At 37.6% G+C, this 237,362-nt stretch overlaps 3 protein-coding genes and 2 long non-coding RNA genes across 7 annotated transcripts; 2 read left to right on the top strand and 3 right to left on the bottom strand.

Annotated features, from left to right (window-relative positions):
* Window positions 1–23,425: 23,425 nt before the first annotated feature.
* pvrl2l (PVR cell adhesion molecule related 2 like) lies at window positions 23,426–201,712 on the top strand. Of its 2 annotated transcripts, XM_065286636.2 has the most exons (10): window positions 23,432–23,833; window positions 98,893–99,002; window positions 99,302–99,545; window positions 102,571–102,864; window positions 105,348–105,465; window positions 108,584–108,732; window positions 192,563–192,713; window positions 192,832–192,889; window positions 195,218–195,319; window positions 198,051–201,712. In XM_065286636.2, exons 1-10 carry the CDS (start codon window positions 23,770–23,772, stop codon window positions 198,249–198,251), a joined length of 1,491 nt encoding a protein of 496 aa, XP_065142708.1. In that variant the 5' UTR covers window positions 23,432–23,769; the 3' UTR covers window positions 198,252–201,712. The 2 variants fall into 2 exon arrangements, with proteins under 2 accessions (XP_065142704.1, XP_065142708.1); XM_065286632.2 differs by lacking the exons at window positions 192,563–192,713; window positions 192,832–192,889; window positions 195,218–195,319; window positions 198,051–201,712 and adding an exon at window positions 126,803–133,586 and having other exon boundaries at window positions 23,426–23,833.
* Window positions 201,713–209,867: 8,155 nt separating this feature from the next.
* On the bottom strand, window positions 209,868–216,957 carry LOC135775992 (major histocompatibility complex class I-related gene protein-like). Its single transcript, XM_065286617.2, has 9 exons — window positions 216,746–216,957; window positions 214,949–215,206; window positions 214,034–214,309; window positions 212,299–212,604; window positions 211,115–211,243; window positions 211,005–211,022; window positions 210,867–210,901; window positions 210,428–210,472; window positions 209,868–210,329 (listed from the first exon to the last, which is right to left on the bottom strand). The coding sequence occupies exons 1-9, from the start codon at window positions 216,792–216,794 to the stop codon at window positions 210,300–210,302; spliced, it is 1,146 nt and encodes a 381-aa protein (XP_065142689.1). The 5' UTR covers window positions 216,795–216,957; the 3' UTR covers window positions 209,868–210,299.
* A 369-nt stretch (window positions 216,958–217,326) lies between these two features.
* Window positions 217,327–218,882, top strand: LOC135776001 (uncharacterized). Its single transcript, XR_010544002.2, has 3 exons — window positions 217,327–218,090; window positions 218,426–218,644; window positions 218,745–218,882. It is a non-coding gene; the product is annotated as an uncharacterized lncRNA (long non-coding RNA).
* A 15-nt stretch (window positions 218,883–218,897) lies between these two features.
* LOC135775984 (uncharacterized) lies at window positions 218,898–224,219 on the bottom strand. 2 transcript variants are annotated; one of them, XM_065286607.2, is made up of 13 exons: window positions 223,973–224,219; window positions 223,647–223,789; window positions 223,253–223,556; window positions 223,089–223,180; window positions 222,760–222,812; window positions 222,611–222,650; window positions 222,314–222,381; window positions 222,136–222,228; window positions 220,448–220,761; window positions 220,133–220,311; window positions 219,749–219,921; window positions 219,408–219,622; window positions 218,898–219,323 (listed from the first exon to the last, which is right to left on the bottom strand). In XM_065286607.2, the coding sequence occupies exons 1-13, from the start codon at window positions 224,166–224,168 to the stop codon at window positions 219,088–219,090; spliced, it is 2,106 nt and encodes a 701-aa protein (XP_065142679.1). In that variant the 5' UTR covers window positions 224,169–224,219; the 3' UTR covers window positions 218,898–219,087. The 2 variants fall into 2 exon arrangements, with proteins under 2 accessions (XP_065142679.1, XP_065142683.1); XM_065286611.2 differs by having other exon boundaries at window positions 220,217–220,311; window positions 223,973–224,218.
* Window positions 224,220–234,552: 10,333 nt separating this feature from the next.
* Window positions 234,553–236,943, bottom strand: LOC135771577 (uncharacterized). The gene is made up of 3 exons (XR_010542974.2): window positions 236,478–236,943; window positions 236,366–236,383; window positions 234,553–236,264 (listed from the first exon to the last, which is right to left on the bottom strand). It is a non-coding gene; the product is annotated as an uncharacterized lncRNA (long non-coding RNA).
* Between the last annotated feature and the right edge of the window lie 419 nt (window positions 236,944–237,362).

Raw genomic sequence — 237,362 nt, 5'->3', positions numbered from 1 at the left:
TAATGGTTTATGGATGTTATGCCTTTGTAAAATGTTTATTCTTCAAAACAAGTTTATCTAGAGAGAATACAAAACAGTTGTCTTATTCTCTTTTTAGCACGACCTACTTTCTCAGATGTGAAATAATAACAAACAAATTGAGCCCATATTTGTTTTTTGGTAACACTTGACAATAAGGTTTTATTTAGTAAATGCATTAGCACACATCAGAGTAACAATAAGCATTATTTTTTTCATCATTTATTCATCTTTGTTAATGTTAGTTAATTATGCATTAAAGGGGACATTTCACAAGACTTTTTTAAGATTACAAATAAACCTTTGGTGTCTCCAGAGTGTATGTGAAGTTTTAGCTCAAAATATCTTAATAAATAATTTATTCTAGCATGTTAAAATCGCCACTTTGTAGGTGTGAGCAAAAATGTGCAGTTTTTGGGTGTATCCAATACAAATGAGCTGATCTCTGTACTTAATGGCAGTGCTGTGGTTGGATAGTGCAGATTAAAGGTCTGGGTTATCCCCTTCTGACATCACAAGGGGAGCCAAACTTCAATGACCTATTTTTTCACATGCTTGCAGAGAATGGCTTACCAAAACTAAGTTACTGGGTTGATCTTTTTCACATTTCTAGGTTAATAGAAGGACTGGGAACCCAATTATAGCACTTAAACACGAAAAAGTCAGATTTCATGATTTGTCTTCTTTAACTAATGTTAACAGATACAAATTTTTATTTTAAAAATGTTTTCCTAAATGCTAAAATTAACCAGGATTAATAAATGCTGTAGCAGTATTGCTCATTGTTAGTTCATGTTAGCTAAAGTTCACAAATAGGAAACCTTATTATAAAGTGTTACCCATTTTTGAAATTTAAAGGCTCAATGAAACAAGAGTAGAAAATATATTTACCGTACATGATTTTAACACTACTTTAACATGTTTATTATTATTATTATTATTATTGTTGCAATTTTTAATATGCACGAGACACATGCTATGAAATGACCTAGACAATTGTGCCATAATAGGATTCAATAGAATTCCCTTGATCTTTATGAAGTCTGTCACCAAAACGTCTGAATCACCTACTGTCACATCAGATCTCGTCTCATCTGTCCATTCCTTGGGCATCCCTGCGGCATTTGTAACACTTTGTGGGCTTCAGGTCAGTGGACAACCAAACCTGTGTATTACAGAAGCTGTCTACCTGATGAATGACTTGCATTAACTGGTCTCTGGTCAGATTAAGCCAAACCCCAGTGTGGAATTTCAATAGCACTGGCTATATTGTCTCTATAGGCGTTCCCTGAAGAATGCATGCTTTAATATGAAAATATGTCATAGTTTTTTAATAGTAAAACTCTAATCATGTATTTTATTGCATATTGATTGTATTATTACCATGGTTTTACTGTGAGAATCACAGTCAAACTATAGCTACCGTAGTGAGACAAAAGTAAATGTGGTTACTATAGTTTTACCACAAATACAACCAAAAAAAACTATGGTTACTACAGTTAATCCAGAGTTAATTTAAAGGATGCGAGGATTTCTGGAACTTGTTTTGGTATTATCAATATTATCAGGTAACAATGTGATCAATTAAGTATTACAGTTTTCATCATTATATATATATGAAGAGTTTGGTTCCAAAACGCAATAAATCCATTTTGACAAATTTCGGTAAAAACATGTTTTTTTATACCAAGAAAGTGACAAGAGGAAAACCACTATTTTCTGTTACAAACTTTCACATAGAAACTTTAGGTTATAAAAACATAAAAAATTCAAATCCATAACTTGATTTTCAAAGATTTATTATAAAAACGAATGATTTTTTCCACAAAATGCAATAAATCCATGACGTTTTTTTCAAAATTCTATAAATCTATTTAATCAATGTTGATGGCTTAAGTTTCTTTCCCGTCACAGAAAACCACAGGTTTATCAATGCTATTAAAGTATTATTTCGTTTTTGTTTGTTTGTTGATCACGAAGTACAAAGTAGATACAAACTAGGACTCTGTGTACTCAACGTGCCACCATTGTTTGTTTACATTGCGTGGAATGGTGCGCTGTAATTTGTGGAGCGGATTTATTGCATTCTGTAGAAAAGGGGGAGTGGTTTTTATTGCGTTTTGGGAAAAAAGAGAGAAAAGATGACCGAATAACACGGCGGATATTGGATTTTGCGTAAAATTAAGAATTTACTTTTAAATACTTTTACAATTTTTTCAAAAATGGCATTTATTGCGTTTTGGAACCAAACTCTTCATATATATATATATATATATATATATATATATATATATATATATATATATATATATATATATATATATATATATATATATATATATATATATATATAGGAAAACTTAATATTTAATGAAATCATGAAAAGGAAATTGATATTTGTTAATAAAAATTGACATAACCTGCTTAATACTTTTCCACGGCAGAATTTAAAATAGGATTATGTATTATTATTAACATAATTATGTGTCTATAATTTCTGCTGTAGTGTGCACACTGACAAGTAATCCTAAAAAGATAACTAAGTACTGTTGAGATTCTCATGTCAACCTGACATGTGTGTACATTATAAAGAAGAGATGGACAGATAAAACTGAGGTGTGAAATCTTTACTGCTTCCTCTTTAATGAGGCCAATGGATTGCGCTCCGTCCTTGTTGCCATGGCAACGCCTCGTGCAGTCAATGGAAGTATGTGGCTGCAGCAGGACCTGTCAGACACGAGACGAAGGTTAAAGAAAAAATCTCATACAAGGACAATGAAGAGTGCAGTGTTGGTAAAAAAGTCAGAAAGACCTAGTAGAGGTAAAGCAAGATATAACTGCTTACAAAGGAAAATTAGTACACGTGACAGTCAATGTTTTTTCAGTAGTAGTTTTATTGGGCCAGCAGGGGGCAGACTTGTCACATTAGCTCGTGCATTGAAGGCAAACGTCCTTAGCAAACGTATAATCGTTTAGCATTGAAGTGTTGCTTTAGGTGTGAAGATTTTGACATAAAGAAGTGTTTTCCTTTGTAATATAAATATATAAATATATATAAAAAAGTACATTTTAACTGCGTTTAATACATTAAACGCCAGTTACCACAAAGTTTAAATAAAGTTATTCAGAGTATACCCGCAAACAGAAGGCGCGCTTGCATGAGGAGGAAACCATAACAGTACGTAGCTCTTTCGTTTCCCATCGGACGCATATCAGAATGAGTACTCTCATTATTTATCTCTTCATCAAACTTAAAGATTTTGTTTAACACAGCGTTGAAAGAGTTTACAGGTAAGTGCTAGAGGTACCATATGTTTGCACACCGAAAATTCCTGACAAAGTTCCGTTTTAATTAAAGGGATAGTTCATCCAAAATAAAAATTCTGTAATCATTTAGTCACTTTCATGTTGTAACAAACCTGTATATATTTTTTTATTATGATAAACAACACAAAGGAAGATATTTTGTGAACTGTTTGTGAGCCCCATTCACTTCCATTGTAGGAACAAAGAATACTATGGAAGTAAATGCGGCTCATGAATGGTTTGGTTACGAATATTCCTCAAAATATCTTCCTTTGTGTTCATCAGAACAAACATCCTACGGTGTAGCCTCTACGTGTGTGGATACTGCTCACTAGCGGTCTGCATATGTAATTGCATGTCGACGCGAGGACGACGCAGAAGTATAAAGGGCTCATTATAGTTGTGTGTAGTCCTATGGCGTAGCCGCTATATTGTAGGCTTTTTCATATATACTTATGCGTCGTCATCTACATCGATGTGCAAACATACAAATCCACTATAGTAACCCACGGTAGCAGCGCAACAGCCAAAGAAGAAGCAGCTTGGCCAGTAAACCCACAAACGAAGAAGAAGCAGCTTGTCGTGTATGATATGAGAAGACCAGAGTTAAATAAAATGCGATTTTGTTGCAGTTTGAGTTAAATCACGCCTCAACTTGGCCCGTCTTTGTTCTTACCGTTGCAAGCGGAAATGCCTATGAAGGAATGCGATACAGATATTTTTCACCTGACGTGAGGTAGAATAAGCACGTTGTTAAATTTTTGGCAAGGTGGCGTAAGGCTATGCAGAGTTACAGACAGCCTATGGCGTAGCTACGGCATAAAACTTACGTTTGACTATAAATTACACTTAAGAAAACTGACGCGTAGCCTACGGCATCAAGGCTATGCCATAGGACCTACGGTCAACTATAATGAGCCATTTAAACCTCTTGTTTTCATCATCTAGGAACCACCTTACAACACTCTAGAAACCATTCATAAAGCCTTGTGGCTTCGGCTGGGGCAGGGACAGGGGAAAAGGCCATTTAAAAATAGCCTATTTAATGTTCAAACCAAATGTATTTTTTTCAGTATCTAAACAGGTAATTTATTAAATAAATGAGCAGTATTTTAAATAGTACTCCTCCATCTTTATTATTGTCCCCCTAGGACAAATAACCACCTTGTTGTTTTCCTTTTTTGTAAGTCTCTTTAGATAAAAGCTTCTGCTAAATGCCTCAGTGTAAACATTGTGAAAGTCACATCATCATTACATTATTACATCACTGCTGATCACTAAAACATCATTACATTGTGACATTATCACTGCAAATAACTACGACATCACAACTTATTATGACACCATCACAATCGCGTGTTATGACATCATCCCACAATTTGCCATCATCACTCATTATGAGACTACTGTTGCCAGTGATTGTTACAATGAGTGACGAGTGAAAAATATTATTCATGGTCAGTGGTGGCCGGTGACTTCTTTTTTGAGGGTGCAAGATGCAAAGCTTGTCAAAACATGTAGATCAGTGGCTCTCAAACTGGGGGATATTACTCATTAAATCATGTGTGTAATCAGAGTTTAGTGTTAAGTCTTGCGAGTATTTTGTGAACGTGAGTGTCTCTTTTATAATAAACCCTTTTGACGCGTGTGCAGCTGCAGCAGGCATGTATTTTGACATGACACCTGATGCACATGGTTCACATGATGCAACAAACACATATTTTGACAACAAGGTTCCCAGACCTTCAGTAGGAAGGTCTGGATACGCGAGACTAGTAGAAAGTAAACCCTCTTGTTTTCATTGTCAAGGAATTACCTAGCCTGGCTCCGCCCTCCTACGTGCTTCCGCTTAATTTTCATTTCGCTTCAGCTGTACGTCTGGGATGGCTCTATAGAGTTTCTTTTTCTCCTGCAAAAATCTGCAGGACCAATCAGCGAACAGATGGGGGTGGCTAAGAACGATGACGTTGAGGTCGTGCGTCAGTTTGAGTTGTAGTTCAGTAATGGCAGTGGAGAAAGACGTGAGAAAAGCTATTCGGTCCGTTGTTGCAAAACTGCCGAATATACAGAAGCTAAAGCCGGAGCAAGAACCAGGTTTGCTAACTTTTGTTTGTCTGATTATTCTGACTTGTTGTTTCCGGACGGTTTCGGTGCATGATATACGTCACGACCACACGTTAGCGATTGGCTTTTGCAGATCCTGAGTGACTCTGGCAGATCCAATAGTTTTAAACTTCAACAATGGACCCTCCTTAACGGAAGTAACGCTTTGCAATGGAGCGTGGCCAGACTCTCTGTAGAGACTCTCTCAGAGTCTGGTTGGACCAGGCTAGGAATTACCTAGCAACCATTCATAAATCTTAGCATTGTGTCTGTGGCTGGGGCAGGGACAGGGGAACCAAAAAGGCCAATTAAAAATAGCCTATTTAATGTTCAAACCAAATGCATTTTTACAGTATCTAAATGGGTAATTTATTAAATAAATTACTAGTATTTTAAGCAGTACTCCTCTTTTGAAGTTACCATGTTTATTATTGCCCCCCTAGGACAAATAACCACCTTGTTGTTTTTCTTTTTTGTAAGTCGCTTAAGATAAAAGCATCTGCTAAATGCCTAAATGTGAATGTTGTGAAAGTCACATAATAACACTATTTATAACATCACTGCCGATCATTATAACATCATTACATTGTAACATCATCACTGTCAGTAAATATGACATCACAACTAATTGTGATGCAATCACATAACATCACAATCGCTTGTTATTATGACATCATCACCACATTTTGCCATCATCACTCATTATGACATCATAACAACTAACAATCGTTAAGAGATCACTGTTTCCAGTGATTGTTATAATGAGTGCCGAGTGAAAAATATTCATATATTTTCATATATTTTTATTCAAATACTGTATACACGGGAGACTAGTGTAAAGTAAAAAAGTAAACCCTCCTGTTTTCATCGTCTAGTAACCACCTAGCAACACTCTAGCAACCATTCACATTTTGCTGTCATCACTCATAACTAACACTAATTATGACATCATAATAACCACTGTATAAAATGCAGCACGCAGTTAAAACAGCTTTTACTTCTTACGTTTTTGGTTTAAAAAGTTGACATAACTTATAAAACCAAGTTGAAATTGTTTAACTTTATTTTTAAGTTAAAATAACATAATTTTTTTATTTGACAAAAATGCTGCATATTTTTTACAGTGTAACACTCATGAGCTCATTGTTGCCAGTGATTATGTGTGTTAAAATGTTATAATGAGGGCGAATGAAAAATGTTATTAATAGTAGTACTCAATATTATTAAATATAGCATTATTATATTATATATATATAAAACAACCCACACTAAAATGTAATATAAACAGTCCACCACAATCCTAGCTGGTCATTATGGGCATGTTTAAATGTATGGCAGCAAACTGTACATTATTGATCTGTAAATGCTGCTTGAGGTCATTAGTACTAGAGACTTGGCTTAAACAGCTTTGCATAAATGATGTAACATATTTCACCCCAGTGACATGAAACCTTTTGCCCATATAGAAGACTCACCGTTAAGAGACTGCTGAAATGAACCTCTGCCTACAGCTACACCTCTACTTCGGTTCATTAACATGAACCTTTGGACTTCTCATTGCAAGTCTGGTAATAAAATTATACTTTGTATTATTATTGTTAGTAGCAATCTTAAAACATATAGTTATCATTTTTGTTTTATCATTTTTGTTTTACTGTTACCAGAAAGTGCACCCACCTGGGCATGCCATTGGCAAGTGTTCCCGATACACACTGCATATTTTTATAAAGAAAATAATAATTAATATTGATACTTATCACAGAAGAACAAGCTTATGGATTACCCTTATGATTGACTTCAGTAACCATAGTATAACCATGGGGTTTATAGTAAAACCACACCTTTACTGTCTTCTTAAGATAGTAAACATGATGCAATTATGATATTTCTAGGAAACAACAAATGGTAATCAATCTGCATAAACATGGTCACACTACACTATTACTATGACAAAACTATAGATTATCTCAAGGGTAGCTTAAACACACAGTTAAATGTATCTATAGCATTAAAACTCAAGAACAAACATAAACTGCTAGTTTAGGCGGTGATAGACTGCAGCCAGATGGCTCAGCTTTCTCAACGTGTCTCCGAGTTTCAGATCATCAAGGTGATTGACGGGGCTCTAATGGGATCACAGTGCATGCAGACTGACTTCAGTATGCCATTCTCCTGTGCTACCCCGCTTGAAAATTCAGCTATTCCTGCTGACCGAAATTTAACCCTGGTCGTGTGGGCTGTAGACTTGCAACAATACATTAAGAAGGGGTGTAAACTGTGTCTAGCTACCACAATATCATAAAGATATATCATGAAGTACACAACTTGCTGTTTTCTTGCCACTGTAATGCAAAAGTGGCTGCCAATGCTATAGTAAGAGTCTCAGGGCATTCCTGGTGGTTGCTAGGACTTTACCCTAGCAACTACCCAGACATCCTAGCAAGGACAAGAACATTCACATTAATTGATCAATTAGGCTTTAGTCGTAATGTATAAATTTTTGCAGTTTCAAAACCACCGCCATTAACCTGCTTGCTAACCTTTTCATAAATTCAAGGAACACGATGAAATATGTGTCGCTATATTGACTTATATTGATGTCTTTGTGTTTGCCTTACAGCCCACACAGACATTGAATTATGATTTGACATTGCACACAGACATGGATGGTGTGTCGGTGAGAATAGGACACAGGTGCCTTCATCATGTGCCTCTGCACGTATCTTTTCTCCCGTCATCGGCAGGTTGATGCGAGCGGATGGATGATAGGGCTACCGTGGAAACGGTTGAGTGAGTTCAATATCAGCAACATTGCCTTCACTCATGCCTAAATTTCAGATCATTGAGCAGAAAGTACAGGGGAAAATTCAGGGGTTTATGTCCAATACACCTGGTTTCACAAACTCATTGGGGAATTTGCGACAGGTGGTTACTTTTAATAAATTCCCTTTTTTAAACTTACTATATGGGGCATTTTTTCCAACTATGGTCACTTTTATGTCAGGGGGTTTATTTGATGTTATATATTTGATATATTTTGTGATCCTGGGCCACAAAACCATTTATAAGTAACATGGGTATTTGTAACAATAGGTCACAATACATTCTATGGGTCAAAATTATTGATTTTTTTATGCCAAAAATCTTAGGATATTAACTAAAGATCATGTTCCATGAAGATATTTTGTAAATTCCTACTGTAAATATATAAAAATGGTATTTATCATTAGTAATATGTGTTGCTAAGGACTTTATTTGGACAACTTTAAAGGAGTTTTTTTCAATATTTCGTTTTTTTTGCACCCTCAGATACAAGATATTCAAATTGTTGTATCTCAGCCAAAATATTGCCCCATCCTAACAAACCACAGCTCAACGAAAATCTTATTAATTTAGCTTTCAGATATATAGGTAGCTCAAATTGGAATATAGCACACAAGTGTTTTCACAGATTTTGATAGCTTGACAGCCTCAGCTCTCATTCACATTCATTGTGAATCCCCTTTCCTTTTTATAAAAACATCACACATTTTTTAAATTCTAACAGTTTTTACAAAACTCTAATTTTGCATAAATGTGTCGACATTGATTAAACACATGCACTTTAACTCAATAAATCATGCATGAATCAGAATTATTTTGAGAACATCACTTAAAATGATGTGACCCTAAGATGACATCGCATTACACACACAGCAGTGGGAATGAAGTTTTGTGTGTGTATGCACACCCAGAACCGTTCCAAGCTGATCACGGTTGACAAGCAGACGTCCCACAGCTCTGTTATGACAAAATCCCTCCATCTCATTCTTATTCTCAACTGTGTCAAAGTCCGCCTGCAAGCCACAGATAAAGACTTCACGGCCATAATCAACTCAGTGCTTCAACTTTGCAACAGCACTTATTCTGTTTACCAACAACAACGTCCTGCTCAGAACATGTCAAGATGATGGACGTAATATATGTGGATGTATAACAATGATAATATGTAAGAGAAATGCTGGGTTCTTTTCAAACCATCATTTGGTGAACCGGATGGACCCAACCCGATGATTTGTAATTTAACCTTTGTTGGGTTGTTTTACCTAGAGATTCACCAATATATAATTTTTTTTTTTTTACCAATAACCATAGCCGATTATTCAGACTGATAAGTCAGCCAATACAGATAGTATGTGGTTATATTAACTTGCATTAACTAAATTCTCAAGATTCAGTTTTCTTAATGTTACTCATTCATATAATGACCATTAACATTAAACTAGTGTGTTTCTTTACATTTTCTATACACAGAGCTCAAATGCACTGCATTTTCCTGTTCTCTTTTGATTGACAGAATATATCGACCATGACTATCAACTGTTTTTAACCCCTTCAGACCCTGCATCCACTGGAATGACATTACATTGTTTTGTGTTTCAAACCAATAAAAATGCTGATCAACCAATCAAAATAAGGCACACTTATTAAACACCTGAAATTCAGGTCTGAAGGGGTTAATCTATTGGCCAATAGTGTGAAAATTGCTTTTATTGACCGATACCGATTATTGGCTGATATAACGGTGCATTTTTAGTTTTAACCCATTGTTGGGGTTAATTGAGTTATTTGACCCTGGGTTTGTCCCTTTATGACCCAACAGTTGAGATTGTACATCACTAGAACGGGAACCATCCATGCCATTAGATCAATAAGCTTATAATTTCTAAAAAAAATCATCATTTGTGAATTTGTTCACAATACAAACTTTTGTTTTTTTCAACCTAGCATTGGGTCATAAAGGGACAAACCCTGTGGTTGGGTTAAATGTATACCAAAAATGTTTTGTTTAGTAACAATGAAACAATGCTTAACCATTTTTTTGTTGTTTTGCACCATAATACTTAATTATGTTTAACTGGAACCTGTTGTAAACAAACATGGACAAATACACTGATTCATGTTCTAAGAAAAAAAAAATTTGGTTATTATATTTATTGGTTCTTCCTACCCTGGTAGAAATCTGAAAAAAAAAATCTCGAGTCTTAGGCGGTTAAGTTACAACCCAACGGGTTGGGTCCATTCCTTTTTGATTCGTAAATATACCAGCGTTTTTAGAGTGTTGTCAACAGGTAATAAAAGGGCAATCCTATAAGTTAAAAGAGGATTTGTGAAAACATTCTCTGGTTGGTTTCACACATGACATTGCAAATTTGTCTCGTTCTAAGCCATAATGGGGAAATAAAGCCTCATAAATGACTCTCTGAACAGGTCATACAACGCTCAAATGAGTTATCCTGATTTGTGAATTGCCTCACAGTTTAGTTTTGGACCCTTTAGAACTTGAGTTCTTGTTACCACCTTGAGAATCTATTAATATTAGCACACAGCCTCTTCATTTTAGTTCATTTTAGACAATAGTTTCAGACTTTCAAATGGTTTCATACATTTTTTAATGTAAAATAGTAATTTTTAAAAGTTTGTAAACAAATATGGAATGAACAAAAGATCCAGATTTGTCACGCTGGACTGCAAAAAAAATTGCAGCAATGGCCAACTATACATATGGGTCAAAATTATACATTTTTTAATGCCAAAAAATTATTAGGATTTTAAGTAAAGATCATGTCCCAGATATTTGTACATTTTCCCACCATATATATATATATATATACAACCAGAAAATGCAGGAAATGTGTAGTATTAAAAACAGTGGGCCCTATTTTAACGATCTAAGCGGATTGTCTAAAGCGCACAGCGCAATGTCTAAATGGGCGTGTCCGAATGTACTTTTGCTAATTTAACGACGGGAAAAATGGTTTGTGCGCTGAGCGCATGGTCAAAAAGGGTAGGTCCTATTTTTTTAATGAGTAATGGGAGTATTTTGGGCGTAAGGTGCAATAAACCAATGAGAGTCTCAGCTCTCATCCCCTTTAAAAACCTGTGGCGCTGGCGCTATGTCTTATCCCTATTTAGATGACGGACTTTGTAAACTGAAAAACTAAGCAGAGTAAGAAGATCCCCAGTTTAAGTTTAATGTTAAAAAATTGTGTTGTTTTTCACTTGTATTGAAATTGTTATTTTTTAATTAAAACCTTTAAAACCCGTTTCCTTTTAGTCATGGAAGTAAAAAAGCAGGCCTTTAATTGCTTTAAATGTATGGCTATCCAATATCATCAAAAAATAATTTACAAGTATGTAAGAAAAGGTTTGCACTCTAAAAATACTTGATTTGTAACAAACAGGAGATAAAGAATTTACAAACGGCCCTCCACAAGGTTCAGCACTTGGACAGCGTCTGTTTTTTTTAATCATTACTTAAAAATGTTTCTCTTCTCATCATATCCGCAGGTACAGAGTCATCCATAAATCCGTGAGGTAGCATTTAAAAAAACATTTAAAAACAGATGCATTTGTTTAAAGCAAAGCATTTATTTACTTACCAGGCTACAGGTGAAGCAACTCTTTGCGCCTTCTAACGTCTCATAATTAGTCCTCATTTATGTCCAAGAGACTCAATAATAATCTTTTACATTCAATCCTTTAATCTTTCATATTTAAAAGCGTTTTTGTGCTGCTGCGCATTCATGTATGTGTTAAGCAACCCCGCGTTGTCGTCCCGTTTAGGTGCATATTACTAATGCGCTCTTTAAATAACAAAAAAACATATTGTGCCATTGACTTTAGACTTTAGACCAGGTTTTTGTTGGTCAATGGCGTAGTCTATTTTAGTTGCCTCAAAATAGCAACGCGCCAACAATGCGCCTGAACACACCTCTTTTTTTAGACCAGAACGCCCATGGGCTCAAAAGGGGGCACAAATGCATTTGCTATTTAAACAAAGCGGCGCTAAACGTGAAAATTACAATTGCGCAGGGTGGAAACTAGCAAAAGACACTTGCGCCGCGCATTGCGCTGCATTGCGCCGGATGTAAGATAGAGCCCAGTATAAAAGTATAAGCTGAAGTGTCAAGTTTTTAGGGTAAACTCCCCTTCCACTTGAGCAATAGCAGGCAGCTGCAGGATCTCTTGAACCTAAATTAAATTTTTTACCTAAATGAGCTGCAATATATACTAGAACACTGAAGGAAAAATGAGTGGTGCTTGCAGTGGCAATACTCAGCTCACAAAATGTTACAGTGTTGTTAATGAGTCAAAAGAGCCCCCCCATGTCTCTACGATGTTCTGATGCAGAGATATAGCTCTTGCAAAAAACGGTTGATAAGGTATTCTCATTGGTTGCTAGGGATATATATATATATATATATATATATATATATATATATATATATATATATATATATATATATATATATATATATATATATATATATATATATATATATATATATACTTTATTTGGACAACTTTAAATGTGATCTCAGCCAAATATTGTCCTATCCTTACAAACCATACATCAATGGAGTGCTTATCTATTCAGAGTACTGAGAAATTCAGAGATTTTAGTTCCAGGGTCACATTTATGTTTTAAAAATGAAACGGAACAGAATACAAAATAAGGAAACCGTGCGGTTATTGTTTGGATTGCAAAGGGCCTCAGGGATGTTTCATTTCTCCTATTTGCTGTGTCATTGACTATCTATATCTGAATGGTCTGAATTGATTTTGATCATGCTTCATTTTTTACATTGTTAAAATGTTTGAAATATTGATTTTTAAATGTAAAAAATTCCATTCAAATCTTTTATTCAGATCATTGAAGGCCAGGATTAATATATACAGCTTCACGGCTTTGCTTCTTAAAAATCTTAGAAATCAGTTTGTTTTTTTGTATTTATCCATGCCCACCTCCTTTAGCTTTGGCAAAATGATTTATGAGATGAATCTGTAAATGCATTCCTCTTACTCCCCAAAGACCTTTCTTGCAATTCAAATTCAGTCTTTGACTCACTCACACATATTCAGAAACACTCCTTCATTGTCTTGACTGTTTACTTTAGCCATTGTCATGCATCTATTTTTCATAGTTGCCTAAAGTTATGCGCACTCTTTAAATACCTGTCGGTTCTTGGCCTCATTTAACTCGCCCTTAATCCACAAGCCTGTTACTCAGGAGTGGTGACTCTATCATAAGCACCTGATTGATGGAGTCCTGCAGAGATGGATGCCCTTTTGGCAGGTTTCTCAATCTATTTATCGTTAGTGAGCATTCATTTAAAAAAGAGTTAAGAATCCAGTTTGAGCCAAAAAGAGCTTTAAAGTTTGAAGAAATCGATGAGCTGTGTTTTGATGCTTTGAAGAATCCACAGGCCAATATGCTGATCTGAGGAACCTATAGTGTATCATCAAGAAATGTTTTCTTCAAAGAAATACCCAGAGGACCATCTCATTGTTCAGAGGTTGTCTTTCAAACTTTAAGAGATTTGAACAGAGCTTAAGATCAGTCCAGAATCAGATGAATGTCTTGTATAGTTACATTTATATATTGCTGAAACAAAGAAAGAATGGACCACATAGCCTATGGGGGAAAGTTATACTAAAAAAGAAGTGTAAGGAGGCATTGCAATATTACAGACAAGAATACAGCCCAAAGAAAGGAACCAATGGAGTTTATTGGTCGAACAAAAAGCTGACAAAAGAAAAAAGAAGAAAGTGCAAGTTAGGTGAATTGGAGATACCAAATTGCCCCTCCCCTAACCTGTGTTTGGAATAACCGGTTCTTGCCATGAATATATTTAGCCATAGATGGCGTGAAGAAAGAAAGAAAAAAGTCCTTATATGTACCATCTTGTACAGATATGTTGGAAACAATATGCACCTTTCAGGTACTAATATGCACTCTTTAGGTATAGAGTTGTACTTTTTGAAAGGGCACTCTCTAAGTGACAGCTTTTGTGCCTTTATTTCTGACAGTGCAGGTGAGAAATAAAGACGAAAAGTAGGTCTCTGGTGGTTTTGGTAAGGATGGCTTTATTTTTGATCTCTCTCCTTTTATATTACCGTAATGCATTCCTACATGTGATGTTTAAATATATATAGGTGAGAGAGAATCCTATTAAAAGGAAATGAGACATAGCTAACAACCTTTACTGCTTCACACTTCACACATTCAGTTCCTGCTATTTTTTCCACACTCTCGCATTTAATCCCTTTTTCCGAATGTTGTTTGCATCCCTGAGGCTGAGTTATATATGGCGGGGTGTTGAGAGGATGTGAGCCGATCAGAGCGAACCGCTCATTGTGTATCTGTGTACGTGTGTGTGTACGTGTGGCGTTCTGTACTGAGAGGAAACTTGCACAAAACAACAAATATACACAGGTTGCACACAGAAGACTCATCAGGAGATGCTAATGGGAAATTTCTATGAATTGTGAGAGACATGAGAAGCGCATACATGCGACACCTTCTTAGCACATTTGCTTTTTATTTTCGCACAGGAAGCCAATCCTTTAAAGCAGTGGTTCTCAATTCCAGTCCTCGGGCCCCCACTCCCAGAATGTTTTAGATGTCTCCTTATATGAATCACCTGATTTCCCTCATCAGGCTCCTTAATGAACACACTAACAAGCTGATGAACTGAATCAGGTGTTTTTATATATGGAGACATCTAAAATGTTCTGGGAGGGGGGCCCGAGGACTGGAATTGAGAACCACTGCTTTAAAGGGTACCTTGACTATGAGGTACCCTTCTAATACTAAAGTCCATGGATAGAAACACATTAAATATTTGTATTAGGCCTATACTTGAAAAAATCCCAACATGTGATACTAATTTTAAGCTGTTGGGGCCGCCATTATGTTTCTGGCATGGTTAATTTTGGGTCGATGATTTGTAATGGCTGTTGCAAAATATAACTAGTACTGTTTACTATAGTAAATACTATGGTATCTATAGTTTTTCATGCAGGGATGTTTTAGGGGGCGTGCACACCAAAGCTTTTATGCCTGTGGCTGTCGCATGTTTTCAATTGTTTCCAATGGAAGCTCAGCGTTTTTCAAATAAGCCAGCAGCTAGCGTTTTTTTCTGCGCTGAAAGCCGGCGCTCTGCGTTTTTTCGAAAGTTGAAAGAGATTCAACTTTGGGTGAAAAGCTCTGCTCATCAATGTCAGTTCTCACACGCCCGTCCAATCACAGTGGAGGAGGGGTGGGACAAGTATCACAACAACCAACCGGCTCATAGCTCAAGTATCACAGCTACCAAAGCGCTCGGCTGAAGAAAGCTGGCGCTCAGCTGAAAAACCAGCTGGCAGTTGGTGTCCTCCAGACGTTTTCAGCTGCGTTTAAAAGTTTTGGTGTGCACAACCCCTTACTCCCACCTGCTTACCTTTTAGATCGTCTTTATTTTGTTCATCTTCCATTTGTATGTTTTCTTTTCTTTAAGCTATTTTTTGGCATTTTTTGCATTTATTTGATAAATAGTAATGTAATGAGAGGACAGGAAGGTACAGAGCCGAGATAGGGGCACAGGCAAATGACCTCGAGACAGAATTGAAAGGCCCTGTCCCAAATGGTACACTCCGGACTTGTGGACTTTCTCAGAGTCCACACTTTGATGACACCATGTAGTGCTGACCTTAGGCACCCTTGACGTGAGTCCACAAGGGCGCACCGACGTCATATTATGGGACTTGAGCGTCACACCGGAAATAGGAAGATAAGTTTCCCATCAGTGTGAACTCCTCCCATCATTTGTCTGATTCGTATGATACACTCTTTCGCAAGTACTTCTGGTTTGTTAAAGTGCTTAAAGCCTGCAGCAATGCGCGCTTCGTCGAAGACCACATCAAGGGTGCAAAGGGGGCGCTGATGAGCACACTTCGGAGCATAAAAACGACAAATTGGACACTCTACGGACTCGTAGACTAAATGAGCATGCGCAATTTAAGTCAACGAGACCGAAAGTCCACATGAAGTGCGCCATTTGGGACAGGGCCAAACTCGGGGTGGCGAAAGTGCATCTACACTATATGTCAGAGCATGGCGGCAGTGGCTCAGGGGTTCATGTAGGTTGTCTACAAACCGGAAGGTTGGTGGTTCAATCCCCGGCTCCACTGGACCAAGTCCCGAGGTGTCCTTGAGCAAGACCCCTAACCCCTGCTGCTCCCGACGAGCTGGCTGGGCCTTGCATGGCTGACACCGCTGTATGAATGGGTGAATGTGAGGCTAATTGTAAAGCGCTTTGGATGGCCATAGGTCTGTTAAAAGCGCTATATAAATGCAGTCCATTTACCATTGCCCACTACACCATCGGCTTCATCCATTTGTATGTTTTCTGTATTGTTTATCATCTATGTTACTCTCCGGTTCATATCGAAAGGGCTTAAATGAAGATGTTTTTGTATTTTTAATGGCATGCAGGTGTCAAGACAACATACCGCCACCTACTGTCTGTGTGCATTGATAACACTCATCTTATGTTTTACACAGTGGCGGCCGATTACTTCTTTATTCGAGGGTGCACAACATGTATGTAGCCCAGTTCGTCACAACATGTATGTAGCCCATCATGTGTGTGGTTCGTAATTTCAAAATATGTGTTCTGCATGTCGAGTGATCCTGTGTGCATCACATGTCTTGTCAAAATAAGTGCCTGCTGCAGACGCGTCTAAAGGGTTTATGATAAAAGAGACACTCGCGTTTGCCAGATACTCGCATAATCTCATGCGTATTCAAAGGTTACTGTTAAGTGAGTGTCTTGCGTGTATTTTATGAATGTGAGTGTCTCTTTTATCATAAACAACGCAATTTACTCGGTCTCCGAAAAGATTTTTATTAAAACTATGACATTAATATTGTTTTTAATTTCACATTCATATAGCCAATCTCAGTGTTCATCTATTACGCCATACATGTGTAGTTGCGGTACACTTTAAAATCTAGAGCTAAATAAAAATGTATAGAATCATCAGTCCCTATATTTCTTTCAAATTGTGGCACCAAACCTGTACAAGCAAATACAAACTCCCAGTTTCAAGATCAAATGAAAAGAAACACAAACCAGCAGTAAAAAAGTGCTTGATATCACATTAATCAAAATGTGAATATAGAAATTTATAATAAATTGAATATAGTACACTGAAAAGTGAGGTATTAAAGATGTCTTAGGAAAAAATTGAGGGTGTAAGGAACAAAGTAAGACATTGAGGGAAATTAACTGAGACATTTACAGTGTGTGTGTGCGTTTGAAACTCGTACTAGTTCATGCAGAACGTACGAGCTTTCTTCTGTGGGGTGTAAGCGTACTTGGCCCTTTAATGTGTTTAATCATAGTGTATTATCAGGAACCCCGCTGAAGTGCCATTAGCAAAGCTACACTTAGGTAGGTCAGTTTAATGGAGTCTTAAGATATACTGTAATAATGGAGGGAATGAGGTTACAACAGTGAGAAAAGGAAAAATCCACAGTAAGGAAGGGGGATGGATACTTCATAGTATTAATCAGTCTGTCAAAGCGCTAGAGTTATGGCTGTAAAGGTGTCGACGGGCCACTGATACATGATCACATTAAAGCAGTTGCTGAGCTTAATCAATCTGAGCCTGCTGGCCTGAGCTTAGGTACAATCTCTCAAAAAGCTTGGACAGAAGGGTGAAGCGTCTGTGTGTTTGTGCGGAGGAGGATTCCGGTCATTTTTAAAAGCTGTCAGAATTTGACTTCATGCCATGCTGTTGGAGCGGTTAAGACATTGTGCTGTAGACAGAGACACTGAATGCTTGAAAACGTATCATTAGTTCCAACCGTTAGTGACTCTTAAAAGCATTTAGGTCAGTGAATGACAATTCAAGCTACACTGTATTGCCAAACGTTTTGGGACACCTGCCTTAATATGCACTTGAACCTAAATGACATCCCATTCTTAATCCATAGGGTTTAATATGTAGTTAGCCGACCCTTTGCAGCTATAACAGCTTCAACTCTTCTTGAAAGACTTTCTATAAGGTTTAGGAGTTTTTAAAGAAACAATTTTTGCTTAAAGGGATAGTTCACCCAAAAATGAAAATAATGTGATTAATGACTCACCCTCATGTTGTTCTAAACTCGTCAGACCTCTGTTCATCTTCGCAACACACTTTAAGATGTTTTATATTTAGTCCGAGAGCTTGTTGACCCTTCATTGAAAATCTATGTACGGTATACTGTCCATCTCCAGATAGGTAATAAAAACATCATCAAAGTAGTCCATGTGACATCAGTGGGTCAGTTAGAATGTGTTGACACATCGAAAATACATTTTGGTCAAAATTAACAAAAATTACGACTTTATTCAGCATTGTCTTCTCTTCCGCATCTGTTGTGAAGCGTATGCGCCAGACTAAAGTCATGTGACTGCAGTGACGCGGATGACGTGTTATCCTAAGATATGTTTGCAAAGTTTTTTTTTCAAACTTACAGCGTGCGTCTCTCTCAGACTGTGAACGAAGCCCGGGCGCACAAAACAACAACAACAACAACAAAAAAAACAGCTGGGGCGCACCAGATAACACGTCAGCCGTGTCATACGTCATCCGCCTCACTTTAGTCTCGTGCATGCGCTTCACAACAAACGCGGAAGAGAAGACAATGCTGAATAAAGTCGTAATGTTTGCCCAAAATGTATTTTCTGATGCTTTAACCCATTCTGACTGACCCACTGATGTCACATGGACTACTTTGATGATGTTTTTATTACCTTTCTGGACATGGACAGTACCGTATGTAGATTTTCAATGAAAGGTCAACAAGCTCTCTGACTAAAGCTAAAACATGTAATCTGTGTTCTGAAGATGAACGGAGGTCTTACGAGTTTGCAATGACATGAGGGTGAGTCATTAATGACATTATTTTCATTTTTGGGTGAACTATACCTTTAAAGAACATTTGTAAGGTCAGATACTGATGTTGGGCGAGAAGTCCTCGCTCGTAGTCTCCACTCTAATTCATCCCAAAGATGTTATATTGGGTTGAGGTCAGGACTTTGTGCAGGCCAGTCAAGTTCCTTCACACCAAACTCGCTCATCCATGTCTTTTTGGATCTTGCTTTGTGCACTGGTGCACAGTCATGTTGGAACAGAAAGGGGCCATCCCCAAACTGTTCCCACAAAGTTGGGGGCATGAAATGTCTTGGTATGATAAAGCATTAAGAGATCCTTTCACTGAAACTAAGGGGCCAAGCCCAACCCCTGAAAAACAACCCCACAGCATAATCCCCCTCAACTAAATTTAACACTTGGCACTATGCAGTCAGGCAAGTATCACTGTCCTGGCAATCATCAAATCCAGACTCGTTCATCGGATTGCCAGACAGAGAATCGAGATTCGTCGCTTTAGAGAACACATCTCCACTGCTCTAGAGTACAGTGGCGGCGTGCTTTACACCACTGTATCCAACGCTTTGCATTCAACTTGGCTTGGATGCAGCTGCTCGGCCATGGAAACCCATTCCATGAAGCTCTCTATGCACTGTTCTTGAGCTAATCTGAAAGCCACACGAAGTTTGGAGGTCTGTAGTTATTGATTCTGGAGAAAGTTGACGACTTCTGCACACTGTGGGCCTTACCATGCGATGACCCTGCTCTTTGATTTTAAGTGGCCTACCACTTTGTGGATGTTGTTCCCAACTGCTTCCATTTTGTTTTAATATTACTAACAGTTGATAGTGGACTATTCAGTAGTGAGGTGCACAGGTGGCAACCTTTCACTGAGCTCCTGAGAACGACCCATTCTTTCACAAATGTTTGTAAAAGCTGTCTTCATGTTTAGGTGTGATTTTATACACCTGAGGCCATGGAAGTGATTGGAACACATGATTTGGAGGGGTGTCCCAAACCTTTTGGCAATAAAGTGTACATTTTGGCTCAGATGACATACACATCAACGAACACACCTAGTCCTAGTAGGAAAATACATAAGATCATAATAGGATTCAATTGTTGTTTCCTGTGTACCGAATGACTGTGACTCAGATGCATTAAGGGTTATTCTGGATGCAGCCGCAGGAGAGGGTTGAGTACCATTAGGTAATATCATAATCGCAAGTCGTCTAACCTCTCATTGAATTTTCTGTGAAGTGGAAAAAAGTGCATATGAGGGTCAGGGGTTGAAGATGTGATTATTATGTCTGAATCTCTCTATAAAAAACATGCTTATAGTTCACATGACTTTTTATTAAAGATCTCTACTCCCAGAAATTCTGCAAATGGTATTCCGGTTTGAATACCCACAAATATCTTCTTTCTTTATCTGTCTATCTGTGTCTGTCTTTGTTTGCCTTTCCATCCATGGTGGCCCACCTCTATATTGTCCTGATGGATACCTCCACTGATCTTTTTTCTTTCTTTTTTCTTTATCTTTCTGTCTGTCTTAATCTATCTCTGTCCATCCCTCTTTCGTTCCACCCATCCATGGTGACCCACCTCGATGGAGTCCTGATACCTCCAATGATCTTCTTTCTTTTTTTTTCTTTTTTTTCCTGTCTGTCTGTCTATCAATCTATCCATCAGTCTGTTTGTCCGTCCATGGTGACCCACCTCTATGGTGTCCTGATGGATACCTCCAACATCTGTCTGTCCGTCTATGTCTGCCTGTCCGTCTATCTATCTATCTATCTATCTATCTATCTATCTATCTATCTATCTATCTATCTATCTATCTATCTATCTATCTATCTATCTATCTATCTATCTATCGCTGGCTGTCCATCCATCCATGGTGACCTACCTCTATGTTGTCCTGATGGATACCTCCAATTATCTTCTTTCTTTCTGTCTGCCTATCTATCTCTGTCTATCCGTCTTTCTGTCCATCCCGTCCATGGTGACCCACCTTGTTGGTGTCCTAATACCTCCAATGATCTTCTTTCTTTCTTTTTCCTTTTTATTCTGTCTGTCTATCTATCTATTTCTCTGTCCATCAGTCTGTTTGTCCGTCCATGGTGACTCACCTCCATGGTGTGCTGATGGATACCTCCAATGATCTTCTTTCTTTTTTCTTTCTCTGTCTGTCTGCCTATCTATCGCTGCCTGTCTATCTGTCTGTCTGTCCGTTCATGGTGGCTCTCTCTATAGTGTCTTAATGAATACCTCCAATGTTTATCTATCCATCTATCTGTCTGTCTGTCTGTCTGCTTGTCCATGGTGACCCACCTCCATGGTGTCCTGATGGCTACCTGCAATGATCTTCTTTCTTTCTTTCTTTCTTGAACTGTTTTTCTATCTATCCGTCCGTCCGTGCTGTTCAGGGTGACCCACCTCCATCATTATTTGTGTACAAACTATTCAAACCCAGCTAAAACAGTTTATCAAAAATGTTTTTGATTATTTTAAGATTACCGCTGGGTGTGTTGGAGCGGGGTCAAAAAAAAAGCGAAGGCTTGGTGCTAATGTAGGGGCCAAAAGTGATGTCTGGGGGGATATTTGTACAATATTTGCTTTTATGCCCCCTTAAGTTAGAATAAACCAACAAAATATTAAGCGTATGGTACAAAACAATACGCTTTAAAGGTTGGTTAATTTATTGGACAAAATAATTTGGCAAAACACAGAATTAGGGAATCTGGGTTTTATTCAAATAAAAACAAAATCCTCAGCGGTAATAAAGCATACACTGACTACAATTTTAATTGTCTTTAATATTAGTTCATCCTCTTTTGTAGTTATATTTTGTAGTTATTGTCCAGGGCTAAGTCTTTATATACCTCGCAAGTGATTTTTACCAAGTCTCCTTAAATTCTTTTCAAAGCTAAGCTTACTCCAGACACATCAATGCAACATGCATGCAACACTTTAATAAAGTATTGACGTGAAAATGTCAGTTGTATAAAGGACACCACATTTGGCCACTAAATTAACAATTTTCAGCTTTGCAAAGAAAGCAGTGCATGTAAATAAGATCACACCAAAATATATTTTAACATTTGGAAGGTTTATTATTGTATTTCAGATGTGCTCAAACACTCGTGGATGTCTACATTCCTGCAGTTTAGCTCTAATTACACACTAATGACGAGTTTCTAATCAAGGTCATGTGGTTCTCCTGTAAATTACAGCAGGTGTGTTAAAGCAGGGTTGCAGCTGAACTGTGGGAAGATGAATCTTCAGCAGCAGGCAGGATCAAGCTCCTCTATTAGGTAATGAACCTGATTCTTGATTTCACCCCAGAAACTGTGACAAAAAGATGTTGTCTACATATGAAGAAATGAAAATGTTGATTGTTACTTTGGGAGGATTATTTTATTTCAACTCTTAAAGCTGTAGGGGTCCATGCAACCTTCAGGGTTGCTTTGAAACTTTGTCAAGCCAGCATCAAAGTTTGCCCTGATACGTTTTCTTTCTTTTCAAACACAACTAACCATCTATGAATAATCGAGGGGACGCTGCGTTTCCTGACAGAGATTTAAAAGTGAGGGAAAGGTTGACGCGCATTGCATGCCGATGAATGCAGGCGCGTAATTGCGCACACTTGTCAATAGATGGCACAGCGAGGTCAGTAATTAGTATGCAACCCATTCCCAGAAGAGATGATGCCGAGCACACTTGAATTCATCAATCTTGTCCCTCATTTCTGTTCATTATGCTTTTGACTAAGTCGCATTTTGTTGACACTCAAACAGATATAGCAGCAGGAGTCCACTTAGATGGAGAACTAAGTTACGTAGAAATGATGCGATACGTAAATAGAACCGATTGCATACTTTAAAGTAGTGCATGTTTATATTTTTGTTTCTTGCAACATATCAAATGTTGCTTAATTGGTAGAGCCTTGCGTTGGTAGCGCAAAGCTCATGGGTTCGAATCCTATGGGGCGCAAATTACGTACTCCGCTTGCTTGAATGCACAGTAATCCTAGTATTTAAAGATCCTGACTGGCTAAATCCATTGTAAAGTCGACTAAACGCGTAAATATAAGACATTTACGCATAAATAATAAATAACTCTACGTGATGGCAGTATACGCCAAATAAACATCCAAGAGTTGCGGAAACGCTTCCTGTGAAAACCTGTAAATCCAGTCCTTCCGAGTGAATAAATAGTCGATACACAAGTTAAAAACTAAGACGTGACGCTACAATGACATCATCACAACCAATTCTATGCGCGCTTGCCAGGTTTTGATCAGAAGAACTAGCGCGTCGCGTCAAGCAGAGCTCGCAGAGCCCGCCCGTATTACTATCAGGCTTACACATACATACAGTTTATATAAACATACCTGTACACTACACACGAGTCCTCCTCACGAGGAGGAGCTTTGAGCTGTTGATATCATATACGCGGGACGGACGGACGGAGAAGACCGTACAGATTGAGCTCCCGAACCGACGAGCGAAACCTCAACACCGCGCTCGCGTGGTAAAGTGAAAGAGATTTCACGGTAAAGTTTCACGGATTGTTTTTAACCTCCACCGGATTGCGTTGGCTTACACAAGCGGAATGGGCGACTTTACGATGAGAAACTGTTGCCTGCTGCTCGCCGTCTATCTTCTATCCAGTCAAGGTAATGTGACACAGTAACTTGTGGGTTAATCGCTGTCTGGTCTGTCCGAATTCGCGTGCACGTTTTACTGTTGTTATTTTGAACATGCGGTTGTCATTTGCATGCTGTTTACAGATAACATGAACTGAACGCATGTTTTCTACAGCTTATTTGTTTATCCGGGTTATTTGAGTAAACTTAAAAGATTGACTAACCGTAACCTGTATCCCTTGTTTTAGTATACGCCATGTTACGCAAGGTGTGGCCTGCCTGTCGTGACAAATTTTGCGCGTGCGGCACGAGAGCAGGTGTAATTGTTCTGGCACACTTTAATCTGCACTTTAACCTAAACTTCAATATAACAACAATTTAAAACTATTGCACATTTATTACTATATTCTTTATCTATGTGTGTATTTATTGTAAACAAATGTATGAGGCATGAAAAGCAACAGGGTCTGTGTGTGGGCTTTGACAAGTCTGTGGTTAGTATTTGCGACACAAGTAGCAAATCTGTATACCATTTTAAGTTACTGTGCTATTTGTTACACCAGTTTTGCTGATGGACCTTTCTACCCTGGTGGTTTAAAGGGCAGTGATTTGATGGCGTCCGAGGGGCTGTTTTGCTCCGATAAGGAGAGACGACTGGGGTTTGCTTACAGGTACACGGATAGGGGAGGAGGGAAACTCGCTTAAGATACCTGCAACGGATGACTGTAAATGATTTCACATTCCGGGCGGTCCCTGTGCATATATTTCCCATAAAAAAGAGGTGGGAGCGTCTTGGCCATTGGATAAATGAGTTTTGGATGGATGAATTGTGGCACCTCAATTAGTCATGCCAAGATTCCAGTGCTGCTCAACTTGCGTGGGCACACTCTGGGGTTCGACTCGATTAATTTCTTTGTGGGATGCGGCGTTTTACACCTCAGGACCTGCGGTGGGTTATTATCTATTCCTCAGTTCGCTGAAGACTTTTGCTAACCCATTTATCTTTTTGAGACTTGTCAAAAGGTTGCGTATTACTCCTCAAAGGGAGATGAGGTGGAGGTTCCTCGTGGTTGTCATGGAGACCCCTTTTCAGGGGATCACACGGCATCCATCTTGTTTTAGAGTCTTTGAAGGGAGTTTAAGACATTATTGCAAAGTGCTAAATTCGGCTTGGGACCACGGAAATTCGATAAGCGGAAGTAGATGTTGTATATCGACTCCCGTCGGTCCCCTATTACTGTCAGAAGCAACCAATGTCAAGCTGCGGTGAAGAAAAACAAAGCCACAATAATGTAGTTTCCTTGTAGTTTTGTTTTTTCTCTCCCCGGGCAATAAGCATCCATGCCAACAGGTTTCCAAGAACAAAGACTTCAGTGTCTGCTTTGTCCAAAAAAAGAGCGAGAGAGTAGAATGAAACTAACACCTCCACCAGAAACCTTTTTCTCAGTCTTACCCTTTGACACTCACCCACACCCACGTTGAGCACCGAAGGGGGACTAAAATTGCTTGGCTTTTGAATAAGTGCCCTTTCTCCGCACCCCACCTTTTTACCAGCAGCCATTCAAAGCTCTGTCTCAGGTCTTTGTTCTGCTGGCATTGGTGATTGGTCGCTTGTAAGACCCCTCTGTCTCTGTAGCTCCATTGTTTATGAGCATCTGAGCACGGGAGAGCATTTTTCAAGAATGGGTAGACTAAAAGTTTCCCCCGTTTGTCCTTGATTTACCTCCATCTGACATATGTGTACGTGGTTAGACACTCATTTTTGGATGGCGCTACCTATGTGTCTTTAAGATTGTTAACATGAACTTATAGATGAGGGCATGCTTAACCAACTTTAAAATATGCAACCACAAAATGTCACATTATAAATCATCGTCCGTCTAGTTTCATGTGCATGCATCTGAGTGAAAGTTATTTCTACAACATGTTAGTAGATGTTAAGTTTATAACTCTGTGTTACGTGGTCACGTTGAGTGTTTATTAAAATACAAAGCAGATTAATTTTGATGTGCAATTTACTTGCACCCAAACATGCATCTTCAGCTTTGGTGCTTTGTAATGTAGATTGAATTTAAAATGACTAAACTTTCAAAGCAAACAACTACACGGATGAAATTTGTTTGGTAGGCACAATCCTGCTCGTTGGACTTGAAAATATGCTGCTGTCATAAACAGGGATTCAAATGTTACTGCATAACAGATGGAAAATCTGTTCTGTGTCTCTGTCCGTCTCTCGATTTATCTGTTTGTCTTGCTCGGTGCACCGTATAAGATATACTTTGTCTTTGTGTCTCTCCCCACTTCCCTCTTTTTCTCTGTCGTCCTCTGCTGAGCTCTAAGGTGCTCGTATGGTGCTCGTACTGTGCTTTTAGCGAAGGCCGGAGGACTTTGGAGCCAAGTCGTGCTGTCTTATCAACCACCACTGTGCCTGATAAACTGAAGGATTTTGTGTGGGCTCGAAAATCAGCCTTTTTACGTGACCCTGGGCTCATTCAAAGGGTTTTCCCGCCCTCTTTGAAACCTTCAACGACTTAATTTCTATCACTTTTTAAAGACCTACAGACATTTATGATAACATTTTGTGCTGGGGTTTTGTTTATATCCACTATAAGTCTTCTGCAAGTATTCTGTGAACCACAATTATATAGATATATTTCGAAAAAATGTTTGGGTTTTGTAACCTTTATACTTCTGAAAAGGTAACATTAGAGTTTGAATGTTTTCTACTGATTTACACTAATTGGATGTTTAACATTTAACTGATGGCGCATCATTTTTGCAATTTGAATTTGGGCTTTTATTCCTTGCACCCCTTTAAGCATATAGCTGACTTCACACTTCAAAGGCTGTGTCGCATTGTGTTGGTTCTGGTGTACAGCTGACAGCAAACAAGGCGCACCCTGAGTGTTGTGAAAAATCAAAGCAACTTTTGATGCAGAATTTCATCCAAGTCTACAAAGCTAAATCGACCAAAAAATCACATTTCTACATTTTAGCTCTGTTCATTTGCTCCTTCCAAATATGCAAATCTAGCAATTTATTTGAGATTTATGATTCTTAAAGGGATAGTACACCAAAAACAATTCTGTCATCTATTACTTACCCTCAAACCTGTATACATGTCTTTGTTCTGCTAAACACAAATAAAGATACAATGTTAGAACCAAATGGATCTGGGGCACCATTCACATGCACAGTAGTATTATTTTCGTACTATGGAAGTTAATGGTGCCCCAGATCTGCTTGGTTTCAAACATTGTTCAAAATATCTTCCTTTATAAATTAGGCAAAACAAATACATTTAGGCAAGTTCGAAACAACCTAAGGGTGTGTAAATGATGCCAGAATTTAACATTTTTGTTGAACTATCCCTTTAAATTGCATTTGTCTGCGCTTTTACACAATACGTGCATTGGTGGTAGATTAAACCCATAAAGAATGCTCTTTCATAGCTTGGGGAACTTAATACAGGTTTTATTAAAGTATTATTAACTCAAACTTGGATTTCTTTTAGGCAAGAAAGTTCTTTTAGGTAAAGTGCAAAATGTATAATGTACATTAACATTCATGCATTTGGCAGACGCTTTTATTCACAATGATTTGCGGTGCATTACAGGGTATAGATTTTTAATAGCATGCATGTTTCCTGTGTTCAAACCCGTGACCTTTTGAGCTGCTAACGCAATGCTGTACCACCGAACTATACAGAAACACTATTTGAGTATTTGAATACATTGCCCTAAAATGAATGTAAACACCAAACCTAGATAATTTGGTTTTGGGAATGATGAGAAAATAGTTTAGCTAAAATTACGAAAGCGTGATCTTGTAATCCAACTAATCTGCCGAAAAGGTTGATGTGTGTGTGTATATAACTGTTCCTCACATCTGTCCCAGTTGGGGGGGGGTACTCTGCTCCCCTAAGGCGCATGCCAAATTTGTTTCATATGTTTCATATTTGATTGCGTGATAATAAGGTTAATGTGAACTTTGTAAACTTTGGCTTTTGATTGCTTAATAAAGTGAAAAGCAGGTTAGCTAGCTCTTTACGTGACAGATGTGGTGTTGGTGGGCCTAAAGTTTTAGCAGCGATGTAAATGAAGCAGTGCGTGCCATGCTGATTCATTGAAATCCTCTTGAGGGAGGAGCTGAAATTGCCTTAATTACTGTCTGATCTTTAGAAGCGAGCTGCATGATTGACTTTCCTAACCTGACGTTGTTAGTGCAGAGGCTGTTCATTTTGCTGGCACACATGCAGATGCGTATGTCTCTGTGTTTAATCCACCTTTTAATAGAAACCTCGCTTATACCTCCTTAGACCTCTGCCGTTTACAGTCGTGTTAACCTCATTACGAACAATAAATTTCCTGTCATTTCAAAGAAGGCAGGACGGCTTACACGATCTCATTTTCCAGCATCTGCCTTTAATCTAAGAGATGAGTTTGAAGACCATGTCGATTGCAACTTGTAATTAAACCTTGTTGCGTTCTCGTTCTGCACTGCAATAATGTTTAACGGCGTCGTTATTTGTTAGCCATGAACTACATAATACCCAAATGTTTTCTTTAAAAGCTACTCGAGGAAATCTACAAAAACAAAATTTTGAGTCCGTTGGGTGATAATCAGGGTAAATGGAGATTTACTAAGACCTTTAAAAGTAAACAAAACTAAATAGATATAACGTTTATCTCCGATTTGGTTTGGTAATTGAAACGACAGCCATGTCTCCAGCTAGAGACAGAAACCCTAAAGAGATTTTATTCGTTGAGTTGCTACGATCCAGAGCTCTGAGTGAGTTGAAGGGTGAAAGGCTAATGCTTCTGGAGGTTTCTATGGTCCACCAGTCATGGTGTTTTAAAGAAAATGACTTCTGCAGGGAATATCCTTAAATGCTTGTTTGAGGGGTGGACTGAGATGCTTTTTGTATGTTTTTGCTTTTTAATTCTAGCTGACTGGGCAGTTCTGGCTGTTTCGTTTTTCAGTGCAGTTTTGGTCATGAAGCAGGAATGATGAGGCGTTTGACCGTAGAGCAGTGGTCTCCAACATGGGCACCAGGTCTGTGAGTTGCCACCGAAGCAATATTCTTAATATTAATATTATAATATTAAGAACCTCAATTTGAATATTTATTTATTACATTTTAATTACATTGGCTTCTTTTATATATGTTAACATTTTAAACAATGATTAAAATATCAACAAGTAAAAGAGGGCTGGTACGATGCATCGTGTTTCCCATTAAAAATAACACTCTAAAAAATCAATTTGGTCGGTAGAAAGTCCTTATCGATCTAAAATCATTACGAGTCTGAGTCGTTTATAACATACATTTAAAAAAGCAAACATAATCATTTAAAATATTCTTTTATTATCATGAAAATACCTGAAACAATTTAAAGATCGATGTAAACATTTCCTGGAATAGCGTTTGTAATGGTACTTCTTCTGTGGCCCAAGTGGAGTTTCTGCACGTGAAGTATGGCTTTTGTATTTGGTGGCATTTCACCGTAATGCATTAAAATTCATTCATTCAGGAGACGCACATTTGCACGATTAATCGTCCCAGCCTTATAGTACAGTACAGTAAAGTTTGTATCAAAAAAGTAGCCCTCTAGTAGTGATGCACCGAATGTTTGGCAACCGAAATTATTTGGCCGAAAATAGCAAAAAACTAATTTTCGGTGTTCGGCCGAACAAGTGAAAAAGCAGAATACATGTTACAGAACAATAAGGTCTTTGATGACGTGATCAAATTAACCAGCGCAGAGTGAGAGAAGCGCAAATGCAGCAAAAATGTTAGTAAAAGCATTTTAAAGTGTCAGAGAAAGATGTAAAAACGTATAGCACTAAAAGTTTCATTTATAATTTAAAATAAAGACCTCCTGAACAACATGCAGCGGCTGAGAGACACAGTGGCGGCGATGGGTATTTGTCTGCTGAATGCACAAGCATGGAGAACGAGAGACTTTAGCTCTTCATCTCATGTCTCAGAACATCGAAGAGCGTCAGCAGTAGGGCTGTCACGATTATGAAATATTTCTGCGTCCTTATTTTCTAATAAATTGTGACTATTATGATGATTAATTGCTTGTTTTAGGGCTTTGACGATTATGAAAATGAATTGTCTGTTTTATTGCTTTGACATTTAATTCTCATATTTTTTTTGTTTCACATTGTTGTGACTATTTAAATGAACACATAACACATATTTAAAAGTATTTATTTAATGAATATATCTTTCAACAACTGAAAATTCTTCATAAGAAATAAACACAAAAGTGCCTGAAAATAAAAATAAACTGACTATACCAGAATGGGTCCACATGTATGTAGTGGCTGTAAAAAAATTATTTCCTTACAGATCCTTAAGAATAGCATCCTTCACTTCCCTAAATTTGGAATTGCTGTTTTGGAAATGTATGTTTTACCTGGCAGTTCATACTACTTATCAAAGATTTGCAGCATTTCTTTAAATGCTGTCTTTTCGCTATATTGAATGGCTTTGCAATGTATTGCGTTACACTGTCAGTTACGGAGCACCATTTGATATGGTCTCGTTTAAACAGCTGCTGCAGCTCCCCCTTGTGGTTTTTAAAGGGATGTGCAATCATTGCGGTGATATGAAATCGCGATGATTATTTAGTGACAGCTCTAGTCAGCAGTATGTAATAAAAGCTTCCTAAAACCAAAGTAGTGCTGCACAATTAATCGCATCGCAATCGCAATCGCGATGTCAGCGTGTGGGATTATATGATTATATGCAACATTTTGCAATTATATTAAATAAATAAATGTGTGGACTTGTTAACACACACTTTCTGATAACAGTTTGATGATTTTCCTTGCTGTTTAAAAAAAGAAAGAAAAAAAAGGCAGTGCACGTGTGGCATGCACGTGTGTGGCGTGCGTCGTCAATTGTGTGTGCGCAGCGCGGAAATACCAGAGCGAAGATGGATGCAGAGGAGATTGACAGTGATCTGGTTGCACACCGTAATATTAGCATCAATAACCGCAATGGGAAAAATACCCAAATCGTGCAGCCCTAAACCAAAGTTTTTTTTAACTCTAAGCTTTTTGTTAGACCACTTTGAGCGCTTTTTCCTTTCATCTGCTGTCAATCTTGCCACTGTCTCTTTCTCCCTTTGCTCGTACTTGACTGTGCACGCAGGTGCGCGTCTGCAGCTCAACATACAGTGCTATATAAGCGTTGCTGCAAGTTTCTTAAGGCATAGAAATGAATAGGTTATTTGCATTTTGCACGGGAATAGAAGGTCGGATTAATATCCGTTTAGCCAAGACTCATTTATGTGGTTGAATGTAAATGGAACGGTTTTAACAAGTCTATCTATATAGAGAAGTGACCACGTGTAAGGTCAAATAATAACTGGAATGTTAAAAAATGTAATTTTAAAATAATGTGAAATAAATGTATTAAAGACATTCTGAAAATGTAACTTGTGCAGTGGTGAGAAAATTGGCAAAAAAATTAGGAAAATAAAAATGAGTTTAATTTTATTCGGCTTTGGCCTAGAATTTTCCTTTCAGTGCATCCCTACCCTCTTGATAGTTTTATCCCTATCTTCTTTTATTCATTGTGGTAGCAAACCTTGCTCACAAAAAGGTTGGAGACCCCTGCTGTAGAGTTTTATAAAAATGGCACGTGTTTTCTGGCTAACAGAGTAAAACCACAAAAAGATATCCAGCTGTGGCGACACACTCCAGACGCATTAACTGCACTTAAGCGTTTTGGCAAGTGTACTGTGGCCGTGTGGGTGTGCGTCAGAAAGTGGACAAAATGTAGAAAGTCTATCTGCACAAAGACAACTGGGGGAAATGTCGATTGGACAGAGATTGCTCTTGCTAGCTCTGGAGAATTGGACCAGCAACATATTACATACAATAGCATTTATATGGATGAACCACTGACCATACAAGACGGGCTAATGCCTTCTATAGCACCCCTTTAGGCCGTGTTGAGGATGTAATGCATACTTTTATTGCTTTGAATTGTGCTTTGATGCATGCGTTTGCGCTAAGCTAGAAGCATGTGCATTGTGTATCACAGCTTGAACAGTTTAGTCTAAATAATTTCATGAGGAATAGATATTAAAATCTGCATTTCATTAATTTTCCTCAAATGTGCACACATTGATGTCTTCTAGATTTATGTTCTTCATTTGTTCTCCTTTAAGTCGCATTTTTTATTCGTGAGAACAGATCTCATTTTTTTAGGCGAACGGTGTGGCAGAGATTGGCACGCTCATTTTTTCCCAGTTTCTTGCATCCGATACCCATCTCTGTCTGTCACATAAAACCTCAAGTGATAGATTGTCAGGTCCATTGACACTACACAGGTGATTGCTCTTAGATCCAGAGACCGGGAGAAGTTTCCAGAGTTTGTCTGTACTGTCATGACTGAGGCTATTCTCAGAAGTTCTTAACAATACTTTTTCTTTCTTTCGCCCTGTCTCTCACCCCCCCCCCCCCTTCTGTCTGTCTGATGTACTATTTCCCAAAACGGGGATGAAAAAGAGAATACCACAGGAAATTGACTTGAAGTCAGCCGACAGAGGTTAATTCCTGCTTCATTAGGAAGCATGGTCTGAATCGTAAGAAGGGTGTTGGATGTGAAAGTCCTTCTTGGGATGGAGAATAAGTCATTTCTCAAGAGTGAAGGTGTTGAATTTGTGGTAAATGTGAGAGCCTGAGTTGAATCTGAATTGGCTGTGCATGGATGCATCACATGCATTTTCTGTGCTGCTGGTGGTGGTGGTTTTTAATTTGTGGGAAAGACTCTAAAGTGGGTCACACCACACGTCTGTTCTCAGGGTCTGACAGAATGGCAAAAAAAGTGCACATGATGACATAGATAAGCACAGTCAGGGTATGAAAATGAATTGCGTTTGTACGTTTTTACAACAGAAACAATTGACACTTGTTGTCAAAGGCCAATGGGATCAAACCCATTAGTTTTTGCACTGCTAACCCAATGCTCTACCAATGGAGCTACAGGAGTGCTTTAGGCCTTCAGTTAAGTTTAGGAAATAGTTTAATCATACAAAAACAACATTTTGATTAGAGGTACTGTAAGTGTGTTGGGTTGCAATTTAATGTGTTTTATGTAAAACTAAGATCCTGCAGCAAAACCAGATGAGAATTACTGGTTTATGGGATATGCAAATCAAGTTTTAGTGAGCTTTGTCATTTCCCTGTGTTGAGACATGGTGAACAAAAAATTTAGTGCATCATAGGTCCACAGTGCAACACATTTAAGGAGCATCTATTGCCGATTTCAAATTTGCCAAATTTGTGCGTGAGATGTGCGTACGGATGTTTTCATGAACAAATCGTGATTCAACAAATAATATCAAATTGGCTTCTATGTGTACGCAAAATTCAAGAAAACCTAAAACCACTCGTATGCAATAATCATGTACACTATAATCAAATAATGTTTATAATAATATTGATAAAAAATGTACATAATTATATTTTATATTGTTTTCTGTATTATACATTATCTGTATTATAGTGTTAGTATTTTATAATTATTTTATAATTATTATTCTGTTTATTATTATTCTGTTTATTATTATTATTATTATTATTATTATTATTATTATTATTATTATTATTATCATTATTATTATTATTGTATACATTATATTATACATTAGCAACTGAATCTTTCAAACATGGTAAGGAGCGTCACATTTCCGGCTGATGTCAGAGATATTCAGGCCAATCACAATGTACAGATTAGCTGGCCAATCAGGGACACAGAGCTTTTCAAAGTGAAATCTGGAGCTACAAAAATGTATGGTAGTTGGAAAATAATTGTACACACTGTATTGTATTATACCAAATACAAAAAATAACGTTGTTTTTAGCATGAAATAGGTGCTTTTTAACATAAATATATGCAAAGCTAACCTGCTGAAAAAAAAGCTTGTGTTGGAGTTCTACCAGCATTACATAATTTTTTTACAGTACTGTCCTTATCTTTGATCAGATTAGGGCGTGTATGGAAATGCCCGTAGGTTTCACTTTCTATCAGAAATTTTTCCAAAACGTCAGCTTACCAACATCCACATTCCTGTTGTCTGATTCTTGGAAGTCATTACTTATATATTATCCTGCCTTCCATGGAACATTACCCAATACAAAAACAAGCTCATTATAATGTAACATATCGACCCATCAGACATGTTTTTTAAAGCGTCATTCTTTTCTTCAGCAAGTTATTTGAGTGACAGCTCAGATGCTGGCAGTGAGCTGTAAAATTGCCTGGATTTACTGCGTTCTACATGGAACGTAACCCTTGGTGGGCCGAATGTGTTGAAACTCAACAGTCTCTCTGATGAATCACAAAGCTGCATTACATTAAACGACTCAACCTAACTAGGGCTCCATAGCAAGACTGCGAAGTGTCATTTCCAATGCCTTTCTCCCGCAAATAAAGCTATACTTCGCTGGGTATTATTAAACACATTTCCTGACAGCTCTACTTGAGAAGAGAATAATGAAGGAAGGTGGGATTTGGGGTTCGTGCGCTGTAGTGCTCTTGTCTGGCTGTTTAGCATAAGCACTGCCGTAGGCCACGTCGCAATCGTGACACATTCAGACCCATTCTGGATGCTATAATTGCTCAAACGGAGCGTGACCTGATTAACTTTCTGTTTATGGGGTCTATATAGTGCCATTTTAAAGCTGCATTTCATAACTTTTTATTGGTTTAAATAAACAAAGATCCGTTAGGGAGCGAGTACAACCATACACGCCTTCACAACAGTTAGCTTTTATAATGATGATTTAAAAGTTATGAATTTAATAGTTATTTCTTTTAGTGGTTCAGATGATAATGAGCTTGAAATGTAACTAAAAACAAAGCTCAATGCAAAGACTGAGGACAGATTTCAGTGACGCAGGGCAGGCAGATTCACATGTGTATATCGATGGCAACCTTCCGATCTCTCTGCCCGTGGGTTCACACCAGCCACAACAGGTGTCAAATTCGTGTCTACAGCATCTAGTTTGTCGCTAGAACATTTTGAGTTTACTCTCTTCATTCGCGCGTGAAATTCTAGTCATGGGAGGGGCTTCTGCGACTCCGCTTGCTTCTTGTAATCACGTCACTACTAGAGCAAGCTCCTGATTGGTTAACGTGGCACGTTTTACCGCCAAAGTTCAACTTTTCCAACTCGCGTGTTTGCCGCGGCAACACTAAATTCGCAATTCATCGACTGGCCAGTGGCCACTAGAGGCAGGCTCCAAAAGGGAGTCAATTACCATAGACCTCCATGTTAAAATGCCAAACTTTAAACCAGAAAATATGTTTACCGCCTTGTACAAAAATTTTTTTCGGTCTGTATAGCTAATTTTACCCTTCATGACAACTGTGAGGGGGTGAATTTTTTTGTTGTAACTCATCTGTTTAAATTTATATTAAGCTTTAAAGTTCAGCATAAATAAGGGCTTGGCCACTTAAAGGAATAGTCCATTTTCTTAGAAGAAAAATCCAGATAATTTACTCACCACCATGTCATCCAAAATGTTTCTATGTTCAGTCGCGAAGAAATTATGTTTTTTGAGGAAAACATTGCAGGATTTTTCTCATTTTAATGGACTTTAATAGAGCCCAACATTTAATACTTAACTCAACACTTAACAGTTTTTTCAACGGACTATAAACAATCCCAAACGAGGCATAAGGGTCTTATCTAGGGAAATGATTGTCATTTTTGACAAGAAAAATAAAAAATATGCTCTTTTAAACCACAACTTTTCGTCTAGATCCGGTCGTGATGCGCCAGCGTGACCCCACGCAATACGTCATGACGTCAAGAGGTCACAGAGGACGAACGCGAAACTCTGCCCCAGTGTTTACAAGTGTGTTGAAAGAGGACCGTTCCTACGTTGTTGTATGTCAACTGATACTAATTAATGTCTTTGTGTCAGTTTATTGTTTACAATGGTCCGCAAATGTGTGTTTTATATATGTAACACGTGACCTCCCTACGTCACTACGCATTTACGTTAGGTCACGCTGGACCGGACCTAGACGAAAAGTTGTGGTTTAAAAGGGCATATTTTTTATTTTTCTTGTCAAAAATGACAATCGTTTCGCTAGATAAGACCCTTATGCCTCGCTTGGGATCGTTTAGAGTCCTTTGAAACTCCGTTGAAAAAAAACTGTTAAGTGTTGAGTTAAGTATTAAATGTTGGGCTCTTAAAATGAGAAAAATCCTGCAATGTTTTCCTCCAAAAACATAATTTCTTCTCGACTGAACAAAGAAAGACATCAACATTTTGGATGACATGGTGGTGAGTAAATTATCTGGATTTTTTTTAAAGAAAATTGAATATTAGAGTCGAGCTAAGTGGGTGTGGTTTCAGCAACCAGCCACCTCAGCTTCACCCACATCCCGCCTCGTTACCCATTTTCAGATATCTGTGAGTAATGCGCGGTGACGTGCATCCATGATGGCGACGGCAGACCCCGCCCACTTTTGGCTTCAAAAACGATCTTTAGAAACCTATGGGTGACGTCAAGAACACTACGTCCATCTTTTTTTACAGTCGTGTTTGACGCGACACTAGTCTAGTGTAATGTGTTTATCGATTTATAATGTAATAATTATAATAGACACAAACCATGTAAACCGACACAAGTCACATATTTCAGGTTAATAATAAAATGACCCCATCAGCTTAACCCAGCCATTGGGTTAAAAAAATTACCCAAAGTTTTTTACTGTGTACTGTAGACATGGCTTTAGATATCGCAATCCTGTCAAATCTTGCTGAGTCTTCACAGGGGTCCCATGCTGGCACAGGACCCAGGTTTATCATGTGGGCGTCCTTGGCATGCCGGGGAGCTGAGGTAGTCTGGTGCCCTTCCAGATGCCCAGCACTTGCTGAAAACTGAGTAGATAGCCAAGACTCGCTATGCTTGAATCCTCAGCCTCATTTCTGAGAGGATGAGTCACGCTTGTACAGAACAAAGGATACAGTAACTGGGTGTTTGTGGGAGGTAGCTGTATAGAAGTCTTTGCTATTAAAATACCTACACTAATTGGGATGCTCGCTTTCAGACAAAACGTTGCAATAAATTTCCAACAGGCGGTGTGGTATGGTTCCTTTTTCTAGCTGTGGTTTACCAGTATGGGTGTTAGTGGTGAATGTTGATGCCCAATGTAGTACCAAATTCATTTGAACGTTGAAAATTCTGACATTTTATTCACCCTGTTGTAAATGTTGTTTTTAATCTTTTAACACAAACAGATCAAAGATATTTTGATATAACCACACAATTAAAGACACCTATTGACTTCCATAGTATTTTTTGGTACTGTAGAGAAGTCAGTGGTTGCTGTGAGCTGTGTGGGTACTATAATTTATTGGAAGATCTTGTTCAACATGAGGGTATGTAAATAATGACAAAATTTACATGTCTACAATATTGCGTTGCACACACAGTGGTTGTCTACGTCTGCATGTTCAGAAGTGTTTATTATTAGAGCATTTATGTCTGAGTGTCTGCAAGATTTTTTTTCTTGTTTTTCCAGAGTGTTAATGCGTTTTGTAATTAAGTGTGTCTGATTGCTGCTTCAGGGTATGTGTCTCTGTGCATCTGTTTGTGTGTGTCTGTGTGTGTCTGTTTGTGCATGTCTGTGTGTGTCTGTCTGTGCGTGTCTGTGTGTGTCTGTTTGTGCGTGTCTGTGTGTGTCTGTTTGTGCGTGTCTGTGTGTGTCTGTTTGTGCGTGTCTGTGTGTGTCTGTTTGTGCGTGTCTGTACGTGTGAGTCTGTGTGCACGTCTGCTTGTGTCTGTGTGCGGGTGTATGTTTGTATCTGTGTGCGCGCGTATGTTTGTGTGTGTGTGTGTGTGTGTGCATGCGTACGTTTGCGTCTGTGTGTGCACGCGTACGTTTGCGTCTGTGAGTGTGCGCGTACGTTTGCATCTGTGTGTGCGGGTACATTTGTGTCTGTGTGCACGCGTGTACTTTTTTGTCTGTGTGCGCGCGCGTACGTTCGCGTCTGTGTGCGCGCAGGTACATTTGCGTCTGTGTGCGCGCGGGTACATTTGCGTCTGTATGCGCGCACTTACTTTTTTGTCTGTGTGTGCGCGTACGTTTGCGTCTGTGTGTGCGTGTGTGTGTGCGCGTGTGTACGCGTCCGACTCTGTTTGTGTGTTCGCGTGTTCAAGTCTGTTTGTGAATGTGTACATGTCGGAGTGTGTGTGTTTCCGATTCTGGTTGTGTGTGCTTGTGTGCGCGCCTGCCCAAGTCTGTTTGTGTATGAGTGTGTTCCAAGCCTGTGTGTGTGTGTGTGTGTGCGCGTCTGTGTGCTTTTAAATATGTGCGTTTTTGAATGTGTGTATCTGCAGGGTCTCTGTCTGTATGACTAGGTTTGTTTGTTGTTTGTTTTGTGTTTGTCTGTGTGTCTGTGTCTGTCTTATTAAGTCTGTTTGATTGTGCATGGTGTCTGTTTGTGTATGTGTATGTGTCTGTGTGCGTGTTTGCGTGTGATTGTGTGTCTGTATGTTTCTGTCTGTCTGTCTGTGCGGGGTGTCTCTGTGTGTGTTTGTCCGTGTTAATGTGTCTGTTTAACTGTGCGTGGTGTCTGTCTGTCTGACTGACTGACTGCGTGTGTGTCTTTGCTTGTATGTGTGTACACGTGTGTGTGTGTGTGTGTGTGTGTCTGCTTGTGTACGCGTGTGTACGTTTGTGTACGTACGTGCGTGCGTGCGCGTGCGTGTGTGTGTGTGTGTGTGTGTGTGCTTGTGTACATGCGTGTGCTTGTGTGCGTGTCTATTTGACTGACTGTCCGTCTGTGACTGTGTTTTTGTGTGTGTGTGTGTGTTTGTGTGTTGATGCTTTTCAGCTCAATTCAGGTTACCCCTCTCAGTCACACATTCCATTACCATATATGGGCAATGGAGCAAGACGAAGCAATTACTGTAGACCAGAGTGTTCTCTCAATGGAATCTCTGTGTCTCTCTCTCTTTCTCTCTTTCTTATTTCTTTACTTCACTTCTACATTACTCCCTTCACTCAATTTCCTTTACAATTCCATGCTCCAGGGCTCTTCTGCATTTAATTTATACACTTTGTATACTTCCAAAGTTTTAACATAATAATAATAATAATTTTGTGCTTGTGAGTATGCAGTAATGCAGTACACGGGTATTGTGCACAGATTTGCTTATACACCAGGGTGTTTAATCAGATGTCTGATATTCAATATGAACACAAGCCTTTCTCATTGAATCCCAGCAAAACCAAATTATCTGGGCTGTGCTTTTCCCATTTGTTTTATGGATTTTAATTGCTACTAAATGTAAATAATTGTCCCATTTGTGTGTTTGACTATTCCCCTAACATTTCTTTAGATGAACTTCTTCCTTTACTCTGTTTCTCCTATCATGAAAATGATCTGATAATTGAATCACCCTCATGCCATCCCCGATGTATATGACTTCCTTTCTTCAGCTGTACGCAGAAAATGTTAATAATTTTATATTAAAATGATGTTACATTATTATTATTTTATATTGGACTCAAAATGTTAAAGTTATGAAAACATCCATCAATCATTCAAATAAACCTGGTTAATATGTCTTCTGAAGAAAAGCAATACGTCCATGAGAGCAAAGTTGAAACCAAAGCAATATTGAAACACAAACAAGCACGTCTTGAGCGCAAATTTCAAAATTATGGTGACACATCTTAATATAATTTTTTTAATATAAAATTATAAATAAGGAAGTGGTATTCGTTTTGGATGGCATGAAGATGAGTATTAAACAACTACTTTAAATGAAACGTACCCAAGTTATGAAACTACAGTTCTGCTTTTGACCAGCCCCAATGCGAATTACAACACATTGAAGAAAAACATTTCTATCAGTTCATTCTCCAGGAATCAAACCTATGATCTTGGCATTGTCATTCTTTACCGTTTGAGGTTTAAGAGCACCACTGAGCAAAAACTTTTCCTCTGAGATGTGCTAATCTAAATCTCACACACTATCTTATGAACTACGAATAATATGGAAATCTGTATGCAGTCCTCGTCCTATTCTGATCCCAAAACTCAGCATGCAGACGCTCTGTTGGGTCCCGGTGACCCGGGCCAAGGTTTTCTCTGTGTCTCTGTTAAAGAAATTCCTCTCAGGCCCTTAACAGCTGCTCTGTTGACGCTCTTCTTATCAAACGCTTTCCTTCGCCTTGATGCCATTTCCTCAACGAGTTCGTTCGTGGATTGGTTTCGATTTAAAGTGTTTTTTCTGCCGCGATTCAGAACAATAGAGGGTTTTTAATGCATCAGCCCTCTAAAAAAAACATAAATGGCCCTGTCAAGGAAAGAAAAAAAAACATATCTCTGTTTCTTCGCTGTAAAAAGGGTTTAGCTGAATGATTACTTGTGAAAGCTAAATTGGCTTTCTGCCCCCTGTCTTCCACAGCCACCCATTCTGTATCTCTCACACTTCTTTTCTCTCTCGCACATGCTTTTCGCTAACTCAGTTTCTTTCATACATTGTAACACAAAAACCCGAAGGTCCCGGAGAAACACTTTCTCGCTTTTGTTTTTCTGTTTCGTGTACGTCTTTCGAGAAGGTCAAGACTGTGTGTCTATTTTAGCTCTTATCTTTGTCAATGACCTCCTTCAACTCAAACAGAGATGCCATTCTCTGATGTCTGACTGACTCGACCTCCCTCTCCTTTGTCTGTTTTTCTGCCTTTTCTCCTCTTATCTATTTTTCACTTTCATCTCAACTCATAGCAATAATTAAAATTTTACAACAGGAATACTGATTCACAGGGAAATTGGCGGGGGTGGTGCAACTGGAAACATATGGGTGATTATATAATTGCAGGCACATTTGGTGTCCAAGTCATTTTCTAATGATTATATATATTTCTAATGAATATATATATATACTGTAAAAATTCCTTGTTGCACTTACATGTTTAAGTTTAAACAACTTAAATTAATAAGTCATTTAAACTTTTTCTGACTATTTAGAAATTGTTTTAATAAAAATACAGTTGAATGGGCTTAAAGGTCCAGTTCTTTCTGTTTTTGAAGTTTTGATTTTGTTTACAGTGCGCAATATGATGTGTTCATGCTTTACGTGTAAAAAATATTTATTTTTCATACAATTTACTTATATGTATAGCGCTGTTTTCACTGTCCAAAATACAGTCTGATGTCTTTCTTGTTCTGTGAAGTCCCTCCTTCAGAAATACGTATCGAGTTCTGATTGTGTAGTTTGTTTAGTGTGTTGTGATTTGATAGCAGCTTAGCTTGCCGTTAGCTTAGCTGGTGACTGACGTATTCCTGTGGGCGGAGTTTAGTCAAAAACTGCTTTATTGACGTCATTAAATTGGGAAGTAGAGGGCCGTTCGCTGTAGGCTTTGAAAGGGGAACTCTGTTTAAGAAAATATATCGCATGGCAGTGAACTTTGAGCTTTATCATTTTGCAGGTTTTATTTATGCTCTAACAGCAACATTACACGCTAACTAAAGTTTGAAAAATGGGATCAAGGAGAATGTGACCTTTAAGTTATTACGACTTTACTTTTATATTCACGCCAACTCTTCACTAGTCAAGAAAGTTGAAATGACAGTCAACACAGCAGGTCAAATTTTTGTTCATTTTAGGCACATTTTAGACTTTTTCCAGGAATGCTAAGGGGTTAATGGGTTAGGTATTTCTGACTATCATTGTCATAGATCACAAGATATTACAGGCTATAACATTATAAAATGATATGATTATGGGCCACAAAATCAGTCAAGGATGTATTTGAAGCTATAAACGGTGTCATCGGACGCACGTGCAGTGATGCGATTAGGCGTCTGGTCGGAAATTTACTTCCGGTTTCTGTTTTATGTTGTGATTAGTTGCTAAACTCAACTCTCGAACAAAACTCATCAAAAATAAGAAATGCTTTGGTTTCCTAGGTAATCTTTGTGTTGTTTATTTTGCTTGTTATATAAATAAACTATTTTAAAAGGACTTTGTTGTTATTTATTCTTAGCGAAGTTTACCGGAAGTTACGTGTTGATCACGAAAGCCACTTGTTTATGTTGTTACTGCTGGTCTATAGCCAAAAATAGATTGAATAGGTCGAAATTATTGAATTTTAATGCCAAAAATAATTAGGATATTAAGTAAAGACTTCATTTGCACAACTTTAAAGGCGATTTTTGCAATTTATGAAGTAACTCATCGACTGTTAAAACAGTAGGTACTGTATAGTATGAATATGGATAGTATGAATGAATTTGGATGTACTTCAACCGCCATGTTGTTACATCACGTGACATACTTAAAGGCAGGGTTCATGATCTCTGAAAGCCAATTTTGACATTTGAAGTCACCTAAACAAACACGCCCCTACCCCAATAGAATCTGGACCTTCTTTTGATAGACCCGCCCCACACATACACAACCCAGGCAATGATGTCGGTTAGTAGACACGCCCCTTACTGCTGATTAGCTACAAGTATGTTTTGACACTCTTTTTTTAGAAATTCACCTTTAACTGGAATGACGTTTAGTAAGCGCAATTAAACCACAATGGAAATGTTAATATGTATTTGCATTTTAATAGAGCTGCGTTACCGCTTTTGGACACATTTGAATAAAACCTCACCTCTTCTTCTTTGTTGGATAACTCCTCTCCCAGGGGCTCTTGGGATAGTAACTGTACATTCACATGGGGCAAAAGCGTTAACGCTTGACGGCAGGCTTCTCTAAAGAGTGGCTAACAGCCAATCATCGTAGCCGCAACACGTGCTCCAGTCTTCCATAAACGTAATTGGCTGGCTCTGCCTAGGTTATTTGCATAAGGCAATCTGATTGGCTGATGCACACGTGGCCGCTTGCAAAGTTGTGAAATTTTCAACCACTACCGCGAGCAACGGCAGTAATGCGCGCTGACGGATCCACAATTCAGTTCGCCAATGCATGACGTCACCCATTAAAAGTGAATGGGAAGCGTTAAAGGAACAGTATGTAGGATTGTGGCCAAAACTGGTATTGTAATCACAAAACTTGTGGCTAAAACTGGTACTGCAATCACACAATTGGTGGCCAATACACAAAATGACAGCATAAATATCAGTTGAGGGCTGCAACTCCACTTTTTAAATGACAATATCCTGGCCAGACCACTGTTGTCAGTGATATAAGTATTTTAAATGAAAATGATTTCTTAATGTCTAGTGCCATATCATGGCCATTTTATGATTATTTGATATAAATTTCGTACATACAGTACTGTTCCTTTAACGCTTACGCACTGTATGAATGTACCGTAAATGGTCCAACAAATGAACACTTCGAAATCTTGCAGGAAGTAGGTTATTCGGGTTCTTTTCGCCTAGCTTTTTGTGAAATACTATGAATCCAGACATACTACTTGCCTTCTGCTTTCTGCCTACTATGTAGTATGGAAATAGATAGATTTCGGACACAGACTCTCCCTTTCGCTCTCTCTCTATCAATCTATAATCTCTCTCTATCTCAGACACACATACAATGACTGCCAACACTGTTACTCTTTATACCTTGGTAACAAAACAATACAAAGAAATAAAAGTCTTTGGACACCAAATGTACCTGCAATTATCTAATGACCAGAGAGTCTTGCAGGTAACCCGAGAGTTGCTGGGTTCGAGTCTCATGGCCAGCAGGTTGCAACTAATGTGTCCTTGAGCAAGGCACATGTCCCCCAATGCTCCCCGGCGCTTCAGCGATAGCTGCCCACTGCTCCTGGTGTGTTTGTGTTTACGAATTGCAGTTCATGTGTTCACTGGATAATTAAAATGCAAAGGGCACATTACCAAATACTTCAGATTGCTTTAGACTGAACACCCAATGAAAGCTAAATGCCATGTGCATGGCACGGCTAGGTATTTAGATGCTATAATTTGTAAACAAGTGTTTTCCTCTTAATCTGTTAAAGGCGGGGTGAATGCTCTCTGAAAGCCAATGTTGATATTTGAAATCACCTAAACAAACACGCCCCTATCTTTTGATAGACCCACCACACACATACGCAACCCAGACAACGATGTTGGTTAGTAGACACGCACCTTACTGCTGATTGGCTACAAGTGTGTTTTGGTACTTGGCCTGACTCTCTTTTCCAAAGTGTTTTTCAAAAATCATGCACCCCGCCTTTAACAGATTAAGAGGAAAACATTTGTTTACACATTAAAGCATCTACATACCTAGCTGTGCCCTTCACATTGCATTTAGTTTTCATTAGGTGTTCAGTCTAAAGCAATGTTTTCATTTTACCGATAGCATTGGTTAAACAAATAATTTTGGAACCAATGCTGGGCACACGCAAGCAACCTTGTCTGGTTAGCATGACACATTTTCATCGTTTCATTACCAGAATATGTAAATATTATAAATGATTATAGCTCGAGATACAATCTCTCTATCTCTCCCCCCTTCTGTTCCGGATACACGCTCCTAATCTGTCATTTCGAGAGACACTGTACCCGGCTCAGCAGATATCATTGGAAAAACTGTCAGTGAAAGACATGTTTATTCTCTCTCTATCGCTTTTTCCCTCTTCTCTCACTGTCTCTTTCAAAAGATTTTCTGTACTTCCCCCGAGGCGCTTTTCTGCCATCTCTTCATTTGTGTATTTTTGCTTATGTGTGCGTTTTCTTTCGCCACGAGCTGCTACTGTGTGTTCATCTGGAATGAGTCTCTGTGTGTGTTTGAGGTGGGAATGAAATGATGTAAGAATAAGCAGACAGACCAGTAGAGCAGCTATCTAATATCATTCGTCTGACAGTCAATACTCCGCTAGAGCTCTCAACAGGCAAAATGCCAGATCCTGTGGTTGTGCACATTTCCTTTATTTAGCTTTATATCACATCACTCATTTATTTGACTTCATATGTTTATGTTTATGTGTGGGTTTCCACTGCGCTGTGCCTGTTTCTGAGTAATTAACGTTTAATTTGCCTATGTACGCTTCATCTGGTGCCACTCAGGTTTAAACAACACGTGTGTTCACGCTACTGTCGGCATGTTTGAGTCTTTCGCTGCTTTATTTGACAGTTTTCATATTGTAGAGGAGCTGGCCTTTACCAGACGTGTCAGTCCCTTACCAGCTCCTCTGACAGGTTATCCACTACTCTATCAATCGTCTGCAGCATGCACTACTAACAACCTGAAACCCAAACCAGTGTCTGTCTGTGTGTCTGCCCATCTCTTCAGATGCATGAGAAATGTCTGTCTTTCTATCTCTCTCTATATATACACCAAATGAGGAAATTGCATGGTGTCTCCATGGTATAGCTTTATAAAGTCATTACTAGGGAAGTTGGCAGGTACTTTGTTCCTCTCAAAACAAGAGCAACAGGTTTTTTGTTAATTCTTCTTAATCATTGACATGCAATATCTGAAAATATAATGCTTGTAGCAGATAATGGTGTACTGCTCTTACCTAAAGGCTAAAATGCCTTTTTAGGGCTGCTCAATTATGGGCAAAATCATAATCACGATTATTTTGGTAAAAATCTTTATCGTGGTTATTGTACGTGGTTACTCCATGATTTTAAAAACATGCATTTATTTAACCTTTTTATTAGGGCTGGGTATCGATTCAGATGTTCCAGATCGATTCGATTTCAATTCACAAGCTATTACATCACTTCGATTCCGATTCTCGATTAAATTTTCGATTCCGGTTCTCAGGTAGGTTTTTATACTCGATTCTCGATTCAACTCAATGAATATAGATTTAATACACATACTATATTAATAAAAAAGAACAGTGAACAGCAGTTTACAAGTGGGTAATTAATCAAAAGAAATTAAAAGCCACAACACGTCTTGCTTGCGAAATCTAAAATGCTTCCATTCCTCCGTTCAATGTTTGCGAAAATAAATATAAAAAAAAATAGATTCTCCTCCTTGAGAATCGATTATTAATCGACCACGTTTTAAAAAACGATTAATCGAAAAATCGATTTTTTTTGCCCAGCCCTACTTTTTATTAAGTTTTAATGTTGCAATAGGCTACATGTGCCAAAGCAGTGGTGCCTTCGAAGTGCCTTTCAAACATATCGGTCTAGCAGTGCGCAATTTCTATTTTAATCGTACAATAATAGTTCTACCTCGATTATCTTATTTTTGTAATTGTTTGAATCAAAATTTGTAAATCAACGATTTATTGCACAGCCCTACATTGATCCCAAAAAATTGTGTGATCACTAACATGCCCTGGAATTGATTCAGGGATCACTCTTGTAAAAGGGACCTAAAAACATTGTCGTAAGAGGTGTCGTAGTAAGGACGCGTATATTGTCATAAGAACGCGATTATCGCGGATATCGTTTTAAATGCAGATGAACTTTTACGACAAAAATGTCTGCAAACTGAAATGAAGCGGAGATGAGGTAGCTCCTTACCAATCCCGATTGTTGGCAGTAGGGGTGTGCGATATAACGATATTTATCGTGAACGGTTAAAATGTCAAATAAAACGTTGTATCGTGATTCGTGCCTACAGAAAGTACGCGACAAGGGCACGCTACATGAAGGCGAGGTAAAGGCCAAGTATATGCACGCGTCCGCGAAGCTTTCAAAGTATACTGACCACGGCTACGCGCGAATGGTTGTGTTCTGACACATACGCAAAACAAATGATTTCTTATTCAAATTATTACTCTACCAGGCCGTCAGGGCAGCACTGATTTGCAACATTTACAGTACATTTAAAAATTTTGGATAAGTAAAGAAAAGTAGCCGATCCACCATTGCAGTAACAACATCAAGAAATCTAAGCACAGGAATCAAACATTATGGTGATGAAAATGCTCCACAGCTTTCTGTTCTTTGAAGAATTGAAAATAAAAGAATAGAAAATGATGGTGTTTGTGCAAATGCTGTCTGTTTCCTTTGTGTAATTGTATTTAGTGGTGTGTCCTGTCTCAATATTTTTTTTGTGCATGCGCTGTTGTATGCATACTGTCCGTGCACTTTCCGCACATATTTTTTTACCTTGTAGGACTGTATGTTTAAATGAGTGCAGTAGAATGGCTGTATTAAGGCTCAGTTATGGCAAAATAGTCTTTAAAAAACAAGAAAAAAGAACCGTGATAATATCGTGATTTTGCATTAGACCAACAGGGTTATGATATTTTTCCCATATCGCCCACCCCTAGTTGGCAGCATAAAAAGCACACCATGTACTCGTTCGATTGAATTGAAAAATAATTATAAATTTGAAAAATGTAAATACGTAAACCAATCAGAAGCACCATTCACTTCCATAGTATTATTTTTCAATAAGTCAATGATACCCCAGATCTGTTTGCTTAGAAAAATTCTTAAAATCTCCCTTTGTATACAGCAGAAAGAATTGTATACAAGTAAATGGTAACATAATTTTCATTTTTGGGTGAACTTTCCCTTCAAGATGCTGTGGAAAGAGATTCTTTACTGGATATTTACGGGATGTGTGTGAACGCACACACGGATTCCAGAAATTCATTGGGAGTGTGAATGTACCAAAGTTAAATGATCCCGGACACATTTTCTGCATATTTTCCGTAATCATTGCGAAAGAGGCACATTTCTGAGTTCATAAATCTCACATTCGAGTCCTTGCTTTGTTTACTGTACTATACTGTACTGTAATGCGAGACCGTCTGACACTGAAAGCTAATGGCTGGATTGATTTTACTTGTAAGATAATGCAGTACGTCTCGATACTAGCTCAGATTGCGCACAGACCACTTCAAAACAGACACTTCTTTTGAAAAGGAAGGAAGGAAAAAATGAATTCCCCTCGAACATCAATCTGAATCCACTTCAGAATCACTCTTGTGGGGTTTGTGAATGTCTGTGAACCTTTTAACATAGACACTTTCATTTGTCAGAGCTGTGTATCTTGGCGTATTGCGTCACTTTTTTGCAATTTCATGTCGGTTTCATATCCTTCTCAGTCTATCCAGTGTGAATAAAAAATTTGATTGGGGCGTTTGGGATTGGATTTAAGATTGCCATTACTGAGTACAAATCTCATGATGTGCGCATCATGAGCTGAGCTGGCTCACTGCTTTAGCGAGTTACTATTAGAACTGAAGGTGAAGTGTTTTACGTGAGCACTCAGCTGTTTGTTTAAAGTCTCTTTGCTGTAGTTGCCTTTGATGTATGGCAGCGTATGTCTGCGTTTGTTATGCCTTATTTCACCCTAATGGTGCTCGGCTAGTGTTCGCCCCGGGAACTGAAGCTGTGTTTCCTATGATCTGAGAGCTGGACAATGTCTGCAAACCTGTTCATAAATAAACACTCAGTGACTATGTGCACATGTGAACCAATAATGTGATTATTTCTAATAATCAGAGGAAGGACTTGATTTTAGCAATATGTTAACATGACTCCAGCTAATTTTATGTTCTCATGTTTATATGCAGTTTTATTATTCTTCTTATTAAATAATAATAATAAATAAGAATTGATTTATTATTGTGTTAATTTGCATACTGCAGTGACCAGCACAAATGATGAACTCACGTGTAAGTTAGTACTTATGCTACTGGACACTGTTTTAATAGATTTACGTCAAATCCAAACTTGTTGCTATGCACGCATTTGATTTTTTTAGCGCCATTATGAACGCAGAATATGCATTCAATGCATCTGAAATGGTTGTATGTGTTGTCGTCGCATGCTTTGCACTAGAGATGCATAACGATTAATTGCGATTAATCTTATAGCAGAATTAAAGTTTTTGTTTACATCATATGTGTGTGTGAACTGTGTATAATAATACTACTAATAATAATCTATATATAAATATATGCACACATGCATGTATAATTTTAAGAAAAATATATATTTATATATTAAGTGTATATTTATCTATACAAAGTTATTATACACCGTTCACACACATACAGTATATGATGTAAACAAATGTATTTTATTCTGCTATAGATTAATCGCAATTAATTGTTATGCATCCCTACTTTGCACGATCTCTGGGTGAAGGTAAGCAGCAAAGATTGTTGCTAAGTGCGTTGTATTGACGAACTTCAGGGAAAATGTCCAAATGTCATGTTTACTACGAATTGGGGCTGGGTGAAAATATTGATTCTCCGCTCTTCGATCGCGCTTCAATTCAACAAAACAATATCAATTCAGGACATCCTCAAGGCTTCAATCAGCTTGCAAATACTGGGTTCACCTTTCCTTGAGCTTGAATGGACATATTTACATAAAATTATTTTAAAATGCCGCATTATCCTTGTAAATGTAGTCTGTTTTGTAAATGTGAGCAATTTAGAAATAAAACGCACGTGTAACGCATGTGTAAGTATATTGGATCCAATATGCTGGCCGCGGTACAGGTGTCAAGCGCGAGCGATTTCAATGTTAAAGGTATTGCGGAGGATTTTCTTTTTCCGGGTGGATCATCAAGACTATTCGTCCTCTTAGTTGTCAATCGGGAGTGTTGCGCAAGTGAAGGAGGCGGTTCTTTTCTAAAATTCGATAAAATCCTCCGCTACACCTTTAAGTCAATGTAAAGAAGCGTTGACACGCATCTGGAGGCCTCGCGGCGCGAATGAGGCGTTTAGCGCTACACAGTAGACGGTTCTGTCTAGTTCGCGTGAATTGAGCATTGCTGGAAACGTGCAAGTTGAAAAATGTGAACTTTGGCGGAAAACGTGCCGCAATAATCGGGAGCTTGCTCTTGTAGTGACATGATTACAGGAAGCAAGCGGAGTCGCAGAAGCCCCTCCCATGACACGAATTTCTGCGTGAAGGTCTCGATAACTAGAACATTTTGAGTTTACTCGCTTTATTCCTGCGTGAAATTCAAGCGTCAACTTGGACGCGAATTTGACGCCCTTAAATGCAGCTGGTGTGAACCCATGGTTAAAGTGACTGCACACCAAATAAACTTTTAAAATCTTTCATGAAATCAAAGGCGGGGTACATTACTCTGAAAGCCAATGTTGACATTTGGAATAGGGATGCATAACGATTAATCACAATTTATCTATAGCATAATAAAAGTTTTTGTTTACATCAAATATGTGTGTTAACTGTGGATAATAATTATGTGTATATATAATATGCACACATGCATGTATAATTTTAAGGAAAAAAATTATATGTATTTATATTTATATATAATATAATATATACAAAAAAATACGCAAACCAGGCATCGATGTCAGTTAGTAGACGTGCCACTTACTGCTTATTGCCTACAAGTGTTTTTGTACTCTGCTTGACTCCCTTTTCCAAAATGTTTTTCAAAATTTGTGCACCCCGATTTTAATTACTAATCGACATTGGTCAGTCAGAATCAAATCGAAACCATATACAAAAGAATCAAATTGCCAAATTAGTCGCAATACCCAGCCCTACTATGAATTTGCACATAAGTGGAATGGATTAAGGTGATTACATTCCAGTTTATTGCGAATTAAACACAGACTGTGGTCTGTGAGTTTTAAACATGCAAATGTGCTATTTAATTGTTGAAATAAAATCTCAGGTGGTACTTCAAGCACATAGTTAAGGTCAAGGAGGTCTGGCTGACGAAAAAGTTTGAAAACCCATGGTCTATGCAAGTATGCTTTGCTTTTGATTTGAGTAACATATCCATTTATGCAATGCTCTACCCATTGAGTCACAGGAATGTAATTAAAGGCATGATTAAAATTTATGGCGATTACTTAATGTTTGCTGTGTATAAATAGAGATAAGGATATGATTTGAACCAGCAGATTTTAGTTGTCGGCCCGGGGCCAAGCTGTCCAAATCGGTGATGATGCAAGACTATGATCACAGTGAAATAGGGCCATAGGTTTATAAGTGTGTGTGTTTGTTTTGTAATGTTTAAAGGGCAAGTGGGCTGGTGGCTCGGACACATCGTCCGGTAAAGGAAATTGAAACCAAGTAATTCAGGTACAGCGACTTAACCTTCCCCTCTGGTAAGGTTTGTGTGTGTGCATGCGCACGTGCGTACAATTTCAGATGGTCAGGACTGATACGTTTTCCTCCGAGGGCCCTCTGACATTTCCATTCAGCGTCCATTCAATCTGTCTGTCGGCAGAAGTGAAGTCATTACCAGCTGCCCACCCAGATTTTTCTAAATGTACACACATGCGAACAATCATCCGCTGATAAGACTTCCCCTCCGGCTAAAAACACAAAGAAGACAGATGTTGCAAAATTTGCATTCTACACCCCTTCTTACTACTTTGCTTACATTTACCCCCTCTCGCTTTTAGCTAGCGTGCTCTTTTGTGTGTTTCTTTTTAATCATCTCTGATTCTCATCCTCCCACATTCTTCCTCTTGTTTTCTCTTTCCCTCTGGTGTTAAATCATGGTAATGCTTCTAGAGGAAGTGGTTTTAAAGTTAATGTAAGTGCACAGAGCGTCGCCACGGGCTGGACCGAGGTCACAGGAGGTCAGCAGCTCAGGTCACTTGAGAGTAAAGCAGCGAGGACTTGAAATATGGGAGGATGACCCTGAAGAGGTTAGAAGAGTTATTGGGTGTTTTGAAGCGTAACCACATGGCAGTAGCCAGTAGGAGTACTGGTGCATATTGTTCATTTCCTTTACACAGATATTAGACAGATAAAACAAGTGTGTGTGTGTGTGTGGAGTGTTGTCATCGATTGTGGCCATCTGCACTATTATTCTTTGTTTGTGTTTTTCTGTTAGTCTTGCTGTTTTGTCTTATGGCATTTCTCATGCAACAGACTTTACGTTATTGAAATTTTTTTTTTAAGATTAATAATAGCTAAATGGCCCTGTCCCAAATGGCAGACCTTAGGGACCCTTGACGCGAGTCCACGAGGGTGCACCGGAGTCGTATTTTGGGGAAGACTCGAACGTCACGCCTGAAGTAGGAAGAGAAGTTGCCCATAAGTGTGAACTTCTCGTATTAAAATATTTAGTGGTGTGTACACTGCAAAAAAAAAATATTTTCAGGAATATTTTTTTTATTTTTTTTGTCTTGTTTTCAGTAGAATTATAAAAAAATTCCTAAATCAAGATGGATTTTCTTGATGAGCAAATGACCTAAGAAAATAAGCAAAAAAAATCTGCCAATGGGTTAAGCAAAAAAATCTTGAACATTTTTCTTAAACAATAAATTCAAGAAATTTTTTAGAAAAATGTGCTTTAAAAAATTGGATTTTTTTGCTTGTTTTATGCACGAAATCACTTAAATTTGATATTTTTGTCTAAAAACTAGACTTATTTTCTTGGGTCGTTTTGCTCATCAAAGCATTTCAGCAGATATTTTTAATGAAAACAAGACATTTTTTTTTCTTGAAAATCGTTTTTGCAGTGTATCCTTTAGGTGTTTTTTTAAGACTCAGATTTAATTTTAACCACAATATTTTTACTTTTTGTCAAAGCAATTATAGAGACTAAGTTTTAAAGTAACATTGCACTACTTATGTTTTTTATGATCGATCCTTGCTCTTATTTTGAGTACTTGGGTACTTATTGCCATTCCTAAAAGCTGGCCCTCAACGGTCCAAAAATGTTTTTAGTGAAAGAGACAAAAATGGAAAGGAAGTTCAGTCTCATAATGACAAAGTTTTCCTGTGCACTTCATTCAACCTTTTTTTGTTGCAGTAATTCACATAATTCATGTTTGAAGGACACCATAATACTGCAGTTGAATGTACTTTAAATGACAATGCGTTAAAAATTGGTCCTTTTAAGGAAGATTTCATTCTCACCACATATTTGCTGTTTATTTACATTGCTGTCAAAAGCACCCTAAACTGGTTTGCAGGTTTTATCTGCTCTCCCAGCCTGTCTATTGGACAATTTTTTTTTTTATGGTTTCGTGCAGGTAGGCTCATCAAGCCAACCAGTTGAAGACCAATCGACTAGGATTGGGCACCAGCTATGAGCAGCAAATTTTAGAAGTTAAATTGATTACAGATGTAATGCTTGGGGCGTGCTCACACTAAACAAACCAAACTGCGCCTGTGCGCTTTTGACCCCCCAAAACCTGGTTTGTTTGACTAGTGTGATCGCTCTGTACTGTGCCTGGGCGCGGTTTGGTTAATCAGCTGGCTTGCAGAGGTGGGCTCGGGCGCTGTTCGCTCGGGGCGCAGTTTAGAAGGAGAGACGTCAATTGCGTGACCACTCACCTTCACTCGCCTTCATTAAAACCTTTTGATGCGTGCAGCAGGGTTATAGGAATGTCTGAACTGCACACGCAACAGATCAACTAAGTAGGGCTGGACCAGAAAATTCGAATATTCGAATATTCGTTCGGTGGGTTGACATTCGATTTTCAGTTTTGAGATTCGAATATATATATAAATATTTTTCAGCGTTAATGCAGAGCTTTTGCCAAGCAGGAAGTGCGCTTCACACTCCCGCTCTGTAGGTGGCGCAGAGAGACCAACATCCATAGCCAACAGCCATCAAACTCCACCAGTAGAAGAAGAGATCGCCTCGAACGGAAAGCGCGCTTCCTGCTTTGGCATTCACGCTAATAGTGTAGTAAATAACGTTCAGTTTCTTGCAAAAACTGATTGATTTGCTTCACAAGACGTCAATATGTCACACGGAGATATGGGGGATTACTTTTGTATTGGATATATATGCTTTAGCTCTTAAAGTGTGCGGATCGGTTGACTTGCATGACGGAGCACTGGGGTTTCTGCAAAATATCTTCATTATTGTTCTGATGAAAAAAACATATTGGATGGTGTAAGTGTTATAATAAATAAACTTGATTTTGAAAGTATGCTACCGTTTTATTACAGTTTGTTGAACTTCGTTCATTTATTTTCGTTGTTTTATTTAAATAGCCTATCCTACGTTGTCAGTAATTACTGTGCTGCTAATTTCTGATACGGGAATGTTTGTTTGTTAGACAAATGTTGTTAGAAAATAGGCTACCTTATTAAAAGTATTGGTCTTGTGTTTTGTTTCACTAATGCTGTTCTCGCATGACGCATGACAGGCACGCCGCTTCCGGCTTGTGCTGTTCTGTAGTATTTTTAAAGTTTATTAATTCTAGAAGTGTCACATGTCCATATTGCACGAAAAAAATGCACTACACTCCCTTGAGTTCCCAGCAACACATCCGCCAGATAATAAAAACTGTGGATCGACAGACACACACATACACACACACACACAGATTCCTGCCTTTATTAAAGAGAATAAATATGTTCAGCCCCTCCTTCCGAAGCTTCGAATATTCGATTTTATTTCTACTAGAGCTTCGAAGCTCAAAAAATGGTATTCGGAACAGCCCTACAACTAAGTAATATGATGGGCATGTGAGAGGGCAGTGTGTCATCGTGCACCAAACAATTAAGGACCTTAAAGGAACAGTATGTCGTATTGTTGCCAAAACTGGTTTTGCAATCACAAAACTTGTGGCTAAAACTGATACTGCAATCACACAACTGGTGGCCAATACACAAAACGACAACATAAACATCAGTTGAGGGCTGCAACTCCACTTTTTAAATGACAATATCCTGGCCAGACCGCTGTTGTCAGTGATATAAGTATTTGAAATGAAAATGATTTCTTAATGTCTAGTGACATATTAGGGCCATTTTATGATTAATTGATATAAATTTCTTACATACTGTTCCTTTAAAAAAACGACAGACTTAACATTGCGATGGCTCCAGGGTTAAGAGAGCGCTTTAAAATTTTCACTGAACAACCCCTAGTAAATTTTAGCTGCCTTAAATTTGTTAGTGTACACCCGAAGCTTGCCAAAGCTTTATCTTTAAAGACGAGGTTAAAAGCGGCCACCAAAAATATTTTGGCGGCTCACGAGGAAACTTTGCAGAGGTACCTTTCCCTGTGAGACTGGAAGCAAGAGTTGGAAGTAAAGGTTAGGATCAGTCTTGAGACCAGTAAAGTGTGTGTAGATGAATGTGTTGGGTGATGAGAGCTTATCAACAGAAGAGCAGAAGAGAGAGAGGGATGATAACAGGGCTTTTAGAAGCATAGCTTAGTTTATCTGTAGTGTTTAGTGTGGCTGATCTTCGGGGCTTTAGCCGCTGTCTGCTCTGCTTGTCCTTTGCATTACAGAAACACAAAACTGGACAAAGTCTCTTGTGTTGCATGTTGTACTTATTTTCTTTTCCTTTCAATAGGGCCCCTTGCCATGGTTTTGGACTCCCCACAGAAACACCCAAACGCACTGTTACCCTAAGTTGGCCTCATGTTTTTGCCGCGAGGCTGTTTGTAATTTGTTCAGTGTGGTTGTGTGTTTGGGTACAGTGTGTGTGTAGTCATGTTTTTGGGGAACAGAGGGAAATGGGATAGGGGATTGGATGAGGGAGAAGCTCTGGTTATTAGGTGCCCAGAAAATTGCCATTTCCTGTACGTTCCTGAACATGGTTTTTCTCTTGTGGGTCGACTCCAAACAACTTTTAACAGAAGCAGATAAAACAGATGGAGGAAGTGCTCATCTGCATAGAATTTCTTTCATTTGCCGTATCTCCTTCCCTCTGTCATTCCCTTTCTGAGAGTGAAGAGGGTTTGTCAGCAGCTCATTAGTTCATCTTAATTGCCACCATCCAGTCTCATAGCCTAGCTGGTTTCTTTTTCTTATGCTTTTTTGCTCGCTTTTTTGCTCACTATCTCTCCTTTTCTATCTTTCTTTTTGCTTGTTCTCAATTTTGCTCGCTAGTTCTCTTTTTTTTCTCTCTCACACTTTCATGTTCTTTCTTTCATTCCCTTTTACTTTTGCCCCGCCCTCTCTTCTTTATTTCACTTTTCCTTGTTATGTCTTTCACTTGCTCTGCCATTTATTTCTCTTTTATGTTCTGTCTTTTACTTGCCATTTTTCTTTTGCCCGCTCCGTGCCTTCTTTCGCCCACTCCGTGCTTTCTTTTGCTCGCCCACCCTCTCTTTTTTATTTCTCTTACTTTTCCTGTTCTGTCTTTCGCATGCTCAACCATTTTTCTTTCGCCCGCTCCGTGCTTTCTTTCGCCCGCTCCGTGCTTTTTTCTCTTTATGTTTTGTCTTTCACATGCTCAACCATTTTTCTTTCGCCCGCTCCGTGCTTTCTTTCGCCCGCTCCGTGCTTTCTTTCGCCCGCTCCGTGCTTTCTTTCGCCCGCTCCGTGCTTTCTTCCGCCCGCTCCGTGCTTTCTTTCGCCCGCTCCGTGCTTTTTTCTCTTTATGTTTTGTCTTTCACATGCTCAACCATTTTTCTTTCGCCCGCTCCGTGCTTTCTTTCACCCGCTCCGTGCTTTCTTTCGCCCGCTCCGTGCTTTCTTTCGCCCGCTCCGTGCTTTCTTTCGCCCGCTCCGTGCTTTTTTCTCTTTATGTTTTGTCTTTCACATGCTCAACCATTTTTCTTTCGCCCGCTCCGTGCTTTCTTTCGCCCGCTCCGTGCTTTCTTTCGCCCGCTCCGTGCTTTCTTTCGCCCGCTCCGTGCTTTCTTTCGCCCGCTCCGTGCTTTTTTCTCTTTATGTTTTGTCTTTCACATGCTCAACCATTTTTCTTTCGCCCGCTCCGTGCTTTCTTTCGCCCGCTCCGTGCTTTCTTTCGCCCGCTCCGTGCTTTCTTTCGCCCGCTCCGTGCTTTCTTCCGCCCGCTCCGTGCTTTCTTTCGCCCGCTCCGTGCTTTTTTCTCTTTATGTTTTGTCTTTCACATGCTCAACCATTTTTCTTTCGCCCGCTCCGTGCTTTCTTTCACCCGCTCCGTGCTTTCTTTCGCCCGCTCCGTGCTTTCTTTCGCCCGCTCCGTGCTTTTTTCTCTTCGTTTTGTCTTTCACATGCTCAACCATTTTTCTTTTGCCCGCTCCGTGCTTTCTTTTGCCCGCTCCGTGCTTTCTTTTGCCCGCTCCGTGCTTTCTTTTGCCCGCTCCGTGCTTTCTTTCGCCCGCTCTGTGCTTTCTTTCGCCCGCTCCGTGCTTTCTTTCGCCCGCTCCGTGCTTTCTTTCGCCCGCTCCGTGCTTTCTTTCGCCCGCTCCGTGCTTTTTTCTCTTTATGTTTTGTCTTTCACATGCTCAACCATTTTTCTTTCACCCGCTCCGTGCTTTCTTTCGCCCGCTCCGTGCTTTCTTTCGCCCGCTCCGTGCTTTCTTTTGCCTGCTCCGTGCTTTCTTTTGCCTGCTCCGTGCTTTCTTTTGCCTGGTCCGTGCTTTCTGTCGCCCGCACCGTCCTCACTTCTTTATTTCCCTTACTTTTTCGTGTTTGTCTTTCGCTTGCTCTGCCATTTATCTTTCACATGCTTAGTGCTTTCATTTGCCCGCTCTGTGCTTTCTTAATTTTTTTTATCCCCATGCTTTACTTTTTTCTTTACTTTATTAACCTGTTAATTTCCTTTTTGTTTTTTGCTAATTTCTTTTTTTTTCATTAATTTGATTTAGTCCTTTCCATCCTTTTGTCTTTCTTACCCTCTTTTATGGTTGTTTTTTTGGTTTCTCTTGCTACTTTCTTCCACCGGCTGTTTTGTGTGTTGTGAGAGTGTGAATAAGACACACCTATCTCCTGGACTAAGCTGTGACAGGAAAAGAGCTAGATGAAAAGTCTGACGATGGTTAGTTGTGAATGTAAAATTTGTGTGTGTGCGTACATTCATGCACTGCGACGCCAGCCTTGATTAGAGCTGTAACACTCCCGATTAAACACACATTTAAATACAGATGTGGCCTTTAAAAATGCGCGTCTCTGAGACCAGAATGCCGCGGAGACTTCCGAAATTCTGCGAGATCCCGCAAAAGGGGGGTTCGGTGGGGGACGCAGGAAATATAAAAACCTGTAGAGGGCAGGCGTGTTTCATGTAGGCCATACCGACGACAATGTGTGTGCTCGACTTCATGCTGAGCGTATACTGTATGATATTGAAGTAACATGACACGGATTATCGATGTTTAGGCGATAGACTTTGATGTCATACAAATGCATGCTTTTTGGCAAACATTTTGTTGGCGAAGTTTTCTTTTGCCAGTTACATAAACAGTCACATATTCTTCATAAAAATCCGACTCAAACGCGCATCAGTTGTCTTATTTTTTTCCGTGTACTTACAGAAGAGACGTGATGTATGATAATCGAGTCTTATAACAAAATAATTCGCGAAGACCTTTGAAGAGACCGATCGCATTTACGCAATATCATTAACTAGTTTATCTAATTTTACATTTAGTTCATTTTTGCATCTGAACGTTTTAATAGCTTTAACATGGTTGTGGTGCGCTTTTCTGCATTACTGAACAGTAGGCTCTTACTGAACAGTTTCCCTTTACATGGTATGAAACACGATAAAAAGTATGCATTGGTGTTTAATACATTTCACTGAGAATTTGTATAATATGTTATACTTTTGTACTAAGGAAATAAAATCATATTGTGAGTGTAAATATTCATAAATTCGAGGAGTTTCTGAGGTGTTTGTAATCGGCAAAATGCGCAGTTTCTTTGTTGCTGATTAAAAACCGTTGGCTATGTGATTGTTTAAAATTGACATTTTTTCTACTTATTATTAATTAATTTTTTGCCTACATTTACTCAAATAATATCAATGTGAAAATATAAGTAAATCATACTTCAAGTTAGGCGTAAAACTTACACATTTTTGATGTCAAATAGAAATAATAATAATTTGAAATATGCAATTATTACAGTTTTAAAAACTTAAATATATTACTCTGACCTTTTTAAATATATTGACTAAAATAATCTGTAAATGTAATACTTATATTATTAAGGCGTATACATCAAATAATATATGTACATTTTACACAAAATATCTGTTCTATTTTTAATAATTTATTTTCCAACTAAAAAAAATCGCATAACTGCATTAAGAGATTTTATTAAGTTACTTTAATCATTTATTTTAGAGATATTTACAAAGCCACTGAATCATTTTTAACAGTGTGTATATTATGACCTTACGGTAGACTATTATTAAATGCATATAAATAAAAATATGTAAAACTAAATAAAAAAGATATCATACACGGACTGCATACGTTTTCTTGTTCGGTGCACGTGGGTTTAAATGCCGTTTTTCTAAAGAAGAATTTTAAAACTTTATTGGTGGTAGTTGAGAAGAATTCCTTTTTCCATTTCTAAATCATTTTGAGCGCAATATAAATACATCATATTGTTATTCTTATTATATAAGAATACGCAATTTTTACAACATTTTTAACATATAGAAAATATACGTTAAGCATGTTGTGTATATTTCCTAATTACAAGCTTTTGATGAAATTGCACCAAAACTAAACGTGCATAAAAACATAAAAAATTCATTTAAATAAGCGAAAAATCTTTTTTATGAGCTCAAAATTTTGAATATAATGTGCTATTGCTGAAAATTGCCCATCTCTAAAGGAGAATATTCATCTTTAAAGTTTAAGAAACAAAAAAGTACTGATAAGCATTCTCAAACATATATATTCTGCAAGCACTCATTTATCCATAATGATGTAATTTATTTTTTAATAACATATTGTCGCTGTCGGGCAAAGATACTCTCTGGACACCAAGACCATGTCTATGGGTTCAAGAATAACAAAATATTGGCCATTTGAAACTCGAAAGTCATCACTTTATTTTGTCCCATTGTTTTCCATTTTGCGTTTGGTAAAACTCCTGTGCGCGTTGTTCAAATTCATTGAAATTTCGTTCACTTGTAGTTTAGCAAGAATGTATAATACAATTTCAATAATGTTTTTACACTGCACATCGTCTGAGGAAATCCGAAGTTGCGTCGAGGGGAACCAAGCTGACAGCCGCGACAGCAGAGATTGTCACGTACCTAAAAGGGTATTGGAAAAAGCTTGCATCTGACCTGCAGCGATATCATTCTGGCTTGGTGGGATGTCAGCCAGCGAGAGTCCTCTGATTCTGACCTTGTTCTTTTACTCCTCAGAGTCTAAAACCAGGAGGGCATATTAAGTATTCATTGTATTTTCATTTTAACAGAGCAGCTATGGTTGCGCGTTTCACACACCTCTCCAAACCACGTTGTTAACACTATGCTTGTTCGACTTCATGCGGCGCCGCAAGAACCGACAGCCGGATGACGTCAGAGTACCGCGAGAATGATTCAAGAAATCATATTTCGCCTCGCTCTCGCGATACTGTGACGTCTTCCGGCTGTCGATTCTCGGGGCGCCGCATGAAGTCGAACAAGCCTATTGACAGCAGCAAAAGCTACGCATGCGCTTTTAACTTGTAAAACTCAAAGGTGTATGGGTAATGTAGTCTCTGCTCTCGGTGGGACGAATTAGGTAGCTTGCATTGTGAAGGGCGCTTTGAACAGCGGCAGCGCAGCCAAATAATTAAATTAAGCCTCTGATTTAAACAGATGTGCAAATGAGCGTTCTGGACTGGTACGCTAACAGTACGTTCTGGGCGCAGGGAGAGGTGGTGGTACGCTCAAGAGCTATATTTGGAAGTGGCGGTACTGAGTACTGGCGCCTACCGGCCCACATTAAAGCACTGGCGGTAGCAAAGGTAGACGGCCCTTTGAAAAGCAAAAGAAAGCTGATAAAAATGAGAAACCTACACTGAAATAAATTGGAGTAAGATTTGCTACTTAACAAAATCTAAACATTTTTCACTCAGAAAATGCTAGGAAATATAAACAAAATTAACAGCAGCTTTAACTTTATTACTTTTAATTTTAATTCACTCTTTGTTTTAGCGATGTTTATAAAGATACTATTTTTGCATTTTGATTACAAACTGTTCTACACAGAAAAGAAACTAATGTAATCTTCCTGATTTAATCACGTAAAACACAAGTCTAAACACAAGCACCACTTTTCTGAATGATGATAATCACAAACATCCCAGAGTTTGTAAACCAATTGTTTGTAAAACATATTTAATGCTAACTTTACTTAAAAATTCAGAAAATATTTTTTACAGTGGATAAATAAAAAGACATGAAGGAAGTTAATTCCAAAATGTAATTAATTGTACATGGTTTAGCTGCTTGTTTTAGCAGCTACCAGTGACACAGAATCAAGAAATTAAAAACCACCCACCCCTAGGTCTGCCAATCCTTTGCCAACCCCCAATGCTAATCGATCACCTCATCAAAGAAAACCGGTTTATCCAGTTTTCACCAGTGTGTTGGGTTTTAATATCAACCCTTGCAGTTTCTTTGTTAAAATGTAATTTAAGCAAATAGGCCTAATACATACGCTGTATGTTATTTTAAATGAATGTTTATAACTTATAAAATTAAGTGGATATCAGGTAACTTAATTTGACATATGTTGATATAACCTAGGCTCTCAAGTCCCACGCATTCACCATGAGACAGACGCATTTCTGTCAGTTCACACGCTCACACACCAAACCTTGTAAGCTATTTATCACGCTGAGAAGTAAAATAGAACTTTTCCTGCTATACAAATTAATAAAGGAGGTGCTGGTATACAGAGCATTTTTGTCGAGTTTAGAAGTAATTTTTTTAGGTGTGGTCAACTTTACGCAGCGCCACAAGAACCGACAAGCAGATGACATCAGAGTACCGCGAGAAATAAAGCGGAGGAGGTTGGTTTTAAATCGCTCTCGCGGTACTCTGATGTCATCCACTCATGATTGAGTCTGTATCAGATGAAAATACAGATTTTGAGGAACAACTTATTGTTTGGAGATTGTCAATGGACGTTTCTGAGTGGTATGTTTGTTTTTTCAGTGTGGACCTGCAAAACGCCAAATGCATAAAAATTAATTAATATTGTAATGTCTTAGCATGATATGTTTTCTAAAATGTTTAAAAATGAACAAATCAGTTGTGCGAAACTACACAGAATTTTTTTTTGTTATGAAACATGTTCAATGGTTACAGTGCCTCATGGTGGGGTTGAACCCCTGGTTCAGTTTACCCCATCTGGTTCACTTTGCCCCACAGCCACCGTTTTGGGAAACTGCCTAGCTTAGTAATTCAGGCTAATCTTTAGCTAAATCATTCACATGGTTTTATACATTAGCCTATCACCAATATTTATGGTATAAATATTTAGACCTGGATAAATCTACTTTGACATAACAGCCATTATACCTGGTATGTATACATTTTACTTTGATAGGATAAAAACTGTTTTTTTTTTTTTTAAATCATACTTTAATCATAACTCTTTAATTTGTCCTTCTCTTTAACATAGCCAAATATAAATTATGGTTGCTACCTGTATTTGTGGTCACACGGCTACAAATCTGTATGGTTGCCTAGATAAAGGGGGTGGGTCAACTTACCCACTGGCTCACTTTGCCCCACTCTCCCCTACTTGGTATTGAGAAACGGGCATTGTTTATCGAAGCCGGAGCGCGAGCTACAAACTACAGAGCGAGTGCGCGGGTGCACAATGGTGAAAGAGCAACTCACGATGTAAATAACTAAACCAGTGCTCGCAGTACAGACACTTTATATTTTAGCGTACTGCGTACCTTCACTTTCTTTTGCGTGCCACCACTTCTCATGTTGCTGGTACTTTGCCTTAAAGAGTCAAAGGGCGTTTCTATGTGGCGCTGCGCAGACAGTTCGGCAACGAAGACATCAAAGTACCGCGAGAGCAAGTCGAAATGTTACAAATGGTCCGACTTTACCTTTGCTCTCGCGGTACTCTGATGTCATACGCCGACCAGTCAGCGCCGCACCATTTAAAGTCGAACACACAAAGCGTCAAGGCAGGGCCGCTGGAAGTCATTTTGAACAGGGGGTGCTGTGAATTTTTTTAACCAAAAAACCTATGAGCCTATAGGCCTATTTAAAATACATTTTAAAAATAAATACATTGAGATTTACTACTTTATTGTCATACACTTCAGGGCACACAGCCAGGGTCTGAAACACACAGACATCATCAGTTCTCAGATGAATTTGCGCTATTAATCAGAAGCAAAAATACTTATCCCAGGGGGAATTACTTTCGTTACAATTTACATACAACATATAATATTATAACAACATATAATATTAATTAAACTTCACAGTTTTCAATGTCCATGCGGACGAACATATTTTACTTTCGTTTTAAGTTAAGATCACACGTCGATTAACAGATGTAAAATATTCTCACATTAACATTAGTATATTTTTATATAGATCTTTTTTTACTAAATAGTACTATTACTGTCTTTTTTAAACATATAAATAATTCATAATTTGAACAAAAATAATAATGGGTTTAGTTCTGATATTGTATACTTTATAAAGAAAAACATGGTGTATAATTACATTTTTAGAATAGGCTTTATATAAGGTTTGTACTGTAAAAATACTTTATTTGTTACAAACAAAAGATAAAGAATTTACAAACGTGTGGAGAGCCATTTCAGCACTTGGACAGCGAAATGTTTTTTTTTAAAAGCATTACTTAAAATGTTTTCTCATCTCACCATATCTACAGGTGCAGAGTCATTATATACAATAAATCCGTTGGGTAGCATTTAAAAAAAAACATTTAAAAGTAGATGCATTTGTTTAAAGCAAAGCATTTATTTACTTACAGTAGCTACAGATGAAGCAGCTCTTTGCGCCTTCTAACGTCTCATAATTGGTCATCATTTATGTCCAAGAGACTCAATAATAATCTGTTACATTTTAATCCTTTAATTTTTCATATTAAAAAGCGTTTTTGTGCTGCTGCGCATCCATGTAATAAACAAACCCGCGTTGTCATTCCAAAGCGCTCTTTACTCGAACAGAAAAAACTCGCCTCGCGAATTGCGCCGGTTGTATAATAGAGATTCCAAAGTCTCTCATGAGCTAGAGGACTAATATCCAGGGAGTTCAGTATTTCTGTGTGGGCATGCATCAGGGAAAGGTGTGTGAGTCTTTTCTGGGTCATGGTGCTGCATACCAATGTCTTCAAAAGATGCAAGGCGGAGAAAGTGCGCTCGGATGAGGCCACGGATAGGCACAGTAATGAAATTAAAATCCAAAATACACGTAATAACCTACGTGTGTCAAAAATAATTTCCTAAAATATTCATAAGTAATATATCAATTTATTAATATTAATATTATTATAATTTATTATAATATTAATTGTGAAAAATATTTTAACTTAAAAAAAATATATTTCTCGCCTTCCCGCGACCATGCGTCAAGGTCTGGAGGAAAATGATACCTGCCCGGATCCCACGCACGCATCTGCAGTTATATACATTTTACAAAACCAGTATTCATTAGATTTTAAGAACTTTTTTGCCACTTTTAAAACTGTAAAACTAAATAAAAAAGATATCATATGCCGAATAAGCATGTAAGCAAATGTTTTCTTGTTCGCTCCACGCAACACGGGTTTAAACGCCGTTTTTTTTCTAAAGAATAATGTTTACACTTTATTGGTGGTGGTTGAGAATAATTTATATTGCTTGCAGAATAATGTATATTGCATTTTAGCGCAATATAAATGTATCATATTGTTATTCTTAAATTAAAGAATACTAATATATTTTTTACAACATTTTTAACTTTAAAACATACATATAAAGATGCTTTGTACAATAGCTTTGCTTCTGACAACAATTTTCTGTAATAAATCAGTAAATGAATCACAAAATTTGTTGAAAGTGGCGAATAAAATGCTTGTCAATTCAAACAAAGGTGTATAAAACCGCTTTAATTAACAATAACTAAACTGTGCTCTTTTGCATACCTCTACTTTTCTGATGTCTTTCTTTATACCACCTTTATCTTTTTAAAATCTTGCCACTTTTAGAAATAATTTGTTTGCATTTTTTGTATACTGCACACTTTATTTGCATCAACTATACCCATAATAACATTTTCTACGTTTTTCTTTCAATAAAAATAAACATATTTATTATTGTCTTAACTTAAAACTTTGTTTTTTAATTTATAAATTAGATTTTATATAAAAAAGTTTTAAAAGTGTTGACTGCGAACGTCTGAGATAAGATATCTGGAAGGACAATAATAACAAGGATAATATACGCCTATAATATATGTACATTTTTAATTAAAATGTCTGTTCTATTTCTAGCCATTTATTTTGTTTTGACCAACTAAAAAATACATAAGTGACATTAAGAGATTTTATAAAGTTACTTTAATCCATTATTTTAGTAATATATTTACAAAGCCACAGAAAAATATTTTTATTGTTATGAATAACGGCTGAAAGGATAAAAAAAAAATCATAACACTGACTGCCTATATGCGCAAGAAAGGTATTATTAAAGTTTTAAATATGTAAAACTAAATAAAGATATCATATGCCCACTGTACAGTATGTAAGCATAGGCCCATGTTTTCTTGTTCGCTCTGCGTGGGTTTAAACGCCGTTTTTCTAAAGAATATTTTTTTAACTTTATTGGTGGTGGTTGAGAAGAATTCCTCTTTCCATATGTATAGCATTTTAGCGCAATATACATGTGTCATATTATTGTTCTTAATATATTAAGAACAATAATACTAATATATTTTTACAACATTTTTAACTTTAAAACATGTATTTTTATACCACATGAATCTCTTTAAAATATTAATACTTTTAGAAAAACGGACATAATTATTAATATTATAAACAAACAATGTAACGGTGTCAAAATTCGACAACACAAATAATTAAGATATTCATTGTAAATAGAGTTAAGGGTATTAGGCTCACACTAAATTCTTTGTTGCACTTAGAATAAATGCCCATTGCACGTACAGTCATCTTAATATATGTATGCGCTGTTATGCTGGCAAGAAGGGGTTGACGTCACTTTGCTGTTTTAATAGAAATATTAAATATTCAGCAATGCCCTTATTAACTTCTGGAAACAACCGCAATGACAACGCATATAAAAATGTAGTTTTTTATGCGCCACCTGGTGGATTTTCTGTGAAGCGAAACACATTAAGGGAAAAGGGAAAGTAGCCCCCCCGAAAACACTTGCAGAATTCTGCGTGACTCCGCGAGACGATTTGGCGAATGCCGCGGGAGAAAACGCGCGTTTTTAAAGGCCACATCTGTAGACACAGCCTCAGGAGCGAGAACATGCGTGGTAGAGGGAGTCAAAAAGAGAGAGAATGTCAGTACCATGTGCCTTCATCTCCAGAGCTTGCATAAGATATTCATGCACAACTCTTCTCTTCTCTCTAAACTGCTTCAGTTTTCTTTTTATTTTTGCACGCTCAATCTTTATCATATGTATATATATATAGTACATTTAGTGGATTTGGCTATTTCAGATCTCCTACATTGCTGTAATTTCTCTCGGTTGATTAGCCCATTTTCTTTTCCCCATTTTGTCCATTCTGAAATTATCGCTATTTCTCTCCACTTTTCAAGCGCGATTTCTTCCCTTATATTTCACGCCATCTGTATTCTCTGTGCTGCCCGTCTGTTCCTCTAATTTCTCAGCCTCTATCATTCCCTCATCTCAATCCACTCTGCCCTTTCCTTTCTTTATCACTGCTCTCCTTCCAGTCTCTGCCCCGTTCTCTCGTACGCTATCTGTCATTTTACCCGCTGTGTAATGGTTTCCTATTTCCACATCCAACAAGCCTCTCTTCTTTTCGTTCTTTCAACATCACGTTGCTTATTTGTGTTCTCCGCACAAACTACATCTCTTTACATGTCCTTCTCTCTTTCTTTTCTTAGTGGTGTTACTTAGGGCTTTCCATCCCAGGTTGAAGTGCCCTACTTTCTCTCGCCCCCTTTTCTGCACCCCTCCCTGTGTTGATTTATTCACATGCAGAGAGCAAAGATGGACAGATAGAGATTGGGCAATATTGAGGCGGAAGGAAAAGGGAGCGTCGGGCTAAGTGGAAATGACTGTATCTGACATTCGTATCAAACTGGGGTTGGCAGAGTATTCAAAGGGTTAACAAATTAACCATCAACCACAGGGTTAGCCAACAGATGCCTGAGGCAAGATATCATCTTTCTGGCAAGTCGATACTTCCAGATGCAATTTAAAGTCATGTATTTACTTGCACATTTATAAACTTAACAACTGCTTAGACACGTTGACTTCCTATTCCCTTACTTTTTTGGCCCAAACACCATTTACTAATGCACACTATCTAATAAACTCAGCATATGATTTGTGAAGCTCCAATCCTAATCTTGCATACTGTACAGGACAGAGAGCATGTGAATGCGAGAGACCGCACTTATTCATAGGCAAGTAGCGTCCAAAAGATTATGCATAGATGTGTGTGTGAAGTCTGGTCTCCATCTGTTGGTATCTGGTAATTTCAAATTGATTTCAGGACAGTTTTGGAACAGAGACACGGCATGTTATGCTGGAATTAATGCCTTGTTTCCCTTAATAGAAGGGTTGTGATAGCCGAGCTGTTTTCGGTGACCCTGACCACACGAGTAATGCGTTTCTAAATGACGCTGATGGCCGGAGACACTGCGACTATCAACAGTAGATCACACACCAGAAGATGTCATGAACCGAGTTTGAGCGTACTTTGATCGAGAAGACTCGCACACGGACCGCTGGAGACGGTCCAGGACCTTCCCTGTAAAATGATGCGGTTTGATGACTCCATTACAGGCCACGGTTACAAGACTTTATTAGACGGGATTTGTTCTCCCGGGGGTTTTTAGTAGAACCAGTCTTGTGCACGGTCCATGTGCAGATGACAGCCTGCGAGGGGTTGCTTAATTAATCAGCTCAGTGACAAGAGGCAGAAAGTGTGGCTTTAGTATTCGTTGGTGCAGTCGTGCAGCAAACCGTAGATAACTACTTAACCGCTGTCATTTTAACCGATACGGATTCAATTTTAGTTTGAGAATTAAGTGTGAATGGAGTGAGCACTCGTGTGACAAAGAGAAAGTCAAAAAGCTCATTTTGTATTAAATGAGGCACAGGTGCTCAAGAAAGGCAAGGAGAGAAGAAAAGGCAAAAAAGCAATTAAATCTAAAGTCTGGGAACGACATACGGAAATGGGGAAAAAGCAAGATATGAGACGGGAAGGGTATGCATGCTACAGAGGATGCACTATTAGATGGCATCGCAGATTGCGCAAGACCAGCTGGTGAAGAGGAATCAGAAAAAGCTCGAAAAGAAGTGAAATATGAAAGACAACTTAAGTGGGAGGAAGAGTGAGAGCTCGATTGATGAAGTCTATACAGCACTTAAGCTCGAATGAGAGCGAGAGAGAGAAAAAGTGTGGGGGGTAACCTCATTATAAGTGCTGGAATCTAAAAACAGGAAAACTGAGTGCGAGTCTGACAGGGAAGGTGTCTGTAAAGCTCGCTAATGAGCTGACGTGACGCGGGTTCGGTGCGAGTGTAGATCAGAGATGGCAAGATCCGGCACGGAGGTGATGATGAAGATTAGGGAGGTCTGGCGCCGGAGTTTCCAACTGGAAAAAGCTGCCTTGAAGATGGATGAGGCACGGTTCCACTACAAATTAAACTGCACACCTGCACACAAACTGACATTGGATCACGGACACGGGGGTTGGATCAATAGCTTTGCCCATCACAGGCATGTTCCTCCAGCCTCTGATCTCAGCCGGCAGCAGAGCTAGACTGTTATTGGAGACTTTAGGGCTCTTTGTGGACCACTGCGATTCGGTGTGGTACTGCGCTGCGGACTACTTTGTTCCATAGTGGGTTTAAGTGATTTGAAGGAATATCAGAATCTGCTTGGCCAGATCAGTAGATCTTACAACTTGTACGCTTACTTCTCACAGCAGATTTCTCTAAGATAGAGTTAGTTTAGCCACAGGAAACTTAAATAGGAAAGTTGAACTTGTGTTTTTCTTTAAAGGTGGAGATATGTTTGCTTGTTATTGTACTAAAGAGGAGAACTTCACCAGACACGTGTGAGCTCTCCACCCATCATGTTATTCATTTTTCATTAAATTCAATGTTTGAGGCTAGTTCCCACTGTACCAACAAACTTGGACATTTCAAACATTTCCAATATTTGTACGTTGGATGTGGAATGTTGATAACATAATGTAACTACAAACATCACCAAGCTTATACAAAGCCAAAAACTAAGTATACATTGTAAAATGTGAAAAGTTGGATCAACTTAAATTACATCAATTTGAAACACCTTAAAATTACATTTCATCCAGCTTTTCACTTATTACAATATAATCCCATTTTCATGCATATACGAGGGTCTGCGTACAGTGCGCAGTACGCGATTTTCATCAACAAAAGAGTATGTGCACTGCCGGATTTTTGAAACCCCATGTACGTTGTACTTGTAGGTCTAAATGCGCCTACAGGAGAATGTAGTATGTAGCCCAGCAGATGCAATGCATTTTGTCGCAATGCGCATGCATCGAATACCTGTGACAGTCCCTCCAGAAAAACTCCAGCCAAAGTCTGCATATTTATGCGGGGACGCATTTTTTTCAAATACGCTGCACTTTTGCAGCATAAATTGCAGATTTTCATGCGCAAAATATGCAGGGCTTGCATGATTTTATAATCCCGCATTTTCGTAGCAAAAAAAATCACATACAGTAAATCTTAGCAGAAAGTTGAAAATTGTTGGATTTACTTTACACAAGCGCAGCCATGTCCCCTGTTGCCATGGGAAAATTTTTGCAAGTTCGCGCAGTTTTTGCAAGTTCGCACAGTTTTAAAATTGCATAAATATCCTGCATATTTTTTAAAAGAAGGACACCCGAGACAAACCCATAAAAATTACACCCAAATCTGGCCTAACCCAGTGCCAATTTTTTTACAGTTTGTGTGCAGTCTGCTGCCCCGCACGCACCACTCAGACATAAAGAAACCAGGCGGCCTCCCAACCAATTTTTCCCGCTGCACCATTTATTCTTTTTTATCTGACAACGACAACAAGGTAACCGCTGTGTGTGCATCCCAAATTGACGGACAGGTGTAGCTTAACAAAAAGTAACCTACCGTGAGCCACACAATGGTGCAAGCGCAAGGACTTGAAGCACACACGCAAGAGAGTTCGGGTCTTCTCTGGCCATTCCACAAAAACACATTTATTTTAAATTGCCCAACACCCGAGGCCGCTAATATACCCGACCCGTGTCCTACTTGGCACACCTGACACTTTTAGACCTGAACTCATTGGGGTCTCTGGTCGGACCTCGGGTTTTCAGATCTAAGTGGGACCCCTACTGTGTACCCCTACTGTGTACATAAACTATACTTTGCAAGGCTGTGCGACTGTGTGCGTACACGTAAAAAAAGTGTATACTCCGGGCTTTAGATGCTCTCCAGACACGAGTCAGGCGTCAGTCCACTCTGTTTAGTCCATTTGCTTTTCTAAACCACAGAATGGCTTGTATCATGTATCGTGTTGTGCTGATGTGGCTAAATATCAATATTGCCCGACACAATTTAAGTCAATAGCAGACTGCCAAGTTTCTGAAACGTGTTTATGGTTTGGAGAGCCTACGTCCCAACCCGCACTGAACCAGCGGTAAACCTTGCAGATGTGCACCAAATCTGTGTTGTTTATTGAATATTTTTGATTAATATTTAATAAAGCGTTGATCTACAAGTGTTGTACACTCAATACCACAGCACATTTTGCTGTACGTGATTTAAATCAGTGTAGAAAAAACAAAGAAAAAAATGCACGGTCCATCTGGGCTTGCATATGGCAAATTGAAAGATATAAAGGGGTGGTAGACAGAGAGGCCAAGCTAAGCTTTAAGATAAAGGAAGGAAGTATGACGCTACCCCAAAGCGTTTGATAAAATCAGAGATCTTGACTTTGCTTTTTCAGTTATTGGACTCCGTTCCTTCCAGTGCGCATGCAGTTCTACGCCATTTGTTTCATGATTAGCCCCCCATAGGTTCGCCCGACCACCCAGTGAGGTTAGCAGTCGAGTGTTTCTCTGGCCAAATACGACAGGCCTTCCTGCCACGATTGCCCTGGTTTCTCCTGATAAGTGCGAAATTAGCACAGCGGAGGTTGCGGTGAGGAAACTGCCATTTGGAGATGCCACAGACTCCTGCTTGGGGATTGCCAACTCGCACAGACTCTTTAATGTGCGGAAGTACTCTTTTCCTTTGAGTCTCGTGAAGATTGATGTGCTGAATTTTGTGTTTTGTTATGAACCCCGGTGCCATACATGTGCTGCCCGGGCCTTATGAAAAGATTTTGTTGCTTAAGTTGAGCGGGCACGTGGGTCCAGAAGGTTTTAATGCAGGCAGTCCATCTTTCGTTGCGACCGGTATGCTCCGCTTTTAGTGTGACGAATGGATGTAAGCATTATTAAAAAATAATGTACACATCAGAGAGAGCAAGAGAGCGAGAACGCAGAGGGGCTGTAGCTGTCAGGAGAGTGTTTCTTCTTGTGAGGAAATTCTTCATCTTGTTTACGCAGTGTCTTGGAATGGATGATTTGAACAGTTTGTTCCCAAAAAACAAGGTAGATGTTGTGTAGAATGTACAAATGAGAAAGGTAGTTGGGTTATCTTTCATCCTTGTCACATTTTACTCAAGTCGATAAGAAATTCTGTATTAGATTGCATTATATTTCAATAAATTATATTTGACCCTGCTGAAATCCCAGCTAAAGTAATTTTTTGGGGATTTTTTTGGTTTTCTACAATAAATTATCCTACTTATAGTTTAATTTTATGCAGAAAACTGTAAAATTGCCCAAAAAATGACTTTAGCTGGGATATCACAGTATTAAATATAACCATTATCTATAATATTAACTGAGTAAGATCATGTCAAAGATTGAATTCTAATCACGTCATTAGATTTGGACTTTATTCTGTGTTTCACAATATAATATAATGTAATATATAATGATGTAATATTGTATTATATTGTATATTATATAATATGATATGATATAATATAATATGATCTATAATTTAATGTGTAATGTAATATATAATGTTATATAATATAGGGGCGGTTTCCAGACAGGGATTAGACTAGACTAATATAAATGTAAGAGGTGTCCAAACTGAAAACAACTTGCACTGACATATCTTAAAGGGGCCATGTCACAATATTTTTTAAAGATGTCAAATAAATCTTTGGTGTCCCCAGAGCACATATGTGAAGTTTTAGCTTAAAAATACCATATAGATAATTTATTATAGCATGTTAAAATTGCCAATTTGTAGGTGTGTGCAAAAGGTTTTGGGTGTGTCCTTTAAAATGCAAATGAGCTGATGAAGTGCAAACACCGATCACAATGATGGTGGTTTGATGCAATTCAAACTCAATTGTGCTGTGAATTATTTTCTTTCTCTCTGCACTAAATGGCAGTGCTGTGGTTGGATAGTGCAGATTAAGGGGCAGTATTGTTATTTTAAGAGCTCCTTATGACATCATAAGGAGAACCAAATTTCAATGACCTATTTTTCACGTGCTTATAAAGAATGGTTTACCAAAACTAAGTTACTGGGTTGATCTTTTTCACATTTTCTAGGTTGATAAATGCACTGGGAACTCAATAATAGCACTTAAACATGAAAAAAGTCAGATTTTCATGCCATGGCCCCTTTAAAATACATCAGTGCTCTTTGTTTTGCCTCAAAATGCACACAAGTAATGTTTTTGGTAAGGCATGTTTTTTAAAACTAGTGTTATTTCCTCATTAAACTAAGGCCTAGTCCTGGCTTAAGATAATCCCTGTCTGGGAAACCACCCAATTTTATATAATATAGTATTATTATACATTATATTATTATATACATTATATTATAATGTATTATATAATATATAATAACACTATATTATATTTATATATTATACTATATATTATATAATGGTTTCCAGGACAAGGTTAGATCCAGGACTAGGCTGTAGTTATATTTAGGGTTGCAAAATTCTGGGAATTTTGGAAACTTTCCACGGAAATTACACAGGAATATTTGGAAATTGTGGCACACGGATGAAGATGAGTTCGATGTCAATAAAGCTAATATTTGTATGGGGTAGTTTGTTACTCAACCAAAATTTACAATTTTCCTATAATTTACAAGTTTCCATATTGGAATATTTCCTGAGCTTAGTTAAATTAGGATATTAAAAAGTTTTTACAAAAAATGCCTTTTAAAAACATTCCTTGAATGCATATCTTGAGACAAGAAACCGCACTGATATATATTTAAGATGTGTCAGGGAAAGCTGTTTTCAGTTAAGACATCTCAAACATGCATTTTAATCTGGGAATAGAGCTGGTGCGAAAAACGTTGATGAATAGATGCAGACAGTAGGAGAGGATAAAAGAGGAGTGTCAAAGTACAAGGCAGATGGAGAAGGAGAACAGATGTCACATTCTGAGGTAGAACAAGCAAAGCTTGGAGGAGCAGAGCAAAATAACTATTTGACAGCATACACGTATGAGCAATCCAAAAGTTGGAATTGTGTGCCAGACCTTTTGGAGCGGTTTAGGCAGTACTGAACCGTACCACTTTTTAACTTCGTAGATCGTCAGGTCATCCCTCACTTTCTTTTACCTGTCAGTCTTTCTCTCTTTCAATCTCCCTGTGTCTTTCTCCATCTCTCTGCTGGCACTGTGTACTTGGTTGGCGTAGAGACGAACGTGCTTGTCGCCAGATGTGACTGTGAACGAGCAGCTGTTGCTCTGACACCCAGCTGCCTCCCCTCTTACTGTCGCCTTGACGACAGCGACTCCCATCACCGCAACAAATGTTCCTCGAAAACAAGGGGCATGATCGAGATGCAACTCTTTTTTTCCTCCGCCCCTTTCTCTTGATGCGTCTACACACTTGCTCACATCGGCCTTTGATCAGATCCTCTTTGTGCTGGTGTGATTTTTATTTTTTTCAAAGTGGATAAGGGCGATCTTTCTCCTCACATCTGTGGGATATTGTTAAAGCCCTTTTCTGACAAACCCAGATGAGCTTGTTAGAAGCCAATCATGAGACGGATGTGTTTGCATAAAGATGAGTGTGCAATAGGGATGCAATAGAAGGACATTGTATCGGAGCGCCGGTCTTGGATCAGAGTCGCATCTGCCCTCTCTGATCAAAGTAACCGTGAGCTAATGAGCAAGAATAATCTACAAACATCCTTTCGATTCAGACCGAATGAATGTGTAATTCTAAACTCTACGCTCCTTGATCGTAGGACATTGTGTACGGAAAATGGAGGATTTCAGGGGTGGCGGCGCAAAGTAATCTTGGCTTAGGACGTTTAGATGTATCGTGATTGAGAGGCATAACATCTGTGTGTGAGATATGTGCCTATGTGTGCGTGAAGAGGATTAGCGTCTGAAAAGCTGAATGAAGGGCTTAGGAATTGAGGGAATCAGCGGGAAAGAAGGTGTGATGTGATGGCATCCGTGTTCAGGATTTTGTTTGTTTCTGTACGCCCATCCCAAATGGACCTTGACCCTAAAGACATTATAAGTATCTTTGGTTCACACAGATGAAGTCCATGTCCTGAGATCAAATTATTGGGTCTTGCTTTGCTTTGGTGGTGAAGGATGTGCAAGGGTGTGATTGACAGCCGGATAAGCCAATAGTGTAGCCAATCTTATTAGATGAAGGTAACGTCCTTCACGCTACACAATGTGCAAGCACTCACCCAAGGTGACGCTGATCTACTATAATTAGTTTTCGATGGCTCTTGTTATATAGATGTTTGTTTTATGCACAGATGGATCCTTGAAATCCCATGATCTATAGTTGTGAAGCTATGCGAGAGAGAGAGAGAGCCAAACCTAAGATTGGGTGCTTTTAATCAGAGCATAGCTTGCTATGGGGAAAATGCGACAAGCAACCTAATTTAGAGCTCCAAATCCCAAAGCCATCAATGTGTGTGCGTGTGTGTGCCGGTTTGTCTACGCATAATAACACCAGCGAATGGAAACACCTGACGTTCAGCCCAGATAAGCTGTAGCTGGGTGGTTGTTCTGCCTCGTTCAATTCCAAATACCGTGTTATGATTAAACGGCTAGATATAAAAATCCCCAGCCTTGCTCGACATGAGATTTTCTCTCATCTGTAATAAGAATAAAAAAAATTGCTTACTGTAGAGACTATAATGCTATGATCTGTTTGTCCACAGGTGCACCTCCACCTTGGCTCTCGGTGGTTGTGAGCGCCTTTGAGAGAAATGTAATCTCGAAAGGGGAATCGTGAACAGGAAAATTATCCGGTGGTTTCGGTTCAATTGCTCGCTCGCTTCCTCGTGGAGTATTGATGTAACACGCTAGCTTTGACACGGCCCTTTAATTGAAGCGTAGAAATTACTTTAAAAGTAATGAAGAGGTTTGAAGATGTTCAGTGTCTTTTGTAATCCCTCCCATTTCTTCTGCTCACTTGTTAACCTCTATTATTCTCAGGGTGCATAGTCGGTGAAGTGTGCTCGGCAACAACCGTTCTCATTTAGGGGCTAATCACCCGGGAGGCGAATGCACTATTTTACCACAGCGAAAGCTCATAAAAGTACACTGGGAATTTTCTATAAATATGAATGCTCTGTTGTGAAAGGAGCTACCATCTGTTACACCGCCATCTCTTTCGCAAATTGTTTCTTACCAGGGATCCGTGCTAACTGTGAGTTCAGAGGCTACACTCGGGATTTAGTGTGATTTAGTGCTTTTGGGTAATGTTGCAAACACGGTTGCGTCTCGACAGAAGCGCTTAGGGTGAATGCATCCATGTGTGTCTGGGTTTGTTAGGCTTGGGTGTCTTCCAAATAGTTACTGGGACTCCATTATGAAACTGTATTTAAAAGGGCTGCACAATATTGAGATTGCATTAATAGCGATAGCTTGCTAAAACGTGCGGTATTGGATAGATTTTACAAATGTAAAGCACAATCTTTACTATTTAAATTGGGACTGCATGATTAATTGTAAAAAGATCTCGATTCAAGCACTCACATGATTTCATTCCTAACTTATAATGTTTCATTTGTATATTTAAAGGGACACTTCACTTTTTTGAAAATATGCTTATTTTCCAGCTCCCCTAGAGTTAAACATTTGATTTTTACCATTTTGGAATCCATTCAGCTGATCGCTGGGTCTGGCGCTACCACTTTTAGCATAGCTTAGCACAATCTATTGAATGTGATTAGACCATTAGCATCGCGCTAAAAATAACCAGAGAGTTTTGATATTTTTTCTATTTAAAACTTGACTCTTCTGTAGTTACATTGTGTATTAAGACCGACGGAAAATTAAAAGTTGTGATTTTCTAGGCAGATATGGCTTGGAACTATACTTTCATTCTGGTGTAATAATCAAGTAGCCTAGAAATCTAGACGCACCCTAGCGGCCGCAAAATATATTTGCTGCCAGGGTTTAGTCTAGGCACTCACAATACACTTAACCGGTCCAAAAACCAAAATTTGGTCAGGCCAATCACATCGTGTGTAGCGTCTGTGGGGCGGGCTTAACATGATGACGACAGAGCTGCAACGGTTCCTACTTGAAAACAGAGAATGGTTGCTGCTGCTGGCGAACAGCTATCTTTTGAAGCGGCTTTGGCCGCGACTCTGGAGGACTTAGACTTATGTTTTTCTTTGAGAGAAGAGCAAATAAACCTTACTGAAGTCCTTTTTAAGCAAGAAAGATGTGTTTGGAGTTTTGCCGACTGGTTACGGTAACTACGTCACCTTCTTCGTTGCTCTGATCCGTCATAGCGCTATCCTATTGCGTGCAGAGGCATTTTGAGGGACAACCTTATATCCCGCCCCTTGCATTGAGCCGTTTGTGTGAAGAGTTGCCAGACCTTACATCTTGATGTAGGTCTGGCTAACCAGGCTAATAATCAAGGACTTTGCTGCTGTAACATGGCTGCAGGAGGTGCGATATTACGCAGTGTCCGAAAATAGTCCCCTTGGTTACTTTCAAGCTTCTTATTTACTTGTAATGGGTGACTTCATGCATAGCGAAATGAACAGTGGATCCATCGCCGTCTAATCACTGTTTTTGCTCGCGTCAAAAGTTGAACTTTTCAAGCACCAACACATGCGTCAACTAAGGCTGGGTATCGATTCAGATGTTCCAGATCGATTTGATTTCGATTCACAAGCTATCAAATCGATTCAATTGCGATTCTCGATTCAATTTTTGATTCCGGTTCTTGGGTAGGTTTTTAAATATGACAAATTATTTAAAATAAATATGAAAAAAAAAATCGTTTCTGCTCTCAATAGACCACGTTTAAAAAAACCATTAATCAGAAAATCGATTTTTTTCCCCAGCCCTAACATCAACCAATCAGATCCCTTTATGCAAATAATCTAGTGTGAGCCATCCAATTACATTTATGCAAGACTGGAGCATGTGTTGCAGACACTGTGATTGGCTGTTGGCCACATCGGCAAGCGTCAACCCTTTCGCCTCGTGTGAATGTGCCGTGAAACATTCTTAAAGAGATTGCAGCAATTCATATTTTGTCTCTATTAAATTCTATTTTATTTAGTTGGCATTCAAGAAATTGTGATTTTGTTTTAAAGGTGCAGTGTGTAAATTCTAGTGGCATCTAGTGGTGATGTTGCAAATTGCAATCAATGGCTCAGTCCAGGGCTCAACACTCACTTTTGAAACGCATAGAAAAGCTACGGCAGCCGCCACAGGACAAACATTTTAAAAGTTTTAACTTCGTATAAAAGTTTGTCCGTTCTGTAGAAACATGGCGGTACAAAATGGCAACTTCCATGTATGTAGATAAAAATGTCTCATTCTAAGTTAATAAAAACATAATAGTTAATTATGTAAGGTCTTTATACACCACTGATAATATATTTATGTATATTATATTGCATTTCTGTCAAGAGATCATTCAAAAAGTTACACACTGCACCTTTAATGAAAAACTAAATCTAGACTCATGCATCCCTAACTTAACATATAATATAATTTATTTAAAAACTGCACCCATCACTGTATCATCTGTTTGCATTGACCTATTTGAATGATTTTAATCTTGCAAATCTGCAAAAAAACATTGCTATATGTGCATTGCGATATGCACATTTGTGATATTCTGTCATTTCGATGTCCTGCTATCTAATATTTACATTTCTGACCTTCATGGAAACACACGTACTGTAGCGGTACACGCAGGTGTCTCCTAATTGTTTCCCATTCACGGCCGAAACGCCGCCACTTAAGTCACTTGCATACACCTGCACACTCATCCGCCTCCATTACACCCACGTGTCTCTTTAAACGGTTCAATCGAGTCACATTTACATCGTCAACCGCTGCCTTCTCATGTTTGCTATGCTGAGGTTTTCTATGCTGCAGTTTTCCCATAATGCGATTAACCTTTAATTCTGCAAGAAAAAGACCACATTGCTAATCCGTAACACATGAGTTTCTTTCCCCCACCCCCAATTTTCACGATTTCTCGCTAGTGTAGGCTGCATCTACTTGGGAATTCTGGGAAATGCAGTCTTGCTGCAAAGGGATTTGGAAGCGAATGCACCGGTCTGGGGAATTCGCCGCAGGCATGCTGTAATTATGGTGGCGGTGGCTTTTCTTTGTGGCCCTGACGTGAGGTAATATGGGAAAATCAATGCTTCGCTCTTGCTGCGGAGGGAATATATTTGTCCAAACACTCGCTCGTGCTTGTGCGCATTAGACACAGTCGGCCCAGGGACAGCGCTGTGCATTGCCTTCTCCTTTGTGTGCTTGTGTGGCTTGTTTACATGCTTGTAAGGTAATTGCAGACTTGTCCCTTTTAGACAGAAAGCACAGCAAACAACACTTGTCTTGAATCAATTCTAACAAAGTGATCAGACCTGCGCCGGGCTAATGAGGAGATAGAACCGATGACAGCAAGTAAATATGTTTTAACAACCGCCCATGTCTCAGATCTGTTCTAAGTGGTTTTTCCCCCCTTCAGCTTTCATCCTCATTCTGTGTTCAGTGTTAGCGTAAGTGTACAGCCAGAGGATAGAAAACTGCTTTTAATGGCACTCAAATGAGCATTGCTGTCCAGCACCTCGAGGCCGCTGGCACCGCGGCACCCAGCTGGCAGAATAATGGAGGTTTGGGTGCATGAAGCCACCTGCCTCTCAACTGCAGTTAGTTTGTCTGCTTTTTGTCTCGTTCTTTGTTCTTTCTTTTTCTGTCTGCAAGGCGCAGATCACTTGGAGTCTCGATGGATGCTTAAAAATGTAACATTTGGAAAAATGAACTAAAGACATTGACAGGACATGAAAGGTCTTAAGTAAAAAGTCTTGAATGTCATTTGAGGATAAGAGAGAGACTATAGATTCTTCTGATAGTGTTTCTGTAGCTCAACTGGTAAAGCATTACGTTAGCAGCGTAAAGGTTATGGGTTCCAGGAACACATTAACCGTACATTCAAGTTATGCATTTGTAAGTCGCCAAAAGCATCTGCCAAATGCATAAATGTAAATCATAAATATTCTTCAATGAATATGTTGGGTGTTCCTGTAGCTCAATTGATAGTGCACTGTGTTAGCAATGCAAACGTCATGGGTTTGACTCCCAGGGAAACTAATTCATAGTTGGGCTGTCTAATGATTAGTTGCAACTATTCGTTTGCAAATTAAAAGTTATTTAAATAATTATTATACACTAGGGCTGGGCAAAAAATTTATTTTTCGATTAATCGTTTTTTAAACGTGGTCGATTAAAAATCGATTCTCAAAGAGCAGAGGAATGGAAGCATTTTAGATTTCGCAAGCAAGACGTGTTGTGGCTTTTAATTTCTTTTTATTTATTACCCACTTGTAAACTGCTGTTCACTAGGGCTGAACGATGTAAGGAAAAGTTGCGATGTGCGATGACATTGTTTAATGTTGCGGTGACGATGTGAGTTGCGATAAATATTTTATATTTTTTCATGTTTTAGGGGCCATTCACATGTCGCGCCTAAAAACGCGTGGACACGTAAGTTATTGTCACATGATATGCACGCTGCGCTTTTGTCATTTTGAAAAGTTAAAATGTTTTTAAAAGCCTGGAAAAACGAGCGCATCGCAACTTGTGCGAGTCGCGACCGCGACGCTTCCAGAGCGCACATACTGCGTGCCTACATTTGAAATAATGAACTTGAGCGCGCAATAGACGCAAATGTGAATCACCACTTCCACAGTACCTGTGTTTGCGGCGTCATCTCTCCTAAATCCAAAATAATTCCAGCTGAAGTGCTGTTCCTTTTCACCACAAGGTCTTCGTCTGACAACACATTTTCCTCACTCTTCTCTCCTTTCTTCGCCATTGTTTTTGCTAACAGGCACAGCGTTGCAACTGACACCTCACAAATCAATCTGAGCGTAGCTGACTTGGGGGTTCCCCTGATTGGCCTGATAACATGAACACGCAAACCATCCGTGCGTCCCAAACTGCCTACTTCCATACTATATAGTATGCAAAGAGTACGAGAAGTAGTGCTTTTCGCCTACTATATAGTAAGGAAGTATGCGGTTTGGGACGCAGGGCATGTCTTCAGGACTAAACATGATAGGTCATACGTTTATTACATGCGCTAACCGTTTTCCCTTCATTCATCGCGTCAAGGCTGTCTGTTGCGATGTGTTCATCGCGTGAGTTCATATCGCGATGACGATGAAAATTCGATGTATCGTTCAGCCCTACTGTTCACTGTTCTTTTTTATTAATATAGTATGTGTATTAAATCTATATTCATTGAGTTGAATCGAGAATCGAGTATAAAAACCTACCTGAGAATCGGAATCGAAAATTTTATCGAGAATCGGAATCGAATCGATTTGATAGCTTGTGAATCGAAATCGAATCGATCTGGAACATCTGAATCGATACCCAGCCCTATTATACACAGTACATCAACAAATAGTAAATAATAATTTTAAGGAAAAAATATATTGATATAATATAATTTATATCATATATAAATATAAATATTTATGTAAATATACAAATGTTTATACACATGCAAATATTTAGTTCAGGTATAAAATATATTTAATCGACTTTTAATCTGCTACAATTGGTGTTTTGTTTAAAGGGGACATTTCACAAGACTTTTTAAAAATGTGAAATAAATGTTTGGTGTCTCCAGAGTACATATGTGAAGTTTTTGCTCAAAATACCATGTAATGTATTATAGCATGTTAAAATTGCCACTTTGTAGGTGTGTGCAAAAATGTGCCGTTTTTGGGTGTGTCCTTTAAAATGGAAATAAGCTGATCTCTGCATGAAATGGCAGTGTCGTGATTGGAAAGTGCATATTAAGGGGCCGTATTATCCCTTTATGACATCACAAGGGGAGCCAATGTTTTTTCTTTTTTTTCACATGCTTGCAGAGAATGGTTTACCAAAACTAAGTTACCGGGTTTATCTTTTTCACATTTTCTAGGTTGATAGAAGCACTGGGGACCCAATTATAGAACTTAAACATGAAAAATGTCAGATTTTCATGATATGTCCCCTTTAAATGTCAGTATGACTTTACTGTAAAAAATTAGCTGTAGTTATGCAGCAGTTTGCCAGTAACTTACGGTAAATGTATATTTATCTAATTTATTAGCAACAGTTTGTTAAAAAAACACGTTTTTGTCTTTACAAAATAAAACTATAAAATAACTCATGCAAAGCATTCTGTGAACTTTTTCAGTTTTTTTTCTTCTGATTTTTGTTTTCAGAAACACTTTGCATAATGCTGCACTGTTTATAGTTTTTCCTGTAAAGATAGTCTTGTTAATATTTAATGTTCATTTATTTTTTAACCAACTGTTGCCAGTAATAAATAACATACATTAAAATCTACAGTAAGCAACTGTAGTGGCAACATGCTTCCAATAATGTAGTTTCTACAGAAATTTTTTAATCGTGTTTGCCAATAATTAGTTTAAGCTCATAATCTCTCATACTAATACATGTGAGAATGTATTGTTTTTATTTATGGTTTTGTAGTTTTTCTGTACCCATTTTGTCCTTAATTAATTTACTCCCCTGTGATTTGTATTCTTGTTTTATTGCTTAATTGCTCTTAAATGATTTTTAATTGTTTTCAAAATCCTTTAAACATGCAGATCCCCCGTAACGCGGTTCACTTATCTACAAAATACAGCCATCTACTCAAATACCAACTTTCTATTTCTGCTCATCTTTTACTTTCCCACCACTTCTTTTGCTCGGGCATGCTCTCTTTCTTTCATTCTCACAGCTTTCTCTCCTCCACCTGTTCACCTCTGGCAGATTGGCTGCTCTCCTCAACTCTGCACCAGCTTTCTCTCTCTCTCCTGTACCTTTTTCTCATTTCTCTGCATTTTTATTCTTTTATTATTCTTCTCTTCTGCTCCTGTGCTCTGCAATTCCTTCACCCCGGCTCCGATGTCTCTGTTCCACCCTTTCACCTCGTTTTTTTAGCGCTCTCATTTTCAGTCTGTGCATTCATTTGATTCTACCTTTCTTACCCTTGTTTCTTTGCCAATCATTCTTAATCATTCCTTTTTTGATTTCTTTTACTTTTATCTTCCCATTCCCCATGTCTTTGGGGAACTGGGGTGGGAAGATATTCAGGAAGCTTGTTTAAAATGGTGTCTAATATATAAATTTAATATGCATTGCCTTTTTTGTAGTAGCCAAACACTTCCTACACCTCATTCTCATTAATGTAATACAAAAAAGTATTTAAGTTTTAAATGTATTAAAGGTGCAGTGTGTAAATTTTAGCAGTATCTAGCAGTGAGATTGTGAATTGCAACCAACGGCTCAGTCTACCGTTCACCAGATTGCATAGAGAAGCTACGGTAGCCGCCCAATGGACAAACATGTTGTTGTCTAAGACGAAATAAAAATGCGCTCTGAGCAGTTTGTCCATTTAGTGCTACTGTAGAAACATGGCGGCACAAAATGGCGACTTCCATGTAAGGAGACCCTCGGTGTATGTAGATAAAAATGGCTGGTTGTAAGGTAATACACGCATAACAGTTCATTATGTAAGGTCTTCATACACCACTGATAATATAATTGTGTATATTATATTGCATTTCTGACAAGAGCTCCTTCAATAGAAAAGTTACACACTGCACCTTTAAAGCATGTTTTCACTGCATTACAGTACATTTCTGTATATATAATAATGAGTGTCTTGAAAAGAATTGCTAAAAAAGACGAAAACGTTCATGGGTCGGTGACAAAAACCGTTAAAAATTCAAAAATCTTAAAAAAAAAATTGTTTTATAAGCATGCATCAGGTATATTTTAATGCACATAGTGTATTTATGTTGATTTTATGCAATAAAAAATTACATTTGCACCATTTTTATGAAAGTTAAGACTGAATGGACCTGAAAATGTCAAATGGTATAACTGCCAATTGTGCCAAAGAATGAGAAATATTAAATATTTTATCCACTTCGATGGCATGTAGGCATAAAAAATTAGTTATTTCTAAATGTAAATTTTACTGCGTTTTTGTAATATTCCTCCGGACATATGCTGAAAAAAGCTCTCTTTTCGAAATAATCAAATGTTGTAAATATTAATGTAAAAAAATCTTATTACACTAAACTATATGATTATATTTATTCCACATTTTTTATGAATATATTTATATTTTAATTTTAAAAAATTATAGTTACACCAATTGACACGGACCGGTTACACCACATTTTTGCAATTATCCCCCAAATATTCTTTCAAAATGAAATAAACCCAGAAATTTTAGACTTGGTCTTCAATAAAAGAGGAACGCATGCAAGTAATCTGCAATTTTATTAAATTTTTTTAACCCTCTTACATTTAATTAAACCATACGGACACAAAAAATTTAACGTCACGTCATTGACCCTCATACTTATTCCATTAACTTTTTCCCCGCCATTGACAAGTTATCTCGTCAATCTGCAGTACCGCTATTATGCACTTTTGCAACCTTATAAAACTCATAAGTATTGTCCGTCTAAGTTTTGAGGATCAATCTGATCTCTATCAAAAGTCCTTTACAAAAATGTAATCATCTCAGCTTTTTACTTAAATTTGGTGTTTTTGAAGAAACCTATCCATATTTGAGAGGTGAAAAAAGAACTAATGAAGGTATGATAAATTTATTTTTTATTTTTTGAGAGGGTTCTTTCATTTAATATATTGTATGTTTTTTATATTTAAAATATATCTATTTTCTGGGAGACATAAAATTTTTGTGAAAATCATAAGAAATGCTGGCAAGGAAAGAGTTAATATCATTTTGGGTGTGTCGGAGACTAGGGGCTCAGTAATGGTTGCAAAACATTTTTGACAGATTGTGACATTCCCCTAAAAACCTTTTTGTTTACTTTGCTTCTCCATTCTCTTCACCTCCCTTCTCATCGGTTCTTCCCTCCCTCTCCTCCTCGGGTCAGGTGCTAGCAGCATAAATGTTGCCTGTCAATAATTTAATAAGAGAGGAGTACCTCCCCCATTTTCAAACAGTCATATCAATAATACATGGCTCTGAATGTAGAGTAGGCTTGTACACCCAGCCTTTGCTTTTTGTGTGGAAAACAGCCGAATGAATATCTAAATAAGAGGACAGACCCATACACGCACACACTGCACGATGGTTATGGCAAATAATTGATGTGTCCTAAGTGTAAGGACCACATCTAAGGTTTGTGTGCGCTGTGCACATATACCTCTCTCTGAAGACAAGCATTTATCATGTGTAATGCGTGAAGGCAGCCGTGCTTTATGTTTCCATTTCGAGCTCTCCCACATGGGATGAAGAAGTGGGACCCTACTGCACATGTGCACAAACACAGGCACGCACACGCATTCAGTCTCCCGGGGAAAAAAGATGGGCCCTCCACTGCTGTTACTGCGGTTTCATGGGGTCCTCGGGGAGGATTGAGAAACAGCACGTCTAGCTCACATGCACAAAAACATCTAGAATCTAGTGCACCTTAGACATTTTGAGCGTGCTTCATAAACTCTCATGACAGTTATGACTCTTACCCTCAGTTATTTGTGCACATTCATATTTTACCTCTGATATTACCTTGTGTATACATACGCGGCACACATACTCATAAATAATATAAAGGTTACATCGATTTCTGTCACCTGTATAGAAGCTTTTACATGTTTTTCATGCACAAAGGAGGGAAAGTAAGGGAGAAGTTGTTCATTAATTGTTCACTAAAAGTTATCTAGTTTAAACTTTGTCCCCTCCTTAGGGCTTTTTGTTTTTCAGCAAGGTGATCACAACATACAACACATCACATAAAAAACAAGCAATGCCCAACATCAGTTAAATATAAAAACAACATCATTATAAACCCAAGTTAAGCAAAGTTATGAGTCAGTGAGGCAAATGAGGCAAAGTCTGGAGTTCATCCTGGAAAAGATGAGAGAGATCAGATATAAATTATACGTAAATGGAGAACCAAAAATGTTTTTTCTGTATCTTCAAATTTTGTCAGGCCAAGGACTCCTTAAACCAGGTAAAAGGTAGTACACCCTTTATAATGTACTTAAAGTGCTCTTTTCGTTCACTAAATTTGGACAAAATATACTTATAGGGGCGGTTTCCCGGACAGGGATTAGACTAGTCCTAGACTAAAATAAATGTAAGAGCTGTCCAAACTGAAAACAACTTGCACTGACATATCTTAAAATACATCAGTATCAGTAAGTAAGTTTTTAGTAAGGCATGTTTGTTAAAACTAGTTATATTTCCTTATTAAACTAAGCCCTAGTCCTTAAACTAATCCCTGTCTGGGAAACCACCCCAAAATGTTTATTTAGTAGTACTTAAGATAATCTTAAGAACATCTAAGTGTACTTATCTGTGCTGTTTTAAGACACCATGAATATTATGAACTAAATGTGCTTTTAATATACTATCTCTGTATTAAATTGTTTTATTTAGTTACCACTTGAACCTGTCTTTCATACAAAGTGGTACCTAAATACAATCTTTAAATTTTAAGCATATTTTAGTTAATGTCATCTCAAAATTGCACAGATAGGTACACTTAGATTTTCTTATCTTAAACATTTTAAGTATATTAAGTACAAAGTACATGATGGAAATGTACTTTTTTCACCTGCCACAGGTACCTCCATTACATGCTGTATCATATTAAGCATTTTGAGCCAGGCCTATAATACCATGGCTCCGTTTCAAGGTTTAACTTACACTCTAAAAAACAAACGGTGCTATATAGCACCAAAACAGTTGCTTTGGATCGTAACGATAGAAGAACCATTTTTAGTGCCATATAGCACCGGTGAAGAACCAGTGAAGCACCAGTGAAGCACCAGTGAAGCACCTGTGTAGAACCATATAGTGCTATGTAGAACCATATGTGGTGCTATATGGCCCCTATATGGTTCTACACTGGTGCTTCACTGGTGCTTCACTGGTGCTTCACTGGTGCTTCACTGGTTCTTCACCGGTGCTATATGGCACTAAAATGGTTCTTCTATCGTTACGATCCAAAGCAATTGTTTTGGTGCTATATAGCACCGTTTGTTTTTTTAGAGTGTAAGCCAGGACTGTGCTTTAGTTAAATTAGGATGCTTAAGTCACTTTTATAAAACTGCATGAGAAAAAACATGACAAGTGAGACAAAAGAATGACCGTTACATATTTTAAAATATATCAGGCAAAGTAATTTTCATTTAAAGGTGTTGTGTGCATTTTAGCGGCATCTAGTGGTGAGATTGCGAATTGCAACCACAGCTCACGCCTCAATTTCAAAACTCCTATGGTAGCCGCCATAGATATGTATAGACCGTTTCAGCAGTAACAACTTAAAAAAAACGCTGTCGCAGTCTGCACGTAACTTCCGGTAAACTCCGCTAATAATAAATAACAACAAAGTTCTTAAAACATAGTTTATTTATATAACAAGCAAACAAAACAACACAAAGATTACCTAGGAAACCAAAACATTTTTTTATTTTCGACGACGCATTTGTTCAAGAGATCAGTTTAGCAACTAGTCAGACCATTAAAAAAAACGAAACCGGAAGTAAGGTTCGGATCCAGACGGGTATCACGTGCGTCCGATGAAACCGTCTATAATAAAAGCTAGCCATCACCGGCGGCCATCTTGTCTCAGTCAGCTCACTCACTCGTAGCATTGTATTTTAATGGTGCATATATTTTAAAATAACCATAACTTGCTCGATTTTCTACCGATTTTTAAATGGTTGGTTTCTAACAAACATTATTAACATTGGCTATAATTCTGGATGCTTAAACATGTTTCATGAACATTATTCATAAGTATGCAGTGTCAGGTACATCTCTGACGTTTATAACAAACCAAACCGTTTGAAAATTGAGCAAGTTATTTTTATTTAAAAGTACATGCACCATTAAAACACAATGCTACAAGTGAGCGAGCTGACTGAGACCTGAGACAGGTCCGGACGTCAACCTCCTTTGGCCAGTTGGTTTGACACGAGACATCTAGCCTTTATTATACATATCTATGGTAGCCGCCACTGGACAAACATGTAGTTGTCTGAGAAGTTACCAAGATTTATGTTTACTATTAGGCTATTATTCCTTTATGGTTTGAATTGTATAAAATCAAAAAACATTTTGATTTTAAACATTACAATTATTTAGAGGACCCTGGTAATGCTACCACAGACCCCCAAACGGTCCTGGACGCCCTGTTTAAGACCTACTTTTTTTAGCATCACTATGAAAAAACGCATTTAGAAACCCTTATTTTTAAGAATGTTGGTTTGACACTTCATATTCCAGTGTATGAAAGGAAAAAGCTCGGTTCAAAATCCTCTTGAGCTGTCTAGACAGTATTTCAAGGCAACAGGAGCGGGCCACAGAAATAAGGGCTTTTCCAAAACCTTTCTAGCTAAATTATTACAGTGCATGGCCAAAATTGGATGTAGCATCACATCGACTCCTTACAGAAAAAGGAAAATGCATTAAAACGAGCTCTGTGAAAAATGTCCACACTTTCAGGAAAAAATACAGAAAATGGTCCCAAGCTATCACTGGGGCAGTTGCCTTTGAGAATGTCCTATTATGCTGCATTTATGGTACCACATGTACTTTTGAGGTAGTAATATGAACTCTTCGGGTGCAAAGGTCCTCCCCAGTGACATCCAGGGACCATGTTGACCGTTTTTTCTGAAACCTGTAGATTACAAATGCATTTCATTCAGTAGTTTGATATTAATATATTAAGTCTCGTCTCCTGTGTGGCTCTCAAAGGATGCGTTCCAAATCGATCACTTATGAGCATCCATCCCAGTAAGGGTCCTCCCTACGACGTTGGTTTTGGAACGAGGCAGAAGTGTAGAAAACTGAAATCAGCCAAATTGTGATGGAAAGAAGAGATGAGAGTGTCCAACACAAGCGTGTGCCAGAAAGCCGTATGTAAGGCTAATGGCACACTTTCCATTTTAGAGAGAAGGGCTAGCCGGGAGATAAAGGGCCGGGGATGAAAGGAGAAAAGCTAACAAAAGATAAAAGAATGAACTGTAAAGTGAAATGAAAGTGAAGTGAAAAGAATAAAAAAAATTGAGATGCATGAAGTCGATGGCGGTAGACAGACAGAGAACGATAGAGATGAAAGGAGGAGAAATGTGTATGGATGGCTAAGAGGAAGACACAATGTGACCTTGAAATAAGGGGCACTAGAGGGAGAAAAATAAAGATGCAGGAGAGAAGATCTGCTTTCTGTCTGAATGCAAAAATAGCTTTGGACCGTGTGCGCGCTTGGAGCTAGTGTTTTATGTCTGGATGAGGGTGTGTCCCTCGGCGGACGTTTGACAGGGGGTGTGTGAGTGAGAGATACAGTGGGTTTATAAAGGATAGAAGATTACTAGGTAGTGAGAGACAGTCGAGTGTTCGATACAGGCAAGGGTGGGATAAAACAGCGTTAGGAGTTTGTTTCACAATTTCACTTTTTATCCAAGCAAGTGATGAGTGAGAGGTTCGGTGCTGTAAGGATTTGCGAAACTGGCGAGAAAGAGAATTGGATGCCAGGTCTTGCATAGAGATTGACTTCAATATCCTTGCATAGTTTCTGTTCGTGGCCATTTTGCTGCGATGGTTGTGCCTATATAGCTAATGGATTTGGAGAAGTAGAGGTGTGTATGTCCTGTGATGATTGGCGTGCACACACATTCAAGGTCTTTATTATTATGGCATACCATCATTATACCTGCAGGGAACAGTAAGGTCATAGGCTTCAGCCGAGGGTTCACATACCCATTATAACAAGCTCTACTTCTCTTCTAGTTTTACTTATCACCTTCCTTTCTTACATTTTCCATGCCCTGACCTGCTCTTTTCCCTTTTGACCTTTTCCTCCAATCCACTGAAAGATTAAAGATTTATAACTTACCTCGGATATAGCGCCTGAAAGGTACTGTATGGCTTTGGGTATCAGTCAGTGTTTTACATTTACCGTCATATGTCCAAATGCATGACGTTGTCATAGTAAATGCGTGGTCAGAGATTCTCATAACGTTCACCCTGTGGTGGGAAAGAAACACATTCCTGTGAAATTCCGAGAGCGCGTGCTCGCGTGGCATTCACCGTGCTAATTACTTTCAGTCACTCTGTGCACTTCAATGCCTGTTAACTTTTTCAAGGCTTTCGCACATATGCGCTCGCAACAGGCCCAAGGCTGACGGGTGCTAGAAATACTTCTCGGGTTGCGTTCCCCAGGGTCATGAATTTCAGCAAAGTTAAAGCCCAGGCGACCCTGTCAGCGCACATGGCATAATGTCACGTATGTCGAGATGGAGAATGAGTTCTGGCACAGGAAAACTTGAGGCTGGCTTGGGGAAAAATAAATGAAATTGAAAGAAATATAGGGATTTTTTTTATCACAAAGCAAACTGAACAGTCAACAAGGGTATTTTTTTCATTGATAGAAAATATTTATTTTCATAATAATAATAATAATAACAGTAATAACAATATAATAATAGTAGTAATAACAATAAGAGTAACAACACTCTAAAAACAAACGGTGCTATATAGCACCAAAAGTGGTTCTTTGCTCGTAATCATAGAAGAACCATTTTTAGTGCCATATAGCACTGGTGAAGCACCAGTGAAGCACCCGTGTAGAACCATATAATGCTATGTAGAACCATATGTTGTGCTATATGGCCCCTTTATGGTTCTACACAGGTGCTTTAAAGGGGCTTCACCGGTGCTATATGGCACTAAAAATGGTTCTTCTATGATTACGAGCAAAGAACCACTTTTGGTTCTATATAGCACCATTTGTTTTTAGAGTTGTTAATAATAATAATAATAATAATAATAATAATAATAATAATAATAATAATAATAATAATAATAATAATAATAATAATAAATATACATATAAAAATGAACAATACTAATGATAATAATAATAATAATAATAATAATTAAAATTATAATAATAATAATAATAATAATAATAATAACAACAACAACAACAACAACAACAACAGTAATAACAATATAATTATAGTAGTAATAGTAGTAATAACAATATAGTAATAGTAGTAATAGTAATAATAATAATAATAATAATAATAATAATAATTAATAATAATAATAATAATAATAAATATACATATAAAAATGAACAATAATAATGATAAAATCATTAATAATAATAAAAGAATAATAATAATAATAATAATAATAATAATAATAATACATAATAATAATACATAATAAAAATGTATACAATAATACATTTACATTTTAATGAAGACACAATTGTTGGTTTAGGATGTTACTTTACGAATATGCGAGTTTACCAAAATCTGGTTTTTAAGTCCCACTGTGGGGAAAATCAAGTTATTGTTGTCTCTGGTGTTTTTTAATCATGCTTTAACCCATTTGCGCCTGATGCTGCACACCGAAACATTACATCTACTGCTGGTTACTTTTATTTCATGTTTCTAAGTGCTACAGAGGCTTAGATATTAAGTTTTTGGTAGACGTTGACAATTCTTAGTATTTTTTTCTGAAAACCCTCAGGAGATAAGGGTATTTATCCTAGAATAACATAGGTTTCAGGCGTTTTAGGAGTAAATTGGTTAAGACAAGCCATGTGCAAATTCATCATCCAACACCATTGCTGAGTATTTTCTCCATGAAAGTAGAGACAGTCTTTTTTGCGCAGTTTAAAACGTCACAAACATACCAACAGTGGCGGCCAAACAAAAATGTGTTTGAGGTGTCATGTGGCTCTTCATGTCAAAATATTTTTTCTGTGCTCCATGGGAACCTATATACATCCCATGTCATGTCAAAATACATGCCTGCTGCATACACGTCGAAAGGGTTCATAAGAGACACTCACAAGACACTTACTTAAAGGGGCCATGGCATGAAAATGAGACTTTTTCCATGTTTAAGTGATATAATTGGGTCCCCAGTGCTTCTATCAACCTAGAAAATGTGAAAAAGAACAACCCATTAACTTAGTTTTGGTAAACCATTCTCTACAAGCACATACAAAAATAGGTCGTTGAAATTTGGCCCTCTTTATGATGTCATAAGGAGCTCTTTTTAGAATAATACTGCCCCCTTAATCTGCACTATCCAATCACAGCACTGCTATTTAGTGCAGAGAAAAAGAGGGTGAAAAGCACAATTGAGTTTCAATTACAACAAACCACCATCATTGTGATCAGTGTTTGCACTTCATCAGCTCATTTGCATGTTAAAGGACACACCCAAAACGGCACATTTTTGCACACACCAACAAAGTGTCAATTTTAACATGCTATAATAAATTATCTATTTGGTATTTTGAGCTAAAACTTCACACATGTGCTCTGGGGACACCAAAGATTTATTTGACATCTTAAAAAAGTCTTGTGCCATGGCCCCTTTAACATTAAAATCTGATCACACATGAGATTTAAACGGAGACTTCCCTTTTTTGAAAATATGCTAATTTTCCAGCTCCCCTAAAGTTAAACATTTTGATTTTTACTGTTTTGGAATCCATTCAGCTGATCTCCGGCACTGGCGGTACCACTTTTAGCATAGCTTAGCACAATCCATTGAATCTGATTAGACCATTAGCATCGAGCTAAAAAATAATCAAAGAGTTTTGATATTTTTCCTATTTAAAACTCAACTCTTCTGTATTTACATTGTGTACTAAAACTGACGGAAAATTTAAAGTTGCAATTTTCTAGGCCGATATGGCTAGGAACTATACTCTCTCAATCAAGGACTTTGCTGCCATAACATGGCTGCAGCAGGCGTAGTGATATTCCACAGCGCCTGAAAATAGTCCCCTGCTACTGAAAGTAACCAGTAACTATTTTATGGCAGTGCGTAAATCACTTTGAAAGGATTCCAAAACTGTAAAAATCAAATGTTTAACATTAGGGGAGCTGGAAAATGTGCATGTTTTCCAAAAAAGTGGTGTGTCCCTTTAAGCGAGTACCTAGCAAATGCGAGCATCTCTTTTATCATAAACCCTTACGAAGCATCAGTAGCAGGCACATATTTTGACATGATGCAATGCACACAGGTTCACTTGACGCACGTAACACATATTTTGCCATAACGATCCACACAGATGACAATGTTTTGCTTCCTTAGGAAAAGTCTTCACAGGCCAATGAGTGGGGGCGGGACACTTTTGCATATTCACATGTTTGGTTCGAGCTGTGCAATTCAGTGGAGGGGGGGACTAATTTGCATATGCATAGATCAGTATATACTAAATGAAGCAAGGGCGTAGTTGCGTTCAATTTTAAAGTATGAAGAAATCACTGTGATGGGATACATTTTTTTTATATGCTATTATTAGACTCAAAGATGAGTTTTACCTGATAAAATACTACTAGGGCTGTGAAGATTCATCGTGTTCCCAATTAAAAAGACCTGCTTGAAATCGATTCTGAATCGCAAGGCTCCGATTATGTGTTTTATGCACAGCTTGTGCATGTACTACGGCTATGTGATCAATCTAAAATCCCTATGAATTTGAGTCGTTTATAACGTGAATTTAAAAAAGCAACAATTGTTAAACAAAATCATTCAAAATATTCGTTATTATCATGAAAATACCCGAAACAATCTAAAGAACAGCTATATAAATATCCCTTTAGACATTTCCTGAAATAGCGTTTGTAATGATACTTCTCTGTGGCACAAATGGCGTTTCTGCACGAGAGCGCCCCCTGGCTTTTGGATGTGGCGGCATTTCACCATAATTCATTCAAATTCATTCATTAAGAAAAAGCGCAATTGCACGATTAATCATCACATCCCTATTGACTACATTGAGACTTTAAATGTAAATCTTAACGTTGCGGCATATTTTAAACAGTGTAGTAGTTAATGTGGAAATAGACGCCTCTGGAAAGTGTTTGTTCTGCCGTGCTATATTTGACTTTACAGGTGTTAAAATATGTAAGCCTTGCCGAACAGATGAGCTTTACATTAGTACATAAGCTTATGTGCTCTTGGTAAATTGCTTCTTCCCCTTAAATGTGGTTCGTTTGTCATTCTTGAGTAAAGCACCTGTCTTGTGCATACGGTGTCACATCACTCATTTCAAGACGTAGCCCTAGTAGAAGAAAAGTTGAGGCTGGCTGCGAGAAAAGTAGAAGCAAATGTGATAATGCTGGAGATATTTCATTTTATAATAGTCTGAAGAGACAAGTCATTGAGTATGTTCTGCCTCTCTCCTAAATGATTTCTATATTAAAATTATTGTGGATGCATTACGCATTACGTTTATGCATTTGGCAGACACTTTTTTCAAGCCACTTACAGTGCATTCAGGTATTATAGTTTACTGTATACAAATACAGTGTTTTATAAAGAACGGTTTATTTTTATAGTTAATGCAGCTCAAATGTTTATTTGTGGGTTGGTTTTTGCATAATATTTTTATAAGTTACCTCTTAATCATTAATCTTTGTTAAACTGTATATCTGAAATGGTGCATTTATTTTAATTAATGTGCAAGTAGGTGATGCCCTGTGGTGCTTATAAATGAATATATTAATGACTTGAAATGTAAATATTATATCATGAATAATTAATGAGCTTTGCATCAGGTATATTACAGTATATGCTTTTGTTAAATTGATTATTTTCTGTTAAATGCCTTTGCGTTTTATTTAAACACTTATACACTGCCTATTTCTCTTCATTTATCATCCTTAAGTAAAGCCTATCAGCACCACGCAGACACCCCGACTGTTTCAGAGGTATTAAAACCGGTGCAAATAGATCAGTAAAGAAATATGAACAGAAACACTTGAACACAAAAGGAGAGGGGAAACATGGATGTGCATGCAAATGAGAGACTTGATGCCCATTTTTCTTTCCTGTATCTTCCCTCTCTCCTTTCTTTTTCGATTTACTTGAAGACACACATCATGGAGTTGTTTCATTTACTGCTACGAGGGCTTGCAACCAGAAACCTCTTACATCTGCATTCCTGCCTATGACTCATTTGTTGTACAGAAAAGTAGGGAAAGAAAGAAATGGAGTTATCAGGCAAAGATAGACGAAAACAAAAGTGGAATAAAGCAGCGAGAGAGAGCGAGGTAAAGAGAGGCGAGTGAAGAAATGCTTTGTGTTTCTGTTTCTTATTTCAGCGAGCTGGTCTGACAGGCCATTGTGTTCCTTCAGGGGAAATTCTGCTACATTGAGTCACACGCAGGCTCTGTAATGAAAACACACAATTCCTGACATTAGAGCCCTGAATACAGGCATATACCTACACACCATGATTCAGTCACACAAAGAAAATTCCTGTTGTGTACCCGTATTGCCATTCTTGGCGCAAACTTCTAAAATCTTACGCAACCTTTTTGATGGAAGCATTAATAATGAAAGTAAAGTAGATGCCTGAAGTTGGATGTAATACAGATGGCTCTATTGGTAACTGAACTCTGACCGCTACATTTGCTATTTTATATAATCCTAAACAGCCTGCTTATTCTCCTTAAAGGGATAGTTTATCCAAAAATTTGAATTCTGTCATTTACTTGTTTTAATCCTGTATGAGTTTCTTTATTCAGTTAAACACAAATGAAATATTTAGATTAATGATAGTAACCACACAGTTGTACGAAAAACAAATACTATGGAAGTCAATGGGTATCATTAACTGTGTTTACTATCATTTGTTAAAAGATTGTCTTTTTTATTCAACAGAATGAAGAAACTGCGTTCACATTATTACGATATCTATCACGTTAACTATAACAATATATTAGCTTCCAAATCACAACGATAACTTTATGCTAATTCGCTCACGCGAGCAGCATTTGTGCAAAGCACTTGCCTTTAATGGCTTTAACTAAAATTGGATGTTTCTTGTAATAAAAACTTTTGCAATTGTTGCAAAAGTGTCACTGTATATGTAAATATGCATTGCTTTTACACATCGGGTAACCAGCAGATGTATTCAACGCACTGCGTTTCGCGTAACTCTAAACTAGTGAATCTAGTAGTTTGTGTAATAATATCTTACCTTTTGGCATTACGTAGTGAATTTTAAAGCAACTGCATCAGCGCTGGATACCTGAGGTAATTTTATGTTATGGACCTCAGCAATGAGCTCCACTGCCATTTCAATTGCGCGTGCACTTGAAGTTCAAATCGATTTGATTGGCTGTAAATGGTTTATCGTTCAGCGGGTGAGGGGAAAAAATCGTTTTAGATTTTGGGGTTGGTCGCGTTCATGAAAGCACGGAAGGGAGGGGGAGGAGTTAACTACCCTCTGTTTGTTTGAAAACAGTTCAAATATCAACAAGTGACGTTGCACAGATTTGCTTAGAGCCTTTAACAAGTGATCCCAACAATATCGTTCAGGGTATCTTTATCGTTATAGTTGTGGTTTGAACTACGCTATTCTCTTTAATATAAAAAGATTTTCGAAACTATTTTTAATCGTTAACGTTATAATGTGTACGGCTAAATGATGACAGAATTTAAATTTTGGGGTTAACTGTCTCTTTAATCCCACATTTCTTTTAACCCAGTTTGCACCTGGTACTAAAGGGGACATATCATGAAAATCTGACTTTTTCCATGTTTAATTGCTATAATTGGATCCCCAGTGCTTCTATCAACTAGAAAAATGTAAAAAAATCAACCCAGTAACTTAGTTTTGGTAAATCATTCTCTGCAAGCATGTGAAAAAGTAGGTCATTGAAATTTGGCTCCCCTTGTGATGTCAGAAGGGGATAATACCACCCCTTAATCTGCACTATCCAACCACGGCACTGCCATTTAGTGCAGAGATTAACTAATTTGCATTTAAAAGGACAAATGTTTTGCTCACACCTACAAAGTGACAATTTTAACATGCTATTATAAATTATCTATACAATATTTTGAGCTAGAACTTCACATATGTACTCTGGGGATACCAAAGATTTATTTTACATCTTAAAAAGTCTTGTGAAATGTCCCTTTTAAGGTGCGTTTTGGTCAATCGGATCACAAGTGGATGAAAAAGACGCTTTCACGTTTAAAAATTTTTTTGTCCACTTTCGGCGAGTCCCTCTGTCTTTATTATAAAAAGGAAGAGGGAGAAATGAAGGCTTTAAGTCGACGCTCACTAATATTATGTAAGGGCACCGCTGCTTGTGTTAGTAAACATTTTGCACATGCATATGTAAGAGCTTTCACAGATATTTCAGAGCGCTTGATAAAATAAACTCACGCAACTTTCACACATTTGCAAATAGTAAGCGACAATGAGCAGCTGCTTTCATTTTGGTAAATATAACTTAAAGACCGCACCGTGACCGAAAACTGAGAGTTAATGCTAAAGTCAAGACCACTGTGGTCGTACAAGAGCAGGCGTATTTTTGTGTTTGTCTGTTTGAACACATTCGACCACAAGCGTCTACACCACAAAAGCACTTTTTGTCAAATGTGTTTTCAACGTCTTTGAATGTGGTCAAAGATTAAAACTGTTTAGACCCTGTTTACACCCTTTTTTGACTGACTCTTAAAGGGATAGTTCACCCGAAAATGAAACGTCATATTTTCTCATCCTCAACTTGTTCTAAACCTGTATGAATTTATTTTTTATGATGAACACTAAAAAAAGATATTTTGGTAAATGTAGGTGTGCTACCATCATTAATCAAAATATCTTCTTCATCATTTATCACAATACATCTATAATATTTATTTTCCTACTATGAAAGTCAATGGTTACAATCAGCTGTGTGCTTACATCATTTATCAAAATAATCGCATACACGTTAAAACTTGTTGGTCAACTCATTACATTTACAATGCCCTGGCATGAAAAACAGCCTAATCTGCATTCTCAGCATAATTCAGCTAGATATCAATATGTGTTCAAGGAATTCCCAGAGAAGTGATATATTTATCAGTTGACAGATTAGATAGCTTTAACTAAAACATATTAAGCCAAGTAAACACTCATAAATGCTTGGCCAATACATTCCAAGCATGTTAGCTTTGTATACGTACTATATACAGTATAAAACATATACAGAGAGCAATATTTGTTTTTTTCTGCTCTGTACACTGCCTTGAGCAAACATATCTTACTGTTTGAAGCTTTGCAAATCTTTGGTCGTATCGATTTTAATGTCTTTGTAGAATATGAGCCTTGTTCAGTACAGCTGAGCTTTTTTTGAGACAGTGCAGGGATTTTAACCCGAGCGAGGATTGCTTTTGCGTTTGAAGCGGGTGGATTCAAAGCATTTTTCTCGTATAACAAGTCAAGCCATGTTTATGTATAATTTGATGTAGTCACGACCCTGTATTTGATAGCGCTAATCCTCTCCAGGGCGCCAAGCAATTTGAGGTCTGTCTTTAGAGTGTGTTTGGGTGCGCTGATAATGTTTCTGTACGTTGTGAAGTGCTTGTGTGTGTATGTGCGCGCCGAGCCGTTCCCTTTCCAGTATATGTTGCAGATCTCCTGCTACTCGCTGGCCTTTAACTCCAGTAGCTCCAGCTGGAGATCTCTCGCTCCTCTCCACAGGTGCTCGCTTGAGTCTGCACACCACCCTAGCCAAAACGTGGGTAGTTTATTTGAACCTGAGAGATAGTAAAGAGAAAGTGAACTTTGTGGTTTGTGCCGACACAAAGATTCGAGACAGATCATGGCCATTGGGTTAAACTTTTCAGAAGCGTGAAGGATCGGCATTGCTGTACCAGACTTGGCCCTTGGCTTTTAGTTTAACTATCAGCGAGTCGTACTGTATGACTGCTATCAGGAGTTTACATAATCATGGCGTTCACTTTTATGGCATCATAAATGTCGTAGGATATTATGATGTTGTGATCACTTGCCTGTTAAAGGACAAAGTACAGTTTCAGAAGCAGGTTTAATGTAATTTCAACTTTAATGGTTTAAAATTAAATGACTCTCTCAAAACTAGAATATGCAAAATTCATCTGTCTTTTACGGCAATAATTTGCATGTGCACATAACATTCAGATTGTACCAATGAGGTGTTTGTCACACAATGGATATCTAAATAATTGGCAATTATTGCAAAATGTTCCCTAGAGAGACGTTAGCCATGATTATACAGAATGAAGTTCTAGGTGAAATAAAAATCGACCCCGTGTGCTTTCTTAATAAACATTTCGGGTGTTATCGATTAAACCGTGCACATTATGCCTGTGAAAAAAAGTCTTCATAATCTTTCATTAAAAGGTAATAACAGCTTCTACAACAGCTTTTCTTTTCTGTTGAACTCCTTTTATTTATTAACCCCTTAACAACAACCATCTGTCATATAAAAAGCGCTCTACAACATATAATCAATTCACAATGGATGCAATCACGTACATTTTTCATCTTGGCTTCCACTTGTTTTTATGTTCAAATAAGTTCTCTCATCCAAAGTCATTTGTTCAACACAGCTCTGATTTGTATCTGTGATCTGTATATATTGACGCCGGGATGATGTGAGGTAGCAGAAACTTTTTCCCCCCCTTTTTAATTATGGGCAATCAAAGCTGGAGAGGTCTCAGACTGTCCCGGCATGTCAATGCATATCAATCCAAAAACTTCTTCTGAGGTTTTAATCAGTCCAAGACTGCAGTTTGTTCCCGAAGAAAGTTCAGGCCGAGGAATATAACACTGAGTCACTTCGGTGTGTTTCTTATTAGGGAAAAGCCTGTCGGCTGGGTTTCAGTTTCAACATTTTGATTTGTTCCTAATCATTTGCAGATTTGAAGCTTGCAATGCTGGAATGTACTAATCTTTCCCTTTTTTCCTCTTTGGCAGGGGTCTCGAGTCAGCGTGTTCGAGTTGAAGCCGAAGTCACGGCGTACCCGAACAGTTCTGTCAATCTGCGCTGTGAGTTCCTAAACAGCGGCAACACCAAACTCACACAGGTACAAATAAAAGCTTGGCAATTGATCTTAACAGAATGCGACTGTTTGCCAATGATGAGTAATTTGGGGGCGGCCAACGAAATGTGTTTTTTTTCTTTTGCTCGAGGCAAGCTCAGAGTCCTAAAGCGCACAATTAACCTGTAGGAGATGGCTTTTATCACTTTGCACTTTGTTGTGTCACACCTGGTTAGGACAACTGACGATTCAGTAGAAGTGATCCGTTCTTATTGCCCCGCAAATAGGTGATTTGTTGAAACTAAACGTAGTGCACAGATTAAGTCCCACGTTTTGATTTTCAGGTCTCGTGGATGTTCGAGCGCGTTGAAGGCGACAGACAAAACATCGCTGTATACCACCCCCAGTATGGAGCGAGTTTCCCTAATAAAGACTTTGAAGGCCGAGTAAAGTTCACGGTCAGCACCCTGGAGAATCCGTCCATCAAGATCGACAAAATGAGGATGACGGATGCGGGCAGGTACATTTGCGAGTTTGCCACTTACCCCAGCGGAAACGAGCAGGGGACGACCACTCTCATCATGCTGGGTAGGTTACATGGTTTGCGTTATTTATAGGCCTGCTACAGTGCTTTTTAAACTCGGACTGCTCTTGTTTCAGTTTGTGCTGAATTATTTACCTTTAGATCAGAGCTACTCGATAGGAAATGTATAGGATGTTTCTTTATAGTTATGTATTTGATCAAATGATCAAAATATTGCACATAACTATTATTTATTTATCTTTTTTATCTTTTTTTATTTATGTATTTTTATTCATTATTTATTTATTGCTTGGCAAAAATGAATCGCGATTAATCGCATACAAAATAAAAGTGTTTTTTTTTTATGTATATTTAACCACACATGCATACATAATTTTTTTTTTTTTTATAATAGAATTTTTTTAAATACTTTTTTTAACATACATACATAAATGTGTTTGTATTTATATATACATAATTATTACACAGTACACACACATATATTATGCAAAAAAAATCACTTATTTTGTATGCGATTAATCGCGATTCATCTTTGTCAAGCACTAAATAAATAAATAAATAATGAATAAAAATGAATAAATTAAAAAACATAAATAATAGTTATGTGCAATATATTGATCACTTCAGTAACACCCTAATTACACACAGTACACACTCATATTATGCCAAAAATTCAAAAAAAATTTGTATGCGATTAATCGTGATTAATCATTAGCCAGCACCAATTTATTTATTTAAAGGGATAGTTCATACAAAAATGAAAATTGTTTCATCATTGTTGATCATTTACCCACTGTCATGTTGTTACAAATGATGACACAGTTTTGATTTTTGGGTAACTAACCCTTTTAATTAATCTCAAAACTTAAAACATTATTGTACTGAATATCTTGTATCGCATTGTTTAGAAAATCACATTTTTCTTTTATATGATACGACCCCAATTTTTTATCTAATACGAGATTTTTTGCACTATTTTGATTGAAAGACATGAGTAATTTAAGCACTTTATTAATGTGCATCAGTATAACGCTTTATAGTAATAAATGGCAATATTTACCCGGGTGATTCTCACAAAATCCAGTGTCCATTCTCACGAAATCCGTGTCCAGCATCAGAATTTGTAAAAAATTTTTTGCACATATACGATTAAGATCTGAACTTACTGTAACCATTACTTTTAGAGGATTTAAAATGTTTTCCCAATAAAATTATTTCAATTTTTTAGATTATCATTATAAAAAAATTGTCATTACCGCAACACGATATTACATTAAATATATGCATTTACAAACTCATATTTCGGTAATGAGAACTAAAAAGTTGTCTACTGTAGGTACTATGACAAACAAAATTTCAACTTTTATTAGAGAAAAAATTAAAACTGCTTACCTGGTAGCCATCTAGAGTGTCACAGTCAATTATGTCCCTTCCAACAAATTTCTTTTGAAAAGGTTAGTTCCTTGAGGGCTTAAACAATGATTGAAAATTGTTGTGGAGGATGAGAGAATTTTTCTTGGACACATTTATATTCCTTATTATTTTCTCTACATTTACCAATGATCACCAAATACCACATGTTTCTTTACTGTAAATGTTTATAGTATAACATGCACTGAAGCTTTTTTTTTGATTTTTTAATTATAAATATTTCCATGTCAAAGAACCCAAATCCAGTCATGGACACGTTGCGGTAATGAAAATTTTCCCCTTAAATGTGGAAAAAACACCAAAATTTGTTTGTATGATGTCATTTAAAATCATGTGCAACATAGTCAGACTACATGAAGAGATGTTTGTAACTGTATATATTAATACTCTTACTTTTGAATTTAGTTTTTTTATCAAAATGTTTCATGGCACCTCATAATTTCGTGAGAATCACCCACCGCCACATACACTCTTAGAAAGGATGTGTTAATTTTTTACACATCTTTTTGTGTTTTAACACATTATTTGTAATTTTAACACATGTGTCATTTTGTGTTAAAATAAAACACAAGTTGTGTTGAAAGTAACACAAAATGCGTTGTTTTAATAATAACACGGAGATGGGTGGATTCTGGGACAATGCATTTAGTGTGTTGTCCCAGAATCAACACTAATGTTGTTTTTAACACATGCGTTCTATGAGTGTATTCGTATTGTTTTACTTTAACAAATTTAAAAAAAAAACCCATTGTGAACATGTTTGAGCGACGATGCACACAAATCTTTGATTCTGCACTTTAAATCTGTTTAAAAGAAGTAATTTGCCAAAATTAATCAAACCCCGGCGCCATTTGTGCTAGTGACGATAAATCTGAGATACTATTGTAATATCTCTGTCTGCAAGGGACTTAATCAGCAAATAATTCTTGCACTAAAAGCACTGCGTTATTCATAATATTGCATCATTTTATATCCCCAACAAAATCATGTCAACTACATCGTAAATATTCAATCTATCAGAATAGGCCTGGTAAAGACCACAAATGCATGTCTCAAGATTGATGCCTTAGCTGGAAAATCTTTAGCAACTTTAGTGCAATTAGGAAAGCCCAGACACTGAGGCGTGCTAAACTACATTAGCTTTACTCACAGTAGCGTTTCTTCTGTCTGCTTTAATGCTTATGTTTCCCATTAGCTTGATTCATCATTTCAATGACTAAGCTGAAGCTATCATCAGAAAGCGAGTGATGTTGTGAATCATTTCTGCGTCTGTTTGTTATTCTTTGTGTGGAGATGTGTGCAAGCTTCTCGCTCTGTTTGCCCTCCACGCTTACCGCGGTTACATAAAGTAATACATTAACTCTCAACTCGTTCATTTTGTGTGGTTGTTTGTGACATCTCTTTCTCTCTCTCTTTCTCTCTCTAACTTGTGCTAGTACTTTTTTCTTTTCTGACCTTGGTTTCTCTAAAAAAAAAAAAAAAAAAACTAAAAAAACACACAGAACGGTTCAGTTCCTGTGTAGCTCTGCCGCAGGCCTTTTCTAGCTCAAAAGTTTTCGCTTCTTGATTTATAAAATATTGTCATTTGAAAACAAAGTCTCGATCATAACCCTTTTCAAACCTTGTTTTCTCCCTCAGCCAGACCCAAAAACTCTGCTTCCCCCGTCACAGTGCAAGCCGGCTCCTCTGAGGTAGTCGTGGCACGTTGCGAGGCAGGCCAGGGAAAACCCGAGGCTACTATCTCCTGGAATACAAACATCGCCGGGCGCTATAACCACACTTCTGTACCTGAGAGGGACGGCACTGTGACTGTGAAGAGCGAATATCGGATTGTCCCGACTCCAAACGAAAATGGAAAAGAAATCACTTGTGTGGTGAATCAAAGGACGCAGAGCGAACCTCAGTCATTCGCCTTGAAGCTGGTCGTGCAGTGTAAGATACATACACAAACTTACATGCTATGGTTCATTCCCAGTAAAATACACAAAATACATATTTACTTTAGTTTTAGTTTTTTAAGTATTTATTTTAGCTTTATTTTAAATGTTTTTATGTAAAAAAAATATTTTTTAGCTTCATTTAAACTGTTTTATGTAAACATATAAATGTGACATTTTTAGTGTGAAGGTGGATTATAAAGGTTTTAAATCGTATTTTTAAATGGTAAGTTTGGTTTTGATACTGTACATAACAGTATCAGACAAACAATTCAATCTTAATGTTTTCTTCAAATTTTTTAGTTAGTTTTAAAGCCAGGAAAAGGCCTTTTTAGTTTAGTTTAACATTTTCAGTTGTACATTAAAATTTTCATCCTTTGTAATTCATAACTTTTTTTTGTTAAAAATAAACCTAAATAGGTCTGAGGAAATGTTTTTCAACAAAGTAAAGATAAGTACTTAAAGTAACCTGGGATTTTATTTTTCAAAGAGAGATTGTAATAATGATGCAAAACTTGATGGACTGCAGCTTTAAGGGTCCACTGTGTAAATTTTTAGCGTTTGATCTCAGGGTTTCCAGCAGAAAATGTGTTAGTTAAAGGAATATTCCATTTTCTTAAAAGAAAAATCCAGATAATTTACTGGATAATTTACTCATCCAAAATGTTGATGTCTTTCTTTATTCAGTCGAGAAGAAATTATGTTTTTTGAGGAAAACATTGCAGGATTTTTCTCATTTTAATGGACTTTAATAGAGCCCAACATTTAATACTTAACTCAACACTTAACAGTTTTTTTCAACAGAGTTTCAAAGGACCATAAACAATCCCAAACGAGGCATAAGGGTCTTATCTAGCAAAACGATTGTCATTTTTGACAAGAAAAATAAAAAATATGCTCTTTTAAACCACAACTTTTCGTCTAGGTCCGGTCCAGCGTGACCTAACGTAAATGCGTAGTGACGTAGGGAGGTCACGTGTTACATATATAAAACGCACATTTGCGGACCATTGTAAACAATAAACTGACACAAAGACATTAATTAGTATCAGTTGACATACAACAACGTAGGAACGGTCCTCGTTCTCAACACTTGTAAACACTGGGGCGGAGTTTCGCGTTCGTCCTCTGTGACCTCTTGACGTCATGACGTATTGCGTCATGGCGCATCACGACCGGATCTAGACGAGAAGTTGTGCTTTAAAAGTGCATATTTTTTATTTTTCTTGTCAAAAATGACAATCGTTTCGCTAGATAAGACCCTTATGCCTCGTTTTCACTTTTCCATAAAAAAAGATCATTGCAAGGGGCAATCATTTGGATATTTTTATGTTGCGATACATTTGGGATTAAACTGGTTAAGATTTCATGACATTTTTAATGTCCACGGTACTTACACAGTGATATAACGTTAGCTACCTACAAACAAGGACAGCTAGGGTCGAAAGTTGAATATGCGTCGCAAAATTAGATTGCGTCCATTTGTACCCCTCCAGAGTAGGATGAAGGAAAATTTAAGAAGTAGTTGTAGATATCAGGATACTGCAGGTCATGAAAGCTATCCGTTCCTAATTAAAAGCACCACGGGTGAATTATAATGATCATTTTGTTTAATTTATTAAGTTTGCTATGTACATGGCTATGTCTTTCAAAATTAAATTGCGCTGTGAACTCTTGCCTTTAAACTTATGCTGTCACCATTTATTTCATAGTTGCTCTCGGCTGTCTGTCAAAATGGCGCTACTGTAGTAAGATGGCGGCACAAAATGACGATTTCTATATCAGGCTCATTCTAAGGTTATAAAACAATACTGTTCATTTTGTAAAGTCTGATAATATAGTTTAATTGCATTTGTCAAGAGATCATTTTTAAAGTTACACAATGCACAAAACCGTCTTTTAGTTTTGGTTCAATCTTTCGTTAACGACAATGACACAGACGTGCACTCATAATCCTCACATAATTCATTCATAACAGCTTTTTTCTAACTTCTCTCTTCTTTTATCTGAAAATGCATTCAGGCGTCATGTGTCTGCCTAAACACATTTTCACTTTTTTTTCTTCAAAGCTATTTACAGAGTGTTTGAGACGTCAGCGTTAGCATAGTCAAGCTGGAATGTTCGGGGTTGTCGGAGATTTGCGGCTTCGCCGTTCCTTTAATAAATCCTGTTGTTGGAACATCCTCGCCTCTTGCACTTTCTTTTATTCTGCACTTCTCCCGTGTGTCAAAGACTCGCTGTGCAACCTTCAGCATATCTGTATCTTATTTTGACACCCCTGAACAGTAGATAATCAGCCTTTAAACTGCGCTTTCAGTGCTGGACAATGAAACTACAAGAACGTACCGTTTTCCAGTGGCATGACATATGGATGTTGTTTTTTAAAGTAGCACCAAGAACAAGTTACTTTTTCCAACATTTCACAAACCAAATGCTTCATGGTTTCTAATGTCTCTCTCTCACTCGTTCTCTTTCTAGACCCCCCAACTGTGACAATAGAAGGATATGACAATAACTGGTATATGGGTCGGGCTGATGCTGTACTGACTTGTCAGGCTGATGCAAACCCTGCGCCATCAGATGTAAAATGGACGGCGTAAGTGATCCTTCATTCATGCATAAACTCACAATGAAAATAAAAATATGCGAATCCAAACACGTATGACTTGTTTATGTGTATTTTATATTTTTTTCACGTTCGTAGCAAAACTAACACAGAAGAACCCTAGATTTATAATAACATAAGGGTAAAAATAATTGAATATTATTAATAGCACGCATGCTATGCATTTGTTATATTTTGTTGTCATTATTATTAATCTTGTCTTAACGGAAGCCACATTTTGTTTATGTGCTGTTGGTGTTCGTATCAATGTGAAGTTGTTGAACTGTAGCTAGAATATAACGAAGCAAAGTCAAAGATAAGAGGTTAGCTGTTAACAGAAGCCAAAGACTAATTGGTACTGAATTGAGAAAGTATCTCTGCCTCTAGCATAATACAACAACGGCCTATTAACGCTTCAATGCTTCGTCTTCATTTTCTCTACAAAACAAAAGAGAATATGAATCGATACAGATAAAGAAACCGCATTTATTAATAAGACCTGTTGGGTGATGGAGACTTGGATGTAGTTTCAAGTTCACATGGATGGAACACTTCTCGCGAAATTAGACTTAGGTGTCATGAAACATTTTGATAAAAAAAAGTAAGAGTATCAAAAAAAGAAGCATACAGTTACAAACATCTCTTCATGTACTATTTTGCACATGATTTCAAATCACATACAAACCAATTTTGTTGTTTTTTCCACATTTAAGGGGAAAATTCTCATTACCGCAATGTTTCCATGACTGGATTTGGGTTCTTTGACATGGAAATATTTATAATTAAAAAATCTAAAAAATTAAAAGCTTCAGTGCATGTTATACTATAAACATTTACAGTAAAGAAACGTGGTATTTGGTGATCATTGGTTAATGTAGAGACAATAATAAGGAATATAAATGTGTCCAAGACCAATTTTCTCATCCTCCGCAACAATTTTCAATCATTGTTTAAGCCCTCAACGAACTAACATTAAAAAAAAGTTTTAATTTTTTCCCTTCAGATAAAAGTTTTGTTTGTCATAGTACCTAGACAACTTTTTAGTTGTCATTACCGAAACATGAGTTTATAAATGCATATATTTAATGTAATATCATGTTGCGGTAATGATAATTTTTGATAATGATAATCTAAAAAATGTAAATAATTCTATAGGAAATATTTTTTAAATCCTCTAAAAATAATGGTTATAGTAAGTTCAGACCTTAATCTTATATTTGCAAAAATGCTTTTTAAAAATTCTGATTTCGTGAGGATCACCCTTTTACATTGCATAGGAACTTTTTGAACGTGGTTGCCAATCAGAAATGGATTTGATGCACAAATAAATGCGGATTTGTGCTGTGCTTCAAAATACATGAAGTTTGGTAACTCTCCATGTGGTTGAATCACAGATATAAGCGGGGTGATCTGTTAACACGCTCACAGTAAGAACAGATGCCGCTTGTGAATATAAGTCAGACCGTGTCTCGTTTTAACAAATGTGGCGTTGATCTGCAAATCCCTCTAATCTCTATAATTCTAGAAGCCCTCCCTTAATAAAATTCATGTTGCAAATCAACATTTAAATTGATGAAATGAGCTTGTCATCCACAAATTGGCCGTTTTAATATTATTGCCACTGTGTGATACCTGAAGAGATTTTATCTACTGCATATATAAATGCTGCACTTAAAGGGCCAATAATATGCACATTTTTACAAGATGCAATAAGTCTTAAGTGTGCCTAGAATGTGAAAGTTGCAGCTCAAAATACCCCAATCTATAGCTTTTTTTGGAGCAAAAAAGTGGGGTTTTCATGTGTGTATCTTCAAATGCAAATGACCTACTGCCCTACTCCCTTACCAACAGACAGTGACTGCTTTTGGTTAAAAATAGAGCTGATTTCTGCTAATGCATAATAAGACAATATCATCTATAGCATTAGTGCTACAATGTGCTAGCAAAAACATTTAGAAAAGCTGGGTAAAATTAACCAGGCAGTCAGTGGCTGTGGGTGGGGCTTTGTTAGTGTGACATCACATTAACAAGAGAATCAAAACAGCATGTCTAATGAGCCTGCTCTGCTCTGGTTTAATAGGGATTAAAAATGAGGAGTGGATGGTTTTATTTTCATTGTGGGGTGGTTGTGTTCACACACTCCCAATACACTTATGTCCAAACACCTTGTAAAAGTGGATTTTGCATAATATGGGCCCTTATGGGCCCTTAACTCTTTCACCGCCAGCGTTTAAAAAAAAAAGTTGCCAGCCAGCGCCAGCGTTTTTCATGATTTTCACCAAAGTTTAATGCCTTCCAGAAAATGTTCTTCTTTAAATATATAAACATACAATATACCAAATGAAAGAACAGATCCTCTGCTTTCAAACAAAAAAAAACGTTTCATCCTACCTTTAGTGGTTCTTTTGCAATCAGCTTTTGAATATGGGTAGGTTTTTGCAAAAACACCATATTTTAAGTAAAAAGCAGAGATAATTCCATTTTTATGACGGATTTTTCATAGAGATCCCATTCAGAGCGATCTTTAAAACAGACACGGACATGCAGCAGCTTGCCATAGAGCAATACTTCCGGTTTTAAAAAGTTGCGGAAGGGCGCCACCTGGTGGATAATAGCGGTATTGCGGAAAGACGGAAAATCTCGTCATTGGCGGGGAAGCGTTTTCTCTTAATTGACGAGATATCTTGGCAATGGCGGGGAAAGAGTTAAGCCACTGTCGGCAGTATATAGAAACACATCAAATGACATAGACCACTACATGTTATGATGAATTATCAACATATCTGAGGCTTAAAGTACTTTACTGTATCACATCCAGTGATATTTACACCGTGTACACACACGACTGAAGCTCTTGACCTTTGATGTTTTGAGTCCAAGACAAAAGCCATTAGATTGTAGCCAACTCCCAGCATGTGCTCGTTGATCTTCTAGTGGGCACATTTGTGTGACCCGCTGTGACTTTTTGCTGTGACAAATTTCAAACCGGTGGACCGTGTTAAAATCTTAAAAACATGTTTTGGTGTTTCATGACTCTTTAATGGTATTAAATGGTATTATAGTATTATAATATACATGGATTGAAAATATACCATTTTGTGTTCCTCAGCGTATCTGGTCCGATGCCGGCTTCGGTACAGGTGGATCAGAACCAGCTGCGGGTGAAGAAAGTTGACGAAACCGTAAACACGACTTTCATCTGTGAAGTGAAGAACAGTCTGGGATCTGGCAAAAAAGAGGTCGCCATCACCGTCATCGGTGAGTAGAAACAAAGTGCAGGAATGCCGCACCACACATACAGATTCAGATAGCTTTGTGATGTTCACAGCACATGTAAACGGTAAATTCATGGGTCACAGTTTCCTAACCAGGTGCAACATGATAAACAGTATTGACAGTGACCAACCACCAAAAGGAACATCAAAGATGTTGGCACGTCGCACATCATATTGACATTCAGCCCAGACAAAGTACTCATTGCCAGAAAGTTGCATCACGCCTGGATAGGACACCGTGTTTAGATGCACGACACCTCTCTCGGCACATACAATAGGCAGACACACAAACACTAAATGTGGGTGCAGGGTTTCTTCTTGCTGTCTATAAAAGAAGCATTTTAGTATGCTTGCAGACATCTCTCTTGTGAGTACGCTTCAGATGCCAAGCGCTTGCTTGGCGGTTGGCTTTCTAGTTGGCCTTCCTATCCAAATTTTGGGGTATTTTTCTTATAAAAAGTCTTGGTGAAGTTGCTTGGTGTGAGCCAGTTTGCCGGGTTTCTTTTTTTGTTTCACTTCCTTTTCCCTCACCATTCCTAACATTCGTAGAGTACCACTGTATTTTTCTTTAACCTTTCCTTACTAAAAAGCAAGATGCTGTTGTTTTTCCCTCGCTTTTCTTATGCATGCGGTGATTATTATGTTCTGTTCTTTGCACACTCTCACACTTTCACATACACGATACACACATCATTTATTCACAGTGATGCAGTACGCCATTGCAACAGTCCGTTTCTTGAAACGTACCATAGCTTGTTGTCAGTCAGCTACTAGCTCCTGCTTTAGCAAAATGCGCGTGTACGCCCGCAAGCCGCAGCGCTTTTGGCACTTTCTCATGCCAGAGTGAGCGCATGAACCGCATTTAGAATCCGTGGGAATCCTTTTGGAAATGTCGATTGTCTTGTGGGAGAACAAAGGCTCTTTGTAGGCGCGCTGTAGCGAGAAAGTGTGGGTTGTTTTTCTAACGTTTTTTTGACAACAGTAGCACAGGGCAGAGTCTTATCACTGTCGTAAGGATGCCTGGTCCTCTGTTCACAGAAACGTTCACGTACACCCACTCTTTGATACAGTCACTATTGCACTCTTCTAAACTGTTGACGCCAATGAAAAACAACAAGGGGAGCTGTCACGAAGGCTGTCACAGCCTTGTAAATGATCTAGTTGACTCGGTCTTTGCGTGTATTGTACAGCTTTACAACATGTTCATCTATTCTGTGAGGACCATATTAGATCTGCATGAATTTATACTGGTTAGTGCTGGTTTAACATTCACAGTGAGTAGTTGAGAGTGACAGTAATGATGAATGAAATTAATTCACTGAATATTCATGCCACCTTTGGAAAAAAAAGCATTTACATTTATGCATTTAGCAGAGGCTTTTATTTTAGCAGTATGACGGTGTGCTTGTGTTAACTGGAGATCGAACTCACAATCTCTATATATATCAGATAAATCATTTTTCCCACTATCGGACATTGGACGATTGTTTAAAAACATGCAATATTATATCCTGGCAATGAAAAGGGCTAAACAATGCATCAGAGCTCAAGCCCTGCCATTATTTTGAATTGGATCACAGTGACAACAGAATTGCAGTTTGTACGCTTTGCACTTCCAGGATTTCATGACATAATAATTTGAAGTGAATAAAAAGCAACTATCTGAATTGGTAGATGTCTTTCTAAATAACCAAATATCGTATTGGCACAGAAATTTTGCCCACTACTATTGCAATGCTTTATCAACTCGGCTACAGTACAAATATTTGCCATAATTTTATGTTTGTATTACTTATTGTTCATATTAAAGTTCACCTATTTCATTGCTAAAAAAAAAAAAACATTATTTTGTGTACAGGGTTCACACGGGTCCTTGAAATCCTTGAAAGTTTGTGAATCTGGGGGAAATATTCAAGGCCCTGGGAAGTTTTAGAAAATGTACATGCATAGATACAGGTCATTGATAATCCTGGAAAAGAAGTTTTCTGGAAAAAAATCCATGTTATTCCTTGTGTAGTGTAGGATCATATCATTTTTAAGCACACGTGCTAAACTGTTCGCTTTAAATGCTTATATCTTCTGTATGCGAATGTTGATTCATACCAAAATGCTTTTTTGCATAGTTGTGTTTGACACATGCAAACGTCTCTGGTTACGTATGTTACTGTTGTTCCATAAGAAGGGAACGAGACGCTGCGTCTCCCATACTTCCTGCGTCCATGTAATGCTATCTTTGGCAATATTTCAGATCGCGATATACTTCCTGGCTCCCACGTCACCCTGTCTTTATCGTTTAGCCTCAGCATTGGTTGAATTTGATATACACATTCAGACGCACTTACCCCTCGAGGCGTCCCCAAAGTGTCACCGCAGTGACGCAGTGCGAGTTCCCTCCAAAAGGGAACTGTGACAATGTATCTTAAAAGGTAACTCTGTAACCTTGTTCTCCCTTGAAACGTGTCCCCACATTTAGTCCTTGAATTTAAGGGTATTGGATCTGGAAAGTCCTTGAAAGGTCCTTGAATTTGAAGTTAACTAAGGTGTAGGAACCCTGTGTGTATTTGGTATAATACAATGTGTTTGCGTGGTTTATGGTTTAAAAAACACATTATTTTCTACATACCATACATTTTTGTAGCTCCAGATTTCCCTATTTTCCTTAAACGCAAATGTACAAAACTCATCGATTTGAAAAGTGCAAGATCCTGGAGGCATACCGTGGGTGGAGCAAATTACAAGCAAGCAACACACACAAAACATTATCCCACTATTTCTGGATAACTCATGATTCATTGATTTGTGTCGTTTACGTTTATATGCACTTACACGCCGATTGCAAAAAAAAGATATTTGATGCAGTTTTACTTACCGCCTGTGACTCATGACCCAGATGGGACGCCGCAATTCAACGAAATCCAGCATTGAACAAACACATGCACAACTCTAGCTACTTCGGATAAACAAACTATATCCATTGTTTCCATAAAGATGGGTTATTTGGTAAGCTGAACAAGATTAAATTTATCTCGCAAACACTTCTCTAGTAAAGTTGATTTTGTGTCAGCTTTTGATTGGTGTGTGTGCGTGCTCCATTCCGGTTAAAGTGCCCATATAAGGACTTCCACTGTACTTCCTGCACTGAAATTGCCTATAAAAAATAAAGCAAGATTTTATGCATGAGTTTGAAAAAACTTTCTGAAACTTGTATAAACCCTGGCGAAGTGCATTCGGCACAGAAATACTCCATCATACGTCCAACTGCTTTTTTTGGCATTTTGCCTATATTTAGCATGAGGAATCAAACTCTTTAAGGGACATTTGGTAACGAACATGAATGCAATTCATCAAATGATTGTGAAGAGCAATTTAATCAGGCAGACATGGAGTGCATTCGAGCATACTTTAAGGTGCCTTGATCAAAGCGGTGATGTGTGACACATTGTGGTGGTCTGCAGCAATCCAGCACTGCCTGCAAAAATGGGCAAATTGTGTTGTGCGCAAATGTTTTGGCTGCGTTTATGTTGTTATCTGATTTGCATAATTCCTTCAGTCCACTGGGTGCGAAAACGACGCAGACGGTACGTGCCAATAAACAACGTGCAATCCTTTCTAGTGAAGTCACTGCGTAAATGTAGCTTGTTCATTTAAACCATTTAATTTCTCATTTAGTTTTATTGTCATTTATAATCTGTAATTAAAAATTAATTTTGATGGCATTTTAGGTGGCCCAGATGGGCGTTTGATTAGGGCGGCTACTGTACCCAGTTACCGTCAATCCAGGGTGGCCACACGTCTCAACACTTTGTTTGGAGGCGTACAAACAAGAAAATCTTCCAGCTTACAAGCATAGCGAGACTAAAATATCTATAGTGTGCTCGAGCGTCAAAAGGACCGAGATGAACATCATGACAAAGCTCTGCAGATTACAGTTGAGATGTGTGCAAACACAAGAGAGCTTAATATCCCTCCACTCGCAAAACTGTGAATGTGGATTGGGTTGATCCACTGGCCTAGATGCAGAGAAAAAGTGTGTATGTGTGTACACAACATGAATACCTAATTATACTTTGGGGACAAAAATATCCAATTAGGATATTTGGGGTGTGCTCATTTGCAAAAATTATATTTATATATTTTTTATATATATAAGTTTCAGTTGTGGGTTAGTCTTACTTGGATGTAAAATATGTGAATGATATGTCCCAATTTAGCTAAGTGTGTGTGTTTAAAAAGAAACAATGAGATGAAGGGGAGAATTCCCAGGACATTAAAATCACTTTACTTTCTTATTTCCCCTCTCTGTTTGGGACGGGGAGGAACCTCAGCTCGTGCCAGCTAACCGACTAATCATGCAGCTTGCCAAGAAGGAGTGTTTCCCCATTTATTTCCCTTCCCCAGACATTTTCAGACAGCACATGAGGAAAATAAAGGCTTTTATCGTAGGCTCTTGAGAGGCCATTTAGCTGCTTAAATTCCTGGCTCGGCCGCGGTACCCTTTATTGGGTTTGGTAGTGGCTGCTCTTGGGTGCACGCATATTAGCGCATACACAAGACACAATATCCCTTTCTTTAGTGTTGTTTATTACCAGTTAACCGGTTAGACCAGAAACTAGCGAATATAAATCAAATTGAAACAGCATGGACGTTGTCGCAGGCTTAAGCTGGTCTTCCAATGGAGATTCAGATAAGTGGTCACTTGATGTATTTTAATGACTTGTTTTTAAATCATTTTCTTAATCATTTATATTACATCCTTGATCATATCAGGCATTCCACACACATCCTGGAAAGTGAAGCCAAACATTTTGATAACCCTTCGGTGGCTGACTTTAGTATAGGTCATAAACTCCTCCCTTTCTGTGTAAACAAATGGCACGTGAGCCGATCACTACTGCGAAGACTCTGGCTCCAAATGATGTTATTGGCATAAGATGTCAAGGGCCATTTTTTAATATTTTTTCTTTATTTATTTACAATGGAAGTCTATGGAGACACTTTGTCTGTCTTTTTGCGGTTTATGGATCAGATGTCGTCTCAGACTTATCTTAGACAGTTGTCTTTGCATTAGAGACTTCACCTGTAGCGTAATAATCTCTACTGTCTAAAAACAATGTCTGAAAGTTGGCATGTGAGAGAGATAAAGTGTGAGAGTGACCTTATCCATTGACTTCCATAGTAGGAAAAACAAATACTATGGAAGTCAATGGGTACCATCAGCTTTGTGCTTACTCTATTCTGTTAAACACAAAATAAGATAATGATAAATGACTAAGCACACAGTTGACTGCATCTATGGACTTCCATAGTAGGAAAAACAAATACTATGGAAGTCGATGGGTACTGTCCACTGTGTGCTTACTTGATTCTGTTAAACACATAAGAAGATGTTTTGATAAATGGGTAAGCACATAGTTGACTGCATCTATTGACTTCCATAGTAGGAAAACAAATACTATGGACGTCAATGGGTCCAATCAGCTGTGTGCTTACCATCATTAATCAAAATATATATTTTTTGTGTTTAACAGAATAAAAAATGAGTAAGCACACAGTTTTGACACAATCACTACTGCAAAGACTCTGGCGCAAGATGTCAGCGGCTCTTTAATATTTTTCCTTTATTTTTTTACAATGGAAGTCTATGGAGGCACTTTGTTTGTTTGTCTTTTTATGATCTATGGATCAGATCTCGTCTCAGACTTATCATATCAGACAGTTGTCTTTGCATTAGAGACTTCACCTGAAGCGTCATAAGCTCTACTGTCTAAAAACAATGTCTGAAAGTTGGCATGTGAGAGAGACTTTATCCATTGACTTCCATAGTAGGAAAAACAAATAATATGGAAGTCAATGGGTACCATCAACTGTGTGCTTACTCTATTCTGTTAAACACAAAAGAAGATATTTTGATAAATAAGCACATAGTTGACTACCATAGTATTTGTTTTTCCTACTATGGAAGTCAATGGGCCCAATCAGCTGTGTGCTTACCATCATTTATCAAAATATCCTTTTTTGTGTTTAACAGAATAAAAAATGAGTAAGCACACGGTTGTGACATGATCACTACTGCGAAGACTCCAAATTACGTTATCGCCGCAAGCCATTTTTTAGATATTTTTGCTGTATTTTTTACAATGGAAGTCTATGGAGACACTTTGTCTGTCTTTTTATGGTTTATGGATCAGATATCCTCTCAGACTTATCATATCAGACAGTTGTCTTTGCATTAGAGACCTCACCTGAAGCGTCATAAGCTTTACTGTCTAAAAACAATGTCTGAAAGTTACAATGTCTTTGTAATTGACTTCCATAGTAGGAAAAACAAATACTATGGAAGTCAATGGGTCCAATCAGCTGTGTGCTTACCATCATTTATCAAAATATCTTTTTTGTGTTTAATAGAATTAAATGAGGAAGCACACAGTTTTGACACGATCACTACTGCGAAAACTCTTGCTCCAAATGACGTTATTGGCGCATGATCTCAGATATTTTCGCTTTATTTTTTACAAAGGAAGTCTATGGAGACACTTTGTCTGTCTTTTACGGTCTATAGATCACATTTCCTTTCAGACTTATCATATCAGACTGTTGTCTTTGCATTAGAGACTTCACCTGTAGCGTCATAAGCTCTACTGTCTGAAAACAATGTCTGAAAGTTGGCATGTGAGAGGAGGTGTGTGAGTGACCTTATCCATTGACTTCAATAGTAGAAAAAACCAAAAACTATGAAAGTCAATGGGTACCGTCAACTGTGTACTTACTCTATTCTGTTAAACACAAAGATGATATTTTAGGCAAATGAGTAAGCAGATGATCACTACTGCATAGGCTCCAAATACCGTTATCGGCGCAAGCTTTCAGCTGCCATTTTTGAGATATTTCCGCTTTATTTTTTTTACAATGGAAGTCTATTTATGGTTTATGGATCAGATGTCGTCTCAGACTTATCACATCAGACAGTTGTCTCTGCATTAGAGGCTTCACCTGAAGCGTCATAAGCTCTACTGTCTAAAAACAATGTCTGAAAGTTGGCATGCGAGAGATAAGGTGTGAGAGAGACCTTGTTGGCATGGCATCTGGATAAGCTTATCACCCCACAGCTTTGAGAGAAAATCAACAGCGAGACAAAAAGAGTAACAAGACGGGCGAGGAGATATCGCTCCGCCAACAATAAGGTGAAATGTTGGAGAAGTGGGCTTGCAAAATTACCTGGCTTTTTGCCACCTTCAATCATTAAAGCTCATTACAGAAACAAGGGCTCACTGCAGAAACCTCAGGGCGCACTGCGGAAACATTAGGGCACGTTGGTGTTGGCTTTTGCTTTGATCAATCACAAAATTGAAAGCAGGCTTTGGCAGGGTCTTGCTTGTGGCTATCTTATGGACCCACCCTGATTGTAATGATCTAATGATTTATAAGCCTGCCAGTAAGTAAGCCATGAATAAATGAGTCGGGCAGAAAATTGAAGTATTTATGAATACTATTTTAGCCATTTGAGGCTTGATTATACACCACATGACTTAATCCAAACTGACTTTATGGACAAACTTGAGATTTCGCCTGAGACTATAAGAGTAAAAGTCATGATATATTATTTTAATTAAATTAGTTTGCCTTAAAGATATTCTCTATTTCATTTTTAAGGACGACTTATTCAGTATAAAAGCTGTTTTGTGAGAGTTCTGATATATTGCTCACGCAATCTATCCGAGATGCTCCGAGCGCTTCCAGGATGTATGAAGTGATGCATGTGAATCAATGGAGTCTTACTTAAAAGCCGCAGTTTTACGAGCTGCTCCTCCGATACATCTCAGCGTTTCCCGCACATGTTGGAGATTAAAACGCGCCATACCAACGCTTTAATGTTCGAAATCGAAATGCACGCCATTACTAGCCAGATGGAGTCTGCTGCATTTTTCATAAACATTTAGTTTCAGAGTCTCATTACTCGAGTGGATTTTCTTTGCGAAATAGTCCTTCCGAGTAGATTAGGAGCAGCAGATTGTCTCTTCGAAGACAGAAATGGGACAATGGAACATTTCTCGCAAAATTGACGCCGGCACATGCAGTGAACTGTGGGAAAATCATTAAAGGATCCTTTTACAGTTCAGCCGTGGTTAGCCTGCCTTTCCATCTCAGTCCCGATATCTCTTATTATTATTAGTCATTACCTGAGCATCTCTTTAGTAAATGCATGCTATTAGATTTATTGCTAAAGCATCACGTTGAAGACCCAGATTCGGCGAGGTCCTGATGTTGTAATCCACTCAGTTATGCTTATGCGCGGGTGTTTGATGTACAATGCTCATTGTGACCAAAAAAATCATGATAGGCACCCTGGGATTATTGCCTGCCACAGATCGAAACCGAGAAACGTGAGTGTCAGAAATATCCTCCTTCGGAAAACAGCTTCACCGCCTCGCTCTTTAATCCGTCAGCCCTGCGTGTGCTTGATGTAGCAAAGAAAACACAATGTCTTTGACAATGGTGTTATTAGCCTAATTATTCATTGGTATCTGTTAGCATCAATGTTACACGTGACTCCATTATACTGTTCAAAACGGAAAATAAGTGTTTTTCGAGTAATTAGAGACTCTTTAGTCTTGAAAGCCATGCAATGCACTTTTCTGTATCACCTTTGGCAGCGCCATTAGTGGTCGACCTGTCACTTGTCAATTAACCAGAGCTTTAGGAGAACAACAGGACGGCTCCGTGTGAGCTGAATCTGTACGCCCCGAGCTCTCCAATAAATCAATACAGGACGTGTGAGACTTTGTTTGGGAGGAAGCGCCCGAGGCCAGACCTGAGATTTGAGCCTATCCTTTACAGGCAAAGGAAATGCGATCAGTCCCTGTTTGCTCTATCCATCATCTCTGCTGCTGTCATGAAACCTGTGTATTTTAGCAGAAATAAATTAGAATATAATGATCGCATTCATGCGGTGCATGTGCGGATCGCTTCGGTACGTCGTTGTCGCGTGATTGATTGCTTGCATTGAGGTTGCAGCTCTACCCGGGGTGGTTGTTTTGCTATTTTATGGATGGGAAGCATTTATAGTTGAGTGAAAGTGGATGCCTTGGTTGCATCGTAATATAGCGTTTCGCACGGCGATGCTGCTCGCAATCAGCGTGTGCAATGGCTGGCGGCTCAACCTGAACCTGTAGCTCGGCGACATGTGCATAATGACACCAAATTGCAAGTCTGAATGTGGTAATTGTAGTTCGCATAATCGCGTGGTTTGGGATAGACTCTTTTGTGAATGGAGAATAACAAGGGTTTATTTAAGAAATGGTACACTGTTAAATGATAATTCGGTCATTTACTCACACTCGTCAGTATGACTCAAATTTTAAAGTTTTACAGTAGCATTATGTGAGAGATTTATTTATTTAAAGTTTTAATGGAAACTCAAGTAAATTGAGGTGAGTAAATTTAAATAATTAAATATTTTTGGAGTTAAAGGGATAGTTCACCCAAAAATGAAAGTTCTGTCATCATTTACTCACCCTTAAGTTGAGGTAACTTACCTGTAAGAGTTTCCTTATTCTGTTGAACACAAAAGAAGATTTTTTGATTTAATGATAGTAGCCACACAGGTACCATACCTGTCAACAATTGGATTCCAAAATTCGGAAGACCTCTGGGGCGTTCAAAGAATGACAGGCTGCATTTGTTTTTATAGCACTAAAATAATATCATACATGGGGGAAAGGTTTTTTTTTTCAGAAAAATGTCATTTTGAAAGATAATGTTTTAGACAGAGATATATTTTTTGCTATGGTCAGTAACTCACAAGTCTGGTCTATCAATACCAGGTGGAATTTTGAACAAATGTAAAAAAACTTCAGTATATTTCACTTTGAACATATAATTTATATTTAATAAATATTTATTATATCAATATATTATACAGATACATGTGTTTGTATTTATATATACATAATATTTATTGATGTACTGTGTATAATAATTATGTAAACAAAAACTTTTATTCTGCAAATGAATAGTTGTGATTAATCATTAGGCAGCCCTAGTAACACTTGTTTTTAGTAAATATACATGACTATGACCTTGTTAATATGTAACTGCAAACATAATTTGTAGTTTATCTTTAAAAAAAAAATGAATTATCATTTTAAAATTAAAAATGTCACCGACAGTACAATCTGAATTGTTGAGAATAATTTTTTCAACAGTATGAACACTATGAAAATTAAATTAAATCAAATAAGAATAATATCAATTTTCAACATAATGCAACAGTATTAGCAGCCGATATCCTGATATTTAAACCTGATTTACTTTTATTTTGAAAAACTCTTGTAGTCAAACTTTAGGATGCGTTACAGTACTAAATAACCTGTATATTGATCAGTACTGTAACACATGAAACAAAAAACATAACGCGTTATAAGAAAAAAATGATCTCTTTAGAAATGTACCTTTCATGGTAACAGCTTTCTGGACCTAAACACGCAAAACTGTGACAAAATAACGTGATATTTGTCAGCTCTGTCAAGGGTTGTGTGCTAAAGATGCTGTCATAGTTTGGAATACAAATGTAAAAATATACATTTTTAACATAATGCAACAGTATTAGCAGCCGGACAAAAGTAACAAGTGTTACTTTCATCCCGACAGGAACTCCTGATATTTAAACTCGATTTACTTTAATTTTGAAAAACTTTTGATGTCAAACATTAGGATGTGTTACAGTACTAAATAACCTGTAGATTGATCAGTACTGTAACACATGAAACGAGAAACACAAAGCGTTATAAGGAAAAAAGATCGCTTTAAAAACGTACCAGCTTTCTGGACCTACACACGCAAAACGGTGACAAAATAACGCTATATTTGTCAGCTCTCTCAAGGGTTGCATGCTAAAGATGCTATCATAGTTTGGAATGCAAATGTAATCAGGGATTGGAGAAAGCGCTTTATTTTCGTCTTCGCCACTGTTTTCCGCTATACTTAAGCATATATCTAAAACAAAGATTTACAACAGAAGGATTATTTGAGGATTTATTTGAGGAAAACCCTTATTTCTTTACTAACAAAACCAGAAATAACTGTTCAGTCTTACTTGTGAAAAAGTAATTCTCCGAGACTCGTTTTGAGATGTTTGTACACCCCCAAACTGCACACAATGGAGGAATATTATACCTCCCAGCTGCTATGAGATTAATGGAGAAGTTGTCACCACTAATATGGCGGCGGGAGATACTGTAGGTGTAAAATACAGGAGACTCCCGGGAAAAAACGAGAGTGTTGACAGGTATGGCTGGTACCCATAGGAAAAACAAAAAATATGGAAGTCAATAGATACCTTCAACTACGCAAAATAAAGAAACTTATACAGGTTAAGTGTGGGTGAGGTAGATGCCTCAATTTATTTTGAGGTGAACTATCCCCTTAACTAATTCCTTTAAGCAGAAAATGTCCAGTCAACACTTAAATTTTTCAAATATTAATAATTTTTAAAACCATTCTCATGCTTTCTTTAATTTACTTATAATGGTGAACAGCAATTACAGAAATTATGAAAATGTTCTCTCGAGTTGCTAACTCAATTTTCTTCAACAATTACTGTAATGCATTCAGAGTTTTTTGAAAAATGTAATGAACTTTCACCACAGGTTGCTTTATTGGTACCTTTTGATTGTACTGCACAAAAGTGAATCTTTTAAATTTTAAGGCTCTATCAATGTAATGAAAAACGAGCTTTGCATATAAAATATTATAAAATAATTCACCTGGCAAAAAACTGTAGCCCCCTTCCATTGGTTGCATAAGTAGCCTCCTCAAAATAAAAGTGCTTAAAAGAGCAATGGTTCCCAAACTGTTTACAGTTTTGTCATTTTTATAAAATACATTAATTTATCATTGTATATTTTAAGTTTTGTTTAATTCAAATTGTATGTTTAAGCATGTTTTATGTGATAGATTTTCTTTGGGGGAGCCACGAAGGGCACAAGTGGGGGCTTAAGGTACACAAGGGGGGCAGCACGCGGAAAAAGTTTGAGAACCTCTGCCATAGAAGAACTATTTTTGGTTCCTCAAAGAACCATTCAGTCAAACATTTATTTCATACAATTTTATAATCTCAACAAATTTATTAAAAGCGAAAGTTTCTTTTAGATCATCTTTAAAAAAAGTTCAGCCAAAATCGTTTCTTCTGTTGCATCCTGAAGCACCTTTATTTTTAAGAGTGTATTGTATGTGCGCTGCAAACCAGCAGATTTCAGCTATGTATGTGTGTTAGGGAAATAGAAACAGGTTTTAATGTGGAAAAGGTTTCCAGCATGTCATTAATGGAGTTCAGCAGAATAATAATGTGCCGTAGTTATGGCACTTGAGGAGCATAGCGGGCGCGCAAAAGGTCAGAAGATCTGGAGAGGTGCTTTGTCCACAAGCCCATCAACATTCTTGGACAATAATGACCTTTAACAACTTCCACGACTTTTTAAGACTCGCTCATGTGGGTTGTAGAGACTCAACGTTTTTCGATAACTCTCATAAAGGCCGCTTGCGCTACTAAATTCAGCGTCTTAATGTTTTATTAGCCCTGCAGTAGATCGATAGCCGAACCCTCGTCACCTTGCAAATCTTTCCGAAATGCTGCTGCTGCTGGCTGGGCGCCAGAAAATGGATTACAGTTTAAATCAGTCAGTATCTTAAATTGTGTCTCGGAGTCAAAGAGTCTGAGACCTTTTCTAAGCTACAGCCAAATAAAAAGTGTAAAATTGATTTAAGGTTTTGAAAACATTTTCCAGACAATTAATGTGTAATAATGAAGCTGTTTTGTATTAAAAAAATTAAAAGTCCATTCAACAGGGAGGCAAACGATTAAGTAAATTTAATTTAATTTGGCAAGTTTCCATTACATTTAAAAACTATTTTAAGACATGTTTGCATCATTCGGCTTTTTACCAAACATTCACTATGGACACAAGAAATTAAAGCTCCCGTTCTTTCTTTGTTTTTGAAGCTTTGATTGTGTTTACAGTGCGCAACATAACACGTGTTAATGTTTCAAGTGTAAAAAAACGCAGTATTTTTCACACAATTTACTTATCTGTATAGCGCTGTTTTCACCGTCTTAAAATCGGTCTGATGTCTTCCTTGTTCTATGAAGTTAATCCTTCAGAAATACGTATCGAGTTCTGATTGTGTAGTTTGTTTAGTGTGTTGTGATTCAATAGCAGCTTAGCTTGCCGTTAGCTTAGCTGGCAACTGACGTATTAATGAGGGCGGGGTTTGGTCAAAAAACTGTTTTACTGACATCAATAAAGCAGGAAATAGAGGACTGTAGTCCAAACCGGCCGTTCGCTGTAGGCTTTGAAAGGGGAATTCTGTTAAAGAAAATATATCGCCTAGCAGTGAACTTTGAGCTTTATCATTATTTATGCTATTATAGCAACATTACACACTAACTAGGGTTTAAAAAATGGATCAGAAAGAACGTGACCTTTAAGAAATGGCTGTATTAATTTAAACAATTTTACATATGTGTGAGAAAAAAAGCTTTTTGTTAGAGAAGGAGAACGGTCAAGGCTACGATGTTCTGTTGTAGACATGACACAGTGCTGTCTCCTCATCCACCTCTGTCTTTTATCTTAAAGTCTCAAAGCTAGATGTCGAGGGTTCATGGATACTGTCTTCTAAGCGAATGAATTATGGATCCTGAGCTGTGGTATCTGCTAGAGATACAGTACAGTAGTTTTACAAAGACAGAGGTTAAGACAGATCTGAGATGTTAGCTGCTTATGTAATTTTATGTCTTCGTATATATATTTTGTTAAACCCTGCTGTCGACTAGAAGTCTTTCATATGCGCAACAAGTTATAAATGTAGTTCCCCCCCAAAATAAAAATTCTCTTTTGGGGGACGATCACACCAAACGCGTTTTAAAGGGACATTCAACTTTTTTTGAAAATAGGCTCATTTTCCAGCTCCCCTAGAGTTAAACATTTGATTTTTACCATTTTTGGAATCCATTCAGCTGATCTCTGGGTCTGGCGCTAGCACTTTTAGCATAGCTTAGCACAATCCATTAAATCTGATTAGACCATTAGCATCGCACAAAAAAAATAACCAAAGCGTTTCGATATTTTTCCCATTTAAAACCGATATTATACAATGATATTACGCAGCGCATGAAAATAGTCCCCTGCTATTGAAAGTTACCAAGGGGACTATTTTTGGGCAGTGCGTAATATCACTACGCCTGCTGCAGCAATGTTACGGCAGCAAAGTTCTTGATTATTACACCAGAATGAGAGTATAGTTCCTAGCCATATCAGCATAGAAAATCACAAGTTTTAATTTTCCTTCAGTCTTAGTACACGATGTAACTACAGAAGAGTCAAGTTTTAAATAGGAAAAATATTGAAACTCTTTGGTTATTTTTGAGCGTGATGCTAATGGTCTAATCAGATTCAATAGATTATGCTAAGCTATGCTAAAAGTGGAATGGATTCCAAAACAGTAAAAATAAAAATTTTAACTCTAGGGGAGCTGGAAAATGAGCATATTTTCAAAAAAAGTGAGTGTTGAGTGTTCATTTAAACGAAGACGTGCCGCACCGCTCTTTTTTTAACATGACCAAAAGGCGCAGCTTTTTATATTGCTATGCAAACACCGAGGCAGATGTCATGTCAATAAAATATTGAAGCGTGAGTGCTCTTTTGCTGTTAACTGTCATACCAGCATAAACTTTAAAAAGAGGACGCTTGCTTTGACGTTGGTCAAGGTGCACAAACACACAGGAGACCGCGAGTGAGTGCAGTCTCTGTCACCACAACAGAAGGCCCGCCTCTCCCCTCATTCGATTGGAAAATGAAAAATGCATGACGTCGGGCGCCTTTCCGCTTTTTTAGCTCTCCTGTAAAAACACATGCCCATAATTAACAATTTATTTAAAAAAGGCACCTGCCACTGCCTAAAACGCGTTACACTGCCTTATTCAGCCACATTCTGTTTTTTCTGGAGAATGAAAAAATGCTGTAAATGAAAAAATGTAGAATAATAATTACATGAATCTTTTACAGATGTCAGTGAATGAAAGATTTTCTTGGTTTATTACGATTACATTATGCATTCAGCAGACGCATTTATCCAAAGCAACTTGCTGTGCAGTACAAATTATTAGTTGCATACTATCAGTTTGTGTGCTCCCTACCATCAAAACCCATGAACTTATGTGCTGCTAATGCAATGCCTCACTATTTAAAGGAATAGTCCATTTTCTTAAAAAAATCCAGATAATTTATTCACCACCATGTCATCCAAAATGTTGATGTCTTTCTTTGTTCAGTCGAGAAGAAATTAGTTTTTTTGAGGAAAACATTGCAGGATTTTCTCTTTAATAGAGCCCAACATTTAATACTTAACTCAACACTTAACAGTTTTTTTCAGCGGAGTTTCAAAGGACTATAAACGATCCCAAACGAGGCATAAGGGTCTTATCTAGCAAAACGATTGTCATTTTTGAAAATAAAAATAAAAAATATGCACTTTTAAACCACAACTTTTCGTCTAGGTCGGTCCAGCGCAACCTAACGTAAATGCATAGTGACTTAGAGAGGTCACGTGTTACATATATGAAACGCAGATTTGCGGACCATTGTAAACAATAAACTGACACAAATACATTAATTAATATCATTCGACATACAACAGCGTCTGAACGGTCCTCTTTCAAGACGCTTGTAAACACTGGGGCGGAGTTTCGCGTTCGTCCTCTGTGACCTCTTGACGTCATAACGTGTTGCGTGGGGTCACGCTGGCGCATCACGACCTGATCTAGACGAGAAGTTGTGGTTTAAAAGTGCATATTTTTTATTTTTCTTGTCAAAAATGACAATCGTTTCGCTAGATAAGACTCTTATGCCTCGTTTGGGATCGTTTATAGTCCTTTTAAACTCCGTTGAAAAAAACTGTTAAGTGTTGAGTTAAGTATTAAATGTTGGGCTCTATTAAAGTCGATTCAAATGAGAAAAATCCCGCAATGTTTTCCTCCAAAAACATATTTTCTTCTCGACTGAACAAAGAAAGACATCAACATTTTGGATGACATGGTGGTGAGTAAATTATCTGGATTTTTCTTTTAAGAAAATTGAATATTCCTTTAAGGCAAGGTTTCATATTTGGAGCTAGGCAGTAGTCAAATATTATCAGTATGTATGCTCCCTACGAACAAAACCCATGAACTTTTGTGCTGCGTATGTAATGCTCTACCATTTGAGTTAAGGTTTCATATTTGGAGCAAGGCGGCCCTTGGCCACCATTCCCTTTTATTGTATCGAAAATAATCAAAATCCTGCTTATCATCAACCATTTTTGGTCTGCAGAAAGAATGAAAACCATATGGGTTGAAAAGGACGGGGATGATTCACGATGAACGAATTTTCATTCCTGAGTAAATGATTCTTTTAGTATGATAGTGGATTAGGAGGAAAAAAGGTCAACAAAAAGAATTACTGTATGGGGGGGGGGGGGGGGGGGGTTATCCTAAGAAAGCGCTGTTTTGGCACTTCTGGGAAAGGGATAAAATAAACCTGCATGAGAAGCGAGAGAATGCTAGGTTTCAAAAGCGCGTGGGAGATTGTGTACGCTTGTTACATTGCAGGGATATTAAGTTGTATACGTGTCGTGTGGGAAGATATTTAATGCGGGTATACGTGTTCGTACACACATGTTCATCAGTCCTGTTTATTCTTTAATGAACTGTTAGGTAGAGACCGGGATGTGACGGATGCTTGCGAGGTATGAAAAGAGACCGGTGTGATTTTAGGAAACCTCTTGACTCGTCTCTAGTTGCCTGAATCCATAATGACTCAAATTGTCATGGTAACAGGAGAGATTGCCGGAGGTGGAATGGGTGATTGCTTGGCCGAGAGCGTGGAATAAGTGCAGTGGAGTTGCACGAGTCTTAGGGTTTTTTTTGTAGCGGGGTAGGCACACTGTGGACTTGATGATCTGTATGAAGCAAATTCGAGTGTCAGCTTATTTCTATACAGTTATGCTTTTCCTCATACTTTTGGTTAACTTTCAATTGTGGAGCTTGTTAAAGTCTCAACAAGTTAGTGGCCTGATTTATCTCTCTGTAAAAACAACTTAGCAAAGGCATAGCAGTGTCCTGAAACCCACAGCATTGTAGCATTTGAGTTTTTTTCTGCAAATACTTTTATTTATAGAATATAGTTTTTTGGACTCGTTGTCTCTCTTCATTTTATCTGCTCACAAAAGCCTCAAACCCATTCACTTTTATTATTCTGTAAACATTCTGCATGGTTATAAGGTTAGCAGTAGGGACACTATTATTTATATATTGACTTGCGTATTACGGCGCTAACCGAAATCAATTCGGTGGACTTGTGAAGCCCTATTACCATTGCTTAAACTGAAAAGACTGTCTGGGTCTAAAATCTTTTTATTAAATCAGAAAATAAATACAATTACTCCTCTCGACATCACCGCTGCTCTCCGTCGATATAGACATCACTTCGAGTGCACGCTTGCCTCGGACCCTGCGGGTTGCAGCATTAAATGGGGTTAATCTTTCCTAACGCAGGTGTTTTTTTATTGTTTGTGACTTGGACGCGTTCCCGGTATTCGGTTGGAATGCAAAGACTGACCGATAAACTAGTTAAGGGAGGGAGGCCAACAAGCACTGTGCTCAGATTTCACATTGTAACAGTTCTTCTTTGCATGATCATACTGTGACAGTCATGATAAATATCTCTCTCTACTCCATTTGTGTGTTTATCTTTCTTGCTCTCTTGTGTGTCCATCGTACCGTGGCGTAATTTCACCTGAAACGACGGACGTTTGTGTTGTTTTCTCAAAGTCAAACGTGATCGGATCCGGCAAACTTGGCTCACACCAATACGACTTGTAGCTGGGAACTGGGGGCGTCCAAAAAAGTATTACAGTCTAAGCAGAACCAAGAATATAGCGGTGACCCCATCCATCACCTTCACCAGGCAATCAGCGAGCAGTCGCCAATTTTGATGTGCCTGACTGTTTGTGCTCCTCTGCAGAGTCAACCGAAGACCCTTCCAGCGCAGGTGTGATGGCAGGGGCCATTTTGGGCAGCCTCTTGGCCTTCGTACTGGTCAGCGCTTTGGTTGCCGTCCTATTCGTGCGTAGCCGTCGGCAACAGCAGGGGTATGCGGGTGACGGCGAGCAAGGTGGTTATGGCAACAAAACTCGTCTTTTTGGAGCCAAGAAGGCTAGCAAGAACGGCGCGGGTGCCAACAACAACGGGCCGATCTACACGTACCGCGAGGGCGAGCCAGGAACCCTGACGGCTAAGTGCAATGAATTCCCGCAGATGACCGGTAGCAAGCCAACTCCGCACGACATCCTGCTAAGCAGTGAGCTAAATGAAGCGGAGCTCAGGAAGTTCGATGCCATGAACGACAGCATGGAGGAGGAAGAAGAAGATGACGAGAGGTACGACCGCTTTGGCGTACTGCCGCCCAGCTACCAAATACACCGGCGTGAGGAGGAGTGTGCACCGTACCTTGACGATGACATGGAGTCTCAGCGAGACGGATCTATCATTTCGCGGACTGCCATTTACGTGTGAAGGAGACAAGCGGCGAGGAGACTGATATGTGTGATATGCCTGAATGATATTTACTTGATCCGTACTTGACCTTTAAAACGAACAGTGAAACGTGCCGTGAGACCAGAATGGTTAATGTTATTTCTGTGGAATTGACCAGAACAAAAGACATTAAACTTGTTAATGCTGCTTATAATGCGTAGTTTTTGTGAGAGACGATGTATGAAATAATAATATGAAGTATTTGACGTTTGTGCATCGGCAAAGCGACTTGGTGCATTCAAGGTAAACGTTTTATCAGTCCAAACCCATGACCCTTGCTTGTTGTATAATTGTTGTATTGGCATTAACCTCTTGTTAATGCCCATTTTTACAAGATTTTAGCTTTCTGTGCTTTAAGCAATCCTATGTGTGGACCTGCTGACCATTCAGTCTTGATGGATTTGCTGGGAACATCATCTATAAAAGCTCTGAGACCTGGATGTTTTGTTAGTTACTAAGACACAGTGCACTGGTTGTTCCCAGCATCCGAGTCTTTTTATCTGTGGCAGTGATCAATTCAGACAACACTTTTAACTTTCTCCCCTTCGAACGAGGTCCATTTTTTCAGCTCTTGTTCATTAATCGGCTGTCCTGTTACGGTAAAGGAATTTTCTGAATGACTCCAGGGGTTTTGGGGAGAAGGCGTAATAATGTTTTTCCCTCCCTTCTCCTGCCTCTGCAGAACAGCCTGTTTCAGGCCATGTTTAATTCAGGAGGCAGGAATTGTCGAGCATTAGCCGCGTGTGCATCCTAGGACGATGCTGCAAGCATCTTTCTCCCGATTAATCCAGTTATATCAAAACCCTAGAAGACGACGTCTGAAAACCGCAGACAGGCTACTCGTAGGAGCGAACGAAACGCCCGTAGCGTGACTTCTCCGGTTGACAAATCCCTTGTTTTCCATAAAAAAAAAATCTTTGAGTGAGCTTGAACCTATTGTGTTGACACTCCACTAAAAACAGATTAAGTTGATTGATAGAAAGCGTGGATTGGTGGCAAAGGCGTGTGAGATGAGCGCCACTGACGTGCCTTCGAGATGGAGGATTACGCGACCGCGGAGTGCGGACGGACCCTGGCAGGGAGTGTTAAGCCGGGCGGCATATGCTGCTGGGTTTAACCGAGTCCACGGTCTTGAAAAGCTGCCAGCTGTGAATAAAGGTCAAAGGGAAATGCACTCCTACCGTATGTTCAGCTGTGAGATTAGGCCGCTCGCTTTACAGACCCTGTTTTTCCCGAGTGGGTCAGCAGTTTGTTTTGAAGCCTAGCACGTACGCTGACTTAAAAAAAAAAAAAAACGTATATACAGTATGCCGTTTCAGAGGTATAGTGATGTCCACTGATATAAACTATGTACGTGCAACTTTATAGATGTGTGTGAATTCGTTTGTTTGCAGTGTTCGGTCAGTGCCTGTTTTGCATAATAACATGCAGCTTGTGTGGATTCGTTGGCAGGGCTTTGAATTACTTAAGCTGTGAGTCATTCATTCTTGGTTTCAGTGGATCAAGACTTTGGCGGAGAAAAGTTTAGGATGATGATGACAAGGACTCCTTTCGCTTCAGCACGCGCACAGCAACGTGATATTACCCAGACGTTTTCTCTATCCGGCTACGCATATATACCGCGAGGTAATTTGGAGATTACACTATCTAGACCCAGTGACTGTAAAGGCAGTAGTTACTACTGTATAGCCTACAGAGACGTTCACCCACGCTGTCATTTTTTCAGTTGCATCACTGCGCTGAAAAATAAGGATAGGGAAGCTATTTTCGCAGAGCTATCGGGTCTCAAATTGTTCAAGCTTATAATATGCCAAAATAAAGGAGAGATATAAAAGTGAATTGGTATTAACCTTCACCAAACCATTTTAGTTACGAAATGTGCATCAGGTTCACACAGATTCATGCGGTTTGTGAGGCCTGAGAGCTGGGATGTTGCTTTACTGAGGAGATGGTTGTGAACATTTGAGTCTGAAATGCTGTTAGAGATACTGAACATGCAGTGTTGCCAGATCTTTGTACTCTTAGCAGAACTTCTAATGTTTTAATAGCAGATTTGTATTAAGGATTAGATATTTATATGTTCTCATTTGCACAATCCCAAGGCAATATAAAGATAAAAAAAAAGGGGGTGAAGCTGTCAAAAACATGTCTGGGTTATTTTTCACCTTGAAATGAGAGACTTATGACATTGTGCTATAAGAAAATGAAGCCTGTTTGTGAGGACTATTAAGTCGTTCTGCACCGAGATGTTATTTTCATGTCATTTAAGCACATTAAAGGGATAGTTCACCCAAAAATGAAAATTACCCCATGATTTACTTGCCCGCAAACCATTTTCAATTTATATGATTATTTTTTTTCAGACAAACACAATTGTAGTTATATTAGAAAATGACCAAGCTTTATAATAATTGTAAATGGGGCTTTTGATTTTGAAGCCCAAAAAAGTCCATCCATCCTTCACAGAAGTAATCCACACGGCTCCAGCAGGTTAATAAAGGCTTTTTGAGGGCAATCATTGTGATTTTGTAAGAAAATATCAATATTTACAACTTTACAAAACTAAAATAACTAACTACTTCATTATAAACAAAGGCTGGGTTATTTTTTTACCCATTTTGGGTAAGTATTGAATAGATCAAACCTCTGGGTTAGAATTGATCCAATGCTTGGTTGCTTTAACCCAACTGCTGGGTTACTACAAAGCTTTGTTTATACTCGACGCGTTCGCTGAAAATGACGTCAAAACCGAATGGGTGGTCTTGCATGTTGGGTGCACGAGACCCCATTTCGCGTGGAGGTGTGCACAACAATTTTTGTAACTGTGCGCGGCTCCGCATCCGAAAATGACCAACCTTGATGCGATTCTGGCCGAACAGGCAAGCCTGTGACGTATCTCTTTAATCAATCCATTCACAACAATGCATATACTATTTATCTGACATTCTTAAAGGAATAGTCTACCCTTTTGCCATATTAAACTATGTTATTACCTCAACCTAGACAAATTAATACATACCTATCTTTTTTTAATGCGTGCATTGTACAGCGTGTTGTGAATGTGTTAGCATTTAGCCTAGCCCCATTCATTCCTATGGTACCAAACAGGGAAGCCTGTAGACTATAAGTCACACTTTTTTCATAGTTTGGTTGGTCCTGCGACTTAAAGTCAGGTGCGCCTTGTAAGTCAGTATGAATAAATTTTGACATATATGAACCAAGAGACAACATTACCGTCTACAGCCGCGAGAGTCCACTATATGCTGCTCCTGTATTTATGTAATTCAATGAATTCAGTGATGTGGAATGACGAGCAATACAAACTTGATGCGTGTTGGCTTGTTCTGTTCATTTATTCAGCCTTCCAGGTATGTCCAGTATGTTATTGTGTATCGTGTAAATAACTGTTTGTATTACGTTAACATACGAACATCTATTCAGCATGCTGTTCTGTGTGCTATTGTTTAGTTGAATATCTTGCCTTTCCAGATTAAATCGGTTTCTGTTCTTCGGCTTGAATTTTGTGAAATAATTTTCTAAATAAATGCGACGTATAGTCCACTGTGACTTGTATATGTTTTTTCGTTTTCATGACGCATTTTTGATTGATGCGACTTGCACTCCGGAGCGACTTATAGTTCGGAAAATACGATATTTAAGAGATTGATCATTTTATTCATGTTCTCATATTTATATATAAAACTCTGATGTTACAAGCACAGGGTTTTTCCAGCGAACAACTTTTATTCTCCTCTTTGTGTTTGTTTTTGACTCGATTGTTCACGTCGCCCCCTGTTGTTTCAAATAATAGTGCAACAGCGAGCGTGTCCACTATAAAAGCCTTGACAGTTTTCTAAGACGCTCACGCGATCAGTGGAGGCTCGCTTTGCGGACGAAATCGATTGTCATTTTTATCCCAGCATTGGGTAATTTTTAACCCCTCATGTGTTCTGTCCAATATTTACCCAGCATAGGCAAAAAATAACCCAGCCATAAAATGTTAACCCCCTGGAGCCATGTGGATTACTTCTGTGAAGGATATATGGCCCTTTGATTTTGGCTTCAAATCAGAAGCACCATTTACTACCATTATAAAGCTTGGAACTCTTAAAAAGTGGGCTGAAATGTGACCCAGACATATTTTTGTGAGATTCATTGTTACCAAGTAATGCTGAGTTATGACAAAACCCATTTGTCAACACATTTACTATCGTATGACAGTTATTTTGATAATAAGCTGATGTAAGTGCCTTCTGGGATGTGTTTTTAGCCTTGAGTAAAGGTTGGCCACAATGCATTGGGGATATGGTGAAAATTAATGCCAGACATAAATATTGGATGGAAACGAGAAAGCTGAGATACAGGATTTGTCCAAACAATGGTCCAAACATGATGTTTTAAATTACGGTGCGAAACATACGATCAGCAAAGGCTGATTTTACTTATTTTTATCATTTACTCTGAATGTTGTATTGTGTTGTCAGGTTGTAACTTTGTCTCACCTGAAATCAAATTTAAAGTGCCAACCATGGCTTACTTCCTGTTTCTGTGTAAATAATACTATTCAAACCTAAATGAGTCATATCACAAACTGCTCTGCGACAACAAATCTGTATCAAAACTTCAATCCGTACTGTTTGTTATTGCTTACTGTATAATTACTCTGGTTGGAATAATACAGTGCTATTCCGTGAGGTGTTTAATGGTCCGTATCTTGCCGTAATGTGTCTTGTGTGTGAGATATATATATATATTGTATGTATTTATCATCAAGATATCCAGTAAGATAAAAGTGTAAGTATTTATCAATACTGTAAATAGCAAATGTAGTGGTCAAATATGACCTACACCAAATGTACAAACAGAAGTAGTACACTAAATGAGAGTAGATGAGAATAACCTCAGTTGCCTTGATGCGGATGCTGTAGCCTGCGTCACACCGCTGGAAGTGCTGCGTTTTTGCCAGATGAAGTTTTTACCAGACGCACACAGTAGTTAGTAAGATACGCAGCTTGTAATGGACAGTAAAGTATAGAGTGATGTTCTCACAAAAACATGCAGTGACGCATGCAACACTAAACGGAAATACAGTCTACTTTTACCCTATGTCTAAGGTCATATTTCACTCGTAAAATCGGAGAGAATTTTCACCTTGAACAAATTACAGATACCTACGGCTTCCCATTACTGTAATGACAAAAAAAATCCAATTTCATTATTGTATGTGAAAATGGATAAATCATTAAAACGATGAAGAATTTACATAGCCTTCATTTTGCTTTTAATTTATGCAAAGAATAAATTGCTGATTGGTAGAGCATTAATGAGAAACTAATGAGAATGGCCATTGAGAATCACGGGTAAAATGTCCGGATACATTACGGTAATGAGAATGACATTTTTTTTATGTAAGGGGCTTAATTGTCATTCATATAATGTTACAATGTAATCTTAATGGACCTTAAAACAGGCTTAATTAAACCCAATTGATTTTTTTCTGATTTGGGGTAAAATATGACCTGGACGCATGAGATTCAACTTCAACGCGCCCTGCACGCACTGCGACTGCCAAGGATTTATTCTCCACAGCAAGATAAAGCACTAATTGCATCGGTGTACAGCGGTATGATCCCGTTTCGCAAAGACATGATCAATATTCTTGGTTTTCTCTGTTCGTCGGTCACAGGGTTTTATAACCCAAAAATATTTCTAGATGAAGAGGAAAGCGCAGGGGTATTAATCCTCTTTGTAAACAGTGCCACAGCAGGCAGAACACTGCTGGGTTGAAAACCAATGTTTTTGGCATGCAATTACGCAGCCCGTTCGCAACTACAATTCTGTTTTTCTTTATTTTTTTTCTTTTTAATGACAGAAGTGGGCTATGACGCCTCCAGTCTCAAAGCAACTCGGAGCCATTAAACAAAATTTGTTTTCCTGTTCTGTCTTATCAGCCTCTTGTGAATATTTAAATAAATGAAGAAATAGCAAATAAATTGCTAATTGATACCCAACCCTGAATTACCTTCGCACCATTTCATTATTTTACATTTGGCTGTGCTGTTTTTTTTTTGTAAGCAATGGTTTAGTGTCACTTCAACTTGTATGGTGTGTTAAAATTGCATTTAAAAAAAGTGTACATTCCAAGCCCCAATTTTGTCCTGTCACATTATTTTTGTATAATGGTTGTAATTAAACCGGTGGATTTCTAAGTATTTGTCGTACGTGTGCATTTGTTGACCTTGTGTTGTCTGCATTTTCAAGTGTCAAATGCAATATGTAGCTATGCCTTCCAGGAGCTCTCATAATGCAGCCATGCGCGAATTCAAAGCTTACACAGCATGTCACCGAAAGAAATCACATTTGACCCTCGTCTGACTAGAAGTGAATTGAAACTCAATCCTAGAAGGACGTTGATGTGATTTTTTGCATGACGGACTGCTGAACTGTGCTGAGAGCTCAACTTCTTAAGCACACATCCAAAACTGGGACACGTTTAGTCAGCAGGGTCAGTGGCAGGGTTAGTGGACACTATTATGGAGAAAAATGAAAGTTACATAGTTAAAGAAATTATGCAATTACTATCAACATTAACTAGCTACATGACTTATCAAATTCAACCAATGGTGAGGCTTAACGACAAAGACAGGGTGCAGGAAGTATATCACTATCTGAAATATTGCCAAAGCCGGCATTACAGGGACGCAAGAAGTATGGAAAGGGAGACGCAGCGTCTCGTTCCCTTCTCAGGGAACAACAGTTTTATACGTAACCAGAGACGTTTTCATGTGTCAAACACAACGCAAAAAAGCATTTTGGTATGAATCAACATTCACATACAGAAGATATAAGCATTTAAAGCGAACAGTTTAGCACGTGTGCTTAAAAAGTCTATAATTTTTATGATATTATCCTGCACTACACAGGGAATAATATGGATTTTTTTCCAGAAAACTTCTTGCATAAAATAGATTCAAGCACTTTCAATTAATTGGGGTGGGGGAAATTCAAGGCCCTGGGAAGTTTTTGAAAATATACATGCATAGATACAGGTCATTGAAAGTGCTTGAATCTATTTTATGCAAGAAGTTTTCTGGAAAAAAAATCCATATTATTCCCTGTGTAGTATAGGATAATATCATAAAAATTCTCGAACTTCCTAAGCACACGTGCTAAACTGTTTGCCTTAAATCCTTATATTTTCTGTATGCGAATGTTGATTCATACCAAAAAGTTGTGTTTGACGCATGAAAACGTCTCGGGTTATGCATAATATATATGTAACTGTTGTTCCCTGAGAAGGGAACGAGGCGCTGCGTCTCCCTTGCCATACTTCCTGCGTCCCTGTAACGCCGTCTTTGGCAATATTTCAGATAGCGATTTATTTCCTGCACCCTGTCTTTGTCGTTAAGCCTCACCATTGGTTGAATTTGATATACACATTCAGACGCACTTACCCTTGGAGGCGTCCCCAAAGTGTCACCGCAGTGACGCAGCGTGAGTTCCCTCAAAAGGGAACTGTAACGATGTATCTTTAAAGGGTAACACGATGTAACCTTGCTCTTACTTGAAATGTGTCCCCACATTTAGTCCTTGAATTTGAGGGTATTGGACCTGGAAAGTCCTTGAAAGGTCCTTGAATTTGAAGTTAACTAAGGTGTGGGAACCCTGTTTATTTTATTTTTTAATGTTACCCTGTCTGTGAAATCCAGGCTAAAGTTTTATAATCTAATGAGCATCTAAGGAGCATCAAAGTTTGATTTAGCATTTTCAAAGACATCAAGTTTATATTTTCACAAAATGTTTTTTATGTTGTAGGATGACTGTGTAGGATGGCTTTATGTAAAAAAAATAATCACTAGAAATTACTTCATAGGGCATTCACAGGCAAGGTCACGACACATATTATAAAAAACACAAAAATCTTATACAAAATATAGACTGTAAACCATGCCTGTGGGTTTGTACAGGTGACACGCACATACCAGTTTTCCTGTAATCTTTGACTTAATGGCTTTTGGCAAACCTGGAGCCCATTGTGTCGCATTCTCAGCAAGCCAGTAAGATACACTGAGACACGGCGAGACGCCCCTCAGGGTCCACTTCAAGCACCCGCATCTGTCGCCTTGACAACACTCTGCCACTGTTCTGTCACCACATCCAATGTCAAAACTCTTTCATTCCCTCCCCACACAAGGACGCGAGTCTGCTCGGCTTTTGTGTGAAGCACGCACACACGGTCACTTACATTACAGATCACGCTGACAGGCTCCTGAGAGCCATTTATGTCATTCTGTATTATTGTTTGATTAGGACGTTTGGAAAGATACATCAGTCAATGTTTGCCATTGATTAGAAGAATAAAGAGCGAATCTCTGGATAATCTTATTCAATTCTCTTCTGGTCTTTATAGATGACAGATGGAGATGATTGTCACAACATCATTAAATGGGATTTTAGGAATAAATGCGACGTTTTGGTTCATGTCAATGTTTTACTTATACCCGATATCCATGATAAAGTCTCATAATCTAATAATGAGATTAGGAGCATTAAAGTTTTGACATGATCTTACTCCTAGTCATTATTATCGATTTCAAGCACATATATTCATAGAATGTACATTATGTAGGATGCTTTTATGTAACAATAAATCACAAAAATGACTAGGTTTTCATGCACACTTGCAGTGTTTTTGTTGATTAAATACAACATTTGCAAGAAGGTCTTTGGTATGAACATTGTGTAAACACATTTTCGATAGACATATTAAAGCTGATACATGTTTAATAAGGTGTCTTGGGAAATCTGCCATCTGGTTTTACTTTCACAGTGCACATGGAAAACTATAGGTGAAATAAATGCTTTGCGGAAACCTATTACTTCAGGAATATAGTTCTGCCCTTTCTCTCACCTCTTTTAGCACACATTTTTCCTACGTTTTTTTTTCTCGCCATTCGTTTCAGAATGTTGTTTTCTGGCAGGCAGAGTGCTGATAGGCCTCAATTATCCGGTGTAGTCATGTGCTCAAAGTTTTTGTTTGCCGTCCCTTCACGCTGTAGCCAACTGGTCAATGGTGCAGGTTTGCAATTTATGCGCAAACACAGCAAAACAATGTTTCAGAATCTCAGAGAGCTCATTTTGTGTATTTGAAGAATAACTGAAGAATTTGCATGAGACTGAAAAAAATCACAAATAACGTGTAACAAATAAAAAATGTATCTCAGTTGCTTGTTTAAACACCGATGATATTTACGCCTTAAGGCAGTTATTTCAGTCATGCAAGACTAACATCCTCTACTTGAATGAGGACAGACAGATATCTTTAAAATCACAATTAAACAGCATATTCATATTTCTGACCAACAATTAAACCTGACATTAGTGATAGACTAATATATCGGGCCAGCCGATATATCAGGGCCGATATTTGCAAGTTTTATGTGTATCGGCATCGGCCAATACGTGGCTGCCGTGTTCACCGATTTTTCCGACATTAGTTACAGACAGAGTGCTGGAAGCCGCAAGCGATTGCAGGTCTAAAAACAAACAACCTTTCCATGACAAACATCGAAAGCTCTGGTTTTTATTTTTCATCTCTATAGGGCGGTTTGTTGGACAGGGATTAGACTAGTCCTAGACTAAAATAAATGTAAGAACTGTCCAAACTTATAACATGTCTTTTTAACATATCTTAAAGGACAAGTTTGGTATTTTAGACTTAAAGCCCTGTTTTCAGATTGTTTATGGTGAAATAGAACAGTTTTGACTGAAATTTCAACATTTGCGGCTGCCCTGAGAATTTTCGCGTGTTTGTGTTTCAGCTCAGACCTCTACAATGGGTTTAATGGTGCACTGGAACAATCCTTCCTAAAATGCATTAAACTTTCGTTTACAAAGACTTGAAACTCACCGAGTGGTCAGGGGTGTTCACTGGTATGCTCACACAAAAATCGCTGCAAAAGATGCTTTCCAACAGGTGTTTTAGCATTCGTTGTTAACTTGTGGATCTATTTTTCCAAACGACTCACACCCGTACATTCTTCCGCTTAGAGCTTGAATAATAAACACTCCAGCCCAGGTGGTGGCGCTAATCCGCCATTGCCAATTGCAAGAATAGAAACAAAGTTCCCGGCGCGGAGTAATACCGTACCTCACAGGACATCTAATACAAGTCAATGGAGTTGGTAAAAACTACGATAAAACAGCTGTTGGAATGCGTCTTTTGCAGCGATTTTTGTGTGAGCATACCAGTGAACACCCCTGACCACTCGGTGAGTTTCACGTCTTTGTAAACGAAAGTTTAATGCATTTTAGGAAGGATTGTTCCAGTGCACCATTAAACCCATTGTAGAGGTGTGAGGTAAAACACAAACACGCGAAAATTCTCAGGGCAGCTGAAAATGTCGAAATTTCTGTCAAAACCGTTCTATTGCACCATAAACAATCTGAAAACAGGGCTTTAAGTGTAAACTACCGAACTTGTCCTTTAAAATAAATCAGTGCCCTGTGTTTTGCCTCAAAATGGACAGTAATGTTTCTAGTAAGGCATGTTTGTTAAAACTAGTTATATTTCCTAATTAAACTAAGCTCTAGTCCTAGTTTAAGATAATTCCTGTCCGGGAAATCACCCCTATATATATTTGTAGTAGTAAAGTGCTAGAAATCAATATCCTTTGCTGATAGTTCCTCGTCATTGTGGAGAGTGCAGCTCATGGTACCATAGCACCCTCACCTGTTTTTACTATTTGTTAAATATAGCTTTTTTAAGTTCAATAAATTGTACTTTTTTAAATTGAGACTTGTAACATTTGGCATCATCATTGTGTCATTTTTATGATGTAAATTGAGTGAGCAAAAGCTGTATCGGCTCAAGAAACTTGGCAGCCTGTATCGGTCATCATATCGGTCGATCCCTACCTGACATTAACTGCACTATAGCGTTTGTTTTTTACGCTCAATATGAGCTAAAACACCTTTTTTAAGGCTGTTTCAGATAGGTAGTCAGTCTTTATCGAATTGTTGATTGGTTCTTTTAACTGGAAGGCTAAGGGCCATATTGAAGTGCACCTATTTTATTTCTAAAACAACGTTATTTTGTATATTTGGTATAAAATATGTTTTTCGTGGTTTATAATAAAAAACACAGTATTTCCCACATACCGTACATTTTTGTAGCTCCAGATATACTGTCTTCATCAAACGCATTGATTTTGTACAAAGCTCATAGATTTGAAAAGCGCTGTGTCCCTGATTGGCCAGCTAATCTGTACGTTGTGATTGGCCTGAATACCTCTGATGTCAGATGAAAATGTGACGCTCCTTACCATCTACCATAAAATAAAGTGCTGCATATTACATAGTTATTACATAGGACCTACAACCTAAGATATAGCATAGTATATATATATGCCACTGTGCGTTATATTAACTAGTATAACCATAAAATAAGATGCATTGTTGAATATAACTTATATTGTACATTAATTTGTAAGTACAGTAGAGTTTCTTGTTAGTTACCGTATATCTACACTTTAAATATGAAGAGTTTTGTTGCAAACCGAGATAACTCCGTTTTTAACATTTTTGTCAAAACATGTTTATTATTATGTTATCATGTTATTATTTTGTTTTATGGTGCTACTTAGCTGTATTTTTTTAGTTATGAAGGTTTAAATCAAAACAAACCAACTGCAGTTGAATTGATATTAATTGGAATCCACAACCAAAAAACAAGATTTCTGAAAAACAATATTGTGGTGTGGTTTTTGGGCTTTAAACCTGATGTTTATCAGATTTATGTTTAATACTAAAAGTCTGCAGTTGTCTAATTTGTGTCCATTTGGTTTTCTAAAAAAGAAACTTCTGAGACGCTGATATTTAAGATCATGAGCAATTTCTGAGCAATACAGTTTGATTCTGTGTGTGGCAAAAGATAAAATTTATGAAATCCGTAAGAAAGGAATTGTATGTGCTTCCTTATCAAGCACTGCCCCCCATTTTAACACCACTATTGTTTTGTTTCTAATACAAAGTGGGCTTAACATCAAACTACTGTTGTTTTACAAATTTTTCTTTCTGCCTGGAAAGGATTAAAATATCTTTGTACCGTCAGCCATCTGTTCCCTGTGCGTGAGATAATTTTCAATTTCTCAGATATTATCTTTTTTCGTTTTGCCTTGTCAGATTCATTCAAAGTATTTTACACCTCTAATTTAACTTTTATTCATTCTTAGTAAATTCACAATTTTGGTGCTTGGTCTCATTACGGTTAACACCCCCGCTGCATACCAAATTTTATTAGCAGTCTTCCCTCGAACCTCCTCATGGGGTCTTAAGAAATTGAGACATTACTGAGCAAACGCCCCATGCTGAACTAATGAGCCACTGAAATTGGCGGGGGGCTATGGGGGATTTTATTTTTAAATACAGCCTTTTTCTGCGGTATTTCGTAGTCTCTATTGAAGATGAAATGTGCTAAGTGTTTGTTATTGAAGGCTTTGTGCCACAGGTTTAGGGTTTCTTGTGACCTTGTGAACATCTTGTGAATGTTTTATAGCTTGCAGCTTGCTGGAAGCTTCAGTCTTTAAAATGAGGCTATGTAACTCCAAAAGTAAACACCATTTACTTTTATGTAACACCATGACAGGCAGTTTAAATATAACCTCGAAATCGAGTAGACTTGGGCAAGTTAAGATGCTTTTACACCAAAGCTTTAGCTGTGGACCTGTGTCGATGTATCATCACATGCTCATATTCAAGATGAAAGTGTACCACGGTTAAGCTCTTAAAGCACAATGTGAAGAGAGAGCAGCAGAGGGAACCGATTTAAACTCTGGTTCAGATTAAGCAACCAAATTTGAAGACAAATTTAAAAAATATGACTATGTTTAATATCACTGTCAGGCAAAAATGTTCCAGAAATGGTCTCAAGCTGTCACTGGGACAGTACCCTTTAAAATGGTACAGATATGTGTTCATTTAGTATGAATATGTACCTCTTTAAGGTACTTATATGAACTCTTTAGGTAAAAAGGTGAAATAGAAACACCCCAGTGACAGCTATGGACCATTTCTTGACCATTTTTTCTGACATTGCTGAAAATTACTTAAAGAAAGAGTATTTTTAAGAAAATATAGCCAGAAGATGTTAAATGTTGTTGGAGTGATGAAATCTCTTGTGGAAAACCTTGTGTATAAAATAACCAAGTCTACAGACAGTGTGTATTTTATGTATGTACTGGACCCTATTCACTTCTACTGAAAATGCATAGTGAAACCTTAATATTTTTTTTATAATAAATAATTAATATTTTTTGTGGTAATCAAAAGCTGTCTTAGGTTGTCTTGAACCTGGAATATATCTTTAAAGCTCAGTTTCTGCTTACTTCACATTTATCTTGAGTACCTATAGAGTAGTTTTACATCCTTCATATCCCTAAGAGTCTTTAGTTTTATCAGATTTATAAAAGACAGATCAGCTCTAGCGATTCTTTCCGATAATGCACAGAAACATTCAGAAAGAGGAGTCACGAGCTGCGGGAGGAGCGAGTCACGAGTCAAGTCAAAACTGTATAAAACATTAGATAACTCATGATTCACTACACGTTCATGCCATTTACATTAAATGCATGTGCGTGCCGATTTCCAACGTAAAACAAAAAGTCTTACTTCCGCATGCAACTCATGACCCGGTTGAGACTTTTCAATGAAATCAGGCGTTAAACAAACACACACGCAAAACTCAGCTGCTACCCCGGATAAACAAACTATATCCATTCTTTCCATAATGCTGGCTTACTTCTCCTTACAGCCCAAACACACTTCTTTCGTGCTATTGTTGAGTTTTGATAAAAAACAAAGCTGTCGTGTGAAGTGATGCCTTTGACTTCTAGCATCCTTTGTTCTCACCCTCCTGCTGATTGACGTGTGGGCGTGCTTTTCTGGGGGAAGTGCCCATAAAAGGAAATAATACGGAAGATCTACCATGATATGTACGATGTACCTGTTTTTGAAATAAACTTTCCCAAACTTGGCGAAGTGCATTTGGCTGCTTTTTTGAAACTTTTCCTATGTTTAGCAAGAGAAAACCAACTCTTAAACTGTGTTAATAAGTCAGAATGCATACAATACCATTAACCCCCCCAAACTGACATATGAATGAAATGGTATCATTCATTATTATCAATAATCAGTGTACTGTATTATAAGAGCAGCATATTATGTTGGTGACATGTGTTTACATTATCTCAGTTTCTTTTCTCTGCATCATTTCTTATTCTTCCTTTGGCCTCTTTAATTAAAGCAAATGAAGGCCAAAAATAATCTTTGTTGTGCGTGTACCAGTATTCTCTTTAAGAAATACAATCAACACAACACTGCTTCTGTGCCACTATTGTATAACTGAATAAAATATTTACTTATTTATAACTGCAAAGCAACTTACAGCGCAGTCGAGCCTAAAGTATGCACTTCATCCATACATGCATTCCCAAGGCCGTTGCTACATTATGCTCTACTATATGAAAACACTGGTTGTTTAATTTTTAAATGGTCAACACATTTTATGGATTCTTAAGCCAGTGGGAGGTTTTTAGGCTTTATTTTGCCGTACACTTTAAAAATGCTGGGTTGTTTCAACACATGGTTATGTAAAATATCATTCCCTGCTGAAAAACGAGATTATGCGATCACATAATTCAACGCATATTCAGCCAAAATCTGCATGTTTATCCGGGGGCCACATTTTTTAAAATGCGCCGCACTTTCGCAGCATTAATTGCAGATTTCCGTGCGCAAAATATGCGGGCTTGCATGATTTCATATTCCTCGTATTTTCGTAGCCAAAATCAAATATATCTTAGAAAGTTGAAACATTTTGCATTTACTTCACACAAGCGCAGCCATGTCCCCTGTTGCAATGGGAACGTTATGAAGTTACGTGATTATGTGACTTGAACATCATTTGAAAAGCTGCAAACAGTTTTTGCAAGTTCCCGCAATTTTTGCAATTTCATCGCATAAAATTGCATAAATATCCTGCATACTCCATAGCATTTTTAAGAAAACATGTCGCAAGATCAAGGATTTTTGCCCGCAACAATCACAAAAAACTCTGAAAGACTGAAATATAGACAAACCCAACTGATTGTTTGAATTAAACTATAGCAACCCAGCATACAGTAGTAGGTTAGTTTAAGCCCAGTGGTTGGGTTGGTCCCTAATTTACCCAAATCATGGGATGAAACAACACAGTACGTTTTTTTCACTCTCTCTTAAAAAGCTAAAAAAGATGTCATTAGGGTGGTAACCTCCTTAAAATGTACTTATTTGTATCTAAACAGTGCATATAAGTAACTCAAAGGTACATATTGGTACCAAATATGCAACTAAATAGCCCGCACAAGGTCATTTTAAAGGTTACCGTCCCATGGCAGCTTTTCTTGAAGCTCAAATGAAATCTATTTACATTTTATTTTATTTTGTAATTTACTTAAGATATAAAGTGATTTCCTTACAAGCAGTGCAGTTTACTAATAAATAATACAGAATTGCACAGAAATGATTTTACTTCATTATTGTTCAATAACACTGGGGTGACCAAAAGATTAAAACCAAATTTTATAGTCGTGTTGCCAAAGTTGAACTGGTTTTTGATTAATGCATTTATTAGCTTTTGCATTTGGCAGATGCTTTTATCTCATGCAACGTGCAGTGCATTTAAACTATACATTTTTTTTATTGGTGTGTTCCCTGGGAATCAAACCTATGACTGTTGCTAATGCAATCCTTTGCTAATAGAGCTACTGGAGTACAATTTATTGATGCAATTATGTTGTGTATACATGCTAGATGTATGTATCATATTATGATAAAATGCTTTGGATAAAAGTGTCTGTCAAATGCATAAATGCAAATATAAATAAAGGTTCTCTTAAATAGCGAGGAGAAAAGACCATACATAAATCAACCTGTGCTACAAAAGGGTACAGGGGGAAACTAAACTGCTCAGATGTTTGGCCCTGCTAAAGAGAGATGTGTGTTTTGATTACCCTTTAACAGGATTGCCTTTGGGAAAGTAGGTATGTTAAATGTATACGTGCATTTGTGCCGAAGTGTAAGTGTTGCTCTGGGCCACGACTGTGCCGTACAGATCAGGAGTGTAACCAAATCGTCATTCTCTTTGCGTTCGGCCAATCCTCCCTGCCCGCCAGCCGTGGAATTACAATCTCTCGCCCTTTTGCTCGATGGTCTGCTCTTCAATCACCCAGCACGGACGACCTCACCAAGAGGTTCGGGGGGCACATCGGACTGTCTGGCTGCTTTCGTATTGACGTTTCCTAATGGTCTGTCTGTGTCGAGCTAATGGAGGAATAGGATTGGCTGTGACTTGAATCTTATATTTCAGTGACGTACGTTTGACTGTTTTAATGCCGTCTGTATTGTGGGCTCATACGGTCTGTAGTGGTTTGGGTTTAATGTAATAATGAACCACTAAATGACCCTTAAGTTTGGCTAAAACACTCTTCCTTTGAAGATCCCATGTTTGGTGAGGTCTTGAGTTTTAGTTCGAATGACGCTCTCAAGGTTACATTTTGTTTTTTTTAGGAAGTCTTAATAATTTCTGGGTTCTCTGAAATATCCAGTAAATAAAAAAATTCTTGTGCCATTGGATTGTAAAATGCACTTTCTGAGAAAAATGATTAAAAACATGCTTTAAAATGTATTTATTGTAGCAAACAGTGATTGAATGCTTAACCTTCAAAAATTGTCATTTATCAACCTCAGGAGCTCAATGATGAGCTGTTATATTTTTTTGCTTTTTATATAAATCTTGCCTTTTTGCAACCATACTACCCAACATGTTGTGTTGAATAGTTTAAACTTTGATTTGTCGTTTTGTAAAGCATAAAATAAACATTTACTGTGCTTTGTATGGATGATTTACAAAGGACACTTTCTTCTGCCATTCCTTATCTTTTATTACTTGTTTTATGTAAACATGCACTTGAACCTCTCAAGACCTAACAAATAACTACCTTAACAATCTTGAGGCTGAAAGTAGCCTACCACACAGCAGATGTCTGCTGGTGAAGGTTTTCAAAACTAAAACAGTCCAGCAAGAGTTTATTCTGTGCCAATGCTGTTCCCCCCTCTAAATTACTTGCGAGATTAAACTTCATATCATGCTAATTTTTTGCATCAGTTGAATATTTTCTTTTTGTCAAATTTTGTTAAAAGATAAGGTTCAATATTTCAACTTGCGCAAAGACTCGTTTGAGGCCCTCGTGCGAGTTCGCATCTTATTTGGGTCTAATTTGCGTCTTATTTGCGTCTTATTTGCGTCTTACTTGCATCTTATTCGCATCTTATTCTCATCTGTTTGCGTCTTAGGTGCATCTTAGGTGCGTCTTACGTGCGTCTTATGTGCGTCTTAGTCGCGTCTTCGTTGCGTCCCAATCGCATCTTAGTCACATCTTAGTCGCATCTTAGTCCTGTCTTATTCGAGTCTCAGTCAATTTACTCCCACAAATTGTTGAATTCACGTTTGGTGTGTATGCCCCATTAGTATAAGGGTATTTAGTGTAAACTGTCTTTCCACTTGAGCAGTAGCAGGCAACTGCAGGATCTCTTAAACCTAAATGAAATTAAATCCTAATTCTAATCGAATGACTTCAGGACTTTTGTCTTCTCAGAAAGCTCAAGATGTGTTTAGTGCCAAGAAATGTCAAACTAAATACTGACCGATGTCTGAAGAAGACATTGCTTCTTATTCGCGTCTTATTCGCGTCTTATTTGCGTCTTCTTCGCGTCTTATTCTCATCTGTTTGCGTTTTAGGTGCGTCTTAGTCGCGTCTTAGTCACATCTTAGTCGCATCTTAGTCCCGTCTTATTCGAGTCTCAGTCGATTTACTCACACAAATTGTTGAATTCACGTTTGGTGTGTATGCCCCATTAGTATAAAGGTATTTAGTGTAAACTGTCTTTCCACTTGAGCAGTAGCAGGCAACTGCAGGATCTCTTAAACCTAAATGAAATTAAATCCTAATTCTAATCGAATGACTTCAGGACTTTTGTCTTCTCAGAAAAGCTCAAGATGTGTTTAGTGCCAAGAAATGTCAAACTAAATACTGACCGATGTCTGAAGAAGACATTGCGTCTTATTCGCGTCTTCTTCGCGTCTTATTTGCGTCTTCTTCGCGTCGTCTTCGCGTCTTATTCTCATTTGTTTGCGTTTTAGGTGCATCTTAGTCGCGTCTTAGTCACATCTTAGTCGCATCTTAGTCCCGTCTTATTCGAGTCTCAGTCAATTTACTCACACAAATTGTTGAATTCGCGTTTGGTGTGTATGCCCCATTAGTATAAAGGTATTTAGTGTAAACTGTCTTTCCACTTGAGTAGTAGCAGGCAACTGCAGGATCTCTTAAACCTAAATGAAATTAAAACCTAATTCTAATCGAATGACTTCAGGACTTTTGTCTTCTCAAAAAAGCTCAAGATGTGTTTAGTGCCAAGAAATGTCACACTAAATACTGACCGATGTCTGAAGAAGACATTGCTTCTTATTCGCGTCTTATTCGCGTCTTATTCGTGTCTTACTTGCGTCTTACTTGCATCTTATTCGCTTCTTATTCTCATCTGTTTGCGTCTTAGGTGCGCCTTATGTGCGTCTTAGTCGTGTCTTAGTCGCGTCTTCGTTGCTTCGATCCTAATTCTAATCGAATGACTTCAGGACTTTTGTCTTCTCAGAAAAGCTCAAGATGTGTTTAGTGCCAAGAAATGTCACACTAAATACTGACCGATGTCTGAAGAAGACATTGCGTCTTATTTGCGTCTTATTTGCGTCTTATTTGCGTCTTATTTGCGTCTTATTTGCGTCTTACTTGCGTCTTACTTGCGTCTTACTTGCGTCTTGTTTGCGTCTTAGGTGTGTCTTATGTGCATCTTAGGTGCGTCTTAGTCGTGTCTTAGTTGCGTCTTCGTTGCTTCGATCCTAATTCTAATCGAATGACTTCAGGACTTTTGTCTTCTCAGAAAAGCTCAAGATGTGTTTAGTGCCAAGAAATGTCACACTAAATACTGACCGATGTCTGAAGAAGACATTGCGTCTTATTTGCGTCTTATTTGCGTCTTATTTGCGTCTTATTTGCGTCTTATTTGCGTCTTATTTGCGTCTTATTTGCGTCTTACTTGCGTCTTACTTGCGTCTTACTTGCGTCTTACTTGCGTCTTACTTGCGTCTTGTTTGCGTCTTAGGTGTGTCTTATGTGCATCTTAGGTGCGTCTTAGTCGTGTCTTAGTTGCGTCTTCGTTGCTTCGATCCTAATTCTAATCGAATGACTTCAGGCCTTTGCTTTTCTCAGAAAAGCTCAAGATGTGTTTAGTGCCAAGAAATGTCACACTAAATACTGACCGATTGTCTGAAAAAGACAGTGCGTCTTATTTGCGTCTTATTTGCGTCTTACTTGCGTCTTACTTGCGTCTTACTTGCGTCTTACTTGCGTCTTACTTGCGTCTTACTTGCATCTTATTCTCATCTGTTTGCGGCTTAGGTGCGTCTTAGGTGGGTCTTAGTCGTGTCTTAGTCGCGTCTTCGTTGCTTCGATCCTAATTCTAATCGAATGACTTCAGGACTTTCGTCTTCTCAGAAAAGCTCAAGATGTGTTTAGTGCCAAGAAATGTCAAACTAAATACTGACCGATGTCTGAAGAAGACATTTTAGTTCTGAAAATTTAGTTTTAGATTTTTTTTGGATGAAAAAACAAAGCTGGTGGTGATGGTGGCTTAAGACTTTTGCACAGTACTGTGTATATATAGAGCTTTCCTCTGTTTGGCCTGACACAGATGGACAGATAAATGCTTCGGGGGATGAAAGTTTACTATTAACTCCACTCTGCAGTTTTGCGTTTAGTTTTGCATTCCTCATCAATTTCTGTGCAAGCAAACCTTGTAGACACACAACCCACAGAGGATGAATCTTCATGTTCTTCTCTGAAGTGATACAGCAGGTTACATTTCCTGCAATGGTGTTGCTTTGCCTGAGCTTGGTTTTTCACAGGTTGATTTGTAAAGAGAAAGAGGAAAGGTGTGAGAGGTAGATGGTAGGATGTGAGTTATTTGGCATCAGTGTTGAAAGCTACTTTGAACCTGTAGCTTGTCAAACTCTACAAGCTACTCATACTTGAAAGAAGTTAAGCTAGAGTCAAGCTATCCCAGTGCATGAAGGAACTTTTGGGGGTTTTTTTTGGTACTGGTTCATATACAGTATTATACGTGAGGCGTGTTACTTAAATGATGAGAGAATGAAGATTTAAAAGACCATGTTTTATTATTTCCTCAGATTTCTGCACAATGCATTGATGACAGCCCTCTAAAATATATTGGGTTGATTTAACAAACACAGTTAAAGGCACACAAGGTAAGTCTGAGTATTATTTCTCTACTAGCTCCCCCTAGTGTCTGGGAGTAAATGCGTTCTATATCTAAGACTATACGAGACTGAAGGACACCGGGTCGGATACAGCGAACTTGCAAGTGGGGTATTTTTCCTACAGACGGTAGGGGCGGGCGAGAGAGTCTTCATTCGTCATGTAATGAGCCATTTAACCATATACCGACTTACGAAGATGATTTATTAACATAAAAATGCTGCCTTGTGTCCCTTTACAACAATTCTGTAAAAAACTATCAGCAGAGTTTCCAGGCATACACCAAAAAATACCCCTTTCACAAAATTTTATGAAATAAACTGTAAATTGCCTTCAAAAGCATAATATTCATATAATCTCAAATTATGGTTTAAATGTCCGTAATTAATTTTTACAGAAAAAAAACAGGCATTTCCTTATAAAATCAAAAAACTGGGAAAGCCTGTGAACATTTTTTTTTTACAATGCATGATTGGATTAATATTAGACCGAACAAACTGTTGCATTATGTATAAACTTAAACTCAAAAATAAAAAATGCTGGATTATTTTCAACCCAGCGTTGGGTCAAAAAGGGACAAATGCTACCGTTGGGTAAAATTAAACCAGAAATCAGCTTTTATCAGCTTAAAAAATCGCCACATTTTATTTTGTACCACCATACTTACTTGTGTAACTACTCATGTATCAAGTGTTTGGTGGCTTTTAAATTCATCCCTGTTTGGATCCTAAGGAATAAATGGGGCTAGGCTAAATGCTAACACAGTCACAACGCGCTGTACAAAGATTAAAAGTGCATGCATAGACAAATTAATACATACCTATCTTTTTTCAAAGTTGAGGTAAGAACATAGTAAAACATTAAAAAACGGTGGTGTTTTCCTTTAAATTACAACGCTTGTAATCAATGCTTTGTTGAAATAGCCCGCATTTTTAGAGATTGTGCTGGAATGTTTCAACTCATGGTTGGGTAACAACAAACCATCATAGGTTTATTTATAACCCAACATATGATTCTGTCCAATGTTTACTCAACCCTGGGTTAAACCAACCTAATATTTTATTTTTAGTGTGTAGTGTAAAGTTCTGGTAAAAATGCACTGTTTTAAAAACAGCTGGACTATTGTGATGATACAGAAAATGTATTTACTGTACGGTAGTGGTGTTGCTTTTCTCAGTTTGTTATGAAAGAAGTTGTGGAAAAGGGAAAGTGAATAAGACAAATACTGTAAGAAAAGAGAAACTGAAATATGAGCAATAAAAACCAGATTAAATTTATTTCATTTCAGTCTCTCACGGCGAGTATGTAAAAGATTTGTGAAGAAATTTTCCCGTTTGTGTTTTATCCCCATAGAAGCAGTTATGCTAATTGCGCCCTTGCTGAGTTATTGAAGCCAAACAATTTAGGGCCAATTATTTGTAATTTTTAAAAACATGAAACATGCTTAACAGCAGTTATTAAACTGGTGCTGAGAATATTAAATGGTACAGTAAATAAATGACTAAATCAAACTGGGTGTTGTCTTACTAAACAATGTCAAATTTGTCAGAAAAAATGGTTTTGAGCTATCACTGGGGCAGTACCATTTAATAAGGTGCAAATATATATGATTTATGTACTGATATGTATACATTTCGCACCAATATGACCTCTTTGTGTACACTGATGTATAATGGTACTGCACCAGTTACAGCTAGGGACCATTTATTTGTATTTTTTTGACAATGTAAAGTGTTGGATTTATCTTTCAAAGTAAACATACCCAGTGTCTCTTATTCAACCAAGCCATGAAACGCAACAAAACTATAACACTCGCATTATAATAAACGAAGCTGTCTGCAATGCAATGAAGCGTGTGGTTTTAGTCGTGTTGTTATGTAGTCAATCTATCGTTGTTGTTGTTGTTGTGTTATGCTTGGTAGCTTCGGTCTTAGTGAAATCTCATTTGTTTAAGCTCCACGCAAGTGTACTGTATTGTGAAACACATTCACTGGATTCAGAAGCGACATGAAAACCGTACTGTACGATACGTTGGTGTCATTCATCTCGGTTAGTTTCTTCATTAATTTTTGAAAGCTCGCAGCAAATCGGTTTAATTTCATTGAAGTAACGACATGCTTTTCATTTAACACAAATGCTAGTAATGCCCACCGGTGAAATAGAGAGGGTTGTGTGCACTTGTTTTGAGAATTGTTGGTGTAATGTGAAGTATTGATCCATGGCGATGCTGTAAATTTGGATTCGGCACCTCCGGCAAGATCCGGAACTGTATCTGTGTGTTTGTGTTAATATCAGCCTTTGTGTTTTGTCATGGATGATACATCTGTATCACATTGAAACTGTTAGTGTGTTTCTGGGTGTGTGTGTGTGTGTTTATCTGCAGACATCCATTAGTGCATGACAGTAGAGTCAGACAGGAACACTATGTCTCTCCACTGGAAGAGAAAGAGATACGGTCGAGACTGTGAAATTCAGCCCCCTCTCTCTCTTTCTCTCTCTCTCTCTCTCTCTCTCTCTCTCTGTCTCTTCCCTCTTTTTAGCTTGTTTTTCTTCTGTCTGTCACTCTCTAAGAGCGCAATACCTGAGCCGGACACTTTTTCAGAGAACGCGCTGAAGACTGTAAGAATTTGTGCCCGGTGTGTCCCAGTTTCTTTTGGTCTGGAGTTGAATTCATTCAACAATTCAGCACAAATATGTGCATCTTATCCACCTAGCACCCGTGGTGCATTGAACCGAGCGCTAAATGTGCTAAAATAGTACTGCATCATACTTTTTTGGGTTTATACTGCATTAGAAGACTCTAAAAAGAAGTTGCTTTACATGTTTTTGCATTTTCTGTTGATCGTTGCAGCAGTTATTCATCGCATGAAGGTCATAAGATCACTGCATGTGGTCACAGGCGTTTATTCAGATACAGTATGCATTATAGCGTGTTTTGCATCTTAAAGATCTGCATATTGTGGTAGTTTGTTGTTTTTCCCACACATGGCATTTATAAAACAAAACAATACAGAGAGCGCATGCAAAAAGGTAAATGCTATAATTAAAGGGAGGGTGCAGGATCTCTGAAAGCCAATGTTGACATTTCAAATCACCTAAACAAACATGATCTGTACCTTCTATTTGACTAAACCCAGGCAATGATGTCGGTTAGTAGACATGCCCCTTAATGCTGGTGTTTGATTTTGTACTTGGCCCAACTCCCCAAAGATTTTTTTTTTAAATCATGCACCCCGCCTTTAAGCACAACATTTTACTGTACTGTATCTCTATAAGATGTCTAACATAGCCTACTGTATACTAGAGGTCTTCTCGGGGACAAAGAAAGGTACCTGACCTAAAATGACCTGATTCACTTTATACTCAAACCCGATGTGCATAAATACTTTTTTTTTAAAGAAAGACCCGAACCGAGAAAATTAGACCCGAGTCCGTCCCGAACCAGTGGCATTTTTTTTTTAACCCGACTGGACCCAAATGTAAACGGCATTGACTTGTGTGCAGTCTGCAGCCTTGCACGCAGCGAGACAGAAAGAAACTCCGCTGGTCTCACAACCAATTTGGCGAGCTGCTCCATTTGTTTGAAGATGACACCCAGACGCTGTTGCTAAAATGTACACTGACTGACATGTCTGTTTCAACAAAAATTAACCTACTGCCAGCCACACAATGTCGCAAACGCTCTTGGCAAATAGAGGAGAGGTTTGAAAAGGACATTGACGCACAGAGTTCGGGTTTTTTGGGTCTGTTCGGCAAAAACACATTCATTTTAAATTACCAAGACCAGATGCTGCTAATATTATACCCAACCCGTGTCCGAGGCACACGTGAAACTTTTAGCCCCGATCGTGTCTCGGGTCGGACCCTGGGTTTTTGGATCTAAGTGGACCCGTGAAGACCTCTACTGTACACTCTAAGGGCGTTTTCACATTAGCACTTTTGGTGCGCACCCGGTTCGATTGACATCAGAGTTCGGTACATTTGGATGATGTGAACGCTGTCTTCCGAGCTCAGGTGTGCACCCGCGAAACGCACTCGAGTCCGCTTGAAAAGGGTGGTCTGGGGTCCGGTTCATGTGAACTCCAGATCGGTTCGCTGCTAATGTGAGCGCAATCGCACCAAATCGCGGAAGTGAACCACTGTTAATTACGTATTATATGGAATGTCCCACCAAAACAGACGTGTGTGTTTGTGTGCGTGCATTTACCTTGACAACAAAATGCATAGAATGCTTGCTTGACTTTTGTTCTTATTTTTTAAACGTTTGGTTTTGTTCTCAAAGAAATAATACAGAAACGCACTTGTGTCTGTCTGCCCCAAACATACTAAAGTCATTTCGATGACAACGGTCTGTCCGCCGACGTCAATTTTTGCGGAGGCATTCAGAAATCATCTCTCTGCTTGGAGTTCGTCAATCACGCTTGTCGTCTTCTCGTTTACAGCGGTTGCCAAGCAACATGAGAACGCGCCGGCTGCAGCTTGATGTTGCAAGGGTACCGCGGTTCGGATGCAAAAATAATATGTGAACACAGTCCATGGGGGGCATGGGGAGGGGGAAGCAATCGAACTCTGGTTCGGACCAGGCAATCGCACCAAATGTAAAACCGTCCTAAAAATGGCTGGGTTATTTTTAAGCCATGTTGGATAAATATTGGACAGGAAACACTGCTAGGTTAAAATTGGCCCAATGCTAGGTTGTTTTAACCCAACTGCTGGGGTATATAACCTATGGTTCCATAACAACAACCCAACATTGGGTAATTTTTAACCCAGCATGTGTTCTGTCCAATATTTACCCATTATGGGTCAAAAGTAACCCGGCCATTTTTGGAGCATCGAGCAAGGATTCCCAAACTTGGATCCACTTAGATGGGTATCCACCTTGGGACCCACCAAAATATGTTTAATACACATCTATTCTCTGTTAGAAAACAGTAAATTTTGCTTGTCATTGTATAAATGTAGGAATGCGCGATAATTTGCATGCGATATCATGCGCACCTCATCAGTAAAGCCGGTTCCGTGATAAGAAGTAAATCACCATCACCTACTATTCAGATGGAGCGGCATTTACTACACAAAGCTGTAGTTCACTGACAAGCTTGACCATATCACATACATATCGCAGGGGATATGTCTGCGATTAATTAATGCAAAATTGCCCCGATTGTTAGTGAACTGTGGCTTTGTGTAGTAAATGCCGCTCCATCTGAATAGCAGGTGATGGCGATTTACTACTAATCAAGGAACCGGCTTTACTGATGAGATGTGCAGTGAAAATCACATGCAAATTATTGCGCATCCCTACATAAATAAAACATTACTTAAACTGCCATACCAAAATATCTTGCAAAATATCAAAACTAGTGTTATTGCTAGTCATTAACTAGACTAAACAGTTTTGGTGTCATTCTCCACAACAGCCAACTGACTTTTCGTGACCAATCTTATTCTACTGTGTGACCCACAAGTTTGAAAATCCCTGGCAGAGAGCATGAAAAAATGTCACATACTTAAAGCATGCATACTAATACTTACAGCATAAATGTCTCATACAGCACGAATATGTGTCATACTTGCAGTACAGCATAAATGTGTCACATACTTACATCGTAAGTGTGTCATACAGCATGTAAATGAATGCATGTCACTTAAAGTGAATTATGTTCGTCACATACATACATCCTGATCATGTCTCATACTTAGACAATTGTGCAGGTATTAGACCTATTCATGCTGCACTGTATGTTCTTGAAAGTGTAGGCAGGTACGTACAGTATGCGTGCATGCACGTGGGTGCAATTGGGACTTATTAGAGTTTCTGCCTGTATAATTATTTCTGCTAATTATAACATAATTATGATGTTGTTTGTGGCATATCGGTGTTGTGAAGTCCAGGTGGACATTTCAAATGGCTTTGATGGTTTGTGTCACTCGAAGGAACTTGAAAAGATTGCGTGCGTGCATTCGGTCAAATGTGACATTTAAAAAGCCAGAGATGTTTCTCTGATCACTATGATGGAGCCAAACGGGCATATGTTTTATCTTTAATTGCCTCTATCAGTGAATAAGGTGGATTGGATTTGCAAATTGAACGTTTAAAAGGTGTGATTTTTCCGTAGCCTCTGGTTTAACTGGGAAAGTAAGGTTAGTCTTTGTGAGATGGAAATGATTTTGTTGCAGTGTTTTTTGTGTGTGTGTGTGGCTGCAGGCACTCTGTGGATCATTCAATTGCTTCTCCCTCCTGCACAATTCCCAACACGCAGCACCCACCCAGACACACACGCTGCATCTTCAATGCACCCAGAATGTCGAAATGATTCACCTCATTTTTCACACACTTTTTCCCCTTATCTCATCACTTTAACAATGGGAATGAGAAATTGGATAGATTGGTTGAATAAGCACAGTGAGAGCAAGAGTGCGCACAAACAATGTAGAGGCAACCGAATTTAGTAATTTAATTAGATCGAGCTCCGTTCACAATTAATATCAGCTTTTATTGACTTCCTTTTCCGTTTAATGTTACCGAACTTTTAAATAACAAAACAAGCAGAGTTCAGTTTATAGATGTATAGCTGTGATGTGATGTTCAGCTTTAAACAATCGACATATTTGTTTATTTAAATATTTTATTTTACAAAAATGATATGCATGCTGGTGTGTTTGGAGTATAAACTAAAGCTCAGGTTTGAGGTGAATTTAAGGAGGCTTAGCAAAAATGACACCCAACACATGTGCAAAGTTTATAAAGACCAGGAATATATTACCACAAAAGAGGATCAACATATGGGTGATTCTCACGAAATCCAGATTTAGAAGGTGTACAGCATCAGAATTTTTAAAAAGCCATTGAAGCCTAAATATAAGATTAAGGTCTGAGCTTACTATAAACATTATTTTTAGAGGATTTAAAAAATATTTCCTATAGAATTATTAAAATTTTTTAGATGATGATGATTATCAAAAATGATCATTACCGCAACATGATATTACATTAAATGTATACATTTACAAACTCATGTTTCGGTAATGAGAACTAAAAAGTTTTCTAGGTACAATGACAAACAAAATGGTAGCCATCTTGAGTATCATAGTCAATTATGTCCCTTACAACAATTTGTTTTGAAAATGTTAGTTCCTTGGGGGTTTAAACAATGATTGAAAATTGTTGCGGAGGATGAGAAAATTGGTCTTGGACACATTTATATTCCTTCTTATTTTCTCTACATTTACCAATGATCACCAAATACCACATGTTTCTTTACTGTAAAACATGCACTGAAGCGGTTTTTTATTTTTTAAGATTTTTTTAATTATAAATTTTTTCATGTCAAAGAACCCAAATCCAGTCATGGACATGTTGGGCTAATGAAAATTTTCCCCTTAAATATAGTGTTGTATTTCTCGAGACCACTTTTTAAAGGTCTTGGTCTCGTTTCGGAATCGACCAAATTTTTGCTTGGTCTCGTCTCGGTTTCAATAAGTCATCCATGACCTCTTGACGTGATGCCATATTGCGTGAGGTAGCGCTGGCACGTCACACAGCCGGAGGAAGAAGAGAAGTTGTGGTTTAAAAGTGCATTTTTTATTTTTCTTGCCAAAAATCACTAGATAAGACCCTTGTGCCTCGTTTGAGATCATTTAGAGTTCCTTAAAAACTGCAATTTTAAACTGCATTAAAACTGTTAAGTGTTGGGGTCCATTAAAGTCCATTAAAATGAGAAAAATCCTGGAATGTTTTCCTCAAAAAACATAATTTCTTCTCGACTGAACAAAGAAAGACCTCAACATTTTGGATGACATGGTGGTGAGTAAATTATCTGGATTTTTATATAAAAATAGAGCAGATTAACGTGTGATTAAGTTGCGAATAATCATGAGTTAACTCATGACAATCATGCGATAATCTAGATTAGCCTTAATAATAATATTAAATGATTCATTAAATACTTTCAGTTCAAATCTGCTAAATCCCAGTCTCAGGCCATTTAGAAAATACAGGTTTATTGAATCCATTAAGACTCTGATTAAAAATGATAATTTACATAAAAACATGTCAGTGTGTGTGTGTATATATAATAACAACTGTAGTTAATGAATGCTTTATTACCTGTGGTTTTTTTTAAAGCATACTTTTGTGTAACACCAAGGTACACTGTGGTTTGGCTTTGTGCCAAATAATTTTGTCCAATCAATACCTTTAAAAGTAGTTTTGACTTTTTTGTACCATACACACACCATACTGTATATTGATTGTTTAATCTAACCTGAGGGGTCATTTAAAGCAAGCATTCCCCACGCCACATCACTTTTAGCCTTTACTATATGTCTGACAAGTCATATCAACATTTCCTGTGCGCTGAAAGTTAAAGACATCACCTCGCCGGCTCAGATATTCAGCTTCATTTTCTGTGTGTGACTTCAACACCTTGCTATTAATATCTTTTCATTTCACCCGAGGAGCTGATGGGGAGCACGGTTTCAATTCTCTCACACGTCGAGTTTTTATTAATTTCGCTCTCCTGCTCCGGCGCCTATCCTTAAATTTTCAGCCGTAATAAATGTCTTTGCCTCGTATGCAAAATGAAATGTGCCTAAATGATTCTGATGGCTTTGTTACTTTAGCCCACGCTCACGGTTTCCAGTTTAAAAGCTCTTTCTCATGACACCGCCAGCGCTTCAACGCCCATCTCGACACGCAAATGTTGCGAAAATAGCAGATAGTTCTGCATAGTACTTAAAAATGTTATAAAGGAAATGGGAAAGACTGATAGATCCTAATGATGTAATTATCATTAGCTTGGTTTAAAAAACAATGCTGGGTTGTTAGGTGGTAATTTTTAACCCAGTGGTGCATTTTGTCCAAAATTTACCCAGCATGTGTTAAAGACAACCCAGCACAGTCTGCTTTTTTATTTCCTGGTGTCGGTTTTGCTGTTATGGTTTTGGTTGGCCCATCTCTCTTAGTGTCTCTCTCTATCGCTTTCATTCTCTCTTTACAAATCTTGGTTTCTGAGGGCCACTAATACCTCTCCACAGCTTTTATCTCGGTCTATCCACTCTTAAGTCCTGTACAATCATCATAGCCTTATACAATCAGAATGTGATGCTTTCATAGGGTCTCTCTCTCGCTCTTTCTCTCTCTCTCTGTCTGTTGTGGTTCAGATCATGGTGGCACAAAAGATCCAATTGTCAAATGGCTTGATGTACCGCATCACTCACGAACAGCGTGTACAAACAGTGCATTTCATGTTCTCTCCATTTTATTTGTTTGTTTTCATTTCTTCTCGACGTTTTCTGGTGCCTTGTGTTGTCTTTTACACAAACAAACTCGCTGTTGAATAAATCCGCACACCGGAGGACTCCAGAGCTCACGCTGTGTCTCTTACCACCCGCACATACGTCCCCTCGGGTTAGCGTGATGGACGGCTGGGACAGCGGCGCACACCTGAACCGATGCTGATGACACGTGAAAACCAGTCAACATGCTTTGAGACCTGGCAGCTGGGTTTCAATGCGCTCTGTACGCACATCACATTAAATATAGCTGTTTCTCAAAGCTCAAGAACAATTTATACCACAGACCACCACCCTCGTTTAAAAGATAACAACCAATTACATAAAAGTAAACCGTGGAGGGCGTATAACCCCGCCATCTGCTGAATTAATTGGCACAGATCTGATAAATATCATCATAGCGAAACCGGGACATCTGAGGAGTCGAAACAGGCGCTGTTAGGAATCAATCAAAACTACAGATGCGCTGAAAAAAAAGACTGGATATCTAAAGCAGGGACGGTTTTTTAAGAGAAGCTGTGTTTCCTTAAAACATATTAGGAGGGAGAAATAATTGGCAGTGGAAACATGAAACGGATTCAAAATAAAAATTTCTCAGCAGGTCCACATATCAACCTGAATGGGTCAGATTGGTGGAAATAAGTGGCATGTAATTTAAAAAGTAAACAACTCTGCAATTTGGACATCGCCATGAATGAAAAAAAAATATTTTGGTTTTAATAGCCACTTGGCACAGTTTAAATAAAGGTGCACATCAAAACCTGTGACCTCGTTGTAATAAGGAAATGGTACGGTGATATGAATGTACAAACTTTTGTGAAATCCAGACTAAAGTCTCATAATCTAAATATGAGATTAGGAGGATCAAAGTTTAATTTAATTTATTGATTCCTCATCAATTTGAAAGGGATAGTTCGGCCAAAAATGATATTAAACCCATGATTTACTCACTAACCCCCAAGCTGTCCGAGATGCGTATGTCCATCGTTTTTCAGACAAACACATTTTCAGTTATTTTAGAAAATATTTTAGATCTTTCAGTTAATTAAATGTAAAGTTAAGGGGTCCCCGTCCTTCAATTCCAAAAAATGTGCATCCATCCTTCACAAAAGTAATTCAAACGGCTCCACAATGATAAACAAAGGCCTTCTGAGGGTAATCTGCGCCGTTTTGTTGTAGAAATATCCAAATTTAAAACTTAATAAACGAAAATAACTAGCTTTCGGTAACGCCCCCATCTTAGACTCCTCTGTATTCAGGAGAGAGTATCAGCGTTGTACGCACTTTTCTTAGTGACGTATGACAAATTCGGAGGGCAGGGGCACAGAGCAGCAGCACAGAACCCTCCATAAACTGCGTACGCAATTTACGGTGCATTCCCAAGAGGCGCGGTAGAGGCGCCAAAAACCTGCTAAACGCTTTTAGTTGGACGCTAGAACATTTGAGTTCACTTGCTTCATTCGCGCGTGAAATTCCAGTCATTCGAGACATTCACACGGAAATTCTGTGACTCCGCTAAGACTCCGCCACTCCGCTCGCTTCTTGTAATCACGTCACTACTTCAGCAAGGTCTTGGTTGGTTAACATGGCGCGTAATTCCGCAGAAGTTCAAAATTTCCCGCGGCAATGCGGAATGCGTCATCCGTGTATACCGCACCATTCACGCAACGCTTACTGCGTGTACCACGCTGCAGGATGCCTAATCGCGTCTTTGCATTGACTTAACATGTAAATCACTCGCGCTTCCCGCGTCTACTGCGTCTGGTGTGAACACTGCATAAGATGGCGGCATTACCAGAAACGAGTTATTTTAGTTTATAAAGTTTTAAATTTGGATATTTCTACAACACCACTGCGTGGTTTACCCTCAGAAGGCCTTTGTTTATCATTGTGGAGCTGTTTGGATTTCTTTTGAGAAGGATGGATGCTCGTTTTTTGGACTTGAGGGATGTGGACCCTGTAACTTTACATTTGATTAACTGAAAGTTTGTCTGAAAAATGATTGACATATGCATTAGGAATGTAACGATTCAATCGCGGTCCCCATTAAAAAATGCCTGTGTGAAATCGATTCTGAATCGCAAGGCTGCGATTCTTTGATTCATGCACAGCTTGTACTATGGCATTTGGTCAGTAGGAAGTCCTTAGCCGTTTCTCAATATGTGTTCTTGTCTGTACTTGTGTTCTTGTGGACTTGTGAAACGTCATCAGTCGCGGCCCAAGTACTGTTCCAATTCAAAGTTCGCATCAAGCCCAAGTTCACATAAAATTCCCGGATGTGTTCTTGATCCGCCCATTTTATCAAGGATGCATCAGAGGAGACTGGTGTGGACTTATGACAGCGAAGTTTCCCAGAATGCATTTCGCGTCAGGAGTTCGTTCTTCCGAGTCTGAACTTGCAAGTTCGAACTACGAAGGACACAAGTCCGAGTTCGGCGTACTTGGTTTTGAGAAACGGCTCTTATCAATCTAAAATCATTATGAGTCGGAGTCGTTTATGACGTGCATTTAAAAAAGCAACACGTTAAAGGAACTGTATGTAGGATTGTGGCCAAAACTGGTACTGCAATCACACAGCTGGTGGCCAATACACAAAATGACAACATAAACATCAATTGAGGGCTGCAACTCCACTTTTTAAATGATAATATCCTGGCCGGACCACTGTTGTCAGTGATATAAGTATTTGAAATTAAAATGATTTCTTAATGTCTAGGGACATACCAGGGCCATTTTATGATTAATTGATATAAATTTCTTAAATACTGTTCCTTTAAATAAAAATCATTCAAAATATTCTTTATTATCATGAAAATGCCTAAAACAATTTGAAGAACAGCATATAAATATTCCTATAGACATTTCCTGTAGCGTTTGTAATGCTATACTTCTTCTGTGGCACAAAGGGAGTTTCTACACGAGAGTGCCCCCTGGCGTTCAAATTCATTCATTGAGAAAACGCGCATTTGCACAGTTAATCGTTACACCCCTAATATGCATCTCGGACAGCTTGGGGGTGAGTAAATCGTGGGTTTAATATCATTTTTGGCCGAACTATCCCTTTAATGTTTGACATGACCTTTCTCAGTCAATATTAATTATATTAAGGTTATATTTTATTATGTATGATCACAAGGGTTATCAGAAGCAGGGGCACATACGGTATTGGCTGCCGCTAGTAAAAGTAAATTAAACAAGAAAATTTATTTACAAAACAAAACCCCAGAAGCAGATACAAGCCTCTTCATTTTGAGAAGTGTGCCAGGCGTCACTTATCTGCACATTACCCACAATCCATTCTGCCGCTCACTGTATGATTGATAACTGCAAGGCAAACGCTGTGCTAATATATAGGCAAGTCCTGCGACCGTACAATTATGTGCATATAATTATAATAGATGGAGTGGCGCTCCGTGTACTGAATGAAGTCCGTTAGAGGATGTTTTGGTTTGATTGAAGAGTCTGTGAGTGAGACTCGAATCAGGGGGAAAAGTGTTGAATTTCCCATCAATCAGTGCAAAGAAATGTAAACTGGAGAAATGGCAGCATTTGGCCCTCACCCTTTGATTCGACTGCAAATGTCATTTGTCATTACTTTGAGTTGTGTGGAGGTCAGATTGAAGCACAATACAAATAGAGCCAGTTTAGTCAGGAATATTAGTTTTCTCTCCTAAAACCACGTTTCTGTTTTTCTATAACAGTAGTGACCAAAAGGCAGTGATAATTAAGTCCCTTTAGGGAAGTCGTGCCGCTAGGCAGTCATGTTTGCAACGCCTCCGGGCAGTTATTTTAGTCATGCAAGGCTAAAGAGAAACAAAAGAGTTGCGTGCTAAAGTCACAATTAAACAACATATTTCTGACAAACAATTAAACCTGACAACAAATAACTTCTGTTTCATGAGCTCAATTTGTGCTAAAAACTCATATTAGCTACCGCACATACACAAACGTTGGCAAGCACCTCATGGCAAGGGACTTTGTACAGAGCTCCTCCCCCAGAGAATCCTCAGTCTTTACGGATTGATGATTGGTAGATGCACCAATATACAGTACTGTACTGAGCAAAAGTCTTAAGCCACCATGCCACGATTAGGGGCTGTTTACACTTGGTTTTAAGATGTGTTTTCATCGATCGGATCACAAGTGGACGAGAGAGACACATTACGTTTACACCTGGTATTTAAATCCGTCTCTTTTGTCCACTTTCGACCGCTTCCTGAATACTGTGAGAGGGTGGTCCGTGAGACGGTGGGCGAGTCTCTCTGCTGTCATTCAAACGCGAGCGGGAATAATTATGAGTTTATATGGATGCAAACTAATATTATGTCGGAGTCCGCTGCTTGTTTAGCAAGTATACATGCTGCACAGTGTTTTGTACGTTTATTTGTTGGAGCTTTCTCTGAATTTTCAGCCCAATTGATGAAATAGGATCGGGCAACTTTCACGCTTTCAAAACGAACCTACGGAGAACACCCGCAGTAGTTTTATCAATGAAAGACTAAAAAATAGCGCTGTTCATCATATGTTCACGCCAGAAGTCAAAAAAAGACGTAAAACTTGTGTTTAATACCTCAGATTAGATAAATGGGCGGAGAGAAGGTGGTCGCGTGTGGCTGTTCGAACACATTCAACCACATTGCGTTCCGCAACTCCAAAGCGATCCGATCGAAAGTGGTTTCGACTACCTCTGGATGTGGATGAAAGTGGTCGAAAGTGGACGCGTTTAAAACGTTTTGAACAATGTTTACACCTGGCATTAACGTCGTCCACTTGTGATCCGATCGACAAAAACGTATGTTAATGCCAAGTGTAAACAGCCTCTTAGATTTGTTGTTTTTGTATAGTGATCATATAAAATTGTTTCTCAGTCTCTTTATTAGAAAACAACCAGAAAGTTGCATTGTCAACTATTCATAGTAATAGAAGTGCTCAATCTTGGTATATTCAATATCAATATCGAGATGTGTACTCGTATCTACCTTTACTAAGGATATCAGGTTTTGCTGGAGTTTGAAAGCCACTGGTCACAATGCTTTTGCAATACACACTGGATAGGGATGCACCGATACCACTTTTTTGGAATACGAGTACGAGTACTTGCATTTCAGTACTTGCCGATATCGAGCACTTAATAAAAAAACATGATTTAAATTTACAGGTAACAGCTTTAGTCATATAATTTAACAAAAAAACAAAGGTCTAGTTTTCCAGTTTGTTGTAAACTCTGCCTCTTTGGACAACACGAGGCATTAACCCCTTACACGCCGCTCAAACATAGACATTTCTCAGACCGTGGTATTTCAGGTATCGGGGGACTTTTAACGAGTATGAGTACTTTAGAAAATGTGGTATCGAGGCCGATACCCGATACCAGTATCGCTATCGGTGCATCCCTAACACTGGATTTACGTAAAAATATTGTGCATCATTTTTGCATCCCAAATTTTTTAGTAAGTTTAACATGGATTTTTAAAAGCAACTTGTGCAATTTTAAAACTTACTTAAAGTGGATGCAAAAATGATGCACTTTATTTTTAAGTAAATCCAGCATATTTTTTTTACAGTGCAGAAAGATGAAAATATACTGTATGAAAAGTATTTTTGTGCCCAGTAGAAGATGGTCATGTTTATGCGAGTGAGAGTAAATGACGACTTAATTTTTATATCTGGACGAGCTGTTCTCTTAAAAATTGTGCTTTAGTTGCCAATTGTCTGCGAGCAGATTACCCCTCATTGTATTTTTTCTCAGTTCAGTGAATCATACGATATGATGATTCATTTCCGGAACATTTTCTACTGAGTGAACGTGAATCTGTAACTGATTTCTGCAGCACTATGTGCAGATGTAATTTCAGCAGTCCTCATGAACTGTGGATAATAGAGAGAAATGCTCTGTTTTTGCAGGTCTTGGCACTAACTTGGGCAATTACACATGATATTTCTTGCAAATTGAATCGCTTTGTTTTGATGTAGACGATTATTTTGTACTACCGCTTCATTTCTTCTGCTGTACACATTCGTCCGTGTTTTCTACACCCACCTGTTTGCTTTTAACACTAGAAATTTATCACAATATTTCCACTTAACTAACCTGACACACAAGTTTGAGCTTTTGGCTAACACTTACACTGTGCTTCACACTATAAGAAATGCATTTATGTGTGTGTAAATACATTCCTATTTTTAAGTGTCTGTATCGGAAAATATCTGTGTGAACGTTCAGTTAAAATCATGTGTGCGTGCGTGTGTGCGAGACCTTCAGCAGTCTTTCACTTGCCATCTGTAAGACCCACTGTGTCTCTCCCCATGACTTCAGCATCACAGCATGAATCGGCACACACAAACGCGCATACGCACACTTTCAAACTAAATATTAACTCCAAAAAGCCCAAATGAAACTTTAGCCTTTATATGGAAACATAAAAAAGTGTCTGTTTCTGTATATGGGACCATACTGCATGTACAGTACAAAAATATTCCCTATAGAATTATTTACATTTTTTAGATTATCATTATCAAAAAATTATCATTACCGCAACATGATATTACATTAAATATATGCATTTATAAACTCATGTTTCGGTAATGAGAACTAAAAAGTTGTCTAGGTACTATGACAAACAAAATTTCAACTTTTATCTGGAGAGAAAAAATAAGAACTGCTTACCTGGAAGCCATCTTGAGTGTCACAGTCAATTATGTCCCTTCCAACAATTTCTTTTTTATGTTAGTTCCTTGAGGGCTTGAACAATGATTTGAAAATTGTTGCGGAGGATGAGAAAATTGGTCTTGGACACATTTATATTCCTTATTATTGTCTTTACATTTACAAATGATCACCAAATACCACATGTTTCTTTACTGTAAATGTTTATAGTATAACATGCACTGAAGCTTTTTATTTTTTAGAGTTTATAAATTATAAATATTTCCATGTCAAAGAACCCAAATCCACTCATGGACATGTTGCGGTAATGAAAATGTCCCCTTAACTCATTCACCGCCTGCCTTTTTGAGAAAAGTTGCCCACCTGCATTGTTGTGATTTTAACAAAAGTTTCACAAAATTCCTTGCAGGAAAAATTATCTTCTATAAATATATAAACATACAAATTATATCCAAATAAAGAACACACCTTCTGCTTTCAAACAAACAATAAACAAACAAACAAACAAACAAAATGGGGAAAAAACGTTTCATTATATATTTACTTTTTCCACTTAATTTAACCACTGAAATATGGATATTTCTCTTCAAAAATACAACATTTTGAGCAAAAAGCTTAAAAAAATTGCGTTTTTGTAAAGGAATTTATATTAGAGATCAGACTCAGAATGACTATCAAACATAAAGGCAGTTCAAATAAATCATTAAATCTTTTTAACTTCCGTTTTTGATAAATTCGGTTTGTGGATAAAAGCGGTATTACACTTTCACTTTGAAATTCGTCCAGAAAGGCATATTTATTAGTTAAATATTAACTCATAATTGACGAGATAACTCGTCAATGGCGGTGAATGAGTTAAATGTGGAAAAAAGCAACAACTGGTTTATACGATGTCATTTGAAATCATGTGCAAAATAGTACATGAAGAGATGTTTGTAACTGTATGCTGCTTATTTTGATACTCTTATTTGCATTTACTTAATCAAAATGTCATCCCATAAGTCTAATTCTGCAAGAATCACCCATATGTACTCTGGGACACCAAAATTTATTTTACATTGTACGAAAATCTTGTAAAATGTCCAATTAATACATCAAAAATCAATGAGTAATGATGGTCGATAAGAATGTTGTTCCCACTTTAACTTGACTTAACCCAACTTTGTATAATTTGTTGTTGCTGGACTAACCAAAGTGCGATTCTGTTTCTCTGTCTGGCAAAAACCGCCATCCTTACATTGCCACAGGTGGCTCATTTGTTATAATTGAATGCGAAGCTGTTTGAAGTGCAGCAGCCTCATAACCACACTTTGTGTTTGATTTACTTTATGGTTTGGATGTTCTGTTCATATTTAATAGGAAGGATGAATATTTCATTAGGTCCTTGTTTAATATTTGTTATGATGGTGAATTGGATATTGAATCTCAAGGCAGTGATGTTCTGTGCAGCGTTACATGTGTTTGATATGATCGTGTGTGGTGGCTGCTGCTAACATGCTTTCAGTCTCCCAGCTATAATTACACCTCTGTACCGGCTGTGATGAAATGAATCCGTGTGCGTTTGTGGGCTAAACGCTGTATTTCCCATCTTACTGAGCAATACGATGACTTTAATCGTATGCTTCTTAAGGCATGATACATTCAGATTTGTGCTCGCTGTGTGTAGAGGAGTGAGTTTGTGTGTGTGGGTCGCTACACAGCCTTGATGTTGACTTTGTGGTGTGTGTGTTATGTTGTGTGCATTCGATGAAAGAGCCAGAGTTCGTTTAGATTTCAGAGCATTAGAAGCATATTTACCATCTGGTCTGTGTGTTTGTGGATGTGGTTCTGTATTCATTGTGCTGTGATGTCTAAAATCCATTTAAACATCAGAAACTAAAGAACTCTTTGAGAATTGTTCAATTGTGGTGAAAAGATGTTACCTTTTTTGGCTCTTTCAGCACACACGCACACAAACAACACGTAGATTACCTAGGAAACCAAAACATTTGTTCAAGAGTTCAGTTTAGCAACTAGTCAGACCATTAAAAAAAAATGAAACCAGAAGTAGTTCTGACCAGACGCTTAACAGCGACAACACACGTGCATCCGATGAAACCGTCTATGCAGTTAAGAGCGTTATTAAAGGAACACTCTGACGTTTTGGGACTTTGGCTTATTCGCTGTATCCCCCAGAGTTAGATAAGTCCAAACATACCTTTTTTATGTCCGTGCGTGCTGTAACTCTGTCTGACTCACTCGACGCTAGCCTAGCTTAGCACAAAGACTGGAAGTTAATGGCTCCAGCTAGCATGCTGCTCCCAATAAGTGACAAAAACACCAATTTTTACTTATTTATATGTTGTGATTTGTATAGTCACAGCTTGTACAAATAACAAGGTCATTTGAGACACAGACATCTTTTAACGGTATATTTTATCACTTATTGGGAGCAGTATGCTAGGTGGACCTATTTACTTCCAATTATTGTGCTATTCTAGGCTAGCGGTTGGTGTGTCAGAGTTGGTGTACAAAAAACAAGTTCATATGAGACACAGACATCTAACCATATTTAACCATATATGTTATCACTTATTGGGAGCAGTATGCTAGCTGGAGCCATTTACTTCCAGTCTTTGTGCTAAGGTAGGCTAGCGGTGGGTGCGTCAGACAGAGTTACGGCACGCATGGTGTAGAAAAAAACAAGGTCATATGAGACACATACATTTTTTAACCGTATATTTTGTCACTTATTGGGAGCAGTATGCTAGCTGGAGCTATTTACTTCCAGTCTTTGTGCTAAGCTAGGCTAGTAGTGGGTGTGTCAGAGTTACGGCACGCACAGAGATGTAAAAGGTACATATGGACTTATCTAACTCTGGGGGATACAATGAATATGCTAAAGTCCCAAAAGTTGCCGTGTTCCTTTAAAAAAAAATGTATGGCAAAACTAATACTGAAATAGGACAAACATACAGGGCAAAACAGTGGTGCACCTCACTTATTGAAAGCCTTAAATCAGCCTTAAATTATTTACATCTAATAATGTTTAGAGGGTAATGTGTGAGTTCACAGGTAGCACTGAGGTATAGTAAATATTATTATCTTACCATGAAAACCTTTGGGTCTTTGATAGACCTCATTAAGAGCCTTTCAACTTGTGTATGTGCGTGTGTTATTGGTGCGAGAGGTGGCAAATGGAGGAGGAAGAACATGGCAGATGGAAGAAAGTGAGAAAAAAAGTGAGTCAAGGGGAAAGAAAGTGTATATCTCTTTCCAAGCAGCTGAGAGCTCCAGATGGATCCTGACTACTGTGCGTGTGTCCATGTTATCCCATACTGTACATGCAGACTCTGTGTGTGACTGTATCATGCATGTGAGATGTGCTGTGTGTGAAATGCATTTGTTAGGGATTTACGACCGTCAGTGTCTCTCTCATGCTTTGCTCTTCGGAGGTGGTGTTTAGTTTTAACTTGGTAAAACATGTCAGTCCCCTTGAGGCATTCCTTCAGTGTTTTGGGATCCTGCTTAACAGATGTGTGTGTGTCTATGCATGTTTGAGATTGTGAGGAACAGAAGCATGCCCAATACATTCCTTAGCTGCAAGGTTAAAGGTGCAATGTCAGCCCCTGGAGGTGGATTTTTTCAGCATGTCATGGAATTTAGGAATTTTTATTGTGATGAAATGGAATTTTGTGTCATTGTTGTAAAAGACTTTTATCTGCATTGTTTTGCTTTTAATGACTGTCCACTCAGTTTATAATGATTACATTACATTACATTAATTATATACCTTGATGTATTTTTTTTAATACAGTAGCAATGTTAGGAGCAAAACTTTTTAATACGGTCTTTTGGTAGAAAAGCTATTGGAAAACATTCATCTTAAATCATTTAATTACAAATTAATGAAAAAGTTCACCTAAATAAAAAATTAGCCCATAATTTACGCGCCCTCATGTCATCCTAGGTGTATATGACTTTCTTTCCTCAGCCGTATACGGTTATTACTAGCTTTGTAATGCATTGAATAATGACCAAGCTTTGAAGCATTCATCCATCATCCATACGACTCCAGTGGAGTGCAGTGTTATGCGACCCAGTCTGTGAAAAATCCAAGTCATTTTTTTCCGATTAAATCATCCTAGATAATGTAAAGAACATTCTGTGAAAATATAACTTTGATATCTTACATATTGACTGAGAAAGGTCATGTCAAAGATGAAAATAAATGTCATATCAATGGTTAAAATCAAACTTAAAATGTATGCAACCAAAATACTGCGCATGTGAGAGAAAATGATTGTTTTTTGAGCTTATTTAAAGATTGATAAGTCGCGTTTGCATGTAAACACCACTGTAAGACAATGTAGACACTAAAATGGCTGCTAGCGGACTCCATGACGGTAAGAAAGATGATCATTGGTTCTCTTGTGAGTAGTCTGCATGCGTTATGACAAAATGAACACTCGAAAATGAGCAGCCCATACAAGTACACACACAAACAAGACAACTCAAATGTATGTGATCCCAAAGTCTATTGGCCCTATTTTAACGATCTAAGCACATTGTCTAAAACGCACGACACACAGTCTAAACAGGCGTGTCCAAATCCACTTTTGCTAATTTAAAGATGGGAAAAATGGTTTGTGCGCCTAGCACACCGTCTAAAAGAGTTGTTCCTATTCTTGTAATAAGTAATGGGTGTGATTTGGGCGAAATGTGCAATAAACCAATGAGAGTTTCAGCTCTCATCCCCTTTAAAAGCCAGTTGCGCTGGCGCTGTGCCGATTCCCTATTTAAATGGCGGAATTTGTAAACTGAAAAACTAAGTGGAGGAAGAAGACCATAAGATTAACGTTAACCATGTGCATTGTTTTCAGTTGTATTGAAAGTTTTTTTATTTTTATTAAAACCTTTAAAAGTCGTTTTCTTTCAGTCATGGAAGTAAAATAAGCAGACTTTAATTGTTGTTAATGTGTGGACAGCCTACATGATGTGTAATTTCAAAGAATAATTTACAAATATGCCAGAAAAGGTTTGTACTCTAAAAATACTTTATTTGTAACAAACAGGAGATAAAGAATTTACAAACGTGTGCACAGCCAAAAGATTTCAGCACTTGGACAGTGCATATGTTTTGAAAAGCATTAAAAAAGTCATATACAATACATCTGTGGGTTACATATAATATTGCATAAATAGATGCAATATTTGCATTTGTTTAAAGCAAACATTTAATTAACAGGCTACAGGTGAAGCAGCTCTTTACGCCTACTAACGTCTCATAATCGGTCTTCATTTATGTCCAAGAGACTCAATAATTATCTTTTACATTTTAGTCCTTTAATCTTTCATATTTAAAAGCGTTTTTGTGCTGCTGTGCATCCATGTGTGTGTTAAGCAAACGTACTTTGTGATTCCGTTTATAGGCTCATATTACTAACGCACTCTTTAAATAACAAAAACAATTGTACCATTGACTTTAGACCAGGTTTTAGTCTATTTTAGTTGCCTCAAAATAGCAACGCGTCAACAATGCGCCTGAACACACCTCATTTTCAGACCAGAATGCCCATGGGCTCAAAATTGGGCGCAAATCCATTTGCTATTTAAACAGCATGGCGCTAAATGTGAAAATGATAATAGCACCGGGTTCAAACTACAGTAGCAAAAAACACTTGCGTCGCACATTGTGTCGGGTGTATGATAGGCCTCTAAGGCTTTATAAACCATGAGATAAAACAATGTATTTAGGGTTTTTGATATTTATAGAGCAAAAAAAACATTGTGATTAAATACATTTTATTTAATTTCAGGAACTACACTGTTAAAAAGCCAAAAATATGTACCCCAGCTGTCATATATGTATATACATGTATACATTTGGTACCAATACCTCTAATGAACTTAAATGAACTCTTTAGGTGCAAAGCTGTATTTTTTAAAGGGTACCACTTTAGTGACACACATCATCATTTTTTTGTGTATATATTTGATCAAAAAAGCCAGATTGTTACATTAAAGGGATAGTTCACAGAAAAATAAATGTGTTACAAGTTGCTAAACACAAATGTTAATAACCAAGATCTGGGGCACCATTCACTTTCATAGTATTCTTTTTTTATACTATAGAAGACCGTGGTGCCCCTGATCTGCTTGGTTACAAACTTTCTTCAAAATATCTTCCTTTTTATTCCTTTGAAGTTTGGAAAAACATGAGGGTAAGTTAATAATAACCGATTTTTCTGTGAACTATCCATTTAACCAAGTAAACAGCTGGTCAGATATCCTTTCTTTTTTACTGAAGCATGAAAGATACATTTGTGACACTCAAATCATGCTGAAAAACTATGGATCATCAGGTTTTACACAAACTTATGCTAACTTGAGTGCTCAAGGGGGACAAAGCAATTAATATATTCAAAAAACGAATTTATACTTTTCATACTGATAATGTAATTAAAGGCTAACATCGTGAAATGGAAAAATACTTTCACTAGTCATCTCCATCTTTTGTACCACACTGCATATGCAAGAGATAATTCGTGTCTCTCTCCTCGGGCTGACTTCATTTGCTGTGTATATATGGATAGTCATGTTTGTTCGGTATTGAGCGACTTGGTGTTTGAGTTTGTCTCAAGTTATTTAACATCCATTTCTCTGCCTCATTCGTAAACACACAACCTTTCTGAACACGCCATCACCTGATCAGCGGTCGTCTAACTCGCTTCGGTTTCTGCTTGCATGTTATTGTTGCGCTCCCTAATCACCCCAGCACGCACCTTTTCAAACACCTTTCTTGTGATATTTTTTCTTTTTCTTTTTATATACCCAATTTTCTCTTTTACACGTGTTAAGTCGTCGACACAAATTTACTGGCAAAATGTAGCCCTGGTATTAGGCACCCATTTTGCAACAGCATCCAAGAGCACAAATGCTTTTACAAAAGAGCGGAGAAGAAAACTACGTCTGGAGAAACTAATTATGTTTTTTAGTGTGTAAGTGCACTGTGAGGGAAAATGGCTAGCAGGTTGTCAGCTTGTTTTTAATGGGGTAGGAATTTTCCAGAAAGCACTTTAAAGGCGAATCTGCATCGATTTCAGCTCCTCAATCTGTAGTGGCAGAGATTGCATGCATGAAATTCAGGTGGTACCTTGTGTGTGTGTGTTTGTATGACTGTTGAGGTACCCAAAAAGGGAATCTTTCAGCAACCCTGCGTGCGTTATAAAGCACCCGCGTGTGTTCCTTTCTCACGGCGCGGTGGGCTCTCTGTGTCCATGGCAACCGTGTCCGACACGCCTCCGAGCAGACTTGGGTATGTCAAGCTTGTGCGAACCCATCAAGGTGTCGGTGTACAAACAAGTGTGCGTTTCGCTCCTTTAAAGCTGTGCTTTTAAAACCTCTTCCGTTAAAAGCATCACTCCACAGCTCTTGTGTTTTTGAAACGCTCGCTAGGTGACGAAACTTCAGTACAGTAGATTTGGCAGAAAGACTAAATGTAGCCTGAGGGAAAGTTACATATACACACCCGAACACACACACAGTTGTTGTTTTAGTTGGCGTCCAGCGTTTCACCCTATCATAAATTCAAGGTGACTGTGACCAAATTTACATTAATGAGTTGTCAGCTTGTTTAATATGCTAATAAAAGCAGCATCCTGCTGTGAACGGAGAGTATGTTAAGAGCTATAGATGTGTTCTCAATTGGTGGTGCATAATTATGAAGTTTAATTTCATTTTCTCGTGGGCCCTTGTGTGTGTAGTGTGAGAATACAGTGCACACTTGAAAATAAAGGTGCTACTTCATGCCATAGAAGAAACATTTTTGGCTCCATGGTTCCATAAGCTTTAACATTAAAATAACCTTTACAAAAGATTTTGTAGTGATTAAGGGAATTAAATTGTTCTTTTGAAGAACCTTTGTGCAAATGGTTCTTTAGGGAACCAAAAAGTGTTTTCTTTGAGTAACTTTTAAGGTCCTTTATATATTACAGTGTAGTTAGTGGTGTTTGCCAAGGTATACACCAGTGGCGGCTTGTGACTGCTCATCCGATGGGCGTTAATTCAAAATATGTGTTCAAAAGGTCATGTGTGTTGCTTGCGTTTTCAAAATGTGTTTGTTGCGTCATGTAAACCATGAGCATCACGTGTTTTGTCAAAATAAGTGCCTGATGCACACGCGTCAAAACTGTTTATGATAAAAGAGACGCTCACGTTCATAGAATACACGCAAGACACTCCCTTAATAGTAAACTCTTATTATGCATAAGATTATGTGAGTATCTGGCAAACGTGAGCGTCTCTTTTATCATAAACCCTTTAGACGCATCTGCAGCAGGCACTTATTTTGACAAGACACGTGATGCACACAGGATCTCTCGAAGCGCAGAACACATATTTTGAAAAAAGGAACCACACACATGACGGGCTACATACATGTTGTGACGAACTTCGCATCGAGCGCCCTCGAAAAAAGAAGTCACCGGCCGCACTGGTATACACTCTTAAAAATAAAGGTGCATCACATCAATGCCATAGAAAAAACTATTTTTGTCCCTCAAAGAACCATTCAGTCAAGGTTTCTTAACCATTTCTTTCATATCTTTGTATAGACGGCTTTATTGGCAACAACAAAAACAAACGGCTTTTGTTGCCAAACTTCACTTCCGGTAGACTTCCTTTTAGAATCAAAAACAACGGAGACCCTATAAAGTAGATTATTTTTAATAACAAGCAAAATATATAACCAGTATATTACCTACTAGTGTATCAACCATTACACTGAGCTAACAGTACTGTGTAAAATGAATGTACCGTAGGCAGTTTTAGCTTTAGTGCCCGGTTGCATGAAAGTCCTTAAGCTCAGAAATTCCTTAAATATAAAGTTACGGGTACCCTTAATAAAAAATAGGTTGCAAGAAAAAACCCTAAACGTTCACTTGGGAAACCGCAAGGCTGTCAATAAATATTTAACCTTAATGCTAAAGTATTACCTTAAGTTCTGCTATGCGTTGCTACAAAGTCCTTAAGTCCCATTTTCCCTTAAAAACTTAAGGGACTATAACAGGTCCCTTAACGTCACTCGCAATGTCTGGTTTTATGGTTATTCAAGAAAAGGAAGTACCAACGCGCATTTCTATCGATTGAAATAATCACTTACTGTGGGTTCACACCAGACGCGAGTTCAACTATTTGCGCGAGTAGATAACATACAAAGTCAATGCAAAGACGCGGCAGTGGCTCAGTGGTTCATGTAGGTTGTCTACAAACCGAAAGGTTGGTGGTTTAATCCCCGGCTCCACCGGACCAAGTGTCGAGGTGTCCTTGAGCAAGACACCTAACCCCAGCTGCTCCCGACGAGCTGGATGGCGCCTTGCATGGCTGACACCGCCGTCGGTGTATGAATGTGTGCGTGAATGGGTGAATGTGAGGCAAACTTGTAAAGCGCTTTGGATGGCCATAGGTCTGTTAAAAGTGCTATATAAATGCAGTCCATTTACCATTTACCAAAGACGCAATCAGACCGTCCTTGCATGGGGTGATGCGAATGACGCGATATGTGCAGCACGTTTGCCGCAAAATGCAATATTCGCCTAAAACGCACTTTTCGCCTCAAACGTGTCTTTGTCCAAGTTATATATAAAATATTCAACTTAAGCAAAAAATTCGAAGTTAAATCCTGCAAGTCATCTAGAGCGAGTAACGTGATGCCCCGCGTTTGGTGTGTACGTAGCATTAGAGAAAAGTGATGCATGTTTATTAGGAGAATATCGGTTTGATCGTCTGTCAATCTAAAGTGCTTCAAGTTTGAATTACTTTGACGTTTATACATGCCGTATTTTATTTGCAGTGTTTCATTGTACGCAAATCCGCCGTCTGTTGAGCTGCGTACAATGATTTGTTTGTGTTTTGACAAAGACTACCGTAAAATACTTAGTATAAATGCTTAGGTAAGGGTGACAGTTAAGACCTTTGTTTGCAACGCTCTTAAAGAAATCCCTTACCTCAGGGATTTTTCCTCCCTTTGCGAAACCCTCACTTAAGGAGTTTCATGCAACGGGGCACAGATCCGTAAATTCTTACCTGGTTGCCAAATCCACACAGTGGTGATCCATGCTCACTGTCTTTCCTCGTCTTTTGGAAGCCAACACATATAGTTTAGTTGCTAGTCAGACTAATAAACAAGCACAGAGCGAAAGTTAATTTTGGGCCAGGCGCATAACCCCAGCAACGCGCGTGCGTCCTCTTAACTGTCTATAATCTGAAGAACGCAAAGATGTTAAAGGTTCTTCATGGAACCATTTAGCCAAAAATAGTTCTTCTATGACATCGTGAAGCATTTTTATCGTTGAAGGTATATTTGATATGAACAAACCCAAAGTACTGTGTTATTTAGTGCATAACTCATCTCAGTCGCTTGTGCCACATACATGAATGATGTTTCAAATCATGTGCCATTTTCAGGAGAGGTGCTATTACTTTTCTAAATGATACAATTTATGATGTTCAGTTGGCAGAAACAATAAATTTACCTTGAAGGAGAGACTAGAAACCCAAATTTCCAAGACTTTGAGGTAGTCTGTTTCTACACACAGGTCACATTTTTTTGAGAAATGTTTGTTTTTGTATTTTTTTAGGTCTCACATCATGTATCTTGATACCGTGTGCATTTCCATCGCAAGTGAGCAGACAAATGTCAATGAAATCTGACATCATCTGATAGACATCACATTCGATTACAATCATATTTGTGTACGCTAGGGATGTTCATCAGTTCATTTTCCCAACCGACAAACGCAGCTTGTTAAATGAACATTAACTGATAAGATTTTAATATTAAATTGTCATTGAGGTAAAATACAGTTGACAGTTGTCTGTGCCTCGGTCAAAACAATACAAACATTTTATTTAATTTGAATATGCAAACAGCAGCAGCAGATTAATAACAGAAACAGGATTCATACATTATCAAATTTACATGCAAAATTACATTAGCAAAGAGCACACGATCACTCCAGAGAGGATTAATATCCAAAGAGGGCGGATTGTCTCTTTTTCATCTCCACAGTGGCCATTTCTAAAGCAGGACACTTTTTTTTTTTAGTTTTGCATCGTCTTTCTCTGTTTTTGCAAAAAGAGAGATGTTTATGGTCAGGGTCTGAGACAAAGGTGGTCAGCGAAGGTCTGTACTCCGGACACTTGAAACTAAGATGGGCACACAGGTCTCCGTGCAGCTTCCAACCTTATTTAAGCACGGACAGATATGCAGTAAAAATGATTTCTTATACAAATGATTACTTTACCAGTGCTAATGCGGTGCTCCACCTGTTGAGCTACATGAACATCTTGCAGAATATATGCATGCCATCCATTTAATTTTGAATAGATCATCATGTATATAGTTAAACCCTCCCCTTCTCCAAAATTAGTGCTCACCATGGCTATATTAATACGCTTGACTGCACATAAAATGAATCATTAATGATGCTATTAATATCAATGTGTTCTTTAATCCCCCCATTCTTCTTTGTACAATTCACAGCCCGTGCTCTTAAACTTGGTCACGAACCAAAACAAGCAATGGTTCCTCAAATGCTGAGAAAAGAGCTGATTTCTAATGCTATTTAGTCAAAAGACTCTCCTGACAGCTTTTAAACCATTGAACATCAAAAACGAAAAACAATTAAGCGATTAGTTCCCGTTTCTTGCATTCAAATGCATTTAGGAAAGCTCCTAGGGGACGGACGCTTGGCTGCAAGACGCTGACTGGAACATTTTCGCTCTACTGTTGCAATCGCACGCTTCCATTTCTTAATGCACTTTGATCAGTCGTTAATGGATCCTGACTGTTTACTCTCAGAAACTGTAAGGTTGGTGTACTGTGTCCATCATCTCCAGAATAATGTATGTTATATTAGCGGCTAATGACGTTAATAGAGCCTCCCGATGTGCGAGTGGGATGTCCATTTGTGAGCCTTGTCCATTTTGAGAAAGTGTTTTGTGCTCAAAATGTGATTGTGAGCGGGAAAGACTACGGCCTCGCGTTTCCTATAACCGGGGAGATGGTCTGTTTTTTTGTGAATTTAGTAAATTGTTTTTCTTTGTGTTTCTATCTATACTGTATATACACAATACTTAGGCATTGGTATTTGCATCATCATGACCTGAATTTATAATGTACCGTTATACCTGATATAAAGTTTTGGGTTTGATGCACAGACGCGTGATTAAACCTCAGAAAGTCAAGACCTAAACCCTGCAGAAGACCTTTGGGAAAATTGAAGCATTAACTACATCACCCAGCATCAATTCCTGACCTCTTACAATGAAAAGCCCATTTGGGTCAACCACCAGTTCTCATTCCTCCTCACGAGTCGAACGAGTGCAGATTCACCCATGGCATTTCAAGAACTTTAAAACGTTCATGGTCTCACAGTCTGTCATTTATACATAAGAAATGAGGAAAAACTTGACAGTTTTTTTTTCAGGCCAAACTAAAGCTGCTAAATTCAGTATTCAGCATGTTCCCTGAGTTTGAACCCATGACCTTTTGCGCTGCTAACACAATGCACTACCACTGAGCTACACAGGAGCATTTTTCCCAATTTTATTTTTTGGAGCGCTTTTTACAGTACACAACAAGGTTTGATATTTAAAGTTGAGATAAGTACCTAATTTGTATTATTTACTCCTTTTTGTTGACATAATTGTCATCTAGACCAGGGATTTTCAAACTGTTTAATGCCAAGGACCCCCAAATATCATGAACTTTAATTAGAGACTCCCCCGCATTTTGGAACTGATCTCTGCGATGTTACTAGGTCCCTTTCCTGGGATCAATCCTGGGGTGTTTGCATTGACATTAAATTAACTTTTAAGGCACTTGAGGGATCAGCACACTGTGTGAAAGGGGGTGAGTGACATAAAGGGGCACTGTATTAAAGCAACACTATGTAGTTTTTTTACCTTTAAATAATGTTTCTAAAATTATTTCAGTGATAGAACAACTTTTAACTGGACAAATTGTACTGTTGCTGCAACCTGAGCAACCTCCTAGCTGCTACAAGAACACTCTGAAAGTGGCGGTGGAGGGTAGAGCACACAGCCCCTCCCCCTGCCTGCAGAAGAGTGTCTGATACCAGGCACTGTTGCGCTCTTCAACCACATGGGGGAGCTGTAAGAAATTCGTGAGATCAGGTTATAAGGACCTATTTTGTACTTGTTAAATGTTAGGGGTACATTTAATTGTACCTTTAAATGTACACAATAGGTCCTTAAGGTACAGTTATGTACCCAAAAAGGTGCAATATTGTATTATGTTTTGTATACTTGTAAAAAAGTAAAAAATTACAAGCTTGGTCAAGTATGCAACTTATAGTGACCTCTGCATTTAATCCGTCCCATTGAGTACACACACACTGCAAGTCAGGAACACACACACCCGGAGCAGTGGGCAGCTATCCCACCGCCTGGGAGCAATTAGGGTAAGGTGCCTTGCTCAAGGGCACCACAGTCGCAACCGGGTTACAAGCGTGACTCTCTAACCACTAGGCTACAACTGCCCCTCTGCCCCAATGGTACTAAACTGAACCTTAGAGGGCCACCTAGCGACAGAAAAAGTAGTTTTGTACTTTTTTTTTCTGACAGTGTATATGTATGTAGCAAAAAAGGAGAAATGAAAATGAACACTTCAGACATTAAACAGTAATAATGTTTGCTTTGTCTTTTTGCTTTAAAATTTTCTGAGGACCGCCTAGATCCTCCTGCAGGGCCTCTGGCCTCCCCGGACCCCAGCTTGAAAACCCCTGAAAATGTATGTTTAAAAACCAAGTCCTTGTTTGAAAGCATAAACGCTGCGCACCGATATTGTGCATTCAATCTTGTATTCTGCTTCAAACCCGTCAGCCTTGAACTATCAGAGGCCAGTTTCCCTTGACATCTGCTTTCACTAGAGCTGTCGGAATGAGTTTTGTTAAGACCTTAATATTAACTCAAGATAAAAATGCTATTCTTTTTAATAAAGAGCAAGGCCATCTTCGCACTCGCTACCCATTGTGCTCTCTTACCATATCTCCTATCGCGCTGAAATAAGGAACGCACATTTTCTGATTAGTTTGGAGCTTGGCTATAAACATTCATCTAGAAAACTTCAACAAACACATGTTTTCTCACAATAAAATAGAAACAGTCTTTTCACCATCCGCCATATGGTCTTTCACTTATTGTGATGGAACAGAGCCGGAGATTTAATTGAAATGAATATTAAAAAAGTGCTGTTTCCTTTCTTATTGAGAAAATGTGTTAAAACTAGTCAGATTGCAACTTAAGAGTCTTTGATCTCACCAAGGGGGGAGATGAAATGTGTACGGAGAAAGATAAAGATGAGCTCTTTCGGTTTTCTCTGGCTCTCATCACTCCTCCATCTTGTGGCTGTGATTATTTATTTTGCCTGTCTGACCTAAATCCTCATGGGAACTTCCCTGGATGAGATAAGAAGATAAGACCATATGAGTGAAGTATATACCCCGTGCCATTGCCATAGGGCTCTCCATTAAATTGAGACGTGTCTGTTGAGTGGTCTTATCCCAGTGAGACCGACTCTCTGCATTGCCTATGGCTGTACCACTGTATGCTGGGTTGCATACACAGCCCATAATGGAGGTTAAGTGAGCTTCAGGCTTTCCCAAATCTTCTTCCACTCTCACTCTTTCTCTTTATGCTAAAAGATAAAACTGTCTTTGAAGGGTGAAAGCTTTCCCAAATCTTCTTCCACTCTCACACTTTCTCTTTATGCTAAAATATAAATCTGTCTGTAAAGGGTGAAAGGCTGTAGTTAAGCCCTGAAGAAGGAGAGTATGTGTAGTACACACATATAATCAACTTGAAATAAATGCATATATATGATTTTAGTAAACATTCGTTAATGTTGTGGTGGGTGGATGGATAAATGTATTGTTTGGGTGGATGGATTGTTGGATGGATAGATTGGATGGGTGGATTGATGGATTGTTGGTTGAATGGGTGGATTGTTGTATGGATGGATGAATGGATGGATTGTTGGTTGTATGTTTGGTTGGTTGGTTGGTTGGAAGAATTTTGGTTGGTTGATTAGATGGTTGTTGGTTGGTTGGATGGATGGATGGATGGATTGTTGAATAGATTGATTGATTGGATTGTTGGATGTATAGATTGTTGGATAGGCGGAAGGTTGGTTGGCTGGTTGGTTGGATGGAGGGATGAATGGATTGTTGGTTGGATCATGGTTGGTTGGTTGGTTGGTTGGTTGGTTGCTTGGTTGGTTGGATGGATTGTTGGTTGTTTGGTTTGGTTGTTTGTATGGATGGTTGGATTGTTGGATGGATGGATTGTTTGATAGACGGAAGGTTGGTTGGCTGGTTGGTTGGATGGAGGGATGAATGGATTGTTGGTTGGATCATGGCTGGTTGGTTGGTTGGTTGGTTGGTTGCTTGGTTGGTTGGATGGTTGCTTGGTTGGTTGCTTGGTTGGTTGGATGGATTGTTGGTTGTTTGGTTTGGTTGTTTGTATGGATGGTTGGATTGTTGGATGGATGGATGGATGGATGGATTGTTGAATAGATTGATTGATTGGATTGTTGGATGTATAGATTGTTGGATAGACGGAAGGTTGGTTGGCTGGTTGGTTGGTTGGATGGAGGGATGAATGGATTGTTGGTTGGATCATGGTTGGTTGCTTGGTTGGTTGCTTGGTTGGTTGGAAGGATTGTTGGTTGGTTGTTTGGTTTGGTTGTTTGTATGGATGGTTGGATTGTTGGATGGATGGATGGATTGTTTGATAGACGGAAGGTTGGTTGGCTGGTTGGTTGGATGGAGGGATGAATGGATTGTTGGTTGGATCATGGCTGGCTGGTTGGTTGGATGGTTGCTTGGTTGGTTGTTTGGTTTGGTTGTTTGTATGGATGGATGGATTGTTGGATGGATGGATTGTTGGATGGATTGTTGATTGGGTGAATGGTTGGTTGGATGGATTTTTGGTTGGTTGGTTAGTTGGAAGGATGGATAGATTGTTGGTTGGATAGATGGATTGATTGATTGATTGATGGATTGTTGATTGGGTGAATGGTTGGTTGGATGGATTGTTGGTTGAATGGATAGTTGGATGGTTGGATAGGTAGGATGGTTGGATGTGTAGATTGGTAGATAGATGGAAGGTTGGTTGGATGAATAGTTCGGTGGATGGATTGTTGGATGAATAGGTTGGTTGAATGGATTGTTGGATAGGTAGGATGGTTGGATGTATAGATTGGTAGATAGATGGAATGTTGGTTGGTTGGATGAATAGTTGGGTGGATGGATTGTTGGATGTGTAAATGGATTGTTAAATTGATAGATTGTTAGATAGATGGAAAGTTGGTTGGATGAATTGTTGGATGTATAGATGGATTGTTATATTTATAGATTAGTAGATAGATAGAAGGTTGGTTGGATGAATTGATGGATGGATGGTTGATTGGATGTATGGATAATTAGATTGATGGTTGAATGGATTGTTGGATGATTGGATAGATAGATAGATTGTTGGATGTATAGATTGGTGGATGGATAGATGGATGATTGGATTGTTGGTCGGATTGTTGGTTGGATTGTTGGACGGATGGTTGGTTGAATTGTTGGTTGGATGAATGGATGTTTGATGCAGGGCACTGGGGTGTTTTGTAATAGATTGATTAGTTCAGTGAGGATGTAGCTGCCCCAGTCCCAACCTTTAACCCAGAAAATAAAAAGTTGCCTCCTTGAATTAAAAAAAGATATAAAAGTATTAAAGAATTAGAACATGGAAAGCAATATATACAAATATAATTAAGTGTAATTTTTCTGATTGCCTGAATTTGATGTCTTTTTTTCTCTAGTTCGTAATTATACCATCTATCTAATCGAACTTTAGAAAAACCAGAAGCCAATTTTTATGTTTAAGAACCAGTAATGTAGTTTCAACAACCTTTTTAATCTCGTAAGTTAAGATGCCAATAAAACCATAAAGGATTAGTGCAAAAGAGGGTCCTTGATCCTGATAACCATTTAAGAAGTCTTTCCTTTTCAGACTTGAGTGCATATTGAAAAAACGGCAAACAAAAGCCAGGCAGCCATTTTGTCTTGCGTTCACTCGGCGTGTGGTAGATCCAGAGACTGAAAGCAGATGAATTTATTATGTGCAGCTGAGCTCTAAACAGAGAGGCAGAGGTAGAAAATGAGAGAGGAATACAAAAAGATTGAAAAACATGGCACAGATTGTGCTGTGGGAGTTTAAGCACATTAAAACAATCGAGGGGTGGCATTTTGTTTTGGCACACCGTTGCACCGGAGCACATGCGGCTCAGAGAGCGACTGACGGCTGATAGCAGGGCATTGTTACGATATCAGAAATGGCATGAAAGAATGAAAGGATTGAAGAATAAGAGAAGGGGGTAAAGCAGCTTTAGGGGGATCAAAATGAGTTTTTTGCTTCTAGTTTGTCAGTTAGGTTTGAAGCCATCTTTTGCCTGAGTGAGTACTCCATATAGACGATTTTTTTTGCCACATACAGCTATAAAAAATAATAAAAATATTAAACAATAAAGCCCAAATATGATATGTTATAACGTGTAAAGGATAACGTGTTACCGTGTGTTATCAGTTTTGAGTGTTTGTTTTCCAGCCAATCAGAAACAAGCATTCCAACAAGGCCATAATAAGATAAAATATAATATATGTTGACATATTTTGATAGAAAATGTCAACATGGAAAGGCACTCAATGAGTGATTGCATTAGATCAACAGATAAAAACACTGGCAAGAGGTGCATCGGACAACTATCCCATTAAAAATATCAGATAAGAAGTGTAGATACAATAAGGGCAGGCGTAACAGAGCGCCTCATGAATAGTTAAGTGAGTGCAAAAAACAGTCATTTCACAGAAATGGAGGACCCCGTGTGCGCTCTTGACTTTAGGATGCCAATGGTTAAGCATAAAATAGCATAGCGGCGAATAAATTGTGCCAATATTGAGATGGGCTTGAAACAATGCGCTGCAATTGACTCGAGAGGTATTCAAAGAGAGCAGAAGGCCAGAATAAAAACGTCACACATCATAAAATATACCGAGCGTATCCAGTACGTGATGTACATTAAAGGGCAGCATATGTTGAAGAGCGGATGATTGAGGGACTTCAAGGATATTGCGGAGGGAAGGCCGGATACATACGTCTCTTACAGAATGAGTTATGAAGGGAAATGCGCTTTGCTTCTCTGACATTCACAGATAGGAGAAAATACACAGGATGAAATACAGACTGACAGAAAACAGATCGGTCTCCTATGGAGACAGAGGGGCAGAGGCTGAGATACATGACTGGGCATACAAGAGGGTCCTAGAAGTTGAGACATGTAGCCCTTACAGAATAACTTTTCCCGAAAATTGTGTCATTTTCAACAAGTATGACTTTGTTCAGCAAAAGTGAATGGTGAATGGAGACTATAAAAGCCAATACTAACATTCTGAAGCCAAATTATAGATTTGTACGAACACCAAATGAACCATAACTTATCCTTTGTGCAACATAAATATTGAGAGCCACTTTAGAAAAAACGAATATCTGTAAGTAATTTCTATTTTCCGCGCACAAAGCTATTCTACCAAACCTGTTGAAAGACCGTCATTTGGACGAGTTTTATGGCTTTGTGTCATTTTTGAATTGGCAATCCCCGGTCACCATTTACTTTCATCGTATGAGAAACAGCAATGTCAACATTCTGCAGCGTCAAAGTGCTCGTTTTGATTTCCACAGAGAGAAAAAAATCACCTGGCCTTACAATGACTCATAAATGATGACAGGTGTATATATATATTTTTTTTTGGGGGGGGACTATTTCTTTAACCTCTCTGTGCAATACCCTTGAAGATGCAGGACAGCTGTTAGCGAGTCGACGGCATGCACCGCCGTCTCACTATCATTCGTCTTAATCCACAGACGTTTCAAATGAGCACAGCCAAGTGTTGGATAAGTAGAGATTAACTCAGACTCTGAATGTTGTGAATGTCTGGAAACAGACACGCACAGCTCCTACAGCAACACTCATACTGTCAATATGTAGAAAATCTTTTTTGATGCTTTCACGGTTTTTCTGATGTTAACACACACACAGGCATCTTCCTCCCGCGGGGTGGATGCTTGGACGTGTCTGTGAAATACAGGTTGTGTGGTGTAGTAAGTGTTCAGATGTGATCAGATCTCATCTCAGCTCAGAAACACTGACAGGTTCTCACGTAGACCCTGCAGCTACGGTTTTGTTTTGCAATCCGACAAATGCACAAAACAACGATTTTTGAAGCAAGTTTGAGTAACGATTGTCCAGGTCAGGGTTATTTTGGTTGCTAAGGGTTTTTTTAACTTTATTTTCGAACGTAAGTGATGTGGCGTATTTTCCTTCTTTGTGCGAGACGTACGCTTCAATATCCAGCTGTAGAAAACAGTGTCGTGGGAGCACGCATAAAATATGATTTAAACAGTTATGGTAAAGATTTACTACACCTGTCATGTATGAACCAGTGTGAGGATGAAATTAAAAAGTGGCTTGATATATCAAATAAATATATATTTAATCATTTCGTCTTGTTGCTTGGGGGTGATGGGTATTAAATGTGCAAATATAAAGCACAGAGGCATACCAGTATCTTTACAATGGCGAAAGTCATTCGAGTGTTTGTTCATAGATAGACCAAGACTTTGTGTTTTTAACCTTTACAGGCATATGTTTAAAATGTCACAATTGTCCCTCTGGTGTGAGTTTTTTTTAATTGCAATTTTTAATTGACTTGCTTGAGTTTTTATGGCGACACATCAAGCTTCACAAGGTGTGACAGTCAGCAGCATCTTTCTCATTCAACACATTATAAGTTATTTGAACAAACCAGACTATTACATGTATTCAGTATTGTTTTTGTTTTATGAAAATATTATTATTCAGTAGATAAGACATGAGCTTATGAAATTATTTGCCTATTTTACAAAAAAAATTCAGTTAAAATATAACAAAAGTACGTTCAAACACATTAAGAACTGTTATAAACATTAACAAATAAGCGGTTCATGTCGTATATATTCTGTATTGTAATCACATTTTTGTAATAATATAGTAGCAAAATAAATAAACCGGTCAAACCGGCATAATATTAGTTGTTTTTGAATTACTATTGTATTTATTGTTCACTGGCAGTGTCTACACTGTAAAAAAAAAATCCGTAGAAATTGCAGCTGGGTTGCCGGTAATTTACCGTAGATTTAAATTTATGTTATTTACTGGCAACATTTTGTTCAAAGTTGAATGAACATTTAACATTTACAAGTCTTTGTCTTTACAGAGTAAAACTAAAAAAACAGCATCAAGCAAAACGTTTTGGGACCAAAATCTGAAGCAAAAAACAGAAAAAGGTTGATGATGATTTCTGGTTCCCAGAATGCTTTGCATGAGGCTGTTATTGTATACTTTATTCTGTAAAGATAAAGACTTGTTAATATTAAAAATTTATTTAACTTTGAACAAACTCTTGCCAGTAAATAACATACATTTAAATCTACGGTAAATTACCGGCAACCCAGCTGCAATAACATTGTAATTTCTACGGATTTTTTTTACAGTGTATGAAAGGTTTTACTGAATGGGTGTGTGGATAATGGATGCACGTTCGCCACATACACATTCGGTGCTCATGCTTGTATTAGGGTTAAAACAAATGTTTTGAAGATATTTACTGCGTTTGCACCAGCTGTTATGGCGACCCCAACTGCACAAATTATGACGGTCTTCCTGAATTTCATAATAAACATTAAAATGCCAGTTAAACCTGCAGACTCGTGTCCCTTGCAAAACGACTACTAGTAGCTTTAGTGGCTCACGGGAACTTTTACACAAAGGAGCTTAAAGATGGCGGCGCCCACATTAACGTCAAAAATAAGGTGTATATGGTTAGTGAGATCTCCTGGTACAGCTAATAGGTGCTTACATACAGCCATAAATCCAGAGGTGTAGATTTGGATTGAACATTGGAGGTGTTTGTGTAGCAGAGTTGGTAGAGCGTTGCATTTACAATGCAAAACATGTGGGTTTGATTCTCAGGGAACACAACTTCAATAACAACAGAGTCATTTTACAGTAGTTTATTTCTGATGAGCGAAGTAAATTATCTTGGTTCAGATATCATATCTAACGCATATCAATTACAACACTGAGCCAACATTACTGTGTAAAATTAATGTATACAATATTAGCACAGGTCCTTGAATTTTCGCCTGACTGCCAAACCACTCCACATAGCAGTGATCCATACTCGCCATCTCTACTCATCTATAGCAAATGAAAACATTTTATTTTCGCCAAGGTATTTGTTTCAGAAATCAATTTAGCCAGTAGCCAGAGCGATAAATAAATTAAGAGTTTGGTTCCAAAACAGTTTAGTTATGAAGGCTTAAATCAAAACAAACTAACTGCAAAAACTAGATTTTTGAAAAAAAGAGGTATCTCATTTTGGAACCAAACTCTTCAAATACAGACCGGAAGTTCACTTCGGTTCAGGTGTGTAACCGCAACAACGCATGTGCCTCCGATGAAACATCTATACCCATGCGTGAGTATGAACAAAACAACAATGGCGGCCTACAGGACTCTTTGTGCCATTCATTAACGCTTCTCCAAAAAAGTTTACAAAATTGTGGCTTTTTATTGTCCAGGGTGACTTGTAATAATAAATAATTTGTCTCACTGCTTGTTGCTTTTGCTGTATTGATTTGTTTGTATTTATCGCTCTGTAGAAGAATGGTTATGTGTGCAAGAGTATAGTGTTTCTTTACAAAGTAATATCGCCATCTACTGGCCTGGCTTACTTAATTCAGTGAATTTAGTCATGTTTGCCGATCCATGTAAGCGCAGATTGTTTGTACTGAGCTGTCAAAAAGTTTTTGTTTTTCACTACATCATTGTCATGTAAACCAATGTTATCTCACAAGAATTTGAACATATTTTACAAGTTTGCTAATTCGTATTAATTCATACGACCACATTCGTAAGTTTTGGTACGATTTGCAATGACCCCTGTAACGTTGGGGTTAGGTGCAGGGTTAGGGATTCGGTTTCTTTTTTTTTTTTTTCATGAGATTGAACGATTTTGCATGATTACCTTCGTATGATTTGATACGAATTAGCCAACTCGTAAAATATGTACGATTTCTCGTGAGATCAGGCTGTGTAAACATAGCCTCTACACTGTAAAAATCAACTTTAATTTACAATTCATTTAATCTTTTTGAATAGTGAGGAGTTGCTATTAATTATTACAAATTTAATTGAATTACCTTGTTATTCCAACACTATTTTTATCATTTATAGCAACTCCTTATTAGTCAAGTAAGTTTAAACTTAAAAATGTGCAACAAGGAATTTTTACAGTGTATGACTAACTAACGGCAAAACGAGCTCTGATATTTTTTGATATTCTGGGTCCCAGATGTGGCTTGGTCTATTATTAATGCAAGTCTATAAGAAAAATCTTTATAGACTGCCAGTATTATCATTCACCAGGCAAAATTCATAATTCCGATCACACAGGAAAGTAATGGCGCACCTCTTCTAGCTGCACAATATAATGCATCATCTGTGCCTGCAGCATTAGCATGTAGTCAGAGATGCACGGCTGAAGTTTAATGCTTGGAGCCAGGGCTGTTTTAAATACATAGCCTTGAATATGAGCAATAGTTGTGCTTGCTAGTTATAACAGGAATCTAAGCCTTCCATTTTAGTAATAGCCTATATTTGGTTCTTAGCAACATCTCAATTTTAACAAAAACAAGGGGTTTTTTTTCAAAAAAGCTTTTTTGTGCGTGCAATGGGGTTCTTTTGAAATTAATGTCTGGACAAAATATAAAAAGCTCTTTTTTGTTAATAATAGGATTTTTCAGAAACTAGTTAATTTGTGTAAATTGATGACTAATGTTAAGCAGGATGAACCGAAATAAATCCCTAAATATTTTATAAACTGGTGCATCATACAGAAAGCCCTTTGAGATACTAAAAGAGAACATCAGTGCATGTCATGAAGGATTTGTTTTATTAATTCATTGCAACAAACAAAACTGTCGGAGGAAAAGAGCCTGTTTTGCTGCCAGCCACGCAGGTGTTTAGCAACTCCACATGAACCTGGACAGCCAAACACACAGACACACACAGGCTTGTCTTAGGCTCAATTATTTATGCATGCAGTATCCAGGTAACCACTCCATCGGGGAGCGAAGACATCATCTAGTGAGTCCCACCGCTGAGACAGACCCAAACACACAGACGTCAAAGACAAACCAAGACATAATCTTCTGCAAACACTTTAATGCTAAACATACCAGTCTCTGTGGTTTAAACAATGACCTGAATGATACGGTCTGGTTTACCAAAATTTTGAAGAACTGTTCTTGTGGGACTAAGTGTATTTGGCCCAAATTGATCCTGAACAGGTTGCGTTCGAAATCTTTTTTTGGGGATATGAGCTTGTTCTTTCAGGCAACTCATTGATGGCAATCAGAGTGATTGGTCTGCATGACGCAGATTTTTCTTCAAATGTTCTCTCTCGATGCCCGAAAAAGAATCTCTTTTCCATTCATTTGGTTCACTGGACACATGCTATTATGGAAAAGAATCAATCCAACGATTTTCTTTGACAAGAAAAAACGCATAAGAGATTCGTGAAGAACGTGTCACGTGATAGACGTCATGTCTTTAATCTGCTAAATGGGGTGGCATATGAAGTATTCAGCTTTTCGTAAGAAAATTCACCATTTTAAACTTCAAACATGCACCCCAACTGTGTTAAGACATTTTTTCTACATTGTCAAAAAAAATGGTCAAAAAAAATCCCATGCTGTATCCTTTAAAAAAAAAAGGTCCTAATTTGTACAAATATGAGCCAGGAGAGAGCAGGGGTGAAAGTACAATTTTTCAGAAATACGTAATTTTAAAAGATAATGTTTTAGATAGATATATTTTTGCTGTGGTCAATAACTCACAAGTGTGCTCTATCAATGTCAGGTGGATTTTTGAAAAAATGTAAACCAAATTCAGTATAATTTCACTTTGAACATTGTTACTTTTGAGATTGTCAGCTGGGATGTAAGTAACACACAGGTGGATCAAAAGTAACACAACAGAAAAAGTAGGTTTTTGTGTTACACTTGTTTTTATTAAATATACATGACTGTGACCTTGTTAATATGTAACTGCAAACAGCGTTGTCGTTTATCTTTGCAAAAAATTATGAAACGAAGCCGTCAGTTTCATCAAATGTTTCAAAAGCAACCCGACAGTGCAAACTTAAATTGTTGAGAATAAAAAAAATTCAACAGTATGAACACAACGAAAATTAAATTCAATCTAATTAGAATAATATAATTTTTTTTACATAATGCAACAGTATTAGCAGTGGGACAAAGGTAACAATACTTTCGTCCCGACAGGAACTACAGTACTGACATTTAAACCCAAGTGACTTTTATTTTGAAAAACTCTGAGAAGGGAAACTTCAGGATGTATTAGTTCACTAAATAACATGTAGATTGGTCAGTAATGTAACACATGAAACGAAAAACACAACGCGTTATAAGGAATTTCGTTTCATGGTTGAAACCAAACAGCTTTCTGGACCTACACACGCAAAACGGTGACAAACAATGCGATATTTCTCAGCTCTGTTAAGGGTTGTGCGCTAAAGATGCTGTAGTTTGGAATGCAAATGTAATCAGGGCTCGGATTAAATCACTTTGTTACTTTCGCCTCTACTAATATGACCTTTTTATGGGCAAATGTGTACTTTTTGAAAGAGTACTGCCCCAGCTAGTGAGTATTTTTGGCCAATTTGTTTATGGACACCTGTTGGTACAAGTACAGCAGTTGAGATACTAATAAAGTCCATTGCAAATTACACGGCCAATCAGAACAGCGCATGTAAATATAGGAACCCATTGTTACTGCAAAGTGGAATATGGGTGGATTTGTATATACTGTAGTGAAGGAAGTGTAGAGGATGGCAAAAACTTACCAGGTCATACAAATAGAGACGTGTGCGTGTGCGTGTGCGTGTGTGTGTGTGTGTGTGTGTGTGTGTGTGTGTGTGTGTGTAATCCTCTTAGAGTGCAGTGGACTCAGTAGAGCTGATTTTCTGCATGTGGACAGATTTCAAGCCGCACGTCTCAATTATCATGATCTTTATAAAGCTTTTAAGGGCAGCTCAGCACTATATAACCTTCCTCTCTTTCTTTCTCTCACTCTCTCTCCTCTCTCGCTCTCTCACCTTAAGTCTGGTGGCTAAGTATAGTGGTGGAATGGTAAAAGAATATGGGAAATAATGGGATGAATCAGAAGTCAAGCTGGTGCTGATAATTATTATTATTTCAACAATGAGTCTTTTGTCAGTCCCTTGAAAACGTCCACCCACCTCTTACACTCGTGTGTGTCTTTTAATTTCCTCCCACACGAGCAGGGTTTGGTGCTTCGGGTGACACTGCAAGGAGGAGTCCATGAGCGAGAGAGGAAAAAATAGCAAAACATACAAGGTGTTGAAAGTTTTTAATAGCGGAACGGCAGGAGAGATGCAGTTCCAGTTATATACAGTAGCGCAAAATGGTTTACTTGGCTTTCACTGTCAGTCATTTACCTGGAAATCAGCTGATCTTTAAAAAGGTCATGCTTTATACTTTTCCTTTCGGTTTCAATTCTGTATCTTACGCTTATCTCCTCTACTGTATTCCTCATAAAAGTGGCTTGCAAGCATTTTGCTTTACTGCGCTATTGTTTTTATTCTGGGGTCTTCATTCTAATAAAACTGTAATAACGATACGCTGGAGGATTTTTTTCAAGGCTCAATGTTTTGGATTTAATTGCAAGTCATTTGTTTAGAGACATTACTCAGCAAACAAACACACAAGCACAGCAACACGAGCTTCGGATCAACGACAGCCGTTGAAAAGTAATTTTCTTACTGCAGTTTATTTTGTCTTCATTCTAATAAAATTGCAATTCAGATGGTTTGCTTTTTTGGGAAAGTTCCTCATTGAATTGCAAGTCGTTTGTTGAGAGATGCTACTTGACCAACAAACACAACTACAACGTGAGTGAATCTATTGCTAATTTTAAGTAAGTAGGGGAGGGGGGGCACAACCTAACGCTTTTTGGTTTTGGCTCAATCATTCAAAAAATATTTGAGTTTGATTCATTATATTTTTACACAAGCAACACACACATCTCTGCTACAAATGAACATTTGAAGTTTGTTTCTAGCACTTACTATTATTAGACAATTACACCAAACGTGACAGAAGTGCAAATGTTACAACTTACCCCAAAGGTGGGGTTAATTGTAACAGGCAGGGGGTTAGTTGTAACACTTGATAAAAAGTAAGTTTGCATGCAAATATTTCAATACTATTTTGTCTATATACTTGAAATGGATATTGTTTATATATCTGTCTATAATAGACAGGTATCCACACTGTATTCATTCATCCAGCCCTTTTCTTACAATAGTTCAATTATAAATGGATACAAATGTCTAAATATGTGAGAAAAAAAACTTTTTTTATATGTGACCCAGTCTGTAAAAACCATACTACAGTTTCAAAATCAAATTCTGAGATAATGAGCATCAAAGTCTGATTTTAGTCATTCATTTCATTATGATTTCAATCTTTGACGTGACCTTATTCAATCAATATTAAAGATATGAACAAAAATAAATTTGACACACGATTTTTGATAAGACAGGCACATTTATTTTGTTGGCAGCCAGCAATCATTCGTGTGTAGCCTGTTTAAAACAACAGCAAGAATTACGCTAACATTAGCGGTTTTCATATCGTAAGTGCTGATGGGTTAGTTGTAACACAGCTTTACAATTAACCCCGCTGGGTCAAAATATTTTCAAGCCCACCAAAAAAGTTGCTAAGAGCTGCAGACATATTTCAAAATGATGCTTTGTTTTAGTCAACAAGACACTGATTAATATGACATAGCATTGGATTTGGTATCTTACACACCCAACTTAGAAACCGAAAAAAACATACAATGAAAAAATGTACTTGCATGGCACCAAAACACTCGTTCATCAATAACTCTCTGGAATAACATTATACATTTCCAACAATTTACGCGAGATCATCTATTGGCAGCGTAAAAAAACTTGTGCAACAATGTAAACAGTCCGTGTTACAACTAACCCCGCGTTAGTGTTTGCCCCGCTCTCCCCCCATCCACCAACAGGGTAAAGGAGATACAGGTCGACAGGTGGAAATCTAAAGTAACAGCATGCAGTTGTGAAGCTATATTGTGATTGCTGGAAACATAACGGTTTTTAGACTCGGTTGTTGAAGTTGCTATCTTTTTTTAATCTATGTGATAAAACGCACTGATATATAACACACACACACACCGAGCAAACCACTTTCTCTCTCTTACTTAAACTCCTCTATCTTACCTGCTCTCAAGAGAATGAGAACATCGATAACAAAGACCCGTTTAATATCCAGCGTGCTAAAAACAAATGCAGAGACGGGACACACGCTGTGTGCTTATCTGCTTTTATCAAATAAAGAGTTGTTTTTCTCTTACATTCCTCCCCTTCATCTGATCTCTCTCCACCTCAATGCTGCGGTTGAATGACGACAGTGTTTTCATACATGTCTCCGATATTGTGTTAGTCCCACTAAGTTCCCTGCGTGTGCATGAGCTGTCATGCATCACGGTGGCCCGTGGCCCAGTTTCATCAAGATTCTCATTTTTTTAATCAGAAATGGACGTGTGACAACAAGTGTGTGGTTTTCAGGCACATCTGTTTGTTATCATTTGCTGGAAAGATGTCAGTTTGGTTTCTTTGGAAATAAACGGAAATTTGCAGGAATCTTGGAGGAAAATTGGAACTGCAGCTCCCCTAGTGGACAGCAGGTGTACTGCATGATGTCATTTCTTTTGAATCTTCCTCTTTTATTCATTGTATGCTGCTTTCTCTTTTACTTTGTCAGCCTCATAACTTATTATTACAATGTTTTATTGGCATGCCAGTGAACAAACCTGCTGTAAGAATTATTAGTGATGGCAATATCACATAATTCTCTTTCTTTCTCTCGCTCTCTCTCTCTCTGTGCCGCTGTCTTGCCCTACTACATCTCATCAGTCGCTTTGAGAGCAGCGGGGTTTACTAATTTTAGCATACCCACCCCAGCAGCAAGTCTTAGCAAGCTTTGCCTGTGAATACCTCATCAAACTGAGTCACACTGTAAAGAACCTTATCAATTCAGCTTTAAATGTCTAACTCCGGAGGGAAAGATAAGAAGCCATGGGATTTTACTCCTTGAAGCAGATTACCGGTCAGGGACGCCAGCAGTGGACATAACCTTAGATCATTCACCAAGAGCGAATTGCATCCACTGATAACTTAGTTTATTTGCACACGCCGTCTGCTTTGTTTTGCCTCTCGAGTCGAGATGAAATTATGCAAATTACAAACAAACACGTCCAGAAAATCTTGCAGGATGCCGTTACCTGTGGGTCGGTTTTGAGTGCTTGGATTAATAGGACATAAACAATAACATTGCATTTATATAAAAGGCTTTTGTGCTGGAGTGAATGGCGTGGAGTGAATGGCGCAGCGCAGGTACAATGTCAGAAAAAATGGCCAATAAATGGTCCCAAGTGTTTTGGATCTTTCAGAGATGACACATACATGTGAATACATATATAATAGATGCATTTTTTTCCTTGTTTTTCTAGATCACCCTTTACCACCACCAACACCAGGAGGACTAGCCAGCACCACCGGTGGAATAATTGGAGGGATCATTGCTGCTATAATCATTCTGTGTTTGATCGGCGCTGGTCTGGCAATGTACCGCAAACGCCGAATGAACATGGGGTCTGGAGAGTGAGTATTAACACACTTGTTAAATATTCATTGTATTCCCTCTTTCTCTCCTGCCGAGCTATTTTCATCTTTTCTGTTTATTTAACTTTCCCAACATCCCTTTGTGTTTCCCATCCAGAGGTCCTCCCAAACACAAGCCGCCTCCTCCGATGAAGTCAGGCAGCTCTACGGAAATGGTGAGCGGACCGTTTATCCCATCAGTCACCTCTCCGACTCTCGAATCTGACATCCTCTTTCAACTCGATGCATTTCAACCTCATTATACAAAATCGAGATGACTTACAGTTCTCAAGGCTACACGCGGCAATTAATACGGAGCCGGAGAAAAGAGGCATATGCATAAAGTACCGTAAAATAGGTCTTTGAATTTAAACCTTTGAAGAGAAAGCTCGAGACTAGAATGGAAGAAATCGCTGGTCTTAGAAATAGGGTAATTGCGTTTTTACTGCGGATAACAATTATTTTCTTTTCGCCGGGGTGGGTTTGAGACACACATTTGTATTATAAAGTATGTAAAAAGAAGCAGAGCGCAGCGAATGAGAATTTCAGATGTGGCCCTCAGGCTACATACGGGAGAGAAAGGGTTAACTCGGGGTAATGTGCATTGATCGAGGCTTAATGCTGAATGTGTGACTGAAGCTGATGGTGTGTGTTAGTGTGCGCATGTGAATGGGTTTGTGTGTATTCAGGGGGAACTAACCACGAACGCCTGAAGTGATGTTTTGAAGTGTCTTCCTTATTTGATTTGTCATTATTTTTTTATGCCGTTTGTATACAAGTGGGCAAAAGAATCACCATAATTTTCTTCCTCTGCAATATTTGTTGTTCCTTTTTTAATAGTGTTGACACCACAAAATGGACAAAAAATAGCATCAGTGTTTATTTGGTGACATTTTTGCCCTTAAAAGGCCAACAAATGAAGACTTTATACTGTAATTTTAGTAACAAAATATTTATTCATAAATAAATTGACACTAGCTGCTTTTCCATTACAGATTTGCACAAAACTTTAGCGTTATTGTCTAAATATCGACTAAAAACAAAATGACAACATTTCCATTAACCGATGTTATGCGAATGAAAAATACATTTCATTCCAAAAACGATGGCAATGGGTGTATTCAGCCTCATACAACGGCACGCAAACCGACATGCTTATTAAAATACAGAGAGAGCGACTGGACAGCATACAGAACAGTTGACTCTCGAATCGATCTCGCTGTATTTTAACGACATGCGCTTGTTGGTTCTTGTGACGTAGCATGAAGTTGACGAAATCTTCTCTGTCTTGTCCTTCAATCAAACATATCGTGCCATATTTAAAGAATCATCATGTAACTTTTACACAGGTGAGGTGACCTGTAAATGCGGTTTGTTTCCATTGCACTTTTGCGATATTTATTCCTCCTTCGAATTGCCTTCGTTTCGATATGTAAGAATTTATGCAAAATCGCTGTGTTTCCATTGGGTGCATTTTCAATTTGCGCAATTTAAAGGGTAATAGAAAAACGCAGCTATTGACAAAAGGCATGCAGGACACATTTCATTTAAAAGTGTTGTTTTAGATGCAAAAATGCTAAAAGAAAATTAATTGGAGGTTGCACTTAACTCTTTCCCCGCCATTGACGAGTTATCTCATCAATTAAAAGAAAACATTTGCATAAAAACGTATTCCTGATGAGTTTTTATGGTAATCTGTAATACCACGAATACCCAATTTATAAAAAGCTGAAGCAAAAAAAGTATTAACTTTACACTCCGTGTATGTTTTGATAATTGTTCTGAATCTGATCTCTAACAAAATTCCTTCACAAAAGTGCAATTTATTTAGCTTTTTGCTAAAAAAAATTTTATTTTTGAAGACAAATACCCATATTTAAACGTTTATAAGAAGAGGAAAAAAATATAGATAGGATAAAAGTTTTTTCCCCCCATTTTGTTTATTGTTTGTTTAAAAGCAGAGGGTCTGTTCCTTAATTTGATACATTTATATGTTTATATATTTTTTGAAGAAAATTATCCTGAAAGGCATTTTGTGAAACTTTTGTAAAAATCACAAAAAATGCTGGCGGGCAACTTTAAAAAAAAGGCTGGCGGGGAAAGAGTTAAAGGGATAGTACACCCCTTAAAATAAAAATGCATTAATTTCCTTGCCCTCATGTTGTTTTAAACCTGGATGAGATTCCTTATTTTGCTGGACACGGCAGATATTCGGATAAACATTGGTAAGCACACAGTTGATGGTACCTGTTGACTTCCATAGTAGGAAACACAAATACTATGATAGTCAATATACTGTCTACTTTGTGGTTACCATCATTTATCAAAATATCTTATTTTGTATTCAACAGAATAAAGAAATTCACACAGAACAACATGAGGATGAGTAAATGATGACACCTTTTTCATTTTTGGGTGAACTGTCCCTTTATAAACAATTCACCTTGGGCTATTGTATTCACAAAGCGTATGTTTAACCATCTGATGTGTTTGTGTGTATACAGCTTAATAAATCACAGGACAAGGCCACAACCATCACTGAAACCCAACCACTCAGCAACTACGAACCCAACTACTATGAAACCAACTCAGCTGAACCGGTTACAGTAAGAGCCCTCATTACAAACTCTTAAACCTTAAAGGTTTATTACATATATACTTTTAACATATTTAAGTGTACATCCATCACTCCAAGGTGGATTTCTTTTCATTGCTTTTGATTCGAATGAATGACTTAGCACTAATAATATTACCATTTCAGACTGAAATTGGTCTTAAAGGGACACTACACTTTTTTTTGAAAATATGCTAATTTTCCAGCTCCCTTAGAGTTAAACATTTGATTTTTATCGTTTTGGAATCCATTCAGCTGATCTCCGGGTCTGGCGCTACCACTTTTAGCAGCTGAAAATAGTCCCCTTAGTAACTTTCAATAGCAGGGGACTATTTTCGGGCAGTGCGTAATAACATTGAGCCATGTTAAGGCAGCAAAGTCATTGATTATTACGCCAAAATAAAAGTATAGTTCCTAGCCTTAACGGTCTAATCAGATTCTATGGATTAAAGATTCTATGCTAAAAGTGGTACCGCCAGACTCAGAAATCAGCTAAATGAATTCCAAAATGATAAAAATCAAATGTTTAACAAATGTTTAGGGAAAATTAGCATATTTTAAAAAAGTGGAGTGTCCCTTTAAAGGGATAGTTCACCCAAAAATTAAAATTGTGTCATTATTTACTCACCATCATGTTCTTAACATGTATTAGTTTGTATAACACAAAAGAAGATATTTTGATAAATGATGGTAAGCACACAGTTAGTGGCACCCATTGACTTACATAGTATTTGTTTTATTTTCTACTGTGGAAGTCAATGGGTACCATCAGCTTTGTACTTGCCATCATTTATCATCATCATCTTTTGTGTTCAACAGGAGAAAAAAACTTGTACAGGTTAAGAAAAACATGATGGTAAGTAAAAGATGACATAATTTTTTGGTGAACTATCTCTTCAAGTCAAAATAAAATAATGTCCTCACTCTTTAATGGGTACCAAAGACATCTTACCCAGGCATGCTTATGGCGAAAGCTTGTGAATTACAGCGATGTGCGGTTTCCTCTAACAGTGCCAAAGGCTTTTTTATGTGGATTAATATGATGAGCCGGTTATTTCATCAGCTGTGATAACCGTAAAGCCAATTACTACAGCGTAAGGCCAGACACAGACACGTACCTTTATGATATGGCCCCTAAGGGGACAGTATTTTTTTGGTGCTTTTAATAAAATCCTGTCTTTATTGTCCTGGCTGATGCCGCCAAGCCAGTCGCTAAGAAATTCCCATGAATAACTTTTATAAGAGGGGTGTAATTAAAATTACTCTCTTACCCTAAAAAGAATCACATTTTGTATTCTTTCTCCATCATACAAAGGTTAAATGAACGGGGTGCTCTTGTCGGCTCTTCATAACTTTGAATAAAACGTTTACCTTTCATAATTAGAAACCAGCTGATAGACATACACAAGAGATATCATCACGCTATATTGGGATTTTCGAAATTAAATTTTGATTCTGGAGGTGAGGTGGCACATCAGACGGTTTTATCTGCTGAATCTTCATTCGGTATCAATTAACTCTAATAAATAAGAACGTGCGCATCACTTCTGAAGCTATTATACCAATGCTTAATGGCCAATTGAGGAACTATTAAATGGGCATTAGTACCACCTCAGTGATCGTAATGAATTGTGAATGCGTATACGTGCGGCATGTTGCATCACGTCTACGTCGGATACACCCGACAAAACCAAATCGCTCTCAGCAGGCTGTCTGCAATAAAATGATGTTATTTACAAGATTTTATCATTATTTACCCAAGTTTTTACAAGCGAGAGATCTCACACGCAACAACTCAAAACTGATCTGACTTCAGTTGCCTGCATTTACATTTCGTTTATGCATTTGAGGTTTTATCCAAAGTGACTTATAGTGCATTTAAAGTACTGTATGTGTTTTATCAGTTTGACTTGACGTTTATGAATTTGGCAGATGCTTTTATCCAAATGACTTATAGTGCATTCAAGCTATACATTTTTTATCAGGTATATGTGTTCACTAGAGATCAAACACATGACCTTTTGCAATGAGTTGACCTCCAGTATGCAGTCAAAAAAGAAATGCTGGCTTACTTTCAACCCAGCATTGGGGCCATAAAGGGATGAACCTAACCCAATGGGTTGTAATGGTTTTGTTTAAAGGGGACATATACAGTATCATGAAAATTCATTTTAAAGTGCTATAATTGGGTCCCCAGTGCTTCTATCAACCTAGAAAATGTGAAAAAGATCAACCCAGTAACTTAGTTTTGAGATGTGAAAAATAGTTCATTGAAATTGAGCTCCCCTTGTGATGTCAGAAGGGGATTTTATTATAATAATTCCGCCTCTTTATCTGCATTATCCAACCATGGCACTGCCATTTAGTGCAGAGATCATCTTTTTTTGCTTTTTAAAGGACACACCCAAAAAAAATGCAAATTATTTTGCTCACACCTACAAAGTGGCAATTTTTATCATTTTAATAATTATCTATATGATATTTTGTGCTGAAACTTTACATACGCACCCTGGGGACACCAAAGATTTATTTTACATCTTATAAAAGTCTTGTGAAATGTCCCTTTAAACTCATTGATTCAACTTTAAGCATTTTCAGGGTTAATATAATCCAAAAGCTAATCCCTTTTTGGCCCAAAGCTGGATTAAATATTACCCAGAAACAGTATTGTTCCTTAAAACGAAATGAACTCCAATCTATGCTTCTGCTTGTTTCTTTATCAGGACCTAGATGACGACACCGGCCCTCCGGCTAATGGCGGCACCTCAAATGCCTGGAACGGTTCAGAACATCTTCCCGAAAAAGAAGATTCGGCCGATGAGAGCCTTCCACCGTACGCAGCCGGCAACCAGGAAGGTAACCACGGCTCTGGTGCCAACATAGCCCGCGAAGAAAGTTTCGTGTCACAGCCGATGTTGGTCTAAAGTCGCGGGCCGTGTCTGTGATTTGCACTGCCACCGTCCTGCCCTGCCGCGGTCGCCCGTAACAGCACAGCAGTCCAGTCGGGAAACACGCATGGAAAACCACTCAGCCGGGGGATATTTCTCTTTTAAAATGCCTAATCGTACTTTTACCTAATCTTATGGTTTTGTGGATGGTCCTTGAAAGATATTTATAATATTTGGACCAAAATGTTTTTCGCTTATCTCTGTAAAGTTGTGCATATACTTCAACTAAGATGAAAGAATACGTCACTAACAAAGCAAAACCATGAGAATAGGTAATGAATCACTGTTTTGAGGTACTATGTTATAATTTAATTCTGGTTAACTTAAAATAATACTGATTGAACAGTGTACCTATTTAATTTTGAGCTCTACTAAAAGGTCTAAATATACAAATTTGCTTTGAGTATTTTAAAATACACTGCATATACTGTCAAACGCGCAATGCTTATGTTTCTTATACGTCAAGTTTATTTTGCGGTCTTGATGTGTAGTGCTTTTTTAATCTTGGATAGCTTTCGTCGGTCGTGCGTTTTAACTTATGTGATGAGGGCAACCTTCCTGTGGTATATGCAATGTATTTTACATGCAGCAAAAATGTATTTTTATATTTTCTATTGATGTCATTTTAATCGATAACGTCACCTAAAAAAATGTACGTTAATGCATTATTTTCTTATTTCGTTTCTTGGATTGCTCGCACTGCTAATTGTTTTGGAAAAGTACTACCAAATAAGTTCTGTAAATATTTTAAGGAAATAATATATATATATATATATACTGTATCGCCAAACTAACTTGTGCTCAGAAGAAGAAGAAGAAAGAAAATGCAAACAAATCCAAAAATAACAGCGGGGTGCGAAACGAAAAGGTGTACTTTTTTCCTAAATTGATTTTAACGGGTATTACTAAAGTCTGCTGATGTTTTACTTCTTGACTTGTGTGGATTTTGTTACTGTATAATCTGCATGGCATGGTTGGTCGCTTTTCTAAAAACAGTGGGCGTCTGTCACTTCGCTTCTCTATTTTCTGCCCTATAACAAGCACAATCTCGTAGTATAAAGCCGTTGAGGGGTAAAGAGGAGTTTTTTGCGAGAGTTTTGCTGATCATTTCTGCCTTTTGAATGCCAACATTACCATTAATATTGAAATACACTGTGCATCATGACATAAGCATGACCACAGCTCACGATCGTCTCTATTTAACTCAATGCTGCTGCTATTGCTTTCGTATTTGCCATCTTCAAAATGCGTCTAAGTTGCATTTACTGTAGTAAAGATCAAAACTAAAAACCTTGTTTTTAAGGATAGATCATGCAAAAAGTCCAAATCAGTCCAAAATTGCTGTATAGTGAAAGTGAATGGTGACCGGGCTGTCAAGTTTCAAACATGTTTACAAATGAGATTTTTAAATTATAGCACACGTTTTATGAGAGGCTATTACAGGGCTTTTATTATGTTTATTGTTATTATTAAAACTTTAAAGCGGTTACTATTCACTTTGACCATAGGCAAAGTTTGGGGTCTAGGGGGGGCAGTGCCCCCCCTGGCCAGAGCCAATTGTGTTTTTGTTTGAGCTATTAATGAAATATAAATATAAGAATTCATATATTATGTGTCTACTTTTTATATTTTAATGGGTAGACTGAGTAACTAAAGGTTAAAGTAGTTTGAATTCATTTAAGCCATATTTAAAAAACTTGAAAGCGGTCACTATTCACTTTGACCATAGGTAAAGTTTGGGGGTGCAGGGGGGCATTGCCCCCCCCAGCCCAGAGCCAATTGTGTTTTTCTTTGAACTATTAATGAAATATAAATATAAGAATTCATTTATTATTTCTCTACTCTTTATATTTTAATGGGTAGACTGAGTAACTTAAGTTTAAAGTAGTTTTAATTCATTTAAGCCATTTAAGAGCAACACTCTTCTGCTAATCTCAAAATATTGCAGTGCCTCCCAAGCACAAACGCCAAGCTCCGCCTGTGACTTTGATTGATTGAAAATAAAAACAGAAAATCACATAGGATTTAAAATGACATGAGGGTGAGAAAATTATTATTTACTACGTGCATTAGGTGAATTTCATTTCAGGGATAGATTTGGGACTCATTTTTTTTATAAATAATCCTTGTTGTTCATCCCTGGCCTTCTCGAATGGCATGGCAAACACTTTCATTACCGTTTTCATCGCTGTTTACTCTTCACTTTTGAATGTAATCTTTGCACATCCACTTACACCTGTCAATAGATTATAGTGTTGTAGCATCTGAATACATGGCCGTAATTGTGCCAAAGAGATCACGGTTGCACTGATTGTATTAAACACCATTGGGGATGACAGTTTGCAGGTTATAGAGGTGCTGAATGAAATGAACGGACCCTGTTGGTGTCCTGGAGTGAAAACTTAAACATTCACAAAGCACATAAAACACTGCTCCTCTTCATGTGGGTGAATAGATCAAAAGATACGACAGACAGACAGATCGATGGATGAGTGGTTCCACTAGATGAATTAATAACCACTTCTCCTTTTTGATTATCCTTGGATCACATTCACTGCCCGATTTTCTGGCCTGTTAGACATTAAAATTACCAATTCTGTTGAAAGGTTTATTCTGTCGGTCGTTTCGTTTTTATCTGAGCTGTGGTCTTAACACTGATGCTTCTGATAAAGGGGATGTGTGTCTGCATGCTGCATGAAGTTTGGGGTTAGCTTACGTTATTCTCGCGTGCAATTCTGCTGTCCACACAACCGTCATTTTGCTTAAATGGTGCAGTATTACACAATCACCAAGTTATACACTCATCCATAAGGGTTTCTGTGTCTTAAACTGTGATTCTTTAAGGTATGTTTGATTATTTTTTTTATTTAATTATCGCTTTTTGTATTTTCAAGTGTCTAATATATTTGTTACACTTTGGGTTGTGTGATGTTTATCGGTTCTTATGTGAAACTATATGCCATTTTAGATTTTAAGGACAATCAACATTATGTAAAATTGAATGCTAACAAATTTTCGGCCTCTTAACCGAGTTTCTTTTTGTTTACTCAATGGCTTCTGTCATTTCTCAAATCTGTTCTCCAGCAAAACAAACACAGCTGCTGTATTTGAAATAAGTTCATTAGAAATCATATCATTTAAACTGAGATCATCCTGGTTTCATGATTCATCTGTCATGTGTTTGCTTCTGCGCTGCCCTGTCGTCATCATCAGACCAGATGTGCCTTTTTTTCTTGTTTTAAACCATTTTACTCTCACTTTTGTTTTGCTTGAGAAAACGTGATGGACCATTGATTATATGTTGACCACAAATGAACGAATTGTGACTTTTTTGCATCTTAATTTTTCCCTATCAGAATTATTTTATATGCATTAGTAACTTGTTCTATGTTTTTTGGCTCATTGTGATGTCTAATAAACTATAAACCAAACCTCCAGTTTTGTATTGTCTTTTTTACACAGTACCTTTGTATATTTCAAAGATCCCTTATTACATTGCTAAAAAAATAATGTCATTTTGTGTATTTGGTGTAATGCAATGTGTTTGTGTGGTTATGGTTAAAAAAAACACATTATTTTCCACATATCATACATTATTGTTGCTCCTCTATGCCCTGCCTCCCTGAAACACGTACATTTTGTACAAAACTCATAATTCTGAAAAGCACTGTGTCCTCGATTGCTAGCTATAGTTTAAAATTACAGAAAAAAATATTTTTTATCATGGAAAATTTCTGTAATTTATTGTGCCCATTATTTTACGGTATTTTTCCGGCACTCCAGCTGCCAGAATTTTAGTTTATGGATTTTTAGGGGTCAAGCCCAGAATGGGCGAAGACCCCTATTGTTTCTGTTAGTTTTCTTTTTCTTTTTCTTTTTCTTCCTCCGCCATTGCGGTCTATGGCAGCCTATAGAACCGTACGTAGGAAAGTTATGAAATTTGGCACACTGATAGAGGACTGTCCAAAAAGTCTCCACAGCAAATTTGAAGTCTGTATCTCTAACCCGCTAGCGCCACCAACAGTCCAAATTTGCACTTATGTATTTGCCTATAACTTCTGACCCGTAAGTCCTAGACACTAAATTCTTGTATCCTCTGATTCCTTGGCTCAAGACGATTCGATTGGACCCTATGACGTCATTTTCCGTCATGAAAAATTTTCCGCCATTTTGATTTATTCATAAAACCTACTTTTGCGAACTTGTCCTAGAGCTTTTGCCCAATTGCCACGAAAAATGGTATGTAGCATCTAGAGACACTCAGGGCAAAAAGTTATTAAAAGAATTTTGATAAACCATTCCGTTTTCGTATAGCGCGTCAACAAATTTTACGTAGAGCCCAAAAAACAGGTTTTAGTGTGTATCTTCGCCAATCTTATGTCTATTGACGCCACACTTGGTAGTTGTGATGCCAGTGAGGATCTGAGGGGGCATGCAGAGTTTCGTCACAGCACCACCTAGTGGTCATACGAATGTTGTGCATGCTTATAACTTTGGTTCTGATCTGTGTTTTTTCACGGGACTTGTTTCGCTGAAGTCCAGAATAGTTGCAGAGTCCAACCTTACCAAACATGCCAGATTTCGCCTTACGGTTAGCCCTGCGCAGCAAAACAGCACTTAAAAAACACGCGCGAATATCTCCGCGAGCGTAATTCTGATCGACTCGAAAACATCATAGGAAGAATATTGCATTACCTTCTGAACAAAAAGTTCTATTGGCGTTGTATTAAAATTTTCATCAGAAATGGCCGAAAATTGCAAAAAACGAAAAATTACCTTTAAATTTTCTGTTTTTACACATAAATGGTTATAACTTCGTAACGCAAAGAGATTTTTTCACCATATTTGATACGCTGATGTACGACCACAGTCTGAGGCTACACAAAAAAAATTGTATGCTTGCACCACTAGTTGGCCTTATAATTGAATAAAACCTTTGAAATCAAGCCACCCTATGGTCATACAACTGTTTCTTCACTAAACTAAAGTGTATAGTCATAAAACTAGCAAGATGTAACACATTTATGACCTGAGGTTGCATGCACGAATTTTGTCATTGCGCCACCTACTGGTTTTGAGACAGAATATGGCATTTTTTTGGCCTAAAACTACTGCAACAACACATCTAAAACCATGAGTCATCATGGATTATTCCTTTCATGGCTTTGACTATAATCACTAGTGGATGTCCATTTACTCTCTAGCAACCAATGAGAATACCTTATCAACTGTTTTTGCAAGAGTTTTTTCTCTGCGTCAGAACATCGCAGAGACATGGGGATGGTCTCTTTTGACTCTTTTAACTTGTTGTAACATGTTGTGACCCATGTTTGCCCACTGTAAGCATCACATACATGTCCTTCAGTGCTCTAATGTCCCATGATTGTCAATAACCGAAGGACAGTTGCAGTAGACAAGAACATAGATTATTTTTGTTGATTACTTTGCATTTTTTCATCTGAAATCATTAGGTTTACCTAAGTTCTTCAGTCTGCTTATCCATACGCAACTTTACATCCTTCTGTGCCCTTTTCGGCTTGACCCCGGTGATTGCTGCTTGCAGCTATATTTTTTACAGTGTTATTGTAAAATTGCAGAAAATGTTTTTTTTTGTCGACCTAATACGGAAAAATTCTGTAATTTATTGTGCCTGTTATTTTACGGTATTTTTTGGGGGCACTCCAGCTGCCAGAATTTTACAGGTTTTTTCCTGATTTTTTTACAGTGTTAATGTAAAATTGCAGAAAATTTATTTTTTGTTGACCTATTACATAAAATTTCTATAATTTATTGTGACCGTTATTTTACGGTATTTTTTTGGGCACTCCAGCTGCCAGAATTTTACAGTTTTTTTACAGTGTTGATGTAAAATTGCTAAAATGTATTTTTGTATACCTATTACAGAAAATTTCTGTAATTTATTGTTCCTATTATTTGACGATATTTTTCCGGCACTCCAGCTGCCAGAATTTTACAGCTTTTTAAGGATTTTTTTTTACAGTGTTAATGTAAAATTGCAGAAACATTTATTTTTTGTCGACCTATTACGGAAAATTTCTGTAATTTATTGTGACTGTTATTTTACGGTATTTTTGGGGGGCACTCCAGCTGCCAGAATTTTAGTTTTTTTTCCGGATTTTTTTTAAAGTGTTAATGTAAAATTTATTTTTTGTTGACCAATTATAGAAAATTTCTATAATTTATTGTGACCGTTATTTTACGGATTTTTTTTTGGGGCATTCCAGCTGCCAGAATTTTACAGTTCTTTTACAGTGTTAATGGAAAATTGCTAAAATGTATTTTTGTAGACCTATTACAGAAAATTTCTGTAATTTATTGTTCCTATTATTTGACGATATTTTTCCGGCACTCCAGCTGCCAGAATTTTACAGCTTTTTAAGGATTTTTTTTACAGTGTTAATGTAAAATTGCAGAAACATTTATTTTTTGTCGACCTATTACGGAAAATTTCTGTAATTTATTGTGCCTGTTATTTTACGGTATTTTTGGGGGGCACTCCAGCTGCCAGAATTTTAGTTTTTTTTCCGGATTTTTTTTAAAGTGTTAATGTAAAATTTATTTTTTGTTGACCAATTATAGAAAATTTCTATAATTTATTGTGACCGTTATTTTACGGATTTTTTTTGGGCATTCCAGCTGCCAGAATTTTACAGTTCTTTTACAGTGTTAATGTAAAATTGCTAAAATGTTTTTTTGTAGACCTATTACAGAAAATTTCTGTAATTTATTGTTCCTATTATTTGACGATATTTTTCCGGCACTCCAGCTGCCAGAATTTTACAGCTTTTTAAGGATTTTTTTTACAGTGTTAATGTAAAATTTCACAACAAAATGTATTTTTGTAGACCTATTACAGATAATTTCTGTAATTTATGGTGCCCGTTATTTTACGGTATTTTTCTGGAACCCCAGCTGCTGGAATTTAAAAAATTTTAAAGTATGTTGTGATTGGCCTGAATACCTCTGACGTCAGCTGGAAATGTGCTGCTTCTTACCGTGTTCGGAAGATTAGCGCTCAGTGCAATGCTGACAGGAGTTCATATAGTCTACTACCTTATCAATTCGAGCCAAATCTGATCCAGAGCAGATGACCAAGCTGATCAATCAACTTTGCCAGTGCGGCTTGAGAAGAACGTTACAGATTGGTGAGGTGAGACTATGTCTGCATTTGTGATTTGTAGAAATGACAAACAACAAGCGTTACTCTGCACTACTCAAAACATGTGTTTAAGTCATGGTTTAGTCAGTAGTAAATTCTTTAAATCTGAAAACATAACCGACTAAGTGGGCGGAATTATGATAATGACCGCTGTGTCCACTTCAACAGGCCAAGGAAGTAAACTGTTTGTTGTGGTCCAAGAAAAGAGATTTAAGTTGGAAACGATAATCCTTTGGGATTTTTTGTACTTTTGCATATCGTTAACATAACACACACTTACACAAAGGATGTGTAAAATCGTAAATTGGAAAATAGGTGCTCTTTAATATCTGTAATAGTGCTGCTGCATAATCTAGTGCCCTTATCAGTTTAGTTTTTATAGGGCTGTCAAACGATTAATCATGATTAATCACATACCAAATAAAAAAATTTGTTTGCATAATAAGTATGTGTGTACAGTGTGTAATTTTGTATATATATAATACACAAACATTCATTTATATATTTAAAAACGTGTGTGTGTATGTGTGTGTGTATTTAATATTATGTTTAAATAAAGCGTACGTTGATGCACATAATAATTACACACCATGCACACACACAAGCTGTGCAAACACACACTTTTATTTTGTATGCGATTAATCACAATTAATGGTTTGACAGCCCTAGTTTTTATAAAACCTTAATGAAATATATTGCATTTTGTTCAACATTACTGAATGGAAAAAATGGTTCGGCATTGACTTATTGATTTTTCCATCTTTGAGACCTGCTCAGGATGAAGCTTAACTCTTGAACTCTTTTAAAATGTCAAACTCTTAAGTCAAACATCAGCCTGCTATCTAAATTCCAGCAGTAGGACTTTAGATAAATAAAACTGTAGATGCCTTTACCAAGCCTTTAAAGGAAAACACCACCGTTTTTCAACATTTTACTATGTTCTTACCTCAACTTAGACAAATGAATACATACCTATCTTTTTTTAATGCGTGCATTTAATCTTTGTACAACACCTCGTGAAAGTGTTAGCATTTAGCCTAGACCCATTCATTCCTTAGGATCCAAACAGGGATGAAGCCACCAAACACTTCCATGTTTTCCCGATTTAAAGAGTGTAACAGGAGTAGTTACACAAGTAAGTATGGTGGCACAAAATAAAACTTTTGTTTGGAGCCACAGGAATGAACTGGACTAGGCTAAATGCTAACACATTCAAGAAGCGCTGTACAAAAAATATAAAAATGCACGCATTGAAAAAAGATAGGTATGTATTAATTCATTTAAGTTGATGTAAAAACATAGTAAAATATTAAAAAACAGTGGTGTTTTCCTTTAGCAGTCTGTTCAATCAAGTTGCATGTGCAATGCTAATGCAATATACATGTTTTACTTTTATTCTTTTAAGGATGTCCTGCATTTACCTATGTTTTTAAAGTATTGATGCCTTTGAATTTAAACAGATTTTTATAGATGGTAACACCACAACCTTCCAAGATGGTCGGGACTGAGGCCGGGGGGCATTTAAACCACAGGTACAGTAAAAATTATGAGACAAGCAAATATACAGACACAGAAAGTAAGATTTTTTTGTTGTAAAAAACATTAAATCACAAAAATGGATTTCACAGCATGGTCACACATACTTCAGTTTAAGCCCTTTTATTGTACATTTAATGTGTGTTGCTTCTATATTCTTATCCTCTTATTCCTATTGATTGTAATAGCAGAGGAAAGTGCATTTTTTAAAAACCGTTCCTTTTTTCTTCCACATATAACTCGTACCGGTTTGAAACAACATGAGGTCAAGTATAATGATAGCATTTTCATTTTTTATGTGCGCTGTTCTTTTAAAAAACGTTCACCTTATCCATTTCCCCCGGTGTGACCTTTTCAGTCTTTGATTAAGATGCTAATTCCATCACAAAAGACACCAACTACTCGGTTTTCCTTTTTTAGGTCATTAGTATGCTTGGCATCACCGTAAACTAGCAGGAGATTTGGAGTTTGCTATTTGGTGCCCACCACAAGTCTGCCTGATTCATTAGTAGCATGTAGCCTCTGTTAATAGCCATTAACTCTTCATAGCTCTCTCTGTAATTGAAACCCAACTGGCCTTAAGACTCGTGCACAATGACTTGACATCCCGTTATGAGGACATAATGAATACATTGCTAATTTAGGCTCTCGAGCGCAGGCCCGCTACACCAGCAATCTAATGAGCCCGTTTCGACTCGGCTGGCGAGTTTACTTAAGCGCCGTAGCCTCCTTAAGCACCTGTCACCCTGCATCCGTTAGGCCTTTCTTTAATGAGTCGGATCTCAAGGCCCAGTCGTTGATGAGATACAAGCTGAGCGTGGCGATTGTTTGGTGTCAGACTCTGTTAAGTCAGCTGTGGGTGGCAGTCATGCGACCGGTGCCGTGATTAAACGTTGATGGTGTTGATGTGCAATCAGCGATTAAAAATGGGCCGTTCACTGAAGGCTAATGCTCTCTTTAACCTCTGACTGACAGGATGGAGAACGGGGTGAGAGTGAGAGATGAGCACAGAAATAAAGCAAGAACGAAGTACTGGATGAAGGTAATGAGAAAGGAGGATGATTGCTCTTGGCCACCTTTCGGGCATGTTTACTTGACCTTTGACCGCTGTGTTGTGTCTAAAGCAGTGATGTATGGTCTAGGGAAGAAAGCGTGAGTTAGGTGTGATACTCTGGACTGGAGATAAAACTGATAAAAAGTAGAAATGAAGAGAGGGTTGTTCAGAACGAGATGAGGAAAAATAAGGAAACAGCACACTCATGTGGCCATAAATGAGGCTGCACACAGAAAGCTCTGCAGATGTGTAGGGAATGTTGTTGTTATTATATTGTCATTTACTTGTATATCTGCTTATCATTGTGTTAGTCGATGTGAAATCAAAATAACTGGTTTGCTTTAATATCACTTATTCCTAATCTCACTAATAATGTTTCATTCCAAGACCAAAGTTTTCACAATTTCAAAACAATATTGTTTTTAATACAAGATAGAAGAGCAGTCAATATTAGCTTGTCAAGTAAACTTGGAAAAGATGAGTTTTCAAATGTTGCAAGAGATGTGGCTGGCCAAATTGCTTTTAAATAAGCTCTTTTGGACTCCTGAAAGATGGGCCAAGCTGCTCCATTTTGAACAAATTGGAGTGGTTTGATTGTCCACACAGGGAGACCAAGGAGAGCATTGCAGTAGTCCAAGAGCCATGTGCCTGTATGCTAGGTCCTTAGGATGTGGTGCAGATGGAGAAAAGGAATGGACCAAGCACTTATCTCTAAGGACAAGGGGCCCCTTCATGACACCCGCCTAAGGGGATCTATCAGAGAGGTAAGGTCTGAAACATATTACAGAAGTACCAGTGATCCCTGTTGATAGGGTGAAAGTAGGATCTGCTGGTTTAGGATCTTTCATTACACTATCATCCAAGACATCCGTGTCTTTTTTACTTCAGTCGAAAATAAAACATTTTTTGAGGAAAACATTTTAGGATTTTTGTTCCATACAGTGGAGAAAAATGTAGTCCTTCAATTGAGCCTAACGGTCTACCGATCTAGCAAAATGATTGTTATCTTTTTGAAAACAAAAAAAAAAGGTGCTTTATAACCACAACTTCATGTCTTGCACTAGCCATGTGATGTGTGTCTGCGACCTTATATATTAAGTAATCACATCAAAAGATCCTTAAACAATGTTTAAAAATGATTGTAAAAAACAAATGTATTTCATTTAAAATGGCTGCCAAGATCTTTTGAAGTTTGGGTTGCATCAAAGCATTATAAAGATTTATAAAGTATCACTTTATAATATTACTATAATATAATATATAACAATATTATAAGATAATAAAATTTTATTGTCTTGGCCACTTCATTACATTGTTCACTTCTTGTCATTATTCCTTTACTCTCTTTTTCCTGGATTCATTTTACAATGCTAAGATTTTATATAAAATGAAATTCCTTGAAACATGTTGGAGTTATGAGTTTTCAGTAGTTTTCATCCTTATTGTGATATTGACTATAAATGTGCATTATCAAAAGCAAACAAAAATAAGACAAGAACAAGTATTGTTTAAAATTTTCGACGACTTTTAGGAAAGGTTTTGATCCACTTGAAATGTTGACTAGTGTAGTTTTAACGCATTTATATTTACAGTACATATAATAAATAATTAAAAAATATGCACACCGGCTTATTCATGTTGAACGCTATTGAGATTGTTGCAAATGTCAGCATTTAATGTGCATGTGCATCACAATTTTTTTTACTTTGTCCAAAAGGGCACAGAAGCGATCTCACTTAAATAGTTCACAGGTATTTACTGTAACTGTGTGTAACTTTGACTGTGTGTCTAAGATAAATCAAGATTAGTTAAGATTTGACATAAAAAATGTTTATTAAAAAAAAAAAACGTTGTAATGGTCAAACAGAAACACAGTAAAATGGCACATAATATATAAAGGAAAAGCTCTACTGCAGAGTGAGGAAGAGGCCAGGAAAATCATTACAGACTTTACGTGTACACCTTTTTGAACTGTTGCCCTCTGGCCTGCACATCAGAGCACTAAATACCAGAACATCTTCAAAAGGCAAAAGGAGTTGCCTTTATCCCCATATATCCCCAATCTCAGTTAACTGCTCTTATATTACAAAATTTCACAAAATGAAACATATAACGAATATGTTTATGTAACAAAAGCATACACAGGTGCACTGCTTACAGGTCTCTCTCTCTCTCTTTCAACCACATTGATATTTATTTTCAGTTCATTTTAAGACTCCACTCCTGTTTGTAGGGATTCTTTAGTTTTGACACTTCACTTCTTTTCACGTTTTTTCAATTTATTCTAAAACAAGAGACAAAATATGATTGTTATTTACTTTACAGTCTTGGTTACAGTTAAGATTTAATGTAGGTTATTAAGGTGATAACATGTGCCCATACCTGTGGTGGTAACTTTGGTAACCTTTTGGTGGTTACTTGTTGTGGCTGAAATAAAGACAGAGTTAATTTATTATAACATTCATTACTTTTATGTTATTTAGAAAAGATCTTGCAAACTGCTTACTGTATGCTATCATGACTGAAAGCATCCCTAACCTAGGCACACTGTAAAAAACAACCTATAGAATGTACTCAATTAAATGAGGTAACAATTTACACTCACTTTGTTTGGGTAGATTCTATCCTATATATACCCGAACAAAGTGAGTGCAAATTGTTAGCTCATTTATATTTGTATACCTCATCAATGCAGTTTTCGTAGCAGTGTTGTTTAAGCACTTATAAGAGTTCAGATAGTATCATGGTAAATACAGAGGTTGACGGCGTACAAATCAGGTAAGTTACCACAACTGTAGTTTTGGCAAAGGCAAATAATTACCAGTAACTCTGAAGCAGAATCTGACTTTTCAGAGGCTGTAAAAAACAATTAGAGATGGAACTGTTATATCCTGTAAACCTTTTTAAGCAAACAAAATTGCATAAAAGATCAAACTGCGTTAAAGAAAGCAATACTTACTACAGGTCTTCACAAAGTCTATAACATTACAGAAAATATGGGTTAATAATGATTTCAATTAAACACAGCAATGCAGAGCATTGTGTAAACAGTTAGGTTAATAAATGTACCTGTTGATTCTAAACTCTTGTTCTTGGCCAGGCTGTGCTTTATGATAAAGGTATAGACAGCCAGCGGCAGCAGGAGCAGCAGCAGCACCCCCAAACCACATGCAACGAATAGCACCGAATAGTCTGAAGCTGAAATAAACCATCACAATAGATCTGTTATGTGTGTATTCTGTTTTTTGTGTTTCATTGTTTTTGATTTGTCACTGTTTGGCATAGTTTTTTTCTGTTGATTAGTAATTCTCTTCACCTGTTGTCTATCTCATTGGTATTTATCATTTGTCTTTGTATTTAAAGCCTGCCTTTGTTCTGGTTCTTTGTAAGATCTTGTTTTATACATTAGTGTGTGAATGTCTTTTCTCCTGTATGCCCTGAGTTTAGCTATAAGTATAACTAAATATTAATCTTTATGCATTTTGGATTATACACACTGTAAAAAATATCATCATTTAAATACATAATCTGGAGCTCTGTATGAATAAGTATGGTATAATGTATAGGCAGCAGGTTGTTATCGCAGAAAAAAAAACTCAGACAGTGTGATCAGGTGTTGTATGACACTTAAAGGGGCTTATTTCACCATAACAACTGCCTGCCTGTCTGTACATTATCCCACATATTACACTGCTATTTAGTAAGGTAAGGAACATTAAATATTGATGTGAATTTTTTTGCTACTTTTTAACAAGCAGACCATCCAGCGTTTTGGGAGCCTGAATCCGCTATTTTCCCAGAGTGGATAAATCTGAAACCGACACCCTTGCGTCTTCATTTGTACAGTCAATCCGAATAGTTTAGCCCTTTTCTCTGCAAATGAACTGGAAAATGTGTAGGTTTGGAGAAACCAGGCACGTGCATTTATTTTCTAATCTGAATTTGCGCATGATGCACGCTGTTCTATGAAGCTGGTGATCAATCTCAATTTAAGTACAGATAGTCTGATCTCTGCATTATTCCAGTTTGCACACATTTCTCTTAGTAAAAGTTGATCTGTATTTAACCCTTCCCCCAAGTCAAAGAGCTAAAAGGTAACTTGTTGCAATGACACATGCGTCCTCCTTACTACGCCCCTTAAGGCATTGTTTCATGCCATTTTTTCACACCTTTACAACTCTGTGCTCAGACTAAATTTCCTAGATATAAGAATGAATCTTTTTTTTTCATGTTTTTGTATCTACATTCGGTACCTGAGTTTGACTTGATGTTCTTTTCATTCAGCAGGACAACAATCTCTTCCTTTGCTCCCACATTTTGAACCACACATCTGTAGACATCTGGATTCTTCTTCCACTCCTCAGGATTTACTGAAAGACTGATGCTCTTCTGATATGATCCATCTGCGTTTGATAAAGTTGAACTGACTTCCACATCCTCATTATGATCGTCTTGGTTTTTCTTCCAGGTCATCATGATGTTGCTGGGGTAGAAACCTGTAGCATGACAGACAACTGGAGACGAGGAGTCCTTCTGCAGCAGAGAAACCGTAGGTGCATCTACAACAAGGTAGAAGTATGCATGTGAGGATGGGAAAGAAAGATTATGCTCAGAGGGTAACATCATGTCCTAACAAGACACACTGCAACACACAATAAGGTAAAGTTTTTTCCCTAACCAACCACTACGGTGATACATGATGAGTGACAGTGCATGACTTAAAAATGGTTTCTATTGTTTCTAAGATATTAAAGCTGAAAGCTCTCTTATTTAAAGCGGCCGTTTTTCGCGATCCCATTTTTCAAACTTTAGTTAAGGTGTGATGTTGCTGTTAAAGCATAAATAATGCCTGCAAAATAATAAAGCTCAAAATTCAATGCCAAGCAAGCAATGCATTTTCTTTAATGGAATTCACTTTTCAAGGACTACAGAGAATGGCCAGTTTGGACTGCAGCCCTCTACTTCCCAGAAATATGAAGACAATATTCTTATATATTAGTTTTTCAATATATATTAGATTTTAACTAATTAACTAACTCCCACAAGAATATGCCAGTCGCCAGCTAAGCTGTTGTCGAATCACAACACACTAAACAAGCTACACAATCAGAACTCTTTACATATTTTTGAAGGAGGGACTTCATAGAACAAGGAAGACAACAGTGAAAACAGCGGTATACAGATAAATAAATTGTGTGAAAAATGCTGCGTTTTTTTACACACAAAACATCAACACGTTATTGCACACCGTAACACAATCCAAGCTTTGACAACCAAGGAAAAAAGACCTTTAATGTAATTTATGCATATAATGAATATTAACAACAGCACAATAAAAGGGATAATTTTGAAATATTGAAAATAAATTGTAGTAAACAAGATCGTTCAAACTGTAAGCACTGAGAAAAAACAATTATTTTATAACAAGATTATGAGACCAAAGATTAAAGATTATTTTAATTAGGACAAATCGTTTAATTTATTTATTTTGATTTTATACCAATTTTTGGGAGTATGAGACCGTATACATCATATACTTGCAGAAAAAGCTCCTTCTTACACATTCTTCTGTTTCTGATTTTTCGGTCTGGTTTGGACAGACAATTTTCTTGTTGTTAGAATATTATTGTGTTGTGTCTAGTAAATAGACTGTATGACACTAAACTACTGAAATTATTTCTGAGTATCTATTGAAAGAAAAATCTTGTCAGTATTTGACAATGATTTTAGGATCTGAATATCGACTGTATTTAATTAACATACAGTATATTTCATGGTCATGTTATTGTTTCACGCGGGAGTACAGTTAATGGTCTGGATTTATCATTGTGCTTTCCATTTAATTTAAATGAAAATAATTACTAAAAGAGTGAATATTATAAGACAAATAAATAAATAATTATAAAACCTTCTACAAACTGAATATAGTACATGAAAGTTTTTGAGCGCTCATAATGAAGTAAATATCAATGTAACTGATATTTCTACCTTTTCTCCCCAGAACGTTCTTGCCGTAGCTCACATACTTCCTCAGCCACTCAATGCATGTATTCTCCAGATATGTTTTTCGGTATTCTAATAGAGCTCTGTTAGCATCCCATTTGTTTTTGGTGATGATAGCTTGAGGATTTGCAGCTGTATGGGTGAGTGTCGTCTTATCAAAGTTGATGTAGTCTTCTCCATCATAACCGTACTGCCAGTATCCTCCAGTGGTACCATCATTCACCAGCTCACAGCCGTACATCACCTGCAGAGTGTGAACACCTGAGAGGAGAAAATAACACAGAGAAAATATATTCCATTTATTATTTTTTACTAACCACTGAATGTAAAGACATTAATGTTTTTTAACCTGCAGTATACATGTTAAACCCTTTTTTTTTAAACATGATCGTGTCTTATGTTTAAAAAATACCACAGTAATCGGATTAGTGTCACCTAATGCTGAGGCCAATGCATCTCAGGATGAGATCTTAAAAAGTTGCTTAATAAAATAACAAGTACATTTTTACAAATTCTAGGCAAAGGGTTGCTGTTTTGTAGATTCTAAAATTTAACAGTTTTGATTTATTTTGGATGTTTTTAGTCACAAGTAATGGTAGTATATAGCAAAACAACAAAACTTTAAATAGCTGTCAGTAACATTACACAGGTTACTCTGTTTTTTAAGAAAAGCCCTTCTATATTCTTCAGCATTCACACCATATTTATAAAACCAGCAGTATGAGTGTTGCACGTTATAGATAGAGACCCCCTTCTCTTTATCGGATGTCTACCTTTTCGGAGACACTAAACTGTATACTGGTCTTGTAGTAGCCTCTCCTAATGAGCTGCTTGAATCAGGGGTGTTGAGATGACAGAGTGTGTAAGTGCATGCGTAAAGTTTGGTTTGTGTTAATATACCTTCTGAATGGTTGAATCGATCCATTATAATCTGCATTTCATTCTTATATTCCCAATAATAATTAGTAAACGCATTAGTCTCTCTGTTCCAGTAATCTTCTCCTTTGTTTTCTCTGATCCACTCAGTTTTTGGTACAGCTTTCTTTATTTTGCTGTCAAAGTAGATAAACTCCTGATCATTAACAAATCCAACCACTGTGAACCCTGGGAAGTTAATGTCTCCAGAAACAACAGTGTAGAAATACTGCAGAGAGTGTCCTGTGAAGAAACAAAACGGACAGTATGGAATTTACTAATAAATAAGACTTCCTAATGTTTAGTCTACCCAAGCCTTACATAATGCTTACTGTGATGATAATGCATGCATGTGCTGTATAACATCAGGAAAATTAGACATTTCCTGTCTGAGTACACAGCTTCTGTTTAATCTTTTCTCATATCAAGACTGGACTACTACAAGGTTATACTGGTTATACATTACTTTATTTTAGCCAAACACAATTGAAGTTATATTAGCTTCATGATGGCACTGTAACGTGCCCTGTTTATAAAGCTCCAAAAAAGCACATCCATCCATCCTAAACTTGAACAAATAAAACAAATGGAAAGCATTTTAGCAAAAACTAATTTTTTATATTATTCATGATATACAGGATGTGAAAACTGTTTACAACAATAAAAACACACAACATTGAGTAATAGACTACAAGTGAAAAAGACAGAAAAATAATACTTACAGTATAAAAATATTTTAGTCTATATGTTAATATACAGTGTGATTATTAAATACAATATAATGGGTAGGCTAAATATAAATTATAGTTTGGTGTGAATGGAGTGTTTGCTTTAAAAAAGCTTTTGGTTTCAGATCCATAAATACTGACATTACATTGATGAAATGAGATATTCGGCAGTTGATCTTTAAATGGCGGACATTTTAAGGCGTTGTAGAATAAAGCAGCTTTTATATAGATACTGATTGAAGGTTTCATCTTATGTAAGTCCTATGTAATATTACATTTTTTTTTTACTTCTAACATACTCGATCATTTTGGTTCTTTTATACTGACAAAAGAATAAGATGCATCAAATTTATGTCGTCCAGTGGTTGTAGGGTTTGCAATTTTATTATCTGTAACTTTTTAAAAAGATCTAAGTGTCAAATTCATTGTACAGCTATAAATATTTATTTGTATTAAGCGTGGCGTAACATGATGAGCATCATCAGTCTCCAGGTAGTTATCACCTTTTCAGGTAAGAAACGAAACTGATACTTAAGCCGTTTTAGATTTACTGTAGTGCAGGATATACAGTATGCAGGCATACGTTACGGAGTATACCCATTTCTTTATTAGATGGCATGGGATCAGTGTATCCACAATATAAATCAGTGGTTTTTACCCTCTTCTAAATTCTAAACATTAATTAATAATATTTATTTCATAATGATACTTATGATAAGTCGTGCAGCAAATTTTAAGTGACAACACTGCCTCATTTTGCAGTGAAATAAATCTCGTACACCGTTTACAACACAGGGCATATGTGAAAAAATATTTTAAAAAATGGCATCATAAATAAAGAGTATAGGCCTACCCACTTCTCCAGGCATCACTAAACCACTGTGCCTAGGCCTAAAGAATTTGACTATCATTTGGAACGATTGAGAAAATCTGTAGGCTTAGAAATTACAGTAAAACCAACGCCACACAATAGAGAGACTCTAAATATTTAAATATGCCTAAGTTATAGGCCTAACGTTACCCTAAAACCCGTCTACATTCATAGGCTACTTACCAGCAAAGGCGAGATGAATCACAGGAAGCAAAAGTGCCACAGATAGCATTTTTGTTTAACAGTCGACATAATTACTGTAGATATATTTTTTTAAAATACTGTGTGTACCGACAAATAACCATCTTGTCGCTTAGAAGTGCTTGTAGGGCTATCTGACGAATGACTCCAAACAAGACGCTTCCAGTCCAGTACTGCTTTTATCCGTTTTATTTATCTCAGTTCTGGTGCTCGTATTACGGTGGCCGGGAAGTGCAAAACAAAACAGCAAAACCGAAATTAAAACAACAAATTAAAAACACAAAGGCAAATCTAAAAACAAAATAACAATTCAGAAAACACAACGCATAATCAGAAATCAAAACAACAAGTCAGAAACTTCAACGACAAATCTGAAAACAAAATAACAAACCAGAAAACAAAATAACAAACCAGAAAGCAAAATAAAAAGTCAGAAATCACAACAGCAAATCAGAACAACCGGAAAAGGTAGGTACAATGTGTTAGTGGATTGGTTACTGCTGATTGGACGACACGTCGTGGATTGGTTACTGCTGATTGGACGACACGTCTGTCAATCAAGATATACAGGAAGTAAGACTTTTTGAATCAACAAACTTGAAGGCAGAAGAATGGAATACATTCAACGCTATTTTGAGGACGGACATTCATATGCCGTGATTTTGGACATGCTTTCAACTTACCATGGCATTAAGATTAGCATGCGCTCTCTTAAAACACATCTAAAGGAAGCAAATATGTTTAGAAGAAAAAACTATTCCCCAGTACACGATGTCAGGAATGCCATAAGAGCGGAGCTACATGGACCAGGACAGTTATTCGGCTACCGGACAATGTGGTTGGCACTTCAGCAGAAACACAAGTTGCATGTAAAACGGGATGATGTTATGCGATTGATGCAGGAGCTAAACCCACAAGGGACATTTCAGAGAACACGTCGTAGATTTGTCCGGCGTACATATCATTCCATGGGACCGAACTATCTATGGCATGTAGATGGGTACGATAAACTGAAACCATTTGGTTTCGCTATATCGGGTTGCATTGATGGTTTTTCGAGGCGTGTTATGTGGCTTACTTGTGGACATACAAACAACGACCCTGCTGTCATTGCACACAACTTCATTTCCTGTGTACAACGCATGGGTGTTGTTCCTATGAGATTACGAACGGACTGTGGAACAGAAAACGGTACATTAGCAGCAATACAGTGCACTCTCCGCCATCACCATACAGATTACTATTCTGGTTTAAGAAGTCACATGTATGGTACATCAATGAGTAATCAGCGCATCGAATCTTGGTGGTCCATCTTAAGGAAAGCAAGGTTAGTCTTGAGCATAGTATTAACTTAATGCTATAAATGTAATTGTTTGTTTGATTGATGCTATACTATTACAATTTGTACATTCGTATACTTCTTTCAACTAGCCATAATATGCAAATTTGTGACCCTGTCTGTAAACCAGACAAACGAGTATAAAAGTTTGATTTTTGAAAGCTATTAATTTCATATTTGATTCGGAATATTTTCACAGAATGTTCTTTAAATTATGCAGAATGATTTAATGTGGAAAACTTGAAAAAATGACTTTAGCTGGAAGGGTTACAATTAAGAATACAGTATTGTATGTGACTGATTTATGTGGACTATTTTTGTAGGGCACAGTTCTGGATAAACCTTTTTGGGGATCTCAGAAACGATGGACACTTCAATGGCAGCAATGAACACCAGTGCCTGCTTCAATTTTGCTTTCAACATATCCTTCAGGCAGACTTGGATGAATGTGTAGAGCTGTGGAATAAGCACAGGATTAGGCCTTCTAGACTTGCCATGTGCCCTGGTGGAGTACCAAATGAGCTGTATCTTCTACCACACAGGTTCACAAATCATACATGTGTAAAATGCATTTAACCAATGTAATTAAGATAAGCATACATAAATGTATATGCTATATACATATAATGTTACTTCTTGCAGATCTGGATCGAGGGATTGTGGCTTTCCAGTTAATGATGTGGACTTAGGAGCTTTTCCTGAGTCAAGGCTGGCAACACAGTTATGTGGGGATATAAAAATTCAGGAATATCTAGAATTTGCAATGGAACATAATCAATTACAGAGGCCACAGAATTGGGAGGAAGCATTACATCTTTATTTTACAATGAAGGAAACAGCAGGTCTCTGAGCACGAGAATTCTTAAAGATGACACTAGAAACCACGGGGTACATCATGTTAAGAACTTAATGCCATGCATAAACTGAAAACTGTGACATTTCAAAAACTGTGAACACTGATACTGACTAGTACATTTGAGTTTAATTAAAAGCATCCAAAGCCTGGAGAATTCTGGATTCCGAAATCCATGTGAGATTTAAAACTACTGTATGTCTCTGAAAGCGGTAACTTGAGGGTGTTTGCACATGTGTTTGCCATTGGAAAGGGTGAAGTGTCAAGAAAAACAATGCATGGTTGTGGTGTTATTCCAGCTGGTGGAAGTGATGTGAGACCAGTGGCGAACATCAGCAGATTCTCCAGTGACACTTCAGTCTGGTGTTCTACAAACACAAAAATTATTATTTCTCTTATAGATTTTTGAAGTTCAGTAAAAACATCTGTTTGTTAAATTTCGAATAACACACCTTCACAGTCGAGGAGATAGTCTGACCAAAAGGAAAGGGTCTTGGATTCGTTTTGCCTCTGGTTACTACCTGCTGGGCTAAGTTCGTGTTTGAAGAGGTTTTCCAAATCGATGGCTGTTAGTTTCTTTTCATTGTGGCACAGGAAAGATCCTAACACACGGGGATGCTGCTGAAGTGCAGTCAGAAACTGCAGGGTGGCAAGTCCATCTTTAAATCTAGTAAAGATTTTAAAAAATGTGTAAAAAATTGTATGAACATTAAATTACAGCTATTTTGTACATCTTATAATAAACATTTGCCCAGGATGTAATGTTTATTTGACTTATTTTTTAATAAATTACCTTTTGATTACACTCTGGTTTCTGTCAATCACATACCACCTGAGATATTCTTCCACAACTTTATGTTTCTCCTCAAAATTCTTCACCAGTCGAAAACACCCAGCAGTCTGGAGCAGAGAGCTGTTCTTTAAAATTAGATCTTGTAGTGACTCCAGAGAAGTGGCATTCTGAATCTGAGAAAATTGACAAGAGTAAGTTGGTATGTGGTAGACATGTTAACAAGTCATCCATTCTAAAAAATTCTCTCAAAATGAAAATAAAATATTTAGGATTTTATTGTAATAAATACAGCAATCCCTTAAACTTATAAAATGTCTAGGGTCATCAATTAATTCAATTATATGAATTGAAACCTTCCAACTAATCACCGGTCTATTACCATACCTCTTGCAATGCTTTCACTATACCCTCATCTGTCACATCTTTAACAGTAGCGCTGAAAGAGGGCTGGTCTATAATGTGGTTTACCAGGTCTTTTGAGAGAAAATGGGGCCCTGGTCCTCCATGTACTATTGACACCGCAATCATCTTCCCTGCTAAGAAATACTCATCTTCCCTAACCGCTGTCATAGAAAGTAAAGCCAAATCACACACTGAATATTAGAGTCACAGACTGTAATTGTTACACAGATGGTATTTGTCAATAACAGGTAATGCTTTAAAAAAAAAAAAAAAATCAAAATCAAAATAAATGCATACCAACTGAATTGTATACCACGTAGCGGCTATAAGGAGGTCCATCAAAAATGGGTCGATTCTGCAGGGAGCTCATCAGTAAAGTGAGAAGTTCCCTTCTTGGTCCTCCTGTATCAAGTCCCTCTTCAAACGTGCCAGCATCATCCGAGAACTTCACAAACATATCATTGAATTCTGAGTATGATACCCGTTTAAATCCTCTGACTGCTCCATCCCACACATTGGATCTCATTATGTTGAATCTGCTGACACTCTTTCGATCAATGGCAAGAGCCAGATTCGAAATAATGTCAGGAGCTGTTAAACTGCTTTCACCCCTAAAGATATTAAACACAATTTTTATCATTTTGTCTTTTTTAATGAGTGAATCAGTATTTGTGTATATCTATGTATGTATGTACGTTTATATATGTGTGTGTGTGTGTGTGTGCGCGTGTATGTGTGTTACGTACACACACACACACACGCACACGCACACGCACACACACACACACACACACGGCAAGTTGTATTTTTGAGGATTACTTTTGTTATTGTACAACTACAGTGCTCTTGGTCAATTCAAAATGTTAACAAACCCTCAAACCTGAACATTTAAGTAGTAAAATTGAAATTTTGGCTTTCTTAAAAACACTACAGGCAGGCAGGCACAGACAGGTATTATTAAACATGAGCTAGTTGGACCTTTTTGGGTTGAAAATAGAAATAAAAAACAACTCTCAGACCTACTGCCAATTTTTAGAAGACACTTTCTTCAAGCAGTGGTACAGGAAAAAATCTGCATTTTTCAATAAGACTTTTTTATGCAAGACAACGCTTCAGCACATGCATCAAAGTACTCAACTGAGTGGCTGGCCAGTAAAGGCCTTAAAGGCGGAGTCCACGATGTTTGAAAAACGCTTTGGAAAAGGAGACGGGCCGACTACCAAAACACACTTATAGCCAATCAGCAGTAAGGAGCGTGTCTACTAACCGTCTCCGTTGCCTGGGTTGCGTATGTGTGGGGCAGGTCTATCAACAGAAGGTCCAGATTCTATTGGGGTAGGGGCGTGTTTGTTTAGGTGATTTCAAATATCAACATTGGCTTTCAAACATCGTGGACTCCGCCTTTAAAGGTGAAAAACTAATGACATGGCCCCTTTATTTACCTGACTTAAACCCTATTAAGAACTTTTGGACCCTTCTTAAGCAGGACATTTACAGTGAAGGTAAACAGTACACCTCTCTGAACAGTGTCTGGAGGCTGTGGCTACACAAAATGTTGATTCTGACCAGATCAAGAAACTGACTGAATCCGTGAATGGAAGGCTTGTGACTGTTATCGAAAAGAAGGGTGGCTATATTGGTCACTGTTTTTTTTTTTTCAGAAATGTTTATTTGTAAATGTAGAGTTTGTTTATTATTTTCACTTTAACAAGTGAAAAAAAACAAGTGAGATGGGAAAATCTTTTTTCATTCAGTTGCCTAATAATTCTGCACACTAATAGTTGCCTAATAATGGTGTACATAGAAATATTCTCTTAAGAAAGCCAACATTTCAATTTTACTACTTAAATGTTCAGGTTTGAGGGTTTGTTAACATTTTGAATTGACCCAGAGCACTGTAGTTGTACAATAACAAAAGTAATCCTCAAAAATACCACTTGCCTAATAATTGTGCCCACGGTGTATATCTTCTATCTGCAGCTTACTCTAGCTGTTCTGGGAGGTCAAAACTTTGTGCTGTGGTTACAAGCTCATCATCCTCTTGAGTAGTCGGAGGCGCATACACATCCACGTATTCTCTACATAAAAAGAGAGCAAGCAAAAAAATTTACACATTTCATAAGCAAAGTACAAAATTATTTTTTTTTCACTAACCCGACAAACCTGTAACACAGATTCTCTCTGGCAGCATGGTCTGAAGTACTTGGACGCTCATCCTCGGAATCAGAAAGCTAAACAAAAAACAGGTTTCATTGCCAGCTGTAATTTTATATAGAACTGTTACAGTGTCATTTTCAAAAGACAGATACTATTATTTAATTTTGGCAAGCAGTTTCTATTACTAGTTTTTTTCTATGCAGTACCTTATTAAAAATCACAACAATAGAAGCACAAGAGTAGGATCCAGGGATCAGACACAACTCAAGACACACTACTAGGTTAAAAGCAATTACCACTAACCTCTATTACACCTCTGTGTTGTGGAACCACATCAAGACCACTAAACAGCACACAAACAATAAAAAAAATAAAATGAGGTAATCATATGATGTTTAGCACAGATTTGACCAACAACAAATGAAGCATTTACAATATTAAGAAGACCTTACGTTTTGTTAACTGTTGTTTTTTCCGGTGTGCTTGAATGCTGAGGTGTTATTGGCTAAAGAAAAAAAAACATGTTTTATATATATATATATATATATATATATATATATATATATATATATATATATATATATATATATATATCACTCACACACACACACACACACACACACACACACACACACACACACACACACACACACACACAATCTAAACAAATATAACTGGTATACCATTCAATACTTTTTTAAGGAATTTGTTTTCATCTTTGCTTTCATCAACAGTGTTGGAAAGGACTTTTAAAGAAAAAGAATTGTCTTAATAATCTTACCATTGTGTCAGCCAGGTTGGATTCATCCGTATGCCTTGTTCTTATGAAAACTTCTGTGTCTGTGTCAGAGTCTGAACTGAGAATTTGGTTTGCTGCACACATAAGAAACTGTGTTATGTTATTGGGCTTAAATATATTCAATAAATAAATTGTGATAAACTAACCTTCAAAGTCATTCTTTTTGCAAATAAACAAATTTATCCTCTGATATGGTTTTCCAATCTCAGATTTGTAATCTTTAAGTGTAAAGGGTCTCTGTGTCCCGGGAACATTAATAACTTCAGATAAATCTGGATAGAGAAGTATGTAGGGTCCTTCCTCCATGTCTTTGTTAAAGTCTTTGAATTTTTTTTCTGCCATCCTAAGGAGATCGTTTGCAGTTATTTGTGGGTCTGTGAACAGGGGGAGTGTTTTCCCCCGTAGTGGTTTTAAGGCACCACTCTGAAGACACATTATACCGATATTAATCTGTAAGAATTCAAACAATATCACTGTAAGGAATGTGCAATTCAAAATTCATAGCTAAACTCCCACTTGTAAAGTATACTGTAACGTTACCTGAACTTTCTTCTGCTCATGTTTGCTTGATCCTCCTTTCTTGGAAATTGAAAAATTAGTTCTTTCTTTAGACTTCAGTTGTCGGTACTCCAAAAACTGATTTAAGGTGGGCGTTGGTGTTGTGCCCACGTCTGCTTTAACTACTGTGTACAAGAGACAAAAATCAACGCTGTTTATACCTCAACGTTACTTGCTTCACCAACGATTTGTATTTAAGCTGAGCTATCAGTCACACGCTACTTATTGCAGTAAGCTATATATTACAATATTTTGTGTTCTTTTAAATACAAAACAATAGCTAAGATAACGCTAGTTTATAATAATACCTGCAACGTCCGATGACATGGGGGCACACGTTTCCTGTTGTGTCTCTTTGAAAACCTTAAGATTTTTACCACATGAGCTGCAAAAAGTTGGCAAAGTGTCAAATCTGAAGCCACAGTAAGGGCAATACATAATGTATTCTCTTGTGCAGGCTGTCACAACGCGATACCAGACTGCTCGTACAGGCAACACGATCATAACACGGTCGGTTCCTCGCACGTGTAAAATGACGTCACTTCCTGTTGTCCTGACCTTCCGCAGTGTTTTGATTGACAGACTTGTCGACCAATCAGCAGTAACCAATCCACTCACACATTGTACCTACCTTTTCCGGTTGTTCTGATTTGCTGTTGTGATTTCTGACTTGTAAATTTGCTTTCTGGCATGTTTTTGTGTTTTCTGGTTTGTTATTTTGTTTTCAGGTTTGTTATTTTGTTTTCAGATCTGGCGTTGAAATTTCTGACTTGTTGTTTTGATTTCTGATTATGCGTTGTGTTTTCTGAATTGTTATTTTGTTTTTAGATTTGCCTTTGTGTTTTTAATTTGTTGTTTTAATTTCGGTTTTGCTGTTTTGTTTCGCACTTCCCGGCCACCGTATTACGACATTGTAATACACACAAATTTACATGTCCTTACATGATCCTGACACGGTCAAAAATTGTCGACTACTTCCCTACACCTGTGCTGCGTCCGAAACCGCCTACTACATACTATATAGTACGCGAAAAGCAGTAGGCGAGGCGAGTAGTATGTCCGAATACATAGTATTCGAAAAACAGTATGCGAAAAGTACCCGGATGACCTACTACTTCCGGTTAGATTTTGCAGTGTGCATACGATGGACGCTTCACTATCCCATGATGCCCCGGACGAGGAGTTATCCAACGAAGAAGAAGAGGCGCGGCTGTTTTCGCGCTGAAATGACATGACGTGATGACAACGTATGTCACGTGATGTAGCAAGATGGCGGATGTAGTACGTCCGAATCTCATTCATACTACCAGGATTCATCTAATTCAGTACCTACTATACAGTATGCGGTTTCGGACGCAGCCCTGGCCTCTCTTGCTTCTTCTTCTTCTTCTTCTTCTTTGAGCTTATTGGCGGCTCGCATTCTTAAAAGAGCATTACCGCCATCTACTGTGGGTATTGGATCAGAGACACTATAATCCTTCCCCCAGACCACTCAGGACTCAAGCTTTCGATGTTGCTGCGTGTTCCAGCTCCTCCATCTACAGCTCAAGTCCGTCACAGACCAGAGAGGATTAATAATAATAATAATAATAATAATACCTATATTCTATTTATTAAATTAGTACTATTTAAGAATTTAATTAATAAACTATCCCCTACCTCTAGATCTAGAAGCTTCTTTAATGTTAGTTGTTGTACACCTTTCTTCCTAAATTCTTCTATTAGTTTAGTCCTTTCCTCTATGTATCTATTGCAATTAATAAGCACATGCTCCACTGTTTCTCTAACTCCACACCACTCACACAATCCTGTAGGATGTTTCCCTATTACATGCATTGTCGAGTTAAGACCTGAATGTCCAAGTCTTAATCTTGATATAATAGTGTCTTCCTTTCTTCTCCCCCTCGAACTCCTTCCTCTTCCTACAATTGGTTGTATTGAATATAAATGTCTTCCTTTTTGTTCATTATCCCAATAAGATTGCCAGTTTATATTTATCTCTCTTTTTATTATTGACTTGAGTTCTGCTTTACTATACATTACTTCCATATCAATTCTTTCATTTGTCCTAACTTGTTTTGCTAATTTGTCTGCTGCTTCATTACCTAATATTCCAGCATGGGCCGGGACCCACAAGAATTGAACTATATTATTTGTCCGTTGCATCATATACATTGTCTGCAATATCTCCAATACAATATCCTGTCTAGTTTCAGATTTTTGTACTTCTAGACAACGCAAAGCTGAACTTGAATCTGAGCATATCAGAGTTCTATTTAATCCAATTTCATTTATTTTATTCATTGCCATCATAATTGCCATTAACTCTCCTGTAAAAACTGAAACATGATCTGTTATTCTTACCGCTTTTTCCACTTTTATCCTAGGGATGATATATGCTACCCCCACCTGACCATTCTGTGGGTCTTTGGATGCATCGGTGTACACCTGCGTATACTGTTCATACATTGATCCAATATATTCTCTTGTCATCCCTGCTTCATCAATACTCTCATTCTTATCTTGCCTTGATTCCAATAAAGATAGATCTATCTTTGGTTGTGGTAAAATCCATATTGGTGTTTCTGGTATTATTACTACTGGAATAACTCTGTACTCATTTAGTTTCATACTCTGCACTAAGTCTTTAATGATCCATCCAAAACTGTTAACTTTCCTTTTACCATGATCCCAGCATGTCTCAATTATACCTTTTGTCGGATGACTATCCTTCTGACCTTTAAGGTTCGCCCAGTAAGCCAGTATCAATTGCTTCCTTCTTAACTAATTGGCATCTCTCCCATTTCCACCTGTAACGCTGGAACAGGAGAAGAAGGATAAGCCCCGCAACAAATTCTCAAAGCTTGTGATTGAATTCTCTCTAATTTTTCCATGTGTGTCTTTGCAGCTGAACCATATGCTATACAACCATAATCTAATATAGCTCTTATCATTGTTGTGTAAATAGTTTTTAATGCCAATCTATCCGCTCCCCATTCACGTCCTGAAATACATCTCATTACATTTAATATCTTCTTACATTTTTCCACCATCTTATTTATATGTATACTCCACGTAACTTTTGTGTCAAACCACATACCTAAAAATCGTATCACTTTAACTTGTTCTAACTCTTTATTATATAACTTCATTTTTAAATGTATACTTGCCCTTTTATTTGTAAAAAATATGTATTTGGTTTTTTCCACTGAAAATTTAAAACCCCATTTATACGACCACATTTCAACATTATTTATCGCTGATTGCATTTTATTAACAATATAGTTGACATTCCTACCTCTGAACCACAGTGCCCCATCATCTGCGAATAATGATTTATTTATACTTCTATCTAGCGATTCAAATACATCATTTATCATAATTATAAACAACAAAGGACTTATGACACTCCCCTGAGGAGTTCCATTCTCAATTTTCCCTTCTCTTGATATACATTCTCCTACTTTTACTTTTATATTCCTATCAATTAAAAAATCTTTAATCCAATTATACATTTTCCCCTCAATTCCAATTTTATCTAACTTTATCAACAGACCCTCCTTCCATAGCATATCATATGCTTTCTCCACATCAAAAAAGACTGCTATGACGGTTTCTTTGTTTACCAACGCTTTCCTGATATCTGATTCCAACTTGATAATTGAGTCCATAGTTCCCTTCCCATGTCTAAACCCATTCTGGTATGGAGAGAACAAATTAATTTTTTCCATATGATACATTAAACGATCAGTAATCATTTTTTCCATTAGTTTACCCAAATGTGAGGTTAATGCTATTGGCCTATAGTTTAAAGGCGTTGTTGGTTCTTTACCTGGTTTCCTAATCGGTATAATTAAAGCCTCTTTCCAGCTCTTAGGTATAATCCCTTCTTCCCATACCCTATTATAAAACTCTAGAATGATTTTAAGAGACACATCACTCAACTTTTTTAACATTGCATAACTAATTCCATCTTGCCCTGGCATTGATGCCTTTGTATTTCTTAAAGCCCTCTTTAACTCTGAAAATGAAAAAGGAACATCAAGTAACCCATTTGTAACTCTTTTTTTCTCCTTAATATATGGATACTCTTTCAACAATTTCTGTCTCATTTCCTTGCACTCCTTTGACAAATTATCTGAACTATTAATTTTTGAAAATTCCCTCTGAAACATTTCTGCTTTTTCTTTGTCACTTATAGCTATCTCTTCCCCAATACTTAATACCGGGTAATCATATTCTCTTCGAATCCCACTCATTTTTTTAATCATCCCCCAAACTTCCTCAATTGGAGTACTTTTTCCTAATCCTTCACAGAATGATCTCCAATAATCTTTCTTTACTTCCCTTATTATTCTTCTAGCTTCTGCTTGAGCTTTTTTATATTTTATCATACTTTCCCAATTATGCGTTTTCTTAAGATTTTTGAATGCTTTTCTCTTCCTCTTAACTGCGGCTGTACACCTCTCATTCCACCACGGGACTATTTTCCCCACCCTTTTCCCTTTGCTTTTTGGAATACAATCACTAGCAGCACTTTGTATCACTGTTATTAATTCTTTATATAACCTTTCAATTATAATTTCTTCCTTCAACTTAATCAATTTTAATCCCTCCTCACACTTTTTCCCAAATTCCTCCCAATCTGCCTTTTCATACCTCCATTTCCCTGTATTTACCTGCTTTACATTCCTTATACCATTATTTACTATTGTGCTTAAAACAGGATAATGATCGCTTCCAATTGTACAGTTTTTTAAAACCTCCCAATTTATTATTCCCCCTAACTCCTTAGACACAATTGTTATATCTATTGCTGATTCTTTCCCTGAATTTACATCTATTCTTGTACTGGTCCCATCATTTATACAGACCAAGTTCTCATTCTCCATAAGCTCTTCCATGACCAGACCATTAGTATCAGTTAACAAACCTCCCCATAAATTGCTATGCGCATTGAAGTCCCCACAAATTATAACTCTTTCCCCCCTTAAACCTTTTATAGCTGCCATACTTTCTAATATTAGCCTTTTACATGGATTGTAAAAATTTATTATAACATACTTCTTATTTTCATACCAAATTTCCACAACTATATACTCCATTGTTTCCCCTTTCTCCAAAACTCTATATACAATTCCTTCCTTTAAAAAAATTACACAACCTCCTCCTTTACCTTCTTCCCTATCTCTTCTTACACTTGTATATCCTTTTAAAACAAAATCTAATCTAGGACACAACCATGACTCTTGAATATTTATAACATCTGGCTTATCTCTCATTTGGCTTATGTATCCCTTAAACTCTTGTCCATTCGCACAAAGGCTTCTAGCATTCCATTGTAAAATTATTAACATAACCCTATCCAACCCATACTTCCTGACTCGACTGAGATTCTGAACTAAGACTTCTCATTATATCTTCATATGTCAATCCCTTTATCTCTAAAAATCTTTCAGCTGCTTTAACAATTATCTGTAACTTCTCTGTTCTTCTTTCTGTTTGCGCTGTACAATTAATTACCTCTACCATGAATAGCACAAAATTTTTCTTACTTACTATCATTGTATCCTCTGTTATTCTATGTCCTTCACTCCTTCCAATCCCATCTCTTTCTTTCCCATTCTCCATTTCATCTGTCCTATTTTGTTTATTCCTACCACTAACTACCTTAACTGCTTCTGCATAAGTAATGTTATTTCTTTCTTTTTCCTGTTGTATTTCCTTTGCCCTTTTCCTTGCCTCACAACCTCCATACGCCGCATTATGACTACCTCCACAGTTACAACACTTCAAACCTACTCCTTCTCCACACTTCCCAAATTCATGCTCCCCTCCACAACGCGCACATCTAATTTTAGATTTACACACTGAAGCAGTATGTCCATATCTCTGGCAATTATAACACCTTAAAGGAGGAGCTATATACTTCCTAACCGGATAACTGATAAAACCCATTCTAATTCGGTCTGGTAAATCTTTCCCTTCCAGTTTTAGCCGTACCGATAGACTGTCCACTCTTCTTCCTTCCCTGTTCATTTGCAACCGAACTGCATCTATAACCTTTCCTCCTTCTATGTTCTTTTTTAAATCCTCCATAGTTACTCCCAAAGGAATACCATTAATAACGCCAAATTTCCATGAATTCAGCCCTACAATTTTATAATTCGATACCGTCTGGCCTCTCTTGCTCTCTGGTTACCTACAGTATATACCAAGTAAACGCATACTCCACCCAATGTCCCCCAGTGGAACTACAGCAGACATTTAAATAGTGCAATTATTATTTATTTATTTATTTATTTATTGTTTGTTTCGAGCAATATCTATGATACATCACAAAACCAAAACAGCAAAATCAAATGCATACATTGACAATACAGCACGTATTAATCATCATACAGCATCAAACCCTCTATTGCTCGAAAAGGAGTGGGTAGAAGTAGAACTTATTTAAACCCACCCCCATGAATTACAATTTATAGGAAAAACAACAGGAAATAAGAAAAAATGGTATGTGCTTCTATATAAGTTAAGAAAATCCTAACATCAAATAAATATATATTCCTATACAATATCATAATCCAAAAAGTACACACCCAAAAAAAAGAAACATAACAAGAAAAAAAAAAAAAAAAACTAATGCAGAGACCACATCCCTTGCAAATTGCACATGCAATTGACAATATTAATACCAGCAATGGTAAACAGAATACCTGTACGGTAAGATATTACAACCACACTATATATAGCCGTATTAATACACTTCTGATAATACCAACAATGGTAAACTAAATACCTAAAAGGTAAAATACACAACCTCATCAACCCATAAATATTTCAGTACAGTATCATAATACCAACAATGGTAAACCAACTATCCATAGGATAGAAAAACTTAACCAACAACTAATGCTACGCACACAATTGCGCCCCACTCTCCTTGTAATTTGTTAAGACCATTTTTTTATACAATACTTTAAATTGATTTAAGCTTCGGCATTGTTTGTATTCATGCCCGAGACTGTTCCATAACTTAATACCACGTATCGTCGCACAGAAACTCCTCCTAATAGTATTTATCCTTGGTATTAAGAAATTGCCATGCCTCCGTAAGCTATGCAGTTGTTCTCTCTGTATAAATAACTTTTGTAAGTTCACAGGTTATAGATTGTAATATGCTTTATATGACAATTGTAGTGTATGTAATTTAATTAAGTCCTGTAGTTTCAATAACTTTGATTCAATAAAAAGTGGATTTGTATGATCCAAAAATTTAGCTTTATTTATGATACGTATAGCCCTTTTTTGTAACATACATAATGAATGGATTGCATTGTTATAATTATTTCCCCATACTTCCACACAATAAGACAAATATGGTAGAATCAGGGTACAATACAGTGTACGTAGTATATTGACATCAAGGACCTGTTTAGCTTTATTTATTATTGCAAGGCTTTTGGAGATTTTAGTTTGTATGTGTCTAATGTGCGTTTTCCAGGTTAGTCTATTATCTATTGTAACTCCTAGAAATTTAATCTCAGAAACATAATCAATTTGTATCCCTTCTATCTCAATCGTTTTGTCCGTTTTACTCATATAATTACCAAATAATATAGCCTTTGTTTTATCTAAATTTAAAGATAGTTTATTACTATCCATCCATTTTTTTATGTTGCTTAATTCCGTATTAATGATATTAATTGCCTTGTCAAAATTGTCATCACAATAAAAAATGTTGGTGTCATCTGCAAACAATACACACTTAATTAATTTAGAAACTTGAAATATATCGTTGATGTACAAATTGAATAGTTTTGGGCCCAATACTGACCCTTGAGGGACACCACAGGAAATTTCACAACACTCCGAGGAGAATTCGCCCATCTCTACATATTGTACTCTGTCACTCAAGTAGCTCTTTATCCAATTTCCAGCCACCCCACGTATTCCATATCTTTCTAATTTCTTAAGTAGTATAGCATGATTAATAGTATCAAAGGCTTTTTTCAGATCAATAAATACACCAATAGTAATTTTTTTGTTGTCCAAAGCCTTTGATAATTCTTCAGTTGCATCAATTATGGCCATAGATGTAGACCTTTTATTTCTGAATCCATATTGGCCTTCATTAATCAGATTGTATTTTTCAACAAATTTTTCTAATCTGGCATTGAAAATCTTTTCTAAAATTTTTGAAAATTGAGGAAGCAATGAAATTGGTCTATAATTATTAAAATTGTGTTTATTTTCCAGTTTTAAATAATGGAATAACTTTTGCCATTTTCATTTTCTTCGGGACACAGCCATTTATGAGTGACAGATTACAAATATGTGTTAATGGTGTTTTGATATTATGTATGCAATGGCTTTTACACTGTCAGATCGAATGACTGTTGTTACTGTTGACTGACTGTTAACACACTTTTGTAAACACCCAGTTTAGTCCTATAAAATTCAGCCAATAGATGATCAGACAAGCATCTTCACTATAACTACACGACATCTAAATGTGAATAAACAGAAAATATTATAAGATTGATAAGCTTCCATTTTTCCTTTGAAGTCTGTTAAGGATAACTGTGGAACTTGTGTCACGATTTTGTCTACATAACCTCATTAGGCCTATAGGGAACGTGAAGATTATGGGTCGTGGGCGCCATGTTTAGAGGCACAGGCTGTTTCTCAATAGAGGGTATGCATTGACGTCACTTTTCCACGTGACCATGCCGGAACCTGCCCTCTCGAGTGGCAAAACATTCAACAAAATGGCTGGCTGTTGGCGACTGCAAAAATGTCAGTATAACTAAGAATTATCAGCAAAAATTGAATTTAGTTTCACTTGATAGTGTCCCTAGCAATTTGTTAACTCACCTGTGGTCAGTGGACGTTGTCATGAACGATCCATTTACTTCTCCTTTCTGTGTCTCTTGGCAGTCTGTAAAACGATAGCTCCGAAGTTTCCGAAATCTATCGCACAACAACTTTTTCCCATTTAGATGCGTTTTCCCTGTGTTTTTGCAGATTTTTACTCAAATGCTGCCGCTCTGTCTTTTGCCACTCAGTGGGCGTAACCGCAGTCACTTTCGCGGAAGGTGACTTAAGGTGAATGACCTAAACTCTTAAAAATAAAGTTATTAAGACGAAGGAGGTTATTAAGAGTAACCTTACTTTTCTATATTCAATCAATTCACATTGGAAAATGTAAGCCACGCCCACTATTTACCTCCTGTGATATTCTGTTTCACCTCACAACGTGTAAGTAAAGCTGATCATGATCTTTGGTTCACAGGGACTTTAGACTTCAGTGTCTGGCGGCCCACCTGTTTGATTTGTGACAAATCTTTTACCGTCAACTGTCCTTTTAAGCACATTACAGGTATTTGTATATTAATGTCAGAGACACTCAAACACTCACATAAATACTATGATAAAAGTTATTGCCACTAGTGAGAACATACAAATAAATCACTATTGATTGCGTTTTCCCAAAAGCATCATTAGTCAACTATGGTCACAAGTTTCGTCATTACAGCATAGTTCATTGCTTCGGCTTTTACCCAAAACGATCATTCCAAAACATTTGCAAACTGCATTGCAAACGTGTGTGGTTGTAAATACAGCTTTCAAGCTCATTTAATGTACATAATTTCAAATACATACAAATTCAAATTCATGTCTCTAAATTAATTTGCTAAAGGTCCCATATTTCATAGCGGTAACACTTTATTTCGATAGTCCACTTTAGACATTTTACTAACTATAAGTAACTTTGCAACTACTTATCAACTACCAATCTTTAGAGAATTAGTAGACTGTCTACTTAATATCTACTAACACTTTATTGTGATGAAATCTCAACAGACATTCAACTGTCTATAAGTATCTTTGCAGGTGCATGTCAACTTATTCCACTAACCCAAACCTCTTCCCTAACCCCAACCCTTACAGTCTACTAATACACTAATGACAGTTAGTTGACGTATAGTTGCAAATTATTGAAAGTTAGTTGACATGTAGTTGCAAAGTTATTTACAGTTAGTAGAATGTCTAAAGTGGACTATCAAAATAAAGTGTAACCTTCATAGCTTTCAAGAGTTTTGTTTTAGATTATGAAGTTATTAAGAATTTATATTTGCAGTATAAAACATTTCTCTATTTTTATAACAGCTCCTCTTTCAGGAGCTCTGCTAAGAACAGGTGGTTTTGGCCTGTAATAAGTAATATTCATGAGCCTCTATGCTACAGGCCTTTTGTTGAATGAGTGAAATACACAGCTGAAATAACATTAGCCTACCCATTGAAGTGAGAGATTGTTTCTCTATACTTCTATAATCTTTTCAAACTTGGTTATTCTAAACACATACACCATGTTTCCATTAAATTGGCAGCTTACCTATCTGCCATATTTAATTGTGAAGACAATAAATCTAAACGTATTATATTTATTTTGCTTGGGGTAATAGTTTTGTTTTCAATATCACAAATCTTAAATATTGTTATTGTTGATAATCTTTGATGTTAGTGATCCTGAAAGAAATGTTAGATCCTACAGATCCAAGGTTCAGATCCAATTCAACTAGATCTCCTGTCATAAAAATGCCTTTGTCTGTTACTCAAAGATTATCAAGAGTTAACACTTTTACTCAAGCTCGAGGAATAAAGAGGGTGAAGAACAGCAGGCACGAGAGGATGTGGTGATAAAATTAAACGAGTTCATGTAATTTATGTAATGTTTTAGTTGCGCTCTCAATGTTCATTCCGGACTTCTGATTAGATTCAGCAGGTGTTATTATATCAACAAATAGCCATGAAAAATACTCCATGATGTCATTAAATACCTTGAGATAGAGTTCTTATCTTTATTTGTGAAGACAATACAGGCATAAACAACAGTAGAAAAAAAATGCAGAACAGAAAATATGTAAAATAAAAAATATATCTATAAAAATGAATAAATGCATATATGGGTAAGAAAATAAAGTCACCTCTCAGATAATACACCCAAACTTTGTTTCTAAAATATACTTAGATTCATCACTGTAAGAAATGTACAATGCATGTAAAATTAACAGCAACGCAAAAGTTTCCACAAATACAAACAATCTGCATGAGTGCATTTACATGACAACATACAGAGGTAAACATGTGAACACTGACACTGTATGTTGTGAAAAATAATTTATTTATATAACACTGTTTTTACTAAATATCAGTGCAGTTCAAAGTGCTTTACAAGCAAAGACAAGCAATGTACGCACTGTATATAAGAAATTAAACTAATCTTTAAATGACTACATAATAGTGGTGTATGATTTCTTGCCCAAGAAACATACAAAATTCAGTATATTATGACTTTCCTCCCTGTTTCTCATCTTCTGACTGAAAAAGACAGTTAAGGAGTTTCCCTTTTAAGACTATACTGTAACCGTCTACTTCAATCAATTAAACTTTTTTTAAAGACAATCTCTTGGTCGAAAGCAGCAACAATACACACACAAAGACATATTTCACAAACACTTATTTACATGTGTACTAAAACACCAATGATTTCACATACAGTATTGGACGCTGGAGAAGTGTTGCAGGTTTCACTCACACAGCTTCTCAAACGGTCTGTTTAAGTAAATTATGTGTTTACTTGTTTCAGAGAAACCCTAATGATCGCTGACAAAGTTTTCTTCTTTCAGCTGCATCATTTTAATGTCTGTATTCTGACATGAAGTTTAAAACTTACAGCTGAAATGGTTAACTGTAATTACCGGTTGAAATTAATATTTATGATGTAATACAATGATATAAAAATAGATGTTGTCGTTATGCTTGTGGGCAGTCATATGCAAATGAATTTGCCCATGTGACATTAAATCCACAAATACCCAGGGGTGCATTTCCCAAAACCATCATTAGCCAACTATGCAAGTTACGTCAATACAGCATACTTCAACGATTTGATGAAAAAATCGATTTCCCGAAATACCCTTTAAAGGACATTTGCAAACTGCATCGCAAACTTTGGTTGTAACTACAGCTCTTAAGCTAAAAGCATAGTTGTGTGTTAGTTTGACATGCAGATTTACACAGATCATGCACTTGAGTAAAATAAGCGAGCAACATTTAGTACACTGTATCAAAGATATATTTATGTGATGTCATTAACTATGTAGTTGAACCAACGTAATGTGCAACAAAGTTACTATGCTAGTTAGTTTCTCCAATAATGATTCATACTAGGGTAGTTAAGCAGAAAGTTATGCTGTAATACGGGGAATGCAGCCCAGACGGAGTGTATTTAGAGTTGACATAAATTTGTTGTTGATGATAAGGATGTTTTAAACTATATGACACTTTCATGATGTATTAATGATACTAAGACCTCTATATGTCAAAAGCTCAAGGAAAGTTTGATTCCTTGTGTCATTACCCTTTTAATAAAAACCGGAAAATATGTTTACGAATGAAACTGCATAATGATCTGGTTGTGATCTGAATCTAAATTAAAACAGAATTAAACTTTTTAAAAATTAGTAGGAGCACTCATAGATTCACAAGAGCTATATTTTTGCATTTCTTGATCTGACACTGCAGAATCTGTGGCTGTGAAATAAAATAAGAGGTAATGTAAAAAACCCCTTTAAAGTAAACAAAATTACACAAGTGATCAAACTCATTTCTGTGTAAAATGTAACAATACTTACTACTGCCTGACACACAGCCTGTAACAATAAAAAAAAAAAAATGTGGATTAACAATGATAACAATAAACACAGTGATTGTGAATAATGTGTTATAGACATTTATAAAAATCACCTTTTAAAAGTCTTTTAACCTGACTGGACTTCATCCACACAACGACTCCCATTATAACAGCAAAGACAATGAGAGGCAGCAAACATCCAGCAGCGACTGAATATCAACAATTATTATTATTAATAATTTACGATTATTGCATCAGTACGAGAAAATACATTTCAGTTTCCATACAAAAATGTCTGTAAATCTTAATCTGGAAGTGACATCATATTCATTATATTAGTAATAAACAAATCCTTTCTGTACACACATCACATGAACTGTGACATACTGACACCATTTAAACAACAACAATACAGTTTGTTTTCTCAAGCTTACCTAGTAGCACAAATAACACCCTCAGATATTTTTCAGATGAGGAAGCTGAAGATGTTTTAAGAAAAACATTAATTCTTGGAAAATTGGTACAACATCAGTGGATAAACATTGAGGTATCTATTTTCTATTATATGTTAATTTACACAACGTCATACAGGCTAGCTTGAAAAATATTTACATTTATGCATTTTAGATGCTTTAATCTTAATGTGAAATATTTTTTTTAAGGCCTGTGTGTGATCAGGGCTCCAACAGCAGTAGTATTAACATTAAGTGTTATGGGGATGGTTTCCCAGACAGAGATTAGCTTAAACCAGGGCTAGGCCTTAGTTTAATTAGAAAATATAACTAATTTTTACAAACATGCCTTACTAAAACATTACTTGCGTGTACTTTGAGGCAAAACAAAGGGCACTGATGTATTTTAAGATATGTCAGTGCAAGTTGTTTTCAGTTTGGACAGCTTTTACATTTATTTTAGTCTAGGACTAGTCCAATCCCTTAACCACCCCAAAAGCTCCTGGCACATGCCACTGTGTTTAGTGTCACATCCAGTGCCCAGTG

The sequence above is a fragment of the Paramisgurnus dabryanus genome, chromosome 19 (assembly GCF_030506205.2).
Source record: "Paramisgurnus dabryanus chromosome 19, PD_genome_1.1, whole genome shotgun sequence".
Lineage (NCBI taxonomy): Eukaryota > Metazoa > Chordata > Actinopteri > Cypriniformes > Cobitidae > Paramisgurnus > Paramisgurnus dabryanus.
The sequence above is the reverse complement of the archived record's forward strand: the minus strand, read 5'-3'. Positions and strand labels throughout refer to the sequence as shown.

Excerpts from the sequence above, each read along its gene's own strand:
- LOC135775992 (XM_065286617.2), bottom strand. The coding sequence starts at position 216,794 with ATGCTATCTGTGGCACTTTTGCTTCCTGTGATTCATCTCGCCTTTGCT. Across the intron at positions 210,473-210,866 it reads ATTCTGCTTCAGAGTTACTG|CCACAACAAGTAACCACCAA; the intron begins GTAATTATTTGC and ends TCTTTATTTCAG. Across the intron at positions 210,330-210,427 it reads TACCAAAGTTACCACCACAG|AATAAATTGAAAAAACGTGA; the intron begins GTATGGGCACAT and ends CTCTTGTTTTAG.
- LOC135775984 (XM_065286607.2), bottom strand. The coding sequence starts at position 224,168 with ATGATCGTGTTGCCTGTACGAGCAGTCTGGTATCGCGTTGTGACAGCC. Across the intron at positions 222,651-222,759 it reads AAAACAACAGTTAACAAAAC|TGGTCTTGATGTGGTTCCAC; the intron begins GTAAGGTCTTCT and ends TGTGCTGTTTAG. Across the intron at positions 222,229-222,313 it reads AGAGAGAATCTGTGTTACAG|AGAATACGTGGATGTGTATG; the intron begins GTTTGTCGGGTT and ends CTTTTTATGTAG.
- pvrl2l (XM_065286632.2), top strand. The coding sequence starts at position 23,770 with ATGGGCGACTTTACGATGAGAAACTGTTGCCTGCTGCTCGCCGTCTAT. Across the intron at positions 102,865-105,347 it reads CTTGAAGCTGGTCGTGCAGT|ACCCCCCAACTGTGACAATA; the intron begins GTAAGATACATA and ends TTCTCTTTCTAG. Across the intron at positions 108,733-126,802 it reads GGTCGCCATCACCGTCATCG|AGTCAACCGAAGACCCTTCC; the intron begins GTGAGTAGAAAC and ends GCTCCTCTGCAG.